The sequence below is a fragment of the Folsomia candida genome, unplaced genomic scaffold (assembly GCF_002217175.1).
Source record: "Folsomia candida strain VU population unplaced genomic scaffold, ASM221717v1 Fcan01_Sc001, whole genome shotgun sequence".
Lineage (NCBI taxonomy): Eukaryota > Metazoa > Arthropoda > Collembola > Entomobryomorpha > Isotomidae > Folsomia > Folsomia candida.
The window spans coordinates 26,717,193-26,963,218 of record NW_019091193.1 but is presented as its reverse complement, the minus strand read 5'-3'; the positions used below and the strand labels follow the sequence as shown (position 1 = coordinate 26,963,218).

The window sequence follows — 246,026 nt, the reverse complement described above, 5'->3', positions numbered from 1 at the left end:
AAATATGCATTTTTTCCCCATTTATGAGCTGTTTAAAGTGAAAATTAATTTGTAGAGTTGCGAAATTTTGTTACATTTACATATTTACTGAAATGCAACTTGACGTGTATACCCCGAACCGGCCGACATAATCGTAATCGTAATCGACCTGACTTTGTGGGTTTATTGAAGGAAGGATGGGATCACGTTACGACTGTTTCGAGGGTCTCGTCTCATCGTGCCAGCACATTTCATAATATGTTTCAGCCGCAGGAGAAATTTAATCATGTTAAAAGCTTTTCCTCGTCGTGGTGGCAAATTCCTTCCGGGGTTGATTAAACCGTGAGCATGGAGAAAGGCAGAGAGAGAGAGAGAACAATACATACGCACAGTTTTTAGGGTGAACCAGGGGTGGATTGCAGACCAAGTGAACAAAATAATGCCTTTTCATACTGGTAAAGTGCATGGTGGAGGAGGTTTAATAGGAATGTTATGTAAGAAGAGGGTGAGTTTTTGACGGCAAGAAGTTTTTGTAGGCAGTGCAGTGGTTGGTTGGCTGGTTATTCGTGGTTTGCTAAATCTCATGATCTCATCGTAAACGTGAGTCATTATTGCCATGAGCTAATTTTACTGGATGTGAATGTTTCTAATCGTATTATTCGTATTGCGTGCGAAATGCGTGATTATGTTATGACATGTGTAAATATTATGATTCTAAGATCTGATAACCTTGCTAAGGTTAATATCCGGCGTGTAAAATGGTTTAGTGTGGACAGTATGTAAGTATCGATCGTGGGGTTATCTAAAATATGCAAATTACGCACATGCACATTTAAGTGGTACATGTCTGTAGAACAGTAAAAATTTATTTCAAAGTAAAAATTTGCAACGAGTATAGGTACATAATCAGAGAAATGATATGAGGAACATGCAAATTAGATTAAATTTGTCTCTAGTAAGTAATGTGCACCATGTACATTTAACATATAACCCAGTAGGCCTAAATATATGTGAGATAACAACTAAAATTTTTGGCATGCAATTTTTAAAACTTTAAACTTTAAAATAACATATAAAAAGTTAATGACCAATTACTTATTTTGGTTAAGGTTGACTAAATATTTTTTGCATTTTTCTGTTTTCTTGACTGTAAAATAATTATTGCAATTACTAGTTGACATCCAATTAAAGCTATGTACTAATACTTCTGAGGAGGCACAATATCATCAGTCGATAGAATAAAATAGGACGATTCAGGGAAGAGATTCATAGTTACGGAGTTTGTTGGGTGGGTGGAGTTGGGGGTTTAATTGGATCCTGCGGTGGTGTAGCAACTGGCTGGACAACTGCCTCAATTGACTGAGGGTCAACTTCCATTGGTTGCGGGGATTGAATTTGTTGTGTGGCTTGTAGTAATTGGACAGCGCTTTGAATTAGTTGGGCACAAACTTGCGCTGCTGGCTGGATAACTGGCGGTTGAATTGGTTGGACAACTGGTTGAATTGGTTGGACAACTGGTTGAATTGGTTGTGCAACTGGCTGAATTGGTTGCTCGGGAGCTACTTCCATTGGTTGGACAACAGATTGCTCGGGAGTTTGAGTTGGTTGAATCACTGGCAAGGAAGTGGCCGGAATTGATTGAGTTTCTTTAGGAATTTCAGTTGATTGTGGTTGAGGTTGCGGAGCAACGATTTGAATTGGCTTGGGAGCTAGTATTGGATAAGGCAGAGCACTAGCAGCCGCTGCAATTGCTTGAGGCTGAGATATTGGCATTGTTGTAGTTGCTTGGGGTGTAACTATTGAAGTTGCTGAAACTGGTTGCGGTGGAGCTATTGCAATTGGTGGTTTTGGGGCTACTGCAACTGGTTCAGGCGGAGCTATTGCAATTGGTTGAGGGGGAGCTATAGCAATTGGTGATTTTGGAGCTACTGGAACTGCTCGAGATGGAACCGCAGTTGGTTCAAGTAGCACGAAACTCCAGTGCGCAGTTTTATCGCCCATGACAGAATCCTTCGGAACAGCTTTGACCTGATTCTCAATCCTATGAAAAGAAGTACAAAAAGATAAATATATTAAAACTATACAAGTTAATTATTAGTTATCCGTTCACATTATTAATTATACCCCATGCTTTTAAGGCATAATGTGCACTCGGGGGCAGAAATTATAAAATATGAGGTCGTAGCTGGACCAGGGAGAACTTCTGATGTCCAGTTTTGATTATGCCTACTCGCCAATCGATTCTGTTTCTGTAAATTATATAGTTAAGGAAACTACGTTAATTATGCACACAATTATTGGCATATTTAATACTTGAATTAGGTCAAAGCCAGGATCTGTACCCTTTGAACGAGCAGCTTCGAGCTCGGTAAGTAATCCCAAACCAAAGGGATAGTTGCTCCAGCAGATTGATACATCGATTTGATATTGTAATGTCCACTTGCTGCAATTAAATGAGTAGAATAATCTATTGATATCCTATATTTAATAATAACTTGACCTCAATATTATAATTATGAATACCTGTCAAATGACACTGGAAACTTTGAAACTCTTCCTTAGCCGGATCATGTGGACGGGTTATTAATTTATTTCCCACAAGTTCAATTACCTGTGGAAATTAAGAGCGCTAATTAATTACAAATTGAGGTAATTTTCTTATCCTAAACTTTTGCAAAACTTTTATCATCTTACTTACCGACTCATCGCTCGCATTGATAATCCGCACCCACCTCGTGTCCTCAAATCCTGATTGGTTACTCATCGAATTCGCTACAATTTCCTTATTTTCCTCGCACAGATAACTATAACTTAATTTACGGGGATTATCACCGTTTTGTTCTTGATTGCTGGCCTCACCATTAAAAAAACGCTCGTAATGGTGGATGTTTCGTTGAAACATGTCATGACGTGGACATCATGTTATTTAGTTTTTACAAATTGTATAACTAAAGTGTCTCAAATAAACAAATTAAAAAATTAAAGTGTAAATTCTTTGTGTTTGTATGTTACAGTCAGAATTCTGACTCAGAATGAGGTTTAAAGTGCGAGAGAGGACCGGGTTGGAATGCGACAAGATTGTTACCTAATGCCCAATATAATCCTGTAAATCCTCACATACTAATATCGACGCTGAATTTTAACAATTTCATTTTTTGGCCAAACTTTGCACAAATTTCCACTTTTCATTACTTTAAAATAATGCGTAAAATAAATTTTACTCATTTCATGTCAATAATAAATTTCATATTATTTAAGTAAGGACGAAGGTGCATCAATAGTTCTTCCTGACTGTCTCAGTTTGCATATTATTATGATAAGAAGATCTTAATAATTGATGAATGGTCGTTTACTCACCTTTTTCTTATCGTGAACACTGCATCCACAAATATTCTGTTCAATCGAATTGACTTCATGTCCCATATTTTTCTATATTCAGTTCTAATCACAGCTTTGATTTCATCTGTGACACAGTTTTGGATACATCCCTCAAAGCCGGAAGAACAAAACTACCAGCTTTTCATTCTCAGTTCTCGTCATTGTCTTGTCCGCATTCTGGAAAATTCCTGCCCCTCCTAAATTCCAAATTTCAATTCCGAGAAATCCGAGAGCAGGACGATGTCAAAGGCTGACCGTAGACTTTCTCTCTACAGAAATGGCAGAAGGGTCATGACAGACGCCACCACGACCTCAGCTGTAACAACTGACCCGGAAATTGTTTCTAATCAAAGGAAGGCGGAACCCCTGGAAGACTTTGAGTTGTATTTGAGCAGTGACGACGATAGGGACGCGGACAGAGTCGAGGAGGAAAAAATGGTGAGGAAATTTGTCCTTGAAGTGGTCACCATAAATTACTGGCCATAATTTAATATGTATTTGTGTTGTTGTTTTTATAAATTTTCTAGATCAAGGTCGACTCGCTTATGGAAATTAAACGCTGGGTGAAAGTGCAGAAAAAATACTTCACACCAAACACAACGGCACCGGTGAAAATATATTTTTCGTATTCGATTTATTCTGACTTTTTATAGTTTGTCTCATTTTGGTTGGCTATCATTTTGTGCAGATTTCTGAAGTGGGATTACGACCTTCGTGTCGCGTTGTCCGCTACTTGGACAAACTTGTCGTCGCGGTGGACGACGTTATCGATGTTCTGGACGAGAGGAGACGAAGGGGATTTCCGAAGTACGAGCAGAGAAGAGCCAAACGTCGTAAACTACGGAAAGCAACAGCAGTAAAAGTGCCAAAACTAATTGGTGGCGTTCACGCCAAGGAAAAGTCGAGAAATTCGGAACATAACGCCCCATCAATCCCATCTCCGACAGTGCCTGCGTCCCAAGGGTCACTCTCAGACCAATCTCCAACCCAGTCAAAATCTAGCTTGAATCGGAGACCCGTCTTTAAATCCGACGATCGACGCACTACACGCAGTTCCACTTCCTCTGGCAGCAAGGTGGCAAGTTTTCCTTACAAATTTGCGTTTTGAGGTTGCGAATTATCGCTAATTATTGAATTAAAACTAAGAGCAGGATTCACGGATCTCATTTTGCATGAAATTTTGCCACATTTTTGCTGCCTAATTATTAACAATTTCAAAATTTGTTCAGGGTTCGAAGATCCACCGCTGCCACACTTGTCGAAAAACTTTCGTCTCCAAATTAAAGCTGACCGAGCACTGTTTCATTCATCTCAATGAGGAGGAGAAGGCCGTGGCGAAGGAGGGCTGGCGACACGGCTGCTACTTTTGCTACAAACGATTCAAAAGGCCATCTGACCTCGCTTATCATCTGGTGATCCACGTGAAGGAAAAGGGTTATCGCTGCGACCAGTGTGGGAAGGAATTCACTGAGAATTCTAAATTAACAATGCATAAGCGCCAGCACAGCGCCAACCCGCAACCTTTCACCTGCGAGGAATGTGGCAAAGCTTTCCCTCAAACAGAAAATTTGTTCACTCACAAGAAAGTGGTTCACCGAAAATTGAAGGACATCGACTGTCCCAAGTGCCCCATGAAGTTCATCCTGAAGAGTAACATGGTGGACCATCTGAACGCCATTCATTTGAAAATTAGGCCCCGCTGCCCCCACTGCGCTCAGTCATTCGCATGGAAAACAAGCCTTTGGAAGCATATGAAGAAGTTTCATCCTTGGAATCCCGTCCTTTTGCCAAATGATAACCCCACAATAATTTAGTTTTCAACTGTTTTATGCTCTAATTTATTTACGTTACCATCTAATCAATTACATTTCTCACTGATAATTGGCTGAAAATTGATACAAATTGTAAAATCTAGTAATAAAATACTTAATATGTACAAAATATAAAATATATTTATATTATATATTTATAATTTTTATATTTTATATTTATATATTTATATATTTGATAATTATATATTTGAATGAAATAAAGTTTTTTGGAGACAAATAGTTTGCTATGCTATTATTAACAAAGGGACACATTCTCGGTCTTGTCGACACGTCGCAAAACGGCGCATGCCACTGTTTTCGACATACTTCGTCGCCATGTCATAATGTCTTGGTCATTTCTCATCCCATTTGCACGGAATTTCGACACAACCTTTCCCCCCGTCCCCCGGTGCTTCCGACATGTCGCAACACGGCGCCCATCATTATGACCATATGTACGCCATGCGGTGGGCATTGAAATGTTGGCAATTCTAATGTGGAGACTGTCGAAATTGCATGCAGATCGGACGAGAAGTCGGAGAGGCTGTTCTCAGCCTTGGTGATACGAGTAGCAATTAGCGAACCGGATCATGATAAATACGTCCAACAAAAATTGCTGAATTATGCTAACTACCTATTATGTACATAAATTGCAGAATTTCTTATCCGTGTGGACAGAAGGGCAAAAACTAATTATTTTTTCGCAAATCTCTAATAAATACCAAAGCAAATCAAGACTCAAGATATGACGGATGAACACAGAGTTATGCAACATGTCAAAAATTATGTTCATCCCAAATTGAGCTAAATACGCATGAATTTAGGTTTCCCATTTTTAGCTCTAAAAATCCTAAAATCGCATCTTTTTCCAACCGAGTTTTACAGGATGTCGAACTCATTTGCATACGTGTATCTGCCCAAACTGCAATAAGGTTTGCATGCACATATATTTCTCCCATTGCAAAGCCTATCCCAATTTATGACGCAATTTGTATTGCTTCGGTACGAGTTTACCCAAGGATTTAAGGTATTCTTCTATCTAAGCAAACATGATTTATGTCAGAATTTCCGATAAAATTAGCCTGCTGTTGATATGCACGAACCATTTTTGGATTGGTTTGCACAAGGATTTATTTTGCCATTACTTTTATCGCGATACAGTAATAAGAGTGATCTTGCTCTTTGTCAGGGACTCCTTAGGCGTGGTTTCCCAGTGACTGACAGTTCCAGCCACACTTTCCTCCAATATGCACCAAAATTTGGGAGTTGGTCACTTCTTTTTACGAAACGCGTTCCAACGAGAATTTCAGTATGAGGAACAATTCAGAGACGACGATGATTACTTCGACATGGAAAATTTACAGAGTGACGGACAGGTAAATTTGTTAAGAAATTTTAACTGTTCATTTAATTATTCGTTAAATATTATAGCGTTGTATAGTTTTGAAATTGATAGGAATGCAGCAAACAGCCTGATTATTTCGTGCCGGAAGATACCTTCATAAGTCTGCCGGACTGGAGCGAGGCGTTGTTTGCAGGTGAATTTTACACTTATCTTTTTGTACCCAGTTATCCACTATGGAACTTATTTAATTAATTGTTGTGCCAATTCAGTTGGGAATATAATCGTCTTAATTTCCGCAATATGTGGGAACATTGGGTCGCTCCTGATTCTCTACAAATCTCAGTAAGTTGAAGACCTCAAATTAAACGAAAATTAGTGGTAATAAGTTATTAACTAAATTTACAACTAGGATGTCAAAACGGTCGACGAAACAGTTCTTGGCTTCATTAGCGATGTGCGACTTGATTCTCGCCCTGACCTCGCCAACGGTGGATTTGAGTCAAATTCTGTCCCGATATCAGAGCTGGGTAGGCAATGATCAGTTTTAAATGTCATAAAAGTCTCGTCAGAGCTAAATTTTGTCTTAGATTTTTGGAGGCTTTCTCTGCAAAGTGATCCCCTTCATCCAAACGACGGTGGTCATGGGGGTGGCCCTTTTTCTAGTCGTCATCGCGGCCGAGAGGTACATGTACGTAGTAAGGGCGCTATCTCCGAACGTTTCTCAGTCCCCGTGGAGAGACATTTTCGCCTCAGTCGTGGTCGCCGCGGTGTGGATCTGGTCCATATGTGAGTCTAATTTGACTATGAATTTTCCTTACTGCTTCATTTGTTATAAATTTCCAAACGATCAACGATTACATTAGCCGAATTATTATATTATTCAACACCAGTTTATTTTATTTTGGCGTAAAGCTCGTTCAATTAGGTTGTAGGTGTCCAGAATTTGAGACATTGAACGAGTTTTACGCCAAAATAAAATAAACTGGTGTTGAATAATATAATAATTCGGCTAATGTAATCGTTGATCGTTTGGAAATTTATAACAAATGAAGCAGTAAGATGGGTTTATACTTCACTCCTTGATAACTTGCGCCAATGCTATACTTTAACTATGGCGCAAGCTACTAAGGACTGAAGTATAAACGGACTTTTAATTTATCAAACAAACTAAATAATTTTGTCCATGGGGGCGAATACCTAAAAATGGTCCTGAAAGCAAGATTAAATCCGTCTCATGCAAAGAGAAAGAAAAACCAGTTCTTCAATTTGTCAAGTTTTTAATCTATTGCATGGCCTCAACAATTTCTTTTGTTTCAAATTTCTTACAGTGGTCGCCCTCCCAAACTTGTGGTACTACGAGCACAAAAGTTTCTGGACTTACGTCGTCGTGAACGGGCAACCTGTCCGTCCGCGGAACGAGACTTGTTCCAAATTTTACTACATCTGCGCCCGAACTACTTTCGACGAGTACAATGTCGCCTACTATTCCTCCCTCGGGCTCGCCATCCTTGTCCCCACCATCGCCTTCCTTTTCTGCTATGTTTCCATCATCATTTTCGTCCGACGCCATGTCGTCACTCTCGGACAACGGGTCGGGTCGGAGACGCGGATTGCGAGAAACAGGAAAACTCTGAGACTAATTTTAGGCCTCATTTTCCTCAACATCGTTTGTCGTCTGCCCGTTTGGACCTTCGTCGTCGTGACGAATATCAAGGAGACCCCGGCAAATAGATTGACACTACTTTTGATGTACAGTTTCCACCTCTTGTCAAATGTGAACAGTTTAATCAATCCGTTCGTATATGCGATTTTCGTAAGTTTGCATTCCTGTCAAGTACACATTTTGGGCAAGGTTTCGAGTCATGCGAAAATTTAAGAGTACAAAAATGGCATAAAAATGGCATAATTTTGCATGAAAGAACAAATAGGTGCTCATACTGATTACGGTGGAAATAATTGAGCTATTAAGGCCAAAATGTTCCGATTTTTTGCAAATTTAGCTTATTCGCTTATTTTTGGGTCCAACAAGCCTGTCAATTATTTATTGCTGAAATAAATAATTTTTAAAATTACTGACCAGATGTCACAACTGGTCACGATTTTTTTTACAATTTTGTACTTATTATTTCAGAACGATTCCATCCGTACGACGAGGAACAGCGGGATTGCGGGGAGAGATGGAGGGGGTGGAGTTGCGGGTTCTGGGGGTGGTGGGGCTGGTTCTACATGTCACGAGAGTAGAGGAGGATTTGGGAATTGTTGTAGTTGGATCACGTCCTGTTGTTATCATCAAATCAAAGCCACGTCCGTTGAGTACTTCCTCGAAAGAAAGGTCAAGAATAATTACGACTTTACGAAAAACAACTCCAAGTTTATCCCATCCGTGTCCACGCAAAGGTTCAATTTGAGTGCGGACCAGAGAAATGAATTTGCAGTGACCCCAACCATGCCAAAGTTATCCAGTAATAATAACAATAATGAGAATGTTTCCACGGCTTAAAAAAACTGCAGTTTCAAACAGATGAGACAACAAGTTTTCAGACATTGCGTTTTTTAAGGAAGATTCACCCAAAACCTGACTTGTTTAGAACTACATACATACAAAAGTCTGTTAAAAGCCTGTAAAACTGAGCATGACAAAATAAAATGGTATGTTTACAATAATTGTCTCTAAAATGTATTTTTGCCCTTTTTCATCAAACTTGTAAACCTTCTGGTCTCCTTTTTTGGATAAAATGACGAGGCGACATGAGAACAAGAACACAAACTAGTTTTCAACTCAGATTACCTGACCTGTTCGGAAATACGTTAAAAACCTGTAAAACTGAACATGCCAAAATAAAATGGTGTACAATAATCATTTCAAACTTCATTTTTGCACTGTTTCATCAAAATCTTACATTTTCTGGTCTCCTTTTTTTGTATAAAACGACCTTACGTCATGAGAAGAAGAGTACCACCAACCGTTGCCAGGAAAAAAAGTCTGCATCAATTTCTGAGTACGTGCACCCCATGCTGAGAATGTGATAAGCCTTGTTTCCATTTATTAGAGTGACATGTGGTGCTTCATTCAAGTCAATAAAGTCACACCACTCGCCTTCTTGGTTGCATAATGATAAGGACCAACGAGTTTGGTGCATAGGCGTGGGTCGATTTTTCTCATTTTCGTTACCATTTCGCCCCGATGGGAGTGCGGGTGCTGGATTGGCATGTTTTTCCCACGATCCTCGCAACACTCTCGTCTCCCCGTTAGTAAATTCTTGTTATTTATAGTTAGTTAATTGGTCCTTAAGATAAGGACCACCAGCACCACCTCCACCAGTCAGGTCAGAGGTCAGGTCAGGTCTGAGAGGGTGAGAAGTACTTATCAACGGTTATCACAAGTCCCACCCACAACACAAGGATGCGGCGATCTTTGGACCGAAGGGAAAATTCTTGGAGTAAGTTGTTTATTTACCTTGTTATCATTTGCTTAACATGTCAACATTAAGAGTGGAATGAATGATAAGAAGAAGTAGCGTGTCGGTAATGTGTGTAGTCAGGAATTGTAATTGAATTAAACATAATTTTGTAGCATGAGAAGGAAGTTGGTCGAGAGAATGATACGATATTTACATCCAAATTGAACGCATGTACTATTAATGAACGGATAGTTAGTTAGTCCTAGTCAGGACAGTACCTCAACTAACGGACCAAACTTTACTTCGTAATCGTAACTCTCATCTTGATTGATTTTCATGAAAATTACTCGGTATATGTAGCGAGTTATTTTTAGGAGGCCAACTTTTTTGCTTGCAATTCATCATCATTCTTCTTTCATTTCATACCCAACAACCCAATTTCCAATTAGTTCATTATCAGAGTCAGTGGGCTTGGTTATTGATAGATAAGGTAACAGCCTTCTTAATTTACTTCATCCATTGGCCTGGGTTGGATGCAGATTGTTCTATTTATGCGATGTGACATTTACATTCGCGTAAATTACTTAATTATGACGCAAATTTATTCATTTCTTGTTCATGACAGAAATAATCTCAATTTTCCTCAAGGTTGCCTCAAATTTAAGCCTTACATACAAAAGATAACTTTATTTATTTTACGATACGCTCAACTCGATCAGATTTCTTCGCCCCTTATAAAAATTGAAACCTCTGCACTTTTTCAGCCACGCAAATGGTGGTGGTGACGGTGATGTAAAAACCGTGAACTTTTGATCCCATCGTAATAATAATAATTAAGATTTTTACTACTCCGAGTCCAATGAAATGCATGAAGTGAAAAGTGGTCGTAAAAAAAGCATCGTGTCGTAATTCCTCCAACCGACTTCTGTTTTATTGAGTCTACTTCTCTGGCTGGACGAATCGACGACTAAAACCATCTCATTGTCACGTTAACATCTCACTTTTGCTGCCACTTGCTAACTGGTCTGCTAATGAGAGAGGATGGAAATGAATTACCAACCGCACGACATTACACAATTTTCCTGACAGCACATTTGCCCATGTGCATCGTGCTCTCTCTGATACGGGTCGGAATCAAGTGCAGAATTAATATGTTTGCACATGAGACTTTTACTTTGCGAGATGATTACATGATCAACTGAATTGGTTTGTGTGGCGTGGTTGACATTAAATTTGCCTAGTTATCGAGTTACCCTTCGAACACAGAAACTTGAGAAGTCTGGTCTGCTTTTTATGGAGTATGTTATGTAGCATTGTGTTGCAGATTAGAATGTCATTCATGTGGACTGGATGATATCGAGGTGATGATAATCAGTTCAAGATACTGGTCGTTAGTTGGTGCCTGCGTTTCTCACCGATCGTGAGTGATCCCAGCAATTTTATATGACACCAAAGCAAAAGACGAGACTGTCGGAGTTTGCATATTAGGTTTTATTCCACAGTCTGGTTGCCTTTATTCGAGTTGGTTGGTGGAATTAAATATTGGCAGGTCTGCTGCTGCTTTACTGATTCTATTGGAAATTAGACTCAATTAATTCGGCTTCATCAATTTATGAATGGGAATAATTACGACTGGAGAATTTGTACATACAACTTGTTATTTGTGTCAGTTAGTTGGTTACATGTGGTTGGAGTGAAGTGAGTGATTTTTTGAGTGACAGTTCTGCCAGCAAGTCGCATCATTTTTTTTTGGAGGAGAGAGAATCACGAATCTCAAAAAGTGCATGCAATTTCTTTCCCGACTTCTGGAATCCGTTGAGCATCATCATGTCCCGACAGGAAGAGTTGAGATCGAGACGTTTAAGTTAGTAGTTTCTCAAGTTTCTTCTGTTTCTCCTGCAATTTTACGACTCTTTTTCTGGCAAATATTCTAGCATTTTTTCCACTACTATGATAGGACTGCTTGGTATAAATATGTAAAAGGCAGAGAGATGCAGAACACGGCTAGTTTTAGTTTAGATTAAGTTCTGTATGGTTTTTGCTCGGGTTGTGTAATTCTCAATTAGACGTGAAACCAAACCAGTTGATTGATACGGTTCGGATGTCGGAAAAACTGTGTACACAATTTTTAAGCGAGAATATTTTACATAAATATTTTCTATTTGCATTCAAATCCTAGATATTCTTGTTAATTAACTTCGTAATTAACTTTACAGATCCCAAGTTGGACAAGGATGGAGATGTCGAGCTTCAGCCTTTTATCGCGAGCGGGTCCTCACCAACCGTGGTGTCCAGTGGGACGAGCAGTGGTGGGGTCAAGTTGACGCCGGGCTTGGAGGATGTCACGGCCTCCGGGGCGGACGACCTTTACGAGAGGACCCCTCCCACGGACAGGTAACTTAACTAAATCGTGTTTGTAGGTATGAATAGCATGCATTTTGTCGTTCTACTTAATTGGGTTCCCATGAATCCAACTGTCGAGTAGGTAGAAGACACGTCAAGAAAATGTCAAGTAGCTTATTTCGAGATTAATATCCAGACAGGAATAAAAGGCAAATCATTAGTTGAGTGACACAGTAAGTAACCGAGTTCTGGTGCTCATGTTACTAAAAAGACGTGTTATTTATGAGTAGTGTGAGTCGAGGCGTTTTATTTCATTTACGAGACCAACTTATTTTCACACTTCCCCAAAGTCAGATCAACTTTTATGACGTTATTTACTTTGAGGGAGCTCTTTGCCCTTCGTCGTTCTTTTTTTTCACCTCTCTTTGTTCAAATTAAACACGACTCGCTTCATCTGCTCCCGACTTTTTTTTTCTTCGTCGTATTCGACGTGAAGGTGGAAAAGTTAATTTATTCCATTCGTTGAATTCTCGTATAGACATGGATATGGTGGGTAGGGGAAGGAATGTGTAGTTACTGGACGTAATTTAGGATAATAAAGTCTTGGTAAACAGACATGTATACGTAGCGGAAGCGGTTTGCTTTGTTAGAAAAGAGCTCCTGTCAACTCCTCAGTTTGATTACTTTGATTGAACGATCAATTTTATTCAGTTGAGATAAATTGGGTATGATTATTCTATGATATGTGGGAGCTTGGACTTTAATTTTGGGCTCAATCGGGTCACCCTAATCAAAGCTAATTTTACTGTGTTGTCTATTTTTCGTTGGTTAAAGAATTAGAAAAGGCAGCTTTTCAATTAAAGAAGTCTTGGTTTATGGATTATCGTTCTAACGGACAGACATACAAACCGTTCACATAAATAGCTTCTTAATTACAATTTCATATATGTAATTCTAGCGTCATGCTATTCAAAATATGCTACCACCAGCACCATCATAATAATAATAGTAATAAGCGACGTGACTACTTAGCCAGAATGAGATTTATTGATTTTTGCGAGCGAGGCATAATACCCGGCATGCGGGATGTGCCGGGTTGCCTGTTTTTTTCGGATCTGATGATGGCATATGTAGCTCGTGACTGGACTACTGGACTAGTGTAACCGTATCCCTCCCGTATTTTCCTAATCCTCCTCTTCTTTTTCTATACTGTCCTCGTTCACACACACTTTATTACTTTCCAGGACTGTTGTAGATGACGATGGGGGATATTTCATTGTGATGGTTTTTGATGGTTTTTACGGAGGAACAGCGTAGTAGTCGTAGTAGAAAGGAAGTAGTGGAAGTAATGACAATATTTCCTTTGAGTTGGTAGAAGGGAAGTCAGACAAACGCTGCTGTTACTCACTTACACACGTCCCTTTTCATTCATTCATGGTTTCCGAAAAGAAGGTTTAGATCCAGCTTGGTGGATAGTTGAGATATTTTGAAAATAAGGATTACATCTGATTCCGTTATGCAACATTTGTGTGAATATTTGTTGGGCGAAAAGTACAGACAGAAAGTGATACGAGAAGCTAAATGTCACGGAAATGTCAAATCGGCATAAGCTAGGCATCCTGCAACTCTAGCATTTCTTACTACTCTTGGACTGGACTTGCGTAAAGTGTGTGAATTTTGGTGAATATTGTGACATGGTCATTAGTTAACATTGGTGGTGGTGGAAATAAATTGAAATTCACTTGTACGCCAATACGGATAAGAAAGAAATGGAGAGACGAGCCCCGTTGGCATCGCTGGACGACTTTTCCTTCATCTCCTACTATTCGCCCGCTGCGGGAAAGAAGGGTCCGGGCGGAGGAGGGGAACCCTTCTCGTCGCCCCTCTTGAAGAAAAATGGGCACGGCGCGAACGGAGGGGGAGGAGGCAGACGACACGAGAGTTTACCTGAAAATAATGATAACTTTGAAAACCTTGCTAAATATAATGCCTCCAGAAAACTGAGGCCTTTAATTAAAGTGCCTCGAGATAGGTACTTGTTTTAGTGATGGGAACCGTTAATTAATTTGGTCTATCGTTAATTATGATGATTTCATTTTCTAATAATGACTATTTTTTGCTGGCAGGTTCAATATCGTGTACTTGATCTTGATCATACACGGGGTAGGAACTCTCATGCCGTGGAATATGTTCATCACTGCGAAAGCGGTAAGAAATCCGGGATAAGATAAGCAATTCGTGATTGGAAATGTTCCCTAACTTTTATCTTTCTCTAGTATTTCGTGGATTACAAATTGAGCAAAGGGTACACGGGTACGGAGTCTGAATATGCGAACAACTTCATGCCTTACCTCGGCTTTGCGTCTCAAATCCCCAACGTATTCTTCAACTGGCTCAACATTTTTATTCAAATTGGGTTAGAAAATTTCGAAATTGAATAATTTTAAAATCATTCAAAAATATTGTAAATTTGTTTTTTATATAATTTAGTGGGAGCTTAAAAACCAGAATCGTGTGGTCCATCGTAGTGGAAGTGATTTTGTTCATTTTCACCATCGTGCTTGCAATGTTGGACACATCCGCGTTTCCTGGACTTTTCTTCTGGATGACGATGGGCTCCGTTGTGATTATCAACAGTGCGTGTGAAATAAATAATTTATGGTCTTGATAATTTGAAATTATTATGACCATTGGGGTGAGAGAAATGGTTTTAATAAATGTGTTACCTTGATATCGAATTTCAGTGGCTGGAGGTATTTTTCAAAACTCGGTGTACGGCATCGCTGCAAAGTTGGACTATTCGGGTGCCGTTGTGTTGGGATCAGTAAGTATTAGTTACTTATCGGGTCAACACGTTGGAGAATTAGTTATTCTAAAATTGTCCACTGCTATTTTTCAGAACATATCTGGAACATTCACCTCCATCATCAACCTCATCTCACTGGCGACCGCGCCATCCGAGCGAACAGCGGCCATTTACTATTTCATAACTGCCTTATTCATCCTCTTGACATGTTTCGATACCTATTTCGCACTCCCACTGAACGTGAGCGAATTTATCTACATACGTATTTTGGCTGTGCCTTGTGATCGGTTATAATTCTATTTTTGTTTACAATTAGAAATTCTATCGCTACCATGAACTAATGAGTGCCAAAGAGCAAGAGTCGAAACGCAGCGTGGGTCACGTAGGACAGAAGACGCCGTACATGGCCATTCTGAAAAAGTGCTTTCCTCAATGCATCAACGTGTTTCTGGTTTTCTTCGTGACGCTGACAATTTTCCCAACTGTGCACTCGGGTAACGCATATTTGCATGGTTGATTACTTCTAGGATTAAAATTGTGTCCTAATTTTAATTTAATTTCTTTAGATATCCAAATGGTGGATAGTAACTTTATAATTCCAGCCAAGTACTTCGTCGGAGTGACGTGTTTCCTGACGTTCAATTTCTTTGCCATGGTTGGAAACATGATACCTGCTCTTGTCCAATGGGTACGGATACTGAATTAATTAGGCCACTCTTTAATTTAAAATTAATTAAACTCCTCTTCATTTCCAGCCTGGCCCAAAATACTTATGGATCGCTGTCGTTCTCCGCTTCCTTTTCATCCCATTCTTCATCCTGTGCAACTACCAACCGCTCGGCCACGACCGCGTTTTTCTGCCCGACTTCATGTTCGGCGACTGGACTTATTGGATTGGCGGAGTTCTGCTTGGCCTCACCAGCGGATACTTTAGCTCCCTCTCGATGATGTATTGTCCAAGGTGGGTCTTGGTGAATAAACTTTTTCATACATCTATTTTCTATAAATTCGTATATTTTCTTCTCCTTTGTCCAGAACCGTTGAAAACGAACACGCACCTATCGCTGGAATGTTTGCAGCGGCTTTCCTCATAACAGGAATCTTTGCTGGGATAAACTTCTCTATTCTGATTCCCAAGTTCGTCTCGACTGTCCAGCTTTAAAAGTCGATACAAAATCAATCTTGTTTTTTTTTGTGAGGATTGGAACTTTTAAAATTTTACTACGACCCACGACAATCATTACTATTATTGTTATGAATCCTTCTCCGTTCATGAATAATGAATAATCACGAATATTCATGATTATCATGTATCTTTGTTTTCTTATGTATCTGAAAGCTTTAATGAGTACTAAGAGGAGGATGTTGATATGTGCCTTCTTTTTTGAAAAAAAACTTGAATTCCTGTCATGAATAATTTTTTAACAATGTTGTTGTACTACTCATTCACAGAGTGAGTACTAGACTGACTTTTCTTGGTTAATTTTAATCTTTAGTAAGTATTTATAATGTTTAATTAGTATTAGAAAAATATGCGCTTCCATTAACCAATTAACTTAACTAACCCGTTTCAACTAACTTCTGGTCAGGATCACAGTTCTTATGGGATTGTTGTTAAAAAAGTATATATCTCAACTTAATAGTCAGTTTTCAATTGTCACACTTGTGAGACAATAAGGATCACAAAGGATTAAGTGGTCGATATTATTGACTGAAAAGTATGAAAAAAAGTTTCTCGCTAAAAATATATACTGTAAACTACTCTTGTCAGGTTTACTTGGTAGACTGACTTTTTAAATTATTAACCATGTATAACGAAGTAAAGAAAGGACCAGGATTTTACAACAGAAAAACAAACTTTAACTTTTTGCAGATTGGTATTAAGGTATAAATTCTTAACTGTAACTTACTGTAGCCCAGGACTAATTAGCAAATTGTCTTAATTATTACGTTGAAAGTCTTCCTACTCCTCGCCGACAACGATGTCATTATTTATGACGCCATACAACGCGAGAAAGTCTTTGTCTGCTGTGTATCTAGATCTTTTTTAGTATTTGCTGACGAGTAATAGAGGACGAAGTGAAACGACAAAAAAGGGGGAATAATTTTTAACGAGGGTGATGTATCGCTTATTAAGTGAATTAGAAAACTGTGCAGATTTCTTACCCGAGATCTCTCCCGTGTTCTGTTCTTTACTAATTTATGTACTTATGCATACATATGCTTGGCGATGATGAAACACTTACTGAAAAGGAACAGAGGTAAGTACGTATGTTTAGAGTTATTTACGAATAGTCCCTTAGGGACGAACAGCAGGTAGACGTTTTAGGATAAGCCAAATGTGGATTTTGTGTACTGCAAATTTTTAACAATTGACGTACTTTTGATGTATTAGCTGAAAGAGTAGAGAGAATGGTTACTTGATATTCTGATCAGGTACCGGTGCTTACACCAGTGCTGAATTGTTCTCGAGTGAAAATTATTATGACTTACGGAGGAAAATATGCATTGTTTTTGTGTTATGAAGTTTAAAAGTAAAAAAATAAATAAAGCTATTTACAAGAAATTAATTTTGTGGTAGTTTTGCAGGCATTTATTTGGTTATTTTTAGAAAACTGTTATGATTTGTATACAAAAATTCTTGACTATTCATAAAATCACATTTATTATATATACAACTCGAGAAAACTAGATAAGTAATGCGTTTATTTCATGGAATTTTATTTCATGTTTTAAGCAAAAAACAGATCAATCCATGTTTCGCTGTGTAAACGTTCTTCTTGCCGGTGTAAGGAGCCGTGTACTTCAAGAGCAATCCCTTCAATCTATCAATTCAAGATTAAAGGAAAAGCTCTGTGATGCACAACTCCTTTCTTCCTTCCAGACAATATCGTTCGCAGGGTCAAGTTGAGGTCGAGAAGATTCTGTTGTGGTCATCTATGGTGGCGGAGAAGTGTCCCCATTCCATAATTATATATGTTCGCGGTGTAAGCATTCTTCTTGTCGTCAAGAGAAGCCGTATACTCCAAGTTGGTTATGATTTATCTAATTAATTCCAGATTAAACCAAAACCACCTTGAAGTACACAACTTCTTCCCCCTTCCCGAGACAGTATCATTCACAGGGTCGATTTGAGATCATCCAAGACCGCATCGATGGCGCAAGCTTCCTTGGTACATACAAGTATTAAATATGTATTAGATAATGTCGACAAGACTAAGATAAGGAAAAACAGACCTTTGTCGCGGCCATCTATGGCATCAGAATTCCATGTTTCGCTGTGTAAACGTTCTTCTTGCCGTTGTAAGTAGCCGTATACTCTCAAGAACAATCGCTTTAAGGCTTACCCTCAAGCTCGGAGGAGTGAATCGGGTTTGGAGCAATATCCCAGTTTCAACCTTCTCTCTCGCTTTGCGTAAAGCCTTGTAGTGCCTATCTCGAAACTTCGCATCGACCCTGTGGGGGGGAGGAGTCGACCTCAGGGTTCATAATAGTGGAATATGTTGCACTCGTCTTTCTGCGTCTGATGGTATTTTTTTCAAATTTTTTGGACTCGCGCGAAGGGCTGCAAATGGTTTACCATCAAGTAATGTAACCTTATGTAGACTGGTAAACCATTTGCAGCCCTTCGCGCGAGTCCAAAAAATTTGAAAAAAATACCATCAGACGCAGAAAGACGAGTGCAACATATTCCACTATTATGAACCCTGAGGTCGACTCCTCCCCCCACAGGGTCGATGCGAAGTTTCGAGATAGGCACTACAAGGCTTTACGCAAAGCGAGAGAGAAGGTTGAAACTGGGATATTGCTCCAAACCCGATTCACTCCTCCGAGCTTGAGGGTAAGCCTTAATCTGATTAATTCAAGATTAAATCAAAAGTTCTGGGAGTGCACAGCTACTTTTTTCCTTCCAGGTATGTTGTTCATGGGTCAAGTTGAGGTCGTCGAGTGGCAGAGAAGCCTCCCATTTCTTCCATTTTGCAACCACTTTTCTTGCCGTTGTAAGGAGCCGTATACCCCCACGAACAATTGCCTTAATCTGATTAATTCAAGATTAAAGCAAAAGTTCGTAGAAGTGCACAACTTCTTTTTTTCCTTCCAGTTAATATTGTTCCCAGGGTCAAGTTGAGGTCGAGTGGAAGAGAAGCGTTTCATCCGTCCATTTTGCAACCATTTTTCTTGTCGTCGTAAGGAGCCGTATACTCCCCAGAACAATTGAAGACATCTGAATAATTCAAGATTAAATCAAAAGTTCTGGGAGTGCACAGCTACTTTTTTCCTTCCAGGTATGTTGTTCATGGGTCAAGTTGAGGTCGTCGAGTGGCAGAGAAGCGTTCCATCCATTCTTCTTGCCGTTGTAAGGAGCCGTATACTTTAGAGCTGCCTTTTCTGATTAATACAAGATCAGAACAAACAGCTCCAAAGTACACAACTTCTTTTCTTATTCCCGAAGATGACCTAGAAGAAGAAAAAAGTAACATAAAGCAATTAAATTAAAGTTCCAACTATTCAAAATTGCCAGATAGTGGTTCGCTATGATGGAAATGTCAGCGACCTTCAGACTCACCTTCGCCTCTTGCGGTCGAACTGGAAGATGTGGCCTTATCTTTACTGACGAAAATTTGTTAAAGTGTCTTCACCAACAAAGAGGATTTCATTCATCATCAACCGCTTTCCGCCATCTAAGAACCACACCCATACAATAATTAAATCTCTTGAAATCAATCAACCAGTCTCACAAAGTACTCGTTCTTTCAAAAAGAAATAAAAACTCTTATTTTTAGATAAAATTGAATAAATTTAATCACTCACCTTAGTCAGCCACAGTCCGATCCACGGTCAGGCATTCACTCAATGAATTTAAATTTTTAAAGTTTCTTGAAATTTTGTAGAGACGATCCTGACGACCCAACCATCATTTCTCGAAGTTGAAGCGAGACTGAGGAGGAGAGAGCCGACGTGGTTGCGGCGTGGGTTTGATGATTTTAGGCAGACGATCATGGTGGAAGAAGGAATCGAAGGTTCGATGAAGGTTCACAAGCGACACGAATTTGAAATACTGTCAATATTTTTTATTTCAAAGTTTGTCGCAAAATTATTAAAAATTACACTAAAATAATATCTAACCTTATCAAGATTAAAAAATGTTCACACTACTTTCAAGCTCGTTTTCCTTGTGCAACAACCTTCTTCAGTTTAGACTGACCTTCTCCGCCTTCTAATCAGTATTTCAAAATGGTTAAAAATCGAAAAAATGATGAAATCCAAACTTAATGAAGTGTGGAAGACGGCAGAAGTATGAAATGAAGGTTTAATTGCAAAATTATTTTTTAATTAAATATTTAACTAAAGCAAGATCTAATTCTCAGTTGGCCCAACCCACCACTCAAGAATAAAGGCTACGGCTAAATTCACGCGGCTCATCCTTCTCCACGCTCACATTTCGGCAGCCTCCTCGCCACTTCATCAAGTCCAGTAGTCGTAGAAAAAGTTTTAACTTTGTCAAAAATTCATTTTTATGGAGGAGTTTATCATGTATTACTCAATTTGTTTTATTAAATGTACAATATGTTTTACAATATGAAATCTCTACAAATAAAGAAAAATTATAAATGTTACAATTAAAATGACAAAAATATGATTGGATTCTACTAATGCATTCAATAATAACATTCAATTCATTCAATGACTTTATTTCGATAAGATAATTTATTAGCAGCAACAATAATAAATAAATAAAAAAATGATATTGATTGGGTCGTGTTGAGCAAATTCTTGTTAACGTTCTTAGCATTTGAAGCCACTTTGGCCAAGATTAACAACATAATTGAATACAAAATTAGAGACTAAAGAGTATAATTGTATGTTTTTGATGGTTTCACACATCATTTGGGTGGAAATTATTTCCAGGAAATGTGATGCTTATGCGAAATTTGCGAAGGATGTGATTGATGAGGAAGGAGTAGGAGGAGGATTCCGCCAAGTCTGAGGCTGGTTGTGGTGACGATGTGGATATGACAGGCCACGACACATCCGTGGCGATCCAGGCGCCCAGTTCTGGCATGTCGCTGCTCATCCTGACCCGGAAGAAGCCGCCGAGTCCACCCCACGCGTAGCCCCACGAGTTGGCCACGATCCAGTACCCGACGTCCCCATTTCCTTCGACGGGCACGGAATCCCAGCCCACAATCTTGACCGGATGGAGGACATGAGGGGCCGAAATGCCGTGTGAGTTTTGGTACATAGCTAAAATTCATGAATGTCGCATTAGCCTAATCATTTTTATACAATTTTATAAAATTTTTATATCCAAATAGTATTACAATACGAATTTGAGACATGAACTCGCAAAATTTTGATAAACTCTTATTTGATACAGTTAAGAGTTCCAAAGTGATCCGCTCCGCGATTACATTAGCCGAATTATTTTATTATTTAACACCGGTTATTTTTATTTTGGCGTAAAAATCATGCAAAATTGAATGAAAATTGAAAATAATTCGGCTAATTAATCGCTGATCACTTTCTCACTCTTAACAGGTCAAACTGTACATAGTAACAATAGCAAATGTGTCCTTACCTCCACTTCCGTTCACGACACTGACCCTCCCATCGTACTCGTGGAGGTCGTCGTAAAGACGCATCACAGCCAGGACAGGACCGTTCTTGTAGATTTCCGCCTTGATGGCATCATCATTCGTTTCTTCCTCCAGATTCGTCATCTTCATTCCACACGATCCCGCAATTTTTTGCTTATCATTCTCATAGCTGCGATTATAACGAGGGTTTGTGCAGCTGGACCGGCAAGTGGCGGCGTCCTCAGGAGGGATCGAGTTGCAGGAGGAGGACTTCATTCCATAACACGGTTCCATCGTGGTGGGTTGGCAGCCCTGAAATGGAGTGAAATTCATACCGAAATTTTTGAAACAGTTTCGTCGTGTTTTAGATATTTACCATCCCCGAGCGGAAGTATCCCCCCGTCACCACGCCATTTTTGGTCACGTAATCCCAAACTTCTGGAATGGCGACGGATTGGCAACTAATGTATCCGCTGTTTTCGCGACTGGGGGCGCAGTTAAGGAGGTCCTGCTCCGAAATGCGCCACTGGTCCTTACCCCGACTAGCGATGCAGTACCGGTCAGTTAGGACGGATGCTACTCCCACCGCCTACCCACCCACCCAGAGATGATAACAAGATATCATACATATTGCATTTCAGGTATGTACATAAATAAATAATAAATACACACCCACGCCGAGCATGCCCCCTGATCCCGAATTTCCCACAGGGACGGACACTCCATCCAGTGACGACGAGAGTCAAACGATTTTCGGATTTTCTCACTTAAAGGTAAACTCGGTTCGCAGAGCGGAAGTGGAAACGTGTCGGCACGTACTTCGGAGTCCTCCAGGTTTTGTTGCGAGGCTTGAAATTCATGCAGGAGGCGAACCTGCGTGTAAAGTAATTGAGCAAATTGAACTTATTAAGCAGATGGTGAGAAAATTACCCTGTTGGGATTTTTAGACCAGTTAATCGTTCCCCCTTGTGGGAGGCCTTGTCCGCATAAGGCGAGAACGGGTGTGGTCATGACAAACATGAACACGATGCGTTGCTTCCACTCAAAGTCCATCTTGACAGATTATGGAATGCTGAGGAAAATACTTAACTGACCAAATCGACCAGGCTTCAATTTTGGCTTTATTCCCAGAAAATGCGTTCTTTTATATGAACATTATACGGAAGAAAAAGCACCAATGACATTGACATTTTTATCTTTATTAATAATGATAACTTCAAATCTCAATATGTGCTTACGGTAGTGTGCAAATTAGTGCATTCTTGTAAAGCAGAATCTGCACATGAGTGAGTACAACGCCAGTTTTTCATTTTATATAAGTTGTAATCAAACGCTTTATTAATCATTTTGTTGATTTTCTTTAAATCAAAAGAATGAAATCAAAATAAATGCATTTAGAGATAAATATAATGCATTCTTTGTGCTCTTTGAATCCTTATATTTATTTGCATAAAGAAACACCTAAAAGTGAGTTTATCAATTGATGATTAACAAAAAATTGCACATGCTGCAATTCCATTTATTCCATCCAGAACTCGCATTTCGGCAGTCAGTGCATGAAAATCTTGTTCATAAATTTCGCACACATGTCTGTTTTGTAACCGCACTTGGTTATACTTGCTGGTACTAATGCCACCCAATAATAAAGTGATCCCAAAGCCTGGACCATACCAAATTTAGAAAGAATTAAATGTGTGTACAAATGTAAAATGAGAGCGTCTAGGATGCAATTTTAGCAAAATTACTTTGCTGCATCATGACAATTAATACAACAGAATAAGTAATAGCAATGATCATTATTGGTACATTTTATTAGCATTTTGACGAAAGTAAAATTAAACTGTAGTAAAAATCAGATTATGAAATAAGCGTGTTTAAAAAAACGGAGGTTTTACTAAATAAAAATTTTCATCTTCAAAAAATGGTAACAAAGAAATGTGTCAGGCAATCAATCGTAACAATAAAAAAGTTCACCTTAAAATTGTTATGTAAAAAACATGACATGCGACGGATACATATTACAAAGTCAAAATATGTGAATATTACGGTCCGTCAGGCTTAATAAATGAATACATTGCAAATCTCAATCCCACGACGAATATACGGGCGAATTAAAAACAAGTGAGAAATTCATAGCTCTAAACATTAGACAATTCCGGTTGATCGCCCGGACTCAACAAAGCAGCGATGGCCCCACAGCGTCACTTGTCTGGACAGAAATAATTTCCCAGCGTTCGACGCAGCGCTGTTGAAGAAAGATGCAAATTAGTTGCCAATTATTAACTAATGCAAATGAGTCTCAAATATGTAAATATGTATTTCCTGCGTCACCTCCGCTTGCTCCTCTCGGCTCAAATGGACCAATAGATAATCGGTCAAATCTTTTTTCTGGTGTTTTCTTCGTTTGGCAAACAGGGCCACGACCTTCGTGCGCATTGACGTGGTGGGTAAAGTCGATTGTATCCCGGCTGAGGTCATAAATGGGCTGGCTGCGCAAAACCCCTGCATTCCTACAGCCCCAACAAGGGGAGAAGGAGGGCAGGAATTTTGCGCAATCTCCCCATCTATGGTTGAGGTGGGTGTGGGCGTGGATGTGAGGAGACGGAGGCATGTTTTGCATGACCGGCTTTTCTCTGTTTTTAATGAGCTGCTGTTAGCTGAAGGGTACTTCACTTCGCCATCGTCGACTGCTGTTGGCTGTGGGTGAACGGGGTGGGTCTGCTGAGCAGGAAGTCGTCCATTCACAATGGAAAAAGTGAGCAAATTGGAAAATTTTCTAGACCTTTCCGCTTTGGGCACTTTTGCCGTTGGGAGGACGAGCGCTTTCTGTCATCTGAGTGTTCCGTTGACCTCCATCCTGTCCAATTGCAACCTCGCGTTCTGGTCGGTTCCCCCGCTAGCAACAATCGATTCCTTTCTCTGCGCACAATATTTCAGGAATTACTAGGTCATGCACCATGTGGATTTGAACAACAGATTTTATATGAAAATTAAGAATCCAGCCTTACCAGCGGTTGGTGCTTAAAACTTGGGCGTGAGGCGTGTGTATTTCGGGATGCAGTCGATTCAAGAGTAAAAAATCTTTCCCTCGTCGAATCCTCCGTTTCAATCGACGTTCGGCCTCTCCAACTTTCTTTACCTTACGTCGTTCTGCTCCTTTCTTCTCAATGTAAGCTGGGTGGAAATGTGAAAAATTGGTCAAATTTCTGGAGCAAGAAGTGAGCTCTTGTTTGATGGGAAGCTTGCTGGTCACTGACTTCCTCCGACTGAGAGATGGCTTCGCTTATCTGCATATCCAATGAATATTAAAATCCCTGACTTAATCTCGTAGTCAGGCCTTCCAGAAAGGTACAAAATTCAGAATAACTCTTGTGTGGAGAATTAAGCAAGAAAATCTGGACACAAGGAAGACGGTGGTGGTGATCATTAATTAATTATTCAATGCAAGTTGAAACGTTGTCCACCTTTGGAAGAAATATGCCTGCGTCCACTATCTCTCAAATTTGGTTATGAATCAGGATCACTTTCCTTTCTTCTTATCCTATTGCTATCTTTTTGCCTTGACATTCAGATTCAGATTAGAATTGTGTGGCACTTTTATTAAAATGAAGCGTCGAAACGAACTATGAACGAAAGCTGAAATTCTGCATAGGATTGAGTCTGGGTTTCTTTATTTTTCTCACAAACGCATGCATATTTAATTTAATGGAAGTGAGCACCTTGATCAATCGTTAATTACTTGTGTGATGTAACTGACATAGAATTAGAGGAGTATATCGTATATTATCTCTTATAAAATTATTCTTATCCAAGTCCTTCAGCCGCGACAAGATAAGTATGTATTGTCGACTTTTTTTTCTTTCTATATACTTTTAACTCATTATCATTATTGTATGTAAGTCATGATCAAATTCAAAACAAGTCATAATTATTTAATTTAATAATTAACCGGTTTATTAATATAGACGAGTTGGTAACAATATATTTTCTTTCTACGTAAAAACTATTATTTAGTTAAATGCCAATTGTCCTAATTATGAGTTTTAATAATTAACCAGTTTATAAATATATTTGTATTTGATTTGATACGAGCAATAACAAGTACCTCATAAATAAGTAAGATCATTTAAATATCTGATCACGACGGACAATGGAGGACTCCCAGCGTATGCTCTCCGATAATGAGCAAATTAGTGTCAATCGATCACAAATTTGATTAGTATGAAATTTGCAAAAGACACGATCTCCCAATGGGTACGTTTGGCAGAGTTATTTGCATCCCAAGAGGAGTAAATTTGAAAAGGGCAAAATTTGTCATCTTTAAGGCATGTTCTCCTCTTGGGATGCAAATAACTCTGCCAAACGTGCCCATTGGGAGATCGTGTCTGTTGCAAATTTCATACTAATCAAATTCGTGATCGATTGACTCCAGTTTTCTCAAAATCGGATCGCATACGCTGGGAGACCCTCCATTGTGAGTGAATGGTACATGCTTAAAAATAGGTCATCTATGTAGAAAATATTTGATTAGCACCATAGTCATCATCGAGACCAGGACTTCCAAGCAATTGCCGTGACAAGTAAGGCACTTGTCACCCCAAATAACACCCATTTCTTCCCATCACTCGATTCCTTCTTGTCATCTTTCTTGACAGCATTCCACCTCTCAAGAAATTCTTGCATATCCTTCGGCTCCAACTCGAACTTATCACCGATCTGGAGTTCCGCATTGTTCTTTAGCCTAACAAAGAGTTGCTTCATCTTCAGCAGTTCTTCATGCAAGATAAAATTGTTCTTATCCAAGTCCTTCAGGCGCGACAAGATACCGGAAATGTCACTCCTTTCCTTCCCCAGCCGGAGACTTGTGGGGTCCTTCAAAATCCTTTTTGTCAACTTGTGAATTGTGTTCTGAATATGTTCCACATGAAAATTGATGTTGTTCACAATGCACACGGTTTCCATTCCGGTACATCTTTTATTAACGGACATCATATTCATCCAAGATCTCGCCCAGCCGGTACTGTGCGCTTCACGAATTGATTCCATCACTTTTTTCCGAATTCCGACCTCCTCAATCCCCACGGCTTTGAGGTCTTCTTCATCAAACTGAAGAAATTGGAGGTAGGTGACTTTATGGTGGCGGAAATTTTGTTTATATTTTTCCGCATTGATGGCCCTGAGGAGCATTTCGATTTGAGAATCTTCCCGAATTTTGGATACTCTTCCACGACCTATGATAACGTCCTTAATCTCCTTCATGAGGACGGGATCCTGCCCCGGTTTCCATTTTGTGGTGCGGACTTTATAGAGTAATTCGCTCAGCGAGTTGAATCCTTTGTCCCCCGCGACGTCGAGGCAGGACCACCCGTTGTCGTCGATGATGTTGACGTTTGCATTGTGTTCGAGGAGTAATCGGCAGGATTTTCCGTCGCCAACTTCCGCCGCGTGGAAGAGTGGGGTTCGCCCGGCGAAATCTTGGACGTCTGGATTGGCGCCGTGCTGGAGTAAGTACTCGGAAACGGCGTGTCGTTCTTGGCGACGTTTGATCGCGATGACGAGCGCGGTGAGAGCGGAGTGACCCTGCGTGTTGAGGGGGGAGCCTTTCTCGACGAGGAGTTTGACACAGGCGAGAACGTGGTCTTCCGTGGCGGAGGGGCGCGTGCAGGAGACGGCGGCGATGAGGGGGGTGGTTTTGTCTAAACCGTGGCTAAATTGGGTAACATCTGCGCCACGTTCGATGAGAAACTTGACCAGGCTAGGATAAGCGTATGCAGCAGCGGTGATTAGTAGGGTGGTGTCGTCGGGGAGGAAGCAGTTTATTTGAATGGAGCCATCGTCTAAGAGCTTCTGCACCTGAGGATTGATAATACAGGGGGCAAATCAGTAACAAATTTAACGCAGGGCTTGAGGGCACGCATTACAAAATCTTCAAAGTCAGCACATTTTTAATCGTTTCTTCCCCCTCGGGGGATTTATTTTAAAATTCTGGACATTTGTAGAGCAGGGAGTTGACAAATTAAAAAACATATACACTCCAGATTTTGACCCTTTTTGAAGGAGATCTCAAGTTTAAGAAATCTTCAGAAAAATTGAGATACATCGAAACTGGCTCAAAAAACTCACCAGCCATTTCATTAATCAACTCACTGACTACAAATTTGTAGTTCAAAATATTAAAATAAATTCCCAGCTCCGAGAAATGATTAAAAATGTGTTGATTCTGACTATTTTGATACTGAGTCTTAAGTTAATCATCAATTAAAAACCGCTATAAACTTAAAATACCTTATCAATTTCGCCTCTTGAACAAGCAATCCTGGCTGACTCGCTAGCCGAGATAACCACCGGTTCTGGCAGTATGGCTTGTGACGAAGAATAAGCCGCATTATTCCTTGACCCCCATTCGTCCTCGTCATAATGAATTCGTTCGTTGGTGTTGGCTGGGACGATGGCTGGTTTTGGGAAGATGTCGAATCCTTCGCCGTCACTCTCACTTTCTCCAGCAGGTCGATTTCTGGGAGGTTCGGCTTGGGCAGATTCTCGGTCAACTTTTGAAGCGAACTCCATCTTCTTGTTACTTTGAAGAGGGAAGAAGATCTTCATTAGTAAAAAAAATATACAAAGGAAAATTGCTAATTTATCTGTTTGTTAGCATATTTTCTTTAATTAATTAAATACCTGATACCTGTTCTTTAACTCTTCACTTCGGAAAACAAGCACGTGTCGTGTGCTGCTGGAGCTGGAGTCCGTTCTCGTTGGGTCGCACTTTTCCCATGAATTTCTCATCTCTCGAAATTCATACATTTTTGATACTTTTTTCATTTCCTGATTTCAAAAAATGTGAATTATTTGACGACACTGAAGGTTTTGCATTTCGAGGGATTTGCATGAGGTCGTCGTGGTGTTCCTGAAGAATTATTGGTGCACCTTCGCTTCGTAAAATTACTTGTTTGGAAGGATATGCAATTTATTGAAACAATTTGGTTGGAGTAGCTGATAAAATTAATCGTCAGTTAAGTAATACCATTTGGTTGAGGGTTTGGGAGATTTCTTTTATTTGAATGATTATGAAACCAAAATACATCTACCATAAAATCGTCCTTGCTAAATAAATAATCGACTCATAAGTTTAGGTGTGAAGGGGGTTGATAAGTAGGTGAAATTATACTCCTTATTGATCACATTTTAATTACGATGAAAATAAAACCAACAAAGTCGCCATACGATTAACAAGGAAATAATTTATTTTAAGTATGTTAGTCAAAAGTCGTGTCAATTCACAATGATACAATCAAATACAACAAATAATTAAAGTCAAGTTCATTCAACAATCAATCATAACAGGAAAAAGTTGATCCAACAATCAATCATAACAGGAAAAAAGTTCATCGTAAAATGCTATCTAAAAAACATGAAATGCGATACATGTTACAGATTACGGTCCGTCAGGCTTAATAAACTGAAGAAATTCATAGCTCTAAACATTGGAAATTTTCGGCGCCCACTCCACAAAGCAGCGATGGCCCCACAGCGTCACCTCTCTGGACAGAAATAACTTCCGAGCGTTCGACGCAGCGCTGTTCAAGAAAAATGCAAATTAATTACCAATTATGAACTAATGTAAATGAGTCTAAAATATGTAAATATCTATAAATGTGTGACCTGTGAGTCGCATAATCGATCAGACCGCATCGATTTTTATTCTGACTAAAAATGGTCACACTTGTCACGCCGTTGGAAATTCGGAATATTTCGCTCCTGATTTCCTCGTCAGTCCTAAACTTTGGGAAGTCAGTGACCCACAAGGTGCTGTTATCCAGAGACATCACGACTTTAATTTTCCACCCTACACACAAATTCAGATAATGAACAGTTACTCGAAGTTACTAAAATATTAGTTATACAAAATTTGGAAATGTACTCCTATTGAAAAAATACCTTTCTTAACTTCCTTCCTATTCAACTCAAGAATTGCTTGGGAGGCATGTTCCTTCTCGAAAAAGCGAACGAAGCAGAAGCCTCGCGTACTCCCACTGAAGTTGACCATCATTCTGACCTGGTAAATCGGCCCAATCGTCTTGAACAGGTCGAAGATGTCAAATTCCGTCCAGTCTTGAGGAACGTTGGGAATAAATACCTCACTTCCTGTTATCACAGACAAATTAAGCACACTTTTTTAAGAAAATGCTATACATCGGCAGTAACTTGAAAAAAATGCATAATAATAGTTTTTTATAGGACTCACCCTGTTCTGGTTTGCGACCGCTTTCCACTGGGGGACCATACAAACGTTGCCCATTGTGCTGACACCACTCCATCTTCGGCTGCTCAAGAAATAAAGATTTTTAGCAAACTAACTTAGTTAACGAGTTGTGATTTAAAGATTTTCGTACACCAGAATTGTTGGCAAAGAGCACGACGTGTAAAAGGGAAGAAACTGGACGATTTTTGGCGAGGTGTGTTTGCGACGACGGCAAGAAACAGAGTGAAATGATCCAGCCAGCTTTGCTTCTTGAGGATTTGGAGATGAGGGAAGCGAGTCGCTTATCAGCAGCGTGGCGTCTCTGCATTCCAGCGGATACGTGAGAAGGAGCAGGTGACGCTTTCCGATAAGAAGGCAAAATCCGCATTTGGAATTATTTGACTCAGTTCGATTCTAATATTTTATAACAAGAGTATTTTTTTTAATCTTCAGACTTATGTAAATTTGTAATAGTAGAGTCGATTAGAGTTTCTCATTTATGGCATTATTTCACACTTAATTATTTTAATGTGTATGACTTTTTTGGAGAAAGATTTGCAAAAGTATGCATACCATGGAATACACGACCAAAGTTTCTAGAAATCTGATACAGTTTTTAATTTCTTAATAAGAATTGTCAATATTTCCGTAAAAAAAAATGCAAAGTAGGACTTTATGCATTTCATTTAGTAAAATCTCCACCTTATCCAGTGACCATGTCACAAACTTCTCGTATGATATCCATATGATCTTATCGTAGATAACCATTACCACCAGCCACAATGACATATTTATCACGTAAATACTCCACCACGTAAAAAGAAAGTTTGTCGATTTTATTAGAAATAAAAACCACCGTGTTACAGAATAAATTCAAAAAGCAGCACTCGCAACAAAACAAATACACCAAATCATCGCCATCATAATAATCATACTAAATCATCATGGATAAATTTGAGCCCTAAAAATAGAAACAATTAAAATCTATTAAATACAACATCACTTAAACACCTTCTGAAAATGAATCATTATACACATTTCATTTAACTAGTTAATACAAATTAGCTAATAATATTTAACTTGTAATTAAGCATGAATAATAATATTAAAAAATCAGAGAAGTAATAATAACAGAAATATTTGATAACAACGATGAGACCAGATTAAACATAAACAACGAAGGTTTTTCAGACACAACCGGAAATGAGTCACTAAGATTTCTAAATTATCTGCAGAGAGAGAGAGAGAGAGAGATAGGAAATTTATTAGCTGGTTAAGGGAAATAATTAGTTAATTAGCATAATTTGTAAACCTATGAACTAACTGGCCAATTAATTAACTTCGACTACCTCTCACTACACAACTTTCACATTCATTTCATCCATCCATACCACATTTTTAGTAAGTAATCACGATTAGCTTTGAAATTCTGTACGCTAAATATTGAGATAGTTACAGACGTAATATTTAATACCTTAATGATAATAATGTTGGTAGTATATTCTTATAAAACTAGTCAATTCTGAGTAAGGATATGGTTAGCTTACAAATATGAGACAAGAATAGTTTTATAGTTAGCGATATTTTTATGTAGAGTTAAAATAAAAGCCACAAGTTTAAGTAACTCAAAATTTGCACGTGAAGTAAAGTAAATAATTTTGGGGAAGTGGAATAACAAGAAAACAGATATTTTTAACGAGGTGAAGAAAAATGTAGGAGAAATTAGATTGTAGGTTGAGAGAAAAAAGATATGAAAGGAGGCAAGATGAGACAAAAAGAGAGTAAACTGTTAGTAGTAGAAATTGACGTAGAGACATGAAAAATATGAAATTAGTTGGAAGAAAAACTCGAGAATTATGTAGAACAGAGTAAAAAAAGTGAAACGTTTACAGGATAAAAAGAACAAGACAAGTATACGAAGAAGAGAGAGAAGGGTTACGAAAAATGAAATAATTTCAGAAACGAGACAGAATTACAAGGGGCAGAAAACTAGATCATTTATCTAAAAATTTCAGAATCTTACATATGTAAACGAGACAGAATTAGAAGACCAGAATTAGCGAAAAATAGATCACGACTAAGATTTACCTGTACAATTGCGTCACAATATCGTCACCAAAATGATGATGAGATGGAGGCAATAAAAACTGGAAGAGTTTCGGATTGTCGTTCGCACTTGACTTTGTGCCACTTACAACGTATTTTAAAAGCTACTTATTTTTATACACGGCTAGCCAAGAAGAAGAAGAAGAAGAATACGACGTGAAAGATTGGCAAAGTCAGAGAAAAGTGGAAAAGTGAGACTAGAAAGAAGGGAAAAGGTGAGATGAGACAGACGGGGCAAGATGACACTTGGCGAGTAAGAGCTACCTTATCTAATTATTAAGAACATGTATATTTCACAAATGGTCACAATTTAATTAACTACTTATTCACGCACACGGTCACATTCAACTGTCGGCTATTCCCTAAATATTTCTTCTAAATATGTATTTAATAATTGTCGTCGTCTCTTAGGTTAAAAATGCAGCTGTAAATATTTATAAGCTAAATATGACCTACACGACCTAGATGATGACCTGGATGATACTCCTAGCAGTAAACTAATGAACAACTCATAATAATATCGATACTTGTAATAACTTGTATAGTAGTACACACATTAATAGAAAAAGATATAGGGAGGGACGCATAATTTGCATGTTTAAGGAAATTAAAGTGTCGTAATATCCGATGTCAGGGCGGTTCCGGGTCCTCTAATGTCCTCCAAATTGATTTGTGGTCTTACTAACAGATTGAATTTCTAAAAAGCAAAAATCATTCAACAAATTAATTTATGAAACTAACATTTGCAAACTTTGTAAACTTGGTAAAAAACTTCATCAGATGCATCAATAAATCCACGTGTTATAGAAAAAAAATCGTCCAAAAATTTACACTCTTGGCGTGAAAGTGCCACTCACCGTTTGGAAATCGCCCGGAGTTCTGCGCCATATCCAAATCGCATAGGCAGGAATACAGATCATCGTCGTCATTGCGGAGAACCATCCGAACAAATGGGCCGGCCATGGGTATCGGTAATCCAAGTATTTGATCTCAGACCATTGGATTATGTTGAAGAGAAAGACGCCCTGTTCAAAAAGGTGGAAAAAAGCAAGTGAAAATAAAATCCCCCCAGAACTTAAATTTTCTCCTTACAAAACAGATCGCCGGAGTGGACACGACCCAGCAAAACTTCCACCATGCGAACGGATAGTATCCAATCATGTCTCGGATCGCTTCGTAGAATCGATTCACGCCAAACGCCCAAGAGAATGCGATACATTCGAAAAATATGACCCACAAGAGCACCAGCCCACTCACCGCGTAGGAGTCGATCAGTTGAAACACGTACATTCCGCCCTGGATAAGCACACCATGAGTAGAGGCAGATCATCATTTTGGGGAAAATATGGAAATCTTAGTTACGCCAAAAAGACGCTTTTATGCCGTGATTAGCTCAGATTTCCATACCTTCAAGCATAAAATCTCTTAAGGGCCGTGCTTAAAGGGTGTAATCGCTCATTATTAAGGTCGTGTCAAAGGTTAACATTGCGACCCTGCCCGAGATTCCCCCTTATGCACGACCCTTCATGCATGAATAAAGTGGTCAGTTCGATACCCTCGTCACACACGCGAGCCCGATCAAGTATGAGAAGGTGCACACAACGGCGATAAAGATTTCCTTGCGAGGTCGCAGGTAGCGCGGCCACTCGTCCACCATCGCAGTGATGAAGCCCTCGAGGGTGCAAAACTGCGAGTCTAATCCGATCAAGAGCAGCATAAAGAAGAAGAGACAGGACCAAAAACTGGGCCACGGGAGTTCCAGCACGGCCGACGGATACACCAAAAATGCAAGGCCGGGACCTTCCGGAAAGAATAATTGAGTCAATTCGAACCTATCTTTCTAGCGATGATGAAATGGACTCGGTAATTGAGCCTCGGATATGACGGATGAGGAGTAGAATTTTGACATACCTGACGCTGCCACCTCGGCCACCGGCTTGTTTTGTGTGTGCGCCATGAATCCAACCACCGAGAAGATAACGAACCCCGCAAAGAACGACGTCGACGAGTTGACACAACACACAATCAATGCATCCCTGGAGAGAGAAAGTAAATTAATGCGATAAGAAGGAAACCAATGCATCAATCATGTTTCTATTCTTGGTGAAAATGACTGAGTGGGTGGGGAAGAAAGTGAAATCTCATTCATGAGACGCGAATGACGTTGAGAATTTATCCAAAACCAAAGAATTACATTTCCGGGGAAGAAAAGGAGGCTTCTCGCTCATCCATTTTGTCACCCATTTAATTACCAAGATAAAAATGAACTGCATTTCGTACTAAATTACGAGGTGCAGACCACGCCATGGGGAAAATTTGACCCACAGTGGAAACTATTTTTGATCATGACAGGAAATTGGACAACTCACTTGTACACGTTGTTATTGTACTTGTTGTAGGACCCGAGCGCAATGAGAGTTCCAAGTCCGAGCCCGTACGAGAAGAAGATCTGTGTCACGGCGTCGACCCAGACTTGGGAGTCGCCCAGTTTGGAGAGGTCGGGCATGAGGTAGAACTTGATGCCGAGGAAGGCGCCGGGCAGTGTGATGCCTCGAATGAGGAGGATCGTGAGGAGGACGTAGGGGAACAGGGCCGTGAAGTAGACCACCTTTCCCGTCCACTTGACACCTTTCCAGATACAAAAGTACACCATGATCCAGACGATGAGCAGCGTTCCGGCCAGCTCCCAACGCACCTCGCCCAAGTCGTCGATCCCCGAAGAGATGTCGAGCACTCGGCGGCTAGGAAATTTTTCCGGTAATTAGTTAATTAGTTGTATGCTGGTCAAAGTTGACCAAAAAATCCCGGATAAGCCGACTCACTTCCAGAATTCCTTGACCGGGTCGGAAAAGTTTTTGATGGGGAGGGTTTGTCCCGCAACCGTGCAGAAGGTCGTGTTTATCCCATTTTCGAACCTGCTCCGACAAAAGTCCTCCCGTTTAAAGTTCTGACCCAGACAGAGGTTCGTGTTCCATGAGTTTCCACAGTCTCTCCAGGGCAGAGCTGAATTGGTCAGAATATTTAAATGGCGACATGTTAACTTGTACCTAATCTTTTAAGAGGATTAGTTTTTGTGATTTAAGAAAAAACCTCCCTCACTCAAATCATGACACAAAAAAGTAAATGGGGCGCAAATTCGGCTAAATTGAATGGCAAATAAATGTATAATCCTATCCCGTTAATTTGAAACTAACAAATCTTAACAGAAACAGAAGTGAGTTCTTAAATGTGCAACTTTTGGTATGTCAACTCGTCCATTTTGTAATCTTTTCTCCACGTGAAAGAGTGTGTCACACTGTTAAATAGCGACTTAAATGTTTAAATGACTCACTTGTACTGAACGACATGAAGAAATAGAAGATCGCCCAGGCAAGGACGACGATGTAGTACACGTTCATCCAGCAGGACATGACCGCAGCGGCATAGCCCACACCTGTCCAGAGAGAAAGTCTTCTTCTTAATCCGCTTATTCATTATTTCAAGTGGCTCGAATAATACTTATGTCCGTCTGTCTGATCAAGTACCTTTGAAAATTGGAGTGATTTTCCATACACCAAGCCCGCCAATGGTTAAGAATTGTCCTACCGCTAGCTCCATGAAGAACATCGGGATCCCGGCCATGATCACCGTTAGGATATACGGCACCAAGAATGCACCTGGTCAAAAACACGGGGAATCAATCTCACCTGGCCAAAAATTGTCACTTATTTATCATGCACTCCATTCTCCTTACCACCCCCGTTCTTATAACATAGGTAAGGAAATCGCCAGACCTGCGGGGAGAAAGAAAAAAAAATGAAAAAAAAATAATTCAAAATTTCCATGATTTTTTTAAAAAATTACATTGCCGAGACCAATGGCGAGTCCGACGGTGGACATGATGAAGTCAAGTTTGGAAGACCAGCTTCCCCGGAGGGGGACGTCGTCATCCTTATCGCCCGAAGCCACCTTGCCACCCCCACTGCCCGCCTCCTCGTTAAGTTGGGCTGCAATCGCGTTGCTCATCTTGGGCGATGAGGAGTCATTCCCACCACCAAATTGGTTCATTTCCATTGTAAATCCTTTTGCTTCCCCCGACAGCTTCTCGCTCATCTCACAACCACCACGGCAGCAGACAGCTAGGTAACAACACCCAAGGCGAGAGTGGTTATCAGAGCAAAGATAAGGTTATAAAGAGAGTCGAATAAATAAATGTATAAATAAATAAATCCTTCAATTTCCGGAGAGACGTCCGCTTTTGCTTATCACACTTGATGAATGTCAATCGCACTCAAACGACGTCTCACCTCGAGATCAGCTTCACCTCACCGACACAACCGCACGTCTGAACGATTCCAACCTTGGGCAGTATCAGAGAAATGGGTAGAAAGTGGTGGAAATTTAAAAAAAGAAGAAAATCACGGCTTTTCTCCCCCCACAAAATTTATGCTTATCAGTAAATTTCCACCCTGGCTTGCTTATCAGAACACACGAACCACACCCAAGCAGAGTTAATTATACAACCTCCTACGGAACAATTAGTTGGTCCGTCTTTATGTGAGTGAGTCCAGCGGAGGATGGTTTTTCAAAGTGGAACTCGCCCAAGACATGGGGTCGGACGTACTGGTGGTGGTGAAGAGAGTCAGTCGTTGGTTATTGGGACGACGAGGAGGGACCACTTGACCACTTGGAGGACAATTCGCTTCTCCCGTACGATCCCGTATGTGGTGGACCTTCTCTATCAACCATGACTGACTTAAATTGCGGAAGTGTCAATTATCCCCCTCGTTCGTTTCCCACTAGTAAAATGATGACTCTCTTGCAGATACGTATGTGTCCACCCTTTCATCACCCACGCCACTAACTCACTCGCCACCACCACCACCAGCCAAAACACTACACTCTCCAAATAACCAATGTATAGCTGGTAGTAAATTAATAGCTGGTGGAATTACGAGCCATTCTTTTCCAGAGAGAGAGAGAGAGCAACCCCCAGCAAGAAAAAAAAGTTTTGATGCGATTAAAATCTAGAAAAAAATAGCACGAGGTGGAAAATACTCGGATTATTTCTTATCTTCAACGTTGCCAACTAACTACACTTGTCCCGTGGACGAGGACAAGGTCACCCAATCCGTCTACCCAGGCAGACTTTGAGAAAGCAGTGATGAACGAGTACATAGCAGTCAATTGGACTCGTATCACATAAATATTCGGCTAAAAATTCATTACTGAGATTGATTCTACATTCGTATGTACGAACATTTATATGTATGATCGTGGAGCAAAATAAATAAGAGAAAAAAATTAGGCAGAAACCTGCAAACTGTCGGCTCGTCAAGTGCACGAGTGTCAAATGTAGTTGGATAAGGCAAGTCTGCACTGCTAATCTTTTCACGAGGAGAAGAATGTGTGTGGATGTGTGTTTACGGGATGAATTAATAATAAAAATAATGATAATCTTTTCAACTGCCTCGGCTCAAGTTTCGTAAATAAATTCCATTTTCTCTCCTCATTCGCATATTCACGAACGGAGAGTGATTTTTCAGACGTCTCCAGTAACACGGAACGACGTAGTATTTTACATATGTCATTATTATCATGTCAAGATTGAGCAGTATTGACATCTGCAGTCTATCCAGTTTCATAATTATGCAAATTATTATCATGTCAAGTTACTGTAATTGGAGCATGAATGAGAGAGAGACATATGTTAAGAATATTCCGTTTTTTGGACTTTTTTTCTATTCTCAGCAGCCTCCTCATCTTCCGAATAATAAGTACGATTTGCCCAACTATGAAATAATGGATGCCTCCACCACGACGGCTTTGAGGGGATCATTGACATATTCCCACCACTGACTTGACTTGACTACATCCTCATTAGGAGGACTTGGATTTTGCACATGTATCATCTCATCAAAGCTCATCATCTATCCAGCCATCCAGCCAGCCAGCCAGCCAGCCAGCCAGTCAGCCACCCATACAGAATGCTGGACTGGACTCATTGATTATTTTTATGATTCCGTACTCATTACATGTCTCAAACAAACTGTAACGTTGATACTTTCATAATTCGTCCACCCCGTTTAATGCGATCTCACTCACCCACTCAGCCATTATTACGTAACGCAACAACACAACTATTTAGCCAACCTGAACAATTGTTCCGACGGAACGTTATCCTCACCTAAATCTAAATGTGTCCTGATTTGATCTGACACCACACCATCATCCTGATTGTAATTGTTTCAGGTTCCTGTCTGCTGTGCGAGAGGAGGGGAGTTCTGGATGCATATTTAGACTGGTCAAGAAGAGGGGAAATATTTCCCAGCATTCTTTTTTTTGTTTGGTATTCCTTGAAAAAAAAAGTAGGAGCAAGAAATGGTATTTGCTAGTAGTGAGCCGAGCCAACGTCAGCGTCCAGCCATGGTCGTCGTATGTGGTGGCGAATCGTAAAGTGGATGGATGGATGGACTGACTGACTGGAGAGATCATTGTCAGACAGGAAGCTATCGCTTTAAATGTACACTTGCATAATTATGTATGTTCGTACGTGAATGTGGAATAGGCGAATGAGAAGCTATGTAAATGACTCCTATGTTTCCAGCCTTATTGTTCAAATATAAAGCTAAGCTTGTCTCGAAAAATGAGCTATTTATTATGTAATGCATGAAAAAATAATACTTTATGAAAAGAAAAAGATGTTTCCCAATATGAAAGACTTATGAAAATTTTGCCATAAATTTTGAACCAAAAATAAACGATAATTTGACCTGTTTTATCGTCTCACTAAATCCGCTGGACCTTTTTCCCGTTTCAAATTGGAATTTTTGTAATCCCCGTCGCGAGATTTCTTAACAAATAATTTCAGACACTCCACGACCATCACCACCACCACGCACACTTGATATCTTGATACATATTTATCCCAAAACTAGTGTCACAACTTTCACTCCTTTGCTTTCTTCTCGTCCCCAACCGCAGTGGTTACAATATACTCGAGAAAAATCGTCGCAACTTTCCCCGTTTTTTCCGAGGTGTGTGTACATTTACTTGTGTGTGGGGCGTCGTGGATGTAGCTGATCTCTCAGGGGGACGTAGCAGCTTATCTCGGGGGTAGAATTACCTTATGGAAACTGCAATGCTGTCGAAAAGGGTGTCGAAAAATAGTCACGACTTTGGCGTCTCCACTCAGTCACCAGTGCACTTTGACTAATCCGTCGAGCTGGGCGAGCGAGATGAAACAAATAGATCCGGAACGAACGGATGCTCAACAAGTACGTGGGATAGGGAGGCAAGATATCATGTTGAATGTGTGCCTATGGCCTGCCCACCACTTTTTCCATGCCATTTAAATCCCTCAATTTTTACAATGAGACGACGACTTGGACGGACAGACCCACCGCTGTTTTTTACATTCATGACATTTTAGCCTTGCTGATTGTGCGGTCAATTTTTCCCCTTTTCTCCTCCTCGTTGTTCGTGGACAATGAAATGGATGGGTTTGGAAACAGGATAGCACTTTACTTTACTTTGCCCACTCACTCACTCACTTTCCGATCTGGTCAGAACTCTGCTCGTCTGATTGTGATGGCGATGATGATGATGTAATCGCCTGTCCAGAAGCCATATGCACATCTATATGTTGGCTATATTCACTTACGCCATGCTCCGCTAATTCATAGATACGATTCAAATTAAGGATGCAGAGGGAGGGAAGGAAGGGCACGTATGTACTAAAATACATATGTATTTCTGGATTAAGTTCTCACACACACACAATTAATTACCACGCCACGCCACACCACACCACCAATCAACAAGTAAAAATAAATATGTACATACCGAGTAAAATAGTGAGGAGAGAAAATGTGTACAAACAGTGGCGAAAATACGTGTCACATTTAGTATAAAATTTTCACCTTGCCCCAATTAATACTGAAAGGTACTTACGTGAGACACCTTGAGGAGGAAAGTACGAGGCAAGTTGAGACGATTTTTATCCTCTGCTTGCTTGAGAAAGTGATTTCTTGTCCTCACTTGATTATTTCACTGTAAATAAAATGGTACAAAAATTGTTACCGAGTGTTGATTGGCCACCTTTTGTAACGATTACAATTCTCATTAATCACTGCACAGTGAGAAACTGACTTGTCGTACCAAGTGTCAAGTTTATTAACAATTATTGTTACAAACCAGGCACAGTTGTGTTACCAGATTAATTTACAGTGCACTTTCACCACTGAACTGATAAACACAGAGTACACCCAATTACTCTGCCAAACTGTCGTCATCTCACTGCGTCTGGTCTCATGGTGTCTGGCCGGTTTTGTTGGTCAGGGAAAAAAGATATATAAATAATTCCATTGTGAAATCCATCGTCATTCTTCTCACTTGCAAAACCTCCTCAGGATCCACTTTATCCAGCTATTCTTCTTCTTCTTGCTTGCCACACGGTATGCAAAAATTTTTAGCAGCAGCAACACATTTAGCGACGACCCAGCCCAATTGGCACCCCTAACCCACCACCCATTGTTCCCAAAACATGTGTAGAATTGTAAGAATCCGCCATAAATCTTGGCTTCAATTACTACTCAATAAACCAGTCTGACATACAATTCATGGGCGAGGAGGGTGGAGGAACTTCTTGCAGCATACGTAAAAATGATGGTCAAAATTGATTGATTTTTTTTCTTTGGAGGAGAAAAAAGTTTCACGTTGAAAAAAACGCTTCGTTTTTACGATGAAGCAGTCGCATGCGTGTGTGTACATAAGTAATTGATGACAGTTTAGGATTAAAGATGATGATCATACATGTCGCGTAGGGAGGGATGGGTCGTGCATTTTCGGGAAAAGCAGTGTTTCGGGTGCAAGTAACCACTTGCAAGAATAAAGTGGTTTCTTGCAACTATATATTTGACCTGCAAGGCGCAAGAAACTACGCCCCGTCGCTATACATCGCGCTGCGCGTGGCTTAATGGCACATGTTGTGGTAAATAATGAACAACGATACAACACGACGGTTGCCAATCGACTGATAATTTATTGTCAACATGCAACATGATTATATAGACATCATGAGTAATAGAATATGTATTAATAAATGTATGAAACTGTTCCTCACGACACTTTCCAAAGTGTCTGACCTAAATAGAAAGGAAGTGCTAAATCCTTCTCCCAAGAATGGGAATGCTAAGAATGAGCTGACACTGTACAAAGGTCCAATAAAGTCGGTGCCATAAACATCCGTTATGAAAGGCTACTTGAAATAGCTAACCTAAATACCTAATATTAGATCATTTTATCCAACACTCTCCCTCATTCGCATTATTGGGAGTCCTCATCTTCTTCAATCTCTTGATTCCTCAGTGGCTTTGGTTTTGTTACCACTTTCACCTTTATCTTCCGGTGGTCCAAGTAGCACTTGGTGAGGATGCACGCCAGGACTATGATGACCACGAGCAGGGTTATGATCAATCCAATCTCCATATGCCAGGTTTCCGAATGGGTCCACGTCTCTCCCTTGCTGAAGACAAAGTGGTTGTTGACCATCGGGTCTTTCATCAGTTCCTGGTAGTCCACGCGCGGCTTGAGATAAGCATTTGTCCTCATCGTGAAGAGTGGGTCTGGGCTGTCCTGGTGTTCGATGTGCACGATGGATCCCGTAAACTCCTGGTTGTTGATCCGAAATCGAGCTCCAATGGGCAGGATGAAGACCTCCTTGGGACACTCTTGCGATAAGTTGTCAATTGTAATGTTGCATCCAAAGCAGTACACATGTAGGGACCCGTGATGTGGCTTGACTTGTATGAAGTCTTCTGCATCTTTCTCTCCTCTCCCTTGACAGTGTTTCACAGAGAAATAGGAATTTTCACTCTTGTTCTTGAATCCCTTCAGGCAGTCTTGCGAGGAGGAAAGAACCAGGTCGTACATGCGGGATGTCTTCAAATTCAGGGCGACTGGACATCCTTCCTTCTTGGAGAGAATAGCATTCTCTGGTCCGTTGTAGGTGATTCTGCATGTCTGGTTCCAGGTTTGTAGCATCAAGTCAAATGCGTCAGCTTCAACCAATTGCAGCGCCTTGTTGACCTTTGGCATGTCCATTTGAATGTACAGGTCTTTCATGTCTTCCCCGAAATAGCATCTCTTTCCTGTTGCGAGTGAAAGTGGACACTCATCTTCTCCGCATGGAAGAGTTATGTTGAAATAGTCCATCATCCCGTTTAGGATTTTCTTATTATTCCAGGCCCGGGTTGCTTCTTTAATAACCTGTTTCCCCATCATCAGCTTCGTAGTTATGTAGGAAATGGTAAAGTAAGTGTTGGGGCCCTTCTCTGTTATTTCGTTCAAATTCTTGTCTAGGACTTCGTGGTCCTTAACCAAAATGTTGAAATCAGTTCGCAATTTTTGCAAGGCAATTTCAGTGAAATTCATCTGCTCCTCCAATTGATTAATGGATTTTTCTTGGAGACTTGAAATTTCTTCCAGATCTGAAATTCTTGCTGCATTGTTTGCTGCCAGCACCACTCCCCCAATGCCAAGTCCAGTCACCACCACAGCGCCAAGAGCAATCAGGGCCACCAGGATGAATCTCTTCGGTCTGTGCTTGCTCATACTGAAGTTATGGAAAGAAGGACACATCTGCTTCATTTCATGGATGAAATAAGTCTCGTACATCTCGTTGCATATTTTCTTTGCAGTCTCCAGTTGTCCTTTCGGTACGATTTCTTCAGTGAGCAGGGTGCATGGGCTGATTAATTTTATCCTTAGGTAGACCGTCTCATATCCAGAAATTACAGGAACAGGGCTTCCTCTCCAGAGAATGGGTTGGGAGTTTTGGACATTCACTCCCTGTGTTACTCCCAAGAGACACATCATCATTGCCCAGGTCCAGAAGAGACTGCCCCCACCTCCCCTTGGTTTTCGGTTGACGGGTTTCAGGCCAATCTTCTCCACCATGTCAGCATGTTTGGACTTTCCCAATGGTTTGGTGAGAATATCCGCCTTCTGGTCTTGTGTGGGAGTGTAGACCACTTCAACTTTCTTTTCTTCCGCCAATTGCCTCGTGTAGTGGTATTTAACATCCACATGCTTTGTTCTTTTATGAAATTCGGGATTGTCCACAAGCCGAATTGCGCTGGTATTGTCCACCATTATTGTTGTTGGCTCCTCTTGTTCTCTTCCAATTTCCTCTGCAAATTTTCGCAACCAGGCGACTTCCTTCGCTCCGGCGCACAGAGCGGTGTATTCCGCCTCTGTGGAGGAAAGGGTGACCACATCTTGCTTTTGGGAACACCAAGTGATAAGCGAGTCGTTCACGAACGTTGCAAACCCAGTGGTGGACTTCCTGTCATTCTTGTCCCCGGCAAAGTCAGAGTCGGTGTAGGCACTGATTACGAACTCAGAATTGCATTCGTATTGAATCCCCAGAGTGCCGGTCCTTCTCAGGTACAGGAGGACATCTTGAGCTGCATCCCAGTGGGTCTTGTCATAGCATGTGTTAAATTGCGATAGCTTCGTCACAGCATACGCGATGTCTGGTCGGGTTACACGGGCCAGGAAGAGAAGTGAGCCGATCAGTTCCTGATATGGGTATGCAGTGTCACAATTTTCAGCTTTCACCAAATCCAAATTCTGCTTCATTGGGACGGACGCAGTCCTGCGCTCGGTTATGTCGTACTTTTCCAGTAGAGCCTCAGTGTACTGGTGTTGGGCTAGTGTCATCGTCCCACCCTCAATGGTGATTTCAATTCCGACGAACACCTCCAAATCTTTTCGTGTGATCTCGAACGCCTTTTTCATGGCGTCCACAACAAACGCAATTGCTAGCTCGCTCTTTGATGTCACAATTCCATCGTCCACGTACAGAACGACGATAACTATGAATCCAAAAATGACACCGATGAACACGCAAGGGTCGCTGTGTGTAGGAAACAACCCAATGCTTTTCAGGAAATCTGAGAAGGTCCTATTCCAGCATCGTGAGCTTTGCTTCAATCCATACAGGCTCTTGAGAAGTAGACACACCAGATCATCCCCGTCTATTTCGAATCCCTCTGGCTGCGACATGAAAATCTCTTCATCAAGGACGCCATTTAAGTACGCTGTCTTCACGTCGAATTGTTTGTATTTCCACCCATCTGCTGCTGTGAAAGCCAGAATGAAACGGATGGATTCAAAACGAGTCACCGTTGAGAAAGTTTCCTGGTAGTCAACCCCAAACTGCTGTCGGTATCCGCGCACGACGAGACGAGCCTTGAATCGTTCAATCTCGCCATTCATATTTTTCTTGATACTGAAGACCCACTTTGGTTCCAGAACTTTGGCGTGACGAGGTCTCGGTACGTATTTCCAAGTACGATTCCCCTCCAGGCTGCGCATCTCCGTTTTCATCGCTTCCATCCATTTTTCTCCCTCAGGCTGAGAAATAGCATCTTCATAATTCCTTGGAATTGTAGGAGATGAAGCCACGAACGATTGGTACTTTTTAGGAGGTTTGATCATGTCCTTTGACCTCAGTTTCCTGGAGGGGATCTCAATCTTCTTCTTGTCTGGGTCGTACTCATAGTTCCCCTCTGGAGTTTCGACCAGAATTGTCGTCTCCCCCTCATCATCTGCATCCATGAAAACCTCTTCCTCATCTGGTTTTGTGGTATGAGATGAAGTGGACTGGGATGATGCATCATGAATCTTCTCTTGCTGCTCCTCCTGCTGTTGCTGCTGCTCATTTTCATGTTTCGCATCATCCTCCTCTACCTCGTAACTGGTTCGGACTCCTCCGTCCTCAAGGAAGGATACATTCCTGGCTGGAACAACTTTCCTTTTCTCCGGAATGTAGACTTTAAATTTGCGTCCGAAGGTCCCATACCCCACTAGCTTGCCTATTCTTGCCTTCGGATCCGACGGGTCTCTGTCCTCCTCCGGAATTTGGGCGTAAGCTGTGCATCCAAATGTACGGACATGGCTCAGGTCTGGAGGCCACCCAAAAACTTGCTCAAAGGGTGTGCAGTTGGGTGAGTTCCGGTTTGGGAGACGGTTGAGTATGTACACGGCGAACCCCACGGCTTCCTCCCACATGCCCGGAGACTGTCCTGCCTTTATGATCATCGTTTTGCTTGCTTCCTTCACGGTCCTCATGTCCCGTTCAATTAGCCCATTGGTCTCGGGACAGCGAGGTGCGGATGTTTGATGCAGGATTCCTTGGTCACGGAAATAATCTTGCAATTCTCTGCACATAAATTCTCCCCCATTGTCGGATTTGAAAATCTTAATGTTCTTGCTGGTCTGGTTTTTGAACATTTTCAAAAAGTTGATGATGTTGGCAGCAGCATCACTCTTCTTTTTCAAGAAACACACCTGCCGGAAACCGGTCTTCTCATCCTTGAGGAGAAGAAAGTAATTTGACCCCTGTAGAGACGTGGTGGAGTCCTTGCCCGACAGATCGGCGTGGATAACATCCCCCGGCTGCAGGTTCTTATTCTTCTCCCTCTCTGGAAAAGGCTGTCGTGTCTCTTTCCCCAGATGACAATCCGAGCAGTGAAAGTCCGACGCAAGATCTTCCATCTTGATCCCCTCAACTGCCCCAACTTTCACTGCATTTTTGATGTAGCCCATATTGACATGGGCCAATCGCTCATGCCACAATTTCGTCTTGTTGATGGTGGCTGAGTATGCAGAGTTTTTCGGGACGCGGAAACCCATTACATAATTTCCATTTAGCCACCAAGCTTGAGGTCCTTGTTGCCCCTTGAAATAGTAAGTGGTCTTCCCGTTTTCTTTCACGATTTTGAACCCCTTCTGGTCCATGATCCCCTCGCTAAAGAGGTTCACGGCACCAGGAATATAGTGGGCGTTGTGGATAGATATGGGATACCACTCCCCCTGCACCCAAGCTTCCACTTGTACGGTCCCCTTCCCCAGTGCCCGGATGGAGGAGTTGTCCGTGATGCTGACAGGAATGGGATTCTTGAACTCTTTGTAGTCCGTCAGCCAATCCTTTCTTCCAGTGATATGGAACGAGGCCCCGCTGTCACTAATCCATCGGGTGCTCCCCTCTTCCATCTCATGCCCCCCCAGGAACGCTTGGCAATCCCCAGGACCCTCATTCTGCTTTTTGTTGTTTTTACGGTTCTGCTTGCGGTTGGAGTTGTTGTTATTGTTGTTGTTGTTGCACTTAGCCTCATCACCCTCTTCCCTTTTGGGTTTACGGCATTCCCTCGCCCAATGTCCCTCTATACCGCAGTTCCGGCACGCCCCTTCTCGTTTCTTCTTCTGGGGTTGCTGCTGTTGTTGCTGCTGGTTGGATTTTCCTTTTTGGAATTTTTTGTTACCATTTTGGGCGTTGAAGGCGATGTTGAACTGCTGCTGCTCCTCCCCGCCTTCACCGTTGGCCTTAAATGACAGTTCCTCATTTTTGATTCTTGCAATGAGATTTGCCATGGTCTGACTTGCGGCGTCAACGCTGCCCCAGGCCCTTTTAAACGCGTGAAACTTCGACTCGGGAAGAGACGATACAGCCTTGATGACCAATGCTTGTGCAGTCACCGGATTCCCCATCTCTTTAAGAGCTCTCGCCAGCTCCTCCAGTTCACCGCAGGCTTCCACCGCAGACCGATCTTCAGAAATCTTAAAATTGTAGAACCTGGTGAGCGTCCGCTGCACGTTCAGAATGCTTGCATCGGAATTTACTTCCGCAATCTTTTCCCAGGTAGTTTTTGCTGAGTCGCATGCATAGATATGCGCCATCTGACCTTGCTCAAGTAGCTGAACAATGAGCGAGCGAGCTCCCACGTCGTTCTCGTCCCACTTGTCCACGTCTGTTTGGTTGCTCCCATCGGTCTTGAGGGTTGGCTTCTTCTTCGTACCATCTATGTACCCCCAAACGCCCCCAGCCTGCAACGCCAAGGTGACCTGTAGCTTCCAAGGCTGGTAGTTATCCCCGTTCAACTTGGGAATATGAGACGTCTCAACTTTCTTCATGATGATGACTCTCTTCCACGCTACCACTCGAATCTTGATTACGTATCTAGTTACACACCACTGCTGCAACTTCACACTGTGTAAACTACTGTGTACTGTGTAAACTGTGTAAGTATGGAGCTGTGTAATTTGACGATTATTATTTCCCTACTCGAAGTAAGAATAAACGCGACGTTTTCGCGAAACTTGACGACTTTATCCTTAAACGCGAGTCTGGACAAACCAGTTTTGACGACAACGAGAAGGAGTCTCAGAAGAGTCTCAACTTTCCCGAAAAGTGAGAAGGATTAGCTAAAAGCTTTTACCTGGCTAATGCCCTCTGTTAGAGCATACCCAACCTCTCACTCTGTCTCAAAACGTAAAACTTGAGATAACTCGAAAATCTCAACTTGCCTCTTGTGCGATCGAAAACCACGATTAAGATACCATGTGGTAAATAATGAACAACGATACAACACGACGGTTGCCAATCGACTGATAATTTATTGTCAACATGCAACATGATTATATAGACATCATGAGTAATAGAATATGTATTAATAAATGTATGAAACTGTTCCTCACGACACTTTCCAAAGTGTCTGACCTAAATAGAAAGGAAGTGCTAAATCCTTCTCCCAAGAATGGGAATGCTAAGAATGAGCTGACACTGTACAAAGGTCCAATAAAGTCGGTGCCATAAACATCCGTTATGAAAGGCTACTTGAAATAGCTAACCTAAATACCTAATATTAGATCATTTTATCCAACACATGTTTCTGACAGTTTCTTGCACCTCGCATTTCGTGCGTTTCTTGCTTTGGAGAAAAGTGACCAAAAATGCAATTGGACCGTGTTATGACCTCTCCATTATGAAATTGAGATCGAGGTGGACAAATGAGTCACACCCTTTCCGCACGACCCATACCCTTGAGACGTGTAAGATTACTCGAATTTCACTGACTGAGCGTAAGTAGATACATATGTAAAGTAGTAAAAGTAATAGCTTGGTGGCTGGTTTTTGGTGCGGGTATCGAGAAGAACACGCCGCTTAAGTCGAGTCCATACGAGTTAGAGAGAGATACATATTTAGCTGGTTTGTTTGATGGTGATCATCTCGCTGAATATGATGTGGACACGCTTGACACTGAAATGAGTTGAGAGAGGAGTGATGAATATATGTAAAATACTTGCTACAAAAGCGTCAACTTGGTGCTGGTCCTCTTCTCGGAGTAGTAATTGACCTCGATGGTTTTTTCCTTATTACAGCATTATTTATGGCCAATCTGAAGTGACACGGCCAATTCTCACTGCTTCCTTACCCACTCCTCCTCCTCCTCCTGCTACACAGATGATGAAGACATGGAGCGAGTCGTATGGATGGATAGGCGTCGTCCCACTGTTCCATGTGTGATGGATACTCGAACTATTTATGCATGTGTAGTATTTTAGGCTCGTTTAGTCATTCTCAAAATCTGAGTCATTTTAAAGCGACCCAGAAAACCAGAATAATTAATGCACTTCATTTAAAGGATGGGATCAACTTGGACAGAAAATTGTGTTAAAGAGGTTTACATTTTTTTAGATTACTTTGTAATTTTGAATGAATAGATATACAGTTTAGTGCATGAAGTGTGAGGATGAGAGATGCAAAGATGAAAAATGATATAGTAATTACTGACTGATTAATGAAAATTCACGTAAAATAGGTGCGAGGATGGAGTCAAATACAGATAGTAAAATATCCGCTATTTCCTAACTGACAGACAATGATGTAGACTCTATTTTCTATTTTGATTTCTTATTTTTGTCACACTTGATGATCTTTGCTGATGAAAAACAGAAAACTGATACAGATTTTGATATTCGAATGAGACTTGTATTTTTCTAAATTTGGATAAGTCATGAATATAAAACAAATCGTAAAATGCACTTTAATTTTGTCTTTTGGAAGAATTAAAAGATTTTGACGCTTTAGTAGATCACAAATCTCGCCATGTTGTTGTGCAGCCTTCCGACGGAGCTTCTGATTTGGAAACTGTCATCTGAAGTGACACCGCGAGCCTGATTCGTCCCCGTGAACGGCGTGGAGGTCGACAACTAGCGAAAAAGGCAGAATTATCAGAATAACATTCGTGACAGGTTGCGATAGATTTTAGAGAGGTCATGCCCCCCTGTTACCCTTGACCTCATGTTATGACTGAGGGTCAAGACTCGTCAAAAATTCACCACATCTTTGAATGCCCGTATATTAAAATTATTTATCCCTACCCTGAAGGAGGTCATCCCATCCATCGTTCCATAGTGGGCGATGCAATCCGTCACTCCGGTGAGAAATCCTTGGCTTTCCACTCTGTAAATGGTGGTGGAATGAGGCTTGATTTCACTTTCGGGGAGATAGTCCCGTGACCAGATTCCAGTCGAGCAAGTCGTTTGCTGAAGCCTACACAATTTTTGTGTAAAATGTAATACATTGCAAATTTTAATCTCCAACATGTCATAAGTAAAATTCTTTTGTCGATATTCTGAATATCCGCATAATTTTGGAAACGTTAAACTTTTTTGTTCGCAATCCCAAATGAAATTTCCGAACTATTTTGTTCTCAATAATTTAGGATTTTTTACCTGAACGTTTCTCCCAACGTGTTGTAAATGATGACGAACGTGTATCGTTTTTCCGGAAATGAGGCAGTCGTAAAAATTTGTGGGAGTCTTCTCTGAGCCGTCGGCGTCAGAGGGGTGGACAAATTTGTGGCTAAACTCTCCACAGCTCGAACACGATTGGTCCTGATGATAGTTGCCTTCTCAGAAACTTGCCTGAAAAAGTGGGCGAAAATTAATAAACATTACGTAAACTGAAGTCTTCAAATAATACAAATTTTACATGTCGACCGGATCAAAATGAACAATTCTACTCGTGATTTTGCTCGTTTCCGTCATAAATTTTTCCCTCAAAATTTCCGGGACTAAAATCGTCGTTGCTTGATTCGGAACAATTAGTCCACTCCAAAACAAATACTGGAAATTTTCACAAATAAATTAACATAATTTTTAATGATTATGTAAACATGACGAATTCTATTCACCCCGTCTTGACTGTTGCGCATGTTGTTGAGAATGACGACTTCGTCCAGATTGATTGGCGTCACCTGCATGCCGATCAAACGTCCCGATGACTTTACGTTCATCTCTAAAAAAGTAAAACGCAAAAAAATGTGTCAGCCAATTAAGCATTTTTAAAAATTTCAACTAAATAATTACGCTTAGAGTTTGATTCTCTCATCAGCTCGTTGTGTTCTTCTTCCTCTTCTTCTACTTCGGGCATGGCGTTGATGATGTCCATCTTGGTGTTGTCGTATGATCCTCGTAGCATTGGCTGCTGCTGCTGCTCTTCTTGTTCATAAAAGAGTCGGCTAGGGATGAAGATATAGTAATCTCCCGTGTTGCTGGAAAATTATTACTTATTTATCAACGTGTCCTTAACTAATTTGATGTATTTCCTGCACTCACGTGGTTTCCCAATCCTCGCCAAACGTCGCAGGTTGATAACACACACGGCGACAGAACGTTTTATATTCAAGAAAACTCTTACACTGGCAAGCGTTCAGGTCACGAAGGATGGACATGGAGTAAAATACGGGGGCCATGTTGTGACTGCAGACCTCTGTGTTAAGAAATAAATTTGTATGAAAATTACTGCAAAATTATCTTGCCAAAAATTATTCGCACTCACGAAGTGGTCTCTGATTCGCAATAGCGACCAAGCAATAGGGCTGCGTTTGGATGGGGAGTACGCCAAAATTCGGGTAAAAATCGGCATCTCCAATTTTCTTGGCGATTCCGTAGGACCCCCAACTCGTGTGGATGATGTCGACGAAGTGGGCGTCCTCTTTGACCAAGGTGCGACCCGTGAGGTTGGGAATGTCGGCGTAAAACAGGGGTCCGGCAGGGTCCAGGCCTGAAAACATGGGTGCAGAATTTTTCAAGTTAATGATACTTTGTTATCCTGCCGTAGTTTTATTATGTACCCGTCAACCTCCCAATCGATTGGCCCGTTAAGCTTTGCACGGTGGACCCAGCCATTCCGGCGACATGGGCGCCAAGGGAGAAACCGATGACGTGGACCTTTTCGGGCGTGACGATGCCCAACTCTACAAGTCTGGCGATTAATTCGCCCACTCGTTTTCCCGCAGGCTCCACGTTTCTCGTGGCTCGGGTGTAAATCGGTAAAATTGTGGATTTCAAACTGCCGGCGAGTCTTCCTAAAAAATCAATTGTGAAAAGTGAAGAGATTGTATTAGTTAGAAATTGTGAAAGCAATTTTCAAAATTTAAATATTTTTACCCCAATCCACACAAATGATGTTAAACTTCTCATCCGTTTGTCTCATGCGTTCGAGATAAGCTGTAAAAATGAGTAAAAAAAATTGGCTTATCAGTTCATGCAGATTTCGAACGTATGTATGCACTCTCACCGTTCTTAATCATCGCTGGCATGGACGAATTCTGAGACTGGGTGAAACCATGGATTAGAATTTTAACTGGAGCATCCTTGTACCAATGGAGACTTTGGATGGAAGCACGATCGTAAAACTCGATTTTTTCGAATTGGTTGATCGCCCTAATTAAAATTTTTTAAATGAAATTATTATAATTTCATAAAATTGAATTATGGAAAAATAAATCTCTTTACATTGGGTTATTGTAGAGGAAGAAATAGACATCGTCCGGATTGTCGGATGGGCTAAAGTTTTCCGGTGGGTTGAGAAATGCTCTAAGATCTTCGCCAACGAATGGAACTGAAAATTTTCAGATATACTTTTTAAATCGACAATTTTTTTAAAAATAAAATTACGAAATTGTTATCCTCCTTCCTTACGCATGACATGATTTAAAAGTTGCAACTCGGAGGCCGGATCTGTCGCTGTGATGGCTGCGTTGACAATCCCGAGAAGTGGGATGACAATTGTCAAAAGTAGAAGTGGCCTCATATTTGTGTTATTTTTGACAAAAATGTGAGATTAATACTTTGAAAATATGGAGAGTAAAATGACAAGATCCTGTTTCCTTTTTATACTCGGATTTATCATTATGCAAATTAATGTTGGTGCTCAACATGAACTTATTTTTATGATAAGATGCAAAGCTCTGCTGAACTGTGACAAAGACAGTATTGTAATTATCTTCATGAAAATAACACATTTTGCACATTTCATTAAGTATTTTATCAAATTTCAGTTTATGAAATGTCACCATTTTTTCGTAGACATCGGGATCAAATGCATCAAGTCAAGTGAAACTGGTGAATGGCCTCATTAGGCAAAAAACGCCAAAGTCAGCAATTTTGCAGCATTCGATATCCATTTAATTTGCGCATCATTTATATATTTTTACATATTTATGAAAACTGTTTAAAATTCCGTTTTGTAAAAATGCGATGCATATTGCTGACAATTTTCTTCCGCATGCAACAAACTGATTAATCTTCCTAATGAATTAAATAAAGCAGTGTGCAAAATGTTTGCAAACATAATTTAGCAACTTGTGGATTAGGATTTGGATTTAGATTGGACTTTCAGCCCAAAACAGCAGATCACAACAAGCAGCAGTGGATGAACTTTGCGTAACATGAATAAATCCACCAACAATTTAAGTAATGCTATTTTGTGTCATATTTTAGTTACACCCACCACTGCAAAAAATGTAGCGACATGAAAACATGTGCAAAAATCATGCAAAATTTCACGATATGAAGCCATGTAATGCTGAAACCGGATCGGGGTGGATGAGAAAAGCGGTTGCACTGAACGTGAGCTCTGTCATCATCTTCATTTTTAGTTGTACGTGTAATCGTGATTCCGGTCGGGGTCAAAATTTTAATCACGACCATCTTTATGGTCCAGCCAATTAATCTTTAAATTAGTTAAATTAGTCGAGGGAGGGAGGAACAAGATCAGAAATTAGTAAACTAATTACGCAATAATGTTGAAGGCTGCGAACAAGGTGAGTAATCAATCCGAATTAATAAGAACTTGAAATAATTATGATATCATTTCAATTATTTATTTTTGCAGGGCCGTGTCGCCTTTATCCATCCCGACTTGGGTCTCGGAGGCGCGGAACGGCTCATCGTGGATGCCGCGGTGGGCCTGCAACAGCGCGGCTATAAGGTCACGATCTACACCGGATATCACGACAAGGGTCACGCTTTTCCAGAAACGACGGATGGCACGTTGAAGGTATTATTGCAAAAGTAGTGCATGTTTTGTGCTCGATAATAAAATATGTATCTATTTTTTTAAACTTTAGGTTGTCACAATTGGTCAAAATATTCCTCGCAGCCTATTTGGTCACCTCGTCGCTTTGTTGGCGTATCTAAAAATGAGTCTGATTGCACTATATATTTCACTCTTTTGCCACAGTGAGAGACCGGATGTGGTGGTTTGCGATCAGGTAATACGATCAGGTGGTTTGCAAGAGGGTTCAGTTTTTATTGACCAGTTTATCAGACTAAATAATTTATATTCCTTCTCTTCCAGGTTTCAGCATGCATCCCATTCCTCAAGGGTTTCCCAAGATTATCCCTGCACAAGGTTTTGTTCTATTGTCACTTTCCCGACCAGCTTTTAACGACGAGGGAGTCCTTTTTAAAGTCCTGGTATCGCAAACCGCTCGACTACATTGAGGAGAAAACGACCGGGATGGCGGATAAGATCGTGGTCAATAGCGACTTTACCAGTAAGTTTTATACGTTAGTGTGGTGGTCGGGTTTTAACATAAAATGTATCTTTTTGTCCATAACAGAAGGCGTTTTTAAAGAAACTTTCAAATCGTTACGAATCGTCCCTGATATTTTGTACCCTTCCATAAATTCCAACCTATTTGACGACCTCTCGACGTCGAAGCAACCCGTAAAGTTAGATATTCCGGATGCGAAACATTTATTCGTGTCCATCAACAGATTTGAACCTAAGAAAAATATAGCGCTCGCCATCCGCACTTTGAGTAAGTTGATAGATAATTAAACTAATCAAATATTGCGTTTGGGTTTCTGTTTAATTTAATTGTCGTTTTCTCCTCCACAGAGAAATTGAGAACCTGTCTCGAAGATGATGAATGGAACGATGTGCATCTCGTACTTGCCGGTGGATATGATCCCCGACTCCAAGATAGTGTCGCGTATCTGGAGAAATTAAAGAAAATCGTGGCCGATGAAGGGGTCGCTGATCACGTCACGTTTATCTTATCTCCAAAAGACGCCGTCAAAGTGAAATTATTATCGATCTGCTCTGCCCTGATTTACACGCCGTCTAACGAACATTTTGGCATTGTTCCACTCGAGGTAATACATAAAATAAACAATAATAAGTTCAATTTCATGTTTAGTCGACGCAATATAAATTTTAATAAAAATCTTCCAAACTTCTAGGCCATGTACATGGAGAAACCCGTCATCGCCGTGAATTCTGGTGGGCCGCGAGAAACTGTTCGCGACAATGAGACCGGATTCCTCTGTCCCGCAACGGAACCTCATTTCGCCGTTGCGATGGCCCGCATCATCAAAGAGCCACAACTTTCCGTTAAGATGGGAAAGGCCGGCAAGAAACATTTCATTCAGAATTTCTCCTTTGACGCCTTCTCCACGAGTTGGGAACGCATCGTGGCTGACCTCATCGGTTCAGCGGCACACCTACACACCGAGTGAAGAAGACTTTTTCAAACAACTAAAAAATAAGCAATACTTGACAGCTATCATGTCTCTTATCCCCACCACCACTTTTTTGAAGGATGGTGTACTTTAACAGCAACATAATTTATTTCGTTAATCCATAAATAACTACGTTCCAATGTTCCAATTATAATTTTTAATGCATTTTATGTTAAAATAAGTTTTAATCCGCTATGCAACATTTGCTACATTCCTCGAGTGTAATTTTACTCGTAGCAAAAATATTATGAAATCACTCATTCCCAATCTATCTAAATATCAGAGCTGTCAGTCAATATTTAGTAAATAATAAACCACTAAAGATTAAGTGTCCGTGCATTTCTTCATGCCGTGTTTAATGCAATGATGATGATGATGATATATATGCCATGATTTTATGCCATTCATTCCTCTCCTCTCAGCTTGCTACATATTTCCAGATTTATGTATGTATGCGCAATGATGTCAGCCAGTTATGTAAGCAAATAAAGTGAACACTCCTTCTTTTCCCAAAGTAATCGTCATATAGTATTAATAATTCATTACGCACGTTCAAATCATTCTCTAAACTAATACATTTACTCTTCATCATCTTGTTCTTTTAGTAAGGAATAAAATAACGAATAATCAACTTGTTGTTTTTTTTCACATGAACTCCTCATCACTCAGAGACGAGAGATGAACAACGATGTGGTTGGTGTACAGGCGGCGGAAGTAGTTTCTTCCCAAGCCATGCTCCCCCCACGACGGAAGAGGACGAAGATAACAAAACAAAGACCCAGCAGTGAGGAATCCAAATTTATGTATATTATTCGACACATCTTCTCTCTCTTCTCCTTGTCATTAAGGTGGTGGTGATATTTTTCTTAAAAATTGGACGAACAGAAGTCTAATTAGGTAGGTAGTAGTAGAGGTTGGTTGGTTGGTGAATAGTTGGTAGTATTACATTTTTTGTCTTGCTTTGTCTCAACAAAAATAGGTATAGGTAGGTTCATATCATTATTATACAGTGGTAATTAATACATAGCTATGAATTTAGGTAGGTAGTAGGTTGGTAGTAGGTACTACCGTCCGTAGGTGGTAAATATCTTAGACATTTCATATTGAAGTCACGTATCAAATACAAGTACACCAATTACATTTCTTCCTCCGTGTGTAACTTTCTTTACACTTTTTCGTAAGCAAAAATCTGGGCGAGAGAAAGTAGTTATTTAGAGGAAACACATTGACAAATGAACAAATCCCAACAAAAATTGCCCCTTCATTCTTCACACTAATTGGAAATGATGAACATGTAAGTAAATGGATCGAAATGAACTCTCTTTTTTTAGAAAATGAGGACGTTATTATTACCTCCTGGTCTGTCTGTGTGGATATATAGTGTTTTTTAAGTCCCTTTTTTATATCATTTCAATGATAACTTATTGTAAAGATGACGGCGGGTGTTTATTTTTTTACCGTTTAATTAACCAACTAATTATTATTATTATTATTATTACGATTACAAAACGGAGGCTGAGCGAAAGTAGTAAACGCAGCGCTACTGCCTGCTCACAGCTTTGTTTGTAATTTTTGTTGTTAACAACTAAATAAAAATATGTATGACCCACCAGGATGACAATAAAATATGTGTAAATAACGTCTACATAAATACATAATGATGATGATGACGACGACGAATGACTAAATATCAACTTTAGTAGTACCTCAGCTCAGAAGAAGACGTAAACGGACGATCTATAGAGAATCATTGCTTCTACTAAATACATATATATTCGTCCCCATCCATCCTCCCATTTTTGGATAATATTGCAAAACGGACATAAAAATGAGTTGCAATAGGTAGTATTTAGTAGTATGTATGATTATGCTCGTATTTTGATTGTACATAATAATAATAATAACAACAATATAATAATAATAATAATGATAATAATGTAACCATGATTATTAACAACTAATTAACAGTGTTCGCTATCATCATCACACTTAACCAGGATATATTTATGAATATGTAACATTAACAACCACAACAGTCACACGTCAAGCTCTAGAATGGGATTCGTAAAGTTATCATGACACCTATTTTCATTATCGTATCGCTACATTATTATTATTTTACGGTATTATTATTGATTTGTATTACATCCGTTAATTATAGTAATAATTAGCTAATTATGTATTTATATGTATGTATGAGAGAGGGAGGAAATGGTTTCAAAATAATTTAGGGAACTGGAAAGTTCAGTTGATTGTTCACTTGACATTCGCCGCTTTCTCTCTCTAAGCTTCCTTCTTTCTTTTACTTTCTCCTACCTGATCTCATCTCGATTTGAGTCATTTATCAATTACATGTCAATTAGTTGTAATAAGTTATTTTTGAAATAACTGCAAATTCTCTCCGCTTCTAACTATGAACCAACGTGTTGAAAACAGAGCATAAAACCACGCAAGCATCCATCCCAGTCACATGGCTGGAACTATTACATAGTTAGCGTCGTAGTAGGATTTTTTTCCTTTTAAAAACAACTTATTATCCTCGAACCTCTTCTTCTTAATACTTAATCATTAGCTCATTCTAAAAGACTGGATAGGATATTCTGTAGAGTCTGAATTTATCTGTGGGGGAATTATTATACATCCGTCATTTATGTACTGAATGTAAATATGCTCTTAAAAATTTGTATCTTGTTTGTCCCTCCCCCCACAACTAAAGGGATCCCTCTGCATCTTAATTAATTAGTAAACTCATCCGATCATCATCTCAAGAATGAAAGGGGTTAAATTGCTATTCGCTTATTCTTTTTTCTCTCTTAACGAGACGAAGCTCGACGGGAAAAAGTAACGTGGAGAGAGGGAGAGAGGAAGGACACCCGATTTCCACTTGGAGATGAGCACCTTAACGAAACTCAAGAGAGTACTTAATAATATTAATTAATTAATTAAAGTCTTCTAAATTATTTGGACTTTTCCTCCTTATCTTCTTCTCAACGGAAAAACTGTTGTTAGTAAAATTTTTAAATAAATTAAGCAAATTTTTCTCCATTTCTCAGACCTAGCGGCAGTACAGCAGTGTTTTTATATATATTTCCTAATAAATTTAGATACACACACAAAAAATAAATGCTATCATCACCTCGTTTTCACTTCATCTTTGGCCTCTGGGATCTCAAAATGGCAAAATAAAATAATTTTTTTTTCTTGGAACTGAAGTAATAAAATGGCTGAGTTATTAGTCTTTAATCGCTCCCCGTGATTGCGTGATTGATGATGAATCTTCTTGTTGTTGCTGCTGCGATTGAGGAGGAGGTTTTCTCTTACATGGATAAAATTACTACCTCTCGTTTCATTAGAAAGAAGGAAATACCATTACTTAAAAAAACTTATTATACAACAACGGCAACAACAAAGACACGCCACACAGACACACAAACACGCTGCTGGAGGAGGTAGTTGGAGGAGAGAGAAGAAAGGAAACACTCAATTGTACATGTTTTAATAATAGCAACGAATGACTCGACCATGTAATTGTTCCACTACTAAATATTAGGTAATTTATACGCAGAAGGAGGAGGACATGATCATCCAGATTATATAAAACTACACCGACCACGTGCAAAGTTCAGATTTACAGTTATTTTTCTTCTCTCCTTCCTTTTTAGTCGCTAGTTATTTCTTCATTTCTTCTTCGCGATGCATAAAGTGTTGACTTTAGCTTAAAAATGTCACGTAGTTGTATGAAGAGAGGTGGAGGAGGTGGTGGAGGAGGAGGAGGAGGGGTGGAACTTATTAGAAGTCGGCAAACTCCTTAGCACATCGTTCCGTAGATGAGATACGTAGCACTTCCTCTTCGTAATCGTCAAAGTTGCTCGTATCACCAGATCCTTTACATTTAGGGATGAACGGAGCCTCCACCTAAAAAAGTGAGAACGAATCCAATTAATAAAAATTCTTTCACATTTTCCATTTTCATCCGTACTCTTATTAATTAATAGTAGAACAAGGAGAACGACATGAAGCCAACATATTGCATATTGTCAACATATGACATAAATTACATATTATGGTATACATTATTATGTCCACATTTATATGTGCCAATCAACATGTGCGTGACTGGGTGAGGATTGACGGCCACATAATATTTATCATGGGTTGCAAAATACAACCGATTTTCCCCCTTGGACAAAAAGTATATATAAAAGGACAGAAAGACCGAGGAAATATATAGTCCCGTTTTTGCTCTCATTACATAGTACGACATGAAAAGGATGTAACACAACACAACCCAATTCGTGGTACGTTAAGGATAAGTGTATGTACATATGTCTGTGTGTGTGGGATGTCGAGTATATATGTATGTAACACACAATTAGCAACAAGAACAGTCACAACATTGCAAAAAAACGATTAAGTGGATGAAAAGCTGGTATACGGTTTTACATAATATTGGGCACTGCACTGTTTAAATGCCCAATTTTTCAAGCGACCCCTGGACGACTACTAATTGACGAAGCAAAAAATTCTTTGAGAAGATAATGTTAATTAATAAAACACTACCGAGATTGAATTGAGAGAGTTAGTAAAATATTGTGTGTGGTTGGTGTTAGAATTCCTCAAAATATTTCCCAAATGGGTCATCGACAGAAATGTTAAAAGTCTCCTCGTCATCGGGAACGGGTTCAAAGTAGCGGGAGTCCCCTGCGTGGCGGACATTGGGGCGGAGGGGGGCTTGATCCTGATGATTATATAGTCGAGAGATAATAACGAATCATTCCAGAAACGAAAAATTAAAAAGTGCATTATTTCAAAATAATCAACCAAACCAAAAAACTATTGATATTTAGGAAAGATTAATGTGCATACATTAATAAAAAAACAATTATGCAAAACTAGGAAAAAAGTAGATAAATAAAAATTTGTAATATAAATAATCTGCCAAAGTTTTGCCCTTGTCCATAAAATTTGAACCCTTATTTTCGACGTCTTAATTGCCAACATTTTACATATTAATTGAATCGCATTGTGTACCTTTTTCTGGAAAATGGCAATCCAGTCTGTTGTTGAAAACCACTTGTGGCTTTTGATATCATTGACGCCATTCTTCAAATTACCGTACCGCTTGGTCAAGTCAACCTGTACAAAGGACAAAGAATTATTAGTAAACATGACATGACATGGCACCAAGTAATTTTATGCTACACAAACCTGAAGAAGGTTTCTAAGAAGGTCTTTCAAATCGTTAGAAAAATGGGAGGGAAACCGAACTTTTCCTGACACAATTTTTTCATAAATTTGAATTGGCTGGTCGGCAAACTAAAAGAAATATAGGCCATTAGTTAATATGCTTCACATAATGTGCATACATATAATATTGGCAATATGGAAAACGTACAAATGGCGGATATCCTGCAGCCATTTCAAAGACAAGAACACCCAGCGCCCACCAATCCACAGCCTTGTTGTATCCTTTGGAAAGGATAATTTCAGGAGCGACTAGAATAATAAATAAAGTGAATTTTCAGACGATAGTTTCATAAAGGCTTTCCATATATTCTTAAGAGTTGCATGTCAACTTTAGGAAATTAATTCTTAAAGTTAATAATTATCTCTTAAATCTCAATCACGACTAAAAATCACTCACGATATTCTGGTGTTCCACATAACGTCCACGTTCGTCCTTTTACACGCTTCGCAAACCCAAAGTCTGTGACCTAATTAATATTTTGGAAGACACGATTAATTTTCCGACTTCAAAAGACTGCTCAACTATGAATCCATCCGTGCACTAACCTTAATATATCCTTGGCTGTCAATCAGTAAGTTTTCGGGTTTCAGGTCCCTGAAAATAATCAACGAGACATCATGAAATCGAAAATGGTATTTTCCACACATAATTTTCCCACAGGAGAAAGTTCCTCAACCAAGTAATGCACGGTGTCAGGACTCCTGAGTCAGGTTGCTCCAGGTGAGATCAAGTGGGGAAAGTGAGACTTGTCAATGACGTCGGCTCATTTCAGGTGAATCAAAATAAGGAATAAAATCGGGGTTAGGAAAACTTTTAAAATTGCTGTGTGATTTCAAATCACCACCCTTCTTTGGATGAAGAGGGTGGCTCATTATTTCAGTTTCTCGTTGGAACAAACAGCAAACGAGAAGGAAAGGGTGGGGCAGATTGGAACTCAATTTGTCAGAGGAACCCGTGACTATAAAACTGGACTATACTAAAGTCCAGAGTTGTGGGGGACATGTCCATTTGGATCGGTTTTAAAAAAGGCTGTATATTTAAACCAAAATTCGTTCTCTTCAAGACTTGAATCCAAACTGAATAGACTTAGAAATTAGGAACCTTTCTCCTACTTTATGCATCCCCTTCCTAGCACATTTATCGCTACAAGTACGAATCACATTACTAAACAACTCACCGGTAGATCAAATCAAGGTAGTGGAGATACTCAAATACCAAAACTATCTGGGCAGCATAAAACCGTGAGTGAGGTTCACTGTGGGGTAGCATTAGATATATATTTACATTTTATAAAAGGTCACACATCATAATAAAGCATATATAATTATTCAAATAAATAGTAAAGTAGTAGTAAACAGAGACAAATAGTACTACTCTACAGGACAAGTTCCATTCCAACATGCATCTACAGAGCACCATACATAATATGTCAGTCTTAAATAGAGGATAACCTCCCATTCTCATTAAAATGGCTGGGAAATAAAATAAGAGACCAATTCCATTCGATCTCATCTCGCACACATTCAAAGATTCGAGACAGATCGAGCCAGAGAGAAACTAATTACTTAAGAAGATAGACTTCTCCTTGGCGAAAAATATAATCAATTCTACTCGAAAACAACCACCACCACCTCCTCCTCGTATCCATCGTATCGTAACTAACTAACCAACCAACTAACTGACTAAATGTGCTTTTACTCTGGGTAAAGATAAGTAAGAAAGTGTCGTGCCGTGTTTTCCCCTCGTGTCTCCTGACTACTAAACAGTTGACGATGATGAACAGATGGTGGCGGATTTGGGAGTAAATCTCTCCAGCAGCTCGATCAACACATCTCTCCGCTCCTCCTGTCCTTTTCTGTCAACTGCTCCTTTCTCCGGGAGGCATTAGGCCAACAATTAATCCCTTTTTGACACATGGAGAAAGAGAGAAAAAACACTCTCGGACGACACTTAAAGTTGAATACGAGTCAAAAAAAGTGACAAAATAACAACCACCACACTACTCTACTTCTTTTTTCTGAAAAGGACATGTCAATTCGTTCAGTAAAAATCCGTTCCGTGTGAGGAAAGGTTTAAAGTTTTATTTTCTAAATTTGCTGTCTATCTATATGAACGGTTTAATTTCCCTCACTTGCGTCACAGCTTTTCCACCATCATCATCTCCTCACTGCTTGAAGTGGCTGTGTGTGTATGTAATAATGATTGTTGTTTCATTACATAACACTTTGGCACACAAAGGGTAAGTGAGTCATGAAATGAAATGTGGGAAGCCTTTGATGAGCCGAAAAATAATATCAAACTCGTCCTCGTCCTCGTCGTTGGTGAAAGTTGGTTTTCCTCTTTCGCTATTTATTGCCGACATACTTGCTCATTCGAGTGGGTGTGGCGGTAGGCATATTATCTGAAATTACGATACTGCTACTGCTGATATTTGGAAAAGTGGTGGAGGTGGAGGTGAAGAAGAAAAAAAAGTAAAAATAGCAGCAAATTTTTTCTTGTTGATTAAATATGTAACTTCAATAAATATTAGATACACGTGCAGCTCTAAAAATTGTGTCGGCGTGTCGACACAATTTCTGTTTTGTTAGTTATTATGTAGTATATACATTCAATTAGATAACTACGAAAGGAGAGAAAAAAGAGGCATGCAAAATAAATTAAATTATTTACAAAAGTGTTAGAAAAATTTTTAGAATCCGAAATCCATATGAAAAAATTGATAATTAATTAGGCGGAGGAGTAGTAATTAGTACAGCGAGAGCATGCTAAACTAAAAGTCTTTTTTAGTAGACGTTTAACTGTTCAGAAATGCCCTTGCTTACCTAAAACGACCCGTTTTCCTCAAATGGGAAAACATCTCCCCTGTAAAACGATTAAAGAACAATTATGTTTTAGTAATAGTTCAATGACCTCTTTTCATTGAACTATTACTATATCTCACCTCCGGGGATATACTCTAGTACCATGTATAAATTGGAATTGTCCTGTAAACACGCAAAAACACAACAGTTTAGTATAAAGATGATCAGCAATCACCTAAATCGGCCCAGTTTCCGCAGATGGGAAAACATTTCGCCACCATTTACGTACTCCATCAGCATGTACAAGTTTGTCGTGTCCTACAATTAAAGGAGTGTCTGGTTTAAAAAAATTAGTTGTTTCGTAGTAAACCACGACCACCACCCTGGAAACGGGAACGGCGAGGAAAACTTCCCATAAGTTTTTCTCATAAGTCAGCAAAGTACTAAAGATAAAAATTAGCATATACGAGAAATACCTCACCCCACGCGGAGGAGGAGGCGAAGGAGACGACCTACCTTAAAATGATACTTTAGGGTAACCAAGAACGGGAAGTTGATTGCATGGAGAATCTTTTTCTCGTTTAGCGTGTGCTCCACCTGCTTCAGCTTGACGACTTTCTGCTTATCCAGGATCTTCATGGCGTAATATTCCTTCGTCGACTTGTGCTGGACGAGCATTACGCGGCCGAAGGAGCCCGTCCCGAGGGTTTTCAACCGGTCGAAATCGTCCAGCGTGGCTGTACACTGAGAAAAACAAAAAGAAACGGCAAGAAAATAAATAATACGTCATATTTTATTCATAGAAACCACACATGTCGTCATCCATCACTCTGCAAATCAGTCATCCGATGATGATCACTGGTTAACTCACCGGTTGGGGATTTCTCCATTTCTCTTCAAACTCCTCCTTCGCCTTCTCCAACCACTCTCGAACTGCAAAAATAAACCAGGCAGGATTAGTCTCGGAAGTTTAAAGGGCGACGGAGTCACACAATCCTAAAAAAATCTTGTTTTTTAATAAGCGCTCTTTTTTCTTCTCATTTATTAATCTGCACAAAGCACACGGAAAACGACATGGAAAAAGTAAAAAAGAGAAAGTATAAACTAGAGTTTACAAAACAAGACACAGATTATTAGTACCCACATAAATCGGCAAGCGTGAAGAACGGGACACACTTAAAACTAAAACTACCCCATAAAACGTGGCTAGAAAACGATTACAATTTTATTCATGCCATTTTCTCTACACCTTCACCTTCACTGAATGGTAGCGAACCGGCGGAGGCAGCGGCATTGTGATGGTCACTAGTTTCCTCAGTCTCAGATATCTCCTCGGACATTTTTATCCCGTTTTTTTTAAATAAAAATATATATCAACGAGTATAGTTAGCTATATTTTATTTTATCTTATTTAAGTTTTTTTATCCTCGTAAATACATATATATTTACGACCAAGTATATATTTCCGAAAAGTGAATCTCACACACCACTATTCACCACTATCACGACCACTGTCACCACGACCAACCCATGACGATGACGATGTTCCTGTTCCCCGTCTCGTGAACAAGTACAATCGCTTCCCCTTCGTCTCCACTATTTAAAACGACACGATTAAACTAATCGACGCGATAGTAGTCGCGAAAATGGTCGACGGCGTTACTTTCCCTCACTGCAAATTGAACAGGTGGGTAAATGTGGACTACTTTTGAGCAACTTTTCTCCCGAGGAGAGATGACGTTGATGACGATGATGATCACTCACCCACAAAGTTGTGTATGATTAGTTAGATACATGTATGGGGAGCAGTACGTATTCATTCACCGACCAAGATTGTATTGGTTCTTACTTGTGGAATAAAAGAAAACGAAAAAACAGAACAACCCGAGAATATGGTGGGAGTATGTTGAGGATCGGATTGGAGGAGAAGATTCAATTCGGAAATCCCTGCCAATTGAAATATGGATGGATTGGATATAATCACATGTTTTGCGACACGATGCGAGAGAGAAAGTCAAGTCAAACAGAGGGAAAAAGCCAAAGGTAAAACACGACTCGTTCCTCCATGTAATGTTTATATTTATTATGTTGTTGTGTACTTGTCACTCTTGTCGATCCATCTCTTCCACCACTTTTTTTCCCTTTCCTTCCTTCCTTCCTCACAATCAGTCAGTCGGTCGTTGGTGATTTCTCGCTCAATTTTTTCTCTTGGTGGAGATGTCGAATAATATTTACAGGGGAAAAATCTCAAATCCTACGCCAAACCTACACTAATATTAAGTCGTCGTTATTTTCTTTTTTTGAGGAGGCAACAACAAGGACACAACTCCTACCGACCGACGACTTGGTTGGACCAAGTGCTGCAACTAAATCAGGTTAAATATTCAAATATTGTGAACATGCATGTGAACATGTTCCCTCAACAGCCGCGTATGCATGTACGCAGACATACATACCTTGACTTGATTCTCTTCTTAATATTATTGAGGCTGTTCTGCAATATTTTGGATTGCAATTGAAATGGAACAGACACATTTGTTCTCGCGAGAGGAGAGAGAGAGAGGATGATAAGGATATAGGAACATTTGCATGTGCGGCTTCTTCTCCTGCTGGCTAGATTGGACGACCATCATCATCACGATTCTTTCAAGTCTCCTCGCGATCTAATTTTAAAACTTTACATGTCGTACTTATCTATATATACTGCTCACTTACTTACTTTACTTACTTATACTATGTCGCTCTGCTGTAAATAAGTATAGTTTTTTTTCCTGAGTGCCGGTTAGCTCTTCTGATCTCTCTCTTTCACCATCCACCCGCCGTTCGTCGTCACATTAAATGAAATCGTACCACAACATAATAGTAATAATAATAAAAATAATAACCGCGTCCTCCTCCTCGTCGTCGACGACGACATCGTCATCTTTTATACGTATCGTGTCTAGTTGACACACAAAGTTTTAAGTTTAACTTTAGCTCTCGAGCGGGTTTTACCTTAGCGAAAAAAAAGAAGAACTCGTTTGAGAGAGCGAGAGATCCGTTTTGAATTGTGACCTCACAGCTGAAGTAAAAAAAATTCCAATCCAATCTCTTTCTACTCCCTGCCCACCCAGTGAGCAAATAACATTTCGAACCAACAATGGAAATGCAAACAATTATGAAACCAATTCGAGGAGATTATTGTGGTGGAAAATTCCCCACGGACGGACCGGGTTTCAATGGGAGGAGGAGGAGGAGGAAAAAATGAGACGACATCGATCCGACCATCACGAGAAATAGAAGAGGCAGAGGATACGAGTAGGGAAAAGTTTGCGAAAACGGACACCATTTCGCAAAATATGGCTGGAGTCGGGGGAGGAGGAAAATTGCAACATTAATTTTCATACCGTGAGTTTAATCCACTCTGAATTTTCACTCGTGTAATATTGCATCCATTTGGAGCCCTTGTTTCCATATTTTGATACATTTCATGTCGTGAAAGTCATTATGTACACAATGCACGAGACTACTTACCACGACCACGACTACCACTACCACCACTGGAGAGAAAGTAATATTGACAAATGATCCAAATTTGTGACGCGTGCTGGCGTATTTCACTCGGTATCTGCCTTGCTAATAAATAAGCTACTACTACTCTCCTACTACCACTCGTGTACAGAGTACATAGTAGCGACATATACACATGTAGCTTATGCAGATCAGAGGGTAATATGCACAAGAGTGGGAGAGAAGTGGCCGTATTATCTACGACAAAGTACAGACTTTATATTTAGATTTCCATCAAAAGATACGTCAACTCCATCCAACAAAACCTCCTCCCTCAATTTCCCATCTCGATAGGGAACGCGCACAGGCCACGTGGACCCATCTGTATACACCTCCATTTGTGGGTGGGTGACTTTGTCGACTAGGACCAAGTCGTCTCTGTTCGCCTGTGCCCTTGAGGTCTCTCTCTCTGGTACTTGAGCGTCTGTACCTCTCTCTCTCTGGAGGACCACATATGGCGACTACTTGACTTTGCGTAATCATAATCATAATACGTAGCGTAATGTTGAGTGAGCGAGCGAGCGCATATGTGTGTACATACAATTGGGGTACTCTACCTGGCAGAAATTTCCGTGGGACTACTACTAAACCCACCAGGAGGACTTTTCCTCTTCAAAAAAGATATTGACGTTGGTAATAGAACGGTTCACTTGAACTGAGCCTGGAAGCAGCGGTGCATGCATGGCCAAACTCATCGAGAGTGGTGGAAGAAGAGGAGGAGGAGGAGGACAAGACTGACATTTCAAGTCGTGGTGGTGCTGGTGATGAGGACTACGTGTCAACTGAATGCTGGAAAAGTAGGTGTGGTCTCTCCGACAGAAAGGACTCATTTAATATACAGAATTCACAATTAGAACAAAAGCACACATGTAGAGTTGCACACTCCACAAGACCACCACCTTCACCACAACACCTGCCTGGCATCATTTCCTCTCAAGAGACTTGTTATGTTCTTCCCTGAATGCACACACGGCGTCTCCATACATTCATGCATCCATCCATCCAGTCGGGACCACGTCGAGTTGAGGAATATTGAATATTCTGGAGAAAGAAGTCCCAAATATCTCCATGGGATGAGATGACAATCAATATTTCAAAACATCCTTTCTCCTCTCTTCATCCTCCTCTCGTGGTGGTGGTGGTGGTCGTGGTGGGTTACAAGTGGATGTCGTGGTAAAATTGAAACGATCTTTCCACACACTTTACCTTCCACGACTTTCTCCACACGGCAGAAACCACCAGGACGACCACCACCATCACCACCAGGATGAAAGCCCTCTCTCTGGCACGTACCTCAAAAGGAGACGGGCACACGGGCCGACAACACGAGGTCAAATTTAAATAAAATCCTGCCAAACAAGGTATTTACATGGATGATGAGGAGAAAGTCCCACGCCGCGACTTGATCATAATAATGTCCATCATCCACTCCACCAGCGAACCTCAAAGGTGGCTTGATTAAAGGAGCGAATAAGAGAGAGGCAAAACAGCTAATAAATAAACGTGGGAGATGAATCAAAATTTTCTCTCTCGGGGTAAATATACATATACGACAGGAAAATGAAAACCATGATGACGATGCTTCTGCGCCCGGCAGTTCACTTTCAGCTTTAGAGGTCCATTATGAATCTGTATCGAGCAGACATCATTTTTAAGGTGGTGGGGCTGCTACTGCTGGTGCTACATACATATCATCATCCTGACTCTCTCTCTCAAAGTATATCCGAATTTCCATTCTCCTCTCCTTTGAACTCGAGCCAATAACAATTCTGCTGCAGAGACCTCACTGTAAAAGCCTCGACTTGTTTCTCTCTTCGAAATAAATGCCTCTCTCTCTCTCTCAGGGAAGGTTATTATTATTCTAATAAAACCTATGTACAAGCTGCTCCCTCCTATTACCTGACTAAAAGTAACGCCAAGCCGCCTAAATTTCCCAATCTTCCCTACGTTTTTCCTTACGTAAGGCTGCTGCAACTAAGTATGTAGCTACTCCTGGGGCGTGATTGGAGTGTAGTGAGTGCCAAAATCAAAGGGACGCGAGATGACATGGAGATGATGATGATGCTGATGATGATGAGATGACGGGCTTGTATAATACATAACTAACGGCTCGTATTTATACATTCTAACCCGACCCTCCTCCTCTGCCTCTCGTCCAGTCCAGCAGCCTGGGCAGATGAAAATGCTAAGAAAAACCAACCCTGTTGCCTACTTTCTCCTTTGACTCAGCAGCAGGACTCTGATAAAATTGTTATTTTGGGTGGTGCAAGAGATACAACTTTCTCTCTCTCTCTTTGACCCATCAACGATGTACTTGATGCCATCCAACCAGCCAGCAAGGTTTGCTCAGAGGAGAGAAATCTCTTTGATTCGTGAGAGCAATTCCACTTTTTTTTTCCTTTCTACTCCTTTCTCCTCGAGAAGAAGGAGAGATTTTGTCCGTCTGAACTGCAGGTGAAGAGAGGAGAGTGATCCTCAAAAATTCTTCTTTTTCCTTCCACCACCATTATTGCCTCCTTTACTGCTTTCTCCAGAATTTTCATCCCAGCAGCAGCACCACTCGTCCAGCAAAACCCGGGTATTTCTTTCTCTACACTAACTTTCCCTCCATTCCAAGTACACGTTGGAGAGATCTTTTCTCTTTGGTGGAGAAGAGTGAGTGCAACTTGGCTGGGAGTTGCTATTTGCAGTTCTATTATTACCCAGAGGCGACTGCTTACATACTTACTGGGTAGTAGTTCCTTCTCTCTCTCAGACTATGTGTGTACATAGTGGTCTTGGTGTGGCTATCGGGCCTATATAATGCATAAAGTCCGAAAAGAAGGATTAATCGACCCAGCAGCAGCAGCAGCTCAGGCAGCGCAGATGGATCCAATACTCGACAAAGTATGTGGAATGGACGGTTGCTTCGTGCTAAGCAGAGGGGACACGAAAAGTCTGATGTGGTGTGCCCTTGCCTGCAGCCTTGAAATTGGGCCTATGCCACCAAACTCTGCTCTCTCTCTCTCTCCCTCGCGTGCGTAACTAATCACAGGCCGAGTCATATTGCGACAAAGTTTTGCAAATAATATGGAGAAAGAGAAAGAAAGAAAGTTCGCGGTGGTGGTGGTCGTGCTGGTCGTTGTGAAGTTGATGATTCTATTAACTTAAATCCTGACATGATGACACCACTCCTACTCGTTCGCTATGCAAGAGAGTAATGATTAATTGGAAAAATAATAGATTCAATTAGGTAATTAAATTTGGTGAAAATTTCCAAACTTATTTAATCGTCTTGTTTGAAAATATGTATAGTGAGTGAATGGATGAATGAATTTGTTTGTTGAGAATTGTAAGAAATCCAATGAGAGGTTTAACCCGTGGTTAATTCAAACTTTACCAATCTGAAATAGTTCCTACTTTTACTAATTATAAAGTAATTTCCGTTTCCAATCTGGCCGGGGTTGCATGCAGCCCGAAAGTCATCCAAGTTTCGAAATAAATCCGATCCATCCATGTGTGAAAGTAGGAATCTCGTTAGATTCTGGGCACAAAAGCTTACTTTACTTTCACTCTCTCGCCAATCTCTTTTTCCTCCTTCGCGACCAGGACAGGACGAGAGGAGGACATGCATATGTATGCAGAGCCAGACTATGTAGCATGGATGGATGGATGAGGAAATGGCACTACATTGAAGCGCAGTCCGACATACCCAGCGTTTTCGGCACACTAAATAATCAAGTGGTGCTAAAATGTTGTCTATCTTTTTGCTAGTGAGGTCCTCTCTCTCAGATTTTGACCAAGTTAGTGTCGATCGATCACAAATTTAATTAGTATGAAATTTGCAATAGACACAATCTGCCAATGGCCAGGTTTGGCAGAGATATTCGCTTTCCAAGAAGAGAAAGCGCGCAGTAAATTTTAAGTCCACTTTCTCCTCTTGGAATATCTCTGAAAAATCTGAGCTTTTGACAAATCGTGTCTTTTGCAAACATCATATTAAGCAAATCTATGATCGATTGACACTAGTTTGCTCAAAATGTGAGAGCATACGCTGGGAGAACTCAATTGTAACCTCCCCTAAAATTTATTTATAACCATTTTTTCCTATCATTTTTGATGTGGTGAAATTACTACCAAACTCGGTAATAGAGTGGAGAGAGGAAATGAAGTGGAAGCCGACACTATTTAGAGTGCCTGTTAGCCCGTCAAATCGTAGATAGAAGCATGCAGAGAAAGGAGAAAAGTCTCGCCGAGAGAATTTCCCAGTTTGGTGTTCTATATGGAAATGAATTTGACTAGAGCTAACATCAAGTCAAACTACGCTTGACTCAGCAGTTTGCTTGCTTGCTTGGGTATAATAATGGGCAAACCAAAACCAACTAAACCACCTCTGCCAGCCAGCACCACCACGTTTTATTATTATACGGATTCATATCATGCCTGCCACCACCACCACGAAGCACTACCAACCAACCACTCCCGTTTTGTTCCTTGTCAGTCTATGGACACGTTTTAGTTCTGATGATGGAGCCGAATTGTGGAGAGAAGAATGGAGAATGATTGTCCCACCAATAATGCATGACTTGCCATTCCCTCAGTTTACTTTCACCCGGCAGACTAACAAAGTGAGAAGGTTGTCCTTTTTAGTGTAAAATGGTGAAGGGAAACATACATCGCCAGCCACCCCGTTATCCTCTCTCTCTCTCTCTCTCTCTCATTCCACCACTCCTGCCTTCTGCTCATACACACCGCCGCCCTGCTCCACCGACTAGTTTCTAATTTGGAGTGGAGAAAGCAATCCAATCCATTCATTGTATTGATGTTTTCTCCCAAAGCAGTCAATCTCCATCACGACCAGTGCCACTTACTCTGCCACGACTGAGGTGGTGGTGGTGGTGGTGGTGGGGCTCGTCGTCGTCGTCGTGGTGAGAGCAGATTGAACATAGGTATGGTTTCCTACTTGGCGAGAGAGATGAGAGGAGGAGGAGGATGAAAGCAGCAGCAAAGGTCGACCAAGTAAAAGACGGGATATCTTTTCCGTCCATAGAGAGAGAAATATCATCCAGGTTTTTGCTTCACTCACCTCTCTCTCTCTCCACATTTTTATCCGGAGGAAACCCCATATCAAATATTATAACCCTTTTCCTGATTCCTACTGCTCCTACCTCACTCACCCGATAAATGTCTCTCTCTCTCTAAGCAAATAGTATTGATTTAGCCTGGAAAACATTTCTCGGTTGGCTTTCTCCGCGAGAGGAGGAAAATACATGCAGCGACCCTGTCCAGTCGAGGAGAGAGAGTAAAATAATTGTATCAGAGTTGAATGGAAAAATCTCTCTGAGCTCTGACTTGGTTACCAAACAAACCACGAGGCGAGGACTGACTAGGCATCGTTCCGTTTCTCGTAATGTAATAATTTTTCAGAGAGAGAGAGCTTTCTCTCGGTCTGCATGCATGGCAGGTCAGCAAAGGCAACGCAACGCAACACTTATTTGGTTTGGTTATGAATGTTATGAAGGAAAATAAGTGTCCAGAGGGACTGGAAAGTAAGTGGTGGGATCCATCCATCTCTCTCTCTCTCCTCCTCGTGTGTGTATATCTACGTACATACATTGGATTCTTGGAAGAGAAAGCCTTTTCAACAACAACACAAGCCTAACAATCACCACAACCACGACGACGACGACGTCGACAACGACCAACCACTTGACTTACTCCAACGACGACAATTCTGCTTCATGTCAAAGTAGGAAACTCTTAGCATTTTACCTGCAAGTTCACGAGGAAAATCTCTACTCGTGCCTTTTCATTGCGTCATTATTATCATGGTTTCCTCTCTCTCTCGCTCCTGTCCTTTCATGAGAGGAAATAATATTTACTCGGCTGTCTGTCCCAATGATATTTTAGGACATCATCAAAGAGCTCCTCGCTCTGTGTCGACTCTGAGAAATACTTGACTTACCACCACCACCGATCACCATCGTCAGCATTGTTTTTCCCAGACTTTCTCCTCCACCGTGAGATTGATTTCGTGGCATTTATTCGCCTATTAATAATTCGACTTAGTCCTCCTCCTCCCTCCTCATTAACAAGTCTAATGAAAACTACTTATGTAATCACTTGAAAATTTCTATTTCACACGGAAACCTTACATAATCTTGGAGGGAGGGAATAAAATTAGCAAAAAAAATGATACTTCACTCCCACGAGGCCTCAATAAAATTACGCTGCGACCAACCCCCACCCCGCGGCGGTCGGGTGGGCTACATAGCAATGATAACTTCTTGTATTCACTTTTCCCCGTAAAACTGCCACCACTTGTCTATCTGGCCGTCTGAATTTAACTGAATAATGCATATCCTCTTTCCTTCCGAGGATGGATGAAATGTTGGAATTGTAGAATCTGCTCTTCTCACTCAAATCTGATTTACTACTCTGCCTGCTCCTCTCCTATTCATCCCTCGGTCCTCCTTTCACTCTCGCCATTCACGATTCAATTATCATCAAGGAATTGTTACGTACGTCTCTCCTCAAAGCGAGGAGGAAACTTACTTCCCACATTATTTTCCAACCCGCCCGTCGTCGCTACTCCGTACGTTCGTAGAAATGTACTAACAATGAGGAAACGAGTCGCTCAGTATTACTCACGTAGGAAGTAATGACTTCTTTGGAGAACCATCTTGTTAACAAAGTCACATTATTATTAGGCACGGTTCAACAAATAACATGCACAACAACCGGTTTCCTTCTCGCGTAAGTTAAAGAGCCGCTGAAACGAGTGGGCTTTTCCGACGACTATCTAGCATCTACCTACCACCACCACCCACCCACCCGCATATGTACATATGTACGAGTAGATAGATACCCATCTTGGGAAAAAATCCTACTTATTTATCTAATTTTCCGTAACAATCAAACATTTACATAAGTTGAAAGAGAATAAAAAAACCCAGTTCTCTGATTAGAATCGTAGCTAAATTGCAAATATATCGAGTCGCTTTTTCTCTCACAATGGAGTGTGCATCACACATCACACGTTTTGTACCCGTTATGCAACCCACCAGCATTGGGATGCATGGGAGTGTTAAGAGAGAGAAAGTCGTCGAGGGAAAGCACGCTCTTGGTCGTTTTTTTTTCTTTTCTTCCTACTTCCAACATAACACAGAGACACGTACATGACGACGACGAGAACGACGGCGACGACGACGAAGGAGCAGACCCAGCACCACCACCACCACCGCTGCCAGTTTGGTTCTTCTTCTCGTATATATGGAATCAATTTGTCGATCACTTTCTCCATCAAGCCAACCAGCCCACGCCCAACTCAACTCCTTCACATCTGTTCAGTTCAAATTAAAACAGGTCGGACACAAACCAAGGAAAATGAATGGGATGGTATGGATGGCACACATTTTGGCGTTTATCAGGCCAGAAACTATTAGTTTAATGAGACGAGAGAACTATATCTGGTGCTGCAGGAGGAGAGTGATCTCAACAAAGTACTCGCTTCATGGCGTGAGAATACATAAACCTGTAGCTGGACTCGAGAAGAATCTGTCTTCTTGAGGTGGGCTTAATGCATTGTGACAAATAATTAAACCTATTTTCTCAGTAAAATAAACCAGACCAACTTTCCCTTCAGTGCTTTTACTTCCTCGCCCGATATGCACTCACATTTTTTATGTATTCCATTTTTCCCAGTAGTTTTATTTACTCTGTATTTATTATTTTTCTTATTTTTTGTTTTGCTTTGTTAGTAATCATGCGTGAAAAATAGTAGTAAAAAAATTAACTCTAAACTGATCTAGGTTTTGTTATCGCTTTATATAATTAAGTATTAATTATTTCTTGTTCTGCCTGTAAATAAAAACTGTGAGGCTGTGTGAAAGTAAGAGAGCTGCTAAGTAAGTAAGAGGAAAAAAAGTAGTGGAGGAAAATCATCTAAAAAATAAAAGGTTTTTTTTGTATAAAATATATATTCCGAAAAAAGGTACTAACCACTGTCTGGAGGCTTCTGATTCGAACCACCTGATTTCCAAGAGACAAAAATACTTTTATAAACATACTGAGAAATCCACATGTATGAGAATTTTATAAAAATATGGATTTTTTTTCTGTCGAAGATCGACGACGATTTTCATAATGATGCCCTCACTTCACTCTGGAACTGGAGATGAGATGATGCCGCGCTAGAGAGAGTGAAATGAAAAACAACCCAAAAACAAGAAACGCGACAAGAATAGGTTTTAATAAGTCGAGTTTAAGTAGTAATTATTTTAATTTCAAATGAGAGAGCGGGAGGCCAAATTTGTTAGTATTATAAGAAGAAGAAGAAGAAGTAGTAGAAGGACGCCATGATGAGATGATGATGACTTTCCTTTCGTAAATACTAGCAATTTCTGTCTAAATCCTATAATAAATCTATCCGTCTATGTATCTCTCACTCACTCACTCACCAAATATTTAGTAGTAGTAGTAGTATTAGTACGTATAACGTAGTAAATATGTAGTAATACTACCACCACCACCAACCAAACCGCTACTAGTACTACCAAAATCGTTAAACAAAAAGCATAATGGGCCTCCTCAGACACACAAAAATATCGTCGCTTAGAATTTCGCATCGTTTTTCGCTTACTTCCTGATAAGCGAGCTCTGGGGCAAGCGAACAGAAACTCAACTCAGATGTGAGGTTAAGGTCGGTCAGCTACAGTCGGAACAAAATTTTGCAATTTTTATAATTTTGGCCATGCTATCGATAAGCGAAAAACGAAGCGAAATTCTAAGCGACGATATTTTCGTGTGTCTGAGGAGGCCCAATATCTTTCACAGCGTGAACAGAAGAGGAGGAAATATGTTGTAGTACATAATAATATTTAGGATTAGTTATTAGTAAATAGTCGCCCACAACAGCCTGCCACATACACACACACACGCAGCCACACTGTTTAGAGAGTTTAGTAATAGATAATAAGACAAGCTCTTTTGTCCTTGGTTTCGCTTCGTTATTTATCATTGTGCCAGCATTAGGATTTGGATACCTGGTTGCAAACGGTAAAGTAGTTACTCGGTAAATCAGATCATCAAAAGAAGAAGAGGAAGAATCCAGCCAGGAAAACGCGACGAGATGATGAGTCGGCTTGGTTAATAATTAATTGTCACGAGAGCAAAGAGAAGAATTGCGGAGTTGTTGTTGTGCAAAAATCAAAGGGAATTGGGAGAAGAAAGTTGTTATTCTCCTTCCTCGGTCGGGTTATAATTCTTCTCCGAGGTCAAAACAGAGGGATTATTTACTTACTTATTATTTAGTTATGGTATCATGTTTAGTTATTATTCGGAAAATTGTTTTTGCAAGCGGCAGGTATTTAGTTTGGCTGGAGCTTAATTATAATTAAGCTGGGAAGCAGTCAAGTGTTTCGTTTCGTTTCGTTTCGTGGGGACTAAAAGACTATAAAAATTTATTTAGCGTCGCCATATTTTATGATGATTTTCTCGATTTCCTCCCCGATTCTGGGCTTCTTTCTTTATGACATACGAATCATCTATCTAATGACATCAAATTGTACAGAATGGTATGAAAATTTCTATTTTTAATGTCTCCTTCTGTTCTCTCCACACGTATCTGGTCCTGTTGTGCATACATATCTGCGTACAATTACATATTGGTAAAATAAATGCTAACTGGTTTTAAGAAATGACTGCTCGAAAATATAAAGAAGCACCAGCAGCAGCAGAGCACAGGATGAAGATACAGACCTCGTACATCCATATAAATGGGACGGACTGTACCACTGCATTGCAATGAAACCCTCCCTCTAAAAAATGTCCATGTCACTTCTTCTCCTTTTTTATCATGGCATTATCGCATTAACACAAGTCTCGTACGTTAAATGTTCTAAAAATATTCTTCTCATGCTTCTTCCTCCATTTCTCATCTCGGAAAAATCGCACACAATCACACACATACACAGCAATCTATGCAAAACGGTTGGAGGAGGAGGAAGAAGAAACTAAAAACGATCGTCTTCTTCTTCTCTAAAAAAACAGATGGAAAAAATCATCCTAAACTTGAAACCATTACAATCAAGGAAAAAAAACAGGTGATTTTGTAGGAACTGAAATAATAATCATTCACATTTTCTTCTTTGACGACGTGTTTATCGGAGCAGTGGAAAATCCTCAAATTAAGCGATGAGTAGGAACGATATGATCCGACAAGTTTAAACTTTCTCTTAGAATTTGGACATTATTGTGTATGCATGAACATGACATGAATCAACATGATGGATTATTATTCTCCATCTCCTCTCTGTTTTGAAATGTAAATCTGTTGTTGATTCTCGTGTTTCCTTCCAGTTCAGGTACGTCAAATTAATATGAAAACAATACTTCCTCACGACACAAAAGCATTATTATTCTCTAGTTAAATTAGCCCCTTGTTCACTCGCTGACTGCCTCGTTAGGAGAAAGCGAGAAGACAAATAATGAACTCCAGCGTAACAAACAACAAACAAGTTTTGTATCTCTGTGTGCTGTTTGTGAAGAGAAAACTTGACGGGATTCGGATTTAGATTTGTTCGACCGTCGAAAACCGACCCCCACACACAAACAATTACTGAATACCTCGCATTTCTACGACTTGCCAAATTGTGCCGTACTGTTGTAATAATTGTTCTGTCAAAACAAACCCCTCGTGTTAACAGGACAACATACAAGTGCTGAATTGAATTTCTAGCACAAATCATATACTTCACCGCCCACTCAATTCCTATAAACATTGGATGAAATGAAATCCACAGATTTACGAATGAACGATACAGACGCAACACTTGCAATGAAAGTAAGAGTTTTTTTAACTAGAAAAAGCGAGAAATGAAAAGAAAAACTCATCCAAGGTGAAAGCCATCACAATAATACAACTAATTACGCCCTATTTATTACCGGATGTATAGGAACGAGACATATGTAAAAAAAAAAATATATGGAATAAACGAGACGAGCATCCTCATAAAATCAAATCGAGTACAAGACGACAAGGAAAAGGCGATGAAATTGAATGGTGAAAGTTGTCGAGAACCCTTTTCTTTTTTTTAATAAATTTGGATTGGAAAACTTTTCCAGGGAGAATAAAACCCACTTTCGGTCCTATTTTCTCTTTTGTGACTCGAGTGGGAAAAACAAAGGGGGAAAAAGAGCCCTATAAAATTTCCTCGAGGACACACTTGACTTCTTTTTATCCCGTTTTTTTTTGTTTGCTCTTTCAAACCACCAACCAACACACTCTACTTTTACTTTGGTCGTCTATTGCGTGTGTGTATGTGTGTGCTGTGTAGTGGCAAATGGTAAATATTAAAAGCAAGGTTACCAGTGTAAATAACAACACATCACATCACTCAGTCACTCTTTAAGTAAAACAGTGTCGAGCGAATTAGGGAAAGTAAATAGAATTCTGTAAAGTTAACGAGGAGCGGAGGAAATCCAGCCGAATCAAAGGGACCGACAACAACCCTGTGTGTGTATATGTGTGTAGTAGAGCAAATAAAATAATGGTCTATCTTATCATTGATAAAATGGCTTCTCTTATCGCCTCAACTTTTCATTCTGTTGTTATTCTGCAGCAGCAGGGATGGATTACAATTGTCCCAAAGCAGATGATCAATGTTTGTCCGGATTCGTGTATAAATAAACAAATATATAAATTCGCAAATGTGCGATTTAACCGAGGAAAAGGTATACGTATGTCGAGTTGTGTGGTGCTTAATCGCCCCTCTAATACCGTATCCCTCATTAATCATTACTACACAAAACATCGTAATGCTTAGGAAAATATTGTTCCTCCCATAACCGTTTTCTTCTAGAGTAGTGAAATAATTTAGTTTTGCTGATTTGCAGAAATCTTCTCCGCAATTATATTATGAGTCGTGCTATAATACTGCTCTTCCTTCTCGGCTAATGTTGTTTATTCTGTTTTATTTGTGTAGACACAAGTCTAAAGTTCATCGCTGGAGTACATATTACTTGCTCCCCTACTCCTCCGAGTGATGGATGGTGCTTTGCTTAATACTTTACATACGTGTGATGACCAGACGGTGGATATGTATTTAGCAAAATTGACAGACATTTTTGTGAAAAAGACATTGAAATATTTACGAAAAACGTCAAAATATGGATTTTTCGCATTTTCGTTAAAATATACATTTTATATGGAACATTTTTTAACACGTCATCAAACGGAAAGGTCGAAAATAAATATATACGTATCCGCCGTGTGGTGATGACGATAAAGAAGAAGAAGAAGACGACGACGACGAAGAAATACCAACATATTTAGCTGGATGGATGGCTAATTGCAATTTCGGGAGACAGCGGCTCAAAGTCAGCAAAGTGCAAACAAACAGCAGTCAGCAAACTGTATGATTATTACGTCAAGGTTAAGTCAAACGTGATATATGGATGGATGGATGAGTAAGTAAACTTTCGGTGGTGGTGGGTGTGTCAATATCAATTAAAAATTGATAGGTGTATAGATAGGCTCAGGCAAAGCGGAAAAGAATAAGCCATCATTCACATCATATCAAGTCATGTTATGTTATATAAAGTCGTGAAGAATTAAATATAAATAAGCGGTATTATTGAGTAATTAGTTAAATAAATAAATATTAAAAAGGGAGGGATACATATATATACATACATAGAGATATGAGTAATAATATGATGATACAATAAGTATAACACACTGACTGACCACATTTACATACGTGTAACATAATAAATGGATACAGAGATAATTAATTGGGATAATAATTTACCATTTTCCGCCGGATCGCCCTTTTTTGTCGCTGCATTTCCCATATTTCAATAATATCGCCCAATTCTGGGGACGAAGAAGAAGAGAAGGAACACTGGAGGAGACGAGTTGTCGTCGTCGATAAGTATAAGGCTTTTTTTTCTTTCTTGCACCACCCACCCCGCGGTATTTACGCCAAGGAAGGAGGAGGAAGGACGAGTACGAGAAATGGGTAACAAACAACAATTACAACAACAAACTCTAAAACTTTTGGTGATACACCAACCAACGTGTCGGTCCCCCCGGACCGTTTCCTCTCAACCACGAACAACGACCACCAACAAACTACTCACGAAACAACACACACGCACCGTGTTCGATCACCTCGAAATGGTCAAAAATCACCCCCACTTTGGTTCTCTGATAAACAATCCAATTACTCCTAGCAAAGACTAGCCAGTCGTCAGCACTGGATTCCGGCAACGCCACCCACTCTGATAAGGTGACAGGCATCCATTAAAGATGGCGACGACTTAACAATTACTTTAGAATCTGCAGCAGCGGAACAAGAAGAAGTGGTGGAGGAGGATGATGAGGAGGAGGAGGAGGAATAACACCTCGGCGAAAAGGAGGTGCGCATGGTTCAGTTAAAAACGAAAAACAATTCCACTTTTTTTTCCCCAATATATTAGTAACTACTATAATTTCAGTTTTTGTTTCAAACAGGTCTCTCAGTTCATAGTATGATTTAATGGAGGACGAAATCGATCAATGAGGTGTTTGGCAATTTATTAGGAATTCTTTAAGAGAGGAAGAACGATGATAAATTTTGCGATGTTTTTACTAATCCCAAGAAGGAGTGGTATATAGTGTAGTGTATTAATTGGTGTAATAAAAATATGGCAGTTATTAGTCAGTTAGTGAATCTTCTTCTTCTTCTCAGTCTGGTCCAGTCTGGTGAGGTCTGGAGTCAGAATTAGAGTAGTGGAGATGAAGTTTTTTAGTTTGATGATGATGCTGATGGCCTTTATATTTTGCACAATCTGACGAATCTCGCTCTCTCTCCTCCGAAGAGTATTGAAGTGAAGTGAGTGACACGAAATATTTCTGTCCTGCTGCCTCTTCTTCTCGCCCGACCACTACTACACCATACATTCACCAATTAACTCCTCGTCGTTCCTTCTTCTCGATGATGACGAGGAAGATTTTTCTCTTTGGTATCTTCTTGTGTGTGTGTGACAATTCGCCGCAGTGCTGGATTGACCCTAAGTAAATAAATAACTAGCTGGGAAGAAGAAGATTGTTCCACTTTTTAAAAGGGAAGTTATATGTGCAGTGCAATGTATTAAGTAAAATGGTTCTCCGTTCGTCGTCAGCAATGAGGAAAATTCTGGTTAAAATTATTAACGTAATGGTAATCAGTGTCGAGTATATTTCTCTCAATTGCCCCAAATTATAAAATTTCTTGGTCTTCTTCTCTTTCTTCACTGGCACGAACACATAAAATAATCACCTCCTTTTTTACCCCTCTTCTTATTGACATCATCCCAAGCAATTGTTTGTTGTACACACACATACACACCGCACCGGTCGGTGGGTCGGTCACTTGTTAGGTCGCCTTACTTTTGTAATCCTTCACTCCGTCCCCATTTGGATAAGGTGTTATCCCTCAATTTGCGTAATAATAGTGGTAGTGAGAGTAGCGGTAGGTCGTAGGGAAAATATAGTGACGCAGAGTAAAGTAATAGTTCTCGCAGAGAGAGGAAACACTTGGTTTTCCTCGACTTGGTTGTCTCTTATTGGTGTTGATATTAAACTTGTCTCTCTCTCTGCTGCTGAGGTTGCTTGCTTGCTTACTTGCTGGTAATGTGTATGTAAGGTAAGGTGCGGTGTGTTCCTTTCCTAGCGATGTTGCAATACCAAGTGGAGCGTTTGCATGGTGTTCATCAATGCAATGTTGTGAAGCAAATGTTGCAAAGCTTGGTTCTCTGCTGCTGGTCTGCTTAGTTAGGGTACAGTACTGGGGTATGCAATAGTAAAAAGTGGTGATGGTGCTGATATTGGCTGGTCTGACTGCCCGGATCCGTCTATGCAAAATATGCAGGAGCAGAAGTTCTTTTACCACAGAGGAGCAACCAGAACCTCTGCCTGACTCGTCTACAGGGAGGAGATGGCCACAAAATCGATCAAAATGGAAGGAGCAGACTTTTACTCTCTCGTCCCAGCAACACTTTTCGCACCGTAGCCTCAAAATCTTTTAACCTCGCAGAGCCATCCAGATGGGAAGAGAGGAGAATTCAGCGCCAAACTCATTGCACGCCGCCACTGTCGAGAGCCCAGTGTAGTGAAAAACCTGCTTTCACCTCTCCCCTCCTCCTGGATTTTCGTCGCCCTTCATGATAACCACCAGATAACCACACGATAACCACACTGATTAGGAGAGGGACTAGTTATTCACGTTAATTTTTTGATAGGAAAATCGACTCTGACTCTTTTTTCTAAAGGAATATGAAATGAATGACATGACACCGATTTTTTATTATGAACATCTCCACTTTTTTGCCAGGTGAAAAATTGATTGGCAACATTTTTTCTTTCTTGGCAGTCTAGTCGATTTTTTTCGTGGTGAAGTATTGTCAATGAAATAATATATGAACTAGTCGGAGGTGGAGGTGCAAAACTTTAAAGACGTTGAACCGAATGGTAAATTATATCGCCGTCATTCATACGGTACGATTAGATACTTGTCATCATAAAAGGATTGTATGCCTGCATTGATTGCACTATTTTGGTTGTTGGCGTGCATGCATGGTGTAATAATGTAATTGTTGTTGAGTGTCCATGGGTAAGGATTGACTTGACAATTTCAAAAGAATAGATCAGCACCACTACTATTTAAGCAATAATCATTTTTTTCTTCTCCTTCCTTCTACCGGGTTTACATATGGTCTGAGGGCCTTAAATGGAGCTTAATAATAATAATCGGTGGCTATAAGGTAACTATTTTATGGTTTCTTTTATTCTCATTTCAATCATAGCCGTGATGGTGGTGATGATGATCAGAGTTGAAAAATTAGTACGAGATGAAGATGACCACGAAGACGGATTTAGTCAAAGTTCTTTCTTGCAAGTTTATAAGCATTCATGTATTGTAGAGATCTACAAATGTTGTCAAACTTGTTTGGATCTTGTGAAATGAACTCGACTTAAATTAATTCTCGCCTATGCCAAATTGTAAATAGGCATTGAATTTAATTCGACTTGAGAATAATACAGCGTTGGACGGCGTGGAGAAGAAGGAGGAGGAGGAGGAATTGGCAAAAGGGCACCCGTTACAGAGAATGCAGATGCAGACACATTTAATAAAACTGAAAAGTATCAATGATCTCGATGCGACAACAACACCTAAAAGCATACACGGCCTACAAGTTAGTTAGAACCATCAGATCCCGCACAGGGGCTGCGGAACCGTGGGGACATTTTTCCCATCTAAGAAGTAGAAGTGTGGATTTTCTTAATCATTAAACTTTATCTTAAAATACTATTGTCCCCACGGTTCCGCGTCGAATGAGATCTCCTTCATCTCTCTCACTTTAATAAGGACAAGTTGTATATTTGGTACAAACAAATTAAATAAAAGATATGTGTACATGGTGGACGCGGATTGGTTGTCAAGTTACATACATATGTACACCACACAGAGCAGAGGGGTCATCATCATCATCACCTTAAAACCGTCCTCTAATAAAATGTCACTGTTCTTAAATAGCAGGATAAAATCCAATCTACTTCTTTTTTTAAACAGTAATATATACCAAAAGTTAGGAATCCACACAAACTATAAATGTGCATACTTTTTTTTTACTCTAATTTACTTTTGCCCCCAGAAAGACATCAATTTACGAGGAGTCCACTTTAAAACAAAACTTTTCCATTTTCTCCACTACACAAAAATTGCGATCAATAAATATGCCTAAAACCGATTCATTCAGTAATTGGGGAAACTTGGTAATTAATTATGCACATATTGCGAATTGAGAGAGAAACCTTCTGGACACTGTCACTCATCTCGGTCCTCTGCTGGCTGCACATTAAGAATAATATGGTACATACCACATATTATCTCTCTTAATTTACATACTTCACCCTAAATTTATATCCATACGTCTTAACAAACATCCATTCAGATAGGATTCATCATCAATAACAAGTGTGTCTGCATGAATAACTTCTTACGTAAATAAGTAAGTACATACATACATTCCTCATCTCTCGAATATATGTATTATTCACTGATTGAACTCTTTCTACATGCACGGATTTATTTATTTCCAATCTATATACATACATCATTCCACCATAAGTACGAAAAAAAAGTATGTGTACATATCTCCAAGTCCACATTATTCTCTTCTCCTCGCCTGCTCCTAAAGCAGATTGAACTTTTCCTTACAGCAAATCTCCACATTTTTGCCAAATCTTGATCCCACAAAACTTTTCCTGTCAAACAAACAAACTAAACTAAACTAGAGCAGGAGGAGAGGAGCAGCAGCAGCACAAATCTCGCTCACGAACCAAACACAATGACGGATGAGGAGACAGAGACGTATCAAAACCAAAAGATTTCCAATTCGTGCCAATATGTGTGCAATATCTTCTCCTTTGCAAATAATTCGCGTGTGTTTCAATTGCAACTTTTACAAATCATCCAATTAGAAAAAATACATCCTCGCCACACCGCTCAACTATTTAATTCACCTCTTTTTTCTCTTCTCCTACCACCCACGGCAATAATAAATAATAATTTAAATTGTACAACTATATTCATCGTCACGAAGAAGGAATGGAGCTTGGTTGGGTTGTTTAAAAACATTGACTTTTTGACATCACAGCTCTCCTCCTGCTGTATTTCGCTTGGCCAAAAAATAAAGACCGAGTGAGTTCAAGGTTAAAATCTTCTTTTTTTCTCGAGATGTATTTATATTTTTAGTTCTCGTACACATGGGCCAACAACATAAATAATTATATATATTTAGAGAGAGAGAGAAAGAAAGAGAGATTAGTTTAGCACATAGTTTTTAAATCTTCATTCTCATCATCACAAAACTTTTTTGTCCTTCCTCCCGAGACGGAAATACACGTAATGACATTTACGGCTCAATCCCCTCGTGTTTAAGTGGAAGAGGAAGAAAAGAGTATAAATGTCAGTCAAGCAAATTGTGAAGTCATAGATAAATATTTAAGAGGGTGAGAAAGTCATCATAAAAAAGTCGGTGAGTGAGTAGTAAACGAGGCAGAATGAGACGAGACATTTATTATGGACAGCGTTTACTTTGCTGAATAAATGTTTCACTCAACCCACTGATGGATGGATGGACTGACTGCGTGAATTATGTACATACGTTTGCCCAACTTGATACTTGAGAATATGTACTAATCGATAATGTGGAGAAATTCCGTGCTCATTAATAAACCTGCTTTTAGGTGACACTTTCACCAAGTGTGAGAGGCAGCCAAATTTCAGAATTAACCGTAATAATGGATCAATTTAAATCAATGACTCAGTATCATTACCATCGACCACTTGGATGACAGGGCTTGACATTAACATTATTATTGTTGTTTCGTCCCATGTAAGTGCCGACATAGGATAGGAGACAAATTGGTTGCCTAATTATTATCTATTTGCATGAATTCGATTCACTTTACATTTACATACGCACAGCAGATGTAGTGAACTGATAGCCTGGTCGTGGTGGTGGTGGTCAAATAGGCGAGAAAGCTACTCGATTTAATTTATAATAGGTGATGATGACAGCATTTACAGTAAATTATTCCGTCAATCCGTGTAATTATGTATGCAGGAGATAACAGAGCAGGGAAATAAGCCGGTTTTATGCGACGTGATGCGTACGGATTTTACTCGGGATTAACTAATTCCTGTTTTACTGGGCTATTTCGTGTAAATACGACGTCCAGCAAGTGATGAAATGAATGAATGATGAGACGTAATATGTCATGGGTTTAAAAAATGAGGAGAAAAAGCGTCCCGATTTTTAAGCTAAAATAAATATGCCCAGCTTCTTCTTTTTTTGCTTTTACTTACGTGCATCGATCCCCTTATTGTTGGAAGGTTTCAAAACTAAAGGGTTCGCTAACTGGGTGACTGAGCCTCGGAGAGAAGAAATTGACGATTTGGCATAGGTAGTTGGCAGAGGAGGCTTATCTGTGGTGAGCAACGTACCCAATGATTTTTTCTCTAGGTTTCCCGATTAAGGAAATATAGATATTGCAAAAATTGTGCCACGAAAATTTCCAACACGAACAGAGCACAATCACGATGAGAGAGAGGAGGATAAATACACGACAATAACTTTTTTGAACGATACGTTCCCATTTTGGACGATGACAATAAATAACAACGACAAAATCATTTTCTTGCCAACAGATACATACGTAAAGAAGACGTACATACATAAACAAATTTTGAACGTGTAATGACCCCGAAATAAAAAAATTATGCAATCTATTTATTTTTTCAGTGAAGAACAACTGACAAACAGAAAAACAAAAATTCCGGATTAAACACACACTGATTATGCGGCACCATGATAACCATGGGCGATGATAACGTAACGATAAAGAAAGCATGACTACTTCCAGTGACGGAATGTAGGTATTTATGTACGATGATGAAATTATGCAAATAAAAAAGTTTACAAATAGAAATAAATAACACGGGAGCACAGTTGCACGAAAAATTTGAAAAAGCAAGCCCATTTTTTGGCAGGAAATTGCGAAAACTTACAGAATTGGATGGAGGACGTGTTATGAGGTGAGTCAGAGTTGGCGGATTGTAGATTGGGTGTGGACGAGCCATTAAGACTAGGACTTTGACTAGGCGAGTGACGCCCACCGGCAGTCGCACTGCTCCCACTGCTCCCACCCCCGCTGCCAACCCCACTTTCGCCCGATTGGCGAAATGAGGTCGTTTTTGAGCGTGGGTTCGGCTGTGGGGCTTCCGTTCCGTCGGGGTCACTCCGGGTGTAGGTACGCTCCTCATCGATCTTAGAGATACTCACGGGCTGCACTTGCACTTCTTTTAGGGGGGGGGGGAGAAAGTAAAAATGAGATTAGTTTTGAATTTTAATTGGATTTAACTTACATATTTAAAAATTTAGTAAACAATTACATACAAAAACTCGATAATTTTCAGAATATCGATTGACGAGGACGATGAAATTATGGTATTTATTTATTAAATGTGTATATATTCGTTATGCGAATTTCGTTGACATGAAACATTTTCGTTGTCATTTTTTAAATTGATTTTCTTTGATCTCGGATTCCTCTTTGCTCCCATTTTTAACCTGACCCAAGGTTTATGTGGGACAGGCACGGTGTCAGTCTGTCTACTGTGATGAGAATTCCCTTAAGGGTATCACTTTTTTCGGTTCACTTATTCAATTACATGGAAATTTTACATATTTTTAACGAGTAATTATTAAGAAATTGCATATTATGTAGTATGTAAAGTAGCAGATTATAAGTCAAGTCGGTGCGAAATTTCTGATTTTGAAATTCACCCAATAGTCAAAGAACTAAGATAAATAAGTATTCGTCGACTTACAACTTAAAAATAAAAGTTTCTGTCAAAATTGAGTGATCACCATCACCATCATTTTTAATATCTTGGTCAACATACAAATTGGCAATTTTCACATGATTCGCAATGTTTTTGCAGGATTTATAATCCCCTACTTTACAGACTCGGGCTAACTGAAGGCTAGCATATTTTGTAACAAATAATATTTCGCTTCTACGAAAACATCGATTTCTTCCAAAAATCTTGTCTAATATTCCTTTGTCTTCACCCATCTCACTTTTTGCTTTGTTTAAACTTATTTTTCCAATAGAATTTCTACCAGGTAAAAAACAATACCTGCTCCATATTAAATAAATAAAACTCACAAAATGTATCATTCATCTCAACCATGGAATCCTTTCATATTACAGAAAAGAGGAAAACTTTTTTTTTCTAAAAAACGAAACATTCTCTTGAATCTATTTTCTCCTGAGAATTTATTCCCCCAAAATTCCCGGAAAGAATGATATTTATCCATTTATTTATGGATACATATCATGCACGATCGTTTTTTCTCAGAGATACGTACATACATTTTCCGTTCTATTTTTCCCTACGCTCGTGTACCTACACTGGGAAAATTTCCCTAGTAAAGAATCGTAGATTGCAATCCTTTCACTCCCTCCGTGCTCACCTGGCTTCTTCTTTTTCTTGAAAAAAGGCATTATGATTCCCAAACAGCTCATTACCAGCTACACACAGCCCCCAGCAATGATTGTCATTCACTCGTGGTGACGACAACGACGACGATAATGGCGTTTCTCCACCCGCTTTCTTTCACTGATTTTCGTAGTTGTGACACTTTTCTCCGAAATGGTCCATGGGCACGATTCACACGACACTTTTATTCTCCTCTCCCATCCATCCACTATTCACTTTTTTTGTATCGTATTTATTCCTTTCATACACTTTTTTTTATCATCAACGCTAGACTTTCACTTGACACAAATTCACAAATTGTACAGGTTTCTCTCACACAAAATTCAACCTACGATTCCTAATCGTAGTTTTTTTTTGTGGGAACAAAAAACACACACAAAGTACACTCTCCAATAATGTGGAGAGATTTGTCCAAAAAGTTGCCGTGCTCGCCGTTACTTAATTGTTTTTATGTTGGTCCGTGGGCGAGCAGGAGATGACGAGAGCTGGCCGATTTGATAATGACGACGACGAGATGATGAGCCTCAGGTTGATGATGAGAGAAAAACGCTCATCTCGCCTCCAACTCGTGGACTTCGCACTTGCTAAAATATTCAAAATCAAATTTGCTGATAAGAAAGACAAACGATTAGAAAATTCCACCATCACACGAACGTAACGTAGCTTAACGCCGTCCGTCCGTGCATGTATGTGTGTATGTAATTCATCATTTATTTTGTGGGGGGCTTATCATATCAGCGTGTTTTGTTTGTTGAAGAGGCCACTTTATCTCCAGCAGCAGTTTTACAATACATGACATTCTTCTTACCGTGCCATTTAATACGTGATATTAACGAGTTACTCAGTCAGTCAGTGAGACCAAACTAAACCGGACAAATGCCAACATTGTGTGTGACGACGAGGACGACGAGTGAGTCCTGCCTTATGTACACAAACCCGGAGGTAGGCAAAGTGAATCTCATAACAAACTAATTGCGTTTTCTTACTCAAACATTTCCACAGATCCGGGAGCGAAAGCGAGAGAGGCGAGAGGAGCTAAGTCAGTAAGTAAACCTTATTTTACTTCTTTCCCAGGAAGAAGATGAGATGATGACGAATTACTTAATATGACGGTAAATATTGCTCCCAAATCAACAGGTGAGTGAGAAAGTTTTGATTAGAGAAGGCTAAATCTGGAGGGGAAATCTTGTCAACAAATTGGCAAACTGCAGCGTGAAATTTAATTTATTTCTGTAGAGGGGGAGCAGGGATTACAAGGTACAAGGTCGATTTTAATGAGAAATTTCAAATAAATGTGTGTGGGGGCAATTTGGCTAATCCAACACGGGCACGTGTAGGATTAGAGAGAGAGAAAGCAACAATTTAGGCTAGATTTGCACACCTGTTTCTTCCTCGTGTGTCCCTCAGCAGCAGACGAGTGAGTGAGAGAAAGTTGGTCTTCCAGGAGGACGATAATGATGAGATGGATGGACAATTTGTGGTGTAAAATTTGTCAGTGTACACAAAAGTGGGAAAAGAGTGGTTCGTGACAATTTTCGCCTTGTCTAAATAAACGTAATTAATGTGGGGAGACGAGGATTAATAACACTTGACGATTGGCTTCCTTCCGGTCGGATTGCATGTCAGGAAGTGGTGGTGGTCCGTGTTGTGGGAGAAAGTCAAACCAAACCACAATCTGCCTCATCCATCCATCCATCCATCCCAGCTATCTTTGTCTCCCTCTGCTTTCCCTCCCACCACCACCACCTCCACCACGAAGAGGAGAGAGGAGGACAGCAGAGAGGCAGGGGGCAGGGTTTCGAACTGTCGAACCTCAGCTTTTTTAAGTTTGAAAGGCGACAAGGTAGATAGGATTTGTGAAGTTAAGACTCTTAACTTGAGAGTGGTGTCAGGTTTATGGCAGGATTGAAGCAGGTGTCATATTTTCATATGTAAGCTAGTGCAATTTTTGGTGACGTGCTAATTGTTGTAGGTAGTGTAATACGTATTTAAAAGTATAATATATACAGCAACGAACATGTTATGTGCCACTAAGAATTGACAAAGTGGATTTTGTGCTATCTGATTTTTTTGTGAAATCGAAAAACAGAATCAGGTAACACTTAATGCGGTTTTTGTCTCATGTGCCACAATTAGTCAAACTATTTATGTATGAATCCTGATATAAAAATAAACTCCTACAACAATTTTGCTATGTGATAGCTTAAAAATTGCTTAATTTTTAGTAGATAAATAATCCGTGACAATATTGGAGTCACGCTTAGGCGATCCCGATATATATGCAGTTTTTGCGCTGTAAGCCAAAATATGTGATTTTTTATATATAAAACCTTCACATTTTTATAAACCCTGTCCAACTCATAAGAAAAAAAACCATAGTCACTCATCCTCCTCCCTCCAAGTATCACCCCACCATACCGTCAATTATCAGTCAGTCAGTCTGTCCACCTACTCGAAAACCTCATGAAAAGGGAGACATGTGGGGAAAGCAGGTAAATCAGAATTAAGACATCATCATCATCATGAAAATGGATGAAGGATGAATTCACCTCTCTTTTTTTATGTATGACTGATCCTCCCCCAAAAAATCATGGCATTGCATAAAATACATAAACCTATCGACAAGGATTTATTATTACGACTGTCTCGAATCCAAATCCTCCTCGATTTCTCAGTATTATGCATTTACCTCGGAAAACTAAATTAAATTACCTCCTGTAAAATGGAACTAATCACGTCCAAGGGGAATCCACATTTCCAGCTTCTTCTTCCTCCACCCATCCTTCAAGTCTCGAAGGATGCGAGTCGTCGTGCTGGCAAAACTTTTTTTTACGGCACGGATGTAATTCCGTTTTCAATCTCGTTTCTTGATCAACTTGACAAAAACGTCCCGATTTCAATTTTTTTGATTAACTCTCACATCACAAAGGAGGCCTGATTTCTATCTCTGTATGTATATTTCGTTTCCGATTTACATCCTGATTTTTTTCCCTATTCTGCGTGAAACTGAGGAGGACTGTTCTGCTAGTAAAGAAAAAGAATCCGTCTTGCCGGGACGAGAACTGGGGTAGAAATCAGTTCCCTTTTTTTAGTCCTAATTCGATTTCGTACGTATTATTAGTGATTCACATGGCCAAACTGGTTAGGATTGGGATGAAAATTTTCACACTTGCAAATATAACAACACATGTATAGAGTTACGGGTCAATTTACTGCTAGCTCTAGCTACATATGGAAGGTTGAATATTTTAAATGAAAAGGGCAACATTACGCCATTATTATGTTTAGAGAGTGAACATATATGTAATAATCATACATATTTAACCTGCCTGCCTGGATGTGTGAGCCCCGTTAAATAAAACCCTCCTCCTACCACATAAACATATACATACCTACGTATCTACATATGTACCTACCTATCTAGTGGCAGCAATAATAATATTTTCCCAGTGTTTCGACCACATGCATGAAATGAGACGAAATAATTCCGCTAATTTACACAACTATTCCACCCCCAGAAATGAAAGGCACCATTTCATGCAGAAAAATCGGCCTATTTTCATCCAAATTCTGCACACGTTGAGTAAAAAGTGTGTACACATTTGGGGAGGTCAGTCCTCCAATTTCGCCCACTTAACGATTCGCAGCACACTGTCCTGGTCTCGGTGTGCATGTGGTGGTGACAAAGCAAAAAAATATTTATGCCAGCAGAATCCATCATATCGACCGGATAACAATAACCTGTAGAGAAACATGTACATAGTCATCCACTCTACGGACGAGATGCCACATGGCCGGGGCGATGATGATGATGTTCAGAAATTCTAAATATGGATGATTTAAATTAACACGAGATGAAAACTAACTACACGAACAATATTTTGGAGATGCGAGCTTGTTGATGATGACGCTGTGCTGCTGCTGCTGGAATATTTCAATAGATTTTGCTCCTGCAACTTCATGCAAGCAAGAAACACGGTACGGAGCAGTTTTGTCCGGATAAATCTCACTTGGTTCGCCAACTGCTCGGCGAGATGAAATTATTACAGGTGAACCCTCCTCGTCCTCCTCGCGTGGAATAATACTGCTGCGAATTAGGTGCAATCCAAAAGGCATGAAATCGTATGCTCCAAGTGATTTTATGTACTTGTTCAATTTCAACTCTCCGGGTCGGGACAATTATACATTAAAATTAAAATTAGCAAGACAACAATTATCGAAATTCGAGTATGGGATGGGTTTCTATGTATGTACGCCTGCTTTTTATCAGCAGTATGTACATACGTATATACGTACAAACATTTGTACATACAACGGTACGATGGATGACCTCCATTTCGTGGGTGAAGATCACGTCTAATTATTATTTGTAGGATGGATGGATGGATACACGGATGACTAATAAATAAATATGCAAATACGTATTTACGAAGTGGTAGGCATGCAATTATGGCGATGAAGCGATAAATTAGGCTTCTTTATCGTTGAAATCTCATATCACAAACATGGTTTAGTCTAAAAAAAATGCCCAAAAATTGTCCAAAAGATGTTCAGAAAGTCGTAAAAACTGCTCTGAAAAATAATGTTTAAACTCACACAAAGATTTCGAATTAATATTTTTTTGTCCGAATTAGTTTTTCGCTGTTTCCCTTTGAGAAAAAATTATCCGCATGATTACAGTGTACCATCAAGTGAGAAAATTCAGTCTAATTTTACCAATAAATAAGTCCTCTCCGTTTCTTACGTCAACATGCGACGGTAAAAAAAATGAGGCATCAGAATAACCGTTTTTCCACCGAAGCAGCAAATTGACCAGGAGGAGCATATATATACGAGCTAAACCTCGCTAATGACTTTCTTCTCCTTTATCTCCTCGATCTTTATCTTTATTTTATAGTCTGTTACCCAAAGTGACGTCCAAATTGGTTAGTTGGTCTATTCAATTTTATTGAAATGTGCAATATCGCCATTCACCCAACTGCACTGCACTTGTTGCCTCTGACGTCAATCCATATTTCTTCGCCGATGAATAACCTCAAACCGTTTTATTTACAGAATCCACAAAATAAAGTCATGTAAAGAAAACGTCCAAACGAAACGCTGGCCCCAAAGGGAACATACAAACCCAAAAAAATTAATAAGTCATCCTCGCATTTAAGTCTGTGTTATTTTTTGTGTGTGCCACACATAATATAATCCGGCAGACAGACGGATGCATTTAATGGTTAATGTGGTGACAGGTACAAAATCCCTGTCACGCTGCTAAATACGAGTGAAAGTTGACGACATGAAATACATAAATCTTTTGAGCACAGAAATAAATAACGAGAGAAAGGGAAGAAAGTAAATCTTGGGGGTGGTGCATATACACCGTTTTAATATTTTTTATGAAATCTTATAAAATTCTGCTCACAATGCAAAGCCCGAATCAATGTAGATCCATTTTTTTAAAGGGATACCGGGTAAGATAAACTATTCAATCTACTGTTCAGCCAATATTGATAGTCTCAATTGTTTGGAAAATTTTCTGAGAGGTTATTTGGTTTTTTGTAATTAATCGGCCAGGAAACTTTTCGGATTTTTTCAAACTATTAGACTATAATATTAGCTATAAACAGTAGGAACTTTGTCGCAGATATTACTTATCGTCCCCACCCACTCACCAAAATGTGACGTGGACAGCCCCCTTGACACCGTTTGGTGATGAAACAAGACAGGGTTTTTTGACTATATGAATTCTACCCAAATTGGTGGTGGGAGACACCTGAGAAATAAATCTCGCATTATGTGCCGCATCATTGTAGGGTAGCAGCCAAGACAAAGAGGTGAAATATGCCAGGTTCTTTGCTCAATAATATCGTCCTGCCTTCCAACCCACCCACCCACACACGCCACACCACCCACACGCACAGGGAGCACAATAACTCCACTACATCTGTAACACATAATGCTTCAGAAGAAGAAGAAGAAGGACAGGAAATCACGATTTGCACGAAATCCAAGGTCCATGCTTTATCCATTTTCATCATTACTTAGTCTGCTCTTATCGAACCAAGTGAATTCTACTATTGGATCAGAAACTGACAAGTTTGTCAAAAAAAAGTCACTCTAGAATCAGTAGATTGATCTCTTTGGCTCGCACCCCTATTCAATTGACCCCGACTTGAAGATTTCCAGATATTTCATGCATATTCAATTTTCCAGGGAAGAAGAAGATGAAGAAGAAGAAAAAGTGCATTTGTAACGAAACACTGCCCCAATTTGTGCCCCACTCGCCATTACATGCAATTTGTTCGACATCAAAGGAAAGCCTAATGCAAAAAGAGAAAAGGAGTGAAAGCAAAATTAGGTTTCGTTTCTTCCTCCAAGTCCAGCAGCAGTTCGACCGAGGAGAGAAATATATCTGTCTTTCTTTCTCTCTCTTCTTATCCTTATCCTGGCGGGTTACGTCGTCGTCTTATCTGAGGGACGTGCAGGCAGGAGAAGATGTCATCTTCCATTACGAGGAGTCATGCACGTGTCAAGGAAAATGGAGCCACACCCGCCACGTGGACCCCCTCATCTGCCTGCTGCTGCTGGTTCCTTCCTTGATATTTGTCAATTCTCTTCACATTATATTACACTCCATGTACGAAGACCAAGTAGTGAACGGAAGTAAAAAGTAACCTTCATTTTTCCCCGTTTGGCTTTCTCCATCACTTTGTAAGAGAGAGAAAGTTTGGGTGAAAAAGTGTACGAATGTGAACAAATGAATTTTTCGACTCGCTTTGTGTCGTCGTGTTGTCCCCTCGCTGTAAAATTCTAAGGCGAGGAAAACTCTGGCAAAAGAAGAGAAGAGAAAAGTTTACTTTCACCCAGGAAAATGGAAGAGAAGAAGATCTCCGTCAGTCAAATGGGAGACGTCGTCTCATCTTTGTCAGACGACATTGCGAGAAAATCCACAGAGTTGCACAAGAAGAAGACCAGATAAGAAGAAGAAGAACAAACTTGGCGGATTCACGTCAAAAATGGATTTCGAAATGAAAAGTTTTCTGGAAGTCTAGATTAATTTGGAAAAATTTGAACGGCAAAAATTTGACCCGATGTTGTGCAGAAATTTGGCACAATTCGCTTCAGAAAAACTTTGTGCAGAGCGATTTCTGCAGAAAAATATTGCAGAATTATAGACATACGATTCTGCAGAATAAAACCCTTAAAAAAATTTGTATTATTTGGATTATGTAAAAAAAATTGCGGAATACAATATGCATCGAAATTACTGCAAAATTTGACACAGTGATTTCTACTTTCTATTTTCGGGGTTGTTAAACAAACTTGAGGTGAGTATACCTACGATGTAATTGTGAAGTGGATATTTTAAAAGTTGGTTTCGTCATTTTGGGTGAGAAATTTTGGGGTGGTGGGTGTGGGATGTCGCAATGAAATCCTTTTTATTTAACGACAATGTCCAGGAAGGAAGTTTGAGACATGAAAGGATCTTCTTCTCGAGCTCCTGTTTTCTCGATTGGATTGGATCATAAGACGAGCAGAGGAGAAGAAGCAGAAGCAGGATTGACGATCTCTTTTCACTTATTGATCAATCACACGAGACAGAGAAGAGGTGTCAAACACAAAAACTACAATAAGGAGGATGAAAAAGGACCCTGCGAAAAGGATGGGATGCATTTTTGATAGAAAACCCCTCCTCTGGTGACACCTTAAAGTACGAAATCATAGAAAACGGGTCACATCTCCCTGCACAGCCCCAAAGGAGAGACATTGCCCAATAATCCATCCAGTGATGCAAAATGACAATCTCATGAATTATGTAGCTCATAATTCACACAAATCTCCTCTCACAAAATCCAAACCAGGATACAGAAAGAAGAAGAGTAGGTCCATATCTTTTTCCGAAAATATGAAAATATCGGTGAAATTTGATAATAAAATTAATCAAAAAATTCCTCTTCATCCTTTTAATAATTCGGAAATATGGTTATGGATATTCTAAATAGGGAAATTTATTTACTTAAATATGCCGTGACATTGAGATTGTATGTGTACACAAAGCGAGTGTATTTGCGTCGCCACGTGTCGCTTATCCTCCACGTAGCCAAGATCAAACAAATTCCTAGAAATTTATTGATCTCGGAGGGCAAGCGATAAACAAAATATATAACAAAATGGGTGACATGTGCTGGCGAATTATTCGCGTTGGTCGACCATTGAGAGTTTCTCGCTTGCAATCTCATTTAGCAAAGTTTTTTGCACAGTTAACAGTTATGAATATCCGGGGAGCAATCAATATTTAATAACAATCGATGCATTATTGATCACTTTAAATAGTTCAGTTCTCATTGTGTAAATAAAATGATGGCAAAATACCAAGTGTAAGTTTAAATTGGAATGTAGAATTTTGCTGAATTAAGTATTTGGTAAACACGGATTGAATCCTTTACATTTGTTTATTTATGAGGCTAAAGGGAAATGCGTGTGAATGGCAAGTTTGCATTCTAAAATTAAAATAGAGGGTAAATAATCCTATTATTTCAATATTCTTGGAAAATCATTTGAAAATATGACGCACAACTTTTGCGAAAATATTTGCATGCTCGATTTGTTTTATAAGTTTGCAATTTAGGTTATTGGTAAAGGTAATTGAGAAAACCCTGCCTGACAACTATTAATAGCTAATTATGTGACGCGAATTATTTTATAGTGGTCCAAAAAAAGATGATGATTACGTACATATTTTAACATGCAATTTAATACCAGTCATAATTTAACTACTATGAAACCATTAAATACATGCCATACATCAAGATTTACTGTAATTATCATCTCAGTTTTCTACTGGTCTGATGCGACACAGAACAGCCATCATAATTTCTTGCTCATAATCATAACAATTATGAAATTTGAGACATTTTCCATACGTAAGCTTTGAGGGAATACATACGTTCGGAAATCTCGACAAACGAACGTATGAATTTATGAACCTCTTCATCTGGACTATTTTCATGTCCATTTGTACATACATCCGCCCCTCCAGTTTCCATTCTGACCTTGACTTTCACGCCCTTTTTGTTACACGTTGTCAATCCAAACACAAAACACACCTGAATGAATTGTGTAGGAGCAGACCGCAAAAATGTCATGTAACCAAAAGTATTTACTCTTTCATACCCAAAATCCTATAGCACTAAAAGCTGCAGGATTTTGGAAAATCGTAATTCGATCTCATCGACATTGACAACTTTCCATTCTCGTTTTGACATAGGTCAAGGTTTTGCTGTATCAACTAAATTATAAAAATAGAATTTTTCATGCGGTACACATTTTCATGAATCTGCTGATCAAAATATGCCGTAATGAGTTGGATGGAATTCTAATAAATAAGATCATTAAGTATGGGACATTCGCTTTTTAATTGTATGAAAATATGAATCATATGAATAGCATTGTTTTTGACAAAACACCAAATTTTTTAACACACTTATCTAAATCTTAGTTAGTTTACTTTAGTGTAAAAAATCCTTGAAACGTGCGAGAAATACGTTTTTTCTTCTACCAACAACCAACAAAGTTACCTAAATAATAAAAACTAACAATTCAAATAGCATGCCTGCGTTGATACGTATCCAAACATGTACATACGTATGTATGTAAAGTATATTCTTCTCGTTTAGAGTAAAAAACGCCAAGTTTACGTCATTTAAAGTCGTTAAACCTCAAATTAAGCTATTTGCCGTGGTCTGCATGAGTAATGTGCGGAGAGAGAATAAGGTAAAACGGTAATTATTATGGTATCATATTATTTAAAAGTGCGATACGCGATGGTGGATTGGATTGGATTCTAAATAACTTTTTAAATAATATTCTTCCACACTGTTTAATTTTTTTTTAGATTTTTTTGTCGCTTTTTTAACATAAATATTGTAGAAACGGCAAAATACGTATCGTATGTATGTACTTATTATTATGCAACCTTTTAAAAATACACCTGCCCATACAATGCATGCAGCACATACATATGTAAATACGTAGGTAATCTGGAATTCAATCATGCAGCTATTTAATTTAGCACTCGTAGAATAATTAAATGGCGTCGTTATTAATTGGAGTTTGCACCTCGTCGTCCACCTGCATGGCTGACTGACTGGGTGTCTCGTAGTAAGTAAGTAAAATAAAATAAAATTTTGACGAGGTCTGTGTTTTTCAATTGTCGAGTAAAACGAGGATATTAAAATAAAGTGATAAAAACATTACGTGGATGGAAGTCGAGGGTGGTGACGCCAACAACGTTTAATTGTTGGCGTCTCGCTTGACTTCAAATAATAATGTAACTTAACTTACTGATTTATTTTTGCTTACGGACGGATTTTGCGAATTTTGGTCGAAAACGAGGTCACATTCGGGTCACAGAAGGCACGACCCCACAAAATGTGAGATGTTACCCCACTAAAAAATGGGTCGCCTACTTGAGGGGCACCTCCGAGATGATCCGCACTTTATACGAATTTATCGTTTCTGGATGACAGGCGATTATGTGGACGATGAGACGACTCATCTCGTGCCATGATGCCAACTAAATCCCACACCTACCGGGGAGATAATTACTTATGAAAGTAGTTCCATCATTACCTGCCTAACAGCCAGGCAGGCAGGGAGGGAGGCATAGTTATGGTTATGGTTAGTTGGTTATTAAATGTGTATGCCCAGACCATCCCGTTTTGTACCTCGACGCATTATGTATGTATCTCCTACTCCCAAAAATAGCAAAGCCGTGATGCTGGTGCTGGTGTGGAATGATGGCAGTTAGCAAATAGCTATTTATTATTATCGTGGAAAACCAACTAACTAACTGCTCAACTAGCCAAGATTTCAATTGCTACTTCAATTTGGGATGGAACGCATGTACATATCTCAATTTCAGAGAGGTACACGGACATACGTGTTTTATTGTTGTGGATGTATCCATCCATGCAGAATTGGCGGATGGCTGCGATGTCTATCCATTTTTAGAGGGTGGTTTTGTGAGTATGTAATATTTTGGTCAATCTTTTGCAGGTATGATGATAATGATAAGCCAAATGCATGTAAATAAATAGCATGGCACTATTTAGTTCAATTTCATGGAATGAAAATAGTTTAGAGTTACGAATCCGAGTGAAAAATCTCTTACATGAAAATCTTCTCGTGTCCCATCCGCCGCGTATGAAATTATATAATTACACTGAAACTAACTTTTCTCCAGTCCGAAATTTCCACCCAATTTTACCCCCACTTTTCAAAATCGTCACTATCCACTCGTCACTACAAATTTTCAATCGAGATTATGTACACCTTGTCACCACAACTCGCAAGTTTTCTCTCATCCTTTGTTCATCACCCCGATAAGCCTCAAGCCCGATTACAATCCAATCCAATCCACAAACCCCCAACTCGGCAGCCTGTTGCTTATGTACGTTACTCGTCCAAGTCTTGGCACCCAGCCTCAAAAAATCGGTATTTAACACCGCACCACCAGCCACTATTTACACGTATCGGTCGGTGTGTGCAGTGACATCCCAAAAGAAATGGAAACTCGGGTGAAAAAAAGGAACAGAACAACGAAACGATTACTGATTTCCTCTCCAACAAGGGAACGATGATGCCAGTGAAGCATCATCTCATCACACGGCGTCTCTCTCACTGAACGCTGTGCCAATTCAGTCACACTCACCACGAAAAAAAACAAATCTCTCCAACAACTACTTATAGCAGCCTTGCATTACATTATTTTGCTCACATTATGCACCTAGCACTTTTTCTTCTCATTTAGATTTAAGTATTGTCGTGTTTAAAAAGCCAATTACAAACTCAAGGTTCGCCAGAGAAGAAGAAGGGGATACCACGAACGAACGAGGACCGAGGAAGAAAATAGATGTGAAGTGAATATCTTTATGTTCGCTGTTTGCTGGGCTTTATTGCTGATTATACTTGAAGTGAGTTAGTTATGTGCTGTGCGAATGGAGCTAAACTCACGAGAAACCCTAGTCTCAGCACAAGGTACTTCAGGAGGCCGTAGGTTTAAGCTCCACCCGCACAGTACATAACTCGTTCACTTTATGTATAACTCCTCACCATATTCAGTTCGACACTTAGCTCTGCATAGTTCAAGAGCCAAGACGAGGGGGCAGTGCGGGGAGGACGTGGTCCAATTTTTTTTACGGGGGGATGGTCGTGCCATGAGACGACACCCCTCCCGCACGACGACGGCCCTCTTTTTCAGCCTGACTTTGGGAAACCGTGATCCTGTTAAGCCACGATTTGAAACAATTTGTGTACGTACTTACGTACATTAAGTGCATTTTAGTATTGGTGAGTATTCGTAAGTAGTGTGAGAGCATGGAGACTCGTTCAAATTGAAAATTAGCATCCACTCCTCATCAACGTTTCAGGAGGTGGAGAAAAATAGAAAGAGTCAACAGGACAAAGAAGCTCATGAGTAGCTGTGTGATCTACTTAATTAAAAAGCTGTGTGTCTACGTATGTAAAATTTTGGGTGTTAAAAAAAGCCTTAATTTGTCTTAAAGTCGCGTTAACAAGGAAGGTATTCGCCATTTCGGCGTATGTATGTAAGTGAATCATATGATTCGTGGCGTAACAGACTGGGCAAAACTTTTCAGTAGTTTGCAAATAATATGTAGGTTTAGTTGGCAAATTGATTTTCGCAAAGTTTAGATTTTTTTTACATACTTCATTTTCATGACATTTTAAGTTTACTTTATGTCGAAAAACTTTCCGTTATCCTGCAAACTTTACACGAATCGTGAATATAAAGCTCCTCAAATTTTACGCTCATTCTCTCCTCGAATGAATAGAATAGCTCGAAAAACACGAAATACTTATGTATTTCCTTACCTTGCAAGTAGTTAATTGATCCGGGAATCACGCACGCACTCACTTTTCCATAAACACGCAAATGAAAAAATACAAATACAAATTAATGGGAAATGATAAGAACAAATTTTAGGACGAATTTTCCAGCGATATTCTTCTACTTCTTCTCACGGGCTTGAAAAAGAGTCGGTCTTTCCCGAAAGATCTTCTTCGTTTGTGTATTGACACCAAGAATCCCGTCGCACCATCACCATGCACCACGAACCACCGCTAGACAACAGTGGAATAAACACTGACCAACAACTGCTGAGGAGAGAAAAAGATGGGAAACCCCCCAATTTTTTTGTCGTCATTATTACTTAATTACAACAACCAAGTCAAGCTCATGTATCACCCTGATTCATCACAATTCCAGTCTCACAATCCAATCCAGACCGTCTCACGAGGAGTTGGTTGGTCTGTTTTTATTGTGAAGTGCAGAAAATCCATCCACCTTCACGTGAATCTACTAACATAACAGCCTTTGTGTATCTTCGTAATGATGGGATAGCAATAAAATACGAATGTTAACAGGTTGCTGCTGCTGTTGGGGCTGAATGTCGGCCGCATATTGTGTGTGTATCACCTTGATGATGAATATACATTTTTAGGGCTGGAAAATAAATGTGATGTGATACTTGTGTTAAGTTGATAAGTATGGAAATAAGTAGTGATTCATGATGGGCGATAAAGCAGCAGTTGGTTTTTTAATATTTTTCTAGAATTTTTCCCGTGAATATTTATTTACGTCTGGATAGTTATCGTTACTTCATGGGTTTTACATATGTATGTTATGTAAGGTATTAATTGTTACGATCGAGAGTTGTCACATTATTTATGTATACGAATTTATTGTGTAGGGTTCCAATGATGTGGGTTTTTGGGAACAATTTAACCCTTTGTGACACGTTTTTTTTCCATTTTTTTTACAAGGTCAACTTATGTAATACGAATTTAATTGGACTTCACAAATACAACTTATTTATTACATGGGAGAGACACTAGCACACTTAAAAACCAGGTGGAAATTTTTATCGCAATGAACAAGTTTTTATGGACACTGGCTACACAATCTAAAAATTGTCACCTAAAAATCCAGATACATACTTATTTATTGGCGATCAATTAAATAGCTTGTCTCATAAATAGTTTTCATTGAATAATATAATACAAAATTTACTATACGGGAGTTAAATATTTAGTAAAATATATTTTTTAAGTATGTCTGCTGATCAACATTTTCCTTCCTAATTAAAAAACCCAAAATACCGCAAAAAAAATTTGACGGAACTTTTTTGTCAAAATCAGAGCAGAAACTGAATTTCCTGTTAAATTTGTAGTAAAATTTGTAGTAAGCCATGTCCCACGTAGTAGATTATTAGTAGATACATACATATTCACTTAATAGCTGTATGTACATATGTACATATTACATACTTATACGACATGTGCTCTCGTATGTACATGCAGCATGGATCGGAGTGGCTTGGCTTGGTTTTGCTCGTAGTATTAATTCTCCACGTTTTTCCGCGTAATGAAATCCCAGCAATTATTAAACTTTTATTGATCCTCGACACACTCTTATTCTCATGTGGAATGCATAATATGGTGAATAATTGGTAATAAAAAGTGCATATGGATATGGCCGGGCAGGTGGATGGATGGATGATGATAACACATAATGCAGCACATTATTCCCCGCACGTAGCAATTTCTCTTGTCAAAACTTATTGGCAAATAGGACCAAGAGAGCATCAAAGTAAATCAAACTAAAACCAAATTTGAGGCTGATGGATGTCTAAATAATGGCAAAAAATGAACCACCATTGACATTTCAGGGCCGTGCGGGAAGGATGCGAGACCTTTTTTACAGGGTCAACCTCCTACGTGACCCTTGACCTCGGAATGGATCACTGCGGGTGGGTCAAATCCTTTTTGAACAACCCCTAATTTATTATCCAGCTTATTTTCGCCTGGGTAATAAATGGCCCGATTTTTCTCATTCTCTTTACAACGCAGACACGTAAAACTATTCTGCTCTGCATTGTTGTTGGGTTGGTATTTATTTGTTTTTATTGGATTTTTAGTGCACATGCATTCATCATCCGATCATTCAAGTCGGACGGCATTGGAAAGGTGATACTTGATCCGAGGCAAAAGACTGGTTGTGATTTTTTTACTGGGGTTGAGAGGATTTTACGTTGGTATGCGTTTCATCCTGGCCAACAATTGTGGGCATTGTTTTCCATGAGTTGAGTGCATCATCAATTTGTGGTTCGTTCTGCAATCCACTTTGGAATCCTACTGGAATTAAGCCGCGTACATTTTTAACCTTTTCGGCAGACGTGGAAATTACCCATTAAAATATGAGTACCCTGCGAAATAAAATTTACTGAAAACCCGACCTTTTCCAAAATTCCCCTTGTCCTAAAAAGCACAAAAGTCATCCTTACTTCATATCGGGACAAACATCGCAAAAATATTCTGCCAATTAACATCACGCTACACGTCAACTCTGTAAACATAAAATACATTATCTAATCCTCTACATTGTACGCAGAAATTTGCGCAAATTATCTACCAATTTTGGGGTGACTTCCCCAAGAAAAAAAAACATTTTTCTCCCTCACTCACTTACATAATGAACGTATTAGCACACCATCATCTTACGCATGTCAGTAGGAGAACACGTTGGTGGGTAATACATAAGTAACGAATCCCATGATTAATATTGGCACTCGTAACGTGTTGTTGCACAATTCAATCGCGTCAGCCAAACAATTATCCCAGCCAAGTCAAACAACTTTAGTTACTTTCCTAGCAAAATGAGGATGTAATCTGGATCGTGCATCATCTCGTTTAAAGGAGCTGTGCACACGGATGTCAGCTCTTCTTGACCCCTGGCAGAGTCAGGGTCAAAAATCGGGCACGTCCTTTATGCCTCTCTCCCTTCCCTTCTTCTCCCTGAGAAAATCCGATACGAAACCGAGAAGGTATCCGACTTATTAAAAAAAAGGAGTTCTTTTCACATTTTGGGCAACAATTGTACCTTTTTTGTGAAATTTGTCGCGGTAAATTATCACCTAATTTGTATAAAAAAGTGAAACGCTTTAACAGCCATACTTCCGGAACGGAACGCTATAATTGATCGATATGCGAAAGGATTCATCTATTTATTTGTCGTCCAACTTTTTTTGTATCTCGTCCGAAAATTATTTTTCTCATTAGAATCACTGCAGATTTGATTTGCATAGTCGTACATAAGTATTTATTTATTTGCATTATTTGTTGATAAGAATCTTGTGCCAAGTAAATAAACGTAAGCAGCATACATACATACAGCATTCCACGTTTGCTGTTCATGTTACTGGTTGAGATTAAGATGCCGAGTGACATTGCAGTGCAGCCCGAGTTGTAAACTATTCGCTGACATCATGGCTAAATAAATAATTAATCTGGCCAACATCAACGTCACATCGGGAGTACATTCCTCTTCGCAGAATTCAAGCATTAAAATTCCTCATGGATTGGAATCAATCTCTTTCAAAGAGATGTTGTAAATGTAAAAATGAGACACGGATGGATTTTAAATTCATATCGGGGGCTTAAATCTAGCAAATACTTAGGATTTGAAAAGAAGCATCGCTAATGTGAGTGACGAAATGAAGAGGACGAGGAGACAAGTGCGTGTAAAATGTGAGACTAAATATGCACGCAGTTATCAGTATGACCATAATTATTTGTATAAATAGCAATTAATTGTATATATTTATTTGATACGGTCCAGAGACAGGGTTAGTTTTAGGATTGAATGACATTTTTCTAAAAGTCTAGCCAGGACGGATGTTGTCAATATTTTGAAAAAAGTAGTGACGTATTTATTCAAATAATGAAATCATGGCACGCAAAGTGTTTATAAATAACAGGACACGAAAGTGTCAAATTTAGAGTAGAAAATTGAATGGTGAAGTTGATTTTCCAATCCATTCGCTCGACATGGTTGACGGTGTCAGTTTGCGTGTGGTCATCGTCATGTTACATTTAACATAGTACGAAGCTAAAATGCGAACTCATTTAAGTAAATGAATGATTTAAGCATGTTTAGCTAATAAATTTAGATAAACTGGTGATGGAATCAGTAAAAGTTACAACGGGGTAAAGAAAATGAATAACTTGTTAAACTTGCATCTGAATTTTATTTAAGATTTTTTTTATGAATTCTATAATCTAGGACTCAATGTATCATCGTCAAAATTAGAATATTTTTAATTATTTCTCGGTTCTGGGAATTTATTTTAAAATTTTGGACGACAAATTTGTAGAGCACGACGTTGCAAATTTTTTTAGACATATACTCCAGATTTTGACGGTGTCTGAAGATCTCAAGTTTAAGAAGCCTTCAGAAAAATTGGAACTCGTCGAAACTGCCTTAAAAAAACTCAACGCTATTCTATTAATCAACTCACTAATTACAAATTTTTCGTCCAGAATTTTAAAATAAATTTCCAGAGGTGAGAAATATTAAAAATCTGCTGATTTTGACAGTTTTGGTGATGAGTAGTCAAGTCCTTAATTAATAAAAACTTCAATCAATCAATCAATCAATCAATCCTACGCTAATGAAATGTATCACGGTCACTATCCTGCAAAGCTTAATGTTCCCCCCTGTTGTCACACCTTCCGCGGCCACTGTTTGCAAAATATGATTTTGTAATCGATAATACAAACGCATACATTAGAAAGCATTTAGATGTTTGTCTAACCTCATAAATACTTCAAATTTAGCTTTTTATTTTACTTTTCAAAATTGTTCAAAATTTGCTGTTTCCATTCATAATTTTTGTTGTAACATTTCCCGTCCCCATTTGACTACCAAGTCTGTCAACGATTCCCTCTGGTATCTCGAAACCAAGTAAGTTGCAACAGAGGCTCCCACCGCGACAGTCATGTAAGCATACATTTTGGAAATTACCTGCAAAACCGAAGCCAAGAAGTAATTAAAATATTTAATCAGGATGTAGTATTATTCACGCCAGACGTTTGTACATAATCCCCGAGAAAATTTTGCAAGGTTTGATAAACTAGGGACAAAATTAAGGACTTATCGAAGGGGTACGATTTATGGAGCTTTCGGATTTTGTGCAACTTTGTGCTTAGCGTATAAAGTTTAGAACCTTACAACACGTGGCGTGATTATCACTAATTGCTAACCTTATCCTGCCACTTTTTGTTCTCGATACATTTCGAGTACGGCGTCGCGGAGAAGGTGACACTCGTATAAAGCGGAGTCCACACCTGACCTAGCAACTTGTTCAGCCCGATGTCTATCATCCTTCGCCAGTAATAGCTTTTTTGATTGACCAAGTGTCTCATTTCTTCATAATTGTACATTGCAAGCTCACAAATTGCTTGAGCATCAGAGCTCCTCGCAGTGCTAAATTGCTCCAAATATTTCTCCACGCCAGCACCAGAGGAAAGGTCAGAGTTGGGGATTATTTCTTCCAGGATGAGAATGTCCTCGAATCCCTACGGGACAAGGAAGTAATAACTACTTTAAAATTCAGGTTGTTTTTGGTGTGGAAAGAAATAATGGGGGAATTCATTAGGAGTTCCCATGTCCGCATCGCAAAATCAATTTGACAAAAGTGCGAACTAAATTCTAGCCTCGAAGATGCGCAAATGAATTTTCAAGCCAAACTTTTTTGCGAACTTGATGCCCTATTTTTTGCTAACGGTGCTAACGATTCGGACTTGTAATGAACTTCTCAATAACAGTCAGCGTGTTTTTAATCAATAAGAAAATTGTGGATAAATTGCTTCTATACTAAATTTTTCCCTCCTTATCTTACCGCATTCATTCCCTGCCCATAAAACGGAACCATTGCATGAGCCGCGTCTCCGACAAGGACAGCTTTCCCACCGTTCATGGGACAACACTGAAAGTTGAATAGTTTTGTACAATTTTTTCTGCAAATATGTAACAATGTCGTAGGTGGGGAAACCTACCGAAATAGAAATCAGGGTGGATGGCTTCGTCGTTAAAAAATCATGACACAAGTTTTTCCTCCCCAACAATGGAACAGCGTCGGGGAACTGGCCGTCGAAGAAAGTGAGGACTTTCTCTTCCGTGTTGAGCGTGTCAAATATCTGCATATGCACCAGGGTTCGGAAAAACCCAGGGTTTTAATAAAAAATTATAAAACCCATGGGTTTTAATGGGTTTTACCATGTTAGTTGGGTTTTATTTGGGTTTTAATGGGTTTTAATGGGTTTTATTGGGTTTTAATGGGTTTTAATGGGTTTTATTGGGTTTTAATGGGTTTTATTGGGTTTAAATGGGTTTTATTGGGTTTTATTAGTTTTAAGTAATAACTTCACAAAAATAATTCGGAATTTGTATCTATTCGGAAATTATTTTTGTTTTATAACACTTGAAATCTGTGATGCTAAAGGATGGAGTCAATTGTTGATTTGTTCCGAATTTTCATATATTAGAATAGTAATGAAATAAACTGCTTTAGAATGAATTGAGATAACGTCTTCTAATGTATGGGAGATGTATTTAACTTTTAGAATGTAGTTTTAAGGTAAAATTCAATTAAAACCCAATAAAACCCATTAAAACCCTAATAAAACCCACTTAACATGGTAAAACCCAGTGGGTTTTATTCCTTTACAACCCATTAAAACCCAATAAAACCCAATAAAACCCAACCCATTAAAACCCAGGTCGGAATACCCTGATATGCACATTTAATTTTTACTAATTGCTATACGTATTCTAAGGTGAAAACTGATTCACGGAGGAAAACTACACCTCGAAAGGCATGAAGAGTGTCACGGTGAAGGATCCGTCCAGATTTGGGAGGGCGATAAGCATGAATCTGTCTCTCGGCCAGATGTGGAGATGATTCTTTTCCAATGCAAACTGAAAATTGAGATGATTTTTGAGAATTCTTTTTGCATTTTTAAATACTGTCCCCATTTGTCCCCACGAACCTCTCCTTTGTCCGTGGCAGGAATGTAGAGCTCGATGTAGCCGTGCTGGATATACTTTTGGCTGAAATTGGTCATTGGGCGCTTGAGCAGGGTTTGTCGCAGTGCAGAATGTGCCCCGTCCGCGCCAATAATTAAATCGCTGCGTTTCTCAACTAGCGTTTCCTCTTCGGAAGAATCATCATCCTTTTTTCTAAAAGGCAAAGAAAATTATCCTCACTTTCTGAATGCATTATAATGGCATTAATTGTTCATTACCTAAACTTGGCTAAGCCTTTACCGGCATCGGCATCAATCAGTTTGCAGTTAAAGTTCACGCTTACATTGGGCAGTGCGGCAGCTTCTGTGGGTCAAGAGGTTAAGGTCATAGTCAAAACATGGTATTGGGGAACTCTATGAAAAGGATGTGATTTCTTGATTTGAAAAAATAATAAGGCAAATGAAATGAAATTTGCGAAGTTATTTGTAACTTTCTAAATATCAACAGGTTATGTTTTCAAATCAGGCTTCCCGATATCAACCAGCAAGTATGTAACTTTTCATATAAACCTGTAAGATTCCAATTTTAAAAAAATCTGTTACATAATTATTAGTATTAACAAATTGTGTGGATAGATATGAATTATGCAAAAACTTTGCACAATTTTCCAATCAAAATTTTTCTCGGAAGATTACTCACTTGCAGTTTGATATTCTTGATAATAATAAGTATTTTAAAATGGCATTACTGCGTAAGAAACCCACCTTGCAGCAGAAGCTCATTCAGGTAACGTCTACTCACAGAATAAATGCACTGTGGAAAATTGAAGAGTGGATAAGCATTCAGTTACATAATATCATTTGCATATCAAATAACTATGACAGGTCGTATGCCCTTTGGCAATGTTTTTTGTAAGTCGATAAACTTAGAGGTAAAAAACAAAATTCCAAACTAAAAAAATATTTTCAGCCCCAAAATATAACTCGACCAGTGAAAACACAAAATACGAATTGTCATTTTTTGACGACCTCATAATTACTACACAAGTATAATACGTAGCAGAGGTTAACGCTGACAAATTTTTCGTCCCAATGTTGAAGGGATAGGAAATCAGGTTTCTCGGCGGCGCATACAAAATTCTACCGGCGTTGACCTCTGACACGTGGCACCTACTTGATTAGCGACAGGGTCGTAGAGGACAGCTTTGACGGACCCATTCTGCCCGTGAAGCATCCTCCCGCGCATGGGGATCGCCTTGGAGAGGACGAGCTCCTCCAGACCTGCGCGCCTCAGCGTCGCCCGACCTCGATTCGACAAGGCGAGATTAATACTCCGACCGCGCAGCAGTTTCCCCGCGGCACTGTTGGGATCTGATTTTGTTCAAGGACAGAGAAACCAATATTAAAGTCATCATGGTCAGCTAGGTCAAAAAATTGGGTGATCAAACCTGGACGCGACTCGTAGAGTTGGACCTTGTGACCCTTCTGGCCAAAGATGCACGCAGCCAGGGAACCCACCTGAAGAAAGCAAGCATTTTTAGCTGAAATATTTACATACGAAAAATTGGATGACATCAATTTGCATGAAATGCGCCACAAGAGAGTACATGAAAATGTTAAATATTTATTTACAGATTTACAGATTCTTATCATTTGTACATATTTACAGTATATCAATGCCATAAAATTTCGGTTTAGCTAACCCTCATAAAATTTATGATACTCAAACAATAAATATGAACAGATTTTTATCCGCTAATTAAGGATGAGCAGGATACCGTTTGTTAGTACTCGTAATTAAATTATTGCTACAGATTTTATCAGAGATTTACTTTTAATTGGGGACTTGTGCAGAATGGGTGTGACCATTTTCTGCTGGCTACAATCACCCTTTGATCTCGCGATGGACGACCAAAGGCCAAAATCCATCGCGTCCTTTACGCATGGCCTTAGGTAACTTCCATTGTGTGTATTTAATACCACTAAATGAGTACAATTGTTAATGGTGGTGAGTGGAAAACTGGAGATCACCACTCTGCCGGCACGTAGCCTTTAATCTTATCGATAACGTCATCATGCAAAAGTTCAGTGTCGGTCAATTTTAAAAGGAAGCTTATGTACAAAATTGAGTCGTTATGAGCATAATAATTTTGAGATGAAATTATTCCAGCCAATTATTGAAGTAAATTATAAATTGATTTTGTTAAATAGATCGGTTTTCACGGTTTCATATTTTGTATGTGAGCTTAAGAAATAATCGACCCGAAATATTTAAACCTTGTGAATATATTGAAAATTATGGACATTCGTTTCCGAAAATGTTTTGCGAAATAAAAACATTGATTTGGGTGAAGCACATACATATGCAAACTTCTTACCAGACCAAGTTCTCATTCTAATGCGAACTCAGACTTGCGACTTTTTCAAAGTTTTGCAATACAATTCTAAATTCTAACTGTATTGCAAAACTTGGAAAAATTCGCAAGTTTTTGAGACTAGATTTTGAGTACTCATTAATTATCCACTTTGTCACATTTCTAAATATCACTTAACCTCAACCTATCCCCACCATTTTTACCTTAACATTGCCCTATTTTAATTGTCCAACTAACTATTCACCTTGTTAAACTAACTTACCAGGCCACCGCCAACAATAGTGATTTCCATTATGCAAATTAGTATCAATGGATTGAGAACAAAATCACTCCAGGACGGGATCAGCACGACTGGTGAATAAACCAGAAATCGAATCACTATATGCTCAAAAAATTAATTCTCAGCGTTGAGTGAGAGCTAAGTTTTGATAAGAGCCCATCCGTCACTCATCAGCACCATTGACCATATAGGAACTTGTCAGTGGATAGATACTGGTTTTGGAGGATAATATGGAATTATGTCATACACTTGAAACAAGAGAGTTGTTTTTGTGTGTACCCCAAAAAGTTGTCCAAGAAATTTCTTTGGTTGACATGAATGATTTCAGACTACAGATTATGAAGTAACGAAGTCAAGTAAGTTAGTTCAGTTGTTAACGTAGGATTAGGTGACTCATCGTCATAGGTCTAAAAATCTGAACATTTTTATGCATTTCTCCGTTCTGGGAATTTATTTTTAAATTCTATCAGATCCATTGGTAGACCAGGTCAGTACCAATTTATTAAAAATATGCACTCTAGATTCTGACAAGTTTTGACGGAGGAGACCAAAAAAGAGTGAACACCTTCAGAAAAATTGGGTCTCCTCTTTCAAAACTTGTCAGAATCTAGAGTGCATATTTTTAATAAATTGGTACTGACCTGGTCTACCAATGGATCTGATAGAATTTAAAAATAAATTCCCAGAACGGAGAAATGCATAAAAATGTTCAGATTTTTAGACCTATGACGATGAGTCACCTAATCCTACGTTAAGAAAGATCGCATGTGTATGTACATATTGATAATTTTTATATTCCGTAACGTCCACCTCACTAACATTACTTTGGCTAATTTGCTTTGGAGGACACTTATACGATACAATTGCTTAAATAGAAATTTAAAGTTTGGAGTATTAATTTATGAATGAAATTGCTTAATTTAGTTAGTGACGGTGATGATGACTATAAAACAGGTGTAAAATTTAAGTGGGTACAAATGCTTAAATGTGAGGTTAGGTTTTGGAGCCATGAACTCCTAAAAATATAATTTCCGAACAGGGAAATTCGTTGCCTTCGAAATGCAAAACTCGTGTAAAATCCAGTCTAGTGTCAACCTTACTTTTCACAAAATATATATGCATCATCACTACAATCTGATCAAAACGAGGAGAAAGTGAGATTCCACGATAATCATGGAGTCGCATTTTCCCCACATTTGCTACTCTCACCACCACCACCACACCACTAATCCTCTCCCATATATGAGCGATCTTGTAGGATGTGCTATTCCATGATCCTCTCCATAACCAACAACGAGTAAAGTACAGAAAGTCTCACTTTCCTCCTTCTTGCCGAGATCTTCTCCTGCTTTCCACTCTGCACAACAACCACTGCCAACCACCAGAGAAATGCACAGGAATCGGTGCTGGCTGAGCTGATGCCTGGCTGGACAGCCAATCCCGTCGCAGTAAATCTGCCAGAAGAAGAAGAAGAAGAAGCCGGCATCATCCAGCCTCGCACGTGCTGCAAACTTCTCACTCGTCAGTTTCTTCGTCTCGACAAACAACTCTGCACTTGTTCTACTAATTTCCTGCTCCAGAAGAAAATTTTACCCGTCCTTGGAAATTGGAGGATTGTTCTCAAGGTATTGTTCATCGAATAATAGTAAATAGGTAGTAAAGTCCATTAATAGTTGAAGATAATTGTGGGTTGGCATATTTTAGGAAAATGGGGAACGGAATCGAGCGGTGGGAGGATTCTCCCAGCGAAGACGAGGACGAGCCAGAGCCAGAACTCCCTCCAACTTTTTCACGAGACGTGAGGAACGACAATTTGCATGTAAGTTTTGTTTTTACTAGGATTTGTTTAGCTTAAATTTGATGCGTGGTTTTGAAACTAATTTTTCGAACGGGTTTAATTTTTGTGTTTTTATATGCAATTTTACTTGCTTCCAGACCCTGACTGGTGTGCTGGCCGACGAACAGCGAAAAATGCGAGAGGAAGATAAACGCTTGGCCAAGAAGTGCAAAAAACTGGAGAAAAGAGCTGCAAAGAAAGAGAAAAAGAAAGAATCTAAGAAGAAGTAAATTTCTACTTGAAAATTCAAATTTACAATTTTTTTGTTAATTTTTTAAATTTGAAATTTGAAGCGATCTTTTATAATATTGTGCTGAAAGCAAATTAAAACTCAGTTCCTAAATCAATTGAATTATACTTGTCTCCTTTATTTATTCACCTCTTTTGTGATTAATCATCATCATTAACATAAAAAATGACTAAAATGTAGTTTCGATGTCAAGTAGTGGATTAGTTGCGAGTCGGCTATTTATATTTAAGTATCTAAAGTTAACTTATACATGTGGCATGATATTGACACCCATTCATTCATTCTTGTAACAACAACAAATACCAATAACTTAGAGGTTAAGATTATTATTTGCAATTATCACTTGGTTTAAAGTTAACTGTACAGCGTGAGGGATATTTATCATCGGTAATCATTAATTTGTGGTCTGGTTTATATTTTGGTTAGTGACGATGATAATGATATTTAATGGAAATGATAATGATAATGATATGGATGGATAAAAAACACGGAATGTCTTTAAATACTTTTGTGCGCATCACCACAAACACAAAACACAAAATTTCTGAAATTTCCTCTACAAGAACAAAATTTTTTCCCCGTCATCCTCTCTCTGTCCGAAGAAGGGGTGTTGGTGTTGATGATACTGCGTTTCCTGACCGGGGGTCGTCTAGCTTGCTGCTGTTGTGAAAACTGTTGTTGCACGCTGCTTGACATTGAAACTGGAGAACTTAGAGGTAAAAAACAAAATTCCAAACCGAAAAAAAATTTTTCAGCCCCAAAACGTAACTGGACCAGTGAAAATACAAAATACGTAATTTTTTCTGACCTAATAATTACTGCACAAATTTAATACGTAGCAGAGGACAACGCCGAGAAATTTTTCGTTCCAATGATGAAGGGATAGAAAATCAGGTTTCTCGGCGGCGCAAATTAGTATCAATGGATTGAGAACAAAATCACTCCAGGACGGGATCAGCACGACTGATGAATAAACCAGAAATCGAATCACTATGCTCAAAAAATTAATTCTCATCGTTGAGTGAGCCAAATTCTGATAAGAGCCGACCCGTCACTCATCAGCACCATATACGAACTTGTCACTGAATGGATACTGGTTTCGGAGGATAACATGGAATTATGTTATACACTTGGAACCTTGGAACAATAGAATTGTTCTTATGTACCCCAAATAAGTTTCCACGAATTTTCTTTGGCTGAAATGAATGATTTCAGACTTCAGATTATGAAGTAATAACGAAATCAAGTTACTTCAGTTGTTAAGAAAAATCGCATGTGTACATATTGATAATTTTTATATCATGTAACTTCCACCTCACAAACATTACTTTGGCTCATTTGAACACTTATTCGGTACAATTGCTTAATTTAGTTGTGACGATGATGATGACTATAAAAAGGTATAAAATTTAAGGGGTACAAACGCGTAAATGTGAGCTTAGGGAACATTCATTTGAATTCATGAAATCCTAAAAATGTAATTTCTCCAAGGCAATTAATGGAAAGGAGTGAAAAACATGTCTCATCGGCAATCACTTTTTTGCTGGGTGCGGTTTTTGGCCGTCATCCCCACACGGTTAGCATTTTCATACTTCGGCGCAACCCTCCTCCTCGCGTGGTCATCTTCCACGGACCCGTATCTACTGGGCAGCATAATTTTGGCAAGCAGGCAAATATGCAAAACTCGTGTAAAATCCAGTGATCTATAATCTCAACTCACATTTCACAACATATATCGTAGAATGTGATCAAAACGCGAGAAAGTGAGATTCCATAAAAACCATGGAGTCGCGTATTCCCCACATTCTCCTGAGACACCATCATGCATCACCACCAACCTCACCACTAATCCTCTCCACACATAACTCCTACACTTACGACTAAAGTCTCACTTTTCTCCTTCTTGTATGTACTTTCGAGATGTAGTGCCTGCAAACCACCACAAACGACCACCAGAGAAATGCAGAGGAATCGGTGCTGAGCTGATGCCTGGCTGGACAGCCAATCCCGTCCCAGTAAATTGCAGAAGAAGCCGGCATCAGTCTCACACGTGAAAACTTTTCACTCGTCCGTTTGACCCTTTCGACACAACAAGTCTACTGCACTTCTTGCCACTATTTGTTCTCTACCACCGGACATTTCTACTCGTTCTTTACGAATAACTTGGAAAAGTGCTCTTGAAGGTATTGTTCATTGGAAATTATAAATATATAGCAAAGTTCATTAATAGTTGAAAATAATTGTGGGTTGTCATATTTTAGAAAGATGCCAAAGGAACCAAAAAATTGGTTAACTATGAGTAAAGCAGAACAGCGGGTAAGTTTTTTTACTGGGATTTGTTTAGCTAAAATTATGATGCGTGGTTTTTAAATTAATTTTTCGAGTGGGTTTAATTTTTGGGTCTGTATATGAAATTTTCCTTGCTTCCAGGCTTTTATTCGTTGTCTGAAAAATAAAGAGCGCAGAATGAAGAAGAAGGTGGGCGCATTGATCAAAGTCATGAAACTACTAGAGAAACTAAAGAAGATTTAAGAAAACAAGTCGTATAATTAAAAATGCACATTATATAATATAAACTCCTCCACTTCTCAGTCCTTAAATCAATTGAATTATACTTGAGAAAATCGCTGCAAAGAAAAAGAAAGAATCTAAGAAGAAGTAAATTTCTACTTGAAAATTCGTATTTACAATTTTTTTGTTAATTTTTTAAATTTGAAATTTGAAGCGATCTTTTATAATATTACGCTGAAAGCAAATTAAAAATCAGTCCTTAAATCAATTGAATTATACTTGTCTCCTTTATTTATTCACCTCTTTTGTGATTAATCATCATCATTAACATAAAAAATGACTAAAATGTAGTTTCGATGTCAAGTAGTGGATTAGTTGCGAGTCGGCTATTTATATTTAAGTATCTAAACTTAACTTATGCATGTGGCATGATATTGACATCCATTCATTCATTCTTGTAACAACAACAAATACCAATAACTTAGAAGTTAAGATTATTATGTACAATTATCACTCGGTTTAAGGTTAACTTTACAGCGTGAGGGATATTTATCATCGTTAATTAATTTGTGGTCTGGTAAAAATGGTCTTTCTACATACACATACGAAGAACTGCTTACTTCCTTGTTAGTACGAAAGTAAATACATGGTCAACTCTTCAACTTCAACGGCAGGTACATGATAACGTTGTTCTTATTGTAAAAGGGAAATTGGATATCTAAATTCTTCCTGATTTTCAATGTCCATCATTTTTTTATACTGAGCACCACCCGTAGCATGAAAAGTGTGTACCAATTGAATAAACGTGGTTGACATAAAATTTTAGATAAAGATAAGCATGGAGTCATTTAATTATTATCGTGTCTTAATTTATCGTAGCTTGAAATACTTTGGAATTATTTTATACAAATCTTTTAATTTTTATTTTTAAATATCATAAAAATTGGCAAGGACACTTTACGGATAAAAAAGGCAAGTTTTTGCATATTTTGGAATGATATGGATGGATGGATAAAAAACACGGAATGTCTTTAAATACTTTGTGCGCATCACCACTGCTAAAAATTAGGTACGTGTTTAGGATAAAAATGGGATAAATTCGTTGTCTTATATTTCCTCGCGATTAGCGGAGTCGAACTAACCAAATTATTACTTAATTTAACATAACTGTCACTCCATCAAAACTAATTCAACTGACTGACATCACCAACACATTGTTAAATTCGTTGTGAATAATTCGTCTGAAGCCTTCTTCTTTTTTTCTTAGCAGAAATAATTTGTCATTTTAAAAACTATTCACTCCTCGTGGTGTAAAATTTCCTCTACAAGAACAAAATTTTTTCCCCGTCATCCTCTCTCTGTCGGAAGAAGGGGTGTTGGTGTTGATGATACTGCGTTTCCTGACCCGGAGGTCGTCTAGCTTGCTGCTGTTGTGGAAACTGTTGTTGCACGCTTGACATTGGGACTGGAGAACTGCCAGCGCGGCGGTGAATTACGGAGGAAAGTCCGTCATTATTTTCGTTGATGTGTCCATTTCTGGGTGGACTGGTATTATTTGGGGCGCTTCCGCCACCACCACCGCCATCCGTGTAGGCATATCTCACCCCACTTTGTGAAACAGGACCGTACAGGAAGGACGAGTTAGACTGCATCCCCACCCTCTGGTTCAAATTGCTGTCTCCTCCTGGGTGGTTATTGTATGAAAATGTCGTCGTGCTTGCACTACTTCTGAGATGATGTTGGTTTGCATTTGACCCTTGTTGTTGTTGTTGTTGTTGATTAGCATCCATTTGGTTTAACATGCTGGATACTGAGCGACTTCCGACGCCACGGGGAAGACTGGACGTCTTATTGTTGCCACCGCCCCCGCTGCCCTCACTAAGGCGGAGTGGGAGGAGTTGCTGAACTTGTTGTTGTTGTTGTTGAGACTGTGACGAATTCCTAGAACTAGAAGAAGCTGCCTTTCCTGGTAGACGGGAAGGGTCGAGGGGTGATGACTGGTTTGTCGCAGAACCGCTGGTCGGTGGGGAGACAACACTTCCTCCTCGGAATGAGCCAACACTTGCATTTCGTTGGGGCACATTATCCGAACAAGAGCTGCTTTTGCCAACTTTGAAGGATGAATTGGACGCTAGAAAGAGGGGAAGTTGCTGCTTTTTAACACCGTTCTGCGCTGGGAGATTGTTATTTGATGGCTTAGAGGAAGCAGATGAGGAGGAATTTGGTGCCGTTGGGAGTGGACGTCGAATAATTTGAGGCGGATTTGTGTTGACTTTATCGCCAGATGAGGTAGACGAGGAGGAGGAAGTCCCTGTCAGAGGGGAAATTGGTTCGTGTGGAAGTCGCATCTGTTTTTGTTGGGCCTCAAGTTTCCTGTCACAAAATAAATTATTTACTAGTAAATGTGTATTTAACCCGTAAGATTTTAATTTTCCAATTAGACAATTACCTGTAAAGCTGCTCTCTTTGTTGTGTAATGTCCTCCTGCTCCTTTTGCAATGTTTGTTTTAAATGCGTCAATTCAGCCTTTTCTCGATCGAGGGCCTCCTTCTGAGACGCCAAGTCTTGGTGGAAGAGCGCTTTTTCGGTCTCCAGTCGCTGCTGGGCTTCTCGCAAATCTTCCATCCTCCTCTGCAACTGGTGGTGGGTCTGGTATACGCTCGGCATGAGTTGAGGAATCATTTGGCTAAACATTTCCCCACAGAGTTGAGAAAGGTGGATAACCATCTACGAGAAAAAATAGTAAAATAATTAATTAATAAATGTTCGGCACAAACTCACTTTTCAATTTAATTTTGTCATGCATTACCTCCATCAACAGCTTGTTATTTGTACATTGTGCCAAATCGAAGGCAGACCTTTGCTGGCTGTCGAAGCCACCAAAGGTATCGGCACGTTTTGGAAGGCCGAGTAGAGCACCGTGCATCCCGTGCTCCCCAACGCAACTTGCACTCCGGTTCACGCTGCTGTTGGCGTTCGCCTCCCAAATGTTCATGACCCGCTGTACCTCCTAAGAAAATATTTACAAAATATAAATTAACGCACTTGCCAACGACCTAGCAAACGAACGGGTATCGAAAGTGTCTCACCGAACAAGTTGAAGACAGAGAATTTAGTAGATCATCTTTTCCTTCAAAGTTACTTGGCACCCAGTGGTACGGTTTTTCCACGTGAAGACTCTCAATAAGCCTGGCCCTGGAACGGAGAGAGGTGAGAAGTTGTCTGTCCTGCTCTTGAAGCTCTTCTGCAATCATGAAGTAAGTCCAATTATAAAATCTGCGTTACATTTCATGTTTCAAATTGTGACTTTAATTTACGTACCGAGAGCCTTCGTCGTTTTAACGTCGGACAAGTCTGTCGAATCAATTTCCTCATCGCCATCGGACCCTGTCTCGGTTTCTTCGACACACTTAGAAATTGCGCTTCTGTAGAAAATTAGTAAATACAAATTGATAAGTATTTGCGCGCATTTTAATATTGATTTTTAAAGGCACTCACCGAATTTCCTCCAGCCATTTCTCCCTATTTGGCGGATGAATAATTTGTAAATCAATCATTTCCGGTTTAGATGTTCCTGTCCCAAGAACTAAAAACAAGGACGAAGTTTGGCCCGCATTTTCTCGCACGATTAAGTTATTCAGCATAACGATCCCCGGCTAGAAAATAGTACACAAATTATTTCATCCATTCCTACAAAATTTTGTTAACAAGTATTTTATATTCAGAAAAACTTACCGGTGAAACAAAGTGAAACTTTAAACTAATTTCTTGTGTAAAAATGAGCGAGTCAGTTAGAATGAATACGGTGCATGGAATATTCCTATTCGCCGGCGCTCCTCCACCAGGATTTGAGTTCCTGTTGCAATTTACGATCGCCTGTCCTTGAAATAGGAGCCTTCGCGATGGAAGGGAAACGATGTCGTCTCTTCCGCGCCGCCTCTGTCCCACCATTGTGAAAGACTTGGGGTCGATTCGGTTACAAACTTCGAGCAGCCGCTGTCTCTGCGCTACCCTCTGGTCAACTTTGGAAATGAGGTCGCGAGAGAAGCCAAGCGCCTTTTGTATCTGGTCCCTCTCTTGTGGAGTCGCGTTTAGACTCGTTTTTAAAATGGGCTCGATCAAGAGAGGGTATTTCGTTATGCGCTGCGCCACGAGAAGGAGACATTCTCGTACGTTTTTCCTTCCCAGAAGACTCTGCAAAAAAATTCAAAAATTTTGAATATAATTTAGTGCTACATTCGCAACATATGGTGGTTGGTTGCGTGAATGTGAATGGACACTTATTCCTCACCTCCTTATCCCACGAGGCCACAAGACTAGCAAACTTTGTATCTTTAATCAGGCTCTTGAATATATCAAGAGATTTGGTATGGGACGCGCAGAGCAAGCCGTACAGACGGATCATCAAGTGGTACTGCTCCGTCGTGAACTGGTCGATCAAAATATCCGTGAGGGAGTCCATTGGTTGTCCCAATTCTCTAAATTTTAGCTGTCGTTCACGCATCCGTCTCAGGAATGAAAAGTGAACCTTAAAACAAGAAAAGTCATACATAAGAAATTTTCATATTTTTCTAAACATTTTTATTTAAAGTGAGGCAAGTCACGCCAAAACTCGTGACCTTGCCTAGCGACTTACCTCGAGAAGCTTGTTCAGCTCTGGAAACAGAAGTCGGGCATCTCTCGCGAAGCCATATTTCTTCATATCTCCAACGAACAAGTGTTGCATGAGGGCGAGCGTTAAGCAGTGGTGCTTTTCTGTGAGAATGAGCTCGTACATGTGCTCCTGTCTCTTGACCTCCTTGTCCTCCAGCCGCGAGACGACTTCAGGACTCATGGAAAGCGCCCAGCACTCGGCGTCGGAATCCTGCAGTCCTAACGAAGGGTCGAACAAGGCGGCGAAGGCGAGCGACTGTGACGGGTTAGACCCGTTGATGGAGGAGAGCGACGAGGACGTCGTTATCATACCAACGCCATCCATCTTATTCGCGAAGCGGGGTCCGGATGGGACCAGGTTTGACTTGGATTTGTGCTTCCTCCGAAAAAAGCTGCGTTTTGAACTGTGTTGATGTGCGTCAGATTGGACGCGGTGTTGGGATTTTTGGTAGAGTTCGTGCTGTGGTCCGACTCCTCCCACGGTAGAGATGAAACTGAAAGCGCAGAAATAATTATTTGTTACAAGTTGGAACAAAATTCGCAAATTGGTCGCAATGCTGCGATTCTGACACTGGACTGCTTTTAACTAAACTAGGCGGGGGCACATACATGGACTCTCGTACAAAACAGCCGAGTGGCACGATAATACAAGTTGCAACAGGTTGGATAACTAACTAAATTACCTAAACGACTATATATTGACTAACTCGTCGTCATTATAAATCCTTCTCCAGCACCAGGCCAGGAGTTATCTCTCTCTCTCTCCCTCGTTTATCGCTATCTATATAAGTAATATGTACATTCGGGCAGCAGCATAAAATCCAGATTGATAATAAATAACTCTTTGCCATAATATGATACATACAAATATGTATGAATGACTCGTGTCAGTAATTCCACATCGTGAAAATTCATCGAATTGGCCAACTATCTACAAATATTGGTTAGTGATACTGAACGAGGTGCATAAAAGTCAGGTTGCAAATATTATTATTATTTATTCGCAATTTGCTCCCACGACTCGGCCGAATGACCCAGACTTTTAGAGATGATGGATGGAAAAAACTTACTACTGTGTCACGGAAGGAGTGGAGATTGATTTGTGTAGATAACCAGACCCACTACTTCCGCCGTGCGAGGCCCGTAGAGCGGTGCGGATAAAGTCGTTGGAGATCAGACCAGACGTGACAGCCTCTTTTTTTAAAGTCTTTTCCAAATGACCTATGACCTGGGAGGCGCGCCCGACGCCGGCACGACCAGCAACGCAACAAGATTGAACGAGGGGACATTTAGAGGGACATCCATTACATTTTTCGTGATGATTTCCGTCCACACATTCGACTCCCAGGCTGCTCAAGCTTGTGCTGAAAGAGAGAATAATTACGCTTAGATATTTTTGCAACTTCTGAGTGATTTACATATGTATGTGCTATAACATTTGATCATGAAATTCGCAATGATTTTCCTTCACACTATGAATTTAGACTCACCTCCTCCTAAAACTGCCCGTAGTACCAACGCCACCCGGCACTACGCTTTTAATCCCGTCGACCACATCGATACCCGACGAGGGATGTGACGAGTTGTTGTTGTTTGGAATTTCATGCTGGAGGAGGGGATCGATTTCGAGGAGGGTCAAGTCTGGACAAGAGTTGGCGATGGACAGTAATTCAAACTGGCTCTCGAGAACGTCACCCTCCTCGTCTTGGCCATCCAGGCGGGGCAGAGTTTGCGACTTTAGCGAAGACTCCAGGCGCTGCTGACCAGCCAGCATCCTCTTCACTTCTGGGGAATCAGGACAAAAAATTTAATGAAAAATGCCCACACAATTTCTCTACAAGTGTTACAACCCGGTTAAAGATAATTACTAACTTTTTAACTGCCCACTACACTTACTGGCAGCGTATTCTATGAAAACTACCGACATTTTGGTACTTTTTTTAACTAGAAGGAACAATTCTGATAAATCGATCACAACAACTCAGTCGTCCCACAACGATGTCAACTATAATCACTTTTTCCCCATTATTAATCTTGCCAGGGATCCTGGAGCTTATTATTTTTATGACAAGACTGCATTCCAATCAAATGTCGTCACACGCACGCGACAAACCTTCACGAGAGAAGAAAGAACCCAGTGTTTCCCGGAAATGACACGGATTTATTGACAAACAATTGGGTCTAATAAACTCTTTTGCTGCCTGGATATACCAATACTCGATCTAACCATGAATGGATAATGGGTAATAGATATACTCTTAATTTGCTACCATTGTGGTTTGGAATTTGACTCCATGTCACGGCTGAACTGACAAGGTGTATGTATTACCGTCGAAAGCAGCAGCAGCAAAATAACCAATTTCGTCCAAATTACAATTTTACACGAGAATCAGGAAGCATTTACCAAACTTTCTTACAAGATAGAAATTGGAGCTGGACTGGGTTCCGTTTATAGAAAATGTGGACAAGCAATTTTTGTCACAATTACAATTAGAATAACTACCGCAGACAGACTGTAAATCTTGCTCGCACCGTTCCCATCTCGTAATCTCAGGTTGCCAGCTAACTGTTCAGATTTACAAATGAATAGATGGGGGCAAACGCAAAGAATACGAGTAAGAATTTTTATTAAATGTAAAAAAAATCTGGAATTAAGTTGTTCCAAGTGGCTGTAATACCAGCACTATCTTTAACAAATTATCTTGGTAATTATGCTCACAAAAAAATTAAATTGCATTTTTTAAAATTTTGATACCATTTAATTTTATGCACAAAAAACTCATGTTAGATGTGTTGGTCCCCTGTAGCAAGCGAAGTGGAGTTTTCAATGCTTGCAAGTGTGCTGGCACCTTGGTCGCACCGCTTATGGACCGGTGCGAGCAAGATTTATTCTCTGCCGCAGAGACCATACGTTTGCAATTATGAAGCTGTGATGGCATGATTTGACTTTGGTTTATGGATGTGTGATCATTGATTTCATTTTCGGCTTCATCAGAATAACAAGAACACAACAGTGAACAGAACAGAACAGACCGTCCATATTGTGCAATATTATGTGCTAGACGATCTAGTAAAAGAGAGATATTTGAATATTTATGGATAAATTTCCCTGCGATGGATCTGCATTATTTACATCATCATCAACTCGAGTCAATAATACACTGACATTTTATTATCCATGATGATGATGATATTTGCAATATGTGATGAATATTATATGGTCGCCTTTTTTAGTTATTCCTCGGAATTCCACAACATTTGGTGGATGACGACATTTATTCACATTTAGTATGTCGTTATGCATGCATATATATACTATCCCCGTACTTAGGCTTTGCACCTCATTTGCATAAATCTCAATAGCCCATTTTCGGCGATACGAGCTTTCCATGTTGAATAAACTCTATGGCTCTCGCGAATGCGTTAAAATATGCAAATGAGGTGCAAGGGCTGAGTGCGAGGATAGTACCGATGATGATGATATCGTCATTAATTTGGGTGATTATTGTACGAATAGATATGCTAATTAGACACGTATGTAAGTACAGGTACGTTACATATCATGTCCAGGAGTGGCTTGTCAAATTGAGATTTAAATTCGTCACTTTAATAAATGTGTACCAAATGTTGAGGATTATTGGATATCAATATTTACACAGACTTTTAGAGATAAGTAAGTAGTGAGAGTGCATGTGAGGAGAGGACAATAAAATATTGGTACTACTATTTATTATTGTCCTGCCTGTCCTGTCCTGTTGTGTGTACTTGATTCGTCATCAAAGTCCAGTTTACTTTACCGAGTCACACTAATTAACCTAAAATGAAAACTGATACCCTACTATTTTTATCAGTTATCAACTAGTTTATATGGATAAATGTGTCATTGTCTGTCACCTCCTCCTACATTTGAATATATGTATCATGACACCAATAAAAATGAAAACATGACCTTTTCGCTTTCTTTTCCTACTCAAAAAAGATAAACTTATCATAAACCATGAACTTATCATGAACCATGAACTTGACCTGGGTGGATTAAAGCTCATTCATACATTAACAGAGGTCATTTATTTATACAAATATTTAGTTCGGGTTGGTCCTTATTATAATAATTTTAATTAATACCCACATCTTTCAATTCTGAGAAAAAAAGTGAGATAACAAGATTTTTTCGGTCACCACACCACACCACCAACCAAACCACCACCAACCATCATTAAAATTAAACGGTACCTTTGCAACAACGACTTGTTGCAAATAATTTCGCTTACTTTTCCTTCTGTCGTTACGTTACTCTTAGGTTTACCAAAAACTAACAACGACTGACACCATAATTTCACTATACATTCTTTCTTTTTTTGTACGAACAAATCCATACTTTTTACGTAGGAAACCGAAAAGCGGATCACACAGATCACACACACACAGCCACTGTTCTACACTTCCTTAACCATAATATTTAATAATGTGCGGTGGGTGGGAGTATTATCACAAAAAATTGACCTTATCTTACCTCGAGATTATTGGTGTTGATCCCAACAGTGGTGGTCATATCATGGGGGCGAAGACGATAAAATAAAATCAAGAGTTGAACCACAAAATGGACGGATTAACTTTCGATTGTATTTATAAGCATATTTTTTTCCACACTCCAGCAGAGTTCTTCTCAGGAGGAAATGACAGCTTGCAAAAATATATCAACCGTCAAGTCAGTTCAATATTTTCTTCCGGTTTATTTTATTACGCACAAAAAATGGTTTATTGTTGTTGAAGGACGGCAACGGTCGTTATTAAACTTTGTTTGTTTCTTTTTACTTTTGAGCAAAATATTTTGAAATATTTTGATTACTTTGGTCCCTCACGGAAAAAGTACACCTGTTTTTACTAAAGGTAACGTCACCCTGATGGCACCAGTCAGGCCGAAAAACTTGGCAGCAATGACCAATACTTTGCTGTCATCAGCACTCTTCTACCACCACCACCACAGCACGATCGTAAAATTCTTCTTCTTCTTTTTACCAGAAGGTGTTATTAGTTCTTGTCTTAATAACTGCCAATATTACGTAATTTGGCTTCAGTAGTCACTGAACGGACGACTGGACGGATGAGTAATAACAAGAATCCAGCAAGGTGAATGGAACTCTTGAGGCAAAAACGTCCCTCTGGACAATCAATATTAACTTAACGCACTACATAGAATAAATAATTATTAATCACAGCATTTAACCTCTAATAACGTACGTACACACGTATTGCAATGACTGATGACTAACTAACTGTCTTTTGTTATTGTTTTCGTTGTGCAAGTTTCGTCTCGTCGTCGTCTTCTTACCCTTCGAGACAGATAAGAAGACACACCTCGATAACGCCACCAATACTTGACTTTTAACTACTTAATAGCAATAAAACGATAACAACCAGCACAAACAAAGAGGAGAACGACGTCGTCCAAGAAAAATTTCGAATTATGATCAACTTAATATCATCACTGCCTCCCTATTTTTTATTATTACATAAAATGTAACGAAACCAAGTTAACTCACAGTTTGAAAGGTAACGTTATACGGCCTACTTAATAATACTTAATACAATCCAATCCACTTTTATTGTGTGTATCTCTCTCTCTCCTTAACTTCTTCTTCTCCCATGCCGCAATAACAATATTGGCTCTTTAGTTAGTTAAGTTAACTAAGTACATGATGCAGGTAAGTAAAACTGGTCGAAAAGTTGAAGCCTCAGCCTCAACCCCCTCAGCCTCAACGCTACACTATTTTACCTTTTATTGTACTTATTTCACCACCAACCACCACGAGCAGAGCAGAGCAGCAAGCAACCAACCATACTTTTTTATTTTGCTAAATAACACACAGAAAACCTTATGCCATTGCCTTTTACAAAGTTAAACAACACTTAAATTCTTCTTCTTCCACTCCTCTAGCAGCCCGAGGATGATAATAATTCTGCCCAAACCAAACCACCACCTCCAAATATCTCATGCATGCCAAGTTCTGCACTTTGAATTCGCACTACTTTAGGCTCAAGTGCCAAAAATTGGTCCCATGAACAACAAACCCCTCGTCCTCATGAATTCCAAAATTTTAAACCTTCCTTACGACATTTAGCTATCTATGTGGCTCTCTGCTAAGTTGATAATTTATTCGCTGGGACGGATTTGGTCGTCGTCGTCGTCGTCGTCGTCGAGGGATTATAATTATGATGATCGAGGTGTGCAGTGTAGGGCATATGTAATACGACGATACGGTTAAACTTTTAGGATTGACTTGATTTCAGAGGGTGGCAAAGGATACGTAGATACATATGTAAGTTTCCATTGCATGCATTTTACATTGCAGGCAGCACAACATTCCTTCTTCTTCTTTTACTTTTGTTCGACCAAAATCCAATCCAATCCGTTGTTTTTCATCGTCGTCATTCCGTCCGTGGAGTGAATGGGCAGGTAAAAAGGAAGGTAAATCCAACCACCAAACTTACACATGTACATATTCTCTCTCGTTACAACAGGATTGATGCAATACATTTGTGGATGGCGATACAGTTTTTACTTGCTTGCTCAGTCCTACTGACTGCATGAGAAGAACGACTTCAACGATGATATGGACGAAAAAGCAGGAGATGTCTGTGTATTAAACAAGTCTTAAAACTTTTACGAGAAAAGAATTGAATAGGGATAAGGTGGTGGTGGTGATGGTTTCGAATATTAGGCCGCCCCCATAAGCTTGGCTGCTTAATAAGCAACTTGACAAAATACGGCATGCACATACATATCTAGTGCATACCTGGCTTATTTCCTATACAGAATCCTATGTAAAGGTGAATGGGAAGGTGAGGAAAATGAGAAATTTGCCGTTAATGGGATAGCATAACTTTTAATCATATTTATTCCTTGTCCACCGATGGTTAATAAGGACTTGGTTGGTTGTTGTTGTTTGTTTGTACCAATTTTTGTCGATGCCAATTAAATCAAGGGCACATAAATTAAATTACCTGGGTAGAAAACATGACAGTGGGAACGTTTATTAAGCAGGTGTATGTACTGTTTTATTTATAATTAGAGAACGATATTATACATACACTTTAGTTGTATTGTGTGTATGTAAAAGAAGTCCTACATATGAATATTAATGTTAGCGTCGATTCTTCCATGTGTACATTACTCGTTGAAAAGCAGGGTTTCAAAAATGCCGTGCTTTTTTGGTAACAATTTCAAATTTCAAACGAAATTTCGAAATTTCCTTATACATGCACTAAATCTTTGGAAAAAATATTACAAAATAACATGTTTACATGCACTAAAATTTCATAGCTCATTTTATTACTCAAGGTATGAAAGGTATGAAAACGAAAATGAAAACAGGGCCGATCATCAGACCACGATCGAATTATAAACTGCGTGCGTGCCCTCTCCTCCAATGTTATGATATGATTTTACACACGTATCATATTTATCTATATCACAAGACAAAACATTTCTTGGAGAAGTGGTAGGAAAGGTGTCTCCGAATAAATGAGGTTGTCTGACTTGCTTAATAACCTCAACTTGGTAACAAACCAAAACCACCGAATCTCAAAGTGAAAACAAGATCGGCCAGAAAAACAGGAGTCACATGCATATGTAAAACTCTTCTTGACGAGCATTAAAACGCGCAAGTCCAGTAATTTCATGGAGGATTTTTGACCGATTTTGACCCTCAATCCCCATGTCAAAGGTGACATGGTGGAGATGACGTGATAAAAGGAGATACAACTTGTAAGATTAATATCTACGAATCCAAACCAGGTGTGACTACATATAAGATTGGTAAAATTGAATAAAATAAGGAATTGTGACGACGCGGAATAATTTTTTCTCGAGTGGATCTTAATATGAATTTTATATTTCATACTGCGAATCAAATGGTTTGACGTGTTCTTCTTGATGATATTTTATTATGATGTCTATCATTTCTGCTCCTCTCCTGTCGGCCTGCTTGCTAAATACCGACTTATTTTTTATGAGGCTTACATCCTCCATTACAAGAATTTTATAACAATGGAATATTACCATTATTTTATTCCTATGGGTGTCAAACAAAGGAGGCGAAAGAGACAGAACAACAAGAAATAAATATCAGACGGAGTATGAAGAATGTGTAACGACTTGCAAAAAAATATGGAAATTTTTATCAAGAAAATGTGCCATTTTATTTTACAAGTTTGCATAAATCAAGTAAATATCAATTTAGTTACCAAATTCAGTAGTTTTTTTTAAGTGATAATACTGGAAATCTGAGTCTAGTTATTTCCTAGACGCAAAATTATTGACGTAGTCGAATCAAAAAATATTTACGTTGTAAATGTTAATGTTCTATTTTTTACATTCATGCATATTTGCATAAAATTCTAGACAGTTACATTTTTTACAGTTGCCAGGAATTATAATGAAGTCAAAATCTTCTAATTTCTATATAATTTACTTCATAATGAATCGGTTTATGCGAAGTTTTCCCTTTTTCCTTCTTTTTATTATTGCATCATCATCATTCTCTGATAATGACTGACTAATTCGAATTCGGGTTTGTTAACTTCTCCACAAAGTCAAGTCAACAATGCAGAAAGGACTATTTAGATAGCTCTCCCATGCGAGGAGATTCCTATTATCCTGCTCGAGCACCTGCTTTTACGTACTCGAAGCCTGGTTTTAAATGCCCTTTAAAGACGCCATCCCCCTTCTCGCAGGCGGTGCAGGAAGGCATCCCATGACCAACATTCAGTCCAGAGGAGAGTTGCGTAACGTGTATGTTTTTAATTCAGAGCAGTCATTCTATTCTTCCATTTTCTGTTAATTTCTTGTAATCTTCAACTTTAAAGAGAGACAGAGAGACGGAGCGAATGCAGCATTTTTGGCCACGGTTGAGAAATCATGAGATTCCGGATGTATGTACAAGAGTTCCAGGTGTATGAGATTTCGTGATTTCTTTCGGTCGATTTTCATAATCTGGATGAGATTTCTGAGATTTCTTTTGCTAATTTATATATTCATTTTTGTGGAACTTTCCTATAAAATTTGAAATTTCTATGAGGATATTCTATGTTAATGTACTTATTGAACACTGTTGACTGAAGCAGAGCAGATTGCACACTTAAATAATATTATTTTAATTTTATTGCCGTCCCATCCTGTCGATTAAACTATCTGATAGCAAATCCTACCAAAATTCATTTCATGAAACAACTCAGTCACCCGTAAACTTTGCAAAGATGTCGAATTTGTAAAATATGCGAAGTTTACTAGCAGATTAAACTGCGATTCTCACAAGGGAACATACCGAGGTGTCCAACGAGTTAAGGGTCGACACCTATACCAAAATGACCACAATACATGACTTGTTAAACGAACTGAACGAATTTCCATGTAAAACTAACTTTTCGTCACGTTGTGACGATATTTGTGACGAGCGCATGACCATCGGGTTGCCAGAGAGGGAGAGGTCAGCCGCTGAACGATCAGGTCAGAGAAGCGTCGTCGTCTTCAGAGATTTCAAATTTCAAATAACTTACACATTTCCAATTTTTTCAAAATTTCATAATTTCAAAATTTCGAAACTTTTTAAAAATTTCAATTTTTTTTAGAAATTTCGAAATTTCATCAAAATTTCAAAAAGTTTTTCAAAATTTCAAAATATTTTCAAAATATCTTCAAACTTAAAAAATGTTTTCAAAATTAAAAAAATGTTTTCAAAATTTCTTAAAAATTTCAAAATTGTTTCAAAATTTGCAAAAATTTGAAATCTCTGAAGACGACGCTTCTCTGTGGTCGACCTGATCGTTCAGCGGCCGACCTTTCCCTCTCTGGCAACCCGATGGTCATGCGCTCGTCACAAATATCGTCACAACTTGACGAAAAGTGAATTTTACACGGAAATTCCTTCAGTTTGTTTAATAAGTCATGTGTTGTGGTCATTTTGGTATAGGTGTCGACCCTTAACTCGTTGGACACCTCGGTATGTTCCCTTGTCAGACCAAATTCTATAACTGTATGTATTGTGTTATATTATTTATCCACACCTTAATACTTATCAACATCAAAGAAGTCATAACACATATTGAAAAGTTAATCTGTCATCAAATTTATTATCATACTTAATACGATATAATATAGCGTCGCGTGGGCACACTTAATCATTTTTACAAAAATGGAGCCGTGTCGAATTAAAAAAAAATAGTAATAAAATTAACTACTCTAAGTTATCGGCAACTTTCCTGTGTTTCTTCTTATTCAGCCCTTTGAACTCCATTGACTGAAGGGGAGATTCCTTCCGTTTCTGAAATTATTGCACATTTTTACATAATGTTTAGTCAAATTTTCTTAGCCAATAAAACAATTTAAAAAAATCTTTGCTTTGCACACCTTCATGGCGGCACCCTTGTTGAATCCTCCTTTCCTCTTCCGCTGGTTACCCTTCCCCGAAAAAATTGACGCCCGTCCACCATCTCCTGCCCGACTGATTGGCAAATGTTTCAACGTCTTTGGAACAATATAGTCGGGAACGTTTTTCAAATGGGGTTGCTGTTTCACCACCTTGAAGGCTTTATCATGTCGGAGAGCTTTCAGTTCTTGAGGGTTGGTTTCAAAGTATGACTACGGAGATAAAACAGGGGAAGTAAATTTGGTTAAAATGATGCACATACATTAATAGTTAGTACTGTCAAATACCTTCAACTTGGTTGATGTCATCATTTCTAATCTAATTTCCTTAATTCGAGCTTCCCGTATTGCAATTCGAGTGACTGCTTTCCACGCATCTTTGGCCCGATAGCGAAACCCTTCTACCTCAGACATTTTGAAATTGAATGGCTTCATTTTCAAGTCGACCTCCCCACTCAGGTCGGCCAAGGCTTGTTCAACCTGCAGACAAGCAAGAACAAAACTAGAATCTATTTGCATATATAGATTATGGCATCACTAACTAATTTACAAAAAAGAATGTTACCTCATTCAGCAGCTCGGTTTCTTTTGAGCTGACTAACGACAAGGCTGCTCCCTAATAAAAATGAACGAAATATGTATACACACTTGTAGCAAAAATAAATAAGGCCAGGGGTCACACAACATGCCAATTCTTACCTGATTATTTCCACGCGCCGTCCTCCCCACCCGGTGCAAGTAAGCGGTCGAGTCCAGTGGAAAATCAAAATTGATAACGTTTGAGAGATGTTGGAAGTCAATTCCTCTTGATACACCGGATTCCTTATCACGTCTCTTCTGCTTATTGTCACCCTTCTTCTTGTCGTCTTTTTTATCAGGTTTTTTATCCTTAACATCCTCCTCGTCGTGACCTTCGCCTTCTTTGGAAGCCGCAGCAGCAGCAGTAGAACTAGGTCCAGCTTCGTCCACGATCCTGTCATCACTCGCAATGATAATATTGTACACGCCCAGGTTGAATTGTTGGACCGTGTGCCATCTCGACATTTGTGGAAGCTCAGAGTTTAGGACGCACGTGCTGATTCCAAACTGCTCGAGGTATAATTTCAACTTGTAGCTGCGATCCACCGTGTTGACAAAGATGAGAGACTTTCCTCGAACGAGTCTCAACTTGAATAAGGCGTAAATTAGGACGTATTTGTCTTCCTCTTCGGCCTGTATGGATAAAATAATAATTAGTTAATGATGAACCTGATTTCTGATCTATTCACATTCAGTTTGTAAACTATTGTTTTGTGAGATGGGTGTACAAACTAAGGATAATATAATGAATGATGAAACTGTCTTACAGATTTGTGAAATTTTTTTTATAAAGTTTACACCGTTGTTGATTGTTACAAATACTTCTATGAATTGACTAATTAAAAATATTTAATTACCCGAATAACATAATGCGCCAACTGACACGCCGACGGAATCAGGGGCTCTTGCAACTTTAAAATGACGGGGTTGTGCAACACCATATTTTTTAGAGCGACGACATCCTCCGACAACGTAGCACTCGCCAATATCGACTGGCACAAATTGGGTAGAAATCCAATCAGTTTTTTCACATCGTCCTGATATCCGAACGAGAAGATGAGATCAGCCTCGTCAATCACGACAAACTCGAGGGAGTCTTTCACCTCCAGGTTTTTCTTTTGCATATGGGACAACACTCTCGTCGGCGTCGTCACGATGATATCTGGCTTCTCGGCGAGAAGTGATTTCAAAGTGGCTGCACAATTCGTGCTGGTCAAGTCAATCGCCTTCATATCCTTCGAGCAGGAGGAGCTCAGCTCAAGGACATTTTTCAAAATTTGGTGACACAGCTCCTTGCTTGGGGCGAGGATAAGAGCACGAATACTCTGTTCTCGTGCCGTGTTCTTGATGACGAGTAACTTCTGAAGAATGGGGAGCACATAAGCGCCCGTCTTACCGGAACCAGTCCGCGCTCGGGCAAGGACATCTTTTCCTTCCAAGATAAGCGGGATGGCGCGCTCTTGAATCATTGTAGGCTCCTTCCAACCCAGTTTTGCGACCGCCTAAAGAACAATTACAATTTATTTATATTAATTCCGTCACAATTAACAATTAAAATACTTTGACGACGACCACTTTTACCTTAAGGAGACGGTCGTCCATCCCCATCTCGTGAAATTGTGTCATTTTTTTAAATTGTCCTAAAACTAGAAAGACTGCTAGTTTAACAGTCTATTTAACCAAGTTTAACTATTTCCTATTTAATTAAACACTCGCTTTCCCCACTCATGTGAAGAAAGAGGGGAGAAACGTGGTTTATTTCATCCAACGTGGCGACTCAAAGTTGGCGGCCTCCGTCTCACTCGCTCAAAGCGACACTCAAAAAATCCAGCCTTTTCCACACTCGCACTCTCCTCGTTGTCTTGTCGGACACGCTTTTGGCACTTCTTTTTCGGCAAGACGACAATTAAAAAGTCGACAAGTTAATTAATTATAGTTGACACACCCACAGCCCCCATCGCACTGTCCGACTTGTGTGGTTTGTCCAAGTCGAAACTCGGCGTATAATTTGCTCAGTTCTATTTTTTCTTTGTCGGTAAGTTTGAAGTTTGAAGTTCAGTCTTTTTTTGTGGAAATTTAAAATTCAGCCGGTAGAAAGTAATGTATAGAGGTTGATTGGAAAAATCAAGAGATTTTTTAAGATAAAATAAGTAGTAAATTGTGTATTATAATTGTTGAATAGTTCACATATTCGTGTGCGATCCACCCACTCATTCACTCCCACTCGTCAGGATGGCCAGCCGAAGACCCCGTTTGGACGTGGCGGAGACGAATTTGGCTAAGAAACCGTGAGTTATTTATGCATACAACGATTTGAATATGTATGTTATCATGGAATTAATGCATATGTTTTAATTAATTTCTAGCAAATTGGCAGAGTTTACCACCCCGGCTCTTGGGGCAAGTGTTGGTGTGGCGGTGAAACCTGATGTACAACTCAACCCACACACCGGGATGATGTTCACCCCACGATATTTTGAACTTCTCAAAAAACGGACCCAACTTCCGGTCTGGGAGTACAAGGATAAGTTCATGGAGTTAATCCACAAGCATCAAATTATCGTACTCGTGGGTGAAACTGGATCTGGCAAGACGACACAGATTCCACAGTGGTGTGTCGACTACGCCAAGGCGGTTGGAAAGAGGGGCGTTTCTTGTACTCAGCCGAGGCGAGTGGCCGCCATGTCGGTGGCGCAACGTGTCTCGGAAGAGATGGACGTCTGTCTGGGTCAAGAGGTCGGGTACAGTATTCGATTCGAAGATTGTTCATGCTCGAAGACGGTGTTAAAGTGAGTACACATTTCTTATATTTTCATGTTAACGCCACCTTTATAGGTTATAAAGCTGTAAATTTTGTGATTTTGTGAACAAAATTAACATTAATTTGATAAATTTCCATTGAAAAATTACTGATTGCAATTATATTTAAACTTTTAGATACATGACGGACGGTATGTTACTCCGGGAAGGAATGTCAGAACCCATGATGGAGCAATATCAGGTCATCTTGTTGGACGAGGCTCACGAAAGGACACTGGCGACAGATATTCTGATGGGCGTGCTAAAGGAAGTTATCAAACAGAGAAGCGATTTGAAATTGGTCGTCATGTCGGCCACATTGGACGCTGGAAAGTTTCAGGTTAGTTGACAGCGATAAATCTTATGGACATAAATATGCAACTAATTAATTCATATTATTTATTCAGCAATACTTTGACAACGCGCCACTCATGAATGTGCCCGGGAGAACACATCCCGTCGAAATCTTTTACACTCCGGAGCCAGAGCGAGATTATCTTGAGGCCGCGATCCGGACTGTTATTCAGATTCACATGTGTGAAGAAACGGAGGGCGACGTTCTCCTCTTTCTCACCGGACAAGAAGAAATTGAAGAGGCTTGCAAACGGATTAAACGTGAAGTGGATAATCTCGGACCGGAAATTGGCGACTTGAAATGTATACCGTTGTATTCCACGCTACCTCCAAATCTACAACAGAGAATTTTTGAACAAGCTCCGCCACGGAAGGCGAATGGTGCCATTGGTCGAAAGGTATGAAGAAATTATTTAAAATTAAATCTTCCAAGATATTTAAATTTAAGTGTGCCATTGGTTAATTTTAGGTGGTAGTGTCAACCAATATTGCCGAGACTTCGTTAACCATTGACGGTGTCGTTTTTGTGATTGATCCTGGATTTGCAAAACAGAAAGTGTATAATCCCCGAATTCGGGTGGAATCTCTACTTGTGTCGCCAATTAGTAAGGCATCTGCACAACAACGAGCTGGACGGGCTGGGCGTACTCGGCCAGGAAAGTGTTTCAGGTAAGTTTTCAAATATGTTTTTGCACGCGTAACCTTGTAACTCTGAATTGTGCAAAGTTTAAGTTGACCAAAACACACTTTACCAACATGAAAAAATGTCCGTAGTTTACAAGGCTACAAAATGCCTTTAATCACACATTTGTATTGATTTTTACTAATTTTGGAATAAATTTTTTCAGACTGTACACCGAGAAAGCGTTCAAGAATGAAATGCAAGAAAACACATACCCCGAAATTTTGAGATCAAACTTAGGATCTGTCGTTTTAAACTTAAAGAAAGTTGGAATTGATGACCTCGTGCATTTTGACTTTATGGATCCCCCAGCACCCGAGACGCTCATGAGGGCATTGGAACTATTAAACTATTTAGCAGCTCTGGACGATGATGGAAATCTGACCGAGCTGGGCGCCATGATGGCTGAGTTCCCATTGGATCCCCAACTCTCGAAGATGTTAATTGCATCTACCGAGTTTGACTGTTCGAATGAAATATTGTCCATCACGGCCATGTTATCAGGTTTGTATAAGTGGTACACCTGTCAAGCCATGCAAATTCACTGTTCAATCCACTAACTTGTAATGCAATTTTCCCACAGTTCCACAATGCTTTGTTCGGCCAAACGATACTAAAAAGGCTGCTGACGACGCAAAGTTACGTTTCGCTCACATTGACGGGGATCACTTGACCCTTCTCAACGTTTTCCACGCCTTCAAGCAAAGTAAGTCCAGCAAAAGTATAGCTTCATCTATAACTATTTGTCACAATATTTCAATTTCATTCTCTTGCTTTAGATCATGAAGACCCACAATGGTGTTATGAAAACTTTATCAATTACCGCAGTTTGAAATCTGCCGACAACGTAAGACAACAACTCTCCCGAATCATGGACAGGTTCAACTTGAAGCGTACTTCGACCGAATTTACATCACGAGAGTATTACGTCAATATACGAAAAGCACAAGTGGCTGGATTCTTTATGCAAGTACGTGTTCTCCTAGAGAAACAACTATTAAAAAGTTTTCGTAACTTGTGCATATTCTAATCTGCTATATATTTTACTTTAGGTCGCCCATTTAGAAAGGAATGGCACATATTTGACGATAAAAGACAACCAAACAGTCCAACTGCACCCATCTACATGTCTCGACCACAAACCAGACTGGGTCGTTTACAATGAGTTTGTCCTAACTACCAAAAACTACATTCGCACCGTTACGGATGTCAAGGCCGACTGGCTGCTGCAAATCGCTCCTCAATACTACGACCTTGCCAACTTTCCCCAGTGTGAGGCACGCCGTCAATTAGAACTTATCCAGACAAAATTGGAATCAAAACAATTTCAAACCAAATTTTGATTATGTGAAGATTAATTTTACACCAATTTTTACACATTATACACGGTGATCATTATCATCACATTGTTCGTAGTATGTAAGTCTCTTCCCTCTCTTCCAATGTAAACTTATTAGGTAGTTAAGTAATTAGTTAATTTGACAATTTATGCGACAATTTATGAGAAAAAGCATCACATTTTTTGTTATTTTTACTGTTACAAGAACAGTTCATACTGCTGACAACTGTTGTTAAATCAGGAATATTTCTTTATTGCTCTTTTTATTATTCTGTACTACCAAAATATGCTGCCTCCTTTATTTCCGGGTATGTAATATACAAACAGTTGTGTAATAAAATGCATACATTTATTTAATGAGAAGAACTTGTATCAGAACTAACAAAAACCCTGCCCAGAATTGAGCATGGAAATAATATTAATCGAAGCATAATACTACTTGGCTTCATTTTATAGAAGGAATGAGTGCTCAACTATGCAAAGCAGTGACCCATCTTCAAAATTCATATACTCATTGAAAGTCCGTTTGAAATGTACAAAGTTTGTTTAGCATGATTTATTTAATCCAAAAGAGAGTTTAAGAGAACACATAACTTTCATTATAAACTCGTCAAACCCCATTGCACATGGGAAATTACCTGATCAAGCAATCTTATCAGTAACTTTGAATAAAATATTTCTACACAAGATTTACCTTTCTAATGGTCAAGCCAGACAAATATCTAGGATGGATTGATTCTTAATTTGTTGGAACTCCACCAAAATTCCATACAAAGGATGATATTATTTATATGGGACCTAAGATACACATTAATGTGTCAGCCTCCGAGTAATCTGAACTGAATCTCACATCCTGTAACGAAAACGAAGGCGTGACACACTTTCCATATAACCTTCCAAATCCACCCATTTCTGAACAGTTCCAACCACTTGGTAAATCTGAACTAGAATTTAGTCGTGACTTCGACGGACTACAAGAGAAAAAAAAACATTTTTAAATGTGGAAAACCAATAAGGATGCCAATCTCTGGCGGCTCCGCAGCCCTCAATTGTCCTCCGACATGTTATACAACTATCTCGCCGAGCAGGGCTTCACGTGGGGAAGCCAGTCGTCCAACTGGACATTACACACAATTTGGGAACCCAGAGTTATGAGCAAGTTAAGTTTTCTTACGGAAATGAAACCCGGTGAAGATATTGAAAAATGCAATATCTGGAAAGTCCTCCGCGAGGGGTTTGGAACATTCAGGACGAACTTTGACTCGTTAGTTGACCTCTCCGACAATATGATAATGGTGAGGAGGATAATAAATAATAATAGAAAAGATGGGATGCAAATAAACTAACAAGTTTTAAATTTTCTGTGAAGGTGCGCATCGACTGCGAAGCATGTCCTAAAGCAACCGAACTGCCCTCATCCCAGTGGTTGCAAGGGGCGCAAGTCTCAGAGTTCTTGATGGACAATGATCTCATCAACTTCAGGTAAATTAATACATGCATGAATTGACCTAATTATCCTAATCAAATTAGATGTTTAACTTGATATTGATTCCATACGTACGTGTTGTAAAGATGCACCCCAACAACTCTGGTCGCTGGTGGGGGTCTTCGAGAAATCCTGAAGGCCTGCCTCAGATACAACGATCTCTTGATCGCTGTGGGCACCGTAAAGCGCGTCGAAGCCCCACACGCTCGCAGACTCAGTTTGTTGAACTATGATTGTGACGACGCTGACCTCACCCTCATCAGAGTTTCTTTCTTGGTAATTCTTTAAACCTAATAATAACTGACATTTACTTGGATGGAATTTAGCTAAGTTGTGTGAACTTCAAGTTTTTTTTAATTCACAGCCCCCGTTGCAAGGGCATGATGTGAAGTTACTCGAAACAATTACGCCCGCCGATGGTCAACATACCTACAAATTTAAGTATCGAGTTCGCTGCGGAACATTCTTTGAGGAAATTTCTAAGTTTGGAGTTTATGATCCAAATGAAAGGTGAGACTGCACTTCAGATTTTTGTCGAACTATTCTAAATACTAAATTACCTCTAAATTTGTGCTAGGACTGAAAGGGATGATCGTTTTCTCATGGAGTATATGCCCATTGACTGCAATGCCAACGTTACTGCGATATATAGAACAATTGTGGAGAGGGGTATTAATAACAGCAATGGTCCTGCGACTAGGCCCTACCATCGAGTAACCTTCACTCCAGAGGACGATGATGCTGCGGAAGAACAAGAAGAGGAGTCGTACCGAACGTCTCCTATCTTCACTTCAGGTGTGCCGCATTTTAGAGGGGAACGTCATATTCGTGTTCCAAACGTGTCAGACTTCTGGGCATTAGTCTTCGTCCCATTGATAATTTTCTTGGCTTGCGGGCTAATGTTTTACGGAATTTATTCCATCGGTTCGGCTGGATCTGAGGAAATCTGTTATTTTTCCATAAACCATGTTCCAGCCCCACCAATTAAAGCTATCGTGGTCAAGGACATGGGTACCCTCTCCGTGATATACGAAAAATCAAGGTTCATGTGGAGGACAATAGTGGAGAGTTTTATGAGAATCGTGTACTGGTTGTTTGAAAACCTCGGATATCGATACATTTCTGAAAGATTATTTTCCAATACCGCACGAATTCATCCGAGTTGTTAATTTAGTTTAGAATAATTAGAAGAAAATCAATAAATATGTTTTTCTGTTGAATTACAAGGTGGTGGACATTTCAATCAATACTCATTCGAAATTAGTAAAAAATTTAATGAATCAATTATTTATTATCAATTAATTACGGAAGTCAGTACAACACAAAATTAAGAAAAATTTAGTAAAACAATTTAATCTAGGAGGGATCGAAGTAGTTAATTTTGGACAAATTTGTCGTGATCAAGTCGTCCACCCCGAGTCGTCGATGGTTGTTCCTACTGCTGCCACTGCTGCCACCACTGCTGTGCGTGGGTGGGGGTCGACTCTCGCGCATCGACACTGAGCGACGCGCCCGGCGAATTTTCTCATCCTCGACAATCGGTGCTGAAAAGAGTTTGACCCTCGTTTCCAAAATCTCACGGTTTCGCTCCACGTTTTTTAGTCTGGAACTTATCAGCTCATAATCCATTTCGGCACGAGCTTTCTCCAAACCTTTCAACTTCCTGTGCGCTTCTGAAATGAAAACGTAAAAATTTAGTAATTTATCTCAAAATTTTGGGTAGATTCAAGTTTTCTCGGGATTTTCACATAAAAAATTGTCTTTTTGCCCAGAAAATAAAAGACATCGAACCCATGAAATTTATAATGAATACCATCTAATTGAAATTCCAGCTCGATCTGTTTCTGGAGATACGTTTTGGATTTGTGTCTCTCCACGTCGAGCAGTTTGCGTTGTTCTCGTTCCAATTTTTCCAACTCGTCCCTCTTCTCCCATTCTTCGTTGAGGATTTTGGCTTGCAAGTTTCGAACCAGTTCTTCATCCTGTTTGGCCTGGATTTCCTCGCGAAGCAACTTCTCGAGCTGAAGACGCATATTTTCCAGCATTTTGCGCTGCTCTTCTTCATACGCTTTTTGCTGGGCGAGCTCTTTGGCTTGGTCTTCCGCGGCGAGGCGTGCCTTGAACAAGTGTGATCAGTGAAAATAGGAATTTTTCGAGAAGAAAATAAAGTTCCATTAAATGTTTAGGATCATTTGCAAGTTTGCAAATTTTACAAATTCTCCGAATTATTGTCCAACTTTGTAATAATTTGAAGAATTTGTAAAATTCTTGGGTGCGAAACTGGTAAATTAACTGCGATTTATAATGTTGTACGAGGTTTGCAAGGAACGGTAGGAAATTGCTTCATGCGAAATGAGAAAGTCCAAATTAGGAAGTTACAAAATTAATGAGATTATGCAACTCACCATTTTTTCCGCTTCAAACATTTCCCGACTTCTTTCCGTTTCGATTTCTCTCTTTATTCGGACGCGATGCCACTCGAGACGCCGTTTGTCCTTCAAGTAGCGACCGTGCGACTCTTGACAGTTGAGTCGCGACAGGGCCAAGCGAAGTGAGGCGATCCATTGGGAGCGATATCTATTTAGAAACATTCATATGTTCAAAATTACTGATATTAACTCAGATTCATAATTTATGGAAGAGAAGGTAAATACTATTTAGGTAATAAAATATACAAACTAATTATTTATCATGCACTTAAAGTTAAGATGACAAATTTGCCTCATTTAGTATTCCTACATTTGCAATTAGACACAAATTGTACTGATTCTGTGGAATTTTACTGAATTATGGACATACGCATGTAGGTATGCAGGATGCTTGTGGTGCCCAGTAATAAGAAGAAGACTGAAGTCTTCCAGCAGTGGAAGAAACTGCACTCACTCAAGTGTCAAATTCCCCACTCGTCTCTATTTCCCTGTCATAAACCAGACGTAAAATGTTTCTCACCAAACTTGGTAAAATCAAATCTCACAAACGGCGTGCTTAGTTTGCAAGTATTTTTGCCTTGAAACCAAATGAGCTCTGGTGCGCAAATTTACTTATTTATTTGTGTACCCACTAAGAATTAAGTAAGACGCAGGTTCTTATTTCGCAAAATGATTATTACATGGAATCGCTAATTCTGCTGCAATGCGACATAACATCGTGACATGATTATGGCAAATTTTGGCACTTAAATTAGTTAGTAAGCCTAGATTTCTGACTAGTCTACATAACCGATTTCCTTGAAAAAAAAATGCCCACCTTTTGTCCAGCGTCGCCAAATTCAGTACCCTTTCCAACGTGACGATTCGAAACTTTCTGAATTTGCTGGCCTGCTCGCTACCCACGTCTTCGTCGATCCTCGTCTGAGAGTCAAATTCGATAAATTTCATTTTCCCCGGATCCATGTTGTAATACCCGATTCCGGACGATTTTAGTACAAACATCTTCTCCTTGTACTTCCCAAAGGTTGAGTAACGTTTCAACATTAGCGTTCCCTTCGGCAGAAATGTAAAATATTATTTTTATTATTTTACATGAGTCGAAAACAAATTCCTACCGTTTTTACTGTATCGTCGACAAACTCGTCATACAATTCGTTGATGACTTCGACGACGTTTTCCGGTTCAAAATGTTTCAAAAATTTCAGTTCAATGACAGATAACAAGTTCTGGAAGTCGAATAGGGCGTTGGAAAATAAGCACTGAAACAAAATGCATACAATTACGCATTTTTTTAGAATTATTGATTCTTCATGGAATAAATTACAACAAAGCGTAAACTGTACAAAGTTATTTTTACAATTTTTAGAGGACATTCGAAAAACAACGTTTGTGTAAACTGTGTAAAGTTACTTTACAAAATTTACATAAATTTCAAAAGGTATTGTAACAAGGGACGCCGGTCAATCCACGTCTCTCATCATTTTGTTCTTGGTTGTGTACCAATCAACAAACCTCACAGACTTTACACAGTTTACACAATACGATCGTAATCTCACCTCAAAATTCTCATCCAGCATTAAATTACACTCTCTTCCCGATAAGGTTGACAATAATTTCTTAAATACGAGTTCCGCTTCTTCCGAACACAATACAACCTAAAGTACAAAAGAGACCTATTTAGTACATACTTCCATGCATGTTTTATCACCCCCCTCCCACTTATCATCGGTCCTCCCACCTGAGCATTATTCGTGTCAGCATCCGTGATAAGGTCCCCGAGGAGGCAGAAGAGACGAAACAGTTTGAAAGTTGACTCACTCCCCAATCTCGGATTTCTTTTCACCGAATCCAAAATCAGTTTAGATTTACTCAAATTCCAGCAAATTTGGTCGATTTGTTTCTCCAAAAGGGACAAGTCCCTCCTGCCCAGCGAGTCACTCAGCGAGGAAAACACTTCCCGAGATAAGTAGCTCTCAAACTGTTTGAAATTTAGGGACGTGTCGCTCCCAAAATCTTCCAGGGCGAGGGACGCCAAGTTTCCGCATTCGAAAACTGTACCAATGTGAGAGACAAGGACCTGCAAAATCAATTCCTCCACCGTTACATTCAATTTTATTCATTTCGTGATAATTTCTTGCCCACCTTGAGTTTCGACTTGGGCGAAAATGCAGTCCCAGAGTCGGACAGCGTGGTGAACGCGTGCCACACACTGTTTCGTACAAAATCGAGCAGCACAGCCCCCATGACAAACTAGACGATTGTACTTTATCTTATCCAATGACTTCTTCTACGATTACATAATTATCGACTCCCAGGATTTTGTAACTCTCCGCACTGACACGATTTACAAAAGTACATATGCAAAAAGTATCTCCACAATTATTCAAAACTGGGATTTAACAATTTAACACTTTTTTTTCAAACCAGGATGAGTTAGAAATGTAAAAATAAATAAATCCGAGTCTCCTTTCGTATGCAAATGTGTGTATTATTTATTTAGATGGAGAAGACAGATGTAGATGGAAGGCGAAGAATTTCGTCGTGAAGACTTTGGTTACACGACGACCACGACATGAGAGATCGACACTGCGATATCTTCCACCAACCAGGACAAGACTACAATGTTGGTTTAATACAACAGCTCTGCATTCCATTTATGGCTTGCTCACCTTTTGCTTTTACTTTACTTTTTGGTGGCTCGCGTTCATTGCCATTTTTTATTTACCTGCACACACACACACACCACACACATATTTGGTATGGCTAATCACATCACAAGTCAGTCAGTCAGTCTTAAATACGGCGAGATGATTAAATAATATAAAATCACAGGTACGGTCGGTATCTCTCATCTTCTTGGCTAAGGATGAGATGAGATTGGGCGAGGATGGATGAGATGAGATGAAGCGAATCGTTATGCAATTTTAATTATTAACATTGCATTGATACGCATCGGGGGGTAATAATAGGGCAAAAGTGGTGGTATGGATTTAATTACTTATTAAAAAGGAAATACGTCCGTATTGCACATCGAAATCAGAGTAATGTTCGTTTATATGTTATGCATCATAAATATCTTGGAAGTATATTTGGTGGAAGTTCGTAGAAAATTTCCAATACATTGTTTACTAAATTTTCTGTTTTATTATATGTATAAACCCAAAGCAAGTAGAAAATTAGAAATGGTGACATTGGAATGACAAAAATATGCTTGGATTCTAAGACATTCAATGACTGTTTTCGATACGATGATATAGGAATTAAATACACCTTCAATACCAAAAGAGGCATCCGCTCCTTCTCATGTAACATCAATAATTAAAAACTTAATGTAATAGTTAAAAATGTAATTTAATAAGTAAAACATATTGTTGAATGCATCAAGATAATGAAATTGAGCCAAAATAATTCCAAATGCGGATTTTGCCTTCTTATCGGAAAGCGTCACCTGCTCCTTCTCACGTATCCGCTGGAATGCAGAGACGCCACGCTGCTGATAAGCGACTCGCTTCCCTCATCTCCAAATCCTCAAGAAGCAAGGCAGGCTCATTTCACTCTGTTTCTTGCCGTCGTCACGAACACACCTCGCAAAATTTCGTCCAGTTTCTTCCCTTCTGCACGTCGTACTCCAATAATTCTGCGAATAGTGTACGAAAATCTTTAAACTGCAACTCATTAACTAATCCTAAGTTAGTTTGCTAACGATCTTTATTTCTTGAGCAGCCGAAGATGGAGTGGTGTCAGCACAATGGGCAACGCTTGTACGGTCCCCCAGTGGAAAGTGGTCGCAAACCAGAACAGGGTGAGTCCTACGAAAAACTATTATTTATTATGTATTTTCTTCAATTTCATGTCGATATGTAGCATGTTCTTAAAAAGTGTGCTTAATTTGTCTGTGATAACAGGAAGTGAGGTATTTATTCCCAACGTTCCTCAAGACTGGACGGAATTTGACATCTTCGACCTGTTCAAGACGATTGGGCCGATTTACCAGGTCAGAATGATGGTCAACTTCAGTGGGAGTACGCGAGGCTTCTGCTTCGTTCGCTTTTTCGAGAAGGAACATGCCTCCCAAGCAATTCTTGAGTTGAATAGGAAGGAAGTTAAGAAAGGTATTTTTTCAATAGGAGTACATTTCCAAATTTTGTATAACTAATATTTAAGTAACTTCGAGTAACTGTTCATTATCTGAATTTGTGTGTAGGGTGGAAAATTAAAGTCGTGATGTCTCTGGATAACAGCACCTTGTGGGTCACTGACTTCCCAAAGTTTAGGACTGACGAGGAAATCAGGAGCGAAATATTCCGAATTTCCAACGGCGTGACAAGTGTGACCATTTTTACTCAGAATAAACAACGATGCTGTCTGATTGATTATACAACTCACAGGTCACACATTTATAAATATTTACATATTTGAGACTCATTTGCATTAGTTAATAAGTGGTAATTAATTAACATTTTTTTGAACAGCGCTGCGTCCAACGCTCGGAAGTTATTTCTGTCCAGACAAGTGAAGCTGTGGGGCCATCGCTGTTCTGTGGAGTGGGCTCAACGTGGGGATCAGCCGAAAATTTCTAATGTTTAGAGCTATGAATTTCTTACTTGTTTTTAATTCGTTCGTCTGTTTGTCGTGGGATTGAGATTTGCAATGTATTCAATTTATTTGACGGACCGTGATAAATACTCACATATTTTGACTTTGTAATATGTATCGCATTTCATGTTTTTATATATTATTTTACGATGAACTTTTTTCTTGTTATGATTAATTTCTGAATGAACTTGACCTTAATTATTTGCTGTATTTGATCGTATCGTTGTGAATTGACATGATTTTTGACTAACATACTTGAAATAAATTATTCCTTTGTTAATCGTATGGCGACTTTGTTAGTTTTATTTTCATAGTAATGCTTACATTTAAAATGTGATCAGTAATGAGTATAATTTCGCATATTTTTACATTTTGTATCCGTTTTGCATTCACAAATTGAGCAGTTACATACATACATACATTAATACATAAGTTATGGTATTTGGGTAAGAAAAGTCAATAATCCAACATCATAGAGGAGTACTTTTAGCAAAGTCAAAATAATGCAAAAAAAATATCCGCCGCACAGAGTAAACTTATCAGTCGATTATTTAGCCAGGACGATTTGATGGTAGAATTATTTTGGTTTCAAAAAACATGCAAATAAAATTAATCTACCAAACCCTCAACCAAATGGCATAAGCATAACGGACGATTAATTTGACCAGCTACTCTAACAAACATTGGTTAAATAAATTGCATGTTCATCCAAACAAATAATTCTAGGAGGCCAAGGTGCACCAGGAATTCTGAGATTCTCAGGAATCCTCGGTTTGCATATTATGATGAGACGACCTCAATACGAATGACAGCTCACTCACCATTTTCTTATCGTGATTAACACATTCCAAATATTCTATTCAATCCAATTGAGTTCATATCCCATATTTTTCTATATTCAGTTCTAGTCACAGCTTTGCTTTGAACACACAGTTTTGGACAGATTCCACAAAGCCAGGAGAAAACCCACCAGCTTTTCGTCCTCGTCTCGCAAATTTTCCCCGCATTCCGGAAAATTTCTGCCCCTCGTTAATTCCAAATTTTAATTCCGAGAAATCCGAGAGCAGGGTCATGATGTCAAAGGCTGACCATGAACTTCCTCTTCCTGGAAATGGCAACCGGGTCATGGCAGACGCCACCACGACCTCAGCTATAAGAAGTGACCCAGAAGTTGCTTCTCATCAAAGGAGGACGGAATCCCTGGAAGATTTGGAGGTGTGTTTGAGCAGTGGCGACGAGAGGGACGAGGACATAGTCGAGGAAGACAAAATGGTGAGAACATTTGTCCTTGAAGCGGTCATCATAAATTATTGAAATCGTTGGCCAAATTTTTGTATTTATTTGTTTTGTCATTTTTCTAGATCAGGGTTGACTCGCTTATGGAAATTAGGCGCTGGGTAAAAGTGCAGAAAAAATTCTTCGCACCAAACACATCGGACACATCGGTACCTGTGAAATTAAACTGTTTTATTCCGATGTTTTTTAGTTTCACTCATTTTAGTTGGTTATCATTTTGTCCAGATTTCCGAAGTGAGGTTTCAGACTTCTTGTCGCGTTGTCCGCTGCTTGGACAAACTTGTCGTCGCGGTGGAAAACGTTGTCGATGTTCTGGACGAGAGGAGACGACGGGGATTTCCGAAGTACGAGCAGAGAAGAGCCCGACGCCATGAATTACGGAAAGCAGAAGCAGCAACATTGCTAAAAACACGTAATGGCGTTCACGACAAGGAAAAGTCGAGAAATTCAAAACATGACGCCCCACAAAGTCCAACTCCGACAGTTCTTACGCCCCAAAGGTCACACCCAGACCAATCTGCAACCCACTCAAAATCCAGGTTGAATCGGAGACCAGTCTTTAAATCCAACGACCAGACCACTACACGAAGATCCTCCTCCTCTGGTAGCGAGATGGTAAGTTTTCATTTGCCTGAACAGTGCGACTTTTCCCTACCTAATTTTTAACCACTAACGTTTTGTACATATTCGCCCAGAGTTGGAAACCCAACCGCCACCGCTGCCACACTTGTCGAAAAACTTTTGCCTCCAAACATGACTTTACTCGTCACCGTTACACCCACCTCAAAGAAGAAGAGAAGACCGTGGCGAGGCAGGGCTGGAGTCACGTGTGCTACTTTTGTCAAAAAAGATTCGAAAGTAAGGGCACATGTAATATCCACCTGCTGACCCACACGAAGGAGAAGCCCTATCGCTGCGACCAGTGTGAGAATGAATTCGCGGAGAATAGTAGCTTAACAAAACATAAGCGCATTCATAGCGGCAACCCGAGACCTGCGAGGTCCTTACCCTGCGAGGAATGTGACCAAACTTTCACTTTGAAAACTAGTCTGATCAGACATAAGAAAAGTCTTCACCGGAAGTTAGGGGCCATCGACTGTCCCAAGTGCCCCAGGAAATTCGGCACAAAGGATCACATGGTGCACCATCTGAACGGGGTTCATCTCAAAATTAGACACCCCTGTCCCCACTGCCATCGATCCTACACGTACAAAGGCAATGTTCGAAAACACATGAGGGAGTTTCATCCATCAAAATCCCGTCCTCTACCTGTAAAATGATCATCAGGGAAAGACTCAGTTTCCAAATTGTGTCTGTTGATTAACTGATTAATCAACTTATGTATAACAAGATAAGCAATTATTCTCATATGAATGTTAAAAATTACTAGATTCAAGGATAAATAAATTTTTTTGACTCTTTTAATGCTGCAGATTTTGGTTTTGACTTATTTCGTAATCGGATTTTTACTAGATTTAGTTAATCGCCTCATTTTTTTAAACTAGTATGTGTACTTTTATCTTATCAAAATTTCCTTGTCTAGCTTCATACTACTTGGAAATGTCGAATTAGAATTTTAAGAAATCATCGCCCTGTTAGCCTATCCGCCTGAGAACTCGAAATGTCAGTCGCATGCATCCGAACAAGCCGGTACAGCAGTCTCAACGAAGATAAGCCATGACAGTCATGCTAATATTTCTTTGGTCGACAAGCTTATTCACAAAAACTCAGGGAAAATGGGAGAGAAATTTGAAATTTGTATAGTGACACAACCCAATAAAAGCAAGGATGAGAATATTTCCAGAAATGTGAGACGAAATACATACATACGTCAAAAACACGAGAACAGAGAGCAGCAGGAGGTAAATTGAGATATTCAACTGATCTGCAGATTGATGAGACAACGATATAAATCCCAAATTGCAACTGAGACCATGCTTTCTCCTGATTTACATGAAACAAATTCTGTTTCTGAAGGAGTTGCTGACTTTCACCGTGCCTGTCACCACACGCCCCACACAGATGACGCGACCTTCTCGAGGACTGGTTTTTCATGGAGCGTTGCGTTACGTTTCTCCCTTATTCGAGCCCAACGCTTACTCGTCGTGAGTAAGACTTGGATGGAATGCGTTGTTGTTGTTGTTGTTGTATTTTACTTGACACGTTGCCACCAGAAGCATGGTCTGGGCATGGATGGCTGGTAGGCAGTCCAACTCACACGGCATTTCTCTTCAGTTTATTCGAATCCGCTTTTATTCTTTGCAACATAATGTCACACAATTCTGGGTTCGTGTTTTTTCAGGATATGTGCACCGTGCAATTCATTTTGCATGACAATATTTTAACAATATCAAGGTCATAATTGCTTTTATGACCACAGATTTTTTTAATGCAGCAAATAAATTATGAGCATTTTTCAAAATTTTCTGCAATCTGTGACAAATATTGGCAAGTATTTCAGCCACGTCGTTACTACGACCAGCATCAAGCATTACAAAATTGAGAAACTTTGCAAATATTGTGGGTGCGGGACCAACTTGGACAGAATTGAGGCACACAAAATGGGTGCGGTTCCTGACCTAAAGTTTATATTTATTTTTCGTCCACCACAATTTGATGTTTGTACACGAATTGCCAAGATTTCCAAAATTTAGCCACCCTGCGCACCAAGTTTGTTGGTTTGATGACCGCATTGTGCCGAGATCATGGCCACACGAACCCAGGCGCATTTTATGGAAGAGATTGGGTGGGATTTGCAGCAAAGAAGCACGTTTCCTCTTTGTTTCCGTCCTCCATGAATCCATCACGTCGTCGTCGTCGTGCTTGTGGATTGGATTTGGATTGACTTGTTGTTCGTTGTAATTTTATTATGGTACGCGTTCCCATTCCATTTTTAAGTAATCCTCGCAACAATTATTGTGGGGGTGTTGCATTGGAAAGGGTGGATTTTTCGGGAATTTTAACCCCTTCCTCCCCATTTCAAGGGAAACATATGTATGAACAGACGTGGAGGTCGTTCTGAGGTCACATCCCTCCTGCACGGCCCTTATCCTGCCTTGCTTTTGCTTCTCACATCGCATCGCATTTCATTTCACTCTATTATTATTCTTCGGAGCGGATTTTTCCACTAATATTTATCATGTAACGTATTTAAACAGGGGAGAAACATACATCGTAAATGGTTACATTATTATTATTGTGTCTGTCTGCCTGTTGAGAGGGTTGGGTTCACGTTGGCAATTTCTCACGCTTCCAAAACTAAGCTGAACTTCCAGCCAGGAGACGACCCCAGAGTGTGTAGAAGAATCACTTTTATAATATTTTTACGACCGCTTTTTTCCTACCTTGATAAATAAATAGTAAATGTAACTCTACGTGCAAACCAGAGAATGGAATGCGTGGAAGAAGTAGGGACGGAAAATTACAAATACGTATTTGTGACAGGACAATTTTGTAAAAAAATACGCCATAAAATATTATCGTGTCGAATTTTACTGCTAAATCCATTTCATTCTGATGCATGCGAAATGGGGAGCAAAAGTTAAGATTTTTTGACTTCAAGGCACAATCTGTTGTTATTCCTATTTCCAAAATCCATTACGCACCTGACCCAAGATTTTCTCAAGAGATGAGAGCACAACCTCCATTCCATTGTGTCCTATTGTGCAGGAAAATGTAAGCTTTTGTGAAGTGCACATCCTTTGAGGTTGCCCAAGGGTCGACCACTTCTTGAACAGGTGAGTATTACCACCTCCTCCTCACCTGCTGGACTGGACTCTCCACCACTGGAGAAAGAAGATCGAGGCTCCTTTGTTCCCATTGAGGTCACATTGTGGAGGATCCAATGTCTCAAAATTGGGCAGGCGTCCTACAATCCAGAGATTGTAAGGTGAATCTCGGCCAGCCATTCATCACGACGATGACGTCCCTCATGCTCAATAACAATCAATCAATCAATGACTTACGCATTATGATTCCTCTTTTGTGCTAAACTACAGAATGGGAAGATGACGAGGAAAGTGTCACAACATAACAAATACATAAGATCACTTTTTTGGGATAAAAGAGCCTGCTAATTTTGGGTGAAAATGAGTGACAGGTAAAAAAATTGTCGCTGCTGGAGGAGAATCTGGGAAGAGGAGTCATATTCCTAAAAATAGAGGTTCCATTGTTGTCAAAAGGTCAAAAATATATGGGGTTAATTTGTTGACATATTGGCTTATTTAACCCAAAATCCTATGTAACTTGAGTGTTGTTTTAACGGGAATTTTGTAAATTGAAGATAAGTAAATAAGCTCGATAACCACCACCACCACTATTTCTGCCTATTACCAATTATAAAATGTTTGTCAACATATCGCTCTCTTTTCTCTCTCACTCTCTCTCTCTCTCATTTCTAAATATACATTTTTTGTCTTTATTTTGGCAAGAAACAAACAAAAATGTAATAAAGTGAGCCCTCCGTAAACAAGGTCAGGCCTCGCATCGTACAAGCATTGAGCATTGAGATACATACATTTTCCAAACAAACCAATCACTCCGTTTAACCAAAGGCTTGGGGAAGGTCATGGTGTACGTACGTACATAATAAATAAATAAGTACGTAATATGTGTACACATAATGAGGCAAAAGTGCGAGGTCAGCTCAAAATATAATGAACCAGCAATGCACTTATTTAAACAATCGACTTTCTGCCCGTGGTTGGATGGGGGGCTGTGCAGGACGAATTTGACCTCTTTTTCCGTCCCCGTAATTACCGCCGCCTGACCTTGACGTGGGTCAAAATCCATTCTTTTTTGTGAATGCATCGTATGTAATACTGACTCACATGCTTCACATGGACCATTAAAACTACATACTTGACACATACGTACGTACATAAATGCAGATAAGGTATAAAACAATTGATATGGTGGACGTGAAGTTAGGGAATTTACATATGTGTGCCTTTTATGTATCTACCTTATCTCAAATTCTGTACGTTTGAGTATTTAGTACATATTTATTACTTATCCAGTACGACGGATTAATTGAGTTAGTATTATTTTAATTGTGCATGCATATTTATGATTTATTTATTTATTTATTTGCCGTCCAACTATTTTGCATGGCATGCATATGTAACTATTTTAAAGTGTTGGTATTTCGTAGATATGAGACCACGTTGGTGGTGGTGGTGCTCACGTCAAATGTGGTTATGCAAACTTTACGGTAGCGTCACAAATTTAGAAACGGTGTAAAAACCGGGTAAATTTTGCACAGTAAATTTCCTAAATTTTCCGAAGAACATGACATTAATGTGAACGCATGCACTTATGTAAGCAAATGTAATGTAAGTAAATGCTATACGACGTGCAACTGATACATAAAAATAGTCAAGTATTTAATTTTATCACATCCCAACAACCCGGCCTATTTGTGGTTTATTGGTTTCGTACATTTTCCTCGTTTTGGTTTCGCTCATCTAATTTCCATTCTACTCAAATCCAAAATAATTATAGCAACAAACAAACTTCGCAGAAAAAAACTGCAGTATGAATCGTCCATTATTTATCACTTATTCATTATTATGCAGCAGAAATTCCATTATCCATCGTCATCATGCACGATAATAAATAATTTATAAAAGAGGAAGCTGCTATTAATCTGGCTTTGATCCTGTGGGATTTAATTCATCCACTTCTCTCAACTTTATATCTTATCAGCCAAAATTTACCCAACAATATTCATGACACACAATGAAACGAAATGGATGGCGAGATATCCGTAACTAAAAGACACGCAAACGCTTTCCTCCCCACATTTCCATGTCAGTTTGCTTTGCACGACCAGAAAAAATTTTTGTATGGATGGAGATTCATACATGCACTTGAACTTGACATTCGTATTCATTCCTCTTCTCGCGACATGCAAAATCTGTATCATTTTTCGTATCATCACTTATCACATGCTGCACTCTGGCTGGTGAAGAGGAGAGGAATCATTTCCATGTATGTAATAAATAATAAATAATATGTAACACACTGCATTTGCATAGGGTTTTACTTTACCAACTAATTGGACCACCACCACCACAAAATTCGAGTAAAACCCATGACAACCCGAGGCGAATTTTTTGCCATTCATATTCCAATGCACCCGTCATCTTGGGGGCTGTGCGGGATGGGTGTGAGCTCTGATTTGGAGGGGCACCCCCAATTCATACATACATTTAGTTACGTATTTAGGAGGAGAGAGGTAAAAAATGTGCCGGACTGCACGGCCCCACAAGTCTTGAGGCTGGATTATTGGGCTGGAGAATTAATGTGTGATGGTCATCATCGTGACATGATATGTATGTAATAATAATATCTTGCCCCACGTATTATCGTCATCATGATCATCATCCGCCCGTTTTTTGTTAGACGTCCATTCTTTTTCCTTTCCCTGTTGGTTGGTTGGTTGGTTGGTTGGTGGGTTAGATCGTCGTCGTCATCGTCATGACATGCTTGATGGTTAGTGGACGAGACCATGACTAGTGCTGGAAGCTATCTATGTGTAGGAATAGGATGCCATGAAAAAAATAAGCTAACCGACACCATCATCATCCGTCCGGTAAATTGTTGCTGAGCTGAATGCAAAATAAAACCATAGTAGGCGGCTCGAATAACCTAATTACTTACTTCATTTTGCAGCTAGTAATACAATATTGCCTAATACCCGGTAAACAAGGTCAGACTTCAGGTTACTCAATGCTTACGGAGTCATTAAGCTTGAGAAACTCGTGGACAAGGCACATGTTCGTATGTAACGAGAACTTGGTACATGGAGCTTTTGTGAAGACTGGTCTGGCTCCTAATTAGTGAAACCTTTCATAAAAATGTATCCATTTTCCCTCTCGTGGTTGAATACGGGCCGTGCAGGAGGGATGTTTCGAGCTCTTTTTTGTTTTATAATGGAGGTCTCCGAAAATATGCTCTCCGGTTTTGACGAAATTAGTAGAAAATTACAAACGACATGATCTCTCAATGCGCAAGTCGCCAGAGATATTTGTATCCGAAGAGGAGAAATCGAGCCCAAAAATTGACTAAATTTTACACTTTCCAAATTTACTGAACGTTTTCTCCTCTTCGGATGCAAATATCTCTGCCAAACGTGACCATCAGGAGATCATGTCTTTTGCATATTTCCTACTAATCAAATTCGTGATCCATTGACACCAGTTTCATCAAAATTGGAGACCTCCATTGTTACGGGCCAGGCAGCAATGATCAGTTCGGAATATTTTGTATGCACGGCCCCTCCATGTGAGAGAGGATGTGGGAGGGAGGGGTTCCCATTTTTCTGGATGTCTGGCATAATTTAGAATGCCCGACTGGAAAATGATTTCGCTGGACTGGACGGGACGTGCTATCCGTTTTATTTTCCATCCTCCGGACACGTTCAGTTTTGACGTGCTCCAAAAAGAGGGAAAGGAAACGGACTTTGAGATAAATACTGGACCCTGATCACTCATAACAAAGCACACCTTTGAACATAGATAAATGCATATATGCGCATGCATCCAAGGATATTATGTACGTGGAAAGAATGCAGGTCTTTGTCCTAGGCTGGAAATATGTGTTTGTTGGCTCGACGTGCGAGCCACGAGGGACGGGAAATAAGGTCTCTCCAAAAGTGGATGGGCCATGCAGCAAATGACTAAGGACCAAAAGAGCACTCAGCCACCATGGCAGGGCTGAAAGGGAAATGATTTCATGGTGGATATCCTTCCCACCCACCCTCGCGAAGGGTCGCAGGATGAACCCCGCCTGACCAGATGCCCTCAGGATGTTGACAAAGGGATGGCAAGAGGAAAGGCGTGGTGTCATTCCATTCGCGGTACTCGCGTTGCTCGCCTCCATGTGCGTTTTTATTTTTAAAACCATAACAAAGAACCTTCGGGACTTTTCCGCATTTTGGGATGGAATGCGCTAGAAGAAAGAAATTATAGGTGGACCCTGCAGCGAGGATAAGTCGTTTCGTGGGGAAAGTGAAGCTTAGCTCGCAAAAGTCCATCCTTCCTAAAATAAAAATTATGTGACAGACCTTTTGTCACAGAAATCCACATTGTTTCATAATCGGCACACCGTGTTTTTTCTTCTTTGGTGACATGTCTGACCCTAAAAGCTACCTGCACCACGTAAATACTTAGGCAGCCCTGGTGTTGGTATCTATCTGTGTCGCTGCTCAACCATGGACCCACATGGCTTGAAGGAAAACCATGTTGTTTTCCATTCCTGATAAACACGCGGTGTGTGATGAAGTCAGATATGTATGCAGATACGATACGCCAAAGGCCAGGTACACATTTCATCCAATGGCTTCCCTTCCCTGGTAAAATAGGATAATAATAATAATAACAGCGCGGGTTTACTTTTACATTCCACATCGACACATCGTCCCCCACAAGCTCGAGCCCCCATCACCACCACCACCGCCACCATGCGATCTCTCTCTCTCTCTGTATCCGGCAATCTCACTCGCAGCACTTTTTTAAGCTCGACTTTACAAGAATTATATTATTATTATTATAAAATCCTATCCTCTTCTGCATAAAGGATGCTGTTCTGCTGGCCGCGGAGGCAGAGAGAGCGAGGATTATTGCACTCGTCAGCATCTAGGCGTAGAAGAAGAATTACGTGGCTGGCGAGAAGTGAATGATCGAAGAGGGTAACTGAAGGACAAAGGCAGCAGTTCAGCTCAGTCAGAGAAATGCGGTGGTGATGATAACAACAACCAAGCAGGAGCAGAAGCAGCGTTAGCGTCAGCGTGTTTATAAAAGCGATAGGATTCGATATGGATGGCAAAGCACATGCACAAGAATCGCTTCATTTTTCCCTCTTGGAAATGAAAGTGCTGGATTTACACACATCCACACACACACAAAAACACCCTGTTTTTTGTGAGGGAGGGAAATCGACGAGTATATCATCATGAAAGGACAGGACACCCAGGGCATCATCCAGACCAAAAATCAAGCTTTTTTTAACACACCTCCTCCTCCTCTCTTGAGGAGGAGGCGTTCATCTCGACGACGAGGCCACCACGGCATCCCTGCAAAATACCCGGGTAGTAGTCCCTCCCACCCACTAGTATGGCGTGACAGTATACAACCCTTATTCGGGAAGTGTAACACGGTATGAATGGAGGGACGCGTTATACACCTTTGTATGCCTGTATCCGGTCGGGTTTTCTCTCCCCCCGAATTCGGACCCAACTCATTCGGATCCACAGGATGCTTTCGCACACGAAGCACGGCGTCGTTGCGTTGTCCACCCTTTTAAAACATTGAACCTCATCGTACGTACTTTGACTCAGACTATATGCTACACATACCGTCGTCGTCGTATACTCCGAAATCCGACCACAATACACACAATCCTCTCTCTTATTACTCGTGCTTACTCATAGCATAATAAAAAACAGAGAGTTCTTCTCAGCGCATTACATCGCAGCAGCAAACAGCGATGCCAGAGCACGTTATTAGCAGTTACAATGCGCTGTGAATGTTGGTGCGTTTATAAGTTTGTGTAATAAAAGCAGGCAAAACTTCATCACATTCGTTCACTAGAGTCACATCATTCCACTTCACAATAACAACACATCGCCGAGTTCCGTACCATCCATAAGGTCTGTTTGGTGGAAAAAAACACCCCTTTTACCATACCAGCAAGTAGCGAGGGGAGATAACTTGGACACCGTAGAGTAACTGAGTAACCCCACGCTACATCCTCGTGTAGAGCGTTGAGGATTGGTCGTACAAAATAATACATCTCTCTCTCTCTCTTAAAGCAACCCAACCATTCTACTACGCTCGGCATAAATAAGTCGAATCCAACGTCAACGTGTACCACGAACTAGAAGACGAACCAAACACACTCGTCCTCAGTTAAGTGTGAAACGAGAGAAGAAAACATTGAGCTCTTGGCTTCTTCTGAAGAAGTGGATGAGAGTGAGAGGCGAAAATTATTTCAATTTTTCGAAACACTATCTCGTCGTCGCCATCGTCGTCGTTGTCGTCAAATCCGGAAGAAATACGTGACGAGAAAGAATACCGACGGAGGAAGAGGGAGAAAGGTGTGTTTTCGTTAAGATTGTCGTGTGGGGGATAAAGTTGGTTGGTTTCCCGTGGGGAGGGAGGAGGACCACCCATGTGAGGAAGTTCTAATTTGTTACTCGGTGGTGAAATCCGTAGGAGAAAAGTAGTTGGTTACGTAACGGGAGAAAGTTGTTAGTGGGTAACTTAACTGCATACATAACTGAGTACGTGAGGAGTGCACAAAACCGCACCTAGTTTAATGACAAAAACGAATGGGGACGTTAGATTGTTGTTTTTCCAACGTGGGGGACAACTTGGGTGGGTGTGGCGCGACGAAATAGGCAGATTTTTACCCTGTGAGATCAGCGAGTTAAGAGGACTAATAATCAAAGCTATACTTATATGAAATAACTTTCTTTAACAAAGTTGGAAATATTTTAGTACCACTTTCTCCACAGGACTTGTATCCAATTTTCCTCAAATATTTGCCTTAAAATTGTACCTTTACCCTGCAAAATTTGTCAATTTCCATTACACAAATAGCTCCTAAAGTAGGGCGTGGTTTCCTCTTTTGGGGGGTAAATTTCCTGAAAAAAAAATCCCAACAAATTTCCACTTTACAAACATCCATCCATTCATCTCCACCAACTTTCTCCAAGTGAATAATTCTCGCGACAAATTATTATCCAGTTTCGCTAGGTTTGTTGCTCTTCTTTACGCCACGTCACACCGTCACTGCTCTCAACTAGTCGTATCATCGTCGTAGTGAGAGAGGAGATAGAGAGCGAGAGAGAGAGGCTTGTGCTCACTGCCATGCATATACCCGATGATAGCATGCACGTGTTATATTATAAACTTCGCCAAACTCGCTTGTGTACTAAACAAGCATGATGACGATGTCACTCTTTTAGCCAGAATTTCTGATAATTCCTTCCACCCCATCTAATTTTATCCGTGTGTCAGTCACTCAGTCAGCCAAATGATGTAATAAATTATTTTCCACATTAATTTAACCCTTAAATTTTAACAAAAAGATCAAAATCTGGGATTACTTTCGAAATAAAAGTTACTCTAAAAAATTACCACCGAGAAAAACAAAGCGAAATCCTCTTTTTACCAACTATGATTTTAATTTTACCGTAAATTAAATTAAAATAACTAATTTTTCCTCCTAATTTCAGGAATTGATTGGCGAAAAAGAATGGAAATTTAGCAGACAGCGAGGGGGCCTAGTCCATGGTTTAGACCAAAGTGAAAAGCCGTGAGAAGTGAGTGAGGCGAGTTAGATTCTTTCACTCGTCGGGTCGTGTGAGTGAGTGAGATTGGTTGTTGACCTCTCTCACAATTTTCACCACCTCCATTTATTTGACCTCGTGTTTCTCACCTCCACGAGGTGAGCTAGCACACCGACCCAGCAGGGAGGAGGAGGAAGGAACACGTCATCTCTCTCAGTCTCGACACCATTTCCGTCCAACAAGATAACTGGATTTTCCGCACACAGGGTCGAAGATACGCTCTCTCCCCACGCGGAGGAAAGTCCACGAGTGAAAAGCTGCTGCTTTCTTTCTCCCATACTCCTGCCTGCCTTCGTGTAAGTCCTCTATTATAACTTTTCGGACGGAGCAAAACCCGGGTTCGGTTCCGACAGAGAGAGAGAGAAACAAGTTCGTTTCCAGAGTGCAATTCAAGCTAAACTTGCGCACGGGGAGCACAAGGCAAAGTTTTTTCTGCTTCTTCTGAAGTAAGGAAAACTTTTTTATTTATTTATCCACCACGAGTGGAGGAGGAGGAGAAGAAAAATTTCAATATTTACCGTATGAAAAAGCAAGAGTCCAGTCAAGTACGTAGGGGATTTTTAACTGCGTGCAATATTAGTTATTATTAATATCGAAATCTAAAAGAGAGGATATAAATATTCTTCATTGTGATAAGTTTTGTTTTGCATAAGCACGAGAGAAATAAATAAATACGTTCACGTTGTATTTTTGCGGTGGATCGTGTCATCATAGAAACAAGTCAAGGCAAAACGTATACAGTGCAACTCAGGTATGATGATGATCCATGCACTCTCTATAACCACGTTACTCTCTCATTAGTCAGTTTGCAGAAGTGAATTAAGCATCGTATATTATAATATTGCTCACAAGTCGTATTTAACTAACTAACTATCTGCACATGGTTGTTTGTTAGTCATCGTCAGGAGGACGACCGTACAGTCTCAATCGCAAGTTAGGAGGAGAGAAGGGAAAGCTGCATACAATAGGCTTCTTCTTCTGATTTCACTAATGGCACTTTTCCCCCGACGATTAATCACTATCATGCAGTCTGAGACGAGGAGTAGGAGCCAGAGCTAGAACTTGTGACAAGCCCCACCCACCAAGATACCGATTCCCCACAATCATGGCCCCCACATGGATTCGTAGCGTTTGAAGAAAAGGGGAGCGGTGTGGTGGTGAGGTTCGTTCGAGGTGAAGAAGAAGACGACAAGAAACAAAAGTGACCTCTGACCTTCCCCTCCAACCGCAAGATAAGAACGAAGCGATCATCATTCATCCGCCATCCCAAGTTCTCTACATAAAACTCAAACCTGCGTGGACCGTAAAAAGTCCAGAGGGGAAAAAATTGAATTCTTGAGGGAAAAGAAGTCGTCGTCGTCGTCGTCGTCGTGGTCATCGTCATCGACGGTGCGGTGGGTGTGGTGGTAGATCTCACTCTCTTCCGGTATACCATTATCATCAGTACCATCACCACCACCGGGGTCGGACTGGATTGGATTATGATGGGATTAGAAACCCTCCTCGAAGCTGCCAAGTTTCTGGAGTATAAGGCTGAGGTGGAAGCACGTGGTGAGCAATATTTCATTCGTTTTTCCTCTTCTTTTACGTATTAGCATAAATATATACACACACATCCTGGATAGATTGGTTCCAGTGTGGTCATCCATTTCATGAGTTGCATGCTAGCAGTCGAGGAAATTTGCCTATCCAAACGTATAATTTCTAACGTACACGTGGCACTGTGTGTAGTACTCGGCTATTTTCCTACGGTGTGTCTTGTCTGTCTCGGCAAGTTTCACAATACTACCGCACAGCCAAATACAATGGCGGATTGTTACATACTTATGCATATACGCTAAAACAATTTATTATACTATGATTTCTGCAGACAATGCAATTATCAAATATATTTACATTTACGTGGAGACACCAATTGTGTGTCAGGATTTGAAAGTTTTCATGATTCATCACCACCACAGGAAAAAACGGGAAGCATAACGTTATATTCTTTTACGTATCCAGCATCCGTACTCTACTGTACACACAAACACACACGGCCTTCCTTATCTGCATCATGGACAATTAAAAATAGGACTGATTCATCCAATTCTCTCCTGATAAGAACACGAATTAACTTGTGTACATATACAAAATGCGTAGAGAGTGAGATTCATGATGATGATGGTTTCCTTCTCCAGCAGAGTCATGTACATGATCCAGTATTGTTATCCTGCCAAATCACCACCAACCAACCACCACCCAATTTTTAGCCAATTCTACCTTGCAGATTTATTTTGGCAGGCTAAACATCCATCTCTCTCTCTCTCCAACTAAAAATTGCTGTTGTTCAATCCAATCACAATAATATGGGGTGGTTGGCACGAATAAATAAAGGAGGTATCGTGAGTGTTAGTAGTGATGATGATGATGATGATGCTGACGCTGTGAGATCACATTTTTTCATGAGGATTCATTTATGCAATGTTTGCTTGTTGCCAATAACCAAACCAAACCAAACCACCAGGTACTTTTTAGAGTGGTTAGGTTTTTAGAGTGGCGTGGAGCTTGTAATATATTTCGTTACGTGGCTTGACCGAGAATATATATGTTGGGTTGTTGTTTTGCTGAAAGTTTGCAACCATCCATCCATTCCATTACACGACGACGGCATGACTCGACTTGATTTCTTGCCTACGTGTAAGCACCAAACTATGTAACGAACTTGGTAGAAAGTTGCGTTGCCAAAAAGGAAGGATCTCCACTTACCATACGAAGAATGTACGTAGCACATGGCGTTTCGCTTTTGGCATGGGCGCTCTTAAAGTTGTGCAAAAAAATGTGTAGTTGCCCTGCTCCGATAGGTGAGGTTTGATGTGCTTCTACTTGCTCGAGAGAGAAAGTCCCCCGTGTTGGCTTGGCTTCATCACCATCCTATTTTCAGTTTTTGCGCATCTAGCAAACTACGTGTGAGAGCGACTCATTTTATTCACACGAACCAACCCGTTCCATACTTGTTGTTGGATGGATAATGGTTTCTAGTTTCAGAGATTGCTTGCTTTGATTTTGCAATTTTTGCCATGCCAAGACCGTAATTTCAAGAACTTTCATTTTCAAAATACAATTCCTTTATAGATTTTTCTTTGAGCATGCATGCATATCGAGTAGTTGTTGCTTTGCGGGACTTGCCGACTAGAGGTTAGAGAGAGAGAGAGGAAGAGGAGGGGACGGATGCCACGTCTCCACGTGATGAAAATCCATGGCGTGAGTGAATCACATACACTTTGCTTGTAAACTTATTTGCGTGAGTTCGGTCGGATCGTTTCGGTGCATGGTTGGTTGGTATACTTGAGTAACTTTCACTCCTCCACCACCACGCCACGTTGCTCGAGCAGATACTTTCTCTCTGCTGGCTTGGAGGGGAAAACCCTGTTGCAGGTTGCTTCATCACTACATACATACTACTTGACTCTTGGGGTGTGTAGCATTTTAGTCATGTAAATCCTACCCGTCCGCCCGTCCGTCTAGTAATTATCGCCGACTGCCTTGTTTCGTTTCCCTCTGACACCATCGTAACTTGTCGTTGAACTTGATTTCGACAAAGTCTGTCCTGTCCTCCTCTCGGGTGAGTGATGCGCTTGTCAGCCAGGTAGGTAGGCAGGCAGGCAAAGAAAGAAAGACTCGTCTGTTGTCTGTCACAACAGGCCTCGTATTTATTTTACCTTATAAATTCAGGTACTTGTTGTAGTGTAACCGCACTGCAGGGTCGATAAGTTCACCCTGTCTGAGCATGCATGCATGCATGGATCCACGTGACGCGATATTTACCAGTGACCAGGTAGATGGGCTTACTTTAATGAAATCAAGGGGATGACGAGACGCGTTAAGAGCAAAGCAAAGGGTGTCAAAAAATTAAGAATTAATATACTTAATCTTGCATCTGCTACTGGGTGGTGATGATGATGGTGGTCTCGTCTCGCTTTTGGTTATTACTTTTCTTCTAGCCAATTTTATTGCCCTGTTTTGGACAACATGTCACATTTCAGAGTTGAGCCATAAAATAAATAAACACAAATGTAGCTCACATTACGTTTTATGGAAGAAGTACGTGGCGATTTATTTATATGTATGAACCTCTGGCTGGACGGGTAATGTATGGGCTTTTGTGTGCATCGTAATGTGATACGAGTTCGTTTGGTTGGATGGATTTGTCATCATTGTCTATTCATGACTTAATTCGAAACGATCTCGCCAGAAAAGTGGATCAATGAGAATATACTAATTATTACGTATACGTATATCTTGTTTTATGTACCAAGTAGTTAAAAACCGTTGGGTCCGCATTTATACTGTGGGTGGTGGTGGTGATGGTGATGATGGTGGGTGGGTGGGTAGGCATAAAACAGTAGTAAATAATATCTATAATGGATTTACATACATGCTCCGCACATGCACACGTAAAAGTTAAAGTAACCCCAAAGAAAAAGGCGACGTATGTATTGTACGTACATACAAAATGTATGTTTTAACCTTTCGCAGTGCTCAGTGATTGTGAGACAGACGTTTTAATATGTAAATATGTACGAGACGCTATAGGTTTTTTGCACGACGAGGAGAATAATCACAACACCAAATGGAGAGATCACCATGCATACCACCGCTTTTTACTTATTTATGCATACATATATATAAAAAGAAGATGAACATAACACCCAACTAACCAGCACTATTAACCTATGAGAGTAGAGTACAGTATTATCATTATATGTACACCATACACAATGAGTTAATGACCTTTGCAAATTTCCTGCTGTGCAAATCTCGTGGGCAAGCAGTAGAAATAAATGGGAGACACGTTGCAAAAATATGTTGGCCACTAAAACTAAATAAGCACAATTGCATGGGTTTGACTACTTTGGTTTGGCTGTGGCATGACAAAAAAAACAAGCAAATGATGTCCGCCCGCATAACATGGGTTTATTTATTGGCTCTGATTTGTATGTACTCTGGGTTTGTTAGTTAGTTAGAGACACATTCTGCATAGAAATTCAGGTGTGCATGATGCAGAAGGGTCGAGGACAGTGAAATCTTTGTACAGTCTTTAATTTTATGACATCTGGCATCACTTGGTCATCTCGGATTGCTGTCATGATCCTGGTGGCGATCCGAGTCAAATGCGAAACTGTTCCTAAGATGGAAAAACAGAAAAAAAGTATATCCGATTCTAGTTGATAAAGAGTATTTCCAAATTTGTGTGGTACATGCACATCTCGCTCAACCTTAAGTTTTGAAATGTCGAGCATAACGGACGAATATTTAGTTGTCCAGAAATTCATGAAACTTTGCATACGGGAAGATATTGCGAATATATATTTTCTTATTTTCTTTTGCCAACCAACTTATTTAATACCAAATCAGTTAGATTAGTACGAGTGCAGCCGTGGATGTAATGGCGTGAGTGATCATGAATGGTGGGAGAAACTACTGCGTTGTTGTTTTCTACTCACTACTCGCATTAAAATGTGACCCCAGTGAGTGCAAGTTGCTTCATGTACATACAGTCTTTGCAGCTTTATTTTATGGGCATCAGTCAGTGGATGGATTTTGACATTTAAAAATGTCTGCGTCTCGTCTTCTTGACTAGATCAAAAAAGCAATAAGTAAAGGATACGTGAGACTGAACTGAACTGACTGAACTGATGGATTAACTCCTCATGATGTTGTTATGCAAACTGAATAAAAATGCAACCGTGAGCGTGAGTCAGACCAGATTTGCACCATCACCATTACCATATAGGTAATTTTCGAGACTATTTTTTTCTTATGAATTCGCATCGATCCTCTCCGCTCTCCTCCTAGGCATGCACGCAGACTTGTTGTGTTCTCCACTGACCTCTTCCTCGCCGACTTGGAGCGACCATGATACTCAACTATTTTCCATTTCGCAGCTTTAAGAAGTTTGCCAATTGTGCGAAACTTGTTTTGCGGAGAAGAAGAAGAGATTATTGCTGTTTTTCTTCTTCTTCTTATACATATTCCTGATCTCCTGCAATATAAGGCGTGGTGATGGTGGCGATATACATAGTCTAGCGATGGTATCCGACGGACATGAGGGGCTCAATTTTTTAGAAGTGTGCAAGACTCGCCTATGTCTACCTATACCAGATATCGAGATGCCCGATGTCTAGTAAGCAATAAGTTCACAATAAATAAGTAAAAGTAGCAAGCAGTACGTACACGTATAGTGTGTAGCTGATTTAGGTGGTGCTACATACGTGTGCGAATAATAATGTGAATCATAGACCACGAGTTGACAAAAGTCAGCAGAGTTAATGACCCCCTTTTCCTCATTGTGAAATCTACTTAACTATGTATATAAACTCGCGAGATTCTCTCACGGTATGCAAATATATTTCCATTTGTCACCACCATCCCGACTTTTTTCACCGGCTTCATCGCGCAAAGAATTCGTCGCAATTCGTTCTTTTTTTCCAATTCGTCTCGTGGCGTGGCATGGCACGGCAAACATATTAATGACCGGGTTTTGTGTTTTTTAGCCGTGGTGTGGTAGTGGTGGGTGATGGCGAATTTCGCAACATGAGCATGTGTGACACCGATATGTAGGAAAAAATGGGTTTCGTTTGCAATTTTGCGACGACTAAATAAAGTGAGCAATGTGTGGGTATTAAGGAGAGGAGAATGATGATAATGTGTGATGCTTTGTTTGTTGTGTGTTCTCATTGGTGGGTTTGGTTTGCCGATCGCAGTTTTCAAGTGCAGGTTCATTGAAATGCTTACTTTACTTGGCAGCCAGTACCAGAGCATACCGAGTAAACTGCGTGGTGCCAAAAAACTATGCAACATATATTCCACGTACATGTGACTGACGGGAGTGAGAGGTTGTGAAAAAAAGGATGAATGACGATGGACATTACATATATATACATACATACGTGAAGTTGGTGGACCGTGTGCAAAAACAGAGAAAAATGCTATTATTCGGGCCGGGGTTATGGAAATATAATATGTTTGCATATCGAATGGATATAGATTCGATTTCTTTCTTGGTAAAGTTCAAGCTCAATAATTTTGCACGTCGCGTATATTTTATTTGCACAGAGTTTGACGCAGGGTTTTGTGGTCGTTATGAAATTAAAAAAACTTGGTCAGTTTAACAGTCTATTGATGATCCAATTTGAGACGAGGATCAAAATGCTTGAAAAATACATGCTCCTACCAACCATTCATCACTCTGACTTGAGAAAATGTGCAATAATTTCGACTGATGTGAATGATAGGTCACAAAATCCATGCCCAATATTCGCAATCATAACAACGAAAGGCGCAACCTGTAGGTTAGAGCGATGCGATATGTGGTACGTCGAGAGAGGTGGGTTTAGTTCACTAAAAACGATCGATCCCTCCATCCCCATTGATTTCGTAACTTAACTGACAATCAAAATACTATACACATACGTACATGTGGTGTCTGTTCGCTATTCGCAAATAAATTGCAACGCTCTCCTCTCCTAGAAGAAAGGAAGACGAGTCCTACTTCGCAAATGTTTTACGGACGGGGCAACTATACCCATCTCCGTCCGTGTCTGTGATACTATGTATGCATGCATGCGAAATTTGTTGGGGATCGAGTGCATGACATGCCTGCCATTCTATCCGTGTATGTAAACACACCAACCAACCCCACCAGCAGTACCGACCAGACCAGATCATCCTCCTCCGAGAGGTTGTTCATGTACATCTCTCAAAAAGATTATTATTATTGTCGCCGTCGTATGGCGATATTTACCCCCACGAGGAAACTCAAACCAAGCAGTAACACGTTTCATTTCATTGCAAACACCAAGGCGAGATAGGTCTGGCAGTAGATCGACCAGTTAACTAGTCCAGTTCTAATTTCATGTAGTTTTGTCTGTTGGCAGATTCTCTCTCTTCTGTTCATACTTTGCCAATCGTGCAGTTTGGTGGTTTGGGTTGCGCATCTTTTTGCAAGTCGTCGTCGTCGTCGCCTTCGTCGTCGTTCTTCCTCCTGCTGCTGCTGCTGCTTTCCTGCTGCAAGACGAGACCAGGCAGGAGGAGAAGAGTTTTAGTTTTGCAAACAAAGTTGTCGAGTTGGTGGAGTGGTTGGAGTGTGGAGTCCATTAATTTCTGGTCGTAGTTTACTCTAGTGGATTGCATACTCGTCGGCGGATTGGTTTCGTGGTTCGCATTTCGTGTGTCTATGGTACAGGCGTACGTGAGAAAGAAGGGGTCATGATGACGAGCTAGTTAGTGTTTTGCATGCGTCGTGCCTGCGTTTTTTAGGGGGGATACTTTTAAATTTTCAGAAAGTAGGTGACTTTTTCCTGAAAAAAAAGTGTCATGGTGTTGTCGATTGATACGTTGCTGACTTACTTGGTGTAACTCGTTGCGACGACCATGTTTCCCAATAACAAGTCGGACCGATTGTTGTCCTTGTGACATTGTGATATGCATAACAAGAATGCAAACAAAGCGGAGACAGCTCGTAGTAATAAGTCTGTGCCAAAATTCTGCATCCTCCATTATTATGAACGACCAGGAAAGGGTTCACATCCCTAAGAAGAAATGGATAAGGGATTATTTCACTCTAGGTGCATGCACTTCTTTCTACATGATAAGCTACATACATATATGCAGAACCTCTAGTTTATGATGTTTGGTTTCTTTTAAATAAAATCATGCTAATTCCTTGTCTCATTTTAATTTGCAGGAGAAAAAGGATTCCCAGCCTTACCTAGCAATAGTTCTTCAGCCCTGCTCCTGTCCTCCTCCTCTTCATCTTCGAATACCAATGGTTACACGACCAACAATCACCACAACAACCACCACCACCACCATCACCAGAACAATGTGATCCACCAGAATGGGGGTGGTCACTATGCGGCGTCATCTCCGTCTTCCTCCTCGTCCTCCTCCCTCCCCTACCACAACTCCAAGATCATCTCCAGCAACGCGTCAAGCATCCCGCGAGCAGTACCTGAATCAGCGAATGGTTACAAATTATCGGACCATTCCTACCGGCGCGGCCAACTCAATACGTCTCCGATTTACGAGTTTAATGGAGGGACCAACAGAGCTTCGAAAGGGTAAAAATAAATTCATACATATGTTCAATCCTTGTAACCGTGTAAACTTTGTACGTTGGAACGAGCAAGCAATTCACTTGACTCTAAAACTTTTGACTTTGTTTGTGCACCAAGGTCACAAAATTTACACAGTTTAATTAAGATTATGGTTATTTGCTTAAACTTATTTCGATGTATTGCTGTTCCGTCCTCAGAAACAATTCAAGCAGCAGTAGTAGCAGTAGCAGTATCATCTCGAACAGTAGGAATTCTGGGACGCGAGAAGTGCACAATAAACTGGAGAAGAACCGCCGCGCCCATTTGAAAGAATGCTTTGAAATGTTGAAGGGTCAACTCCCCTCTTTCGAGGATAGGAAGATCTCCAACCTAGCAATACTGCGCAGTTCTCTGAGATACATACAGGTACATACAGGGTTTATGGTTTCAGTTGTCCAGTTTTTTTATTAAAGCGATGACGACTAGACTGACCATTTCCATTTCCCTGTATTTCCCTTCCAGACTCTCAAGAGGAAGGAGCGAGAATTTGAGCATGAAATGGAGCGTCTCGCCAGGGATAAAATCGCCCTCCAACAGCGCCTCTCCACCCTCAAGAAGGACATGTTGGGCAAGTGGGATCATCTCGATTGGCGGGCCATTGTACCGGAAGACTTGGAGTTGGAGTTGGACCAACCCGACGGCGCAGTCGATTATGCGAGGAAGCAGCAGCAAGAACAACTCGTAACCAGGAAGATGAGCAGCAGTCCGGACGACGACGGGAACCAAGCCATCGAATCTGATCCAGAAGAAGAAGAGTCGGATGATTCTCACAATTATCCGATTTCTTTGTCGATGAGCAATGGACATCATAATGGTGAGTTTGAGGAAGAATTTGTTTCTGGTGCTTATTTTATCACTTTATATTATTTTGGATTTTATTAATTTGGACTGATTCCTTAGGTGACCGAATGATGTCGGAGAAGAAACACTACGGACAAATTAATGGCATTAATGGAATGTCTGGCCCTGGTCCTATCAGTTTGGTCACGGCGACAAAACTTAGCTCTTCTCCATTGGCGGCTATTACCGTTGAGAAAACTGCTAACTCTCCAGTCGGTAAGGTTTCATAATCATTACAAAAAAAGTAGTAATTATTTCGTGGCCTAATTATTTCTCTCAAAATAAATAGGAGGCGCCAGCTTTGTGAACTGCATCACAAGTTCTCCCACAGCAAAAGGTAAATTCACCATACACAAATTTGTCAAAAAATTCCCTAAATAAATTTACAATCTTTGTTTGTTTTCCAGGATTCTCAGTCCTCTCCAATTCAACAATGGCTATAAACTCTCGCATGGATATGGGTCAGTATTACGACGAAGAAAAAATGTGTAAATGACATGTCTAGTCTACTACATAAGGGTATATTTACAAGCATACAAATTTCCTTTGAGAAAAAATCATCATCAAACCTAAAAGTAAACAAAATTCAGATCAAGCAAGAAAACAAACAAAATTATCACTCCGTAAAATTAAAGAAGACTCATCTATACTCCTCCACATACCAGCACAACTATATGGATTCGATGATGATACAGAAAAAAACAAAAATGTTGTGCAACCTTTTCTCTAATATTCCACACACACACACAGCCCGACACGAGTCGTCCTCCCTTGTACTAATTATTGTTTTAATTTATATAAGGCGTCTTCTAAATCTCATTGGGGGAGGGATGCAGGGATACAGCATGCGTATCCATCCAGATCCACATTTATACCTAGATAAATTTTATTAACTAGTTTGTAACTGGTAACGGTAACTCTATACATAGATGTAACTATGTATCTCTATATATATATTATTAGGTACGTAACTATTTAGTGCGTGTAGTAAGTTAAGTACAGTTACGCTATAGGTTTAAGAAAGAGTCAAATTTCCATTATTATCATCAAGAAATAACGATTCTTGGCATGTGCATGTTGTACTGTAGATTTTATTCTATCCAATTATCATGATCACTATTAAATATTTACAGAAACAGGAGGAAGGAAATGTGGTCAAGTTTGACATTAGCTATTTATTTTCTTGAGTGGTGGTGTCATTTGAGTGAATACTAATATATAAGATCGGAAAGAAGTGTGTTGACTATGCGTACGTAAATTTCTCTGGTGGAGGAAGGAGTGACAAGTTGTCAGTGTTATTTATTATTAATATTATTATTATTATCGTCATTGTTATACAACAACTACTAAAAGCAATGCAAAATTAGTACAGAAGGTGGAACAGGGACGAGTATAATGCAGAAGAGGAGAGAGTACATAAATGATGGAAATCTAAAAAAAATGTACATGGAAATCTAACGATGTGCCGATTTTAGCCAGGTTTTAACTCGGCAGAAAACTTTTTTAAAAGAAATGGAAACATGACGGAAATGGTGTACAGAAAAAGGGAAATGTTGTACCATAACTCCCGTCGGGCGAGGTTCCGAATTCTTCTACGGAAAGGATGTCAATTTTGAACCCGTTTTCCCAGAATTTTAACAGTTTTTAAGCAGCACATCTATTTTAACAAGATCGAAGGAGGATCGCATAGGATGATGTAGTAAATCCTTGAAAGAAAGCACCTCATTTTGGTGTAGAGTTGTGGATTGGGATAGTTAAATAAGCACTGTACGTGTCCATAATAATTTGCATAATAATACTGCTACTCTTTTTGTCCTCCTCGCCTAATGGAAATATGTATTTCATCTTGTATACGAGAGCAGAATCCTAAAAGAAAGCACTAACAATATCAGGAGTGTAGCACACACTTATCTTACGCATAATAACGAGGTTGACAATTTTGTGTCTCTTTACGCCTTGCATTGTTTGATGAGGCGATTAAGAATGGTAATTAAGGATTGTCTGTAAAATTAAGTGCTGTTGTATAATGCCAAGAATTTATAGTTTTAATATTCTCCAGCCGTTTCTGTTCTAGTAATCAGCACGATGGGCTGTCTTATCCATGCTTATCTTGTTTTTTGGGAGAAACAAAAAATGCGAGATTTCTCCGCTTAATAGATTTTTCCCCTGTTTTACTCTGTTGTGTGGATTCTTCCAAATTACGAAACCCAGACCTTTTACTACTGCGCGAGGATGTGTAGCCTTATACAAATAAATATTTACGAGTCCTTTGTGAGTGGAATGTATAGATAAAGTGGTGTTGTTATCGGGGTGTGGGTGTAGGTCATCCAAAAAAAATTCCTAAAATGATACTCAGAAAGAATCATTTGTATAAAAACATGGAGAGAAAGTTTGCCAATTTTTTTTTGAGCTGGGTTTGAGGTGACGCGAGTGAGTTACATGGGAAAAGGCAAGAATATAAGGACTGATACATACTTGTACTGTAATGGATGGCACTACTAAACTATTAAACTCCGCGTAATTAACTGCATTCGCTCCTCCTCCATCAATTAGACGAGGTTAATAAATTATACTACAAATTTATTTATGTCACTTTTTGGAAAACTTAAATTTGTAAGGGAAACAGGAGTGGGGCAGATAAGTCGGAGAATGTATATAGATAAGGAGAAGCCAAGAAAGTCTCAATATTCCCATCAGGCAGAGAAAATAAATAAATAATCAGATTCCTCTTGATTATTTGTAATTAATTAAAAACTACATGATAATACAATGAAGATTGACTGAAATGACTGACTGCTTGATTATTTAAGTCTAGGTAAAACTAGGGATTAATTAATTAATTAATTAATTAGAGGGCGAGGTGACGTGACTGATAAGATAATATCAACCGGGCAGATAAGCACTAAGATACTAAACAAATCTTTTAAATAGATCAAATTTAAGCAGAAAAAACTTGGTATTAACACAAAAATTTAGCTAAGTAGTTAGTTATCATCTTCTAACTATCAGAGGAAGATTTTGCCTACTAGGATTTAAAGAACACGTTAGAAAAATTAAAATTGCTGCTGCTCATCATCAAATTTAATTATTCTAAGTTATCTTATTTTGGCACAATTAGAAAAGAAATGTTGTTTGACTTGTTTGCTATTACTACATATTTAGAAAGGAGGAAGGAAAAATTTGAGAAAAATCTGTGATTTTAAGTCTCTGTTGCTTTATCGTTGTTTAAAATGTGTATGAAATATTTTGTGTTATATAAAAAAACGATGGGTTCTCCTTTTTTGTGCCCGTTAAATAATTATTATTCTCCATTTGCATAATTTATGGCATAATATTTGTGACTGGAATAATAATAGTAATAATTTATTTAAAAATCAACCGTATTTCTTGAGGCAGGGGGAGTCTGTGGTCTCCTTAAGTTTTAAGTGGAAATTAATTATTTTGGTCAAAAGGATGGATAAACAGAGAGAGACAAGTAGATAAGTAGCTTACCCTCTCTCCTCCTCATGATAACTAACTAAATGTAACTAAGGTCATGTACATACATATGTAGATCATGAAATGAACAAGGAAAAAGGGAAGAAAAATACAAACAAAATGCAGAAAAGCAAAACAGAAAACAAACCAAATACTGAATAATTACTAAAATAAATAGGTAAACTAGGTAAAAAAAATAGTTAATCAACTCGTAAAGCACACCTCGTAAGAAGGACACGACTTCATAATTGATACAAGTATTTAAAGAAATGATGATGTACAATATTAAATGCTGATGATGATAAATACTTGGCGATGGATACGTATCGTATCGTGCCCACGTGTCATGATAAGGTTTGTTATTTAATACCTGTTAAACTTTAATTAACCAAACCGGATCAAGACAACTGAGCCAAGCGGTACATACTTATCCATCATCGAAATTGAAATTCATACACCATTACCCACCTCTAAAAAATAGTGGAGTTTATATAAAATAGACTAGTTAATTAACTGTAATTAAGCGTGGTGACGATGATATACACTAATTTACGTTTAATGATTATTTAGAACGTGTTAATTAACTTTACCAGCACCACCACCACGCCACCACCAACACCATTTTATCAAACATACTTAAAACGATACGATGGAGCTGTGAAAACTCTTCTGTAAAATTGTCTCAGTCGTTTTTCTTAACACAAATCGATGAATGATACAGTCGAGTTGAGAGGTCAATTAATTAATGTCATGGTCACGACGTGAAGATAATTTCCTCATTATTATCTACATTATCTATTACTAATTATTTAAATAATTAAATAATTGTCTCGTTGTTCTTGCAACGAGAGAAGGGACAAGTTGATAAAACCAATGTCTAAATAAAAGAGAGAAAGACAAAAAGGATTTAAAATCATGATGAGTTTGGTTGGTTATCGATATTTTCGATAAAAGCGATATGGTTTATCTGCTACTGATGTAACCCTACTCATTACCTAATCCATCTACCCTTTCTTCTCACAAATTCGATTTATCAACCCCTCAAAAAAAGAAGGATGATGATAAGAAAACCAGAATTTCATAAAATTTCAAACTAAAAATATGAAAACTAACCATATTACTAGTTAGTTAATTAACTAATTAATTAAATCAACTACTACTGCGAGGACTTCGGATACATAACAAATATAAAATATACATCTTGCTACAAGTTTACATGCCAGTTCAAACAAAAAAGGAAACCTATAGAAAATGGATTTCCAAAATGAAGATATTGTACGATAAGTAATTAAGATAAGTAAGTAAAGTAAAATACTGTACTGTGTAACATTAGTGAGATCAACAAGTATAAGATAAGCCAGCCAGACACGGAGAGGAGAAGAAGCAAAAATGATGACGAGGCGAAGAAAAAATAATAAAAAGAAAAAACAGACAAAGTAAAAACAAAATTGTCTTTTGCATATTCATTTATCCATTTTATTTCTTGGGGCATATATTTCATACTTCATCAATTTACAAATTATACAATTAATCATAATGTACATACAGAGGGAAAATCGTGGTAGAAAAAAATTGAGTAATTAAAAGAAATCGTTTGACAGACACAATTTTACTTAAGTTAAAATTTTTGGTTTTGTTAATGTTTCACCGGTATATATGTACACATCCATCCATAATGAAAGAATTAATACATAATAGATATTTCATTATAATTTTGTATACGATAATTAACTAGGAGGAGGAGAGTACTTTCTACCGTGGACGATTAAATACAGGTAATTAATGAAGGTTAAGTCTATCCTCTTAAATAATACACAAGTACGATAAGATTTGGGTATTTACATTCATTTCATTTCCTGATGATAAGTATAGAATTACTCGTACCTTTATATTCTTTTCATTTCACATTATAATTTATATCACAGCAAAACAGTGCTCAATTAACGTTAGATGACGATAATTACTGCATAATTTTGTTTAGTTTTACTCATCTCCCCTGAAATTCTTCTCATCAATCTTTTCTTTCGGTAAGTATATAGCAGTCGAGAAAATTAGACTGATTTTGATTTTGATAAGGTAGCAAATTAATTAACGAATTACCGCCGCCGCTCCTGTTTTTTCTGTTTCAGTTGTAATTAGTAATAAAAACAATTAAAATGTTAAATTCTAATTAATATGTATAAGGAAGAAGGCTTGCCTTTCTTGCACGTATTTTTTACTTAAGCTAAAGTTTAAATCTAAGTTCTAAATACTAGAATTTGGTTGGTTTGGTTCATTTTTAGTTAATTGTAGTTCCTAATCCGTGGGTCGTTTTTCGCTGTGTTTGCGAGTAAATTCTTCCGCATTTTTGACAAACTTTCGCCTATCTTTGACATACTCTTCGGCGAGATCGGCTCTGAGAGGGTGTTCTGGTTCGGGATCGTTTACCAGGGCGACCAAGGCTTGAATCACTGCGAGAGAATACCAGCATTCAAAATCAAATATTTAACCAAGCAATAATATAACAATCTTGGTAACTGTGCAAATTTCTATATTAAGTTTGTCAAGTTACTGGAAAGAAGTATACACAAATCTGAGCCCACACAATCCCCAATCATTCTTTCTATTTCTAATTTTGTAACAATTTGTAAATCCTTCTCGCAAAATTTGCACAATTTATAAATGAATTTTTTAATGATATAGAACCTTGATCAGTTTTTGTAGCTGGCTTCCAGTTTTCCGCACTGATGATGGGGAGGCAGACTTGACCTTTCTCGTCAATGTTGGGATGATAAATTTTGGTTTTAAAGTTAATCTTTGGAGGCTTAAATGGATACTCGGCTGGAAAGTTTATTTCGATTCGAAAGGCACCTTTGTTGTAAGGAGCGTTTTCCTGTAAAAAAAACATCAAATTGTGCATACGTGACCATTTCGACTATCAAGTGAACCATGCACTTACTGGAACGATAACGCCTTGCCAATACAAGATGTTGGTTTCATCCACGGTAATGTCTCGGAAGGATCGAACCCCGTTACTCCGGAGGTCTTGGAGTTCCTTAAAAAAATAAAATTAGTTAGCACAGTTTATCATTCAAAAATTCAAAAGTTTAACTTTACTACCTTTACTTTGCTTTGTTTAACTTTACCTTTTGAAGTCGTCTCGTCGCCGCCATTCTTCTTTGGAATATTAATACGGCTTTGGTAGTTTTGTTAACCAACTGTATAAACTGGAAAGAAAAGAAAAAAAAAACTATTATTTCATTTGACAAACAAATTGGACGTACTCGAGTGAAGTGCATTTCTAAGCTTCGCAAATTTGCCACTTGAAATGATACATATTTTTCTCAACCTAATTTACACTGAAAATCTGACGTGAATACCATAAAATTTTAGAAGTTAAAAACCTACACAATTTTCCGATACAATTTTCTACCCAAAGTTAGTACTTGAACTGATATTCAAAACAATAATTAAAGAAATGACACCTTCCACACAGTCACATTATCGATTTACAAACAAGTAAACAAGTCAAACCCCTACTTTTCAATGAAAATCCCAGTAACAATCAATCCCTAACTTTTTTTTATCTTCTCATTTGTCATTTCTTTCTAATTAGCCCTTTCGAAATTATCAATAATACTCATTATATTATTATAATTGTGCAATGTACCCTCAAGCAGAAAGTAACACCCAACACCCAGAGCTATTAAACAACGACACAATGTTGAAAGTCACGAAAAGCATTAAATTTTATTATTATTCTTTCCTCTTCCTATTTACCTTTAACGTTTGTTTTCTCGTCCACGGACAATGGCACCCCTCAACTTAACTTTTGCCGGAATGACAACTTTCAAATTATGAATGACAAAGTGACACCGATTTTTTTCGATAGACAAAAAACGGGCCACGAAATAAAAAAATCACACAATACGATGCTTATCTATATCGGAGTTTATCTTGTCCTTTTATCTCCGGTATTTCTTCTCCGTCCGTCCGGTGGAGAGAGACGAGTTCAACTGATCAAGTTCGAACTTGCTGGCTAAACCAAGGGAGAGAAGGAGAGCAGACCCATCACCAAACAAAATTCTGAGAAACAAAGAACAAAAACGTTAATAAAATATAGAATGCAAAAACGTATTTCAAAATCGCACCGACAAAAAAAACACCCAGAAATTTTATCAACCTACACAAATATTTTGATTCAAATCACAAAAAATTAGGGAGATAGATAAATAGATAGCTATTTATTTTTTGGCGAGCAGTAAAACTTTCTCCTTGTGGGCTTGTCGTTTACGTACTTACGTTCATAGTTTGGCTTACTCACTTTATTACGATCGAGATAAATGCTCATTCATATAATATCATAATAGTCGTGATGATGATGATGACGACGATAATAAATAATCGCAACCTGGGAACAACGGTGGAGCCAATCTCACTTAACCTCTGGGGGAGAAAGCATGACGAGAAGATCGAGATAGTTTGTCATGTCATAGATATTTTTGGGGGGTGTGCCAAGCCAACTACCCAAATTCATAAGCATTTACTATTTTAATTAAATTGGTGGCAAAGTAATTAAATGATGGGTACTGGTTCGATGAATGTGGATGTATGCAGCCCAATTAATGCTTCCCTATGTGTCGGCCAAGTTATAGGAAAGTAATAAAAGAGCTAGCTACCTGCGTATTATTCCTTCGTAATGGATGGATGGATGGATGAAGGAAAAGAAAGCCAGTCGGGATATCGTGTCATAAAATAAAATACGGGGCAGTCTTTGGAGAAAGCTAAACGGAAAGAAAGTTCGTTGGAGAAAGGAGAGGCGCATTAATTAATGAATAAATAAAGGTCCGATTCACCGACGGACGGGCATGACACACACGAGTCTCAAAATTAAGATAAATATTCAACACTTTTAGTCAACTTGATTCAGGCTGAAAGCATGGGCAACTAAATTGGTCAAGGAAGCAAATATATCTGTAGTCAAACTATATAAATGGTGATTTTTCCGAGCTTTCTTGAGAGATTCGAACATAATGCGAACAGAATGTTATGTCAAGTATTTAAAATTGTGGGAAATTTGTCGATAAAAAATTTACATATTTGTATATCGTATGCAATCCCGAGAGAAAAAGTTGGACTGTATTATCTAAAATTTACATCATTTTACATGAGTAGCATATCAGAGCATCAGGTAGTGAAGAGAAATTTTACTCGCATCAAGTAAAATACATGCACTGTTGTAGAGATTTAAATATTTGGGTTTTCAATAATTGATATTTTTAGTTTTAAATATTTGACCAGACCAGATTTCGTATGAGAGTAGAATTGAAATTTGTCATAGTAACTTGTACTTGTACTTGTATTTGTCATAGTTCACTTGTACGTATTCAAAAAATGCACTGTGGGCCACCCGACCGATTTTAGCGGACCGTATAAAGAAATTGTATATTGAAAATTTATCTCCAGACCTCTGCTTTGCATGTGGTCAAAAATTAGTTTAAAATTCTAATTCATATTCCGAAAATTTTTTTACGAGTCCCGATCTTTAAGATATTTAAGGTTAAAATTGACCTTAAAAAATGGCATCCACCCGATGGGTGTACCCCAAAAACCGGTGGCAACTAATTGACTTCGGCTATCGGAGCTAAATCCTTAGCTTCAAAGTCATCATAATTAAACTAACGCCTTTTTTAAGGCAAACCGTGCCCTAAAATACTCCCAAAATAAGGGCTCACAACTAATTATTTCCTGTAATATGAAACTCTACTATTTCTAAGCCTATTCTTTGAGATAGCCGGATATAAATTTAACATATATCTCCCATCTAAAAAGTTCAGTCCACCTAAACGGTTGAACTGGCCCATAGTGCATCCCCTACACTATTGCTATGACCTGTGTGAGAGGTGAACGTCGGTGGTGGTGGTAGTGCTGGTGAGCTGTCAAGTCTATGTGTACACACAGAGGAGTGAGACTGGCCGAGAGTGGAAAACTCAAATCAGGCGACAGTCCGTCGCATTTTAATCGGGGTTGTGCAGTTTCCTCCAGTTTTCATAATTTGGATTTGAATTTTGAACCTTCCGTGACCTCTTCACTCCTCCCTTTTCTTTTTCATGAAGGTCGTTTCGTGGGCTTCTCCCATTGGCTGCCAGACTGAGAGAGCCCACTTCTAGGCAGCTCTAGGCTTCCGTCTCTGTGGAAATCCTCGTCTAAATTTTTCAGTGTCCAACAACGACTCCGAGGAAGAACAAGTGCCTCAAGTAGTCTCCCCTCGGCTAGAAGTGTAATTTTTTGATAGCATCACTTTTTCTAATTATTGTAATTGGCTCAACGTGTGTGTGACACTGTTTTGGTCTCCTTCCTTCCTGCACAGGTTCCTATATCCCATCAGGATGGAACTCCAAATCAACAGTGGTAGTGATCAATGTCACAACAGCGACACCAAAATTTGTAATGGTAGAATTAGTAGTGGTAGTAGTAGTGGAAATTATGACAAAGTGGAGGAGGAGGAGACGTGTAGTAGTAGGAGTAAGAAGGGGAAAGGGCGGATTATGTATGATAAAGTGAGGAAAACAAAGATAAATTGTGTTCTTTTTTTTACAAATTTTGAATTTTGCGGAAGGAGCTATAGTCTAATTATTTTCTTCGCAGAGCTTTCTCATGAAGTGCTCCAAGTCTGCTGTCTCACGGCAAAAACCAGCCGATTTTCCTCTACCAGACTTGGGATGTACTTTGGGTGCTCTCAAGTCGTCGAAACCTGCGACCCCGGTTCCGCCTAGCGTGTATGTAGCGTAAGTTGATATCTATAAAATAGTTAGGCAAGCTTTGTAATGAATGCGCAAACTTTGGCAAGTTGCTAAAAAATTAGTAAGCAAATCTAAAGCTGCATCCATAGCCCGTGATTTGTTGTTACGTTGCGCGTATATGCATCCATCCATGATTTTCTGATTGGTTGATTTTATAATTGCTATGGTGATTAACATGCTGAAACCGTGAACTGTGAAGTTATCATCAAATCACGAACAAATCAAGGACTATGGAGGAGTGTTTCCATTATATGCATGTATCTCGTAAAACTAATTGGTTTATTAGATTACAAAGCAGCTTGATGTGAATGTTGTTTATGTTTAAATGTTGAGTTCGTTATTAATTGGACTTTTATCTGTGTTCAGACCACGCAGGAAAGACGAGATTGGTGCAGGAGGCGGTAACGGGGGACGACGTGGTCTCGATCCCAGTGACAATATCAGTCTAAGACCTCACAGCGGCTCTTTCGTTGGCGGTTGTTCTCCCGTGTCAACTTCCCAGTCGAAGTACTACGACCACCGAACCGTCCGTGATAACAACAGAGGAGACCGTGATAGAGATAACAGAGGAGATCGTGACCCACCTCAGCCTGGATACCGGGACCGAATGAATTATCGAGACGACCGAGACACCGGTGATCGTGATAGGAGGGGAGGAGACAGAGATCGAGACCGCGATCGCGATCGACCCAACAACCGAGCTGGTGAGTCCGGACGTCCAGAACGAGTTGTCTACAACTCGCGGTGGGGTGAGAAGCCGGAAAGTGGCTGGGACTCGTCCTCGTCAAACTCGGTCTACCATGATACTCAAGGAGGTGGAGGAGGAAGCAACAAGTGGAATAATTATGCACCAAAGAATGGTCGTGGCGACGGAATCTCGTCTGGACCAGGAGGACATTATGAGAAAAAAGAACATCATCACGGTGGTCATCGAGATTACAATAATCGGCGAGGAGGACGTGACAACCCTCGAAACGACGAACAGGATGAACCTGAGTGGTTCTCAGGTAATAAAAATATTAACACAATTCACGATATAAGTCTTAAGAAATAAGATAGCTTATTAGAATAATAAATCAAAGACCCAAAGACCGCGTCTCTCATTTTGCAAAGTTTCAAAGGCGGCGTTAATGACTATGCATATAATATGCTTATCCTGAAGTTTTCTTATCTTCTGGTGTGCTATATCTGTAGGTGGTCCAACCTCTCGACATGAAACCATGGAGCTAAGAGGTTTTATGGACGACGAACGGAAGGATATGGCCAACGCAGGCGGCGATAAGAAAAATAATCACAAAGAGATTACTAAGGGAGCGACTGAGACTGAAAAACCATCTGAGACTGCACAACCCCCACAAGATTTTTCCACGTCGCATGGCTTCTCCACTGCTCAACAGAAGGAAGAACAACCCGCCGTGGATTCAGCCTTCAGTTTGGAAAAGATATTGCAAATGGAAAAGATTCCAGGAATCCATGTACGCAATTTAAAATTTAACCATCTAATTAACAATGTTTTTAAGTATGTTTCTAATTTTCCAAAACAATGTCTAGAACGAGTCGGAGGAGGGAATTTCGAGATTTTCTAAATTTTTTCAAAAGAATTCTGAAAATGAGCAAAAGACTGCGGAGCCTATACCGCCTCCAAACAAGATGGAGGCTGGGAGCAGCTATATCCCTAGCGAAAAGATCTTGTTTGTAAACCTTCTCCGATCGTCGTCTCTCGCAACAAACACGAGTGTTGTCCATACGCCTGAGGAGTCTGGGCCTGGTAAGCATTTTATTAAGTAGCTTCAGCTACTTTATGTGAAGACTTTGTCTGTCTGTCTGTCTGTCCGTCTGTCAGCAGGATAACGGGAGAACGGATAAAGATACTTGAAATCGGTTTTCGCCATCATACATAAGACCCCAGGGGGAGGATCCTATCAACTTTTGGGTGCAACCGGACCACACCCCCTGGCGCCAGGGGGTGTGGTCGGGGCAAAATGAGATTTTTAGTGCAATTGATTCTATAGATGAATTGGAGTGAAATTTTGTGTATCCCTGAAGTGTCACAACTCCTGGGCGCCAGGGGGTGTGGTCGGGGCAAAATGAGATTTAAAAAAAAATTGAATCTATAGCTGAAATAGAGTGAAATTAAGTGTTCCCGAGTTGTACCACACCCCCTGGGCGTGGGGGTGTGGGTGGGGGTGTTGTCGGGGAAAAATGAGATTTTCAGTGAAATTAAAAAAATGGATGAAATACACTGAAATTAAGTGTTCCCCCGCTGTCGTGGGGGTGGAGTGAATCTGAAGCTACTTCCGTATGCGCGTTTGCGAGGGTTTATTTATTATCGTAAATTTTATTCGAGAGGTTTTCAAATTATTATAAAATGAACGTGCCAATTAATCAAGATCGACGTAAACCTAGCAAGGTGTTAAGCTTTGTTTTGGCAACTTTGTAGTGTTCATATTCCTAATTACCATACTTAAGTTGGCATGAATCTAATTTTTTTAGAGTTCATATTTTTTATTTTGATTTTTTAATAGCAGAAGATAAGAAGGAGATTGTTGCCGAAATGGGGAATGCGTTGCGAAACATGCTACAAATAACTTCCAAGAAGAATGCTCCAGCAGATACATCGGCACCACCAGCTCCATCAGACCCATCAGCACCACCAGCTCCATCAGACCCACCAGGTCCATCAGCACCACCAGCTCGACCACCAGGTCCATCAGCACCACCAGCTCGACCACCACGTGCATCTGAACTACCACCTCAACCACGACCACCAGTTGGACCACGCAACCATGGTCCCATTGGTGAACCCAAGAAAACCGAACCGACAACTGAGCCGCTTCCGCAATATCTTGGCGACCCCGATAATCCATACTTCGCGGAATGGCAGGAAAGACATAGAAATATCCATAAGCCCGACCTCAAGGCGTTGCTCGCTGGCCAACCGAAAGAGAAAGAGACTGGGGATCTGAGAGCTCTGGTAATTATAATTTAACAAACGCTAATAATTAAGCGTTGGTTACATTAGTAATTGTTGATTATTGTTTTTCAGCTTCTCAAATTAATCCGAAACCCAGCAGACAAAATAACGAATTCTCATCATAAGGGAGTGCCACCTAATCCAGCCGGGGCCGTCGGTCGACCTCCTTCCAGATCTCCTGGTAGTGCCGGGCCTCTTTTCGAACGACCAAGTTCTAGACTTGCTCAACAACCCGATTCCAGTCTTGACTCTCCATCCACGTCAGGTCTTGAGCCAATAAGTTCAGAGACTGAACTCGACGAGTCACAGGATTCGATGTACAGATCCGATATGCAATACACCCTTCTGCCCGACGCGAGCATTCAGCCACAAATGGAAAACATTGAACGGAGATCTCCTGGAGGAATGCATGTCATGCATGAAAATGGCACATTTAGCGGCATCATGCCCATTGATAATACTAACATGATGATGGGACCACCCATTCCAATGCAACAACAGCAATATATTCAACAACAGCAACCACAACCAGGTTTCAACGTATTTGAAACCTTGATCCGTTCACATGTGACACCCAACCAAGTGCCGCTCACTACGTTAATGGTAACACCGGTGGAGACTTGCACAGCTCAACAGATCTTGGGCTTGTTGCCCATAGAAATTGGACGACTTGTGCAACAAGTCAACCCAGATGAACATTTTTGGAATTTATCCGAGCATCAAGAGTTACTTAATGGTGAGAGTGGAAATATATAACGAATTTTCATTTCGATACACAAAACAAAACGATAAAGAAGTTATTAATTATCATGTTTTGTGCATTTTTAGCTGTTTCTACTGGCAAATACACTTTTAGGACTCTACTCCAGGATTTAATTAATGGAACTTCGTATCCCCCACCGACATTTGCGGCGCTTTTACAAATTATTCTTTCTGGGCGGCTAAAGATTCCAACATATCGACCTCCCGAGCCAGCATTCATTTTGCAAAAATTTAACCCGGTGCCGGTCCAGCCTCAACAGTTTCAAATGCAGCAACAGCAACACCCGATGCAAAGAATGCACCACCACCAACAGCATCCTCAACAACAATATCGACATGGTAAGAATTATGCATGTAATGTTTAAACTTACGCAAATATACATATAACCGTGTAAACTGCGCACAAATTCAATGGCATTACAAACTGGTAAGAAGTTAAGAAGGAGTAGATTGGTTTATGATGCATAAAATTATTGTATGTGTCGCTGTTGCCTCGAGAATTTTTTTGTAAATGGCTTTGCAACTTTACAAAGTTTTCACATTTATTAAGAGGAAATCCACACCAAGCTTTCCAAGTGAGGAAACTTTGTAAAGTTGCCAAAAAGTTTGTACACTTTTTGAGGTAACTTTGTCCACTAACCAACAACACATTTTTCACAAGCACATAATCAACTCTTATTTTTTTAAAATTTAGTTGCAGTCTGTGTTATTTCAAAATACGTTATAATGTGAAACTAACAACAATTAATAAATCAATATCGCATTCCCAATTTATCTAGGAGGTCAACACCACTACGACCATGATCAAATGCGACGCAATGCAGGCACTCCTGTCTCAAACATGGCTGCTTTTACCCCCACCAGTGTGATGCGAAAGATGACAGCCTCGCCAAAGCCTTCTCACCAGCAGAATCGCCGCACTCCTCCAGTCAGTCATCCCGAATTAAACACGGCAAATTTCAGCATGATTGTTCAACAATTGACCGGGCAGCAGCACATGCAGCAACAACAGCAACCGCAACCGCATCACATGCCCGTTCGTCAACACCGTATCACAACTCCTCTTCCGATACATCCTGGTTAGTACAAAATTCTGTAACTACAATTTGTACGATCTACTTTACACACTTTGCTTGATTTGTTGTTGAATTCCTCGATTTAATTATTAATTTTATTGCAAGCTCAAATATTTATTCAAATATTTTCCTCCCGCAGCTCAATATCAAGCTATGCGTCAAGGCCAAATGATGATGCCACAGCCGCCACGACCTCAACAAATGATGATGCATCATCACCAGAACTTCGCTCCCGTTCGAAATGTGAACCACCACAATTCGCGTCACGATATGCCGCCGCATTAGTTAAGCTTCGTTGCTAGTTTCTATATAAATCAAATTTTTCGTTCATTCTAAGTCGCCATCGTCTTCGTAAAAAGCATGAAAAAGAAATAATCAGTCCTTGTTTAAGTTATTATTGATATCAATATCATGAATTGAATTATACATCAACAATGTTTCCTACACAAAGTAATAATAATAATAATTGCCTTGAAAGATTATTATGACACGATCAGTTGGTAAATATGTGGGCGATAATATTAGAATTAAAAAGCATGAGGAGCAATCTCCAAAGGAAAGGTGTACATGCAGCTATAGGTCATTCCACACCTTAATAATTTGTAACAGTATTTCAATCCCGATAAAAACAAGAACCATCCTACACTACAGTAACTACGATAATAATGCCAGAAATGATTAGAAAACCAAAAACTGTCTAAATTTTCCTCGGGGAGTCGTATTGTTGCGTTTTCTTCCGTTTTCGAAACGAAATAAAGAAAATGTATTAAGTTTCAAAAAGTGGCGGACTTGATTTGTTAAATTATTTATGGTTCACTTGCGCCACACGTAAAAAAATGAGTAATGCAAAGAAATTGAATGGGCACAAAAAAGGTAGATTTTTAGTTGCTAAAAAACGTGGGTAGCTATTTTTGGTTGGCGAGGGCGAGAAGGAGGTGAGTCAGGGCGGGTGGAACGAGGCCGTCGCGCAGTTTGGTGTGAAGATAGGCAAGGTCAGCCGTCTCGAGGTGGTCTTTTTGATCCGAGTGGCAGCCGTGACGAAATCGAGAGGGAGTTTTATAGCAGGTGTGACATTCTGAGTTATCTTCTAGTGAATAAACGGCATAGATACGTTCACAGAAGGCGCACGTCCCTGAAAAAAAATAAAAAATTGATTTTAACATTTTCGTAAATTTTTGATACATTGAGAATTTGACAGTTGTGCTAGTGTTTAGCGATCCATGAGAGATCTGCATTTTGAAACAATATTTGACGCATTTTTTATATTTTTATCTGGAACGATTTCTGAGACTATATCTATTTTGTATATATACTACGTGTAGACTTATAAAGATTTTGATAAATTTTGCATTTTGTGGATTTATGAGCATTTATTTAATTTAGTAATAAGAACAAATGCTGCAAAGTCACACTCCTTGAAACTCACCCGTGAATTCTGCCTCTGAAATGGGCCTTTCCCAGTCATCCTCGCCCAAATAGTAGTGACACAGTTGAACCATCTCGTCCCCAGAGAAGGGTCTCCCCAACACTTCGGACACGGCGGCTTGCAACGTCTATGAAGAAGAGAGTACTTTGCATATACTAAATAATTTCGATAACTTAACCTTATCTTCTTGTCTTGTTACCTTGATCCAGATCCAGTCCTTGGTCGGATTCTCCATGGTTCGATACCGCTGAAAGATTAGGCTGTACAAATGTTTGCGAGGTCCGCTCACAGTCACATACTTTTTCAAGTAGTCCAACGGCTTCATTTCTGTCAAAAGTTTTTTCTCCATAAAACAACGATACGACGAATTACGGCGTATTGTTACTACTTACCTCTTAACGCTTTGGTGTCATTCGGCGCAAAAAACGTGGCACTGTTACGCGACCACGTGCGAGGAAAGCTAAGCCAAGTGCTTTCCTTCAAGTTGATGCTCTGGGTTTGGAATTTGGTCTCCAGTTTACGAAATTCTTGCGATATCCCGTCTATCTGAGTGTCCAAAGCGTCCATCTCCTACGAATTGGTAATGTACAATTAATGAATGGTACTTGACCGACATGAGCCGAATTAACTAACCAACTGACCTGTGGACTCCACACCTTTCCACTCAAATAATCGTCCAACACGGAATACAAGGCTTGGCGTGATTGTCGGAAGTTTTTCATGTTTTGTATAAAATTTTCCAGCCCTTCATCGCCAGGAAAGGGAAGCGGCGAGGTGGGTGATTTTGCTTGGTCATCCGCGTCCACTTCGAGCAGAGCGGTGGACGCAGAGGCAGCAGCGATGGTCGAAACTTGTGTTTCATTAGGATCTTCCACCTTTTTGACCTCTTCAGAGCCGGCACGATTTTTACTTGCCGTCTCATTTTGGTCGGAGGTAGCCGGCCCGTTTTTATTCCGGGTGCGACCATGGCGTCGCAATTTCTGAGAGGGATTCATTAATCAGAAACGAATTAGTGTACGAAAATGGCAGGGAAATTGAGACGAAATATTGCGTGTAAAAGAACCTTATGTTTCGTTGTTCCAGTTTGATCTGGATTGGCAGAGATGGTTCCTTGACCTTGGTGACCTTGAAGGTGGTTCGTCATGAAGTCTCCCCTCTGTGATGGTTTTGATCTCAGACCCCCCAACAGAGTGAGGACGGAAGAATGGAGTGGAGGCAGAGTCAACTGTGGTTGTAATTGAGGAGTAAAATTAAAAGTCGTCTCAATTTTCCCATTTCGTTGCACATTCGTGTGCTTTTGGGGTCGTCTAGAGACATCATGACCCTTATTTCCAGCTAATTTGGTTGATGGGGACGTAGGAAGGGGGAATATTATATTTGGCGAAGGAGACCCTCCACTAGAGAGGTCAAAGGTCCTGCTACCTTTCTCACTTCCACCACCACCACAGTTTCTCTCTGTCATTGATACGTGAATGCCTTCAATTACGAATTCGCCACTACTAACTGCCTTCGTCGTCATGTTTGTGACTAGCTGTGTGGCTGACCTTGACCTAGATATGACCTCACCACCACCAGCACCATGGTCCAGCCTAACTAACGGATAACTTTTCCCAACGCTAGTCAAGTATTCCGTCTCTGGATCAACTTGTCCATCTTTTCTGTCACTAATTAGTAGCAACCTTCTCACATAATCGTTCCGTCCAAAATTATCGTCATTATCGTCACCCGACTCGTCGCCACCACTGCTTGCTTCGTCACCTCCTAAACCGAGTAGAAACCTGGGGAGTCTCCTCCTCCTCGGGGTTACCTTCGCAGTGATAACCTTCTTGACGTCCCCCTCGCTGAAGGTGGACTCCACCGAGTCGAAAACTTGTTGGTAGCGGAGGTTGTGAAACAAATATTTGAAACTGCCTGCATTGTTTTTCCAAGAATTCTTAAATTGTTCCACTTTTCGCTCAATTTCTTCAATCCGCTCATAATTCCGGCGGACAAAGGTGACGAAATCGGCGGGCAGGGGGACGTCAGGGTCAAGAGAGATGGCGGGATCCATGACCTGATAGGCTACTGATAACCCTGACTTTGATAATACAGTGAGGACGGGCTGATTATGACTGAAACCGTGACCATGATTTTATGCCTAGATCAAGGTGCTCTCATCTCATCAATCGTGAGTAAATTTGTACAGCAAACAGGAACAGGCAGGAAGTAAGCACTTACTTTGGCGTGGAGAAAAGTGTTACATTATAGGAAAATGGATCGATAAGTACTTATTTAGTGCTAACCTGTCATTTCTCATAATTAAGGGGATATCATCTTACCCCTTCCAAAATCTTGGGACTGGTCGATCTCTCATATGTAATGGGAGAGCTTGACCTCTCCTTCGCCCTCTTCTTCTTCCCACCTTTCCCACGCAACTTTGGCGTCTTTGGCGTAATCGACCTCGACACGGACAAATTTCGAGGGGAGAACTGAAACAGGGCGGCGTCCGTTGTGGTGTCGTCACCCGTCGAGTCGATCGACGTTCCTGGCGTGCGAGACCCTTGTCGTCCAATCATATCGACACTTTTGACCCGACGCAGGTCAAGGATAAGAACTCGGCGGTGGTGGAATTCACATTGGCGTGTTTCCGGTTCAGGTGTGAGACAGCGACGACTCCGCTCTTCGGATAAGCTGATACATTTACGACGAGCATTAGGTTATCGTCATCATGAGGTTAAATGAGATACGAGCTTATTCAACACTGCATGGTTACCTCTTCCCTCGCGGGAGAGAAACCGACCTCCGAACCAAATCAGGGGTCAAGGGTCGTGAATCGGTTTCCGTATATTTCCTATACAAATGTTCGGGGATGAGGTCTTCTGATTTCCCCCTACTTCCGGAACGACCACCCTAATTTATATGTGCAAATATGTATAATTTGCACACTTTTTTGCATTTATTTCTATGCACCGGTATTTCCATATACCTTATCCAAATGGATGGGATGCTTACACCGGGATGAACACGCGTACCCGTACAGGTCAGGGTCGCCACCACTGTCAACACCGGGGTCATACCGAAACCCTAGATTCATCGCTTTGCCGATGCATTCCGTCAACTTTTGTACCGTGCCCTGGATGATGGATAAGAAGTTACAGAGTGACCTCGCATCTGTGTGACTGCATCTGACTGACCTTTCTCCTACTGTGCTTATGAGATCTTCTTGCATGGACCCGATGGCCCTTCGTCCCCACCGTGGGGAGCAGTCCGCTCGAGCTGAACATGATTCGACTAACTATTTGAATCCATTAACCTAAAATTATTCCGTTTCGTAATGAATTCCTTCACCCCGAGAAGCGACGCTTTCATGGATTTGTTTATTTAGTCGGCACTTTGAAAAAGTGAGAGATGCTAAATTACTAAATAAAATAGACAAACTAAAAAATAAGTTGTTTGGCAAACATAGAACGAAGGTTGAACTAATTTGTTTGATCGATAGAAGAATATTAGTACGTGAAGATGTACATATATTTAGTACATAGATTTAGAGCAAGATTTTCATGGTGGAGGTAGTGAAGAGAAAGTCGGGAATATGAGCAGGATTGTCTCAACTTTGTCCTATAAAAGAAGGAAGACATGATACACTACATAATATTAAGTTAGATCATCATTGATTGAAAATTGGCTGGAAATCGATAAATACAAATCTCATCATCATAACGTATATTTCACTTTGTCATCTAGTTTTCTTGAGCAAATCTTAACAATTTGGTATATATTCACATCTCGATGGTGGTGAAGTCACCGTAAGAATCGGATTCTGTCGGCATCATCATACATAATAAGATTTAGTAAAGCCTTTACCTAAAGGTGTACATAATGTGTCCCACTATTGCAATTCTCTGTCCATAGAAGGTTACTTAATAAGTTGGCAAGTCATGCTGGATGGCGAATTTAAAGAATGTCAAAGCCAGATATTATGCAACATGATGACATGAAATCTGACGAGATTCACTATCCGAGAGTAGTTGAAGAATTCTTAATTTGATTCAAATTATTTGAATAATTAAACTTTGTGCAAAATGGGTACGAAATTCTTTCACTATTTCCAATCACTACTGGTCACCTGATAAGTTCTTTAAAGTATTTAGTTTGTATCCTTTGATAATTTCACTCGACAGGCACCTCCCACAACTTACCAAGCACATTTTTAACGAAATTTTAGGAATTATAGAAACTTTGGTAGCTTTTTATTTTGTCACCCGATGATTTGATTTGAATTGAGAGCGCAGACATGCCTCTCTCATTCTGCTGCTTGTTTGCCTGCCTGGCTCCAATAATCTTCTCCGTGTTTCTGCAAAATCAAGTTTCGTCGTGTCCACTTTTTTTGTACGAGACACGTTCTTGTTCACTCCTCGAAAACTAATTATTTGTAGCAAGATAACCTCTTACCTGACCTTGGAGCTGGTCTTAATGATGGGTCCTGACACTTAGGTAACTATTGGTCATTATTCTTCACCTCATTACTAGGTTTAGATTAGTTTGAGGGTCACAGACAGTAATTAACTATCGGTCACTGCCCACACTCATACGACAGCGACACCTACAGGTTAGTTGGGAAGAGAGAAACGTTAACTCATGCCGAAACGTGTGGTTGGTGTGACGTTGGTCAAGATTTGTTTAGTCGAGGTCGAGACTTGGTCTTTAGTGGGTCAAGAATTGAAGCTAAAACGATATTTTCCGGTTTTTGAAAATTTCCGAGAGTACTACGTTTGTTCCTGTCCAGTGGGTCGTCTTCATAGTCTGCTGTGGTAAGTTTGAAACCTTTATACAAGTTAGATTCATGCCTGGCTGGCCTTCTATGGGTCACGTCTTCGCCACAGGGTCGCAGAGTGACCGTCTGCGGTCACCCATTAATAGGTAGTACCCATTGACAGTCACTAAATTCGAGTTTGACGTTTACTCGAGGGTGTGTGGTTGAGGGGTCGGTTTGCTTATCTGTAGATTTGTGACCTTGTCAGAGGTTACCGTGTTAGTTGGCGCTTTGTTTACCTGTGGTTTACCTGTCAGGTTTCATCACTTATATGGGCATAAAAATGGGCATAAAATCCCGTATACATTTTTAACTTTTATGCAAAAACACCCTAAAAATTATGTCTAATCCTTTATTCATACTCATTAGCATTCAACATTTTCCAAAGAATTCTTAATCACCAATCTTCACCCTACCTTAATCTAGACTCGGCATAAATTAAACAATTAACCGGAAATCCAAACAACTCTTCTTATAAATCATTTACGCTTCATTAGCGCAACTCATATATATCTTTCTTCTGTCATCAAACAAAAAACATCTTTGTCATCTCTCTCCGTCTCTATCAAAAACTGCAAGGAAACCAGAGGGGGGGGGAATTAATTTGCGAAAATTATAGGAATCCTGGTGTTTTGTATGAAATTTCCCTACCCATCTTCTTTTCTCGTACACACGGGTGTGTGTTGTTGGGTTTATAATACGCCTCGATTTCTATGAGCTGGATATGGAGGACGTTATTTTTTAGCCAGCCAGCAAGCAACTCTGTCTGCCATCCCACTATAATACGAACCAACTACTAAACACGAACAAACCACCACCACTTGACTTGCACTAGTAATAAGAAGAAAGGAAAGACTGCGTGCGACTGGCTCTCTCTTACTTGCTTGCTCCTCGTATATATTTCATTATCATCCTCATTCAGCATCATTCTCATTATTATTGTTAGTACATTAGTATTATTTAATGCCAGAAGAAGATACCTTAATTTTAAGTCTCTCACCACCACAACCGCGATGGAACAAGTGTCCCTTTGACGGACACTTTCTCTCGGACACGCTGCTCCTGTCGTCGCTTCCCTTGTCCAGTAGCAAAAGCAAGGAGAGAGTTTTAGTATTTTGCCAAGAAATCCGTTTCACCTTCTTCCAGGACGACGAAGCCGCCGTGGTCATGACCTAAAGGTCAAATAAATTGTCTCATTTATTTTACGGGTAGAGTTTTGCCTTCATAAAATGCACCAGTCGCTACTCATTACTCGCCGATTCAAGGAAAAGTCTCTTCTTCATGTTGGGTCTTGTCCTCGTCCCTCTTCTTCTTCTTAGTTTGAGCATGGGTGGTGATTTCCACGTCTTATCGTGGAGAAGGGGAAGGAATACGAAAGGTTGTCGACCGATAACCAAGTTATCTCGTTGTATAGCAAGATAACTGTTTAGTTGGGAGGAAGTAGAGACAAATGTGGAGTGGGTAGTAGTATTATTCTTCTTGAATTAGTTTAAGTTAGTCCGGAGGAGGGAGGGATCATATAAGCTTACGTCAATCTGTCAAGTTAAGGTTACCTCATTAGAAGATTGTTTTTAAGTCAAGTTCGTTTGGTTGCATTTCACGCCAAAATTATCAATTGCGCCTCTTGTTATTGTTATCATGTTACATCTATTGATAATCATGGACCGTATTAGAGTTGTGACTTTAGTAGCGAATAGAAGAGTTCATTTAGTGAGTGCGTGTGAGTGTGTGCGTATATAATAATTAATAATAATGAATTTAATTTACAGAGATGACTAACTAAGTTCAAAACCGAAGAGGGAATACTACGCTGAGAGAGTTTCCCGTCAGAATCGCCGTTCACCATGGAGCGGTCAAAATTTGATACTCCCTTCACTCGCAGGGATAGGAGTAATACAGGTAGCACGTTCGTTTGATAACCTACAATACTACAAAGTTTTTGACAAGTTCTTAACTTTTTTATTTTACTTGTCAGACTATCGCGAAGATGGGAGAACGGTGGACTTGTTTCTAAAGTTTCGCCAATTGCGACCGTATTTGCTATCCCGGTTGAAAAAGATAAAGAGGGAACGTAAGGAGTGGGATTATCGTGAGGAGGTGGAGGACATGAAGTATTTACTTTCCGTTATGGCAAATATGTCTGCAGATGAGTGAGTTCGAATTCTAGATTCAAATTCTTAGTCGTATTCTTTAATAATTTAGTTAGTTATAGTTTAATAGCTAAATTAATAATGCAAAATTAATAATGAAACTTAGGAATCATGGTGCTCCCGCGTTGCAAAGATTCATCGATAGAATTCATGAAATGATTCGAAAAAATCCGATCTCAGAGGTGTGTAAAACTTTTGTTTACAATTTTGCCTTTAATAATCTTAATCTTCAGGTTAAGTCGATATCAAGTTCATACTAGAACCAATTTATCTATGTTTCCTTCAGATATCCACCGTTACGATTGAAAGTGATCACGAGGATGACTCAGAAACGGCCGCACCACGTAGTCCATCTCCAACGGAGATATGTTACGAATCATTTTCCGGCCCCCTTCCCACCGCTCGGACCATTCCACTCGAACGAGACGCTGACCGAAACACCTTCTTTGAGTCGATGGAAAGTAGGCGTACAACAACTCTTCTATTTGCCTCTCCGTTTGAACAAATTGTAACATATGTGCTATTTATTCTAGCATCTACGCCGAAACCATCGTCCCGCAATCCTTGGGGAACCCCGGGTGGGGACTACTCCTCGCGTGGGTGCGCTGTTCCTAGTCAAGACATTGATATGCGGAGTGCTTCATCCTCATCTTCATATTCAGTGGGGCGCGGACATGGTGTTGCAAACCAGTGGTCTGACAGTGCTGGTAATGGTAGCAGTTTTCGACCTTTCGGCCGTGGCTCTGGCAAAGCGTACGAACCAATGATACGACCCCCTATGACCCGCGAGCAAAAATCGCTCGACGATTGGGAGAACGATGACGACGATGAAGATTTCTCCCGCCGTGATGGAAACTATTCCTTTGGTCGTGGAGACAGTAATAATGGTGGCAGTTTCAGTGATAAAAGTAACAACAATGACGAACCGTGGCGTGGGGATGCGTTTGCTAGTTTCAATCGTGATGTGAATAGTGGACGATCAGACTTTTCGAGAGAGTATAATCATCAAAGTCCATATGTGAGACCGAATTCCCGCGGGGGAGGAGGAGGGAGAGAAGAGATGTACGACAGACGCCTGCCGAAAGAATTCCTCCCAAAAGGACCACGGTCAAACAATTCGTACAATAATGTGGACAAAGGTGGTTCGGTTAGGATTGATTACAAACACGGAGCAAAGGTGGATGAGGCCGCAGTAGCATCAACATCCCCTTGGATTACTAGTGTGAAAAATAATCCTACTAGTGTTCCATACCAACAATCCACCTTTGACCCCAACATCGCCGCCGCAGCCGCCGCCTTCGCCTATTCTCAGCAACAGAATATCCAAGCTATGGCTTCACAACAGCAACAGAATATCCAAGCTATGGCTTCACAACAGCAACAGAATATCCAAGCTATGGCTTCACAACAGCAACAGAATATCCAAGCTATGACTCCACAACAACACATACAACAACAAATGTACCTCAGTCAACAACAACAGCCCCTCCTCAAAAATCCTAACCTCTACCAGAATCCCGCTCTCATGGCGGTCAACATGCAAGCCTTGAACATGAATGCACGTGGGGTTAATCCGGCGAACGTTCCTCGTTTTCAACCACCTCTCCTCGCAAGTCCTCCCAGTGCTGGATTCGTTCGCTCTGCTACACCGCTGCCGCCTCCGCCCTCCTTCAACAATTATGCTAATCATGCCTCACCACCGCCACCTGCTGCAGCTCCTCCCCCTACAGCTTCCCACCACCCCTCCACAAGTGACGACATGCCATCGAGTGAGCAACTCAAGGAGATCTTTCGGCATAAAGCAAAGCAAAGTTTTTCTCGCGGACCGAAGGAAATTCCGTTATCTCGTCCTCCTCTTGGGCTATCCCAGTCTCAAAGTGCCGTTCCACCACCACAAAAATCTCCATCTCAGGGGCTGCTCGCCACCAATCAAATGTTATCCGATCGAAACCCACGACTCCAACACAAATCAAGTAGTAGCAGTAGTGCTAAGCCGTCATCTTCATCCTCATCTTCTTCTCGCCACGATCGGTCAACTAGTCAAAGTGGTGGCGACAAGGATTCGTCCGAGCATCATGACTTGGATCCGCGACGTAACAGGGACCGAGATTCAGACCGCTACGATAAGCGTCATCACGACAAGCACCACCATTCTTCGGACCGTCACCATCACCGATCAGATCGACACCACCACAGTGACAAATCATCGTCTCGAGATGACAGGAAAGATCGGAGTAGATTTTCCTCTCCTGTCGCTTCCTCGTCCGCTGAGCGAGACAAGCAAAAGGACAAAGATAAGGATAAAGATCGTGTCATGCGTATCAACATTGATGAACCCGTCCTCCAAACTCCGAACAGCCGCTTGGACGATATTAGAAACCGAGTAAAAGAAAAACTCCCCATCGACGTGACCCGACCGGGCTCAAAATTGCAACAAATCCGCCAGCAGGTGGAGAAGGAGCGATTCCACGCCCTCGGGAGACCCGGCGTAACAAAAAAACCGTCCAGCTTTGATGAAGCGATCGTCGTCCCGGTCGACGTCGTTGCGCGTCATACTGTGTCAAAACCTCAGAGTAAAAGTAGTAAGGATATTTCCAAAGAGACTGACGTTTCAGGAGCAGGAGGATCTCAAAAGAATAAAGATAAGACGACCACCACGCCAGTACAAAAAGATAAGGCAAATGTGACTAAAGATAAATCCAATCGTGGTAAGAAATCCGCACATCACATTTCCCCCTTGGACAGTGATGCGAAATCGAATAGAAATGCCAATCTTAAGGACAAAGAGCGAGGAAACAAGATGAGTGTCACCAAGAAAAGGTTGTCGTCCACGTCGAGGTTATCTAAGTCAAAAAAGAATCAGGGTGCTGAAACCTCAGAGGTTGAGGCTGCTCCCAAAAAACCTCCCGTGTTCCGAATCCCAAAAATAAAACGTCCCACACCACCACGGAGTCCATCCCCTCCGCCGAGAGATCCAACTCCCCCACCACCAACGCCATCACCGTCACCTCCACCACCAGCACTATCGCCTCCACCACCAGCACCACCCGCTGAACAAGAATCTCATCCCACAGAAGAAGAAAGTGCATTCGCGACGGAAAAGTTACGGAAACTCGTGACGGACGATTTCATTAAACAGTTCGTCCTCTCGGAGATGGATGGACAGGAGGCAAATGGGATTTTGAATGATCCGTCCGTCTTCGCAATAGTCAAGGAGCGACTGAAAGATCAGATAAAAAATATTCTCAAAAATAAGCCCGTTGCTGGGGATGATGCGGCCGTGGAGGAAACGACGACTAGTTCCGAGGCTGGACCTGATAGTGCTGAGCGTGGAGGACATCAGTCGAGGAGCACGACGAGGAAGAAAAATTCCAAGAGGAGGTCGTCCCTTGAGAAGTTACATGATGCTCTAAAAGAGATGAGGTTCGACACTATGATGCCACTTGGGCCAAGGCGATGCACGGTGAGAAAAGAGAGATCTATTATTAGCAGTCTATAGCTTCGTCTATTATACTTTACGTCATCATCAAATCATCATGTCCTGCTCCCAATCTGATTTTTTGATTGGCTTATGGAAATTATCGCTACGACAAGTTTATACGATAATGACGTGAAATAGGCTAATGCAAATAATAGGGTACAAAGCATTTAAATTTCTGTTTTTTTAGCTCGGCTCCAACGACGACGCAGAATCCGCTGGAGTGAACAGTACGACAGATTCACCCTCCAAGCCAAGCGACACCACCAAAAAGAGTTCACCTACCGCAGCCAAAGCGAGTAACAGCGAGCTTGCCAAGCCTGTCCCCCAGAAGGCAAAATCTTCCCCTCCGAAAAAGTTAAATGTCGAGTCGAACGGTGACAATGAAGTGGCAGAGCCAACACCAGCCACAACGACCCCACCCAAGAAAGGAGGTACTAAAAGAAAGCGACCCGCCTCCAAGGCGAGGGCAAACAAGAGGAAGAAAGGTCCCGTCACACGAGCTCAAGCTGCGGTAAAGTCAGCCATCAAAATCCAGCAAAAAGATAAACCTAGCAAAGTGGGGAAGAAGAAATTGGCGGAGGCGGCTGCAACAGAAAAACCATCCGCTCTCTCCGACGTTGCTCGCATCACACGAAGTATGAAAAATCGTGGTGGAAATATCCGCGTTAAGGTCAAAGTCGAACCAGAATTGGTGAAACAAGAGCCGATCGATGACACTGCGGAAGACGACAACTCATTCACCCGGGATCCAGAACCTGTCCATCAACAAGACGAAGAAAGCCAGAGTCATCAGCCACCCAGTATTTCTAATGAAACTTCCAACTCCTCCACTCGGCTCTCTACACTGACCATGCCCCTCCCCTCGTTCGATGACGATGACGATGATGACATGATCGACTTTAGTGACGCCATGTCTGTGGATATTGACATTAAAGACGAGCCGGAAGACTATAGTCTGATCGATGATGACGGTTCGCTTCACATGACTGTAAACAACGTCATCTTGGATGACACCCCACCCCAAAATAATTTCGAAATTCCGGACACAAACTATGACGAAGATCTCACGGACATTCTCAAGGACGTGCCAACCTTTAAGACATCTTTTCCCGAAGATGAGGAAGACATTGTCACCAGTTTCACTGGTCTAATTAGTGGAACCAGTACAAAAATAAGCGATATTTTCGACAAGCTCGACCCCGGAAGTCAAGAAAGTAGCTTACCATCCCGTCCCGACTCTGCCGACATACAGAAAGAGTGCTTCGCCGTCGTGGATTTTCTCATCAATCAAGTCGATGAGGCCGAAACGGCAGAACAAGAGGCCAATCAAGACCATCACGAGGAGGACAATTCCACCAAATTTCCCGGACACGGCTCCGACTACAGTTGTTACTCTAGTGATGACGAAGGCGGTTCTTCTACCGACTCCGTGGAGGAAGAACCAAACGACTTTTTCCAATTTTGTGACGACTACCCAGATCAGGACGCACCCAAAACTGACACAGAGACTCAAGACTCGAAGGATCCTATGTCACACCTCCCAGCACTAAAACCTAACCCGTTCCTCCACTGGGGCCAACCCCAACCCGACGCTCTTCCTCGCTCTCCAACTATGGCATACCTTATCAATAGGCCGAATAGGAGAGTGGGGCCAGCGTTAAAAATCAACATGACGAAATTGAGGAAAAACATTTGGACAAAGATGCCACCCGTCCAGGTGGAGCGTAAAATCAAGACGGAGGATGGTTTTGGTGTCAAGATTGAACCCGGCTTTGACGGACTGAGCCCAATGGACGTGGATTCATCAGACTCGGACAACCCAGGTCCACGCTCCCCCATTCTGAAACGCGATCCTTTCATTTCAAAAATTGAGTTGCAAAAGTTGGAAGACACGAACAAACGAACGTCAATTGACATACCAATTTACCTCCCGGGATGTGACCCTTACGCGGGCGAGGAGGGGCGAATCACCAATTTGAGAGGTAATAATTAGAATGATGGAAATGGCCGAATTATTGTTTCCTAACAATCAAATTATTTATTTGTTTTTTTGCAATTTTTGTTTCCGTTCTCTAATAATTACTTTAGTTCACGCTTTGCTAATTAGTCCGATAATCTTTAATGTACTGAGAATAACTATTGACTTTAAATTGGAAAAATTACTAGTCCAAAAACTTGTTTAAAAGGAATTGTCACTACTCATTGAAACAATTACAATTATTATTATTTGGTTGCCAATTTTATGAAAAACCTACAAATTCCCTTTTCTCAAATCAAATTAATCAACTTATCAACGTTCTGCATTGCTTTTCTTTCAAGTAATTCCTACTTTATTTAAAGATATAGATTTGGCAGCCGAGTAATAAGTAATGCAACAGGATGCACTAAAATGATCCCTTTGATAACTTTCATTATACAATATTATTTAATTTCTAATGTGACCAAAAACTTGTACTTTTGATATTTTTCCCTAAAGTAAAATTTTTTTGGTGTAAAATTACTAATATTTTTTGCCTTTATTTCTTCCCATTTCATTATTGTTTTCACTTGATTGCACACTTCACCCACTTTTTCCCCATTTGCTAAGTGCTTGCCGTTTGCTTATCATTTGTCATATTTTTCACGACTCGAATAATCATAACGTTATCGCTCCCTTTTCAGGCCATGCTCTCTATGTATGTCCCAACCAGCCGTGTTCCTTTAAAGCACCTAACGCCGCCCTGTTCAAGGACCACATGCCAACCTGCCCCCACGCGATCGATCTCAAGTCCATGGGCTGCCCCCATTGCAAAAAACGGGTCAAAGCCATCGTGAATTTATTGGAGCATTTGAAAACACATGGGCAACAGAAGCAAGTTTGCTCCTTGTGTACTTTCAAGACCTGGGCGACCTCCGAACTCACGCGGCACATGAAGGTACACAGATAGCAATAATAAATAATTGATACTTTACCTGAGATGGATGGACGGATATATTCCAATGGATCGGTTTCTTGACTTGCAGGCATTCCATAAAGTATTTAACTATAAAGTTGAAAGATTTGAGACAACGGATCCTGAAGACGACGCTGAAATGGTCATGTTTCCGAAAGATGTGATTGCCAGGATGTCAACGGTTCAACAGCTTAGGGATTCCTACGCCTGCTATGCGGATCGCATCGTGTTCGGGCCAAATGAAATAGATAAAGTTCCAATTCGTCAAATTTTCCAGTAGGAATTATTACCATTTTTATATCGAATTATTATCATTTTTAGACAATTTATTGCAACTTGATAACTAATTACCCGTGTTTCCATTTCAGTACGCTCGCTTACTGCTCATTGTGCACTTATGCGTCTAAAGTCCGAGTGAATTTCATCCGTCACTTGGAAGCTCACAAAAAGGCAGATACCAAACCCGAAGTTATCATTCCAGTTACCGACCCAGTGAATCCAGTCCCGTGCTTGGAGAGGAAGGAACTCATGTTCGACAAAATGACCAACTGGGCTGGGAGTTCTCATGAGAATAAGACGTAAGTTCAGAATTTATAAAATGATGGTTTGAAAATTACATGAAAAGTAGTAATCCTATTAATTTACACGCATTGTACCTCCTTCCAGTGGCAACACCAATAGTGACAGCTCAACCGTTCCCCAGTTCGTTTTGGAACAATTTCGCTATGTGTGCAACGTCAAAGGCTGCGAGCAGATTACGGTGGACGAGTACATGTTGCGCACCCATATTCGTACGTTGCACCCTGAAGTGGAGAATTATGATTGTCCCCACTGCGCAAAACACGAGGCAACAAGTGAGTTGAAAATATGGTTAAAAAATATATGCACAAAGTCAAATTATGTTTTATTTTTTTAGGAAACGACAAACGAAATTCTGTCCCGGTTGATAAGTTGGGTCCTCATTTGAAGCTTCACGGCCCTAAATTGTACAGATGCGCGTACTGTGATATGATCCACACGCAATTGCCCTTAATGGAGAAGCATATCCCCGAAAAACATCCCGAGAGGAAACCGATTCATTACCTGATCCGAAATTTGGATAATGATGGCAATCAGGCCAACAGGTGAAAAACTACTATAAATCTGATAAATGCGGTGATTTCATAAATTATTTATCTCCAGACGGAACTCGAGCGACGAATCCGCTCCCATGGACAAGTGGCGATGTACGCTGTGTGCAGCAAAGCAATTGTTCCCCTCTTACAACGAGGTGAAGAGTCACTGCGTGACAGCGCACAAGATAAGATGCCAATTTATGTGCTTTGAGTGCAAGTACGCCACGGATAGTGACGTCGCGGTTATGAACCATATAACAGAGGATTGTAAGGGTGAAGATGATGATCCAACTTCGGAGAGTGACTTAGAAGAAAGCGACATTGATCCCGAGGAGACTGAGGCTGAACGAGAACAGAGACTGAAGGAAAAAGAGGAAGAAAAGGTGAAGAAGGAGGAAAGAGCTAAAATCAGGGCAGAAAAGAAAGCGAAAAAGATCGTGGTGGAGGGGAGAATTCTCATCATGTGGTACAGGTAAGGCTGAGAATACTGCTTTTTATACAATTTGCACGTTTTCCGACTAACTATTTTATATAATTTGAAAAACTTCCTCACTTACCATTTTTATAGGAGCGAATTTGACTCCAAACAAGAAAATATCATCCACGGCCCCCTTTGGAAACGAACCTTGAACGTAAAACACATCCGTGGAATATTTTTGGAATATGGGAAGGAACGACTTCCCAAAATGAGTTCTTCCTTGATGCTCCAATCTCGTGAGAAGATTGCTGCCCCTGTTATTGGAAAGACAACCCGACGGCCCTATAAGGCACCTCCTAAGGTGGATAAGATGCCAGCTCCAGAGGCGACAGCGAAACTTTTCATCTGTCCAAAGTGCAACTTATTCAAGACAAAGAGTGCGGCGAATATGAGAGTTCATCTCTACAATGAGCTGGGTTATCAGAGGTAGATAGCGATAACTTGTAGTACAGAAACAATTAATTATGAAATATTCTAATTGTTTGTATTCATCTATTTTTTCAGATACCGTTGTAATAAGTGCAACGTCAAGTTTGTGACTGAGAGTTCTTTAAAAGGTCACCTCGTCGGAGATCATGGCACTTCTTTGGATGAAAACTGCTACGAGTTGTTGCCAGTCGACTCAGAAATCGAATCTTTCGTAAGAAACATGGAAAAAATGATTTCAACTACAAATTTTAACTAATATTTTTGTTCTAGATCATCGCATACTTCACGTCAATAGAAGAAAAGGAAGTACAGAGTGAGGGCATAACTTCTAGTTCTGATCTATCCCCCACCAACAAACAGCCCACCTTCATGTGCAAACATTGTGGTCAAGAGTGTCAGAATGCACATAATTTGAAAACACACGTGCTCGCGAAACATATTGCAAGTGATCGGTGCGTTCACCACAAAAATTAGCTTGGTCCATTTCACTACAAATTGCATTAATTGATCATTACATCTACTTGAATTATATTCAGATATCAATGTGGACATTGCGGCACTACGTTCTGGAATCAAGCCCTGGTTCGAAACCATCATTCGCGCGCCCACCAAGGCCTGGAATACTTACTCGAGGAGAAATTTGTGCTAGATCTCACCCCAGAATTTTGGTCGTCCGAGTACGGTCTTCCCATCGGTCTGGCGTCGAAAAAATCCACATTATCACCGATGAAGCGCGCCTCAGTTAGTGTGAGGACATTATCAATTGCCTGACTTCAATTTTATCTAATGCGGTGACTAACTAATTAATAATTGGATTGTACTACAGGATGACATGTTTATGCCCTCCTCAAGTACTTCCTCTGATCTAACACTCGGCTCGCGAATGCCCGTCCTTGATATGCACGACGACGACGACCCACTCTTGTTTGGCTTTGCGGATATGGATCCCTCAATCATTGACGATTCGCGACTAGCCGAAAATGGGTCGAATCTGGAGGACTCTTTCCTCCTCCAACTTCTCGAGGAGGATACAAAAGGCAGCGGCGGTGACGAGTTGACCTTAAATCGCACCGGGAACAGCGCTTACAATCCAAATGCGCTTGCCTACAAGTTAGTCGCCACTTTTACCTCCCAATTGTTTCAAATTATCTAATCGATTTATTAATTTGTAGATGTTTCCACTGTGGGGAAAACTCCCTTAGCGTTCGTGGAGCTCGTGGTCACTGGGAAAAAGTGCACTCTGCACGTCTCGAGGAGCGTTGCAACTATTACGAGTATCGAGCCTTCAATTCGCTGAACCAACTCCCACCCTGTATTCAGCTAACCTGCTCCCTCTGCGAGTACACGGTCTCTGCACTCTCGCTCATGAAAGACCATCACGAGACTGTTCATCCCACCCAACCATATCGGATGAAGCGCAAGCTCCGTACCGGCCACATGATGTTCGAGTGCGGCATCTGTTTCCATGAGTGCTATATGAAGGAACAGGTTCTCGAACACATTGCAGCAGTCCACCCATCTATCCGAGAACCCACCTACGTAACGACCGACCTGCGCGAAAAGTCGTCCGAGAATGAAGAACCACTTACCGGAAAGCTTGTTGAGGACAGGGTCCGCTATGGGTGCAACTATCCCCCCTGCCAACTTGACTTTGAAACCCGCAGTGCCAGTCATGCCCACGAAGTTGCTTTTAACCACAATCCCACAAGCAAAAAAGTGAACATCAAATATGTTCGGTTCGTCATCAATGCAACGATCCGTATCCCTGTCGCTGATGGGATCAGATCCGCCAACGTCGAGGCGACCAAGACGGTTTTCAAATGTCCGAACTGTCCCTACCAAGCGGACGAGAGGCAGAAACTGGTAACTGAACATTTAGGCGAGCACGTCCACACCTACACATGTCCCGTATGTAGTCGATCATTTCAAACCTATTTGGACACCAAGTTCCACATCCGGTTCCAACATTCTGACCCGAGTGGGAGTCCTCTCATCAATCCCAACATGCTCAATGCTCGCGCATCCCTGGAAGAATCCATCATTCAGGTCAAGATCGTCTTGCCGGATGAAAAGAATGGAGAATAATTTATCAAGTGTTATCAGAATAATTACTTAAACGTCAATTATAATTATCTCACCGAATCTTCGTCGTCTTGTCACCACCTCACGCAGTGTGAACAATATGAGTCTGATATAATAATAATATGTAGTTAATCTGTATGTATTTTATAGTATAGTTAACTTCTATGTAAAGTATCCTCATTTAATGAAATGAATTGAAAAACTTGTAATAATTTAAGGAAGTGTTATTTTATTTAAGAACTACTTAATTAATTGGTCGCGTATTCCTCTTTAATGCTTTGGAATAACTGTTTTTGTTGATGAGACGAGAACGTTGTTTGTCGTTTTCGTGTCTTGTTATAAGGTATACACAAACACAAAATTAATAATAGTAGTTAATTAATCAGTCTGTTGAGAAGTATTTTATGATTATAACTTCTTCCTTGTTGTTCGCACTAATTTTTTGTACGTCTCGCTAAAAAAGTAAAGAAACCTTGATTATTAAATGTAGGGGTGGCCGAATGCGGAACGCATCAAATCGAAATTATATTTAATATTGTTAATGAATGGTCACAATGTTGAGGGGAAATAAGACTAAAAAAAACACAGTACGAAGAATCATTAAGTATACAAATTATTGGCAAGAAAATAAATACTTATAAATGCTAAAATGGATCTGAATCATTAAGCTCATTTCTTTCGATTTTATTTTTCATTCATAAATTCATGGACAAGGTCATCCATCCATGCAGAAAAAACCGAATTTTATGAAAGTATTGTTTTGATGGGGGACGGTTAAGTTTCCATTGTCATTTGGTTAATAAATCGTAATTTGAATTGCTGCTATTTAGCTCTGTTTTTTTAGTGTCACAATTTAAGCATTAATTTTTGTAAATGTATACATAGTTCTCAAAATATGGGTTCCATTTAAAAAAACGCATTTACAAAAAGAAACACTTCAAATCTTTTACATGGAAAATGCATGATAAAAGTTGTTTTGCATGGATGGTGAAATTTTCATCAAATCATAGCCCAAGCCACTCAACATGATCCAAGCTACAAAAAAGCATGAGCTCCTATTATGCACACTTTTGTAATATTACATGCGGGTGAATTTTGTATATCATTATTTGTACTCGAATTACACAGTAAAAGTTTATGAACGAGATGGGATCCTTTGTTTTGAACCGAGGAATAAGCAGAAGTGGAAGAAGAAGTATGATCTCAAGTCCCGTCTGATCTCAAGAAGTTGAAGAAACGCTTCTTTTGGCTCAGTCGAGACTGAGAAGTCGTCGAGGTCTGATTTGAACTCGTCTTCTCCCCCAATTTCTTGGAATACCTGGAACACTTTTCTTGCGTAATGACGACGATGTGTGGCACGCTTTTGCTCATGTGTCTCCTCCTCTCCTGCGCCCCATTCTCGTCCTGTGAAGTAGAGGACGATTTTCCAAACGAAATTCCAAAAATCTCATCCGGCAGTTGCCTCGCGGCGGGGTTGTGTTGCAAGGGAAGGGACAGGTGAGAATGATAACCCTGGTCTTTAAGGGCTTACCCATTTTTTAATCTGGTCTGAATTTTTTCCAGTTCTTGCGTGGTTCAACGTGCCCCCCCGAACAGCATTGTGGAGGAGTTGGACGACATTCCGTGCTACTGTGACCATGGGTGTGTCCTTCTGCAGGATTGCTGTCACGATTTCAAACATGCTTGCGGAGGTTAGTTGCATAGGGAAGTTTATGAGCAAAAATCTCCAGGAGGTTTCGATCGCGATATGCATAAGAGAAAGATTCGGGTTGAGTGAGGGTGTCGTCTATTAATAGACTGAACTATTAAAAAACCCGATCGTTGACATCTGGGATTGATTAGTTCATAGCAACGAGACAAATATATTAGGTTTACCGTGAAAGAGACATCCGGTCGAAATCGAGACTTTTTCATGGACAAGGAACGAATCCAACAAAAGATTGACTAAAAGTTGAGGAAGTGTCTCAAAAGTCTCAAATTTCCCTCAAATTGAGACATGCATGGTTTCTCGTCTCTTTAATGAATTGGAGTGAATTTCAGTAGAAATCTAATTAGTTATAAATTTATTGAGAGATGCAAAAAATATGGCAAATTTAAGAGAGGCGGATTGATCGAAGGGATGTAATTTAAAATTATTGGCAAAATATTTAGAACCCATTTTGTAAAACCTTGCATTACACAGCATCCAGCTCAGAAACTAATTGTATTTTTGATACGTATACACGAAAAAAATAACGTTCTCGACCTTTGTACATACGTAGTTCAAGACTGCGAAGTTTCCAACTGGGGGCCATGGTCTTCCTGTGACACAGATTGTGGACAAGGGACGATGACACGGAGTCGCTCGGTCACACGAGAATCTCGCAACGGGGGGACAGCCTGCCCATCTATGATACAAAATCGGGGCTGTAAAGGAACAAAGTGTCGCCATCACAAGAATAAAATCACGCTCGAAGGCAATTAACTAATTAATTAATTTTGTGAAAAGAAAAATGCACCAAAACTTTCAAAAAATAGTTAATTCCAGACATTGCGGTCCTCCTCCCGATCGAGTTTCGGAACAAGCGGAAAGTCAACGAGAGTAGTGACATTACCAAAAACTTGAGATCTCGATACCCGAAAGATCCTGAGAAGGAAAACTCATTTCCGTAAGTCAATGAAAAATTGGTACCTAAAACGACGACCATTTTCACATTATTTTTGCGTATGTACTTATCAAATCTTAAATCATTGCTGGATTAATTCTTCTTTCCCTTTCCCTTTCGGACATAATTATGCGAATTGTGATACTAAATTGTGCTCCAAAGTCTCGGACAAATCGGTAAATTAACTTTCCAATTTAATAAAACTTGCACATTTTCATATCCAACTAACATAATAAAATGTTATCAAGAGATTAATACCTTGCTACACGCATACACAAGTAGTTTCATATGTAATTACATGCTCCCACCACCCCCACACAAACTCTTGATTGAAAACTGATCCTCAAACCAGCATCATAATTTGTACATGCTCATAATGATACTTATGTATTAACCAGTCTTGTCATGCTCACCTTTATGATTAAGCAGGAGAACAATTTTTGAACAAAAATCGTCTACAATTACTACACCTACGTGTTGACAGGTTTTCTTGTACCTTTTTCTTCTCTACGTAATAAAAACCAACCACCACACACCAGCGTCAATTTTCTTCATGAAATCGTATCCATCCCCTCTAATAATCCTTCCTTGTAGCGTTCCTTCCTTCCTGAAGATTTCTTGCTTGATTTTGATTTAATAATAATAAATAATATTTTGTTTCATCTCTCTCCACGTCGCCTTCGCCTGCAAGATGAGTAAGCGTTTTTCCTCTCTGAAAGCAGCACCCACCTTGATTATTTCTTCCTCGCCTTCTAAGTTCCATGTACTCTGGCGGAGGGGGCAAGGAATGCAAGATTCGTGGTGCCTTAAGTGCCTCGTGGTCGTGGTCGTGGTGGTGCCTTAGATTCGGGCACTTTTTACTTATCCATCTCCGCTTTCATTTTTTTAAACAAATTTCTTTCTCGCTCGCAGGTACTGTGTGGAATTCCAAGTCATTCGCTACACTCGGGCGTGTAAATCCCTGCAGAGTTTTACTACATTTCGTGAAGGTAAGCTACCCAGTTAACAATTAAGAATGCGTAAACAAAATGTGTGTGTGTATGTAGTATACTTGTAAATAATACGGGAACACGACACGCCTTCTAGATATACATACTTCATTCCGTCATTTCTCCGTTCATTAAAAGTTTTTAGGATTACGTAACTATGTACAGAGAGAGATCTTCCAGTCTCATTTTTCCACCTCCACTCCTTCCACCACGTTGTTTTATTTAGTGTTTCACTTTTCCAACCCTCATAATTATAATGCGTAGAGTTTCTAGAAATCTCAGGCAAGAGCATCAGTCAAGTCTCAACCCCAACTAATCGTCGTAGGATACATAATAATCACTCAGAGAAGAAGAAAAAAATTATGCCTGCATTTTTTTTCTTGTGAGGTTTATGTATGTAGCTGCTGCACGTCTCTTAATAAGTAATTTCTGTGACGTGGTCACGTCCAAATGAATGCAGGCTTTTTTCTTCTTTCCGGATGACCATTTATCCTCCAAAAAGTGAAGTGTTGACAGGATTTGTAAATAAATAATAAAAAATAAATAAACATTTAATTACTGGTTGGGTGGTGAACTTTACCCTTTTTTAGTTGAGATGCAAAACCAACCCTCATCTCGTAACTGAATAATTTTTTCATGCCACTCTCTCACTGCATACAAGGCGATTAATACTGCATGACTTGAGTTTAGACAATTTCACCTCACTTATGTTTAAATTGGGGAAAATTGGTAAACAATCTAGGGACGTAAAATGGGAGCATCGTAGATTTTTGGACGGGATTTTTCAGTTACACAGCTTGCCATTAGGAAATTAATTAAAACGTGGGATTTCTTTTTGTGTGACAGGAAGTCGCGTGTGCGTCTTTTGTGAGGAGGAAGCTCAAAAGTCGTACACGGGATATCGGTGCAGCGGGACGGGGGCGTCGAACGGAGTGTCGACCCGATTCTCGAGCATTCGTGAGCCGGCATGTCACGGGAAATGGAGGCACGTCGCCCTCACGAGGAGTGACGACAAGACGGGTGCCTGCAGCTCCAGGTGTGACGAGGAATCCTCCTTCATCTTCGTTTAAGGATGAAACGAACCTCAATTTGTGTACCTACTTATTTGCATGATGAAGAGGAGAATTCAGAGGCTTTTGGTCATGGACGAAATCACTAATTTTAAACATGTTCGAGATATTTATTAGTGGCTAATTTTCTAAGTTTGCTATAAAAAAAATGACATTTCCCAGTCTGAATTTTCCCAATTTCGTCCAGTTTAATCGAGGGTAAAATATATAATGTCGCTTTCAAGTATTTTCAAAATATAGTAGATAGAATTAACTATATTCTAACAATTTATGGGCCAAATAATTGGACAATTATTTAGAAGGTGAGTCTGGAATTAATAACCATTAAGTAAAATAAAATGTGACACAAATTCCCAGTTTTTAAAACACCATCAAGCGTAACACTATCCCGACCCGATAGTCCTTTATTAAGTTATGTTTATACTTAACTTATGTATGTAAATTGACAATATGACAATATACACCCAGCGCGATGACTTAAATTAAGAAGTGACCGACTAATTGTCACATGACTATTAACAAACACAACAATATGGGGACAAAAATCACAAAGGAAAGATTCAAATTTATAATTCGCATGTATGTATAGCTCCTATCATCATAACCTATTTAAATTACTGATGTACAAACTCTTTAACTCGGTTTTTGGCACGTTTTCGAATAATGCGGCCCGATTCTGACAATCGCCCTTCTTCACCCAGTGTCCATAGACGCGAAAGGCACAGTTGTCAATGACCTATTGGGGAAAATAAGCCCAAGTTCACATGTCATTACTCATCGAGATAACTAATTGCATATTTATAAAAAAAATTACCCACCTTTCTAAACGCTTTCATTCTGTAAGGATCCATCCCTGCATTTGAGACTGACAACGTTTCCGGGGTATTTTTTAATCTCTGAATCCTAACGACGCAACGGACACACATAATCGCCATACGAAAACATTTTCGGGCATCAAATTGCTTAACGCCGCAATGCTGTAGACAATATTAACATACGTTAATGATAAGCTCATCAAATTTTAATACGAATACGTTTTGGGTGCTTACAACAGCATGAAAAAATTCGTGGTTCACTGCTTCATCGACTGTGAGGCGTTTACTAGGCTCGACAACGAGTAACTTCCTTATCAAGTCTTTCGGTGCTTCTGTTCATAATAGAAATTAAGTCAAAATTTGAATACAAATTAAAGCCGGTAAAAACTTCTATGTGTGCATTTGCCTGTGATACAATCCCATTCAGGCGAATCGAAAGAATACTTCCCCTCCATGATGTTCCTCAGCATTATCATCTGTTTCCGATTCCAGAAGGGAGGACAGCCCACCAACCTATGCAACAATAGTATTAATACCAAATTATTCAACTATACAAATTTTATCTCATAGACATTCTACTTACAACGTATACATGATGACTCCACATGCCCACCTGGAATAAACGAGTAATTAAATCAGACTCAGAAAATGACTACCAAGTTTGGAAAAATGGATACAAAGTAGCCAAGCGGCGTGTAAGTTTTTTTTTACAAAAAAAAAGAACCAAACAACTAACAAGTCTACGGCTTGGTCGTATCCATACGCATCTTCGTACATGGCCGCCTTGAGGAGTTCGGGTGCCAAGTAGCCCGGCGTTCCACACACCTCTTTATTGATATCACACATTGCACAATCGGGTGGTCACCATGCACCGGACAAGAAGAACAAGAAGATCGAGGACAGGACAGGAGGAGAAGAATATGAAAAAAATCAAGGAAAGCAAACCAAACGAATCAGAGGGGGAGATATTAACGACGTACATGTCAACTCTTAGCCCGTAGCCTTCATCACTGTCAAACATGTTGCATTTCAGCACTTCTGGAGCTAAATAGCCCGGAGTCCCACAAAGATCTAATTTATAATATGTGGAGGATATGATTGCAAAAATCATGGACAATTTTCACCAACTAATCCTACTAAACCAGGAAACTATGCGATTCTTAATTTTGTCTTGCATTACCAAATAGTTTGTCTCCTGGCTTTAAAATTTTCGCGAATCCAAAATCCGTCAACTTAACGTTTAAATTGTCGTCCAGTAGAATATTTTCTGGTTTCAGGTCACGATGTACGACATTCTCAGAGTGCACGTACTGCAACGCGTCAAAGATTTGTTTCATTATGTAGCTGCAAATTAAAATACAAACAATTATAAACACACCCTTCTCTTCAATAAATGGACACACAACTTACCGCGTCTTCTTCTCCGATAAGGTGACTACATTTGTCAAGTAGTCGAACAACTCGCCATTCCGGCACAACTCAAAGACGAGAAAGATAAAGGTATGCGACTCAAAGACGTCGTGAAGCTCGACTGCGAAACAAGTAGTTAATTACGTAGCTAAAAATTGTGCAATTATTTTCATTCGAATTAACGAAACAGTGACAGGTCTGCTTACTAATGTGCGGATGACCTGCGACCATTCGTAAGATGTGAACTTCACTCAGAGTGGATTCTCGGATACTCTCCGTGTTGTTATCTTCGCTGCTGAGGTCAATTATTTTCGCCGCGTACTCTCGCCCAGTTTCTTTCTCTATGCAGCGCCGCACCGTCGAACTTACGCCTCTGCAACGGAAAATAATGCATTTATAAAAACAAACTACCGTAAAATTATCAAATTACAAACATAATTTTTGTTCAAAAGTTAACTGGGTCACAAAAAACTCTACATTTTTGTATAAACTAAATAAATAAGTACATACCGTCCCAAAACCTCTTTTGGTTCGTATTTGGCATAAAATTCTTTCGCCGCGTCGTGGTCAGGAAGGATGTCGTCATTTTCGTCGCGTGCCATTTCGATAAGTTTAATTAAAAATATAAACAATTGTATAATATTTGTTTCAAATAAAATGTAAACCTTGATTTATTTAACCAGAAGGCACATTTAAACATGAGATAAACAAGGACAATTAATGATGATAATTATATACAACAGGACTATTTTTTTTGCAATCAAATTTCAACTAATCACAAATTATGTAATTTATAATTAATAGTTGCTCAGTGCAGAAGAAGGCTAAATTTTGTTGAACTTGTTGCAAGATTTGGGGAACATGCGATCGAGACTGACGATGAGAAGTTGGGATTCCACAATAATTGATACTGGAATTTATCATATTACAAAAATAAGGACACTTGGATATTGTTGATGTTTGTGAGAAAAGATGGAGCTTATAGATCTTCATCATCATCGGGTAGAGCAACCTTGGCTGCCTCCTAAAATATGCAAATAAATACACAATAATGTAGATAGTTGCCAATTCGATACCGATAAAAAGTAGTTTATTTTAAATCATGCACTGACCTGGAGATCGTTTTCAATCTGTCGTTGCCAAGCAGGATCCATGTGGACCTCTGGTGCCGCCAGCGCTGGCATGGCGACGAACTCAAGGTTGGCATCCCCAATAAGTTTACGAGCCAGCCAGAGAAATGGTTTCTCAAAGTTGTAGTTGCTCTTAGGAGATATATCAAAGTATTTGATGAATTGTAAAAATACGACTCCTTTATCTTTCTGCCCAGCCGAGTTCATATTGTTACCTGTAGGCACAAACATTAATATAACCTATCAGACATTTTTTTTACTTTCACTATTGTAATAAACCGTTGCAAATGAAATGTAGCAAAGGGGTGAACGAACACGGTCACGCGGTCATGTGTCAAAACTATGCAGTTTTTTTAAATCCCCGCCCAAAACTACGTCTAAAACGGTCGGAACAAAAGATTCGACACGTTTGACCGTTTGTCTTCACCTTTCAATAATTATAAACTCACCACACACAATAATTGGCTTCCCAGGACACTGACGTCTGATGGTTTGAACCCATTCGGGTATGCTTTGGAGCGTACTCTTTTTGTGGGCATCGAAGAATACGATAGCGGCATCAATCTAGGAAAAAAATCACTAATTTTTATATTCAGGGGACGTTCATAAAATACGTAACACAATATTAACGTTTTTTTTTGCGATGAAACACATAAATAAATATATCACTCAACCCATGTTTCTTACATTTATGTAGTAGTCCTTTAAGGCCGATCCATATTTCTCAATACCTGCTGTGTCCCACACGTTGAAAAGGACGGAGCCTCTCGACGTATTGAAGACGAGCGGGTGGACCTCCACCCCCAACGTGGCGACATACTTTTTCTCGAATTCTCCAGTCAAGTGACGCTTGACGAAGGTGGTTTTCCCAGTCCCTCCATCCCCCACCAAGACACACTTGAAGGTCGGCATGTTCTCTTCCTTCTTCTCCGCCATGGTGACCACGATAAGCGACGACCAACACGAAAAAATCAAACACTTGGCGACGATGACAAGGCGACGTAGGCAGGCAGGCAAGAGAGAGCAAAGAGCTGACACTTTAGCCGTCTGAAGACGAAGAGAGAAAACTGTCACTCTTGGAGGTGAGAAACTGAGAAGGCGATGTTAGCAGCCGAGAAAGCTGACGAGAATGCCTTGAGTGAAAATATGGAAAATTGAGAAATTGAGACAGCTTAGAGTTCATTTTATTGACTGGGGTGCTGTGCCTGGCTGGCCGCAAGTTCAACCATGGTAGTGGTGGACTTTTTCCAGCTAGAAGAATACATACAGGGTGTATGTAAATACATGTTTAGATTGATTTCAATCCGTCTCCCCCTGTACTCCTCCCCCTCAGAAATAAATTTATAAAGCTGTCAAAGATTAGAGAGGGTGGCTGACTAGAGGTGGAAAGTTCTTCTTCGTTGTTGGAGGGATGGAACGAGGGCATTTAGTCATCCTAATGTTTAAACTAATTAATAATTAGAAATTATGAACATCATATTCAACTCACTCAGACCTACGAACCATAATTGTAAATAACTTTTTTAATTTATTCGGCTACTATTAATGGTGTGACACACTTTGGGCTTATTATTTTGCTTAAGATAAGAGGATCTTAATCCTTGCCCCAAAAACAAATTCTCGTTTTTAAATTCACTTCAAGTGTTGTAAAATCCATCCCATGTAATGACTCACGTTGGTGTAGAGGCCAGGAAATAGGGATTTTTCACACCCCTTGGGCCCCAAACTGACCACGCCCACTTGGAAGACGCGTGGAGGGGGGGTACTCGTGCGCACCTTCAAGTCCATCATCAACGGCCCCCCAGAGTCACCTTTGCACGAGTCCTTCCCCGACTCCCCACCGGCACAGAACTGTCACGTCGAGTGTAAATATTCAGTCAGAATTGTCCATAAAAATTGAGAAGATTTGAGGTGTAGGAACTTGGCAAAATATTTGAGAGATTTGATACCCGACCGACATCGACGCCTCTTTCCAAATAGGTGCCGTAGTACTGGCTGCACTTTTGCTTGGGTTGAAAGGGGACTGTGACCATTTGGAGGGTGGGAGAGTTGTCTGGATTGTCACCTGTCGTGCGACCCCAGCCTGAAGTTTGGGGGGAGAAGGATGATCAAACAGATTGATAAGGTTAGCACGAAGGGGGTTATATTTACCTGCCACTGTGAGGACGTGACCGTCCAAGGTCTGCTTCGCCTTCACGTGTGGGAGACAAATGGGAGAGACAAATTCTATAAGGGATTGTAAATTCTGGGAACACTAGGAAAATGGAAATTGTTTCGATTTGGAAACTCACGCCCCAATTCGACCTTCCTTTCCAGCCTAATTAACGCGATGTCATTCTCCTTCCTCTGCGTTCGATCGTACTCCTCGTGCGGGATGACTTCCGCGATCGGCACGTCCTGCGGCGGTGGGGCGCAAACTTTCCCCACACAGTCGATAGGTGAAGATTGGTTGTATTCGCCTAGACGGACGAGTACCCTGCAGATGTATCATCACATGTCAAACGGTTAATTAAAGGTCAACTACTACAGGTCAACTACTTACGGAGAATAACCTGTCGGCAATCCAGCAACGCAGTGGGCCGCTGTGAGGATCTGTACAAATATTTTTTGCAAATTAAGGGAGAAAATACAAACTGAAAAATTCTAAATTATGTACATGATTGGAATTTATGAGGGTTCCTCCACAACCAAACTGGACGGGGCCGGGTCGTCGGTCCCCTGTGTCAAATTAAAGTAAAATATAAAGATGTGTCACAAGGTTTGCCCATTTGAAATCCGTACCCATCAAGGAAAACCCGACCAACGCCATCCAAGGAAACGTTCCCAACCCGGCATCCGTGCCACCAGCTATCCGAACTTTGATCACGGAGGCTGATTTGCCACACTGGTCATAATTTGGGAGCACGCTATCTTCTGCTGCTGCGACTGCTGTTGGTAGTTCGGTGGCTTGGTTTGGCAAAGTCTGGTCGTTTCTTGTCCCTAAATTTGGGACGGATGTTGATTTGTCGTCATCAATACAATTGTTGTCACTATTTTGGAACATGGCGTCAGGGTCGAAGTTGGGCTGGAGGATTTTCAGGAGGGAGTCATCAATTGAACCGGATATGCATGGGAACGAATCTGTAAGGGCGAGGAATATTTTTAAGGATGAACAAGATCATATATTTTTTGACTAACCCTTTTGACTCGAAACTGAGATTAGAATCAGTATGAAGATTATTCGCTGCATGATTTTTTTTTACAAATTTTTAATTTTAGAATTTGGGAGAATTTTCAAATGCTATTATACAGACTTCCTGGTCAAATCGGAATGAACTTAACGGAGGATAACTGAGCGAGAAACCCGCATCTATTAGTAATTAGCAACATGCACGTTAATTAGGACACTATATGAATTTACTGATTGCATAATTGCATGCCATCTTAATCACATATTTATCTATTTATTCATATATAGATTTCAAGCATCCTCTGCTTGTTCATGCGCTAAACATGGTCTCAAAAACGTATCCAAGTTTATATAAGTTTTTATTTTCATTATTTTCTCAAATGTCGCAATACCCAGCTCATGAAATAAAACACGTTTGTATACAGTCCAGGATAGATCGAGGAGTCGCAGTCACCTGGACCCATGCTGACTACGCCAACCTGATACACAGGGGATACATAGGTCGACCCCCCTTCGTCCTGACCTTCTGACCTCTTCCTTCCCAACATGAGTGGCCCACCAGAGTCACCTTGACACGAATCTTTCCCCACCTCGCCACCCACGCAGAACTAAATACACAAAGCACAGCTTATGACAGGATTACGCTTTAAAGTTAAAGATGATGACTTCCAGCTCACCCTTCCATCGTCCACGTCGCCACCAAGACTAGTTTTATACACGTCGTTGCACCTTTGTCGGTTTTGGAAGGGGACGTCAACCTTGAGCAAGACGGGGGACGGCGTGGGTTCCCGGGCTGTCGTGGTACCCCAACCTTTAAATAATTAATAAAGGTTATAACTAAATTATGACATTAACCTTTGCCATCAAAAACTGTGTACCTGCCACAGTTAAAGTCATCCCGGTCATGTTTTGAATCTTCTCCCCACGTGGGAGGCAGATGGGGGAGACAAACCCTGTCAATTTATATGATTTAAATAATACAGGTCATCTTAAAATAATTAAAAAAACGATTACTCGGAAACACGAATTAAAAAATAATCACTCAGGTAAAAAATTGCCAAAATATTTTTCTAAACACGTTGTAAATTAGATTTACTGTTAAATTTAACTTTGCAAAATAGTTTAGTAAAATTTTACAGCCCCCAAAAAAACTCACGTCCCAGCTCGACTCTCTTCTCCAACCTTATCAAAGCAATGTCATTCTCCTTCGTACTGTTCTTATCAAAATTCTCGTGTATGATGATCTCTGCAATGGCCACGTCCTGCGGGGGTGGGGCACAAATGTTCCCCTCGCAGTCGATGGCCATAGATTGGTTGTACTCCCCCAAGCGGACAGATATCCTACACCAAGTCAAAGGTCATACAAATGTATCAAGTAACCGCAGAATGTTAACTTTGCCCTTTCCAAGGGAGACTCACGGAATATTTCCTTGTGGAATGTCACTCTCTGATACGCAGTGGGCCGCCGTAAGGACGTACAATTCATTTATAAGGCTCCCCCCGCAGAGGAACTTTGTTGGGCCGCGTTGACCTGAAGTCGAATTATAAAATCACCACCGCAATCTATGTAACATTGAGGGTATTCATTATTTCTTCGTATCCATCGTATCGTAAAATAGTTTACGAAGAAAAAACAAGGGGTCAAGCTTAGTAAAAATCGTAAGCGTAGTAACGTGATTTTCGATGACAAAATCTTACGACGCTTACAAAATCTCGTAAGCTTCGTAAGTTATTTTACGATACGAAGAATACTAAGGATACGAAGAAATAATGAATACCCTCATTGTAAATTGTGCAAATTTTGCGAGTAGGGGCAAAAACCTGGACACAATTTATTTACAAGTTTTAAACTGCGCACATTTTCTATCTTCCACGACTCTAAATTTATGCCCGTATCCTTAAAAATTTACACGCTTTACCACAACAGCATGTTAATATGATAAGCCCAGTATGACAACTGCTTAACCTCCGACCCCGATAAGTGAATATCCGATGAGCGCCATCCATGGGAAGGTTCCCAGTCCGGCCTCCCTGCCCCCAGCGATCCTGACCTTGAGGAGGGATGGGTTTCCATGTCCGCAATGCTCCTTGTCCGGAAGTAGGTGGAGGTTGGGATGGGTCGCGATTTCCGCAGAGATGGAGGCCACACTGATACTACTTGGTGGTGAGGATGAAGGCGTCTCATCATCGCTCTTATCTTCTGTCGGACCACATTTTGATCCCGATGATAACGTCAATATCTTCGCATCCGGACCCAGTTTCGGTTGAAGAAGTTGAAGCAGGTCGGAATCGATGGGCGTGGGGTCACAGAGTTGTGCTGCTGGAGGTTACGGTCAAACGTAAAATATAGTTAATGTTTGATAAGGTAGATAAACTTGAAGCTTACTACTTTCACCCGAGATGCATACCGCCCACACGAGAAGATTTAAAACTACGTAGCCTGGCATGATTGGAAATGCATGGTGGAAATGAAATCATGGATGAATTTGAACATAATGCTATCCAGTTAATGGAGTTCATATCATGGGATCATTAAGGTTTCGAGATAACGACGTGGCGAGTACAGATAAAATAGGGGCGAAATTAGTATAAACCTGGTCTTGGTTTACCTTGAAGGAGAAAAAAGTATTCAAATCTTTCGCCTTCGCCTCAAATTTCCTACAATTTAAAAAAAAAAACTCAAAATTACCGAGGTAATTCACGCAGGCCTTGGTAACACAGTAAAATCCGTAAATTCGCAAACTTACAAACTTTTACAAAATTTTACAAATATTTCCAAGGAAAATTAGCTTACCAATTTCTGTAAACTTGCTCAGATCAAGAGCGTTTTTATAAAAGTTTATAAAGTAATTTTACAAAAAGCATCGATTTTAAAAATGACAGCGTGAATTGCCTTCCTATGTTTTTTACAACTTTTCATCAAGACCATCCCAAGTTGCAAGTATTATAAAATGATAAAAATTCTCAACTTGAGATGCATTCTAAATGCAATCGGGTCTCATCTCGCCTCAGAATTTTGTCCGTCTCAACTTCCCGTTCTCTCCGGAAACTCTGGATCTTCTGCTCAACTCCACATTTTGCACTTGCTCAGACGTTGTCTGTTCCTTCGACAAAAACATTTGTTGCTCTTCTTCCTTCTTCCAGCGCTTGTTCATTCCACCTTCCACCTCCGCAAAGCTGTTGTCAACTTGGAACAACTTCTTCAGAAATGTAATATTAAAACTAAACTAAAAAAAGACTAAAAAAAACTAAAAAAAAATGACTAAAAAAAATGGAAGTTAAGCTTAAATCACTCAAGTTTTACGGTTTTCGTACATTCAGTGACGACAGTGAGGTCCATGAAATCAATTTTGATAAAAAGTTAACCATCATTCATGGCCGGAATGGATCTGGGAAGACGGTAAATAAAATCAACAAGTTATACAAACTGGGTATCTTTAATTAATTTAACACGTAATTTATTCATATTTTACAGACCGTGGTCGAAATTTTACTGTTTTGCATGACTGGAAAACTATCCTCAAATCCGGATGGATGTACGATTTGAATTACAATTAATTAAAATTATGGGTTGATAATTAATGTGTACAATTATGAGTTGGTATTTGGTAAAAAGTTGATAAAAAGACTGAGAAACAACTTTAGTCCAATTGCCCATTATTGTCGCCGTTCTTTAATATATAATAATTTCTAAGCCCATTTTACAAAGCTTTATTAAATTGCAAAGATGGCGCAAATATTCAATAATTCTTATTTTATTTACGAAATTAATAATGCTGCCTTAATTATTCATTAGTGGACTCTTTCGTCACTGGTGTCCCAGCCACCATCACTCTAACATTCATCAAGGGGTCGGACACCTACGAAATTAAATGGACCTTGAACCGGCCCAATGTCAAGATAATGGCGACCTGTCAAATTAAAGAGAATCGCACAGTCACACACGATAAGTTGAAGGAGAAGGCAAGTTAGGCCCTTTCAAAGTTTATAATCATTGTAAAATTAAGGTTTGTGAGCAACATTTAACTTATTTTTCAGGAGGCGGAAGAAATCATCCGAAAAATTTTAGACGTTCCGGCCGGTGCAGTGGAAAAATTAATTCTCGTCCCACAAGAAAATACTTTGTGGGCTTTCAACACTCCTACAAACTTGAAAGAGGTGCTCGATAAGCTCTTAAATTTGGAGGAGGACAACAAACAGCTCATGAAACTAGTCGAAGCGAAGAAAGAGATTGAAAAGAGTAAATAGCTCAATTAAATAGTTACATAATTAATCAGTTGTATTAATTTAGTCTAATCTTGCTTTTACAAAGGAATGAAAACGGCTGAAATTGATCTCACCGTGGCACAAGGTGCTGCAGAAAAGCACCCCTCTATCGTCACCGAGGAGGCTGCCACATCTCGAAAGGAGGCCGAATTACAAGCCGTCGTCACCCAGCTGACGGACGAAATAGAAGAGATGCTGAACAAGCATGAAAAATACGACAAAGTTCTCAAACTGGGCGAAGATTTGGATAGGTTGAAGTCGTGTGCGGATTCTCTGAATATTTCAGAAGAAGAAATAGACACACTGGACGAGAAAGAATTGGAGTACGACTTGGCCAGGGTAGACGCTGAGCTGGGCGATAAGCTTAGTACGATTATGCGGGTGAGTGTAAAATACTTTGAAGTTATTAATTGATTATTTATTTATTTATTTAGCCTATGACTTCTTTCTACCTTTATAATTTATTATGAAGTGTTATAAAATGGTCTGGGAGTTATCTTCGACTTTGCAATTTTATTATTACGCCAAGTTTTGTAAAGGATAACATAAAAAATTCATTCAACGATTTTGGGAACTTATTTAAAAATGTTATTACGTTAAAGGTTCCAGCAATTAAATATCGTCAGGGTAGTTTAAAATCAAATTATGCTTATTTAATTTATCAATGACAGTATACTTTTGGGATTATTTGTGTATTTATTTATATTGGACTATCTATTGTATTTTTTTTCAGAAAATCCGAGAGAAAGACGATCTTGCTATCCAACTCCAAGATACTTCGGAGCAGTTAGGTCATGCAAAAGCTAACCTGGAAAATTCGGAGGTGTCACTCGCCCAAATTTTGGAATACTGTTCGCAATATGATTCTCCAGATGTGGAATCGTGCAAGGGTGTGATTCAAGCAAAGATTACCAAATTGCAGGAAGATCTTGAACAAATTAATATAAGGTAGCCTTTATCTGGGTAATTTAGAGATTTGTGTAAAAAACCAATTTAATTTGACTTATTTTTTATCCAGGAAGGAAAAGGTCGAGGTTCAAAATAGACTGGATTCATGTATAAAGTTGGAGCAGATGGCACTCAATTTTGAGAAATTTAAGAAAATGTCAGATCAGAAATGGACAACGCTGTTACAATTAGAACGCGACATTGCCAAAGTTGAGGGAAAGATTGAAGCTGGACAAGAAAATGTGGACGATTTTGAACGGTATGTTACATACATATGTAATTTTTTAAATTTTGCTTTTTGAAGCAAGAATGCTGTTAGTAAAAAGTTGGCCATATTTTTAGGCTATGTCCTGACGAAACCATCCTAATGGCGGAACTAAACGGTAGAATCTTACTACTCAAACGGAACCTGAAATACTTGACGGCCCAATTGGCCACTAAAACTGCCACCTTTGATGAAATGGAGACCCAATTTTTTGACGAGTTAAAATTCGACCCGAATTTGGCATCAGTTGTGCAATCACAAAACAACGGATCTCGAGACTATCCTTTGCCTGCAAAGATTGCGAGAATAGACGAGTCTTTATTGTCAAATGGTAATTGCGTAATTAGACAATTCACGCCAACCTTGGTAGGTAAATATTTAAGGTTCCCAGACAAATCTTGAGTGTATAGACTGCACAAATTTTACGCAAATTAATTGATATATGTTCACTAATTTTGTCGTAGTCAGATCTTAAAAATTTACACAATTCCGAGTTACAAAGGTGGCGTGAATACGCCCATTTATAGAATAAATAATAACATTTAGAACACATTATGTATATCTAATTTAACTATCAATTTTACTTATCATGTTTATTTTACAGATTCCAAATCTCAAAACAAGTTCTCTCAAATTGCTACTGAAAAATCAACACTTCTCCAAAAATTAGGTGGCCTGAACTCACGATTAATAGTAGATGAGACTACTGAGGACATTAAACCTCAACTTGACGATGAACTCTTCAAACTAAAAATGGCTTTCGGCCAGATTGAGAATTTACAACGCCTGTCCGTGGCCAGGAATAACGGTGAAGGAACACATCTTATGGTGGATGCATTCAACGCATCGTGTGAAATTCTGAGGGAGCAAGCGGCTCAGAAGGAAATAGAACTGAAGGAGTTGGAGATTGTGATTCACGACGTCAAGGTATAAAAATTTCTCTAATTTTATCTTCTAGGTCGAGGTTTTGAACTACACGTTAATTTTTTGTACTCCCGTCCAACAGAAAAAGAAGGAAAAAATTCAATTCAAACGAGAAAAGGCAATCCCTTGCATATCTCAAATTCGCGAGATAAAAACTGCACTTGCCACTGCAACCCAAACTCTGATCTCTTGTTCTCTCGAATCTACCCAAGTATCCACCCACGCTGGCCAACTATTCGACCAAATCACTCAAAAAACCACCACCCTCGAAAATGCCAAGGAAAAATCCGCCACGGCATCTGGAGAGCTGAACGAAATTCGGAAAGCGCTCGCCACTTCGACAGCCAACGTGGCAGCTTGCAAGATCCATGAGGAAGCGATGTCAAATCTTGTCACTGGGTACAAAATAGCTGACACCGTTGCTTCGGCCAAACGACACCAAATTCTGACCAAACATCAGGAGATGGTGGCCGAGATAAACCAGTACTTGGCCGACAAGTGGGAATCACTTTTTCCGTATGACGACATCCCGTCAATCTCACTGTCACAGGTTGAGATAAAGCACGAAGGGGTGCGGCGAGTTGATTACAACTACCACTTCAATATGGACACATCAGCGGATGGAGAGCTAAAGATGAGGGGACGGTCGTCCCACGGGGAGAAGATTTTAGCCGCATTGATTATTCGCTGCGCACTGGCTAAAAAATTTGGCCCAAATTGTGAGATTTTAGCATTCGACGAGCCCATGGGAGGATTAGATGGAGATATGGGGCGGGGGTTGGTGGATCAGTAAGCACATTTTCATTACTGTAGATTTGGAGGAGAATTAATGAACGATATTATTTTATTTTTCTTAGTTTTTCCTCAATCACGGACAAAACTCAGGTCATTGTGACCACGCATAGTTTGGAGTTTGCGAAAGCTTTGGTTAGCAAAGGAAATGCGGTGGGGGAGGAGGTTGGATTTTACAGGGTGGAGAAAGAAGGAGGGTGAGTACATATTCATTTCATTGATGGATGAACACAAAAGTTATCGGTTTTAATTATTTAATGAATTTGATATTCATTAGGAGATCCAAGTTCCATGAGGGCTTTGGAGATTTGTTGGATGACTGAGTCAGATCGTGAATATTTTGGGGGAACTTTTAAATATTAAAATGACGACATGATAAGATTATCATGATGAGAGTCTAGGTATTTGTAATTTAAAACGAAAAAAATTCTGTAATTCGTTACTAGTCAGACTTATATTTAAAATATGTAGCTTATTTTCATTGTTAAACATGTAAATTTTTCTCGTATGCAAAAGTGAATGTGATGGTTACATGATAATGTCAATTATGCACTTAATATCAATGTTATTACTTATTAATCAGCAACCTGCATATTTATTTGTTTTACCATTTGAAAAGTATGTGTGAAAGGGATGAAAAGGAAACCTATTAAAACACCAGAGTTAATTCTTGAGAATAAATATGTATAAAAACCCTGTTTTATGATTTCAAAAATATGAAGTCGTTTACTCTTATTCCTTCAAAATTTTACAAAAATTAATTATTAATAATAAATTATACGATTAATTACGAAGAGTATTAAAATAATTAATTCTGATTAATACATGTAATTACTCATGCTGAAAACGTACTCATTTTCCTAAAACTTATTTGCAATTTGAATTACATAAATTATTCTTCATTCTGACTCTTGATCTCGAAAACCGGAAAAATCTGCCACATTTTGCAGAATACCTGCAAAAAAAGTGTCATACTTCTCTTCCAGCCTTCCCCTGTAGATACTGAGAACTTCGTCCACAGACTGGAAGTGGACTTTATCCTCCTCCTCGAAATGTGACGATTCTTCTACATCATTATTATTCTGACTCTTCTTTCTGTGTAATAATGGGTCGTGGAGGTAAAACTCCTGTACGACGTCTTCCACCTCGATGGCATCACAAACCCCGTCCATCCAAGTGTCCGGTGGGCCGACCCTTATCGCCTTACGCAACACCACCTCCTTCATTCGCATCTTGACGCAAGTCACTTTGTATGAGGCGAGGACCTTGCCTAAAAGGAGCATTTGTTTCACGAGGCCGGTACGATAGGAGGGCAGGATGGCGAGCGAGAATTCCGCCACCGCCACGTACACGCCCCCAAACGTGACGAGGAATGGGGTAGCAGAAAGTGGATGACGGGCAAAAATGTATTCTTCGTCCTCAAACAAGGCCAAAATTTCTTCGCATAGGACGAGAGCTGGAATGACTTCGAGGCGACGGTCCGCCCAGTCGAGGCTAGAGTTTGGCTCTAGAAGGCGCTCGTACCGGTTCTGGATCGCGGTTAACTTTGCCCTCAACGCCAAAATGCCTCCAGACACGACCACTTTGTCGATCTTCGCGGCCAACAAGCTTTCCTCCAGACTGGACGAGGTGGCCACCGTGTCGCCAGAGGTCATCGTGACGCATGATTCTTGAGAAGAGTTGAGGTGGTCGAGCGTGAAGCTGACTAGTGTGGAGACGGCGGTGAGGCAGAAGGTCGTCGTCGACATTTGCGCCGCATCGAAAACAAGGCCGGTAGCGAGCTGGAGGATTTGTCGGAGCCTAGAAACGCTGGAGGCGGCGGTGGAAGAGATGAGAATGAGGTCCTTGTCAGGGAGGAGGGGAAAGCAGGCGGGATTCGTAGGAATAGAGGTCACACCGGTCTTGCCGTGACGTTGACCCATGACCTGGTGGATACAAAAAATTATTATTTTGGTCACCATCAGTTACGCCCACTCACCCCACACTGACCTTTGTTGTAAATATTTTATTTTCTGCTGGGGAGATGAGTGAGCAGGTTGAAACGAGTCGAGTGGAGATCATTTGGGTGAAAGTGCAAAGGGAAAGCGAGCACCCGCGAGTCAAAACATCAACCAACAATAGTTGTTTATTCACTTCCAGCTGGCTTGTTATTATAAATTTTTGTATTGCTCAGAATTGTGAATTGTTGGGTCATTTTGTGATTTGTGATAAATAACCCAATGAATTGGTCCTCATGAGCGGTCGTGGAATTGGACGTGGGAGAGGCTCGTTACTTCCACCGGTAATAATTTCATTAATTAAGTAATTACTCCATCCATATGTTATCTTGCTTTACACCCCTTGTTCAATTTTCAGAATGGGGCAGGTTCAGGTAGTCTTGGTGGTGGGAGAGGTCGTGGAGGAGGGCGAGGTGTGCTTTTTTCGTCCGACCACTTTGTGCTAGAAGATGACGACGAGGCAGAGCAAGAAACGGCTGTGACAGGATTCCAAAGAGAACGAGAGGATGCCACACCCTCACAATCTGACTCTGACGAGGACGACTTTATTTCACAGTTTCGGAAACTACACGCCCCAAGGACCACGGTTTCCGAAGCCTCGAGAAGCACGACCTCGACTGGTACGGTGAGATGGTCGGGACGTGGAAGGAAACCGGCCGGAGCTGCAGGTTTGACATTAATTATTTTAACAGATAAGTTTACATTATGTAACACGTAATTTTGACTGTTACTTTTGCAGGCGGAGGAGTATTAGATCTTGTAGATAACTGTTATCCTGTGATAGCGGAGACACCATCCCCAACCAAGGTATATTCTTCGGTGTCTTCCTCGTCTGGAGAGGAGTTGTCTGGAGCGTCGTCGGGAGGAAATGCCGTCATCGTCAAATCTGGAGAACTAGGGAAGAAGTAAGTAAATCAGTCATGTATAAATTAGTTTTAAAAACTTATCGTGTCCCACTTTCCGACAGTGTCAGCATGTGCGTTAACTACATACGGCTGGAACACTTGGAGAAAGATCGGGGTGGAGTTTGGGAGTACCACGTCGATTTTGACCCACCGCTCGGCTCCAAGAAACTCCGATGGTCCGTCCTCCACTCGTTGGTTGACATTATGGGCCCCACTCTCAACTTTGACGGTGGCTCGAAACTGTTTCTCCCCTTTGAATTGAGGGACGGCGTCACGAATTTATCAACACCGCACCCTGCCGATCATGACGATACTGTGGATGTTGTCATCAAACACATCAAGAAACAGGAGCTAGAAGAATCTGTCCATTTTTATAACATTCTCCTGAGACAAGTCTTCCGCGAGTTGGGTCTCATCGAGATGCAACGAAACTTTTATGATTACAAGAATATCTTTCAAGTTCCGGAGCACAAGTTAGATAATAATATATTTAATTATATGTAATGCTTGATTGAATTCTACAAGATAATTAATGGTCGTCTTTTTCAGACTGGAGATTTGGCCTGGCTTCGTGACAGCGGTTGAAGTCTACCAGGATGGTCTCATGCTCAACTGCGACTCGTCCTTCAGAGTTTTGAGGACGGACACAATGTTAAATGCTCTGTTAGTCTCATACCATGAAAATTAACTGAATTAACTTTCCACCAGATTGGCATGAACTATTTACTGACACAGGGACCAGATGATGTACACGGAACAGAATGAAGGCGTCCACAGGTACAATGCCCGCGAGAGGTTCAAGGAGTACGCCCTTGGAAAGGTGGTCCTCACCAAGTACAATAACAAGCACTACCGAGTGGACGACGTGGACTGGGAAAGCACCCCAGAATCCACTTTCACACAAATGCGGAACGGCAATCCAGTTCAAGTCTCCTTCATCGAGTATTATAGAACCAATTATAACGTGATAATTCGTGACTCTGATCAACCCATGTTGGTCACGAGGGGGAAGATTAAGCGACAACAACATGCAAGCAATTGGGTGAGTGATAACAAGTCAAAATTCACCTCCACACTTGTGTGACATTGAAAGAACATTTGCATGTATGTATTTTATTTGGTGAGCAGAGTCCACCAGAAAATATTCTTCTCGTTCCAGAGCTCTGTTTTGTCACAGGTATGACGGAAGAAATTACGTCAGATTTCAGGATTATGAAAGTTGTGGCGGATAAAACGAGGATTCCACCGTTGCAGAGGTATCACGCTCTGCAAGCGTTCATCGAGTCGGTTAATAGTAAGTAGACCACTAATACTGTGCTGCATGAGAAAGTGTACAGGAATGTGAATTAGAATGTTATTCCTCCACAGCCCAGCCAAAAGTGAGGTCAATTTTTGAAAAGTGGGGGTTGAGACTGGCAGATGGAATAGTCAATCTTAACGGGAGAGTCATTGGCCCACCCAAAATGATTCTGGGGGGCAATGCTGTAGTACTGCCACAAGGTGGCGAGTTTAACAGAGATTTGCTTCGAAGTCAAGTGCTCGAGCCGGTAATTACCGGTATTTCAATGATAACTGCTTCATTTTCATTACCATTTGCATTGTACTTAAAGGATCTGAATTTTTAGGTCCCCATCCAAGATTGGTTGGTCGTCTGCTCCTCAATGGACGAACCAAGGGCCATCCGAGCCATCCAAAACTATGGCCAGGTTGCTCGTCCACTTGGCATTCCATACAAAGGAGATCCTCGTATCATCCGTGTTCAAAAGAATAGACCCTCCGATTTTCGCGAAGCTCTGGTTAATAACATTGTCGAGGGGGTGACACAGTTTGTGATGGTCATCCTCCCATCCAATCGAGACGACTTGTACCGCGTGGTAAAGACTGTATGCAACCATGAGCTCGCCGTAGCGTCACAAGTCATTCGTGGTCAGACACTGAACGACGAACGCAAAGTGAGAAGTGTAATGCAAAAGGTCGCACTTCAGATCAATTGCAAGTTGGGTGGAGCTTTGTGGACGATACGTATTCCAATGGTGGGCGTGTTTATTATTATGATCTTTATTTTTTACCTGCCATCCATATCGACATTTAAATTTTAAATATTTCTTTATTTCTTCTCTTCATTGTTCATAGATAGAAAAGATAATGTTTCTTGGGATGGACGTGTATCATGACCCAAAACGCCACAATCGGTCCGTAACAGCCGTCGTGGCGTCAATAAACGTGACCTACACAAAATATTATTCTCGCTGTATATTTCAACAGCAACAGCAAGAGAGTATCAGCAGCCTTCGCCCTGTCTTTCTTGACGCATTGCTAACGTTCCAAGAGCACGACGTGAGGGCGACATATTCTTAGTTAGTCATGTTATTTAAACAACTTCACGTTTATTGCAATTTCTCAGGGAAATGGGGCCTTCCCAGATCGTGTCATCATGTTTCGAGACGGCGTTGGTGACGGCCAGCTCGAGCTTACTAGACAGTACGAAGTTGCTCAAATGCTCTCCTGTTTTCAAGAACTTGGGATCGACCCCAAATTCACATTCACGGTCGTCCAGAAGCGAATCAACGCTAGAATGTTTCTCGATGTATGCGAATATATATCGCAATCCTTAACCTAATAGATAAAAGTTCATTATTTGACAGCAGGCTTTTTTGCTCTATTTTGCAGACTGGCAGTCACATTGAAAACGTGGAGCCTGGGACTGTCTTGGATCACACCGTCACAAGGCGAAATTATTTCGACTTTTTCCTGGTGTCCCAATTAATACGAGAAGGAACGGTGAATCCAACCCACTACATTGTCCTACACGACAACTCGGATATAAAACCGGATGTCATACAAAAGTTTGCTTACGCAACATCCTTCATGTACTACAACTGGGCTGGGTCTATTCGTGTACCGGCAATGTGTCAGGTATAGCAAAACACAGTTGACGTAAATATTTTGCAATAATAATGGGAAAATCATATTTTGTCATCTTTCCAGTATGCTCACAAAGCCGCTGGTCTGGTTGGGCAACATATTGGAAGAGAACCCTCAGCAAAGATGAATGACAAGCTTTACTACCTGTGAAACTTATTAAGATTATATGCACGCTTTCATAAGAAATCGGGATATTGTATACTTGTCATAACAGTAATAATTTTACACAGATTTTTATCAACAATTTTATACAAAGCTATTAGAAATTTATTTTTGTTTATTTTGATCTATCAATCTACTTCAGTGAACAATATATTATATACATAATGTTAACCAGTCTAGCCAGCTCACAATTACGAACTTATAATATAACGAACTTTTTGCCAATAGTTTTAAAAATAGTCAACTTATATGAATCTCGACCGATAAAAAATTGTTAAATGTAATCCTGATAATCTTTCTGTTTCTATATAATTTTTGGACAATAAATGTACGACACATTATTTTAAAATCCTTATTAAAGCTTTTACTAGTACTTTTACTTACTCTCCTGTTCTCTCTGCAGAGTGGAGAGAGAAAAGGAGAGGCTAACTTCTCTGTTAGTGGTTACTCATTAGCGAGCGTTTATTGTAATTTTTCAAATGATTATGGTAGAAATGATAAATTATTTAAACAATTTCTGAAGAACAAGGTGTATTTATTGAATCGAAAGTGTAAAGGTTGTAACATTAATCAAAATTCAATAAAATATTTGTTAAATTAAAATTTTGTCCATCGCACAATTCTTGGCATCCTTTTGACTTGACGTTTCTTGGCTCGTTTCATGCTAGTCATCCTTCCAGCTCTAGTCTGTTTTCTATTAAGAATAGCATTAACACTTGCTAGGAATAGATCGATTGGAGGTTTTTTGTCCTTGTTGAATTTTAAAAGTTGCATGACTGAGGGATCAGTCTTGGCTGTTGTTTTTGCTGTTATTCCATTGCATAAAGTAATTAAGCATGAATTCATTATCTCCAGGGAGTCGCTCACACCGCCAACATCAAATTTATCGCTACTAATAATTGCTCCGTGCTCTTTCAGAAAATCCAAGATTCTCGATCCACGTGCAGTTTTCTTGCTCAATAGTTTGTTTACGTATTGTACAGGGTGGCCAACTGAAACTGTACTTTAAATGAAACGCTATAGCTTCAACAGTTTTAGCGTTACAGAATTCTAGTAAATTTTAGTCGAAAGCCAGTTAATTTCTGATTAGAAAACAATTTTTAGTTTTGGAAATTTCCTCTCCCCGCACTAACGCAGCTCTGAAGACGCCGCCTCGAGTACTCGACTCGAGCACGCACTGAATCTGTGCATAATTTGTTCCGTTCCGAGGTCAAAAATTTTTTCTAAGCCTTCACACTTCTACGAAGCTTAGAACACATCTTTGTCCCTAAGTTTGAGCACATTTCATATTCCGGGGATTCAAATTCAGCAAGGAGGATGATCATTCCTAATTATCGATAAAGACCGGAATTTGGTTTTTCAGTCACAATTGGGTCATTTTTTGCACTATACGCTTGTGCTGAGTCCTGCTGAGTGGTCTGCTCGATTCCATTGAATTGGATCTCACTTAGGGGATGTACCACGGACTCAAAAACATATTTTAAGAAATTTGATCCCACCTTCCCCCCATTTCCAACAAAATGTAGATTAATTGCCCCAATTAGCTCCCACCTACCAAAACCGTCACAAACCCTGGAAAATGTGACTTTATGACCTTTTGTCTATATCGGGGGATATCTTTGACCAATTCTGCGCACATATGTTCGACTCGTTTGTTAAAAGATTTTTCCGATGTGAAAATCTCCTCATTTATAAAAAGAATCCCCCTCACTTTTTTTGAGCGTACCGCTTGAGGGACTCCTGCATTTCTTTAATCTGGCTTTCCTTTCGCGGATTATCAGGACGTGGCAAGTACCACATTTGAAAGCCTTAAGCCTCAGCTTCAATTTGAGCACTCTTTGAATAATCTGCTTCAACTATATCAGCTCTGAGGCTGGTTTCCGTTGGAATTTCGCGAATATTTTAGGATTCCAGCCTTCAGAGCCTTTACCGTGGGTGTGGTTCTTGTAGGTTTTGCAAAAATTGTTCATCGACTGTTATTAGTCTGTCCAGACCCCATGAACATTTTTATATTCCGTTGGACTCAATTAAAGCGCCCATTCGATTTCTGTCATACCTTTTAAATTTGTAATTTCCTCATTTTTTAGAAAAGAATTATCGCTGCCCACGTCCTTTCAATATTTTCCCTACTGGTGTGTTTCGCAAGTAGTTACAAATTGATTGGTGTTGTTTATGAAAAGTCGCATGAGGAATCCAATGCATTTATCAGATCTTCATTATCTCCAGCGGTAGAAAAGATAAGCGCTAAGTACAGCCACAGTGGGCTCAGTATGTAGTTGTAGGCAAAGATTTTTTAGCGAGCGATCCAGCTGAAAATGTATGTTCCTCCGCTTCTACACCCTTAACAAGCAGTGGTTTCTTGTCTTGTTCATTTTTTCTGTCAATAATCTGACGATTTAAGTTCAGCAGCAAAAGTAGCTTAATGTCATCAGTCAAATCGAAATCTTTAAACAGTTGATTTTTCTGATCTTTTAGCTTATCTTCTAGATCAAATTGTAAATCCCTTTGCGAGTTGAGTGCAAAAATCCTTTTGTACTAGGATTCTGGCACAATTTTCATTTTCTAGGCCATAATGCTGGTCCAAGAACAGCAAGTGTTTTAACAACTGTTCCCAGCTACGGTAAAAATCCACCAGATTGGTTGAGAAATTTCTTTCTTGCCTTTATGCTTGGCTTTTTTGCAGTCAGTTTAAGTATACTCGATTTGAAAGGTAATAGCTTGTTCTTTTTACAAGGTGTGACTGGAATGTTTTTGTTGCATAAATTGACCCACAGGTCAAAATTGAACGTACCTCTTCCCCACTGGCCTATTAGCTTCTTTGGGCGTTTTAGTTTTACGCTACATTTGAGGAATGCAGCTGCAGCGACTATACGATTCTTAGCCATCTTGTTAAACTGAACTCGTTTAGTATAAATACTCCTCTATTTATACGCGGGAGAGATTACTGCACCATGGAATTTCAGCCAATATGGAGTCAAAAATTAAACGCGTTAAAGCTTATCCCAAGATTACCATGCAGTTTTAGCGGTGTATCAGGATTTAGAAAGTCTGGAAACCGTAAAGAAACTGTTACGAAAATTGAAAACGTCTTGAAAACAATTCCTGCTTACACTCTGCATCCATCAAGATGAATTCATTTCCCTAGCCAAGTTGTTTATGATCCTTATATAAACGCACAGTGGGGAGTGGATTTGATGGATAGCATCACTGGAACACGTGTTCCTGGTCGTGTTCATCATGGAACAACAATGGAACACGTGCTCCTGGTCGTGTTCCTCATGTAATAACAATGGAACACGTGTTCCTTGGCGTGCTCCTCATGTAACAACAATGGAACACGTGTTCCTGGGCGTGCTCCTCATGGAACAACAATGGAACACGTGTTCCAGGTCGTGTTCTTCATGGAACAACAATGGAACACGTGTTCCAGGTCGTGCTCTTCATGGAACAACAATGGAACACGTGTTCCTGGTCGTGTTCCTCATGGAACAACAATGGAACACGTGTTCCAGGTCGTGTTCTTCATGGAACAACAATGGAACACGTGTTCCAGGTCGTGTTCTTCATGGAACAACAATGGAACACGTGTTCCTGGTCGTGTTCCTCATGGAACAACAATGGAACACGTGTTCCGGGTCGTGTTCTCATGGAACAACAATGGAACACGTGTTCCTGGTCGTGTTCCTCATGGAACAACAATGGAACACGTGTTCCAGGTCGTGTTCCTCATGGAACAACAATGGACAATGTGTTCCTCGATGTTCCCCATGTGTTCCTCAAGGAACAACAATGGAAAATGTGTCCCGGGTCCGTGTTCNGTGTTCCTCATGTGTTCCTCAAGGAACAAGCTTGGAACACCTTGGAACACGTGTTCCGGGTCGTGTTCCTCGATGTTCCTCATGTGTTCCTCGGTGTTCCTCATGTGTTCCTCAAGGAACAAGCTTGGAACACCTTGGAACACGTGTTCCGGGTCGTGTTCCTCGATGTTCCTCATGTGTTCCTCGGTGTTCCTCATGTGTTCCTCAAGGAACAAGCTTGGAACACCTTGGAACACGTGTTCCGGGTCGTGTTCCTCGATGTTCCTCATGTGTTCCTCGGTGTTCCTCATGGTCGTTCCTCATGTGTTCCTCAAGGAACAAGCTTGGAACACCTTGGAACACGTTGTTGGCCGGTTGGTTCCTCATGTGTTCCTTTTCAAGGAACAAGCTTGGAACACCTTGGAACACGTGTTCCGGGTCGTGTTCCTCGATGTTCCTCATGTGTTCCTCCGTGTTCCTCATGTGTTCCTCAAGGAACAAGCTTGGAACACCTTGGAACACGTGTTCCGGGTCGTGTTCCTCGATGTTCCTCATGTGTTCCTCGGTGTTCCTCATGTGTTCCTCAAGGAACAAGCTTGGAACACCTTGGAACACGTGTTCCGGGTCGTGTTCCTCGATGTTCCTCATGTGTTCCTCGGTGTTCCCCATGTGTTCCTCAAGGAACAAGCTTGGAACACCTTGGAACACGTGTTCCGGGTCGTGTTCCTCGATGTTCCTCATGTGTTCCTCGGTGTTCCTCATGTGTTCCTCAAGGAACAAGCTTGGAACACCTTGGAACACGTGTTCCGGGTCGTGTTCCTCGATGTTCCTCATGTGTTCCTCGGGTTCCTCATGTGTTCCTCAAGGAACAAGCTTGGAACACCTTGGAACACGTGTTCCGGTCGTGTCTGTGTTCCTCGATGTTCCTCATGTGTTCCTCGGTTCCTCATGTGTTCCTCAAGGAACAAGCTTGGACACCTTGGAACACGTGTTCCGGTTGTTCCTGTTTCCTCATGTGTTCCTCAAGGAACAAGCTTGGAACACCTTGGAACACGTGTTCCGGGTCGTGTTCCTCGATGTTCCTCATGTGTTCCGGTGTTCCTCATGTGTTCCTCAAGGAACAAGCTTGGAACACCTTGGAACACGTGTTCCGGGTCGTGTTCCTCGATGTTCCTCATGTGTTCCTCGGTGTTCCTCATGTGTTCCTCAAGGAACAAGCTTGGAACACCTTGGAACACGTGTTCCGGGTCGTGTTCCTCGATGTTCCTCATGTGTTCCTCGGTGTTCCTCATGTGTTCCTCAAGGAACAAGCTTGGAACACCTTGGAACACGTGTTCCGGGTCGTGTTCCTCGATGTTCCTCATGTGTTCCTCGGTGTTCCTCATGTGTTCCTCAAGGAACAAGCTTGGAACACCTTGGAACACGTGTTCCGGGTCGTGTTCCTCGATGTTCCTCATGTGTTCCTCGGTGTTCCTCATGTGTTCCTCAAGGAACAAGCTTGGAACACCTTGGAACACGTGTTCCGGGTCGTGTTCCTCGATGTTCCTCATGTGTTCCTCGTGTTCCTCATGGTTCCTCGTGTTCCTCATTGTTCCTCAAGGAACAAGCTTGGAACACCTTGGAACACGTGTTCCGGGTTGTTCCTCATGTGTTCCTCAAGGAACAAGCTTGGAACACCTTGGAACACGTGTTCCGGGTTGTGTTCCTCGATGTTCCTCATGTGTTCCTCGGTGTTCCTCATGTGTTCCTCAAGGAACAAGCTTGGAACACCTTGGAACACGTGTTCCGGGTCGTGTTCCTCGATGTTCCTCATGTGTTCCTCGGTGTTCCTCATGTGTTCCTCAAGGAACAAGCTTGGAACACCTTGGAACACGTGTTCCGGGTCGTGTTCCTCGATGTTCCTCATGTGTTCCTCGGTGTTCCTCATGTGTTCCTCAAGGAACAAGCTTGGAACACCTTGGAACACGTGTTCCGGGTCGTGTTCCTCGATGTTCCTCATGTGTTCCTCGGTGTTCCTCATGTGTTCCTCAAGGAACAAGCTTGGAACACCTTGGAACACGTGTTCCGGGTCGTGTTCCTCGATGTTCCTCATGTGTTCCTCGGTGTTCCTCATGTGTTCCTCAAGGAACAAGCTTGGAACACCTTGGAACACGTGTTCCGGGTCGTGTTCCTCGATGTTCCTCATGTGTTCCTCGGTGTTCCTCATGTGTTCCTCAAGGAACAAGCTTGGAACACCTTGGAACACGTGTTCCGGGTCTGTTCCTCATGTGTTCCTCAAGGAACAAGCTTGGAACACCTTGGAACACGTGTTCCGGGTCGTGTTCCTCGATGTTCCTCATGTGTTCCTCGGTGTTCCTCATGTGTTCCTCAAGGAACAAGCTTGGAACACCTTGGAACACGTGTTCCGGGTCGTGTTCCTCGATGTTCCTCATGTGTTCCTCAAGGAACAAGCTTGGAACACCTTGGAACACGTGTTCCGGGTCGTGTTCCTCGATGTTCCTCATGTGTTCCTCGGTGTTCCTCATGTGTTTCCTCCAAGGAACAGCTTGGAACCCCTTGGAACACGTGTTCCGGCGTCGTGGTTCCTCGATGTTCCTCATGTGTTCTGGTTCCTCCGGGATCTCATGTGTTCTCAGGAACAAACTTGGAACACTGGACCGTGTTTCTCGAGTCCGTGTTCCTCGATGTTCCTCACTGTGTTCTCATGTGTTCCCAAGGAACATGCTTGGAACACCTTGGAACACGGGTTCCGGGTCGTGTTCCTCGATGTTCCTCATGTGTTCCTCGTATTCCTCTTTGTTCTCGGTGTTCCTCATGTGTTCCCTCAGGAAAAGCTTGGATCACCTTGGAACACGTGTTCCGGGTCGTGTTCCTCGATGTTCCCATGTGTTCCTCATGTGTCCTCAAGGAACAAGCTTGGAGCAACCTTGGAACACGTTTCCGGGTCGTGTTCCTCGATGTTCCTCATGTGTTCCTCGGTGTTCCTCATGTGTTCCTCAAGGAACAAGCTTGGAACACCTTGGAACACGTGTTCCGGGTCGTGTTCACGATGTTCCACTGTGTTCTCGGTGTTCCTCATGTGTTCCTCAAGGAACAAGCTTGGAACACTTGGAACACGTTTCCGGGTCGTGTTCCTCGATGTTCCTCATGTGTTCCTCGGTGTTCCTCATGTGTTCCTCAAGGAACAAGCTTGGAACACCTTGGAACACGTGTTCCGGGTCGTGTTCCTCGATGTTCCTCATGTGTTCCTCGGCGATCCTCATGTGTTCCTCAAGGAACAAGCTTGGAACACCTTGGAACACGTGTTCCGGGTCGTGTTCCTCGATGTTCCTCATGTGTTCCTCATGTGTTCCTCAAGGAACAAGCTTGGAGCACCTTGGAACACGTTTTCCGGGTCGTGTTCCTCGATGTTCCACATGTGTTCCTCGGTGTTCCTCATGTGTTCCTCAAGGAACAAGCTTGGAACACCTTGGAACACGTGTTCCGGGTCGTGTTCCACGATGTTCCACATGTGTTCCTCGTGTTCTCATGTGTTCCTCAAGGAACAAGCTTGGAACACCTTGGAACACGTGTTCCGGGTCGTGTTCCTCGATGTTCCTTATGTGTTCCTCGGTGTTCCTCATGTGTTCCTCAAGGAACAAGCTTGGAACACCTTGGAACACGTTCCGGGTCGTGTTCCTCGATGTTCCTCATGTGTTCCTCGGTGTTCCTCATGTGTTCCTCAAGGAACAAGCTTGGAACACCTTGGAACACGTGTTCCGGGTCGTGTTCCTTGATGTTCCTCATGTGTTCCTCGGTGTTCATCATGTGTTCCTCAAGGAACAAGCTTGGAACACCTTGGAACACGTGTTCCGGGTCGTGTTCCTCGATGTTCCTCATGTGTTCCTCGGTGTTCCTCATGTGTTCCTCAAGGAACAAGCTTGGAACACCTTGGAACACGTGTTCCGGGTCGTGTTCCTCGATGTTCCTCATGTGTTCCTCGGTGTTCCTCATGTGTTCCTCAAGGAACAAGCTTGGAACACCTTGGAACACGTGTTCCGGGTCGTGTTCCTCGATGTTCCTCATGTGTTCTCGGTTTCCTCATGGTTCCTCGGTGTTCCTCATGTGTTCCTCAAGGAACAAGCTTGGAGCACATTGGAACACGTGTTCCGGGTTGTTCCTCATGTGTTCCTCAGGAACAAGCTTGGACACCTGGAACACGTGTTCCGGGTCGTGTTCCTCGATGTTCCTCATGTGTTCCTCGGTGTTCCTCATGTGTTCCTCAAGGAACAAGCTTGGAGCACCTTGGAACACGTTTTCGTGTCGTGTTCCTCGATGTTCCTCATGTGTTCTCGGTGTTCCTCATGTGTTCCTCAAGGAACAAGCTTGGAACACCTTGGAACACGTGTTCCGGGTCGTGTTCCTTGATGTTCCTCATGTGTTCTCGGTGTTCTCATGTGTTCCTCAAGGAACAAGCTTGGAACACCTTGGAACACGTGTTCCGGGTCGTGTTCCTCGATGTTCCTCAGGTGTTCCTCGGTGTTCCTCATGTGTTCCTCAAGGAACAAGCTTGGAACACCTTGGAACACGTGTTCCGGGTCGTGTTCCTTGATGTCCTCATGTGTTCCCTCATGTGTTCCTCAGGAACAGCTTGGCACCTGGACACTGTCCGGGTGTTCTGATGTCCTAGTGTTCGTTTCCTCATGTGTTCTAAGGAACAAGCTTGGAACACCCTTGGAACACGTGTTCCGGGTCGTGTTCCTCGATGTTCCTCATGTGTTCCTCGGTGTTCCTCATGTGTTCCTCAAGGAACAAGCTTGGAACACCTTGGAACACGTGTTCCGGGTCGTGTTCCTCGATGTTCCTCATGTGTTCCTCGGTGTTCATCATGTGTTCCTCAAGGAACAAGCTTGGAACACCTTGGAACACGTGTTCCGGGTCGTGTTCCTCGATGTTCCTCATGTGTTCCTCGGTGTTCCTCATGTGTTCCTCAAGGAACAAGCTTGGAACACCTTGGAACACGTGTTCCGGGTCGTGTTCCTCGATGTTCCTCATGTGTTCCTCGGTGTTCTCATGTGTTCCTCAAGGAACAAGCTTGGAACACCTTGGAACACGTGTTCCGGGTCGTGTTCCTCGATGTTCCTCATGTGTTCCTCGGTGTTCCTCATGTGTTCCTCAAGGAACAAGCTTGGAACACCTTGGAACACGTGTTCCGGGTCGTGTTCCTCGATGTTCCTCATGTGTTCCTCGGTGTTCCTCATGTGTTCCTCAAGGAACAAGCTTGGACACTTGGAACACGTGTTCCGGGTTGTTCCTCATGTGTTCTCAAGGACAGCTTGGACACCTGGAACACGTGTTCCGGGTCGTGTTCCTGATGTTCCTCATGTGTTCCTCGGTGTTCCTCATGTGTTCCTCAAGGAACAAGCTTGGAGCACCTTGGAACACGTTTCCGTGTCGTGTTCCTCGATGTTCCTCATGTGTTCCTCGGTGTTCCTCATGTGTTCCTCAAGGAACAAGCTTGGAACACCTTGGAACACGTGTTCCGGGTCGTGTTCCTTGATGTTCCTCATGTGTTCCTCGGTGTTCATCATGTGTTCCTAAGGAACAAGCTTGGAACACCTTGGAACACGTGTTCCGGGTCGTGTTCCTCGATGTTCCTCAGGTGTTCCTCGGTGTTCCTCATGTGTTCCTCAAGGAACAAGCTTGGAACACCTTGGAACACGTGTTCCGGGTCGTGTTCCTTGATGTTCCTCATGTGTTCCTCGGTGTTCCTCATGTGTTCCTCAAGGAACAAGCTTGGAACACCTTGGAACACGTGTTCCGGGTCGTGTTCCTCGATGTTCCTCAGGTGTTCCTCGGTGTTCCTCATGTGTTCCTCAAGGAACAAGCTTGGAGCACCTTGGAACACGTTTTCCGTGTCGTGTTCCTCGATGTTCCTCATGTGTTCCTCGGTGTTCCTCATGTGTTCCTCAAGGAACAAGCTTGGAACACCTTGGAACACGTGTTCCGGGTCGTGTTCCTTGATGTTCCTCATGTGTTCCTCGGTGTTCATCATGTGTTCCTAAAGGAACAAGCTTGGAACACCTTGGAACACGTGTTCCGGGTCGTGTTCCTCGATGTTTCTCATGTGTTCCTCGGTGTTCCTCATGTGTTCCTCAAGGAACAAGCTTGAAACACCTTGGAACACGTGTTCCGGGTCGTGTTCCTCGATGTTCCTCATGTGTTCCTCGGTGTTCCTCATGTGTTCCTCAAGGAACAAGCTTGGAACACCTTGGAACACGTGTTCCGGGTCGTGTTCCTCGATGTTCCTCATGTGTTCCTCGGTGTTCCTCATGTGTTCCTCGGTGTTCCTCATGTGTTCCTCAAGGAACAAGCTTGGAGCACATTGGAACACGTGTTCCGGGTTGTTCCTCATGTGTTCCTCAAGGAACAAGCTTGGAACACGTGTTCCGGGTCGTGTTCCTCGATGTTCCTCATGTGTTCCTCGGTGTTCCTCATGTGTACCTCAAGGAACAAGCTTGGAACACCTTGGAACACGTGTTCCGGGTCGTGTTCCTCGATGTTCCTCATGTGTTCCTCGGTGTTCCTCATGTGTTCCTCAAGGAACAAGCTTGGAACACCTTGGAACACGTGTTCCGGGTCGTGTTCCTCGGTGTTCCTCATGTGTTCCTCAAGGAAAAAAAATCTTTCTTTGGTGATGATAGATTTTTGAGAGATTGGTAATGAAAGATTTTTGCAGTAACGAAAGACAGGTAATTGCAGAAATTTTGGGGTAACGAAAGACTTTTGGGAAAATGAGAGAGTTTTAGGGCAACATCAAAATTTTGGGCACTGTGAGATTTCTGGACGCTAAAGTTTTCAAAATTCCTAAAGGACGGTGAGGGTTAAAGTCTGAAAACGCTAGCGTATAAGGACGGTGGGCGCTAAAATATAAAAGTGGACGCTGGGACGCCATTGTACGAGGACGTGGACGCTAAAATATGTGGAACGTTGACTTTGTTCATATTCAATTAAGACTCGCCGGGTTTTACAATAATCCAATCTCGCCCTAGCCAAGTTGCATTCCAGTTCGTGTTTGTAATTAAGGTATTATCAAAATATTTAAAGTGCAATAATTCTTCATTTGTTTTATATTTGCCAAGAAATTACAAATGCGCAAACTGCTCATGTACATTTCCTACTTGGGAACAAACTATCAGTAAGTTATCCGGCATAGGCTGCAATTTGCAGTCTACAATTTGTAGAAGATTACCTGAATCATCAGAGTCTACTGATAAGACTGATGACTAATAATTAACTATACTTAAAGTGGATTAGTTATGTGATGTGCGTGTGGAGCATAATAGCGAGAAACCCTGACCTCCGGGCAATGCAATAATGTTGCTAAAGATGAAGGGGGCGGTTGGTTTCTCGCACCACACGCACTAACTCACTATAAGTATAGTAACTAATCTCATTTAATTTGTATAATATCAAATATATGTTCTGCAGGGGACTACAATTGCTAACCAGCAGAACAGTGAAAGGGGACTTGAGAAGAGTCGTTCCGGAGTACCACACGGTTCAAGGAGTTTTAGAACAAGCACTGAGGAAAGTGTTGCAATTAAATGAGGTCGCTGTCCACAACAGTTCGCGTACCGACAGCGGTGTTCATGCCTTATCTTCCACCGTCCAGTTTGAAGTCAGCGATAATGACTTTTCCGTCTCCCCCTTCTCTCCAGAAAAAATATGCATGTCTCTGAATTACTTTTTGGAAAAACACCAGACGGATATCCGTATTCAAAGAGTGGCAGAAGTTCCAATTGAATTTAATTGTCGGAATGCTTATTCAAGAACTTATAATTACAGGATAGCTTTAGCTAAAACCAACGGTAATTTTAATCAACATTATAAACTTATTATCGAGAGGTATGCATGCTACTTAAGTGAGTTAATTTTATGTGTTGCAGATTTTGAAAATTGTTATTCATTTATGAAATTAAGTGCTTTCATGCCGATTACGGAACTATATAAAGCTCAAGTTGTACCACAGCCATTTGATGTAGAAGCCGTTCAGCAAGCTTGTCGAGTATTTCTAGGAAAATGGAATTTCCGAAGTTTTGCGACTTTTGCCACAACATCCATTAAAGGAAGAGGGAACAGAGAACCTTTGAAAGAGGAGGATCTGATAAAAACAATTTTCAAATTTTCATTTTCAAAATCTAAGATTGACTTCGAAAATTTTGACGTGCCGACATATTATTACCGGGATCCGGCTTGTAACAAGTTGGACTTTTATGATTTTCATGTTGAAGGAAGTGGGTTCCTTCGAAGACAGGTATAAATTTGAATTTATGCATAATATGATAATGTACATTGGTGATGGGAATGGGAATCTACAACCTCCGTTCGTATTAATTCAAGTCCCAATGTCCCATTAATTAAACCACACCCATGTATTCCGACGAAGCCTTCTCATTAATTAAGTACTCTATTTTTGAATGATTGTACAGGTTCGGCGAATGGTGGGAATTTTGTTGGGAGTAGGACGAGGAATTATCTCATCCAATGATATTTTACAATTGTTGAGCAATCCAAACGACAGTTCATGGCCAGGGTGTATTTCTGGCTCTCTCCCAGAAGGTTTATTTCTAAAATCTGTGAACTATAAACATATTGATATTCTCAGAGGGCCACTTTCATAGACTATGCGTCCTTCTATCCATTCTGCTCAAACAATCAAGTAAGCTCTATTGATGTATTCAACAAAAAATTGTTGTAAGCAGAGCTTGTTCCAGAATGGCTGCTGAGCAAAACCCAGATTTAAAAAATGACGGTTTAAATTCCTCAACTACTCCATCGTCCTTGCAAGATCTATTACTTTCGAAAATTAGAAAGGGCTTGAAGCCGACAGAAACAAAATTGACAAAAACTGATGGCGTCATAACTTTACTTGAAAATAAAGGATCGGATCCTATAGTAGGTAGGAATAGCTCAACATTTCCGAACCGTGGGTATGGATTCGTAGTAGACACCAAACCAGATTTCAGTGTTGGAGAAATTCGTCCGTGGCTTTTTATTTCTTCTCAAGACGTTCCAAGTGATGTGAGTTTAATTTCTCATCATAGAATAACTCACGTCTTATCTCTACTTTCTGACTTTGAATTGGACAGCGCCGTAAATCTTTTGATTAAATCTCATTTGGTGCTGGACGTCTTCGATGAAACTAACTTTGACTTATTATCTAGTCCGATAATTAGTGAAGCCCTGGAATACATTCACAAGTGCAAGTTGCAAAACGATCGCCTGTTAGTTCATTGCAACGCTGGCTTATCTAGAGCTCCCTCAATTGTCATGCTCTACTTGATGAAGATGGAAAACTTGAAATTTGAAACTGTTTTCAAACAAATTAAAGCTGCGAGACCTCATGCAAATCCAAATGCCGGATTCCTTCAGCAGTTGAAATCGCTTTATGAGTGAGAAGGAAGCTAAAGTGTGCTGTGTCAGTGAGTGCGAAAACTGAATGTTCTATAACGTGCATAAATTTTAAGATATTTTTATAAAAAGTTGTCTGTTCTTTTACAAAAATAGTTTTTTGTATGTAGTAGTGATTTGTTTTGTCAGTCAAAAGTTTTCACTTTCACCTGTCGTCAAATTTTCTAATAGTTTGCAGTGACAATTTTTAGACCTAAAAATGGAGCGATTGGAGCCCGAACAGGTTTGTCCATTCCATAATATTTAAATACGTAATTAATTTGCAGTCTAAAATTTAGACTCTAAATGTCTAAATAGTCAAGACGAGCACAAAATTTGCAATAAGATAATTATTTATTAGGAACTTTAATTGATTTTACAGGGGAAAACACTGGATTGGATGTACGATGGTCCGAGTGCTCTTGTTAATCGAGAAGACTATCTTTTGGGGAGGAAAGTTGACAAATCGTTTCAAATGCTGGAAGCAGCAGAAAAAGGGAATAGTGCTTGGTTATCAGAAGCTGAAAAAGGTATCAAAAAATTTAAAGTATTTAATCCGGTAAATATAGATATACTAACGCAATTAATAAATTGTAACCTTTCCACTGCTAGACTTGACTCCTCAGTCCATCTTAAAACCGTCAGGAACTGGTGGAGCAGTCGATGTTGTCAGGAAAATTAAAGATGACCCTTTATACCAAATCCAGAAAAAGGAACAAGAATATCGCAAGCAGATACTACAGAACCCAGTTTTATTAAAGAAAATCCAACAACAACACGGCATTGTTTCTGAAGAGAGTTCTACATCCAAAAAAAGTAAAAAGGTTAAGAAATCTAAAACTAAAAAGCACAAAACGAAGGACAAGAATAGCAGTGACAATGATACTAGCAGTAGCAGCGATGAAGAAATTAACCAGTTACTCAAGTCCTTAACAAATTCAAAAGACATTACCAAATTATTGGGTTCCCAATCTTCAACAGCAACTAAAGGTCACCACAAAGATAAACCCACCAATGAAAAAGGACAAAGGCAACGACGTCATGATTCTGATAGCGATGATGAAGACGATAGACGACGACAAACTAGAACCAGGTCTACCGATACTTCATATCGAAGGAGGAGAAGAAGTCGATCTCATTCTCGGTCTCCTCAACATCACTGTGATCATCGTTTAGATAAAAGGGACTGTGACAGGAGTCAGCGAGATTACAGAAGAGAAGTGGTCGACGAGCGATATCCAAGGACTTCCACAAGTCGCGATAATAGGTACGGTAGCATTAGAAGAGAGGTTAATTTAACATCCAACAGGCCACACTCTTCCACGAAGAAAAAAATGGACGAAGATGAGATGGAACGTAGGCGACAAGAAATGATGGGAAACGCAAAAGAAAGAGACGAAGAGAGACAACGCATCGTAGAAAAACATCGGGAGGAAATTCTAAAAGAGCAAGAATTGCTTGAAAAGAATCGAAAAACTAACAAACATGCAACGTTTATAAGGTATGGCATGTCAATCTTTCACTGGAGTATTTAATGCATTTATATTATTAATTGAATTCAGGTTTTACAACTGTTTTTTATATAGCAAACAACTTGCGGATGCAGCTAGCACTGGTAGTGTGGAACAACGAGTCAGATCAAACGCTTATAATATTCAAAGATCAAAGTTTTCAATGGACACCAATTTCGCCAGACGATAATTTGTCCGGAAAATTATCTATACGTGTGAGTTTTTACTAATCTTGAATTTAGGGTTGAAAAATACTCGTGTACTCGTACTCGCACTTTTGGGGCAGTAGGGAAAATGGTTGGCTAAGCGGCGTGGGTTCGATCCCTGCCGACACTCAATTCTTGAGCCTTGATGTCTGGGCAAGAGGTCGCTGTTTGTATATACGCGATACTCTAATCATTCGAGGCGATATAAAAAACTGTTGTTAATCCCACTGAGGATCTATTCTTTAAGTGATTCATACATCAGTTACATTTTTGCATTACTTTATTTATGATAGCAGTTTATACTTGTTAAAATTCTATATAAATATTTAAATTCATTCAATTGACATGTTTTGCTCGACAGGTCGGTCGGAGTACTCTGCATGAGTGATCACACTCGTCTCGTGTTGTTATAAAGTACTACGTAAAAGCAATAAGTGTTACATACATATGTATTTGAAATCAAGTAATACTTCGTCCAACGATTTAAAAAAATACATATTTACGTGTTGTTATGTGAAAGAATAAATGTAATAAAGTATGTATTTTGTACTCGAAAACTGAAATATTCTCTAGTTCAGCTACTATAATTTCGATTTTTGCATGAGCCGAACTATCAGGTGATAGGTAGGTATTTAATATATCCATTTGTCAAGAACTTTGTACATTTCATTATGGACGACTCAAATTCAACAACGGTACGGCAACTAACTAGGTATGGCTAGAACATGAATGAATACAAGATGGACTAATTTAAAGAAGTGAAGGCTATATTATACAGGGTGTTAATAAAGTCCGATCCCATTTTTCCTGTAAAAAAGTGAAGGCTAGTATAAAAAAAAACTACCCGTGATACTTACAAAAAATGTTCGACATATTTACCTTAGTATTTGGTCTTGTTACCATTTACTTTAACCATGCCCTCAACTCTTTGTTTAAGGCTCTGTGCTAATTTTTCCAATGTGCCTCTGGAAATCGAATTCCATACATCTTGAACTTTTTTTTACTAGCTCTTCCCTCGTCCGGGGTTGTGGCTCTTTGTATACATTTTCCTTAAGTATGGACCACTGGTTCTTCAGGGGATTCAAATCTGGGCCGTTAGCGGCCCACACCCCCTTGCTCCAGACCGTTGAAACTTGCGTCTTGATGAGACTCAAACTCGCTTTTGCTGTATGGGCTATAGCACCATCCTGCATGAAAACTATTTTTCTTTCATTCGGAAATATTTCCTTGTTCCCCATGCTATCGAAATAGATAGGTAATATTTTTTCCATATAATGCTTTGCATTGACTGATTTGCCTTTTGGTATGATATGTAGAGGGGTCACGCAACGTGCACAAAATCCACCCGCTACCATAACTTTAAGCCCGAATTTTGGGATCGCTCTTGATGGTACATCCGATTTGTTTTCTGTCCTGTAACGAACATTTTGTTGGTTCAATTTTGGATATAGTTCAATAATAGATTCGTCAGTCCAAAGGATGTGACTGCGCAATTCTTCACCAAGTCTTTTTTCACTCAAATGGGCACTTTTCTGAAGGAGTTCTTCAAATTTCAGACGGTCATCGATATATTTTTGTGACATGAGAGGTTTTTTTGGTTAGTTTGTAAGCTGTGTGACCCCACTTCGTAGTTTTCACAAATTTTTGCACGGTCACACAGTTAATTTGCTTCTTCTTCTCTTTATAGCGTTTTGAGTCATTTAACTCCCTTGCTCAATTACGTAATGAACTACCGGTTTTCTTGCAAAGTCTGTTTTTAATCATTCTTTTTGTGGTAGGTGACACCTTTCTGGGTCGCCCTGGTCGCTTTTTGTCGTGGACAAAATTTGTATTCTTCCATTTCCAAACAGTTCTGCGGCTGCAGCCCAATTTTTGCACAATTTCTGTAGGTTTAAGCCCCTGCTGATGCAATGTTTGTATCTCAACTCTAAGATTCTCATGACTTACACGTTTAGTTGTTCCTCCCATGGTAAAAATTTGAAATAAATAACTTCACTGGTTCAAAAGTTCCAGCTGAATTTGTAACAACCACGCTCCAAAAAATGCATGGGATCGGACTTTATTAACACCCTTTATATATTAAGTTTCATTGCATTCCAATTTTAGTGAAAGTAGTGTAAATTACAAGGAGATTCTGGATCGAATTAGTTCTCTTCAAAAGCATTTCAAGGAATTATCTTTGACGTTGACTGAATACAACGCCAAGAATATCTTGTTAGTTTAATTATCAATTTACATACATATGTACATGAGATTTATATTGTTACCTCGTTGCTTTCTTATTGTATTCAGAGTCCGTGACAAAAGCGACGATATTGCAAAATGTCTGATGAAGTATAGACATGTCGAACCCTTCAAAACAACCACATCTCACTATGCAGTGCAACTCGCAGGAGAAATTCTTGGGAAAATTGGCGATCATCAGTTGCACAAAAAATACTGAACAACCATAATGCTCACCGTTTAATGAGCACGGCTGAGCTTATGTCCTTGCATAATTTATCTTTCAGAACGGCGGCCATTCTTCGTGTAGAGAAGAAGGTGCTGCCTAACTTGTCGAATTACAAGAACATTTGCAAGTTTGTCAAGGGGGAGGTGACCAGCGCAATGACAGCTCAGTCCCGAGTTCTCTCAAAAAAGAAGCTGGTGAAAGCGTTTAGTGAAAAGGCAAACTCTGTTCCTCACTATCGACATGCAAGGGTGTGTGAACATAGAAGAAAATTAGTTATAGCGGAGCAACAATAATCTTACTAAAATAATATTAAACTTTTATATGTATGCAGCCTGATGCTGAGAAGCAGTATGAGAATGCAATGGCGGAGTTTTCCAGACTCACGTCATTGTCACAGGACCAAGTTATCAAGTTTGAACACCAGCGTTTGATAGATTTGAAAGATTCTCTAGCAGCATTCTTTAAGATTGAGATTTCTAAACACGCAAAGTCGCTCGAGTTACTTACTGATGGATATAGGTTCATTCACAGTATTGACGAAAATGCAGATTTGGACGTACTACAGAATATGTTTAATTAATTTTGATAGCTCTGATCATATATATGTATGTAGTTTACACAGGGATTTGATGGTTGTAGGTACTGAAGAAGCGCCTCCAATTGAACATGGCGTTCCCCATAACTGAGGACTTCCAACGTAGTGAACAGTCTCAAACCTCAGTAATGAACGAAACGAAAAGATCCAGGGGCGAAGAAAGCGACTCTTCCTACGAATGCTATGAGAACGACGATGCCGAAATTGGGGAAGACGAACAGACCGATAGATATGAACCAGAAATTCAGCAAGCAGGGAAACTCAGTAGTAATCGCCGCTCTATGAATAATTGTAATAAGAATCCAAATGTTAAGTCTTCAGGAAAACATGGAGTTAATGCAAAAATCATTTCTTCTAATGCAAATACCTACAAAACTACCCATCGACACCACAACTCACATAAATCTTCGAGAGACGCTATTCAAAAAGGAAGTGACAATTCTCCATCAACTGTGGTACATACACATACAGAGGGGTGGGACAGAAGAAGGAGCCACTTTGCCTAAATTTATTGCGGCCTTATTATTCGTTTGTGAAGTTTGGTAATTGGTTCAGTGTGAAGCCCTTTAGTTTATCTAACGAGCCTCAGTCGCTTTTTCCAACCAGTCATGACCTTTGACACCATTTTCAGAGTGATTCTGCACCACTCGTCCTGAACACTTTTCCAAAGTGCATCAAAACGTGAGCGTTTTCCTTTCAAGAAGGCTCCGTTTTAAGTACCCGAATCCAAAAAAAACATCGGATTGATATCAGAGGAACTAACGAGAGTTTCTATAGTAGGAATAATTGTTATACCCAAACTTTTTTAAAAATCGTTCGCGTAGGCTGCTATTTTGTGAGAAATAAGTTGGGTTGAGAGCATGATCTCGGGATTTCCTACGAGTCACTTGCTGTAGGTCATTGTGAATGACTCTAGAAATGTTCTCCTACTAACGTTTAACATTTTCGCCATGCAACTTTTAGTTGGTGGATTTACCGTTTTGGCGAAAAATTGATTTTCCGGATACACTTTTTGGTTCAAGCGGATCTTGGGTATCCTTTCCGTGGGGGTGGAGCTCTAACCGCTTTTTCCCTTCGCTTGATTCCAACGTTTTTAAGTACATTAGAAACGTACTTTCGATCGACGATAAATCCATTTGCAGCAAATTTTCTAACAATCGCTCTCTGGCTCAATATGTCGTTGGAAAACACTTTTATGCGTGCCTCGCACTCTGGGGGTGCTGTAGGGGCATTTTTAACCGTAGGGAAAATCTGAATAGTGCTAAATTTTCGTTAACTATCTGGGTATGACATATGCAAATTTTGAAAATGCCGCGACTGTGCATCACACGCCACCCCTAAAATTCTAGTGGCTCCTTCTTCTGTCCCACCCCTGTACTTTCGAAAGTTTAACAATTTTTCTGATAGAACTTTCGAACTTTTTGCATGCCATAGGTAAGCACTAGGACAACTTCAACTATTCATCAAACTGACAACAGGTTAGGTTTCACAATGTCATCGTATACAAAGCGACCTGCTTCAAGCTCGTCTCCACGTCCGTCCGAAAGTTTAGCTCAACAAGCGTTATCATCGTCAGCTCACCAACGACCGTTCACATCCCCAATATCTGCAGCATTCATGGGACGAAGAGTTACATTTAATGAAACTGTAGAGAGTCGAGGCAACAGTGACCGGCATGCAGATCTGAAAACTCAAAATCTCCACCGAAAGCAGTATCCCACCCAAAATGAAAACTACACGGAAAGAAAGCAGAGCCTAGCAAGGGGCATTTGTATGAAAATTTAAGACGATAATATTCTCAAAGATGTGAAGTGTAAATTATTTAATTACGCACCAATCAAAGCGTTTAAAATAAATAACGTGCGTATTTTTCTAGATTAACTAAATTCCTAAACCAATTAACTACTAAATGTATGCGCATTTCCGTCAATAATACGACACTAACTTTGACTTATCACATCACCGTTATTTTTTAGAAGTAAACGTTGATTTAACTCTATTAGATACGCAGTGCTAATGTGATCGTAAAATATGCAAAATAATTATACACGTGATTGTGACATACGTAGTACATGTACAGGTGAACCACTGCATGTCTTGCCTTACTTTGTCGCCTCGGGTTTGTATTTTTTTTACAAATAATAAAGGATTCTCTCTGCAAAACTGTTAATATGTTTAGTTGGCTACATATACACACGTTTGTATATGTACATAAATACATATTTGAGTGGCTTTAATAAAATTTGACCAGGGAGTTGATGTACAAACCGCAATGGAAATCCATGCAGTGCATCCTGCCTGTAACATACAAAAAGTGTGTAAAAGCATTTCTCATTTGAATATTGCTGAATGCTGACTACACACAAAATAAAGGTGTATTGCACAAGTGTATGAACACTGAATAGGATCTCAAGTTGAGATTCTATTCAGGATTTTAGGATTTTGGAGGAAATTCCTGCAAAAATCACTCTTTACATATTTAGCCAGATATGATGAATGACTAAATAAATGCTGATAAAAAAAGTCATCCCATATAAATTGATGTAGTGCAGTCATCATATGCTTTCACCCCAACTCAAGTAATCGACAGAGGTATTTATTGAAATGCATGGGCGTTCATTATTTATTGCAGGCGAACGGAATCTATTTTTATCCGAAAACTCTTCCAAACGAAGGAAGATCGGCGATCTGGTCGCAAAAAGAGAAAGACGGCAAGTTGTTGGGATAATTCGTTGGACAAACAATGTATGTACTCTTTGGAGAAATCTTGTTGCTGGTGGTGTGGGAGAAATGACTGGAGGCAATCCCATTTCATACAACCCTTCCATTAAAGACTCCAGCAGCAGCAGCATCGTTTATTCCGGTATTCGTATCATGCAACTTTTGCCACTTTTCCATATAGCAGCACCGCACTTTTGTACAAGTTATCCTTGCATCGGGGGTAGTTGCCCTCTGCGGAAGAGCCCTCGTGGAGTCTAATAAAACAAGCACCGGTTTCGAAGGATTTTTTGTGGGGCTCCCCACCAACCAAACTCCACCACCACCAACACAAACCCTACGTCCGTCCGTTCGCCCGATGCAATACGAGACGAACGCGTTGAGATGATGTCGGAGACTCGTGGGAGAAACCCGTGGTGTAGTAGCACGTCGAATAGCCGTGTTGCTATTCGAAATATCAAATGTTTCACAATGCACCCACGATATTCCTCTCTCTCTCACTTTCGTTCGGAAACTCGGGCTTTGAGGTGCTGGG

At 40.2% G+C, this 246,026-nt stretch overlaps 37 protein-coding genes and 4 long non-coding RNA genes across 75 annotated transcripts; 21 read left to right on the top strand and 20 right to left on the bottom strand.

The window, feature by feature from the left end:
- Nucleotides 1–810: 810 nt before the first annotated feature.
- On the bottom strand, nucleotides 811–3,028 carry LOC110856850 (calphotin). Its single transcript, XM_022105432.2, has 5 exons — nucleotides 2,678–3,028; nucleotides 2,503–2,590; nucleotides 2,322–2,422; nucleotides 2,104–2,228; nucleotides 811–2,020 (listed from the first exon to the last, which is right to left on the bottom strand). The coding sequence occupies exons 1-5, from the start codon at nucleotides 2,879–2,881 to the stop codon at nucleotides 1,252–1,254; spliced, it is 1,287 nt and encodes a 428-aa protein (XP_021961124.1). The 5' UTR covers nucleotides 2,882–3,028; the 3' UTR covers nucleotides 811–1,251.
- Nucleotides 3,029–3,419: 391 nt separating this feature from the next.
- Nucleotides 3,420–5,314, top strand: LOC110845673 (zinc finger protein 91). Its single transcript, XM_022092135.2, has 4 exons — nucleotides 3,420–3,795; nucleotides 3,885–3,965; nucleotides 4,046–4,432; nucleotides 4,587–5,314. Exons 1-4 carry the CDS (start codon nucleotides 3,598–3,600, stop codon nucleotides 5,169–5,171), a joined length of 1,251 nt encoding a protein of 416 aa, XP_021947827.1. The 5' UTR covers nucleotides 3,420–3,597; the 3' UTR covers nucleotides 5,172–5,314.
- Nucleotides 5,315–6,409: 1,095 nt separating this feature from the next.
- Nucleotides 6,410–9,268, top strand: LOC110845663 (QRFP-like peptide receptor). The gene is made up of 7 exons (XM_022092123.2): nucleotides 6,410–6,544; nucleotides 6,625–6,706; nucleotides 6,783–6,855; nucleotides 6,923–7,040; nucleotides 7,101–7,299; nucleotides 7,842–8,326; nucleotides 8,645–9,268. The coding sequence occupies exons 1-7, from the start codon at nucleotides 6,416–6,418 to the stop codon at nucleotides 9,011–9,013; spliced, it is 1,455 nt and encodes a 484-aa protein (XP_021947815.2). The 5' UTR covers nucleotides 6,410–6,415; the 3' UTR covers nucleotides 9,014–9,268.
- Nucleotides 9,269–9,718: 450 nt separating this feature from the next.
- Nucleotides 9,719–17,633, top strand: LOC110863336 (equilibrative nucleoside transporter 3). Of its 4 annotated transcripts, none has more exons than XM_022112618.2 (11): nucleotides 9,719–9,953; nucleotides 12,131–12,308; nucleotides 14,384–14,465; nucleotides 14,534–14,673; nucleotides 14,748–14,893; nucleotides 15,002–15,081; nucleotides 15,157–15,303; nucleotides 15,380–15,557; nucleotides 15,630–15,751; nucleotides 15,819–16,024; nucleotides 16,099–17,633. In XM_022112618.2, the coding sequence occupies exons 1-11, from the start codon at nucleotides 9,917–9,919 to the stop codon at nucleotides 16,223–16,225; spliced, it is 1,443 nt and encodes a 480-aa protein (XP_021968310.1). In that variant the 5' UTR covers nucleotides 9,719–9,916; the 3' UTR covers nucleotides 16,226–17,633. The 4 variants fall into 4 exon arrangements, with proteins under 4 accessions (XP_021968310.1, XP_021968311.1, XP_035709753.1 ...); XM_022112619.2 differs by lacking the exon at nucleotides 9,719–9,953 and adding an exon at nucleotides 11,338–11,778; XM_035853860.1 differs by lacking the exon at nucleotides 9,719–9,953 and adding an exon at nucleotides 12,001–12,031.
- A 1,078-nt stretch (nucleotides 17,634–18,711) lies between these two features.
- On the top strand, nucleotides 18,712–20,593 carry LOC118436242. Its single transcript, XR_004835302.1, has 3 exons — nucleotides 18,712–18,904; nucleotides 18,978–19,064; nucleotides 19,166–20,593. It is a non-coding gene; the product is annotated as an uncharacterized LOC118436242 (long non-coding RNA).
- A 159-nt stretch (nucleotides 20,594–20,752) lies between these two features.
- Nucleotides 20,753–22,775, bottom strand: LOC110860420 (cathepsin B). The gene is made up of 5 exons (XM_022109454.2): nucleotides 22,572–22,775; nucleotides 22,314–22,514; nucleotides 22,018–22,230; nucleotides 21,644–21,953; nucleotides 20,753–21,309 (listed from the first exon to the last, which is right to left on the bottom strand). Exons 1-5 carry the CDS (start codon nucleotides 22,692–22,694, stop codon nucleotides 20,942–20,944), a joined length of 1,215 nt encoding a protein of 404 aa, XP_021965146.1. The 5' UTR covers nucleotides 22,695–22,775; the 3' UTR covers nucleotides 20,753–20,941.
- Nucleotides 22,776–23,422: 647 nt separating this feature from the next.
- LOC110863432 lies at nucleotides 23,423–24,918 on the bottom strand. Its single transcript, XR_002549265.2, has 3 exons — nucleotides 24,650–24,918; nucleotides 23,973–24,560; nucleotides 23,423–23,886 (listed from the first exon to the last, which is right to left on the bottom strand). It is a non-coding gene; the product is annotated as an uncharacterized LOC110863432 (long non-coding RNA).
- A 1,168-nt stretch (nucleotides 24,919–26,086) lies between these two features.
- LOC110845652 (ankyrin repeat, SAM and basic leucine zipper domain-containing protein 1) lies at nucleotides 26,087–28,208 on the bottom strand. Its single transcript, XM_022092112.2, has 2 exons — nucleotides 27,927–28,208; nucleotides 26,087–27,494 (listed from the first exon to the last, which is right to left on the bottom strand). Exons 1-2 carry the CDS (start codon nucleotides 28,206–28,208, stop codon nucleotides 26,184–26,186), a joined length of 1,593 nt encoding a protein of 530 aa, XP_021947804.1. The 3' UTR covers nucleotides 26,087–26,183.
- A 707-nt stretch (nucleotides 28,209–28,915) lies between these two features.
- LOC110845642 (RNA-binding protein 47) lies at nucleotides 28,916–30,571 on the bottom strand. The gene is made up of 5 exons (XM_022092100.2): nucleotides 30,035–30,571; nucleotides 29,887–29,965; nucleotides 29,580–29,786; nucleotides 29,304–29,487; nucleotides 28,916–29,218 (listed from the first exon to the last, which is right to left on the bottom strand). Exons 1-5 carry the CDS (start codon nucleotides 30,269–30,271, stop codon nucleotides 29,119–29,121), a joined length of 807 nt encoding a protein of 268 aa, XP_021947792.2. The 5' UTR covers nucleotides 30,272–30,571; the 3' UTR covers nucleotides 28,916–29,118.
- A 127-nt stretch (nucleotides 30,572–30,698) lies between these two features.
- Nucleotides 30,699–40,271, bottom strand: LOC110862790 (sodium- and chloride-dependent GABA transporter 1). 4 transcript variants are annotated; one of them, XM_035853980.1, is made up of 12 exons: nucleotides 39,922–40,271; nucleotides 35,833–36,107; nucleotides 35,723–35,762; nucleotides 35,514–35,645; nucleotides 35,321–35,422; nucleotides 34,812–34,992; nucleotides 34,359–34,730; nucleotides 33,901–34,025; nucleotides 33,545–33,789; nucleotides 33,082–33,285; nucleotides 32,847–33,014; nucleotides 30,699–32,686 (listed from the first exon to the last, which is right to left on the bottom strand). In XM_035853980.1, exons 2-12 carry the CDS (start codon nucleotides 36,079–36,081, stop codon nucleotides 32,597–32,599), a joined length of 1,908 nt encoding a protein of 635 aa, XP_035709873.1. In that variant the 5' UTR covers nucleotides 36,082–36,107; nucleotides 39,922–40,271; the 3' UTR covers nucleotides 30,699–32,596. The 4 variants fall into 4 exon arrangements, with proteins under 4 accessions (XP_035709873.1, XP_021967692.1, XP_035709875.1 ...); XM_022112000.2 differs by lacking the exon at nucleotides 39,922–40,271 and adding an exon at nucleotides 39,095–39,383; XM_035853982.1 differs by lacking the exon at nucleotides 39,922–40,271 and adding an exon at nucleotides 37,285–38,009.
- An 8,512-nt stretch (nucleotides 40,272–48,783) lies between these two features.
- LOC110848798 lies at nucleotides 48,784–51,977 on the bottom strand. The gene is made up of 13 exons (XM_022096122.2): nucleotides 51,805–51,977; nucleotides 51,619–51,724; nucleotides 51,401–51,546; nucleotides 51,271–51,330; nucleotides 50,955–51,188; nucleotides 50,660–50,884; nucleotides 50,437–50,590; nucleotides 50,188–50,372; nucleotides 50,013–50,116; nucleotides 49,811–49,944; nucleotides 49,552–49,743; nucleotides 49,198–49,369; nucleotides 48,784–49,026 (listed from the first exon to the last, which is right to left on the bottom strand). Exons 1-13 carry the CDS (start codon nucleotides 51,914–51,916, stop codon nucleotides 48,901–48,903), a joined length of 1,950 nt encoding a protein of 649 aa, XP_021951814.1. The 5' UTR covers nucleotides 51,917–51,977; the 3' UTR covers nucleotides 48,784–48,900.
- Nucleotides 51,978–52,599: 622 nt separating this feature from the next.
- On the top strand, nucleotides 52,600–55,147 carry LOC110848787 (alpha-1,3/1,6-mannosyltransferase ALG2). The gene is made up of 7 exons (XM_022096111.2): nucleotides 52,600–52,928; nucleotides 53,000–53,164; nucleotides 53,235–53,378; nucleotides 53,465–53,663; nucleotides 53,730–53,930; nucleotides 54,011–54,267; nucleotides 54,355–55,147. Exons 1-7 carry the CDS (start codon nucleotides 52,908–52,910, stop codon nucleotides 54,628–54,630), a joined length of 1,263 nt encoding a protein of 420 aa, XP_021951803.1. The 5' UTR covers nucleotides 52,600–52,907; the 3' UTR covers nucleotides 54,631–55,147.
- A 12-nt stretch (nucleotides 55,148–55,159) lies between these two features.
- LOC110848737 (cAMP-dependent protein kinase catalytic subunit 1) lies at nucleotides 55,160–100,457 on the bottom strand. 13 transcript variants are annotated; one of them, XM_035844747.1, is made up of 16 exons: nucleotides 100,191–100,457; nucleotides 87,280–87,889; nucleotides 85,809–86,099; nucleotides 85,107–85,226; nucleotides 63,554–63,615; nucleotides 63,199–63,426; nucleotides 62,823–62,865; nucleotides 62,704–62,743; nucleotides 61,059–61,136; nucleotides 60,427–60,475; nucleotides 60,278–60,347; nucleotides 60,029–60,129; nucleotides 59,842–59,949; nucleotides 59,665–59,769; nucleotides 59,194–59,371; nucleotides 58,411–58,548 (listed from the first exon to the last, which is right to left on the bottom strand). In XM_035844747.1, exons 2-15 carry the CDS (start codon nucleotides 87,329–87,331, stop codon nucleotides 59,240–59,242), a joined length of 1,479 nt encoding a protein of 492 aa, XP_035700640.1. In that variant the 5' UTR covers nucleotides 87,332–87,889; nucleotides 100,191–100,457; the 3' UTR covers nucleotides 58,411–58,548; nucleotides 59,194–59,239. The 13 variants fall into 13 exon arrangements, with proteins under 13 accessions (XP_021951760.1, XP_021951752.1, XP_021951793.1 ...); XM_022096033.2 differs by lacking the exon at nucleotides 100,191–100,457 and adding an exon at nucleotides 98,470–98,980; XM_022096041.2 differs by lacking the exon at nucleotides 100,191–100,457 and adding an exon at nucleotides 97,641–97,848.
- A 4,522-nt stretch (nucleotides 100,458–104,979) lies between these two features.
- On the bottom strand, nucleotides 104,980–109,998 carry LOC110849525 (kynurenine 3-monooxygenase). Its single transcript, XM_022096946.2, has 11 exons — nucleotides 109,821–109,998; nucleotides 108,632–108,701; nucleotides 108,358–108,554; nucleotides 107,949–107,997; nucleotides 107,463–107,547; nucleotides 107,208–107,397; nucleotides 107,026–107,136; nucleotides 106,215–106,355; nucleotides 106,058–106,144; nucleotides 105,420–105,734; nucleotides 104,980–105,180 (listed from the first exon to the last, which is right to left on the bottom strand). Exons 1-11 carry the CDS (start codon nucleotides 109,848–109,850, stop codon nucleotides 105,040–105,042), a joined length of 1,416 nt encoding a protein of 471 aa, XP_021952638.1. The 5' UTR covers nucleotides 109,851–109,998; the 3' UTR covers nucleotides 104,980–105,039.
- A 611-nt stretch (nucleotides 109,999–110,609) lies between these two features.
- LOC110849534 lies at nucleotides 110,610–112,027 on the top strand. The gene is made up of 3 exons (XM_035846207.1): nucleotides 110,610–111,463; nucleotides 111,543–111,657; nucleotides 111,774–112,027. Exons 1-3 carry the CDS (start codon nucleotides 111,257–111,259, stop codon nucleotides 111,824–111,826), a joined length of 375 nt encoding a protein of 124 aa, XP_035702100.1. The 5' UTR covers nucleotides 110,610–111,256; the 3' UTR covers nucleotides 111,827–112,027.
- A 1,672-nt stretch (nucleotides 112,028–113,699) lies between these two features.
- LOC118435639 lies at nucleotides 113,700–114,933 on the top strand. Its single transcript, XR_004834935.1, has 3 exons — nucleotides 113,700–114,108; nucleotides 114,187–114,241; nucleotides 114,356–114,933. It is a non-coding gene; the product is annotated as an uncharacterized LOC118435639 (long non-coding RNA).
- On the bottom strand, nucleotides 114,705–125,291 carry LOC110859616 (A-kinase anchor protein 13). Of its 4 annotated transcripts, none has more exons than XM_022108585.2 (12): nucleotides 123,603–125,291; nucleotides 120,580–120,874; nucleotides 120,160–120,453; nucleotides 119,073–119,583; nucleotides 118,728–118,964; nucleotides 118,172–118,630; nucleotides 117,935–118,092; nucleotides 117,758–117,861; nucleotides 117,526–117,680; nucleotides 117,246–117,446; nucleotides 116,886–117,163; nucleotides 114,705–116,809 (listed from the first exon to the last, which is right to left on the bottom strand). In XM_022108585.2, the coding sequence occupies exons 2-12, from the start codon at nucleotides 120,861–120,863 to the stop codon at nucleotides 115,759–115,761; spliced, it is 3,732 nt and encodes a 1,243-aa protein (XP_021964277.1). In that variant the 5' UTR covers nucleotides 120,864–120,874; nucleotides 123,603–125,291; the 3' UTR covers nucleotides 114,705–115,758. The 4 variants fall into 4 exon arrangements, with proteins under 4 accessions (XP_021964277.1, XP_021964290.1, XP_021964272.1 ...); XM_022108598.2 differs by lacking the exon at nucleotides 123,603–125,291 and adding an exon at nucleotides 121,507–121,632; XM_022108580.2 differs by lacking the exon at nucleotides 123,603–125,291 and adding an exon at nucleotides 120,962–121,500.
- A 3,901-nt stretch (nucleotides 125,292–129,192) lies between these two features.
- LOC110846377 (probable ATP-dependent RNA helicase DDX56) lies at nucleotides 129,193–131,852 on the bottom strand. The gene is made up of 7 exons (XM_022093103.2): nucleotides 131,676–131,852; nucleotides 130,952–131,596; nucleotides 130,215–130,727; nucleotides 130,081–130,131; nucleotides 129,804–129,995; nucleotides 129,498–129,728; nucleotides 129,193–129,411 (listed from the first exon to the last, which is right to left on the bottom strand). The coding sequence occupies exons 1-7, from the start codon at nucleotides 131,718–131,720 to the stop codon at nucleotides 129,325–129,327; spliced, it is 1,764 nt and encodes a 587-aa protein (XP_021948795.1). The 5' UTR covers nucleotides 131,721–131,852; the 3' UTR covers nucleotides 129,193–129,324.
- An 82-nt stretch (nucleotides 131,853–131,934) lies between these two features.
- LOC110846367 (putative pre-mRNA-splicing factor ATP-dependent RNA helicase PRP1) lies at nucleotides 131,935–135,631 on the top strand. The gene is made up of 10 exons (XM_022093091.2): nucleotides 131,935–132,129; nucleotides 132,277–132,382; nucleotides 132,461–132,883; nucleotides 133,032–133,233; nucleotides 133,301–133,645; nucleotides 133,717–133,916; nucleotides 134,096–134,433; nucleotides 134,513–134,635; nucleotides 134,709–134,899; nucleotides 134,982–135,631. The coding sequence occupies exons 2-10, from the start codon at nucleotides 132,327–132,329 to the stop codon at nucleotides 135,270–135,272; spliced, it is 2,169 nt and encodes a 722-aa protein (XP_021948783.1). The 5' UTR covers nucleotides 131,935–132,129; nucleotides 132,277–132,326; the 3' UTR covers nucleotides 135,273–135,631.
- Nucleotides 135,632–135,974: 343 nt separating this feature from the next.
- LOC110863082 lies at nucleotides 135,975–137,977 on the top strand. Its single transcript, XM_022112315.2, has 5 exons — nucleotides 135,975–136,563; nucleotides 136,638–136,750; nucleotides 136,841–137,030; nucleotides 137,119–137,264; nucleotides 137,332–137,977. The coding sequence occupies exons 1-5, from the start codon at nucleotides 136,267–136,269 to the stop codon at nucleotides 137,921–137,923; spliced, it is 1,338 nt and encodes a 445-aa protein (XP_021968007.1). The 5' UTR covers nucleotides 135,975–136,266; the 3' UTR covers nucleotides 137,924–137,977.
- Nucleotides 137,978–138,025: 48 nt separating this feature from the next.
- On the bottom strand, nucleotides 138,026–141,802 carry LOC110845631 (switch-associated protein 70). The gene is made up of 8 exons (XM_022092089.2): nucleotides 141,326–141,802; nucleotides 140,922–141,260; nucleotides 140,740–140,838; nucleotides 140,299–140,442; nucleotides 140,001–140,236; nucleotides 139,160–139,331; nucleotides 138,568–138,871; nucleotides 138,026–138,427 (listed from the first exon to the last, which is right to left on the bottom strand). The coding sequence occupies exons 1-8, from the start codon at nucleotides 141,425–141,427 to the stop codon at nucleotides 138,111–138,113; spliced, it is 1,713 nt and encodes a 570-aa protein (XP_021947781.1). The 5' UTR covers nucleotides 141,428–141,802; the 3' UTR covers nucleotides 138,026–138,110.
- Nucleotides 141,803–142,574: 772 nt separating this feature from the next.
- LOC110842239 (RNA-binding protein 47) lies at nucleotides 142,575–144,064 on the top strand. The gene is made up of 5 exons (XM_022087954.2): nucleotides 142,575–142,831; nucleotides 142,907–142,985; nucleotides 143,089–143,295; nucleotides 143,388–143,571; nucleotides 143,656–144,064. Exons 1-5 carry the CDS (start codon nucleotides 142,598–142,600, stop codon nucleotides 143,768–143,770), a joined length of 819 nt encoding a protein of 272 aa, XP_021943646.2. The 5' UTR covers nucleotides 142,575–142,597; the 3' UTR covers nucleotides 143,771–144,064.
- Nucleotides 144,065–144,675: 611 nt separating this feature from the next.
- Nucleotides 144,676–146,500, top strand: LOC110845620 (zinc finger protein 774). Its single transcript, XM_022092078.2, has 4 exons — nucleotides 144,676–145,051; nucleotides 145,141–145,224; nucleotides 145,301–145,690; nucleotides 145,771–146,500. Exons 1-4 carry the CDS (start codon nucleotides 144,851–144,853, stop codon nucleotides 146,353–146,355), a joined length of 1,260 nt encoding a protein of 419 aa, XP_021947770.2. The 5' UTR covers nucleotides 144,676–144,850; the 3' UTR covers nucleotides 146,356–146,500.
- A 7,947-nt stretch (nucleotides 146,501–154,447) lies between these two features.
- LOC110841970 (myotubularin-related protein DDB_G0290005) lies at nucleotides 154,448–171,330 on the top strand. Of its 3 annotated transcripts, XM_022087673.2 has the most exons (9): nucleotides 154,448–155,174; nucleotides 156,318–156,727; nucleotides 157,327–157,982; nucleotides 165,160–165,535; nucleotides 165,730–165,937; nucleotides 166,034–166,385; nucleotides 166,472–166,627; nucleotides 166,701–166,748; nucleotides 166,819–171,330. In XM_022087673.2, exons 3-9 carry the CDS (start codon nucleotides 157,913–157,915, stop codon nucleotides 166,905–166,907), a joined length of 1,299 nt encoding a protein of 432 aa, XP_021943365.1. In that variant the 5' UTR covers nucleotides 154,448–155,174; nucleotides 156,318–156,727; nucleotides 157,327–157,912; the 3' UTR covers nucleotides 166,908–171,330. The 3 variants fall into 3 exon arrangements, with proteins under 3 accessions (XP_021943365.1, XP_021943367.1, XP_035701997.1); XM_022087675.2 differs by lacking the exons at nucleotides 154,448–155,174; nucleotides 156,318–156,727 and adding an exon at nucleotides 157,043–157,182 and having other exon boundaries at nucleotides 166,819–171,320; XM_035846104.1 differs by lacking the exons at nucleotides 154,448–155,174; nucleotides 156,318–156,727; nucleotides 157,327–157,982 and adding an exon at nucleotides 164,187–165,040.
- Nucleotides 171,331–171,524: 194 nt separating this feature from the next.
- LOC110841971 (ubiquitin-conjugating enzyme E2 L3) lies at nucleotides 171,525–174,692 on the bottom strand. Of its 2 annotated transcripts, none has more exons than XM_035846116.1 (6): nucleotides 174,547–174,692; nucleotides 173,648–173,953; nucleotides 173,014–173,094; nucleotides 172,827–172,922; nucleotides 172,574–172,760; nucleotides 171,525–172,338 (listed from the first exon to the last, which is right to left on the bottom strand). In XM_035846116.1, the coding sequence occupies exons 3-6, from the start codon at nucleotides 173,038–173,040 to the stop codon at nucleotides 172,184–172,186; spliced, it is 465 nt and encodes a 154-aa protein (XP_035702009.1). In that variant the 5' UTR covers nucleotides 173,041–173,094; nucleotides 173,648–173,953; nucleotides 174,547–174,692; the 3' UTR covers nucleotides 171,525–172,183. The 2 variants fall into 2 exon arrangements, with proteins under 2 accessions (XP_035702009.1, XP_021943368.1); XM_022087676.2 differs by lacking the exon at nucleotides 174,547–174,692 and adding an exon at nucleotides 174,055–174,189.
- Nucleotides 174,693–175,874: 1,182 nt separating this feature from the next.
- LOC110847837 lies at nucleotides 175,875–182,262 on the top strand. Of its 4 annotated transcripts, XM_022094871.2 has the most exons (11): nucleotides 175,875–176,147; nucleotides 176,238–176,427; nucleotides 176,516–176,655; nucleotides 177,037–177,677; nucleotides 177,865–178,145; nucleotides 178,222–178,438; nucleotides 179,196–179,644; nucleotides 179,717–180,380; nucleotides 180,473–180,745; nucleotides 181,186–181,485; nucleotides 181,622–182,262. In XM_022094871.2, exons 2-11 carry the CDS (start codon nucleotides 176,257–176,259, stop codon nucleotides 181,765–181,767), a joined length of 3,282 nt encoding a protein of 1,093 aa, XP_021950563.1. In that variant the 5' UTR covers nucleotides 175,875–176,147; nucleotides 176,238–176,256; the 3' UTR covers nucleotides 181,768–182,262. The 4 variants fall into 4 exon arrangements, with proteins under 4 accessions (XP_021950563.1, XP_021950578.1, XP_021950570.1 ...); XM_022094886.2 differs by having other exon boundaries at nucleotides 175,875–176,427; nucleotides 176,516–176,646; XM_022094878.2 differs by having other exon boundaries at nucleotides 175,875–176,427; nucleotides 179,199–179,644.
- Nucleotides 181,880–187,250, bottom strand: LOC110845610. 3 transcript variants are annotated; one of them, XM_022092066.2, is made up of 11 exons: nucleotides 186,752–187,250; nucleotides 186,082–186,505; nucleotides 185,874–186,020; nucleotides 185,661–185,797; nucleotides 185,227–185,578; nucleotides 183,972–184,133; nucleotides 183,550–183,888; nucleotides 183,301–183,478; nucleotides 183,108–183,235; nucleotides 182,909–183,035; nucleotides 181,880–182,614 (listed from the first exon to the last, which is right to left on the bottom strand). In XM_022092066.2, the coding sequence occupies exons 2-11, from the start codon at nucleotides 186,169–186,171 to the stop codon at nucleotides 182,388–182,390; spliced, it is 1,887 nt and encodes a 628-aa protein (XP_021947758.2). In that variant the 5' UTR covers nucleotides 186,172–186,505; nucleotides 186,752–187,250; the 3' UTR covers nucleotides 181,880–182,387. The 3 variants fall into 3 exon arrangements, with proteins under 3 accessions (XP_021947758.2, XP_035701991.1, XP_035701983.1); XM_035846098.1 differs by having other exon boundaries at nucleotides 186,082–186,200; XM_035846090.1 differs by lacking the exons at nucleotides 185,227–185,578; nucleotides 185,661–185,797; nucleotides 185,874–186,020; nucleotides 186,082–186,505; nucleotides 186,752–187,250 and having other exon boundaries at nucleotides 183,972–185,211.
- LOC110842417 lies at nucleotides 187,243–201,028 on the top strand. Of its 3 annotated transcripts, none has more exons than XM_022088160.2 (19): nucleotides 187,243–187,381; nucleotides 189,470–189,599; nucleotides 189,676–189,850; nucleotides 189,957–190,032; nucleotides 190,137–190,311; nucleotides 190,384–193,313; nucleotides 193,519–195,313; nucleotides 195,993–196,246; nucleotides 196,335–196,540; nucleotides 196,633–196,842; nucleotides 196,931–197,118; nucleotides 197,181–197,388; nucleotides 197,447–197,851; nucleotides 197,948–198,283; nucleotides 198,362–198,497; nucleotides 198,557–198,738; nucleotides 198,823–199,033; nucleotides 199,113–199,396; nucleotides 199,459–201,028. In XM_022088160.2, exons 2-19 carry the CDS (start codon nucleotides 189,545–189,547, stop codon nucleotides 200,369–200,371), a joined length of 8,739 nt encoding a protein of 2,912 aa, XP_021943852.1. In that variant the 5' UTR covers nucleotides 187,243–187,381; nucleotides 189,470–189,544; the 3' UTR covers nucleotides 200,372–201,028. The 3 variants fall into 3 exon arrangements, with proteins under 3 accessions (XP_021943852.1, XP_035701970.1, XP_021943851.1); XM_035846077.1 differs by lacking the exon at nucleotides 187,243–187,381 and adding an exon at nucleotides 187,459–187,698; XM_022088159.2 differs by lacking the exon at nucleotides 187,243–187,381 and adding an exon at nucleotides 188,658–188,878.
- On the bottom strand, nucleotides 188,039–188,615 carry LOC118433821. Its single transcript, XR_004833593.1, has 2 exons — nucleotides 188,352–188,615; nucleotides 188,039–188,272 (listed from the first exon to the last, which is right to left on the bottom strand). It is a non-coding gene; the product is annotated as an uncharacterized LOC118433821 (long non-coding RNA).
- A 584-nt stretch (nucleotides 201,029–201,612) lies between the features above and the next one.
- Nucleotides 201,613–205,409, top strand: LOC110845599 (somatomedin-B and thrombospondin type-1 domain-containing protein). The gene is made up of 6 exons (XM_022092054.2): nucleotides 201,613–201,865; nucleotides 201,932–202,059; nucleotides 202,630–202,824; nucleotides 202,896–203,016; nucleotides 203,926–204,002; nucleotides 204,849–205,409. Exons 1-6 carry the CDS (start codon nucleotides 201,708–201,710, stop codon nucleotides 205,070–205,072), a joined length of 903 nt encoding a protein of 300 aa, XP_021947746.2. The 5' UTR covers nucleotides 201,613–201,707; the 3' UTR covers nucleotides 205,073–205,409.
- Nucleotides 205,410–205,429: 20 nt separating this feature from the next.
- Nucleotides 205,430–208,048, bottom strand: LOC110853985 (phosphorylase b kinase gamma catalytic chain, skeletal muscle/heart isoform). The gene is made up of 10 exons (XM_022102378.2): nucleotides 207,808–208,048; nucleotides 207,504–207,670; nucleotides 207,298–207,418; nucleotides 207,068–207,231; nucleotides 206,624–206,714; nucleotides 206,471–206,500; nucleotides 206,294–206,400; nucleotides 206,122–206,219; nucleotides 205,891–206,049; nucleotides 205,430–205,808 (listed from the first exon to the last, which is right to left on the bottom strand). Exons 1-10 carry the CDS (start codon nucleotides 207,897–207,899, stop codon nucleotides 205,671–205,673), a joined length of 1,167 nt encoding a protein of 388 aa, XP_021958070.1. The 5' UTR covers nucleotides 207,900–208,048; the 3' UTR covers nucleotides 205,430–205,670.
- A 100-nt stretch (nucleotides 208,049–208,148) lies between these two features.
- LOC110863438 (GTP-binding nuclear protein Ran-like) lies at nucleotides 208,149–209,491 on the bottom strand. The gene is made up of 4 exons (XM_035846066.1): nucleotides 209,115–209,491; nucleotides 208,877–208,991; nucleotides 208,410–208,642; nucleotides 208,149–208,321 (listed from the first exon to the last, which is right to left on the bottom strand). The coding sequence occupies exons 1-4, from the start codon at nucleotides 209,361–209,363 to the stop codon at nucleotides 208,277–208,279; spliced, it is 642 nt and encodes a 213-aa protein (XP_035701959.1). The 5' UTR covers nucleotides 209,364–209,491; the 3' UTR covers nucleotides 208,149–208,276.
- Nucleotides 209,492–209,921: 430 nt separating this feature from the next.
- Nucleotides 209,922–211,766, bottom strand: LOC110845590 (phenoloxidase-activating factor 3-like). Its single transcript, XM_022092043.2, has 8 exons — nucleotides 211,605–211,766; nucleotides 211,209–211,547; nucleotides 211,084–211,145; nucleotides 210,970–211,019; nucleotides 210,719–210,903; nucleotides 210,579–210,653; nucleotides 210,377–210,510; nucleotides 209,922–210,278 (listed from the first exon to the last, which is right to left on the bottom strand). Exons 1-8 carry the CDS (start codon nucleotides 211,654–211,656, stop codon nucleotides 210,060–210,062), a joined length of 1,116 nt encoding a protein of 371 aa, XP_021947735.1. The 5' UTR covers nucleotides 211,657–211,766; the 3' UTR covers nucleotides 209,922–210,059.
- Nucleotides 211,767–211,936: 170 nt separating this feature from the next.
- LOC110845580 (CLIP domain-containing serine protease 2-like) lies at nucleotides 211,937–214,194 on the bottom strand. Of its 2 annotated transcripts, none has more exons than XM_022092031.2 (7): nucleotides 213,983–214,194; nucleotides 213,563–213,916; nucleotides 213,016–213,127; nucleotides 212,753–212,937; nucleotides 212,475–212,549; nucleotides 212,274–212,407; nucleotides 211,937–212,204 (listed from the first exon to the last, which is right to left on the bottom strand). In XM_022092031.2, exons 1-7 carry the CDS (start codon nucleotides 214,041–214,043, stop codon nucleotides 211,965–211,967), a joined length of 1,161 nt encoding a protein of 386 aa, XP_021947723.1. In that variant the 5' UTR covers nucleotides 214,044–214,194; the 3' UTR covers nucleotides 211,937–211,964. The 2 variants fall into 2 exon arrangements, with proteins under 2 accessions (XP_021947723.1, XP_035702698.1); XM_035846805.1 differs by having other exon boundaries at nucleotides 213,563–213,913.
- A 434-nt stretch (nucleotides 214,195–214,628) lies between these two features.
- LOC110855144 (DNA repair protein RAD50) lies at nucleotides 214,629–219,497 on the top strand. The gene is made up of 12 exons (XM_035850020.1): nucleotides 214,629–214,996; nucleotides 215,072–215,132; nucleotides 215,393–215,559; nucleotides 215,635–215,836; nucleotides 215,909–216,243; nucleotides 216,596–216,810; nucleotides 216,881–217,069; nucleotides 217,153–217,406; nucleotides 217,680–218,002; nucleotides 218,082–218,788; nucleotides 218,857–218,988; nucleotides 219,069–219,497. The coding sequence occupies exons 1-12, from the start codon at nucleotides 214,868–214,870 to the stop codon at nucleotides 219,112–219,114; spliced, it is 2,760 nt and encodes a 919-aa protein (XP_035705913.1). The 5' UTR covers nucleotides 214,629–214,867; the 3' UTR covers nucleotides 219,115–219,497.
- On the bottom strand, nucleotides 219,383–220,912 carry LOC110855154. The gene is made up of 2 exons (XM_022103577.2): nucleotides 220,781–220,912; nucleotides 219,383–220,716 (listed from the first exon to the last, which is right to left on the bottom strand). The coding sequence occupies exons 1-2, from the start codon at nucleotides 220,850–220,852 to the stop codon at nucleotides 219,691–219,693; spliced, it is 1,098 nt and encodes a 365-aa protein (XP_021959269.1). The 5' UTR covers nucleotides 220,853–220,912; the 3' UTR covers nucleotides 219,383–219,690.
- On the top strand, nucleotides 220,882–225,383 carry LOC110860516 (piwi-like protein Ago3). Its single transcript, XM_022109575.2, has 13 exons — nucleotides 220,882–221,072; nucleotides 221,147–221,456; nucleotides 221,528–221,693; nucleotides 221,756–222,166; nucleotides 222,243–222,356; nucleotides 222,429–222,735; nucleotides 222,822–222,987; nucleotides 223,062–223,240; nucleotides 223,319–223,726; nucleotides 223,827–224,030; nucleotides 224,098–224,280; nucleotides 224,364–224,609; nucleotides 224,682–225,383. Exons 1-13 carry the CDS (start codon nucleotides 221,025–221,027, stop codon nucleotides 224,766–224,768), a joined length of 2,829 nt encoding a protein of 942 aa, XP_021965267.2. The 5' UTR covers nucleotides 220,882–221,024; the 3' UTR covers nucleotides 224,769–225,383.
- A 10,117-nt stretch (nucleotides 225,384–235,500) lies between these two features.
- LOC110862957 (tRNA pseudouridine synthase A) lies at nucleotides 235,501–237,271 on the top strand. The gene is made up of 4 exons (XM_035855229.1): nucleotides 235,501–235,754; nucleotides 236,048–236,427; nucleotides 236,506–236,873; nucleotides 237,049–237,271. Exons 1-4 carry the CDS (start codon nucleotides 235,708–235,710, stop codon nucleotides 237,238–237,240), a joined length of 987 nt encoding a protein of 328 aa, XP_035711122.1. The 5' UTR covers nucleotides 235,501–235,707; the 3' UTR covers nucleotides 237,241–237,271.
- A 27-nt stretch (nucleotides 237,272–237,298) lies between these two features.
- On the top strand, nucleotides 237,299–238,049 carry LOC110862969 (dual specificity protein phosphatase 19-like). Its single transcript, XM_022112176.2, has one exon. It carries the CDS (start codon nucleotides 237,335–237,337, stop codon nucleotides 238,013–238,015), a length of 681 nt encoding a protein of 226 aa, XP_021967868.1. The 5' UTR covers nucleotides 237,299–237,334; the 3' UTR covers nucleotides 238,016–238,049.
- Nucleotides 238,050–238,066: 17 nt separating this feature from the next.
- LOC110862940 (pre-mRNA-splicing factor CWC25 homolog) lies at nucleotides 238,067–240,275 on the top strand. 2 transcript variants are annotated; one of them, XM_022112153.2, is made up of 5 exons: nucleotides 238,067–238,253; nucleotides 238,392–238,539; nucleotides 238,622–239,510; nucleotides 239,572–239,735; nucleotides 240,088–240,275. In XM_022112153.2, the coding sequence occupies exons 1-4, from the start codon at nucleotides 238,230–238,232 to the stop codon at nucleotides 239,708–239,710; spliced, it is 1,200 nt and encodes a 399-aa protein (XP_021967845.1). In that variant the 5' UTR covers nucleotides 238,067–238,229; the 3' UTR covers nucleotides 239,711–239,735; nucleotides 240,088–240,275. The 2 variants fall into 2 exon arrangements, with proteins under 2 accessions (XP_021967845.1, XP_021967852.1); XM_022112160.2 differs by having other exon boundaries at nucleotides 238,080–238,253; nucleotides 239,596–239,735.
- Nucleotides 240,276–241,703: 1,428 nt separating this feature from the next.
- On the top strand, nucleotides 241,704–244,936 carry LOC110845562 (protein FAM92A). Of its 2 annotated transcripts, XM_035846408.1 has the most exons (5): nucleotides 241,704–241,940; nucleotides 242,019–242,426; nucleotides 242,510–242,734; nucleotides 242,818–243,228; nucleotides 244,208–244,936. In XM_035846408.1, the coding sequence occupies exons 2-5, from the start codon at nucleotides 242,193–242,195 to the stop codon at nucleotides 244,556–244,558; spliced, it is 1,221 nt and encodes a 406-aa protein (XP_035702301.1). In that variant the 5' UTR covers nucleotides 241,704–241,940; nucleotides 242,019–242,192; the 3' UTR covers nucleotides 244,559–244,936. The 2 variants fall into 2 exon arrangements, with proteins under 2 accessions (XP_035702301.1, XP_021947700.2); XM_022092008.2 differs by having other exon boundaries at nucleotides 241,704–242,426.
- Nucleotides 244,937–246,026: the final 1,090 nt, after the last annotated feature.

What these genes read in the sequence shown, in the direction of transcription:
- LOC110856850 (XM_022105432.2), bottom strand. Translation starts at nt 2,881, where the DNA reads ATGTTTCAACGAAACATCCACCATTACGAGCGTTTTTTTAATGGTGAG. An exon ending in TCAATGCGAGCGATGAGTCG is followed by an intron (nt 2,591 to 2,677) that starts GTAAGTAAGATG and finishes TAATTTCCACAG; the next exon opens with GTAATTGAACTTGTGGGAAA. An exon ending in TTTCCAGTGTCATTTGACAG is followed by an intron (nt 2,423 to 2,502) that starts GTATTCATAATT and finishes ATTTAATTGCAG; the next exon opens with CAAGTGGACATTACAATATC.
- LOC110845673 (XM_022092135.2), top strand. Translation starts at nt 3,598, where the DNA reads ATGTCAAAGGCTGACCGTAGACTTTCTCTCTACAGAAATGGCAGAAGG. An exon ending in GAGTCGAGGAGGAAAAAATG is followed by an intron (nt 3,796 to 3,884) that starts GTGAGGAAATTT and finishes TAAATTTTCTAG; the next exon opens with ATCAAGGTCGACTCGCTTAT. An exon ending in CCACTTCCTCTGGCAGCAAG is followed by an intron (nt 4,433 to 4,586) that starts GTGGCAAGTTTT and finishes AAATTTGTTCAG; the next exon opens with GGTTCGAAGATCCACCGCTG.
- LOC110845663 (XM_022092123.2), top strand. Translation starts at nt 6,416, where the DNA reads ATGCACCAAAATTTGGGAGTTGGTCACTTCTTTTTACGAAACGCGTTC. An exon ending in GAGCGAGGCGTTGTTTGCAG is followed by an intron (nt 6,707 to 6,782) that starts GTGAATTTTACA and finishes GTGCCAATTCAG; the next exon opens with TTGGGAATATAATCGTCTTA. An exon ending in CGTTCGTATATGCGATTTTC is followed by an intron (nt 8,327 to 8,644) that starts GTAAGTTTGCAT and finishes TTATTATTTCAG; the next exon opens with AACGATTCCATCCGTACGAC.
- LOC110863336 (XM_035853853.1), top strand. Translation starts at nt 14,027, where the DNA reads ATGGAGAGACGAGCCCCGTTGGCATCGCTGGACGACTTTTCCTTCATC. An exon ending in ATTAAAGTGCCTCGAGATAG is followed by an intron (nt 14,290 to 14,383) that starts GTACTTGTTTTA and finishes TTTTGCTGGCAG; the next exon opens with GTTCAATATCGTGTACTTGA. An exon ending in ATTTCGCACTCCCACTGAAC is followed by an intron (nt 15,304 to 15,379) that starts GTGAGCGAATTT and finishes GTTTACAATTAG; the next exon opens with AAATTCTATCGCTACCATGA.
- LOC110860420 (XM_022109454.2), bottom strand. Translation starts at nt 22,694, where the DNA reads ATGGACTTTGAGTGGAAGCAACGCATCGTGTTCATGTTTGTCATGACC. An exon ending in GGTCTAAAAATCCCAACAGG is followed by an intron (nt 22,515 to 22,571) that starts GTAATTTTCTCA and finishes CTTTACACGCAG; the next exon opens with GTTCGCCTCCTGCATGAATT. An exon ending in AGGGGGCATGCTCGGCGTGG is followed by an intron (nt 22,231 to 22,313) that starts GTGTGTATTTAT and finishes GTGGGTGGGTAG; the next exon opens with GCGGTGGGAGTAGCATCCGT.
- LOC110845652 (XM_022092112.2), bottom strand. Translation starts at nt 28,208, where the DNA reads ATGGAGTTCGCTTCAAAAGTTGACCGAGAATCTGCCCAAGCCGAACCT. An exon ending in CAAGAGGCGAAATTGATAAG is followed by an intron (nt 27,495 to 27,926) that starts GTATTTTAAGTT and finishes ATCAATCCTCAG; the next exon opens with GTGCAGAAGCTCTTAGACGA.
- LOC110845642 (XM_022092100.2), bottom strand. Translation starts at nt 30,271, where the DNA reads ATGCGGATTTTGCCTTCTTATCGGAAAGCGTCACCTGCTCCTTCTCAC. An exon ending in TAGGAAGGAAGTTAAGAAAG is followed by an intron (nt 29,488 to 29,579) that starts GTATTTTTTCAA and finishes ATTTGTGTGTAG; the next exon opens with GGTGGAAAATTAAAGTCGTG. An exon ending in ATCGATTATGCGACTCACAG is followed by an intron (nt 29,219 to 29,303) that starts GTCACACATTTA and finishes TTTCTTGAACAG; the next exon opens with CGCTGCGTCGAACGCTCGGA.
- LOC110862790 (XM_035853980.1), bottom strand. Translation starts at nt 36,081, where the DNA reads ATGAGCGAGAAGCTGTCGGGGGAAGCAAAAGGATTTACAATGGAAATG. An exon ending in ATGTTATAAGAACGGGGGTG is followed by an intron (nt 35,646 to 35,722) that starts GTAAGGAGAATG and finishes GTTTTTGACCAG; the next exon opens with GTGCATTCTTGGTGCCGTAT. An exon ending in TACAATAACAACGTGTACAA is followed by an intron (nt 34,026 to 34,358) that starts GTGAGTTGTCCA and finishes TTCTCTCTCCAG; the next exon opens with GGATGCATTGATTGTGTGTT.
- LOC110848798 (XM_022096122.2), bottom strand. Translation starts at nt 51,916, where the DNA reads ATGAGGCCACTTCTACTTTTGACAATTGTCATCCCACTTCTCGGGATT. An exon ending in ACTTTTAAATCATGTCATGC is followed by an intron (nt 51,725 to 51,804) that starts GTAAGGAAGGAG and finishes GAAAATTTTCAG; the next exon opens with TTCCATTCGTTGGCGAAGAT. An exon ending in CATTTTGATCCGGTCGACAT is followed by an intron (nt 49,744 to 49,810) that starts GTAAAATTTGTA and finishes CCACTTTTTCAG; the next exon opens with GCAAGTTTCTGAGAAGGCAA.
- LOC110848787 (XM_022096111.2), top strand. Translation starts at nt 52,908, where the DNA reads ATGTTGAAGGCTGCGAACAAG. An exon ending in ATGTGGTGGTTTGCGATCAG is followed by an intron (nt 53,379 to 53,464) that starts GTAATACGATCA and finishes CTTCTCTTCCAG; the next exon opens with GTTTCAGCATGCATCCCATT. An exon ending in TTGGCATTGTTCCACTCGAG is followed by an intron (nt 54,268 to 54,354) that starts GTAATACATAAA and finishes CCAAACTTCTAG; the next exon opens with GCCATGTACATGGAGAAACC.
- LOC110848737 (XM_035844747.1), bottom strand. Translation starts at nt 87,331, where the DNA reads ATGAGCTGTTTGGGAATCATAATGCCTTTTTTCAAGAAAAAGAAGAAG. An exon ending in CAAGAAAAAGAAGAAGCCAG is followed by an intron (nt 86,100 to 87,279) that starts GTGAGCACGGAG and finishes CCCCCCTAAAAG; the next exon opens with AAGTGCAAGTGCAGCCCGTG. An exon ending in CAATAAGGGGATCGATGCAC is followed by an intron (nt 63,616 to 85,106) that starts GTAAGTAAAAGC and finishes TTATTTTTGCAG; the next exon opens with TTCGAGAGTGGTTGGAGAAG.
- LOC110849525 (XM_022096946.2), bottom strand. Translation starts at nt 109,850, where the DNA reads ATGGAAATCACTATTGTTGGCGGTGGCCTG. An exon ending in AAAGGCTTAGCCAAGTTTAG is followed by an intron (nt 107,398 to 107,462) that starts GTAATGAACAAT and finishes TTTGCCTTTTAG; the next exon opens with AAAAAAGGATGATGATTCTT. An exon ending in CCACCCTGATTTCTATTTCG is followed by an intron (nt 106,145 to 106,214) that starts GTAGGTTTCCCC and finishes TTCAACTTTCAG; the next exon opens with TGTTGTCCCATGAACGGTGG.
- LOC110849534 (XM_035846207.1), top strand. Translation starts at nt 111,257, where the DNA reads ATGCCTGGCTGGACAGCCAATCCCGTCGCAGTAAATCTGCCAGAAGAA. An exon ending in ATTGGAGGATTGTTCTCAAG is followed by an intron (nt 111,464 to 111,542) that starts GTATTGTTCATC and finishes GGCATATTTTAG; the next exon opens with GAAAATGGGGAACGGAATCG. An exon ending in TGAGGAACGACAATTTGCAT is followed by an intron (nt 111,658 to 111,773) that starts GTAAGTTTTGTT and finishes ACTTGCTTCCAG; the next exon opens with ACCCTGACTGGTGTGCTGGC.
- LOC110859616 (XM_022108580.2), bottom strand. Translation starts at nt 121,016, where the DNA reads ATGTCGGTAGTTTTCATAGAATACGCTGCCAGTAAGTGTAGTGGGCAG. An exon ending in GTGTAGTGGGCAGTTAAAAA is followed by an intron (nt 120,875 to 120,961) that starts GTTAGTAATTAT and finishes CTGATTCCCCAG; the next exon opens with AAGTGAAGAGGATGCTGGCT. An exon ending in CTCTGTCTTCAACTTGTTCG is followed by an intron (nt 117,447 to 117,525) that starts GTGAGACACTTT and finishes ATATTTTCTTAG; the next exon opens with GAGGTACAGCGGGTCATGAA.
- LOC110846377 (XM_022093103.2), bottom strand. Translation starts at nt 131,720, where the DNA reads ATGACACAATTTCACGAGATGGGGATGGACGACCGTCTCCTTAAG. An exon ending in TGGCGCATTATGTTATTCGG is followed by an intron (nt 130,728 to 130,951) that starts GTAATTAAATAT and finishes TTATCCATACAG; the next exon opens with GCCGAAGAGGAAGACAAATA. An exon ending in TGACATCAACCAAGTTGAAG is followed by an intron (nt 129,729 to 129,803) that starts GTATTTGACAGT and finishes TTATCTCCGTAG; the next exon opens with TCATACTTTGAAACCAACCC.
- LOC110846367 (XM_022093091.2), top strand. Translation starts at nt 132,327, where the DNA reads ATGGCCAGCCGAAGACCCCGTTTGGACGTGGCGGAGACGAATTTGGCT. An exon ending in ACGAATTTGGCTAAGAAACC is followed by an intron (nt 132,383 to 132,460) that starts GTGAGTTATTTA and finishes ATTAATTTCTAG; the next exon opens with CAAATTGGCAGAGTTTACCA. An exon ending in ATGGTGCCATTGGTCGAAAG is followed by an intron (nt 133,646 to 133,716) that starts GTATGAAGAAAT and finishes GGTTAATTTTAG; the next exon opens with GTGGTAGTGTCAACCAATAT.
- LOC110863082 (XM_022112315.2), top strand. Translation starts at nt 136,267, where the DNA reads ATGTGGAAAACCAATAAGGATGCCAATCTCTGGCGGCTCCGCAGCCCT. An exon ending in TCTCCGACAATATGATAATG is followed by an intron (nt 136,564 to 136,637) that starts GTGAGGAGGATA and finishes TTTTCTGTGAAG; the next exon opens with GTGCGCATCGACTGCGAAGC. An exon ending in TCATCAGAGTTTCTTTCTTG is followed by an intron (nt 137,031 to 137,118) that starts GTAATTCTTTAA and finishes TTTAATTCACAG; the next exon opens with CCCCCGTTGCAAGGGCATGA.
- LOC110845631 (XM_022092089.2), bottom strand. Translation starts at nt 141,427, where the DNA reads ATGGGGGCTGTGCTGCTCGATTTTGTACGAAACAGTGTGTGGCACGCG. An exon ending in TCGACGATACAGTAAAAACG is followed by an intron (nt 140,237 to 140,298) that starts GTAGGAATTTGT and finishes TTTCTGCCGAAG; the next exon opens with GGAACGCTAATGTTGAAACG. An exon ending in GCTGGAATTTCAATTAGATG is followed by an intron (nt 138,428 to 138,567) that starts GTATTCATTATA and finishes TTTTCATTTCAG; the next exon opens with AAGCGCACAGGAAGTTGAAA.
- LOC110842239 (XM_022087954.2), top strand. Translation starts at nt 142,598, where the DNA reads ATGCGGATTTTGCCTTCTTATCGGAAAGCGTCACCTGCTCCTTCTCAC. An exon ending in CCAATAATTCTGCGAATAGT is followed by an intron (nt 142,832 to 142,906) that starts GTACGAAAATCT and finishes TTTCTTGAGCAG; the next exon opens with CCGAAGATGGAGTGGTGTCA. An exon ending in ATTGATTATACAACTCACAG is followed by an intron (nt 143,572 to 143,655) that starts GTCACACATTTA and finishes TTTTTTGAACAG; the next exon opens with CGCTGCGTCCAACGCTCGGA.
- LOC110845620 (XM_022092078.2), top strand. Translation starts at nt 144,851, where the DNA reads ATGATGTCAAAGGCTGACCATGAACTTCCTCTTCCTGGAAATGGCAAC. An exon ending in TAGTCGAGGAAGACAAAATG is followed by an intron (nt 145,052 to 145,140) that starts GTGAGAACATTT and finishes TCATTTTTCTAG; the next exon opens with ATCAGGGTTGACTCGCTTAT. An exon ending in CAAACACATCGGACACATCG is followed by an intron (nt 145,225 to 145,300) that starts GTACCTGTGAAA and finishes CATTTTGTCCAG; the next exon opens with ATTTCCGAAGTGAGGTTTCA.
- LOC110841970 (XM_035846104.1), top strand. Translation starts at nt 164,911, where the DNA reads ATGCAAACAAAGCGGAGACAGCTCGTAGTAATAAGTCTGTGCCAAAAT. An exon ending in AAGGGATTATTTCACTCTAG is followed by an intron (nt 165,041 to 165,159) that starts GTGCATGCACTT and finishes TTTAATTTGCAG; the next exon opens with GAGAAAAAGGATTCCCAGCC. An exon ending in AAGTTCTCCCACAGCAAAAG is followed by an intron (nt 166,749 to 166,818) that starts GTAAATTCACCA and finishes TTTGTTTTCCAG; the next exon opens with GATTCTCAGTCCTCTCCAAT.
- LOC110841971 (XM_035846116.1), bottom strand. Translation starts at nt 173,040, where the DNA reads ATGGCGGCGACGAGACGACTTCAAAAG. An exon ending in CGACGAGACGACTTCAAAAG is followed by an intron (nt 172,923 to 173,013) that starts GTAAAGTTAAAC and finishes TATTTTTTTAAG; the next exon opens with GAACTCCAAGACCTCCGGAG. An exon ending in AGCTACAAAAACTGATCAAG is followed by an intron (nt 172,339 to 172,573) that starts GTTCTATATCAT and finishes ATTCTCTCGCAG; the next exon opens with TGATTCAAGCCTTGGTCGCC.
- LOC110847837 (XM_022094871.2), top strand. Translation starts at nt 176,257, where the DNA reads ATGGAACTCCAAATCAACAGTGGTAGTGATCAATGTCACAACAGCGAC. An exon ending in GGCGGATTATGTATGATAAA is followed by an intron (nt 176,428 to 176,515) that starts GTGAGGAAAACA and finishes TTTTCTTCGCAG; the next exon opens with AGCTTTCTCATGAAGTGCTC. An exon ending in TCAACAACAATATCGACATG is followed by an intron (nt 180,746 to 181,185) that starts GTAAGAATTATG and finishes CAATTTATCTAG; the next exon opens with GAGGTCAACACCACTACGAC.
- LOC110845610 (XM_035846090.1), bottom strand. Translation starts at nt 184,958, where the DNA reads ATGGATCCCGCCATCTCTCTTGACCCTGACGTCCCCCTGCCCGCCGAT. An exon ending in AGGACTGGATCTGGATCAAG is followed by an intron (nt 183,036 to 183,107) that starts GTAACAAGACAA and finishes TCTTCTTCATAG; the next exon opens with ACGTTGCAAGCCGCCGTGTC. An exon ending in TTCAGAGGCAGAATTCACGG is followed by an intron (nt 182,615 to 182,908) that starts GTGAGTTTCAAG and finishes ATTTTTTTTCAG; the next exon opens with GGACGTGCGCCTTCTGTGAA.
- LOC110842417 (XM_022088160.2), top strand. Translation starts at nt 189,545, where the DNA reads ATGGAGCGGTCAAAATTTGATACTCCCTTCACTCGCAGGGATAGGAGT. An exon ending in AGTTCTCATGAGAATAAGAC is followed by an intron (nt 196,843 to 196,930) that starts GTAAGTTCAGAA and finishes ACCTCCTTCCAG; the next exon opens with TGGCAACACCAATAGTGACA. An exon ending in AAACATATTGCAAGTGATCG is followed by an intron (nt 198,739 to 198,822) that starts GTGCGTTCACCA and finishes AATTATATTCAG; the next exon opens with ATATCAATGTGGACATTGCG.
- LOC110845599 (XM_022092054.2), top strand. Translation starts at nt 201,708, where the DNA reads ATGACGACGATGTGTGGCACGCTTTTGCTCATGTGTCTCCTCCTCTCC. An exon ending in TGTTGCAAGGGAAGGGACAG is followed by an intron (nt 201,866 to 201,931) that starts GTGAGAATGATA and finishes AATTTTTTCCAG; the next exon opens with TTCTTGCGTGGTTCAACGTG. An exon ending in TTTTACTACATTTCGTGAAG is followed by an intron (nt 204,003 to 204,848) that starts GTAAGCTACCCA and finishes TTTGTGTGACAG; the next exon opens with GAAGTCGCGTGTGCGTCTTT.
- LOC110853985 (XM_022102378.2), bottom strand. Translation starts at nt 207,899, where the DNA reads ATGGCACGCGACGAAAATGACGACATCCTTCCTGACCACGACGCGGCG. An exon ending in CGCAGGTCATCCGCACATTA is followed by an intron (nt 207,419 to 207,503) that starts GTAAGCAGACCT and finishes CTTGTTTCGCAG; the next exon opens with TCGAGCTTCACGACGTCTTT. An exon ending in ACGAATTTTTTCATGCTGTT is followed by an intron (nt 206,050 to 206,121) that starts GTAAGCACCCAA and finishes TATTGTCTACAG; the next exon opens with CATTGCGGCGTTAAGCAATT.
- LOC110863438 (XM_035846066.1), bottom strand. Translation starts at nt 209,363, where the DNA reads ATGGCGGAGAAGAAGGAAGAGAACATGCCGACCTTCAAGTGTGTCTTG. An exon ending in TAAAGGACTACTACATAAAT is followed by an intron (nt 208,992 to 209,114) that starts GTAAGAAACATG and finishes TTTTTTTCCTAG; the next exon opens with ATTGATGCCGCTATCGTATT. An exon ending in AGATTGAAAACGATCTCCAG is followed by an intron (nt 208,322 to 208,409) that starts GTCAGTGCATGA and finishes TGCATATTTTAG; the next exon opens with GAGGCAGCCAAGGTTGCTCT.
- LOC110845590 (XM_022092043.2), bottom strand. Translation starts at nt 211,656, where the DNA reads ATGCAGCGAATAATCTTCATACTGATTCTAATCTCAGTTTCGAGTCAA. An exon ending in GGTCGGGTTTTCCTTGATGG is followed by an intron (nt 211,146 to 211,208) that starts GTACGGATTTCA and finishes AATTTGACACAG; the next exon opens with GGGACCGACGACCCGGCCCC. An exon ending in GAGGCGTCGATGTCGGTCGG is followed by an intron (nt 210,279 to 210,376) that starts GTATCAAATCTC and finishes TCGACGTGACAG; the next exon opens with TTCTGTGCCGGTGGGGAGTC.
- LOC110845580 (XM_022092031.2), bottom strand. Translation starts at nt 214,043, where the DNA reads ATGCCAGGCTACGTAGTTTTAAATCTTCTCGTGTGGGCGGTATGCATC. An exon ending in GAAGAGAGTCGAGCTGGGAC is followed by an intron (nt 212,550 to 212,752) that starts GTGAGTTTTTTT and finishes ATAAATTGACAG; the next exon opens with GGTTTGTCTCCCCCATCTGC. An exon ending in GCGACGTGGACGATGGAAGG is followed by an intron (nt 212,205 to 212,273) that starts GTGAGCTGGAAG and finishes TTGTGTATTTAG; the next exon opens with TTCTGCGTGGGTGGCGAGGT.
- LOC110855144 (XM_035850020.1), top strand. Translation starts at nt 214,868, where the DNA reads ATGGAAGTTAAGCTTAAATCACTCAAGTTTTACGGTTTTCGTACATTC. An exon ending in AGCTTAGTACGATTATGCGG is followed by an intron (nt 216,244 to 216,595) that starts GTGAGTGTAAAA and finishes ATTTTTTTTCAG; the next exon opens with AAAATCCGAGAGAAAGACGA. An exon ending in AATGTGGACGATTTTGAACG is followed by an intron (nt 217,070 to 217,152) that starts GTATGTTACATA and finishes CCATATTTTTAG; the next exon opens with GCTATGTCCTGACGAAACCA.
- LOC110855154 (XM_022103577.2), bottom strand. Translation starts at nt 220,852, where the DNA reads ATGATCTCCACTCGACTCGTTTCAACCTGCTCACTCATCTCCCCAGCA. An exon ending in ATAAAATATTTACAACAAAG is followed by an intron (nt 220,717 to 220,780) that starts GTCAGTGTGGGG and finishes TGTATCCACCAG; the next exon opens with GTCATGGGTCAACGTCACGG.
- LOC110860516 (XM_022109575.2), top strand. Translation starts at nt 221,025, where the DNA reads ATGAGCGGTCGTGGAATTGGACGTGGGAGAGGCTCGTTACTTCCACCG. An exon ending in TCTGGAGAACTAGGGAAGAA is followed by an intron (nt 221,694 to 221,755) that starts GTAAGTAAATCA and finishes ACTTTCCGACAG; the next exon opens with TGTCAGCATGTGCGTTAACT. An exon ending in ACGCTAGAATGTTTCTCGAT is followed by an intron (nt 224,281 to 224,363) that starts GTATGCGAATAT and finishes TCTATTTTGCAG; the next exon opens with ACTGGCAGTCACATTGAAAA.
- LOC110862957 (XM_035855229.1), top strand. Translation starts at nt 235,708, where the DNA reads ATGCGCAAACTGCTCATGTACATTTCCTACTTGGGAACAAACTATCA. An exon ending in AGCTTTAGCTAAAACCAACG is followed by an intron (nt 236,428 to 236,505) that starts GTAATTTTAATC and finishes TATGTGTTGCAG; the next exon opens with ATTTTGAAAATTGTTATTCA. An exon ending in GTGGGTTCCTTCGAAGACAG is followed by an intron (nt 236,874 to 237,048) that starts GTATAAATTTGA and finishes ATGATTGTACAG; the next exon opens with GTTCGGCGAATGGTGGGAAT.
- LOC110862969 (XM_022112176.2), top strand. Translation starts at nt 237,335, where the DNA reads ATGGCTGCTGAGCAAAACCCAGATTTAAAAAATGACGGTTTAAATTCC.
- LOC110862940 (XM_022112153.2), top strand. Translation starts at nt 238,230, where the DNA reads ATGGAGCGATTGGAGCCCGAACAG. An exon ending in GTTATCAGAAGCTGAAAAAG is followed by an intron (nt 238,540 to 238,621) that starts GTATCAAAAAAT and finishes TTCCACTGCTAG; the next exon opens with ACTTGACTCCTCAGTCCATC. An exon ending in AAACATGCAACGTTTATAAG is followed by an intron (nt 239,511 to 239,571) that starts GTATGGCATGTC and finishes AATTGAATTCAG; the next exon opens with GTTTTACAACTGTTTTTTAT.
- LOC110845562 (XM_035846408.1), top strand. Translation starts at nt 242,193, where the DNA reads ATGAGCACGGCTGAGCTTATGTCCTTGCATAATTTATCTTTCAGAACG. An exon ending in CTCACTATCGACATGCAAGG is followed by an intron (nt 242,427 to 242,509) that starts GTGTGTGAACAT and finishes ATATGTATGCAG; the next exon opens with CCTGATGCTGAGAAGCAGTA. An exon ending in ACGAAAATGCAGATTTGGAC is followed by an intron (nt 242,735 to 242,817) that starts GTACTACAGAAT and finishes TGATGGTTGTAG; the next exon opens with GTACTGAAGAAGCGCCTCCA.